General features: G+C 39.2%; 1 protein-coding gene across 1 annotated transcript; it reads left to right on the top strand.

Annotated features, from left to right (window-relative positions):
• Nucleotides 1–45417: 45417 nt before the first annotated feature.
• On the top strand, nucleotides 45418–260325 carry sorcs3a (sortilin related VPS10 domain containing receptor 3a). The gene is made up of 28 exons (XM_062436064.1): nucleotides 45418–45687; nucleotides 45805–46092; nucleotides 139411–139478; nucleotides 163963–164062; nucleotides 171990–172148; nucleotides 195879–195952; nucleotides 197197–197261; nucleotides 197854–197972; nucleotides 200734–200823; nucleotides 201246–201425; nucleotides 209104–209250; nucleotides 215892–215994; nucleotides 217561–217637; nucleotides 218701–218792; nucleotides 220550–220657; nucleotides 222055–222172; nucleotides 222286–222419; nucleotides 226947–227060; nucleotides 228375–228546; nucleotides 238306–238492; nucleotides 241699–241832; nucleotides 242891–243014; nucleotides 243570–243682; nucleotides 252787–252918; nucleotides 253002–253101; nucleotides 255612–255717; nucleotides 257426–257586; nucleotides 260211–260325. Exons 1-28 carry the CDS (start codon nucleotides 45418–45420, stop codon nucleotides 260267–260269), a joined length of 3594 nt encoding a protein of 1197 aa, XP_062292048.1. The 3' UTR covers nucleotides 260270–260325.
• Nucleotides 260326–288358: the final 28033 nt, after the last annotated feature.

Below are 288358 nucleotides of genomic sequence, written 5' to 3'. Positions count from 1 at the left end.
CATTTGTAGCCTACACTTCAGTTTTGTACAGTTGAAACAAACAAATTATTAGGGGCTGGTATCAATTTTCTCATCTAACTCTCAGCAAGTATTTCTTTAAATGTCAAAGTATCCCTTTAACGCATCTCTACTTCACATTGAGTCATCTTTGACATCAAATAAACATATTTTAAAAATATTGACAGTTCTGTTAATATGCTAACAGAATAAATAATGTTAAGAGCATGAACTAAGTATTTAAGTGAAAATAACTAAAAAGACTTTATTTTATTGTATTTTATCTGTATTTTCATTTTCCATATAACTTGCTGGTAGATGGATTTTGTTACCTCAGACAGATACAGGCTAGCTGTTTCCCCGTTTTGAGTCTTTATGCTAACCAAAGCTAGCTGGCTGCTGGTATTAGCATTTACCATTTACACGACTTGTATCAATTTTCTCATCTAACATGTGGAACTATCCCTTTCACACATCTCTATTACACATTTTGCCTGTCAAACACAATACTGAGTCATCAAATCAACATTTTTAAAATGTTGACAGTTCTGTTAAGAATGGTAACAGAATAAATAAAGTTCAGAGCATGAACTAAGTATTTAAGTACAAATAACTACTAAGGTTTTATTTTATTGTTGTATTTTATTTACATTTTTATTTTCATATAACTTACTGGAAGGTAGATTGTGTTAAGTTCAGACAGAGAGGCTAGCTGTTTCCCTCTGTTTCCATTCTTTTTGCTAACCTAAGCTAGCTCGTTGCTAGTATTAGCATATATACCATTAACACAAGAGTTGTATCAAGTATATATTCAAGTATTTCCTTAAATGCCAAACTATCCCTTAAACACATCTATACTTCAAATTTTGCCTGTCAAACACAATATTGACTTCAAATAAACATATTTAAAAATGTTGACGGTTCTGTTAATATGCTAACAGCAGAAATTATGTTCAGATAATTAGCCTAATTACTAACTAGAGCACATACATTAAGTAGTTCAATACTGTCTGTATTTTGCATTCAGTGTTGTAGCAAATATATATTTGTGTCGTGTGTGGTGCTAACAGCAACTCATTCAGCAACTCCATCATCCAATAGATGTGAAATATCCCATTCAACTAATTCAATCCATACCCAATTACAATTTTAACACCTATTCTGGGTTCTTAACACCTTTGTACATTTTAATTCTGTTGTAGCCACAGTTGTATTGAAATACTGGCCTGTTTGCACTACTAGAGGCTGTAAATTTGTCAGTGTGCTCTAGTCCTTTTTTTCCCACAGCAATGTGCACTCTTTGTTCTGAGAAGCACCTGATTCAGCTGCACATTGCTGGAAGATGTGCAGAAAACGTCTTTTCAGCAAGTATGTTATGCTCATGTTATTTTATGACAGAATCAAACCAAACCAACACCAAGCTCTCCATCCCAGATTCACCACAAGCTCAGCAGCTAACCTGAATCTGCCACCGTTTGTTACGCTTTAATAATGCTTGAGCTTGTCCATGTTACCTAACAGATGAGAATCATTACAATTGCACACCTGGTATTAATGTGGCGGGTAATAATAGCATGGAAGAGGATGGAGGATGGAGGATGGGAAGGAAGACAAGGAAGTTAATAGAGAGGGAAGAAATGGGATAAAAAGGGGGGATGGGAGGAGGGTAGTGGGACAGAAGAAGGGAGGTGGTAACAAACAATGGACAGTAAAAAGAGAAGGAAGATGAAGTGAGAAGAGGAGAAAGGAAAATGCTTGTTTGAGGAGTTGACGCCAGCACCTGCATGCTCTCCCACGCTTTCTCTACTTCCTCAGATTTTCCTTGACTTGCTTTTCCTACCTCATACTGTCTAAATACATGTCTGGAAACACCACACAAACATCCACAGACACACACACACACACACACATACATCATGAACCCCATGCGTAGCCCTCCAGTGGAGAGGGAGCGGAGCCTGGCCAGCTCATAGGGGAACAAACAGCGTGCTGCATTTATAGAATAGGCTCCCCGATGGCCCGGTCCTATCAGCCTCTATAATCGATGAAGGCGTCGGGGAGAGCGCAGCCACAGCTCTCGGGAGGAAATGAACAGACTTCAGGCACCTGCCAAGATGGCAATAAAGAAATACAAATGACCTGTTAATTGCAAAGGCTTCGTTGTCGGAGAAAAGATCAAGTTAAAGAATGCAATAACCCTTCTGAAAATGAACTCTCTTTTCCCCAGTTCTTTACTCGATGATGTCCTCCGTGAACAGGTGCAATATGCAATCCAGGTTCACATGAGACCTGTGCAGACTGAGTCAGGTAATTCACAGAACCAAAGTTACTGTGGTCTGTATTTTTTTTGTTGATTTAGTATTTCAGTAGCAGCAAAAAAAAAAAAAAAGGTAATGTGAAACTTCTTTGTTGTTAATATTGCAATATCGCTGACAGACACACACAGCGAGCTTTTTGATGGACATCACCCTGTTATGATATGCCGCGTATCGGTGCATGTGGTGCAGGAAAAGGGCAACACCAGGGGAGATGCGAGCATATTTTAATATATTATAAATGTGCTGAACAGCCAATTGTGCAAAGAGAAGAGGGTCTGAGGTCTGAGAAAGCTTACCTCCCCATGACAACATCCATGTGCCGTGATCGTTAGAAAACCAATAAACAGATTGGTTGTGATGCAGGGGGGGGAATAGGGAACACGCTCAGTAGATTTGTCTCCTGGTCTCGCCGTAATGATTTCTCCCGGTGATAGAGGGTAACCTTGAGTCCTACAGGGCCTTGCTTCGTAGAATGAAGAGGACGTGTCTCAGGTAAAATGAACCCTTTTCTACTCGTTATTGTCATGTGAGTGTCAATTTGATGGTATCTTCTAGGACACACGTTTTGCTCGGAGTAGTGAACTCCGATGAGCCGCGTATGAATATTGAGATTGATTTCACACCCTTGGCTGTCAGTGAATAGGTGCATCATTGTGTGTGTGTGTGTGTGTGTGTGTGTGTGTGTGTGTGTGTGTGTGTGTGTGTTTGGGCTTTAGACAGAGATTAAGAGAAAACACAGTAATGGGTTCTTATCACTTTGTTAATGGACAATACTGGCTCAATGACACACATATAACCTCAGCTATTTCTTGCTTCAACTTTAAACATGGCAAAGAATACAAAGTCGGAAACATAAACGTGTGCCACATTATCAAACCCTAACATGACATTTTGAAATTGCACGAAGTCGTTGGAATTGACCCTTGGTTTATAGTTTTCCGCAACTGATTTGGCTCATTTCTTCTCAAAGCTCCAGGTACATTTGTAAGAACAGCTTATATGGTACTGTGGAAAACCAAAAATAGTCTGCACAGTAACACAGTGAAGCTATCATGCTACATTAAAGACTCCATCCACCTCACTGGACTTCCTGCCACTCTTGTCTGTCCGGCCTCAGATCTTTATTGACATCACACTTGATATTTTCCCTTGTGATGCAACAGGGGGAAAACATGTCATCATAGGAAATTTGGCAACTCATGTCTTATCAAACCTCTCTCATTCTAAGGCAGGGGTGTCTCATTGTAGTTCAAGGGCCACATACAGCCCAAGTTGATCTCAAGTGGACCAAACCAGTTAAGTCATTGCATAATAACCTATAAATAATGTATAATATACTGTATATTATAACTTTACTATAATAAACCATATATTTACAAAACAGGTGAACAACCTGAGATGTCTTAAGAAAAATTAGTGCCGTTTCAACAATATTATGTCTAATTTTTTTACAGATTATTTTGCACAGAAGCTGCTGAATTACAACATTTTGCACAATGTTCAATATATAAATATGGCGATACAATGTTCAATATATAAATATTTTAAATATCACTACAATATGTATTTGTTCTGTTTTCAGAGAATTGTGTTCTAGTCAGGATGGGGGAAAAAACTTGGCAAACAGTGGGTCAGATTGGACCCCCGGTTCTGGATTGCATGCTGTAAGTTTGACACTCTTGTTCTAAGGGATAAAATCTGTAAAGGGTGTCCAAGAACGTCAGGAGATGCTGGGTGATGTATGGGCCAATAATAGCAATATGTGTACTCACACCATTCTCAGATGTTCAAGCACACATTGTTATATTGCCCCTGTGTTGGCCTGGCACATCCACTGTGGCTCGGTGGACTATAATGTTTCGGTCACATCTTCTGCCTTCAAGCAGATTGAAACTACTTCCTTCCAGTTTTATAATTCTCTATAATATAGCAAACAAAATATCAACAATTTGACTGCAAAACCATACAGTTACAGCAAAGTATACAGTAAATGTTCTGTGTTCTTCTCTGCAACCTCACTAAGTATATACAGACCTATATAATGCAAGACCATAATGATGGAAAACCCATAACATGGGTGTTAACATACTGGTACCACAGCCCCTTCACTGTCTAGTTTCTCTCAAATGGTACCTTGTAAATTGTTTCATGGTCATCTGATGTCTCTTTAACACCATCTATTATAGCGATGCTGACAGAGCTGATATTTTGAAAGACACCATTGTCCTGTAAAATTGCACTCTGGATCTCTCTCAGTCTAAAAGCATTATTTGCTGTCACCATGCTGCAGATCTCTTTCTCTTTGTCGAGGTGTAAAAACTGCTCTCTGCACCAGCACAAGGTACTTGTGTAGTCCTACACATGGGAATTTAGAAATACATCATATTACTGTGTTTGTAGTGTACTGTTTCAGACATGCATTGATTTCTAGTTACTGTATTCCTGTAACTGAACATAAATAATGACAATGACAGTGTTTTCCCTGTGAAATATTTGGATAATTGAAGACATTTCTAAACAGGTTTACATTAGACTGCACTCGGCGACCAGCCTCCGCCATTGTAAGGCCTTGGTTAATTACCTGGTCCACACTACACCACCTCACACCCCCATCCTTCCCCTTCATTGTTTACCTGGCCAGGTTCGGTTGCAGTCAAGCTCCATAAGTATGTTTGACAGTCTCCATACTGATAAATAGCACCTGCAATCCAACTTGACAGGATGTTTAATTGGTTGATGTAAGATTTGAGAAACTCCCCTTAGTTAGCGATGTTCAAGCATCACATGACAGGGAATTTACCAATTTAGCAGATGGTGCAAAACGTATACATCAGTGCTAGATATGGAATATAATCCTGAGAGATTTTGACAATAAAGGAGACTGTTGTGCACATGATTACTTACACATTCAAAGAAATCCTACATGTTTTGGAGAGAACTATTCCCCAACATAATCAGTTTTGATCAGCAAGACATATGCATTGGTATTTGTGTATATTGGAGACAACCCCTACTTAATACATCTGCAATTTGTCTAAAAGAATGAGAAAATCAAATCTGTAATTGTTATCTTGAGGATACTTCAGGGTATATAACTACTATTACAAATACTTCATTGGGAAAAGATGTATTCTACAGATAATACTCCTAAGAAATGTCCTAGGAGAAATTTATTGACAGAATTTGTATAATTGGAAACACTGATAACGATCCATTTACAGGCTTAAAACATTCCTTTTTGATAAAGCTTATAGTTAGGGCTGGCCCAGCTTACCTTGGACCAACCACGAGTTATGCTGTTATAGTCCTAGACCGCCAAGGGACCTTACTTGATGCATTGAGCTCCTCTCTCCTCCTCCCTCTCCCTCCCTCTATAGACATTCATGTTCCATTAATGCATTTTACTAACTTAACTTCCCCAGAGTTTTTGTGCCCTCTTATTTCACAGGGTCCTGTGGATCGGAACTAGGAGCGTCTACCTCATCCTGGTTGACATCCATCGACCATGTCCTACTTGACGCCCATGGACTATTATTATTGTCATTGTTGTTACTGTGTCTCTCTGTATCGCGCTCTCTTTCTCTCTCTCTCGCAAGCCAACTGCTCAAGGCAGATGGTCGCCCACCCAGACCCCGGTTCTGCTTGAGGTTTCTTCCCATTAAAGGGGAGTTTTTCCTTGGAGCTGTCGCCGAGTGCTGCTCATGTGGGAATGTTGGGTCTCTCTAAATTAAAGCGTATGGTCTAAACCTGTTCTGTGTGAAATATGATTTAAGATAACTTCTGTTGTGATTTGGTGCTATATAAATAAAATAGAATTGAATTGAATTTACAATGAAATGATATTAAATACACCAAAGGAGCTCCACTGCATCTCCTTGTGCTTAGTAGCTTGCTACGAAATGATGGTTTCAGTAGATATCCGTCCCTTTCTTTCCTATTTTGTATTTACGGGACATAAAAATAAAGTGTTAACCCTTTATTTCATACAAATCCACACAGTGTGCCTTATGAGAGATAAAAACACAGGAAAAGATAGACCATGAAATCGTATTTTCTCTGTTGGCTTGTAACTTGTGTGAGTGATCAGGTCCTACATGAACTACGTGTACTTTTGTCTGTTTCTCCTCACCAGGCTGAAGTGGTTGGGGCTCTGTTGGGAAAATGGGGATGTCAAATATTTCTATTCACCAATCAGAATCTAGCAATATCTGAATAAGAACCTGATGATAATTGGTTCATTTAGCTGATTAGAGAAAGTGTCTCTGTTCTGAAAAGGGAGTTGTGGTCTGTGGGCTTTATGCACAAGCCCCCAGACATCAATACATCTATTAGGTTTACTTGCTGACTGTGACAAGCAAATCTTTCATGATTGCTTGTTACTGTTTAATAGACTCATATATGCAGAGTGCTCGCTGTGATCAGTTGTGATCACTTTGATTTTAAGGCCTCTGTTTGAAACCGTCTCCCTTGATCTCAGTTGTGTCGAAGCATCAGTGTTTGGCCTTTTTGCTTTTTTTAGTCATAAATGTATCAGCTTTAAAACAGAGCCAGGATCATTTATCTGTATAATTTATCCATTTAAGAAAAAGAAGTTGGAATCTCCTAACCATGAGGGGGTTTTTAAAGAAAAAACCGCCTTTTTATCATAGAGGAGGCAATTATATCTGCTTAAAATTGATGGAAAATTGGAAAATGGATCAGAGTTCTGGATTTGGATTGCTTTATGAAAAACAAGCTCTGCTTGTTCATTAAGAAGATTCACTCATTTACTTTTCTCTTTTAGTCTTTTTTCATTTCTTTTTGTCTTGTTTGAAGTTTTATTAAAGCAGAATTCTACTTGTGTTGTCAAAAGAAAAGTTCAATCATGAAAGACACAAGACATTTAATAAAAACAACTTTACCATTGATCCCATCAGTGGGATAGATTTATTGGGATAGCGCTCTACAAATTGCAGCCAATTGGAGAGCCCACCTAGGGAGTGATAGATATAGACCTCCTCCACATTGTTGGCAGTGGGGGGTGGTGTAGGCGTGAAGCAACAAAAAGGGAATAGCTGCAATAAGGACAGATGGAAGATAAGGTGGTTTAAATAGTTAAGATGACTGTTGGAGAACAGGAAAGCACAAATATGTATGATAATTCTCTTCCTGCTGTGCTGAAGGCATTTTTTTTTTAAAAATCAATACATATCAAAATTGGAAAAATTGAAATGGCATCAGTGCTATTTTTATTCCAGTCTTGATTCCCACTCCACTGGTAATAGTATAGAATATCATTACTTTTCAAACTTTAAAATATACAGTTGAACATTTAACATCATCCCTGTGTGGAGCTGACAGTACAATTCAATTCAATTCAATTGTATTTATATAGCAACAAATCACAATAAAAGTTATCTAAAGGCACATAGAGCAGGTCTGGACTGTACACGCAGAATAAAGATGGGTTGTGGTTAGATCATATGAAACCTTTGTCTAAAGCTCAGAAGAGCCATATTATGCTTTTTTGTGATTTTCTGTTATTTGTATGCTTTGACATCAGATATCAGAAACTATTGATGTTAAACATGGTCAAAGTTTTAAATTTTGACATGAACATATGTATCTGCAAGTCTAAAGCCAGGGCTTCAGCCTGTCCCGGAGTTTCGTTTGCAACATTTTTTTTCTACCATGCCGATAAGATGACGTTGGTACATGTGTGGGAAGTTTTTTTCTATCTGTTCAGATATTATCAATACAGTATTGATCAAGTTATATAATCATTCACTATGGGAATGAACCAGGTATCTGCATAATCATTATTTCACTCAAACATTATACTAAAAATACCCAACAATACAAAATGATGGTGTCACAGAATGGCATTGCTTTTTTCCCCACCTGTTTTTCATGTGAAAATATAAATATCCAACTCTTCAGTGTTTGTCTTTTAGGCTTTTACACAATGAGTTTATAATAAAACAATCATAAAAAGTACGAAGAGAGAGTTTAACTACACTACAACATGTGGTTGTTAATGTAACAGAGTTTTCGTTGTTTGTTGTTGATTCCACTTGCGTCCAATCACATTTTAGTTTGTATCTGTATTATGAATTCCCATTGGTTGGCGGGCCTGTCCTCAGATTATAAATTCTGGCTGTGACGTCGTCGACTATATTACAGAAAGTGGCGACTGCATTGTACTCAGTTTAATGTGTCAAATTGTTTTATATTTTGTCAGTGTTTATACTGAAGTTAGCTTCCTTAGCTCCTAAGCTAAGCTAACATTTACTAACTTCTCTATAGAGCTGCGCCTTAACATTGCTGTGCCTACGTGACTGACCAGTGGATTTTCATGCTGTATTCAGGCAATAAACGGTCAAAAGTCGAGGAGTGTCGGTCCATACTTCACACAACACAACGCAGACTGAAGGAGACTGAACAACAGTTACATTAGCTTTACTGGTAGCAACACATCCCAGTTGGGGATGTTTGGGTTTGGATGTTACATGTTGGCATATACATATATATGGTGTGATACATCTAGTCCTTTCTTTCTTTTAAGACAGCAAAACGACCAGGAATTTTGTCAGGAAGACAAACAAGAGCCAGACTCCTCCAGATGTAATGCTCAGGGCAGTAAAATAGATGAAAATGCACAATATTGTCACATAAGGAAAACAAATGCACTTCTGGGAATGATTTTTCCTGTTTGCTCTCTTGATGCAGATGTGTTACGCTGTTGTATTTCAATGAAACTAAACACTTTAAATTCAGCTCTATGATTGCCTCCATTCTTGATATTTCCCTGTTAAAAGAACACAAAGACAACCAACCCCATAGTGTGTGACTACCAACCCCAACGATGGGGATGATTGTCACAAGTGCACATCATATATTTGACGGTCCACATCTTCTGAACAGAATCAGCTTTAAAAAAAAAGATATAATTATTGTGTTTTTAACATGTTTCAAGTGTCAAATCATTACATTCACCCAAACTCACCTCAGCATGTTTCGGTGCTGACAGGGCTCTGTAGCACTCTACTGTTTTTCAGTACGGCGAGCGAGTTGCAAACTGAAAACACTGACATTTTGACACGCAGCACACTAAAGTTCATTTTATTTTACTGCCTTAAACCAACATACTGTATGTCCTCCAGCTTTATTTTTATACCTCGCAGAGCTAAACAATACCCTGAGAAGAAGGTTCTGTGGGATGAAGTATATATTTTTAACAAAATGACAAGAGCGAGAGAAAAAGAAAGTCGTGCGTCTCACAGTTCAAGTTCAGGTGAATTTTACTTTGAGCTGTGTGCAGTACGCGTGTTTAAAATGAGTGTCAAACACAAGTACTGGTGTGGCCACTCAACATCTTTTCTTGCACTGCCTGCATATACAGTACACACTCAATTACAGTGATGCAGTGTGTTACACCACAAGGAGCACAAACACATTTTCCCCCTTTGTTTTATTTGTCGGTGGGCCCAACATGATAAACACTACCTTTGTTAATAACCCTTGTAGGAGGCATACAGGGAATTTAAGTCAGTACTCAACTGTAACAAAATTATTGTTTAAGCTGCTGCAATGCTTTGAAGCATTAATCTTCCTTGCACTATTGATTTTTGTTGTGGATTTCAGCTCTTACAAACATTTCTGAAGGGCTGTTCAATGGCAAAAACCCTGTCGGTATCAGCAATTATATTTTTTAGGGGTTTAAAACCAGATGGTCACATTCTGAAATTGCACCTTTTTATTACAAGCTGAATGAAGAGAGGAGACGTGATTTAGGAATATTCATTCTGTCATTAGCTATCCCCCTGACCTTTAGATACAAAGTCATAATATTTCTAGAGGATGCAATCATATGTGCATTAAGAAAAAAAAAAAAAATCAAATACCTTTTCTTCCAAATGGATATATCACATATCACATTTTTTAGGATGAAACCGTTAACATGCAGTTAAATGAATTGTGGCTCAATTTTGTGAGTGCAGGGAGAAGGTATGCAGTGGAGCGGAGATAAGAGCGTTTGCAGCACAGACGATTGGAGGAGACGTCCATACATTTGCCGTCTGCAGAGGGAAAAGAGGACCAGATAAGGACTATAGCTCTTAGGGGCTTCTAAGGCTCAAATCATCTGCCTCAGACTCGTTGGATCTCAACAGTTTTGCCTTCAAGTGTATTAGATATATGCAACTGCCTGACATTCAAAGAGGTTGAGCAAAAAAAAAAAAAAAAAAAAAGAGGAAAAAAAGCGACCCTTTGCTTTTGGGTTTGGGTGACAATTTGCTTTCATGGATCTGGTTTCTACAGGCAGACAGATGGGAGAAAAGGCAGCCAGGCTCCTCTCAGCAGGTTTATGTTGGCGACTCAGTCCCTACAACCTCTCACTGAACCTGTACGTCCAAGACAAGGTGATAGGATGTCAATAAGAGAGCCCATTTCAAGGAGAAAATACTGCTTCTACTATCGTGTACTTATATATGTCAGAGTATTTGTAGTGTAATATTCAATACTTAATCAAGGACACAGATCATGGGCAGTTCATACCACAATGAAATACAATAGATTATAAAAGTAATGGTAGCTAGGACATTTTTGTGTGCCTCTTTTTAAAAATGATTTCAAATAAAATGTGTTAGATTTAAGTAAGAAACAATTTTCTGAGCAAAAGACTATGGTGGCCTCCAAGGTCAAATTATACAAGAGTATAAGCACAAATATTAAGAAAATGCACTGCAAATCTAGAGACACAGCAAGGGTTATTGCTCAAAAAAACTAAAAAGTGTGCCCCAAATAAAAACAAAACAAAACAAACTACGGATAATAAAAGAAGAGAAAAACAAAACATAGAAAAGCAAAATCACAACACATTATGACAGTAACATTTGGGGAAAATGTGCTCCAAATGCTACACAAATACCACTAAAACACACCCAACAGTGAAAGCATTAAGATCAAGAAAAATATATCTAAATCAAGAAAAAATAATAAATAATAAAACACATACAAGTGAAATTACATACAAAAGGAAAAAATGTGCTTCAAAACCCAGAAATGCTGCATGTAAGAAAAGAAGTAAAAGCACACACATTAAGAGAGAAAGCTTCCATGTTCTTTGCTCTTCTTCTAATGGGCACAGTGTTGCAGGTGACTGGTAAGTGCCTTGCTCTAGTGAACATGTATTTTTTGTTAGAAGGAGGGGATGCGTTGTTATTTTATTCATAGTAGACGGCTTATTCATAACTATGACCACTGGGTTGTATCACCCATTCTCCACACCACACCCAGTGATTCACCAACCAAACAAAACATCCCCCCCCCCATCCAGCTCCAGTATCAGCTCTCATGATGCATTTTGAACAGAAATTAGCATCAGTATGATTTCCATATTTTAACTTCAAGCTCAGTCATACCATTGCCCTTTTTGTGCCAGCAATAAGTCTCATGAGATGAGCTGCCCCTGGGGCCACGGGAAATAACTCCTGTACAATATAAAATGGGCCGACAACGTATAAAGAAAATGTCAGACATTATTTTGAAATTATGCTTACCTTTTTTTTTTTTTCTCCATTGGTTAATGGTTTTTGGTCAATATTGCATCTTTGCATCATCTCAAGGACACCTCTTTATCCGAAAACTGAGCAATTCTCTTCACAGCGCGAAGAAAATGGTTTCAATTAGCTTTACAGAGGTGTTTTTCGTTTGCTTTTTGACTAGTTGGTTTATCATTTCCTATAAAGATGAAGTGGGCAACACAAAGAAGACTCATTATCATCACTGGCGTTCTGTGCTCTTAACTATCCTCTCCTTTTCCATGGACTATTTGTCTGCGTTTGCTGCCATCTCCCTCAAGATTGAATGCTTTGCATTAAAAACTGGGCCACCCTGGCAGCCTGACAAATGAAGGCAATAGCATGTTTGGAGACACCTCGTTCAACAGTTATTGAAGTTGATAACTTATAATTTGCATATAGATAAGGCATTCTTACCTAGACTAAATCTTTAGCATATAAAGTAGAATTGTACTGTTTTTTATGTTTCTTCAAGTGGAATTATACTGACAAAAGCTGGCATACAATTTGAGGGTGGACTGATTTGAATGTTTGGGTGGCACTTGGAATTTGGTGAAGGCAAGAGTGTCAGCGTGCCACTTGAGGATGTAATTACAAATGACAAATACTCATTAAACCTTAAAGAGGATGCAGAAAGCAAGCATTTTCTCTGTTTGGGAAGACAATAAGTACTGTGCAATTACCCAGTCGGGCCGAATTCAAAACCATAAATACCACTGTTCCCGGATGAATCATGCATGAATCATCTAATAAAGTAATAAGCACACGCGCAGGATTTCGCTCACATGCTGAATCAGAAAGGAAACTCAGTGAACATTCGACTATTAACCATCTTTCTGGAAGCTTCAAGTTGCGACTTTGATACCGTTAAAGGTTTAGCTCTTTTACAGGTCTTCTTGAAATGGGAATTGCATTGCAAGAAAAAAATAAAAATCACTGGGCGGGTGAGTAGGGATAAGGAGCTCATCAGACACTGCAGGGATAAGCCTGGTTAATACTCTGTGAACTAAACATCACACTGTTAATGCAGACTGCCATTTTTTCCTGGCTGCCAGAGATGAGGAAATTGCCACCCAAGTGAAAGTGTCAAAAAACTGCATGTAGTTGGACCTTTTCATCAGACATACAGCCTGTGCTAAAAAATACTGGCCGCTACTGTTTGTTTAAGTTTCTTTCTTAGAAAAATAATGTAGTTCAAACATTACAGTAATGCTTTAATGGGGATTAAACTGGCAAATCCTATTGTATCCATGAATGTTAAATAATATTGAGGTCATGTCATTTTTTATAGCAAAATAATGCAGTTCATACGATCCCAAGAATAAAATTGTCAGTGATTACTCATGTCACACAGGATATGAAACTGACCAGACAGAGGTACTTTTTTTGTGACTAAAAATATTCAAATCTATGGTGATGATGTTATCTGTCTTTTATTGCAAATTCTATCCAAACACACACATAATACAGTTGTGCCTCTTGAAATCTGACCACACTTTCTTTCCAGGGAGGTTAATTTTATTGAACTCTGCATTAAGCCAAATAAGCCAAATTGTACAGTTTGTAAAGAATTTAAAAGATCACAACTAAGTTCTTGAATAAGAATGAACATTTAAATGAGTCTTCTTTTCTAAGTTTGATACTGCCCTTTAGTGGTGTCTTTGACATTACAGTATAGACAAGCATTATGGATGATTAGCCTTTTTTATTTTTACCTTAAATTATGCCATGAATTACTGAGCATATCCTTAGTACTTAATTTTAGAAAGAAAAGAAAACTATGTATATACTACGTAATAGAAGGAAGTGACATTTTTGGCCACTTGGGGGCAGTATATCAAGCTATAAACACATGTAGACAATTTATCACCTTTTAAAGTGAATGTTAGCAGATAGCGCAGCGGCTCTTCACTCTATTCTTAACGCAAATGTTCTAACAGCAGTTTTTATCTGCTACATTTTTTATTGTTCTTTTTTTATTATTCATTATTTATTATGGTGTGGAATATGTCTGAATGAATGTGTGGAGGATGTGTTTTTTACTTGCGGAACCCTACAAGGGTAGCGCTCCAAATTTCGTTGTGTGGTTCTTAATGATACAATGACAATAAAGGCATTCTGATTCTGATGCTGATTTACATTTTTCATCATCATTTTCATCTGGGGTTGTGTTTCTAACCACTGACAACTGTACTCTTATATTCACTCTCCTTTTAGCTCTGTTGGCTTCACCAACTCCTGAGAAATAAATCTTAGCTACTAAATTCTGTGTAGAAATGGTCACTGCTAGTAGATCCCTTCACATACAGTCAGTCTACCCATTAATCATAATAGCTGATAATAAGTAGAATATAGTTCTTCACTTGCTGACATAGTTACCAACATTTTCTAGATGCTCCCATAGCAATAGTCAAAAGTAAAAACCCATTCAAATTTCCTAAGAGTATAACAGTAACTTTTTGGCTAACAGCACAGTTAGAAGGTCAGAAAATAAACGTCTTGTTAAGTAAAAAAAAAAAGTCATGAAATACCAAGAACTGAAACAACAATGTTGTTTTTGGCCTTTCAAGATGTCAGTTGAAGTGTTGTCTGCTAAGAGACTTTCTCTGCTTTTACTGTCAGAAATATTTTCAGCCCAAGTCCTCAACATCTTGTCTGTGACTTTGGCTCCTCGGAGTGAGTCAGGTGCTGTAACCACAGATGGACATTAACTTGGAGCAACAGCTACTATGACTGCAAGAATTTAAAGACGTCCCTCGCTCTGAATTTCCGCCAGCTTAACAGTTTTCTTATATAAACCAACCTATGAGTCACCACAGCCTCTAAATAATATACATTGATAAAAATAAAGGGTAATTTGTATTTAAACCTTACATAATGTTCATATTCTGGCTCATAATTGGTCTCTACACCAATTCACATTCATACATTCCCCGTCACTCATTAATAAATGTTTTATTAATCTTCCTTAATGAAGCTGTCAGAAAGTGTATGCTATTTCTTTATGGAGAAAAATCACATTCACAATCACAATTGTATGGTCCTGGAGAACAATTTATAGACTATGAAGAATATGTTTGAAAAGTGTTTTTTGAATTTTTTACATTTACATATACAAAAGTGTCAGCTGCACAAACATTTAAAAAAAATTATGCATTTTATTTCCATTTTTGTATAATGTGGATCACATTAGGTAATAAATAGAGAATAGATAATATAAGTCTAGATGAAAGAAATGTGTATAGGGTGTTTTTACAGCTTTCAAATGTAAAAAAAAAATGGGTAAAATTTGACCGTGAACAGTATGTAAGGGTTCATTTAATTACACATGTATCTGTAAATAGCATTGTAAACTGAACTGGTACAATATAAAGAAAAGAGAGAATGATAGACTGATGATGTGTTGTCATGTCTCTTCGGCTACACCACATATTTTATTTATTTACTTATTAATTTATTGTATTATGGGAAAAGAACAAACCACTCACAGCCACACTAACAGTAAATGTCATGCATATATAATATATATATACACGCACTATATTGCAAAAAGTATTGGCTCACCTGCCTTGACTCGCATATGAACTTAAGTGACATCCCATTCTTAATCCATAGGGTTTAATATGATGTCCGCCCACCCTTTTGCAGCTATAACAGCTTCAACTCTTCTGGCTTTCCACAAGGTTTAGGAGTATGTTTATGGCAATTTTCTTCCAGAAGTGCATTTGTGAGGTCGCACACTGATGTTGGTCTAGAAGGCCTGGCTCTCAGTCTCCATTCTAATTCATCCAAAAGGTGTTCTATCGGGTTGAGGTCAGGACTCAAGTGCCAGTCAAGTTCATCCACACCAAACTCTCTCATCCATGTCTTTATGGACCTTGCTTTTTGCACTGGTGCGCAGTCATGTTGGAACAGGAAGGGGTCATCCCCAAACTGTTCCCACAAAGTTGGGAGCATGGAATTGTCCAAAATCTCTTGGTATGCTAAAGCATTCAGAGTTCCTTTCACTGGAACTAAGGGGCCAAGTCCAGCTCTTAAAAAACAACCCCACACCATAATCCAGAGTCCAGACGCGGCGTGCTATACACCACTGCATCCAACGCTTTGCATTGTACTTGGTGATGTATGGCTTGGATTCAGCTGCTCGGCCATGGAAACCCATTCCATGAAGCTCTCTACACACTGTTCTTGAGCTAATCTGAAGGCCACATGAAGTTTGGAGGTCTGTAGCGATTGACTCTGCAGAAAGTTGGCAACCTCTGCGCACTATGCGCCTCAGCATCCACTGACCCCGCTCCGTCATTTTACGTGGCCTACCACTTCGTGGCTGAGTTGCTGTCGTTCCCAATCGCTTCCACTTTGTTATAATACCACTGACAGTTGACTGTGGAATATTTAGGAGCGAGGAAATTTCACTACTGGACTTGTTGCGCAGGTGGCATCCTATCACAGTACCACACTGGAATTCACTGAGCTCCTGAGAGCGACCCATTCTTTCACAAATGTTTGTAGAAACAGTCTGCATGCCTTGATGCTTGATTTTATACACCTGTGGCCATGGAAGTGATTGGAACACCTGATTTGAATTATTTGCATGGCTGAGTGAATACTTTTGGCAATATAGTGTATATATATAAGCTCCAGTTCAGCATCAGTGTGCTTGAACACTGGACAAAGCAGATGTCCCTTGTTCGGGTTGACATGTACTCAGTGTGTATGATCAGTGCAGACAATATAAGCTCTGTACTGTGTGCATCTCTGTCGTAATGGGTGCGTGGTGATTCAGAGAAAACGACATGATGTTAACAGTCTCTGACCTAACTGCTTTGTGAGTAGAGAATTTTTATATTTGACCTGGTTTTCCTCACATAACCTGAATTTAGGTTGAGTGAGTAGTTACATGCTCTGTTACTCAGACATGTAAACACATGGGAAAACATAGACTATCTCTCTTGTATATTAATACTCTACCTGCTTACCCTGAATTGCAATTTATGGATATCTGTCAAATTATGTACAGTGCATGTTTTAGATTCATAAAATGATGTCTTTTATCTTTAGCAATAAAAATGCAATTACTCGGTCTAGTAGTCATTACGGCTAGTGAGCCATTAGGAGAATTTCAAGCCCTGATCCTCAGAGAATAGCCAAAATCAAAGACAAAATGTAGGAGGCTTGTATTAAAATAAATATTCATGACAGTCGACTCGGTGCAAGGCAGTGGGATACAAGTCCAGGTCAGACACATCAAGTGACTTTCCTTTCTTACCAGACAGCAGATATATTTACTTTAGCTGTCTGTGTCACATTTTGAAAGGACAAAGCACAATTGTCTGTTCAGTTCTTGCAATGTCACTTTTTTTTGACGAGGCCAGCTCAGCCAGAAAGTTACTTTTACATCTCTTGTTATTCTTCCCATGGATTCTAACCAGTGTAAACTCAGGTGGACCACAGCTTCCATTCTCTGTAGGCAAGAATCCACATTAAACAACCATCTTCCAATCCTACATAGGTCCATTTGATAGAGGAGTATCCTTTTAACTGACACTTCTCTGAGTCTGCATCACAGAGTACCCTATATTCCCTTCCATAACTACTCCTCCAGCTTTTCCTTGGTAATCCCAAGGCATTCCCAGGCCAGATGGGCCATATAATCCCTCCAGCATTCTCTGGTTATGCCTCAGGGTCTCCTTCCGGTTGGACATTTCTTGAGTAACTCTACAAGACGTCCAACCATCTCAACCAGCTTCATTCCGTGAGAAGGAGTAATGGTTCTACTCTGATCGTCTTCTGAATGTCCAAACTCCTCACTAAGTCCCAAAGGGTGAGTCAGTTACATTCAAAAGCTCATGACCAAAGGTAAGAACCTATCAAACCTAGATCAACTGTTACATTTAGAATTTAGCCTTTACACTTAGCTCCTTATAAACTAAGACTAGGAAGCAAATACATTGCTGAAGATATTGCACCAGTCTACCTTTCAGTCCTACATTTTATCTCCCCATCAATCATGAACATGACTCTATCGTATTTGACTCCCTCACTTGGGGCAGCATATAGTTTCAAAAGTCTGAAACCACAACAATCATGCATGGATTGCAACTACAGGGATTTATGTTCAACGCCAAACCAAGGGCCTCATTTGTAACCGTTGCAAATGCACAAAACAGGGCTTGAAAGATACAAATGTCACTTCCCACGAAAAAGTTGGAATTTATAAAAACCCTAACCCTGATGTCAGAATGATGTCAGGATGTTCTTTCACCTAAGCCACGTTATCTAACTGATTAAATATCATCATCAGTTGTAGAAATCCAACATGATATCAAATAATACTTTGCATATATCACCAGGTATGTTTTTCGTTTTCATACAGTTTATATGTGTATCTCTGCAGTGAACACATGATTGCCACTGAAGACACTGCAGTGGCTGCAACACACAGTCTGTCCTCTCCAGTCACCTTACTGCCACATCTTCACCACTCGCACTCATATACCGACTGTGTGAATTAGAGAAATGGCTGTTAGCTGGATTTTGGATTAATTATAGATGAATAGTGTTAGTGTTTATTGAGATATTGAGTGTGGGCTCATTTGTCATGTATGCGTCTGTATGTGTCTATATAAAGTAGATGTTCAACAAACACCAAGCAGTTTCCCTGTGCCTGTACTAGTCCATACCCACTGCAACAATGCACTTTTTGACATCTACCTCCAAGTTTGACCACTTTGTTTAACTTCAGGAATCGTTTAATTTGTTGCACCGACTACATTAACAGCTGCTGCTGCTGTCAGCCTGTCAAACTGTCTCCTGTTACCGATGTTCTCCACAGAAACAACATGTACATAAATCGATATTAATGAAGGCTTTGACAATTTATGGTTAACACTGAAAGTATAAGGGGTGAGATAAAAGGTTTGTCCATGTGCGCGCATTTTCAAGTTGATTATAATTTATAAAGGAAAACTTGCATGCATTTGTGTATACAAGCAGTTTAATAAATCTGATTTTTTTTTGGTGCCCACTACTTTTGCCTTTTGTGCACACTTTAGGTAAGACATTTTATAAATGAGGACCCCAGATCATTAATACAATTATACTAAGCAAGTATGTTTACCCAATAAAGCTCAGTTTCTGTAGTGTTGCATATTGGTTGAATATTCATAAAATTCTTTTGTTTCTTTACTCTTTTTTCCCCCCTCCATTTCCTCTTACCCCATCCACCCCTGAAAGGTACCTATAAAGTCAAAAAAGCCATTTCCAGAACATTCTTTAACAATGGGTAAATTGCTTAATTGTGGGTGTTGTGGGTTCTGTATAACACATTTAAAGCTCTCCAGAACCATGGTAATTGGGTTCAATAGGCTGCTGTTCAATACTTGTATTTAGAAAGGACAACTCTGACGTAGTACTGCCGTGTCCCATGAAAAATACTTTAGATTCACTGTATCCCTGGCTCCCCCTCCCTGAGAGTGAGCAGTAGCTTACCCCTTTGACTAGAGAGTCTAAAAGGACCAAGATTAGAGCGTCAGGCTCAATAGGACTGACCTGAAATTTATTCTCCATCTGAGCTGCTGACTGGCTGCTGTGCGTCCCCAAACTATAGGGGAAAAGGAGCACTCTCACTCCAAAGCTAGTGTGGTATAATGAGGCGACCCGGGAACGCTGGTCTTATTTCACAGCTAGCCTCTAAAAGGTTAGCCCGGCCCAATTAATTCTGCTAGTTAAAAAGGTCAAGGCTCTGTGTTAAAGGGCTTGGGAAAAGCTATACAAGGGCCTTTCACAGCCACCTCATTACTTAGGCTTCATCATGCTTCATTATAAAGTCGTAGACATTGTTTAAACATGATTGGAGGGAGCCAAGGAGGGTCCAGGTTTCAACTAAAAAGGTAACACAAACTTAGATTTGGTCATAGATGCAGTGGAGCTTTCTTACATGATGGGGCAAAGGTGTTGTGATTAGTTGGGCCTATTTATGACTTCAAAAGCAGCAATGCTCAACCACAGGATGATCATTATCTGTAAACTATGGCAGTGTAATGAAATTAAACATAGTGGGGAGTGTTACGAGTAATAAGATACTGCTGCAGAGGCAGATTTACATTTCTTTCCTGTCACAATGCCCTAGTTGTATTTGACATGTGTTGTGTGTATTGAAGCAAAAGCCAATCGGTTCACTCAGTGTTTACATCGTAGCTACACGTTCAGCTCAGCAGACAGGCACAGCAGCACAAAACAAGCCACACTTCAGTACAGTTAAATAACGAGTTTCGGCAGGGACCAGGAGTCTAAATTAATCCCATGTATTTCCACTTCATTTGCATGTACAGTAATTACCATTGTGTGCTTTTTGCATAAAGACAATCTCCTAATCAAACACAACCAATTGGCCCTTGCATTGTTGAAAGGAGAATAATTAATATCAAATTGATGCCCAAGGGCTGATTTCTGGTTCCCCAGCTTTCCAGATAAACTGTGTGTCTAGATGCTGCTTTTTTAAGGATTATTCCCAATTGCTTCCTTCGCCTAACTTTAACATGAACCCTAACCCTAAACCTAAATGTAATATAAGAGCTGGATATTAGCCATAGTTCAGGAATGACCCTGAGTTTACTTGGTGACATTGAGAACCAACAAAAATGTAAAAGTAATTTTGAAGTTCCCCCATTTTTCTATCATTGCAGGGACATCGATCCACACAAAGACTCGAATCCAACAGCACACACTCCTACACTTCAAATACATCAAAAATGATGTGTAAAGAAAAACCCTAGGCACCTAGAGACGTAGGCAGGAATCAGATCAAAGGCCAGAACCTGAGATAATTAAGACTGATCCTTTAACCACCGCTGAAAATGGGTCCATCGTTTTTTTCTACCACAATGGAATCCCTGCTGTGCGCTCTCACAGAGCTTTGTTATCAAAGATTATATTAAAATCAGTAATGGGAGGGGATATTGAAAGGAAAGCTGAGCAAACTGCTTAGTAAGTTGTTCCAAATCAGGATAAATTTACACCCTAGCTTTAATCAAAAAAGCATATTTTTGACTTGAAGAAGACTTTCAGCCATAGGTCCAAATCAAGCCAGACCCTGTATAGTATATTTAGATAAAGGGAGTTCTTATTAGTTGGGTATATGAAGAATAGTGTCACGACCAAGTAAACCAAATTAAAAGCAGATCAGGGGTACAATCCAAAGCAGTTAATTATACAAGCTGCCAGATGAAGGTGAGGTGGAAGGGGCAATGCCAAATCTTTAGTGCAGCTTGACACCTACTGTCTCACCATGATAATTAGCAAGCTCTGCTTAGTGACAGAGGGAATGGAGTGGAGACAATACAATATGGAGACTGGGGAGCCGCTGGAGGTTCAGAAAGCTCCTCCTGCCAGAAACGGAACATTTGTTCAAAGAGTTTCTGCATTCCTGTTACTGTCTGTCAGCACAGATTGTGCGTAAAGCACCGAAGATGAATGTTCTCTCATTACAAATTTACATCCTGAATCCACGAATGCCGCAGTCAAACATTGATTTTGGATTGTTTGATTTCGTCAATACTTGTGGCATGTCACAGATCAGTGGGGGAGTGGTTAGACGTAGTTCAGAACACACATGGTAGAGGGTTAAAAACAAACAGTTCACATCGTACCTTTCGACTCCCAAACATCTATGAACACACAGAACCTGTAATCTGTGGCGACATGCTTATATTGTAATATTAATTAGAGAGACAATATCGGGGAAGATGTAGTGACAATATTATCGTACTTGTAGTCCTCCCATGTTTGAGTCAGCGGTGACAACTAATCAGTGTCTAGACATTTTTCCACCACAACATTTATTGTGTAAATCTCTCCTAGAGCAAACACAAAGTACTGTTGGATGATAACAGGTTTGGCTGCTGATTTTCCTCACAATCCTCCCCCAAATCATGATAATAAATCATGTCTTTTCAGCTGCAAACTGTTTGTACACCAGGAACAAATTACCATATGTGACATTGCCGAGGTGTGGTTTGATTTCAAACTTTAAAGCTGCGAGTGTCGATGTGAAATGAAGCCGTGGTTTATCCGAAAAGTCTTTCTATGAACTGAAATTTGAAGGAGACATTACAACCTGGTTTATTCCAGATATAACATAAGTCGCTTGTGTTAAACTAACTGTAACTAACTGAGGATTTGAATTTCGGTTTTCCCAGTAGGCATGGTGCTCTGTAGGTAGGGTTAGGGCTACACTAAGAGGGGAATGGATAATGTCTAGGTTAAAAGCAGCCGAAACTTGGTTGAATGAATGATGGATGATGTTTAGACCTATCGAGCAGTAGTGAGTATACCAAGTTAAAATTTCGCATCCTTGGAAGTTTGAACTTTGAAAAGTTTGAAAATCAAAAAAAACAAAAACAGGAGGACACACACCAGTGAGCCAGCAGTGTATCTACAAATTGTAAACTCTCAAGGATAAAACACACTGGCAGCATATCACGTGCATCAAAACACCTGCACTTACTGTCTTTATGTAAGTCCACACAGGCATTGTCTCTTGACACGTCAGGATAAAACTGTCCTGTTTCTCAATGTCGATGCACTTCAACGCTCCAGAAAAGCTTTTTTGTTGTATTTTGTAAATCCCAGCTCCCATTTATTTCTCTATAGCACATTCAGTTTGTGATCAGAGCACCAAATGATACAATGATGCTGGCAGCACAAAGGCAAGAAAGATGGGGTTCATTCAAAAATGTTTTCTTTTCTTTTCTTTTTTTTGACATAATACTCAGTTTTATTGAAGGTTCATCTTGTGGCATGGCAATGCATTTGTGTGCTACTCCAACTCCAACATCCAGGTCAGATGAGACAACAAAAGCAGTTTGTAAAATTTCCAATGGATGTGTTTATTGGCTTTTGATACTACTTTAGAATAAGTCTCCCCTTATAAAGGCATGCTCATAAATACATGCTCATACACTTTACAACAAGGCTTCCTTTTCACAGTTATAGATATCTATAACTCATGAATTAATGCTCATAATGAGATGGTAAGAAATGATGATGAAGATGATGGAAGAATCTGTTGACTGACAAAGCTCTAACTGCCTATTTAACCCAAATGGAATGCCTTGAATGTACAGGGGTTTACAATTATCACACGCTATTATTATATAACACCTGTTGAATTTAAACTTGGATATAGAATAGAGAGGTTGGGTGTTGAGTGGGAGTACTCTAATGTCCCTGTAATCTGCTCACATTTCACTGTCGTTCATTGTTAACATGTAAGTAACTGACAGCGGTTGACTGAGGACAATCGAGCAGATTTGCCTTGTTCAAAGTTCCTGATCGTGATGCTTTCTGTCAGCATCTGTCCAAATCACTTAAAAGCATTAAGAGTCGACTAGCCTACAAAATGTGTCAGTGGAGTCCCTGCCACATTGCAGCACACAGGTCTTTAAAAGCTTGTTGGCAGCACAGTTGCATTAATATTTATGCTTGCATATGAATAGTTGGAGCAGATTTCAGAGAAGCAGTTTTTTTTCCTACCTTTTTTTTCTTTTTTCTTTTTCCAAACTTGCTTTCCCAAAGCCTGTCGCCTCTTCCTTTAGTGATCGCTTACAGTTACACACTTTCTGCACATTCATGTATACATACAGTATATCCACACATACATAAACATAGCCACGCGCACACACACACACACACACACACACACACACACACACACACACACACACACACACACACACACACACACACACACACACACACACACACACACACACACAGAGAGACTCCTCTTAAGAAGTGCCATGAACCAAATGCTTCCTCAAAGGGTGTGTGTGTGTGTGTGTGTGTGTGTGTGTGTGTGTGTGTGTGTGTGTGTGTGTGTGTGTGTGTGTGTGTGTGTGTGGAGGGGTGGAGGCTTTTAGATGAATTGGCTTGTGAAAAATATTGGATGATGAGAAACTGAAAAATGGAAATTCTCGCACCTCAGCTCCAGCTGCTTGCTCAGCCCAGCAATGATTGCTGCTTTAATCTCCATCTCAGGGCCTCCCGCTAGTTGCAACAGCTCCTAGCATTTAAACAAGATGTACACACACCAGCAACATCTAGTAAGAGGAGGGAGGTAGGTAAGGGAGTGTGTGTGTGTGTGTGTGTGTGGGGGGGGGGTGGGTGGGGGTGCAGCAGCTACGGGAAATGAACAAACACCGTCAGAGGAACTCAGGTGGAAAGAAAGCAGTTGTTGTAGTCTTTGTTTTTTTCTGCTTACCCAGTTGCAACTCCTGTCTAACCTGCAGAAGGATACTGCCAGCCATGTCAATGGCAATGGGGGGGGGGGGGGGGGGTGTTCTGTTTCCTTTCACAGTGTTTTGCTGCTTTTGTGTTTTTTTTATATGCCCCTTCCTCCTGCGCCTCTCCCTCTCTCTCTCTCTCTCTCTCTCTCTCTCTCTCTCTCTCTCTCTCTCTCTCTGTTCTAAAGACAGAGGAGGAGGAGACTTGAAAAAGATGCACCGTGTCTCTCTTGCTTGCTGAAGCAGCCACTATGAGGTGATTTCCACTTCACAACAACATTACACATCAATTATTCAAAGGCGCTGAAATAAAGCAGTTTGCTTCTTCTATTTCTTAAAGAGGAAAGAAAGAATTGTAAATGAAAAGGCTCATGGAGCGGCGACAACTCCGACGCTTATGCAATTAAAACATCACTTTTAAAAGATTCAAAAGGAAAGGGGGGAAGAGAAAAAAAAAAAGTTGCAGCCTCAGTAAGTATAGGCTCCTGGCCTTTTTTTTAATAAAAAAAAGAAGATCAGAATTGGATTATTCCTACTGATGTCGCACTTAAATTAATAATTCATTGTCTCCTTATCAATGCATCGGCTGGTATTAAAAGGGATATCACAAGAGCCACCAAGTTCCACAGTCAATTTTGTCATAATGCTGCTGGAATGCTGACTAATGAGTTGGCAGCAGCTGGAGTCAATCAACTTGTCCAATGAGTACAGACTACAGCGTGTAGCTCAATTACACCACTTCAAAGTTGATTTATTATTTATTATTATTAATATTACTCTTAAGTCCTTCTTGAAACAACAGTCAGGTGCTTGTATGAATATTAAAACAAGTTCTGTTCATACCGGCTATTAAAAGATCTCCTTCAAATGTACTTTCAATGGGGGAACCAAAATCCACAAGCCTCCTTTATGCAAAAATGTATATGAAATGTTATCTGAAACTGATATGAGGCTTCAGCTGTTTTAATGAGTCAGATCAGACGTGGATTTAAAAATTCCCTCTTTGTGTTTCTTTTGACAGTGTTTTCCTGTTGAGCTGTGGGGGAAGGATTGGAACAAAAGGAGTAAATTTGGCTGTAAAAAAGACTGAGGCATAAAATATATCCACCTAATTTGATTATATGTGTGGCTTCATATTACCTCTATTCTCTAGCATCTCTTTACCAAATCAGTAGTAGAATTAGAGTTTGATTTAAATCCCTGTTTTTTAGTAATTGAATGACATGCTTGGCTTTCATGTAGATAATTAAAAAAATGCAGACTTTTAATAATTATATCGTATTTTGCCAAAAAATGTATTCTTACAATCTGGAAAATAGACCACTTAACAAAATGCTTGCCTTTGGAGAGACTGACGTATGAGAAATATGATCATGGAGAGATTTTTATAAAATTGTGGAGGCCGTTATTTTCTCGTCTTAAGGAGTTGTGATTATGATCTAGGTTTTGAATTTGGGCCTTTTTTATTTGAAATGTTAATGAACTCTTAATGAACTCCAGATGTTTTGTTGTGCTGTTTTAGTTTTATTTGTTGATTTGTTCGTGTTTGTTTGTTATCAGTTATCAGTTCTGTTAACATATTGTGCAACTGGTGTGTATGATGACGTATACTCATACATAAAAAGACAATTTAAAAAAAAAAGCTTCATATTCGCTTCAGATAAATATATTTTTACATTATTCCAATGATCTATAGGTGGTTGTAATGTCATGGAAGAGAGTGGAGCAGGTTGACCCAAATGGAAAAGACTAAAGGAACGAAGGATCCAACAAAGACTGAACAGAAAACCGAGACTTGAATACTACTTGAACTAATAAGGGAATAGGGAACATGTGACTAGACTCAAGTGCAGACTGGAAAAGAACTATAGGGCTAACGAAGGGATGCAGGGCAAGTGTGGTGGGAAAAGCAGAGTTAGAGACCGGGGTCAAATCCCAAACCACACCCTACCGACTCTCACTTCACTACCAAGAGTCACTCCAAATCGAGTAACACTCACAGCGATGGAGGGCGCTTCTAATGAAGGGGGAGGGTATAAATGGATAGTTAAATGATGGGACGCTCTTGCCGCGATACCGGAACAAGGAAGCATCTGTCACCACGGCGACAGATAGACGCTGTGCTTCACTTTACAGAGCCTTATGAGCTACCTTGTATTTTCCCTGTTAACATCTTAAACCATGACAATGAGATATGAGGTACCTTTGACTTGTTTTAATGTGTTTTTATGTATTACAAGTCAAGTGACCTCAGGCACAAAGTGAGGTTCTCCTTATTTATGTATTATCTTTTCACACCGCACATTTCTGATATTCTGTTTGAGACTGTGAAGTTAGTGTGAGGAAATCAAAGGTGTTTGTTATAAAATACTTGACAAAGTAGAAAGACAGAACTCTTACATTTGTGTGTTGTTTCCTCCATTCTCCTGCCTGACACAGTCTTGCTATTTGAGGGGTTTCACAGTCCACTTACACTCTGCGCTAATTTGATTGGGAAGGCCCTTAATATGGGGAACATCTGCATGAACAGGCAAACGAAGGTGGAACGAATAGGGTGAGGGAATTAGACGCCGATTTGAGATTGGACCTAGGAGTGAGACAAAAAACACCACTAAGACACAGAACAGATCAATCAAAAACAAAAGTGTCAAAAAAAAGTCCAACTCAAAATAAGCCCTCTTCCACACAGTCCAGCCCTAAAAGTCTAATTATAACTTTTATTTTAGTTTTTTGTCATGTTTTCTCATGCTATCTGAATTGTTGTTGTTACGGTACTGTTTTTTACTGTTTTGTGTCTACTAACCTATGTTTTTTCTTCCTTTCCTGATGTATATTGTGCTTTTGTCTATCTACCCAACTTGCCCTACCTGTTGTACTTATGGCTGTCTATCTTTTCTAGTGTTTGTACTATTGTTGGACCATCACAGGGACTGCAAATGGAAACTAGCCAATGGCTATACTTTGGTACAATGCATCTGTTCTCTTTGAGATTAATGTCAATTGTGCATGGTCCCTGACAAATAATGAAAATAAAGAAAAAGAAAAGAAAATGTCTGAAGGCATCTGGTGGACATCAGCAACGAAGGATAAACTCAAGAGTCAAGAGAGACGTAGAACCATGACATGCACCAAGGATACGGCTTGTACTCCACTATTGCTTCCATGAAAAAACTCCACAGCACACTTTTAATTAAGGTGAATATCATACATAAAAAAAGGTTGTAAGATTGTAAATAAATTGTAGATAAAAATATTGTTTTGACTGATTCAGATTTCAAAACTCATATTTATTAGATCTGTTCAAAATCAATAGCATGTACAGACCTATTTTAAGACATTTCCTCCAAATAGATGGTAATAAACTGCATAAGAACAGCTTGAAATGAATGACATTTTGAGCTGCATGGGGAAAACTGGTCTCCGGGATTATACACCTTACTACTGCAACAAAGTGCAGCACAAGTTTTATGAGATGATATTCTTCATTAAGGTATTAAGGTTTTAAGTAAAGTGTCTGTGAGTGTTATTGATGATTGTTATTCTTCTTCTATTCTTGTGATCCTGCACGTTACATGTTCCTCCATAAGATTTCCTGAAAAAATCAAACTTAAAAAAAACAAACAATAAACAATTCTAAAACTTTAGTTTTTCATTTGTTCATGTCTGTTATCACAAGACATTTATAAGAAACAACTAAGTTGGTAAAAATGTAGTAAACCTAGTAAAAGATAACCGCTCCATCACTGAACACATCAATAAATGATGACTGAAAGTTCTGTCTACAACCACAGACAGTCTAAATGTTCCGTGTCTCTGTGCCTCAAATGAGACTTTCTAGAACCCCATATTGTTTTATATGGAAGACAAAGCACCTGCAGTTCCATCAAGATCAAGGTGAAGCTACTGTACATACAGGAGTCTATTTGTTTGGTGGTTTATTAAACTGCGAAAAATAACTTGAAGTGGAATCGGAAGAAAAGAAGGAAACCTTGAAATACACACAAGAGCTGTAAAAACACAATTCGCAGCATACACAATATCATTCATCATACAGTATATTATACTAAGTCACAAGAGCTGTTTGGTCATTATCAGACCAGTCAAGTCAGCTTCCACCGAAGAACAGCAGCAACAGTTGTAACATTTGTGCCACCTGTAAGCAATGTGTTACCTTTACTTTTCAGCACTTGCAGCACATGTGAGCTGAAATCAAATAATGAGTACAAATATTAGCCTATATAACAAATGCTTTTTATATTTTTCTGTTGGCACATGCAATCTCCATAGATACACAGAGATGGAAAAATGATATTGCCACAATACTGTGTGAAATCCCCCAATACAACCACATGCAATGTTTTCTGAGCCAGCTACAAGCTCATGATAAAACATTAAACAGAGCATGCACCTGTGGCTGGGGGAGGTTATATTTATATATATACAGTAGAATACAGTCTTGCACTATATGTAGTGTTTCAGTTAATAATCTTACAAATACATTAATACATTTTATGAATAATGGGTATGTTGACAACCACTACCACTGAGAATTCACAGATTGTAAACTAAACCTTCCTTTTAGTGTTTTGAAGTGTTGAAGGATTTTGGCAGTTAATACACACAGCTTGTGTCCCCACTTCCTGTTCACCTTGTTAAGAGAAACCGGTTTGGAAATATAAAACTGAGAAAAAAAAAGCCTGACAAACAATAACAAAAGAAAAAAAGTATGCAGCTATGCAGAATAAAGCCTGTGAGGGTACCACACTTCTGGCAGACCTTATTTTGAACTTCAATTTGGATCATTTTCTATTGAAAATATCCCATTTTAATGGCGCGCTCCATTTGTACTCGGAAGTCAGAATTTCCGAGTTCCCAGTCACTACCTCAAAATCCAAGATAGTAGACCTACGCATCAACAGTGTGAAAGTTGTAGTAATATCCTGTTTATTAGCAGTTCTGTCATATCTGTGTCTCATTAAATCAATCTTTACACACTGCACAGTCTGACTTGTTGCTATGCTGTTTGTATGAGCAAAATACAGCAAAATATCTATCAGAGGCTAACCTGGCTAGAACTGGTTTTCTGACTTAGGTGTGACATCATACTCAGCTCCGACTTCCAACTTCTGAGGTAAATGGAACTCAGCATAACACCATTCATTATTATTATTATTATTAATCAGAAAGCCTAAAGAAGTACTTCTTCTACCATTACTTATAATATTTCAACAAATGATATAGTAGTTTGTAGCAGTGGTGTAGTGGTTAGCACTGTGGCCTCACAGTAAGAGGGTTGTGGGTTGGACCTGGGTTCTGGGGCCTTTCTGTGTGAAGTTTGCTTGTTCTCCTCATACCAGCGTGGGTTCTCTCCGGGTACTCCAGCTTCCTCCCAAAAAAAGACTTCGGTTAATTGGTCACTCTAAATTGCCTGTGGGCAATTAAAACATCAGTGTGAATGGTTGTCTAGTCTATTGGCGCTTATCCACTATACAGTTCTAGCACTACTCGACTCAACTCGACTCGTTTTTGACTGGTGACCTGTCCAGGGTGAACTCTGGCCCCACCTCTCACCCAATTGACAGCAGCCCCCTCGTGACCCTCTAGAGGATAAGCGGTATGGAAAATGAATGAATGAATGAATATAGTAGTTTAAGAACATACTTCATTGTTGATAAAAGATTCTATCTAGGGGTCAATACCTGATCAGGAGCTGCTGGAGGCACCATGCTACCAGTGCATTTAATTGGATTAATATAGCAGGTTTGTGATTCGTTGCTCCCATTTGGGGAAGTGAAAGGAGCCGTAGTGTTATGTGACAAGACAAAGTTGAACATGAAGGAGTTACCTCTGCAGACTTTAACTGACAAGATAATAGAGGGAACAGGGAAACAAGCCAAGAGGTGTGTCATAGAAGAAAAAATGAATGACGGGGGTGTTGGAGAATGATGATGATGAGGTCCATTAACATTATATTTTCCATCAATCATCACAGAGAACATATCGTTCTGCTTGTCTCAAATCATCAGAGTTGTGTTTCAGCAGCAGTAGGTTATTGGTTATTGCAGGTACATTGTGACTGACCAGAAAAGCAGGTCAGGGTTAATCCGTGTGGCAGTTGTTGAACTTCAAAGTATTAATGTATTAAGACACATAAAATACCCTGTTTGGAACAATGATGTGTCTCTTTTTTTTCCACAAACAAAAGTATAATTACCACATTCAAATTCTTAAAATGACATCTACTCCTTCTCCCTCATTAAAAATTCATGAATCTATGAATATGCAAATATATTTAATTACAGATGTCCAACAGTTGGACACAAGATGTCTCCTACTTCACTATAAAGTCCATTCTCAATGTTTGTGAACTGAAGGCTTCAAATATCCACATCACACTTTTGTAACACCGAATACTGAACCAGGACCAGGCTCAAAACTACTCGTGATGTCACAAATCCTGCTTGTAGGCTCCGCCCTTTAAAATGAGATTTTCAACGAGCTCAGAGAAACTTTCCACCTTTAGCAGATAAAAGCAAAAACATCCTTCTAGTGTCAAACTCTGCACATACATCATTCTGCACAGCGAAGTTCAAACATCCGACTGTAGGAACAAGAAGAAAAACATATTTTTGAGTGGAGGGGGACTTTAAATATTTCATCGGAACCTGATTCGTAGCACAAAGTTACGAAATACACTATAAATTGTGGGATGTATTATTAAGTAGGGATGAGGGGTTCAAACCCCTTTATCATGACATACTTTTTCTTTCTCCTTCAAACGTTAACGCATTGAAAACACTGTATATTGTCAGGACATGATTTTAGACATGGCTGAAAATCTCTGAAAATGTATCAGGCATGAAAAAAGAGGTATGATAAAGTTCAAAGCATCGCCCCTGAATTTCCTGCTCCAGCACGAAAACGTCCCTGAAGTACGGCTAAATAATGCATCCAGAGAGAGAGGCTGGTTCCCTGAAATGCCCTGCTTAGATTTAGCAAAGTTGGCCATTTGGGAGAGCGGCTGCCTACTGAGGACCCTGAAGTGTGAAGATGGATATCCTTATCCACTGATAGGGGAACAAACCTGCCACTGGCAAGCACAGCTGTGACAGCGACAAGGCACTGACTCAGCCATTGGAGGATCCAGTAGCTGCCTGAACTGTCAGTCTCTATTTAGAATTAAAGCAGTAATCGATACAGCAACCATTCACCCTGCACCTCTCGCTGTCTGCCACTGAATGGAACACTTAAAATCCACAACGATGAATTTATGCTTTTGAAATCCTTGAAAACTTCCACAGATATTAAGTTCTTGCGTCCTTACTCTTTAATAAATGCTGCTACGAGGCCTAAAGGCTACTGCAATTAGTGAGAGAAAACAACACTGTTCAGGGATATTCATCACCTGTGCTCTCCTTAAAGAAAAAATAACACACCAAAGCAATACAAGTAATCAGGCTGCCAGATGTGATACTCCAACAAGCAATTAGTTGTAGACAGATCAAGTGATAAGTGAGCGAGGGGGAGAGGCACAATGTGAAGTATTTAAGTGATCTTACATTAGAAACACCACGGGAACAACAGCTCTACATGCTGGGCTGGGCGTGTAAAGATGAGAGGGATGCTTTTACTCTTACAATCACTGAAAGTAATGTCAGAACCGAATAAGCCATATGTTTTAATACAGCAGACGAAATGAAACTAATATAATCATATGTATTTTAAGACAAACTGAAACAAAATATTATGTGTTAAAAAATCAGCATATCCAATATCCTAACTAATCCCAATTTGACTGGTGCAATATCTGTGTAGTTCTAATAGAGAGCCAAAGTGAAACCAGTCTTCTTTTGTTATAGAACTGAGAAAACCTCTTTCAAAATCTCATTGACATTTGTGATATCTAAAAGTCTACCCTTGAAAACAATTTTAACACTGAGTTGCTTGTCCAAGTTAGTTTTCGAGCATGGAACTGGCTTATTTTTTCCCCTTATGGTTGTTGGTGGAAGAACACCAATGTCAGCAGTTCTCATCTGAGGGATTTCCAGCTTCTGGCTTCAGGGGGCAGCAGCGAGCACAGTTACGAGCCCAAAATGAGGTGAAAGAGACGCTGCAAAGTTGAGTTTTATGCTTTATCAGAAGTGTTTTTCCAAAAAGTATTTTTCAGTTTAAAAAGAGTAAAAGGAAGGAATCTCTGCATATCTGAGTAGTGGCAGGTGCGTAGGAGGAAGGTGTGATCACAAAATAGAAAAAGAGATTGAAACATTGCATCAGCCTGGTGAAGGTGTGAGAGACCGAAATGTTGCAGTAATTTAATAAAACAATGAGCGAGACAGTATGCGGGAGCCTTTTTCCATTTTGCAATATGACAAGAGGTAAGACTTTTTTTTAAATGAGGACTAACTGGTTGGTTTGATAAATGTACATATTATTAACTGCCCCATCTCTGTGGAAGAGCAGTGTACAGCTGCTTCCCTGAACATTTTGGATCTTCCATTCAGTCAATAAAGCAGTTCTTAATGGGGCTATTCCACGTCAAGATCTAAATCATGTGGTGTTAGATATATACAGTAGTAGCCACTTCAAAGTTCCCATTCAAGCTGAAAGCCAGCTGAATGGCAGCTGACTCCCAGCCAAGTTCCAGCTGAGTTCCAGCGGCTGGAGCAACCCCCTCCTTCTCCTGGGCGTGTCTATCTTTTCCTGTAAACCCACCTATTCATTGTAATACGGGGTATGACCAGGAGATGGCGCTTCTGTCACAAAATAGCCTACATTCTGATGTTCTATGAATTTTTACTGACCGCTGGTCATCCGAAATTCATCGAATCAAATCAAAAAATTAAATAGCCTACTGACTGATTATTTTGTTATTTGTTTTGAATCTAACACAAACAACGGGGGGAAAAAGCCTTTTCATATTTCAATTTTAGGCTTAGATCAATAATACGAAATGAAAAAACGGGCCACAGGACTGTATTTGATTTTAGGCAAGGCAAGGCAAGGCAAGGCAAGGCAAGGCAGCTTGATTTATAGAGCGCATTTCATACCCAGGGGCAACTGAATGTGCTTTACATGAAAATAAACATTTGACATTGAGAAATTAGAAACAAACGAACAAAAAAACAAACAAACATGGAATTTAAAGGGTGATTAACCTTTCATTTGATGCTGGTTTGAATATTCTCACATAAAAATATGCCAGACTGCTAAAGCTGAGAATGAGGGGTGGGTAGTTCAGAAGACTGTACGTCCGTTTGGATAAAAGCGTCTGCTAAATTGTGAATTGTAGAATTGTTGAAAAGTGTGCAAACCAACCCCGGTCTATTCAGTGCATGCCTTAAGCCAGGTAAGCCCATCCACCTTATTAGCATTATCATTGCTCAACTTTTTGTTTGGGCTTAATTGGCTATTTGGTTCCATTGTCATACAAATCACGCACAGAGATTCAGAATGAGAGGCGGTGCAGGATTTTTGTTGGGAGGGGCGGGGGAAGCACGCACACTCATCAATGATTAAGGATTTGATTTGAAGTTATTTTATAATAGCATGCAATTATAAGAGAACTAGCATGGATGAACACGGCCTCTTTATTGTTAATAAAATTAAACATTGATAACTAAATCAAGCCATTTAAGGAACAGTAACAGCATTATTTGTACCCTTGAATGAAAAAAATAAAAAAAATAAAAGTCTTCGCTCCTGATTCAGGGCTTTCATTCATTTCCAAAAGTGAAACTTCTCTCAGTTGACCTACTGATGAAGATATTAAGCAGGGTCGAGACATCGCTTTCATCCATAAGGTCACTGTGAGCTTTCATAATGGCCAAATCTCTCCTGCGCAGCCAGGTTTTCAGCCTGCGCAAGGCTGAGAAAGAGCCAAGGAGCCATCAAGGAAACAGGGGAACTTTGAAGTGGCTTCATCTGTAAGCATAGCGTTAGTTCATCCAGGACATGGAAGTCATACTCCCCAGCTGTAATCAGCTGACAGCCACTGATTGAATCAGCACACCTTATCAGTCACACACCAATCACAGCCATTCTGACCACAAGGCAGTCCTTTTAAATATGACTCCCACCTACACTGATCTAACTTCACCATTGCTCACACTTCTGCTGGCAAAGCTTGCCTCCACCACCCCAGCCTCCACCTTTCTGGTTCAGGGTCCCATCATGGCTCTAGGGTCAATCTGCAATTCATGTCTTTGTTTCGACCCACTCCAAGGGGGTTTTGCATTGCGCTCCCTGTTTTGAAGGCCACAATGCTTTGGTCTATTAATAAAGGTATTCTATACTACAAACAGTCTGGTCCTCTGTCATCACCCAATGGGACCAATAAATGAGACAATGCAGTTGCTAGTAACAGGTCAGCAAAAAATAATTAGTGTTGAAATTATGTGAACGAAAATTTCTGAGTGGGGGTGAGTACTAACATTAGCAGAGTATACATTCCAAACTGTAACTTGACCCAGTGTTAATAAAACACATGTATTAGTGCAGCTTTAAAATGGTGCATTGCTTTGTCGGTGTAGGTTTTAAATGGAGTTGGAGCTAACTGTTACTGATGATAGTCAAAGTGCATTTGTTCTATTAGATGAATGAGAGAGAAAAGCAGCTGAAATGCTTCTAGTGTTCTTTTAAGTAGGATTATTACTACATAGTGTTATTACTGATATTCATGAATAGCTGTTTAGAGAACCGTGACACAGTAAAGCTCGGTGAAAAAGCGAGTTTACATTAAACAGACAAATTCCATAGCGCCAGAAAATAATGTTCTATCACTTCTTCTTCAGTCTGCAGAAACACAGGAGACATTTCCAATCTGTGTCCCCTTGCAGTCATTATCACTTTGCCTCCAACGCAGCACTAGACAGGATCCAAACAGTATCTGTCCCTAAGCTGTGGTTAGTGTACACACAAGATGTGTCAGCCAGCTTCCACTCAAACGTGAATGACAGCTGGTTGACTACGACTGGCACTGCATTATGGGAGACTCCATGTCTGTTATTAATCAACATCTATGGCTAATTGGAAGCTCACTCAGATATTATAATGCTAATAGACATGATTTATTTTCACACACATTTTGTGTAACTGGTTAGCTGATGGATGTTGATAGGTTAGGGATAAGTTACATAAAAAGATAAATAAGGCAGAGCGAGTGTTTTATTATATTTTTTTGATCAAGTAAGAAGAGTTTAGTTTAGTTGCACAAAAATAAAAGTCAGAAAAATATAAAAAAATGACAATAAAAATAAAACATGTGCAGATGAGGTAGAAACCCACTCTGGGCTTATCTTAAGACCTCACCTATAAGAGATAATATAAAATAACAATGCAAATAGAAATAACAAAAATAAATGTAATTTAGCTAAATAATATTATGTACAAACAACGAAAATTAAAGAATTGTAAGTTAAGTACAAAACGAAAGAAAAAAAACATTACAAAATCCCAATTATGCACTACAATCTTTTGTAAACAGAGCATTTTTGAGTTTGGTTTTGTATCTGGGCAAAGACAGAGAATCAGTAAGTAAATGCAAATTTCTGTTCCATAACTGTACTCCACGGTATCTTGTTGAAAACTGTCCACGAGATGTATGATACATTGGTAAGTATAGTTTATTGATTTGTCTAGTTTAGTGTTGGTGTACCTGGGAACTACAAATACAAAATATTTTGAAACTGGTCTGGTCTGGTAAAGCTATACATATTGAATTTTGACTTAAAAATAAAAGTAAATATTTGAAAACAGACAGTACTTTAAGTTTAAAAAAAAAGGTATGGTAACAGTCATGTGATAAGATTCAGAAATTTAATCTCAAAAGACAGCCCTCAAGAATTAAAAGGTCTTTTGTAGGCAGTAAATCCACAGCAGTGCAGTATACAAAGAAAGAAAAAAAGCTATTGTCTTTCATTTCGTCACCACTGCTGAAACTCGTCCTCTAAGCTTAATACTTACTGTACGTAATGACTCCCCAAGCAACTTAACTAATTATATTTGTACAGCAGTAAGTGAAAGCCGGGCCCCTATAGAAGCATACTGTATGTCAATCCGTGGTCTACTATCAAAGGAAAAGGTCAATTCAGTTGCGTGTCCAAGGACTCTATCATAACCTTTTAGCTTGATGTGCCGGGAAATCCACAAGAGCCTCATCCAAATGTCACATGTTTCCTGACAGCGCCTGATTCCCCAGATTCCCAAGGCTTTGGTGTATTTACTGTGTCACTTTGTCTGTATTGATTCGGTGCATATGACCTCCTACTGATGAAATATTACAATCAGTTGTTAGGCTGTATACATACGTGTGTTTTGGAAGTCAAGAAGAGGCTATGGAATAGTCCCCACACAGTTTGTTCCTACCAATAAACACCCTGATGTATTTTTAGAAACCTTGTGGATCAAAGTTCAGGATTCAGGACAAAACCCTGGAGGGGTACACTGATGGGAACTTCAAGTCCAAGAGATTAACATCAAGCAAGACTGCTCTTGCCAGAACAATGGTAAATGGTAAATAGACTGTACTTATATGCGTTTTTCTAGTCTTTTACCGCTCGAAATGCTTCTACACTACGTGTCACATTCACCCATTCATACACTGAGGGCAGGGGCTGCAACACAGGGTGCCAACACGCTCATCTGGAACAATTTGGGGTTAAGTATCTTGCCTAAGGACACACTGTCATGTAGAGCCGGGAATTGAACCGCTGATCTTCCGATTGGTGTTCCGACCGCTACATCCCCCCATATCAGAACATCTACCATCTGCCGGACACACCTTCATGTAGTCATTACCACTATATTAACAAATGCCAGCTCCCCTGGTCCTGTCCAAGAGCAGGCAGCAACACACAAAAAGCAGCTGTCAGATGGCATGATAGGCTAAATTGTAGACTGCTGCTACTTTGTAAGTGCACAAGTGCATATTTACATTATTGTAACTATCACAGAAGCACTACACCGTTTAAACATTAAACAGAAAAGCCGAATGTGACAGCCAAGTCAAGACAATATTTCTATTATGCTCATGGAAAATGGGAACAAATGTACATTCAGCATTGGATTTAAATGTTTAAATTTAAATAAGCTTTCAAGTTCAAGGTTTGTTATGTCATTTTCTTCTTAAATAACTAATCTAGCTTTTGTGACTCAATTGTTGAGTAAATGTAACAGTTGCTTATAGGTCGAGTCAAATCTTCGTACAGCAAGATAGACACCAACATTACTAGTTAAAAGCAAAAGCCCTCAGTGCCTGTAGTCCCAGCAGGTAAATAATCACCAGCCATCACTGGTGACTTACGGGTATGTCATGCTTCAGAGGAACAAGATCCTACAAAGTGTGGTCCGAACATTTTAAGAAAGACTTGTTTATAGCTGTTCTGAATGGCCACAGTCACAGGTTGGGTGAAAAGCCTGGTGTCATAGAGAGTGGTGAGATGCGATGAATCATAAAAATGGTGATACCAGCACACACTTTTTGGACAGAAAGGCATTTCAGGTATTGCACTCTGTTATACCTAACCAAAGTGAGCAAATGATTCAAAAAGTAGAATATACCTTATGTATCCTTTGTATTCCGGCCTTTGTATCTGATTGGTTGACAGTAGAACAAGAACCCTTTTTCTTCCAGATGTGTTTCGGCGAAGTTCAACATTTGTCTCAGTTTAGATTTTAAGACGTATTTTCCTGGTTCATGGACCAAATATGGTGTCACCTATGTCATTTTTTGGACACTCCCCTTGCCTCTCCCTTACTGTCTTTGAGAATGATTGGCCTGAAGTCACATGACCATATACCCAACCCTCCTTGGTGGATTAGCAATTGGCTGATGCATATCTGGATGCACATTATTGGTTATTTTTTGTATCTTTTTTCCCTTTTTTTCCTTTTTACCCTATTTAAATACTGCTTGTAACGTGTTTTATGATGATGAAGGCCGCAAGCTGAGACATGTTGGTCTACTAATAAAGCTCTTCTATACTACAAGTGTTGCTGAAGCTTTTACTTCCTTCAGACTTGTCTCCCTTCTCCGTACACCTTGGAAGTAGGTGAAGTTATGTCAGAAACCTTCACCCTGTTTCTATAGTTTTAATTTAAAAAAACATATTAGATCCATCTTAAACTGAACAATGTAATTATACAGTCTCAATGTCCAACCAACCTGTTTTCCACAAGAGTAGAATTTATAATGATTCATGCTGTGTTCAGAACATCAAAATGACAATACCATGAGGTATGTGAACTAAGTTTTATAGTCAAAAGGAAAAAGAAAACATTTTATTTACCTTGGAGGCTATAGCAGTATACAAAGATGAGTAGCAAAAGATTTGCTCTTGCTGTCAGGCTGTGAACACACCTACGTACAGCAAAGACTGCTCTTGTTTTTTGAGCCGTCCTATGGGACGCTAACTCAGCTCGGATTTCTATGAAATATCTCCTTTAAATACACATTTGTTGCCTTTATGGGATCATGCTCTGTAATGAATCAGTGCTGTTTAAAGCAAATAAGCATAATTTACTCTACATAAGGCAAACATCAATTTGTACACCTTTGAACTCTAACTAATTCAGTCATTGGCACTTTGTTAGCGTTGCTGGGAGCAGTGCTGAGATATTTTTATATGCAGACTATACGTTAGTGTGTTCTGTTTGAAAGTTTGTTTACCAGGGAAACTAATTTAAGTAATAAGACAAGCTGGCAGATATAACCTCATCAATTATTATGTAGATAATGAATTTGTGAGGGATGATTTATTTTAGTAAAATGCATTATACTATCATTATTTTTTGTATTTTTATGTTTTTCAGAGGAAGGGAAAATCATCATCATCAGTCATTTTTCTGTTTGATTATTTATGTTTTCAAAATATTTTTGTAATTTATAGCCATGATAGCAGCATGGCTCTAAAGCAATGTTGATCTGTTGGTCCACCACGATCCACTGTCCACTATCTCAAAAACTAACGTACAATGCCATAATAACTGTGAAGAATCATCATAACTGTGATCAGCTCCTGACTTTTTCTGTAGCGCCATCAGCAGGTCAACATCTGTCTGTTAGCAGGTTTGACTTCCTGTTGACTGCCCTGACATGACTAAAAGTAAAGGATTTAATGACACAGCTCCTCTAATTGTTCCAAAGGTTGTTGAATCAAATTTTGATAGTACAGAGTTATTTCAGGGGGTTTATGATGCTCAGAAAAATGTATTCAGTTATTTACTGCACTTCCTTTTCAAATGATTTTGTATGGAGAAAAAAAATGCTTTTTGGCCAGTTTGCATCACATGATGCCGCCATAAATTATAATTTGACTACTTTTAGGCTTTCAAAAAAATAAATACACAAAGGATTCATCATTTTCCCCCATGTTTGTTGCAGTTTAAAAAATATCTAATATTTTGCAGTTAATGAAACATGAAAAATCCAATGGCTAGATCCTTTTATTTAAATTAACATTTTTAAAATACAATTTTCCTTTTTTTCTTTGGTGGTCTTGGGGGCGTGTTTGAGGGGACATGACCTCTTGGTTCCAGAATCCTAGACAGATCCCTGCTGCCAGTGGAAAGTGGTGTAATACAACTGAAGCATTTTTCTTTTTATCTAGATTACAGGCTAAGGCTGACATAATTACTATTTTTCATCTACTTATTTTATGAATTTCAAAACACTGACTCATCCCCTGGTTTTAAGATCATTAACACCCACCGACTTCTACATCTGTGTTATGAAACAATATGACATTCGTGGAGCTGAAGTGTTTCATATCAGAAAACTTGCTTTTATGCAATAATGCTATAGTCTATTGCTGCCTTGCTTCAGGGAAGACAAAGGACAGAGTCAGCTACAGATCAGCATGTCTAGTTCAGGGAGGAATGGAGCAATTTTCAAAGTGGGTTGGTTCTCACTGGTACACAGTACTGACACGTCTACGTTTTACTCTTTTGGAGTACCAAGACTTTTCTTCACTTCTCAAAGGCTACCAGTACTTTCTCTTTTCTGTCAGTGTCTGTCCCTGTTGTGTGTGTCCTACACTAGCAGCAGCAAAACTACCATATGCTGGTAATGCAGCTGCATTGAGGACCACAACCCTTCTTTATCTCACCACTATCATATTGAAGGATCTTGAGCATTTCGAGCACTGAGTCTACAGGATACACACAGCTACTACTACTACTACTAATAATAATACATTTTATTTGATGGCGCCTTTCAAGTCACCCAAGGTCACCTTACAGAGAACCTTACTGTCTTATGTGTGGGGGGAGGGAGTACCATAGTCTGGGTGCCGAGCAGCTGAAGGCTCGGGCACCCATGGCGTTGAGGCGTGATGTGGGGATGGTTAATAGACCAGCAGAGGATGAGCGGAGGGTGCGGGAGGGGCTGTAATCCTGGAGCTACTGAACTTTAATTGTAAGAGGTATTCCATGAGCCAAGTCTTCTACTCAATGGTGTCACATTATTGATGTGATTCATTCACCAAATAAATAACAATACAGTAAGATAAAACAGTGTTGCATATTCAGAAATATAGTTTTCTTAACACATACCTCTATGTTACATTTCTAAATAAAGTTTAAATAAGGATTAAAGTGCAATTTGATGTTCAAACAAAGCACAGGATTCTGGGTAATTATGGACATGTGTATTACTGCGTAACTCACAGCAAGTAAGTTAAAGGACCAGCGTTCAGATTTAGTAGCAACCATCTGAATACCCTTCCCTCTCACCTACTCCTTCCAAGCATGAAGGAGAACTTACAGTGGTTGTGAAACTTGTGAAAACTGTGCAAGGTCCTTTCTAGAGTCAGTTGTTGGTTTGTCCATATTGGGCTACTGTTGAAACATGGCAATACAACACGGCCGACTTGGTGGAAGAGAATTTGCTCTGTTTGTAGACATAAAGGCTCATTCTAATGTAACGAAAACACAACAATTCTTATTTTAATGTGATCACACACTGATGAAAACATACTTATGAATATTGCATTCCATTTCTGCTGAGTCCATTCCGCTTGATGCCACTAAATTCTACACACTGCACCTTTAAGTGAGAAATGAGCAGTGGACTACAAACACAAAAGTAAGTTTCAGTAGAGAACATTGAAAGAAGCAGCTTAGAAAAAGAAAAAGCAAAACTTCCAAAAATAGGCAGTTTTTTAAAAAGAAAGACGAGATAGCACTAGACTAGTTTTTCCACTCAGCAAGAGAGGAATAAGACTACTGCTAATGCTAGCACCAGTGTGCTATCCACATCACTAGTGTAAGTAGAACGTATTTACTATATATTTGACTAATTAATAAATCATGAGTCCTATGCGGACATATGAATAATGTTGTCAATGTAAAACAATAATAATCTATCTTGAACTAAACTGAAAATAACAAAAATGTTCACTCTGTTTGCATGAAGACTGATCCTTCTGCAATAGAATTCTCCTCATCCTCCGAGCTGGACTCAGTGGATGAAGGAGGTGAGACAGCATCTCAAACTTGAGAAAGTGAGATTCAAAATATGTGGATCCTTGAATACATTTGTGAGAATTTGGCAACCATTTATAGACTACACTAACGCCAAGCTTCTAAATCCTCCACCCTCTCTGAATGTAACTTCATATAAAATAAGTAACACTTACTTATTTTTCTGTATCTTAGTGTTTTTAACCCATATGGACTGGCTCTGATTATGTTTTCATCAGTAAGTGTGCTTTGACACCAGATTGTGTCATGCAGGCTAGTTCAGCACTATCTTGGGTGGCTGTGGATCGTCCACCAATTGGAGGACCGGCGGTTCAATTCCCAGCTCCTCCAGTCCACATGTCAATGGGTCCTTGAGCAAGAGACTTAACCCTAAATTGCTCCCGATGGCTTTGCCAACTATATATGAATATTATATTCCTCGTGATGAGCACGTTGATTGGTAGCCATCAGTGTGTGAATGGGTGAATGTGACTTGTAGTATAAAAGTGCTTTAAGTGGTCGAAGGACTGGAAAAGCGCTATATAAGTACATTTCTTTTACCGTTTGCTATTATCACTCTTCTTCAATAGCTTCCGAGTAATCACGGCTCGGCACTGACTCGTTATGTCCCCCCTCCCACTGACAAATCCCAGGCACTTGTTTTTTTCCGTTTGGAGCACTGGAATTAAGTGTCTTGCTCAAGGACTCTTCCTCCAAGCACCAGGCGACCCTGCTCATAAAGGCACATGCGAGATATAAAACAAATCGTTTTGGTACAGTGATCATCCAACTTCCAAATACATCTTACTTGGATGTTGATTGATTTAAAAAAAATTCCATCTGATTTATTGTTAAAAGGGATTAATAATTTCCACTCCATTAGTAAACTGCGGTAATTGATGAATGGCGGCATCACAAGAGATGAGAAGTTTCATTCGCTTTCATTAAAATCTCATTACACGTCTCTCTCAAAAATAATTCAGTCTCGGCATACCGTTACTGTCTGTGTAGATCTGACCACCTCAGAGTTTTTCTTGGGTGTTGACCTGCATAGTTTTATTAGGATAGCGGTGGGAGAGGACATAACCTAAAGGGTAGTGGATAGTGATCCATGAAACATTAAAAGGTATGTCTACCTGTCACCCTTTGGTCACAGACCTGTTCAAGAGTTCTGAGGTTCTGCATGTGTTTTAGATGCCGAAATAGGTCAAATACTTAAAGAATTGACAAGAAAACGATGCAAAAAACCTAAAGGGTAGTGGCTAATGATCTGTGAAACGTAAAAGGTATGTCTACTTGCAACCCTTTCGTCACAGAACTGTTCTTAGGTTCTGGATACGTTTTAGATGCCGAACAAGGTAAAATACAAGTTTAGCCAACTTTTTCTATCCTGTAACCCCTTTGGAGGAAGGTCCCTACTCCAAGCCTGGCATACAACTAGCTTACAGGGACAAGCAGCATGGCTTTGTGAGCACAGAAATTAACAAAACTTGATTACCACACCTTTCTCTCTCTCTGAATAAGGAGCTCTAGGGACAGTTCATTTCCTTTTGACTCTCACAGTCAGTGGGTGAAATGTGCTCGCCTGGCTCAGTAGAATACACAAGACTCACATTACTCTCTGTGTAATGCTGCATTGATTCCTTCCAACTGATATTTTCACACATCAATGTGTATCATGTTGCCGTGCAGCTGGAGTTTGGAAATCCACGCACAAAATCATCTTATTTTTGTTCACACTGATATGATTTAAAATTTCTTGAAATTCAAACAGAGTCCCATGAGTGTTCCCTGATGGGCAATTTGTGGGCAGTCAAGTTGATAGACAAGGACGCAACATGCCAGATCGTTAATGAATAACCCTGCTGCACTGAGGCACGCATTCAAACAAACACCCACTCAAACAGACAAACTCTCTCCCTTCCTAACACACACACAAACACACACACACACAAACAAACACACACACACACACACACATACACATACACACTCACCCACACACAAACACACACACACGTTTCCTGCTTTTTATATCCCCATTCCATCCATGCTCTAAGTCCTTGATGTGTATAACGCGGCACTGTATCGCAGCACCCCCTCTCTTTCCTCTGTCTCATATGCCTCTAGGCGCTGCCTTATTTCCCCCCTAGGAGTGGTGCAACTCCCTGCCAATTCTCCCCAATCCATCAGTGAGTGCTCTGCCCCCCTCCGAGGCGCCACACACACCAGAGCTCAGTTTTTTTGTGTTTTTTCCCCATACAGTACCCCCCATACCGTCAGATTGACCGGGGCTCCTTGCTGAAGGAGCTGTCTCTGCTTCATTCTTCACATTATGTTGAGTTTGGTATGTGAGCCAGAGATTGGCATGTTGTTAATAGACATTCCACACTGACAGATGGGACAAATAGTTCACACCAGTGGAGGCTGCTGGTTGCTGGCCAGGCAACTGTACATCAAGCATGACATGTGACACAGTTATTCTTATTCTTCTATTTGACTCTGAGGTCACCATGTGTCTAATTTGAGAGAGTCCTATGCTAAACCATCTTGGCCTGTGATATCTTATTAAAAATGAATTGTTTTTAACTCCACCTCACTGAGTCATCTTTACCACTGTCCTGTTTTTATGATGTTTTCAACATTTTTAAGTGTCAGTTGTATTAATGAACAGTAAGAGATAGAAATGGATTCCAAGTTTGTGGGAAAAGAAACAAAAAACAAAGAAAAAGGAAACAATTTGGTAAAATTGACATAACAGACTCAAGCAAACAGTTACATATACATTTTATTTCTTAATGAATTAAATATTGCCACACATTACAATATTTTATAATGTTTCTAATACAATACAATGTTATTTAATGAATATTTCTTGCAATGTAAATAGCAGTAATGAAACGTTGCGCATTTAGATGTTTTCAATTAAAATACAGTCAGTGACAGTGCTGATGTTGCTAATAATAATCCTTCAACAAAGCCACATTTAAGCATATTAACTTGAGAATGTATTAATACGTTATGGACACTGACCAATTCATTGTGATAAATCCAGCATGTAGCGTAGAGGAAATATTTGGCTTTAATACCATAAGAAGAGGATCTATCCCCTAAAAACGTATGTTGTTGTGCCACCGTACAGATGAGCAAGTTTTTGTAACTTTTAGTCCTTTCGATTGAGTCACTAGTTGTGTAAATCCGTGGTGATACAGCTAATACTGGAGATAATGATTTAATGAAGTCCGATTTAATGAAAATTCGATATTACAAAAATTGACAGGAAAATAATAAATTAGAAAAATACGATGTAATTTTAAAAAATGATTAATTTCAGATTATGATATTACATGCAATGTAGACTGGTCTGCACAGTTCATACATAAACTACTTCTAAGTGAAATAATAGGAGAAGGCTCAGCACCATGGACAGCGCTCCTCTCTCTCTCTCTCTCTCTCTCTCTCTCTCTCTCTCTCTCTCTCTCTCTCTCTCTCTCTCTCTCTCTCTCTCTCTCTCTCTCTCTCTCTCTCTCTCTCTCTTTCTCTCTCACCCCTGTCTCTTCCGGACGCACACTCGGCAGCTGGCTGCGATACAGCTCCTCCCTCCTGTGTGGTGGCTTTCCCGACCAAAGAATCCTTGGACGTGAACAGTTTCGCTGAAGAGCACCCCCTCCCCACCCCCCCAAAAAAATAACCAGCCGGACAATCGAGGCGTCAGTTATTCCATATCGACCTGAGAGAAAGGGAGTTAAGGTGTCGGATAAGGTCTCCAACGGTCCTTCACCCCCCAATTCTCTGTCAGTGATGGAGACTTGGGCTGGCTTCTGCCCAGGCTTGCACTTATCTCTGGGTATCTGGGTGATGATAGCCGCTCATACCCTACAAAATGTCAAGGCGGAGATAACTTGCGCATCTTGCCCGTCGCCAGTTCAACTTCACCTGGAGGAATTACAGCTGGGTATGCGCACTGACCCGACAGAGGAGCCGAGTCCCCTAAAAAACATCCGAGTAGAGTTTAGGGAACTCGGGTTTGCAAACCAAAATATTGGAGTGGACGACCACCATGAGACAGGCGTTTCTGCCGAGGATGCCCCTCAGTTCCCTCAAGATGCCAGTTTGGATGGAGTTACTAGAAAAAATGATGCGGGGTCCAGTGAGAAAAGTCACCGCGGCAGTGATAAGGAAAGGGAGCCCGAATTGGGTGAGGATGCTGCGCTCCGGAGAGCGAGGAGAAGCGGTCCTGAGTTTGCCGAGTTCAGCGAGAGCGGCCGGTCTGGCGTTAATGCAGCCACTTCGGAGGATCGGGGCTCGTTATTAGAGGGACACAAGCAGGGCAGGTCCGAGTATAGATGGAACAGGGATGAAGGGAGAGGGAATAACCGGCAGGATGAGCCAAAGCTCACCAGCAGCACTTTCTCTCTGACGGGGGACTCTGCGCATAACCACGCGGTGGTCTACTGGTCAGGGCAAAACAGCAGCGTAAGTACAGCACTGTTTTATTATTTCCCCTCTGTATACAGTTGTTTTTCACGTCTCCACACTTCAAATATACTCCTTCTTGAGAGTGAGGGGTTTTGAGCAGCTGAGCGAATAAAACTCCGTGACGCACAGTGCAGATACTCTGTGCTGTGTAGTTGTGCTTCACTGTTAACAGGTGCACTGTAGGCTACAGATGCGCACCGACGCACACTGTTCCTTAAATGCCAGACTTGTGCAGTGACTGTGAACCGAATTCAGCCGCGACCTTTGACTCTCCCGTTACGCACGAAAATCTCCTCTCTGTTGTTGCATCTCTGTTGTTGCTGTTTAGTGACATTATCCTAACATCTGTACTTGTGGCAATCTGGTGCATGAACCGAATGTCGCGCATTGTGAGTTTAATATTTAAGTAAATCGTGATTTATAGTCTTAGTGGGAGAAAAATATTTATGATTTATTTGCGCCGAATTTGAGATATGCTAATGTATGATTCATTCCCTCTTACTGAAGCGAGGTTTTTCATCCAAATGAATCGATTGGGGAAGGAGGGAGTCATGAATTATTGCTCAATCGACCATAAATCCTTTTATTCGTTAGATCATGAATTTATTCTCTAATTGCTGATGCTTCCTTTGAATTTTGGGCTTAACTGGCTGTTGAGCTGAACACCTAAATTACAGAAATCAATTGGGTCTATGTATGGCCAATATATTATTCAAATGTGAATGATGGCCAACATTTAGACATTCCAAACGGTGGTGTTCAGTGTTTGGAGGTTGGGTCTTACCCTTCATCTGCATTATCACTAAGGAGAAGATGTGTTCCTCCTTGAAACAATGCTGTCTAATGACATGGGTTCTTGGATTACACTGACTTGTACCATCATGGTAGTAGTGATGCAAAATAAAAAATTGAGAAAAAAAGTCTCACTTTATTTAACAGTGGACACACATTTGCATTTATTTCCCCAATCTCTGAAAAAAAAAATACAGTTTTCACTTAGAGAAAACTAGATTCTTAATTAAAGACTGTGAAAATGTTTGTCATCAATATTGAGATCCTAACAGGTTTCCCTGCAGTATAGGAAGACAACACGCTGTCCTTTTAGTGTCACAACATTACTGTAAAGGTCAGTAATGACAGGGGCAACCTCATGCCATAACACGTGTAAATCTTTACAGCGGCAGCAAATCATTCTCACAGTGCCGCTCACTCATTTCTGAAATGACACAGACCACAGTCAAACCCGGTCTGAACACCGAATGGACGAAAATTCCTGCCCCTCTTACACAAGAGGGCCCTCATAGAAAAGAGAATAATGAGGCAAAATGAATCAAAGTCATTTACACAACCATGTAAGCTCACGGAGAGCCGATGGGTTTCACAAGCTTAATTTGTTGTTATGGCTGCTCTACTCCCTTTATTCTGTTTGAAAAAAAAAATCCCACATATTCAGTCTTGTCTGAGCTGATTATGACACGGTACATGCACTTGTTTTTTAACCCGCAGTGAAGACTGAGGCGGTGTGAGAGGAACATGCCTGTGTGGGCGCGTACGTGTACGTGTGTGTGTGTGTGTGTGTGCGTGCGCTGGATGGAGAGGGTGAGTGGGGGTCAATGTGTGTGCCGCTGCCCCTCAGCTTTAAATCTTTAATAATTATCTTGAAGAGCGAGGCCTCTATTTCAAAGTCTTTTTCTTTACTTCATGGGGAAAAGAAATGGAATGAAGCCTGGCCTCAAGAGCATCCTCAAGTGTGGGAGATCTGCTACTTAATCTTCATTGGCTGTTGGTGCTTGTTCTGGTGATGAATGGAGTGGAGGGACAGAGAGATTGAGCTTGAAGTCCTCTAACTTAACTCCAGCAGTATTTAAGTTAGAGTGAGAGTAAGCGAATGGCTATCGGGATGACTGGCTGGTTGGATGGATGACCCGCTCAGATCAGTCACCTTAACCTTGACTATGTACTTACTGCCTGTGGTTCCCTTTTTGCTGGCTCAATTGTTTCCCTACATTTCACTACAAGATCTGTCTTTGTGAGAAAAGTGACAGTACTGATTGTTTAGTTAGATATTTAAAACCACCTGAGCCATCCTTGTGGCCTAAGATGTTTACCATGTTTACCATAATGTCCAATGGCCGATTCTGGCCAGGGACTTTAGTTGCATATAATACCCTGTGTTTTCTACCTACGTCCCCTTCTGTTCCATCGCTGTCTGCTATTTAATAAAGTGAAAAAAGCCAAAGAGATAATCATAATATAATAACAAAAAGTATATTGTCCTGACAAGCTAAGTCTTGTGACCATGCAGAAAATAACTGTTGTCTCTTTGTGGTTTTTTTTAACCGTGCTTCTGTAAAGCATCTTTGAGTACCAAGAAAAGCGCTATACAAATAAAATGTATTATTATTATTTATTATTAGAAGCAAAAGTATAAGTGTTGGACTTACTGCGCTCCAAACCCTCTTAGGACGGAGGTCAGGTTTACAAAGTGGTCCACCCTAACACCGGAGGCTACTGTTTGCACCATGACTCCGACCAAAAGTCATACTGGTTGGTTTCTTTCAATCTTGACCACAATCTTTTCATTCCTCTGACCAAAAACTTCTTAATTTAGCATAAGATTGACTAAGCAATTGGTCATTTAACCATGGCTATCATCATTCTCTAACCCTCACTAAGTAGCAGCCTCCAGTATCAAAGTCAGACACTGTAGAATGCTACTTGGTAAGCCATGATCGCATCCTGTCACCTCCCAACAGTTAATAACATTGATCTCATTGAATCTTGACCACAATCTCTCCCTAACCCTGACCAAAGAGTTATTCATTTAACCTGACACTGATCATTAACTAAGACCGATCAAGAAGTTTGTCATGTATTCATGACCATCATCGTTCTCTAAGCAGCAACCTCCAGTATCAAAGTCAGATGTCAGAGAACTCTACTTGGTTAGAGAGTATCACACTGTGTCACCTACCAACAGTCCAACTACTAACATCCATCTCCTTGACCACAATCTCTCCCTAAACTTAACCAAGTAGTTCATTTAAAACACGACAAACAATTGATGCCTAACCTTGACTAAGTAGCTCTTCATTACCCATGCATCATCATTCTCTAACCTTAATTATCCCATACATCAAATTTCTTTTACAACCACAAACCAAATACTTTTAACCAAGTCGTTTTTAGTTGCCTAAATGAACAATGCCTGCTGAACAATGACCATGGAGGTGGCAGGTGGGTAAATTGCTCATATGAATCATTTGTGACAGGTATATGGATTTTGGAAGGCACTGAAAAACAACTTCATCCTGCCAATAGGGGTGCCAGATTAGAAACCACTGATACAGGTCAGCTTTGTTAGGCATTGACAAAACATACTTAATTATTTAGAAAGGAGGACTTGTTGGGACTATAAGTCTTTTTTATTTGAGTTGGAACATAACTGATCTTGACAGACTGACAAACTGATTGGATGGATGACATGTCACGCACCCTGTTCCTCTGACCTTTAGCCAGGACAGCAAATCCCTACCTGCTCAACCATTTAAATTCCTCTGGACTAAATGCCTAGAATATAAATGTAAATGAATCTCAGCTGGCTGACTGGTGTGCTGTCTGGTTGACTGGCCTCGGCATCGAGCATAAATTCACAACCTCTTGGTGCAGAGACTTTCTCTCAGTCCTATTTCGGCCCGATTGATCGGCCGTGTCTTGTACTCTGACTACCTCCTGGAGGACATGACGCTGCTGTGGGTTTCCTGGGGGATTCGGGGGGTTGAGGGGGGTGGGGGTGTCCTCTGAGGTTTGTACACAAGGCTAATGCACTCTCACTGTCTCTTTGCACCTGTCTCTGCCCTCACCTCTCTTTTCTATCCATCTGTCATTGCATGTGTCTTGTGGTTACGTTGAAGCCTTAACCCTCGATATTAACTGGGAATGTAGAGGTAGCAATGTTGAGACTGACTGTCATTTATAATATTCATGGGCGTAATTCCAATGAAGCATCCCTACAGCAAAGTGACAAGTTCTTTCCTCAAGTATCTTTGAGGCTGTGCAACCCCCCCCCACCCCCACCCCACCCTCAGCAGTCTTAAGCATAATGGCATTGTGACTGACAGCTTGTATATAAAATGGATAGCTCTTGCAGTGTCTCTTTTAATGTGATCTTGAAAGATTCATCTCTACTAGGGGGGGGGGGGGGGGGGGACCTTGAGATTTCATCCTAACAGCATAATCACAACGAATACGTTCCTTTAAGAAAAACGGTCACCGCAAATATCAGCTTATTTTTCGGGGTAATCAATGCCACATTTTCACCCCCCCTTGATGTTTATTTCATGTACTGTGGCACACGGCGCCTCCTTTGTTGTTCTCCAATCCGTTTAAGGGGGGGGGGGGGGATGGGCTAGGGGAAATTAGCATAAGATGGTGTGAGTATGGGCTCGACTCGAGCGGTCTTTAAAGTCATGAGAACTCACGCAGAGGCAGGTCAGTCATATCTGGCAAGTCATCAGGGCTGACTGTGTGTGTGTTTGAAATTCCCAAATCCCCTCTTGAGAAGCAAAGGAAGCCACACACACACACAGGCTTGTGAGTGGTCTTTGAAGGGAAGAAATGTCATGCGGCAATAACACACACATGTACCGGGCTGTACACACACGCACACACACACACAACACATGTCGTAATGCACATGCTCGGTTTAAGGCGAAAACAATACTTTTTTGCTGGATGTCATTATCTTTTAAAAACAGGAGAGTTTTACAATGAAATCTAGCAAAAAATGTTGTACTAGAATACATTATCAACCAGACCACATTGCTATTTGCATGTTATGGTCATAATATGCACCATACATACATACATAGATACATACATACATACATATACATATATATAGGAAGACAAAGGCAGAGCTGTGCGTAGCCTTTCCAGTCACAGCTTCTACAGTGCAATTTAGGATGAGGCAGATCTTGTTCCTCGCTCACTTTTCATCAGCCCCTCTCACCCCTCGACCTAAATTACTGATGATAATTCATTAGAAGTTGTTTCTGTTCTTTCCTTTTCTCTCTCTCTCTCTCTCTCTCTCTCTCTCTCTCTCTCTCTCTCTCTCTCTCTCTCTCTCTCTCTCTCTCTCTCTCTCTCTCTCCATCCCTCTCTCTCTCTCTCTCGCCACACTGGTGGTCCTCTGCTCTGGAGGAATAGACAGGAGAAAACTAGAATGTCATAAATAATGTAGCCTTGGGCCTTATCTCCCTCATCCCTCCATCTCTCCTCAGTACAACCCCTCCTCCTCCTCCTCTAATTAGTGTCTACAAATTTGTTTCCCCGTCCCTTGTTTTTCTTCTTTTTTTTTTTTCAGTGGATGTATGACGGCGTGGCGAGAGGCCATGCGCCACAAAACATGAATGGAAAATCCGACTTGGCCTCAGTTCCTAAACAGTCGGGGGCTGAAAATGAGGCTCACTCTTGACCTCCTGATTCTATGAAGCGTGGATTTTAAAAGCATGTACTGTCACTTAATGCTTACAGTGTACGCCTAAGCTTTCAAATTCCCATGTGTAGGATGAATCGAATACGTGCGGTATGGTCATATCTAATTTCAGGACACTTTAATATGTAGATGTGCAGATGTTAGCTGTTGCGGAATAAAAAATCGTTGTTTGCTGACAAAGGTTCTGTATGGGTAGCTCGGTGCATCCAGGCGCATCGTTTGAAATACAACCAGAAAAATACAGTTGAGCAGAACATATCAGATTAACACATTAACATCTAACCCTCATGACTGCACTCCCAAAAAAAAAAAAAAGAAGAAGAAGTTCCACCTCTTTCCCTCTCTGTGTTAACTGGGTCAGCACAATTTCGAGAGTGCATTTTTAAAACTCCTGCTAAAGGTCACCGGATGAACTTAAATGTGTCACATATTGTTAAAGCCCGTACCTCTTTTGCGCCCTGGCATACACTCGCTACCACATTAAGGAAGCCATTCAGGAAGCCATCCAATCACGATGCGGAGCAGTCCGCCGAGGATCTCGGATCACATCAAGGCGCTAAAAGGCTTTGAAGACGTTAGCACGTGCGTGGTAAAAAAAAAACCCAGCTGCTCGGACGAGAGGCTTTAAGGCTGCGTTCGCCAAACCTAATAGCCTCATTATGTTTCCTGTATGATTGCCGCTGTGGCTGAGGCGCTGATGGAAGCTACCACGCTACGACTTTAGAGGGTTGAGTATAATCATACGCTTGGCCACTGATCCTGTTCAGCGGTACAAGGATGCTGACATTATACGCGTGAGGGGGGGAAAGAGCGAGGTAGAGAGAAGTGCTTGTGTGTGTGTGTGTGTAAAGTGTGTGTAAATTACATTGGTACACCCAAGTGTCAAATTTAATTTGATTTAATTTCTATTCTATTAAATGCCTTTTTTCCCCCATCTGGGGTATCCAGAGAATGCGGGGTACCACCTACTAGGACTGTGATGAGAATAGCTTCTTCTTCACTGTCTTCTTCTTGCCGTGCAGAGTTTGAACACCTGGATTGACTTAAGGAATATCGAGCTTCGGCTTTGAGACTTCCACGTCCCAGAGGCACAGTGCATCTTGACCTTATCCACCTTCTTTTCTAAGCCAAGTGCGATACCTTGTAATGTTGATGTCCCTTGCCATTTTCCAAACATGGGCAAGCCAGGGAAAGAGCGGCCAGGCGATGAGCACGTAATAATGTCAGACCACAGTGAAGCGGTAGACCGCACGCTGCGTTTCTCTCGCTCTCTCTCTCTCTCCATTCGCTTTTCCCACTCTCTCTTCCCTTTGCTGTCCTTCTTGAGCAGACTCCGACCCTCCCACACTTATTCACTAGGTCCCAACTACACATAATCACAGGCACCTAGGGACATACTTGTTCGCACATGTAGGCACACGCATGCACGACCATGCACACATGCGCATACCCTCAATTATTCTCAGTATCACGTTTCACTCTCAGTCGGAGTGAATGGTGTCGTGCCCGGAGGAGGTTGTCACTGATGGAGACTAATGTTGACACATCACACCCCAGGACCTGCAGTCAATTAACACATTGTCTAATTAAAGTGATCTACTGGTTTATCTATGAGAGATTGAAAGTGGCTGTAAAACGGGTGCACGCTGCATTAACTTTACAATCAGGTCCGCTTCTTTATTTTTTTCCATTTGCATTATAATGGTAAGAACCTGCTTAAATATCTCCCATTACCCAAACGGATTGTGTAAGCATCTTTCATTGATGGCGGCAGGAGATGGATGCTAATGATTGTGAATTTCTGTTTTTCTATTAATACCCCTCTGGAGCAGCACAAAATACTTCGGCAGCTGCTCTACGTGACTGAACTCCTGACTGTCCATATTATCTTGGTGTGGAACTCAGCTTGAAAAGTGCCCTTTAAATAAATCATCCCTTCAACCGGCTATAAGTCACCACCACCCCCCCCCCCCACCCCCACCCCTAAAGGTTTGTACTCACATCCTTTTCAATGGGAACTGCATCACATTTCTATCAAATCCAGTAATTGTCTCTTTATTTACGCAGCCTTGATGCTGAGCTGCTCTTAAAATTTTAATGACACCGTAAGAGTTGTTTAGACTGTTTGACGGGTATGGTGCTAATATAATCCTGCTTTATAAAGGAGACTGTGAGTAGTCATGGATATCAATGAATTATTAATCCTCGTGCTCTTTTATAGGTGTTTTCTGAGAGGGTGGAGCTTCCACTGGTACAGAAAGTACAGTCGCCTTCTTATAATCCTTTGAGAAAAAAACACTGAATAAAGAGTATGATAGGCCAAGGTAAAAGCAATGCTAATAATCCCTTTGGTTAGTCAATGAATATAGGTGAACACGGTGCATACCTGGCATTTCATTTCACCAAGGCTCCATTTAAAGGCATTTACTCATACTCTAAATAACATGAAAATACAAACAAATACAAAATACTACCTTGTTGAAAATGTCAGCTCTTGACACACTGTTTTTACTCTGTCTGGCACACTCTCAACAATGAGTAATAATTAATGTCACCATGTGATATGGTCGAAAACTCTAAAACCCAGCCAGCATGTCCTTATGGGCCCCATAAGGGTTACATTTGGGCTGCAATATGGGTCCCAAGAGGGTTTGTCCACAGTTTCCATGGTGGCCATGGTGGGTTCTGCTGGGTTTCAGGTAGGGCCCAACTGGGTGAGTAACACATGTATATATGTTTCTGATAAAATATGTGGCTCATACAAATTTCCCTGTTTATGCCCATGCCAGCTTAGCCCACTTACATCCCTTATGGAGTTCATACACTCAGCCCACGTGGGCTTCACATGTGGGGCCCATGTTACTGAAAACAAAATTTGCCCAGTTCAAGCCCATGCCCACTCAGTACCCACGTAACCCGCATTTAACCCAAGTTAGGCCCACATGGACATGCTGGCTGGGAACTAGCATGTAAGTGGATGTTGAGCCACATGGGAAATGTTCAAAGTCAAGAATAAACTATCAAGCTTAACTAACACTATTCGACTTTTGAAAGACCCTTCCTACTTAAAATGTAAAAATTAACTAAAAAATAAAAAGCACAGCCAAAATTGCTGAATTCAACACACTCAGAGGGTTTTGCCTTACGTGGTCTGATATGACCTGTAGCTCCTTGTGAATGTTAGTATTAGTTATTACTGCTATGTAACCGTAGCTGACTCAATGACTCTCTCTACTTGTGCTGCATATGCTTTAGCAAGCGTCTTTATCACAGAAATTGACCCCATTCAGCAAAAATCTCATTGCTTTAGGATAACTCGATAAATGGAAAATGCACATACTGCTGCTGATAAAAAAATTGTGATATGTTCAAAAGCTACAAGATGAACAAACTGTGACAAAAATTGCATTAATTACAGGATAGTTGCTTTGGATTGTATTACAGTGCACTGGGATTTCTATTTTTCTTTGACACTCATGGAATCACAGGCAGAATGTGTGCCAAACAGTATTTGTTATGTTGTTGTAGCTGATAATTGCTTTCAAGAATCTTTGAGAAGGAGCACCTGGATCCAACAGACAACAAACTGTTGCCGGCTGTAATCATTTTTTTTTTTTTTTTCAGCTAATGCACAGAGGAGTGAGACAGTTGGTTTTTTGTTGCCAGTCTGGCCTGTTGTCAGTGGAGACACGAGAGGAGATTGCCTTCGTCTACGTGTGTAGCTCCTGTTTACTGTCAGAATTTAGGATGCTAAGACTGCAGTCGCCTTACGCTGTCACACGTGCGGTGATAAATGGCTTAGATGTGTGAATGTTCCAGTTGGTGTGCGTTAGTGTATGGGATGATACTATAGGTGTTAATGTGTGTTGGTAATGGGTGTGAGCTGCCACTAACACATAGAAAACTTAATGGAGCATAGGGATTTAAGAATTCTCAGCTTTTTTGCTTATTTAACTGACAAAGAAAAGCACAAGAAATGTAGTTTTTATTTTGGTGACTGTGGCTCATGAGGTAGATCGTCCATTGATCGGAAGATCCGTTCAATTCCCAGCTCCTCCAGTCCACATGTCCATGCGTTCTTGGGCAAGTTACTTAAGCCCAAATTACTCTTAATGGCTATGCTGGTGTATGAATGTTAGTCTCCTCCTGATGAGCAGGTTGGCACCCTGCGTGGTAGCTCCTGTCATCAGTGTATGAATGTGTGTGAATGGGTGAATGGGATATGTAATGTAAAAAGTGCTTTGAGTTGTCAAAAGACTAGAAAAGTGCTTTATAAGTACAGTCCATTTACCATTTCCCCAGTGGATAATTTGTCTGCAGCAACTAAAAAAAATACAGAAATTCAACAGTGTAGTGCAAACATGCTTGTATATGGATAATCACACATAGTAAACCCATAAGCGCTGACGTCTCCTCTACTTTACATTAACCCCCTGCTTTTTCACGCCTGTGTAATAAATACACCAGATCGACCCCTCTGTTTGTTTTTTGCACTTTATCCACGGTGTCTCGAGTTGAAGTTGTACTGAACACAGCAGTAATGTTGAGTAATGAGTGGTAACAGGCGTGTAACTAAATAAATATCCTTAGCCTGACACTTTTTACGTGCACCAGCTTGCAAGCCTCTTTTTTTTTTTTTTTTGCCTGCGTCAACAGCACGGTGATTTTCTGCAGCGTTGCTCATCGTGCTGAGAGCAGCACATAAAAAGGCAGCATCAATGAGAGGGTCCTTCTTTTTTTATAATGTAAAGCTTTAACGCTTTTTTTTTTTTGGAAGTAGCTGTAATGAAGAAACCCTCTTGAATATTCAGTTTTATTGCTTTGTCATTTGTTGATGCAAAGAACTTTTAGTTATCCCCCAAACCTGGCACCTCCTACTACATTTCTTGCCCAAAAGTGGAGGCTTAAACCTTCTAAATCTCCAATAATTCTCGGGAAAGGTAGCCACAGTGCTGGCCCAGTCCTGTCATAGAGAGACTGATAGTGGGCCTTTACAATCAATGGTGCTCAGTATCATTCCTGGTGTGTCATATACCTTCAGGCTACTGTGAAAATAAGGCAGCAACAGTTCAGCCACAGTGAGACTTTTTTTTTTTGGATGGTGCACGGTTTTGGGACGGTATAAAACTGCATTCATCAATATTTTTGACATTAACAATGAATCAAATGACCACAATGTGACAGAGGTCAGTTGTTGCACTGAAATCCTGCTAAAGCAGCTTACACCCAACTGTGTACCCTTCTTTCTTTAGCTTCTCTAAGCCTATTGTCTTATGTTACCTTGCTCACCATCTACCATCTAGCTAGAGATGTTGATATGCATTTTCAACGTGGCTAGAAACATGACTCCAAACACTATAATGTTGTGTCTGCTGGATGGGCAAGTAGACAGCTGCAGGGCTGCCAACTTTTGACTTCAGCTTGGAGAGAGATTTGTATCTCTATTTAGTAGTACTGATTGTTGTTCATTTGTTTGGTGGTAAATTGACTCACTTGACCTCTCTCTGGCCTTGTTTAGTGCTGCAATGCTACACTACTTTGTTCTACTTAGACCAGCTTTATAACTTTACACCGACTGAGGTCCTGAGTAACATGCAATGAATTCATAAAATAAGACAAATAACCATTGCATACCTATGCCCCAACACATAGAAAAAAAGATAACACATGCAAGCATTGGGTGACTGGTTTTGTTGTAAAATTGGGGAGCAAAGATACAGAATCGACGAGATCCGGGGGTCTTTTTTTCTGAAATGCTTGACTTAGACCAGCTCTACCACTTTACACTAAGGACCATTGCATACTCGTTTACATGAAGTTAACATGATGACGCATGAAAAAAGACATGACGTGCAAGCATGTGTGCCTGGTTTTGTTGTAAAAATTGGCAGAGTAAACTTGGAAAAGATGCAGAATCGGCCGGGTCTGGTGGTCCTTTCCTGCATTCTACACCACCTAAACTCTTGGATTAAGTCAAGAAACAACAACCTGCACTATAGTCTAGATAAGAAAACCAAGAATGCATCAAGAATAAAGGATGTAATAACTGGGGTGGGGATAAGAACAGGAAACTACTATCAGAAGAATGGTTATTTCCTATATGTAATTATATTTATAAAAAACATTATGTAGCTGAAAATGGTAGTAGGTTACTTACAAACCTATTACTGGGAAACACAAAGAAAGTTTCAGAGCGAGAGAGGCACAACCGACCCTGTAGAGTGGAGGAAGAGATGCTGTGTTGCTGCCAGAAGAGCTGATGACTGAGATCAGTCTGAGCAGCATGCGTGGGAATAAATGATAATGTATAGATTTGTGTATAATTCTCACTTTCCCTAGGTGCTGTCACTCTGTTCTGCTCTGTCTTGTCCGTCCGTGCGCTATCAGTGTCTCTTTTTTGCACAATATGGTGTTGGCTGTATTATGTAACTTTTTTGTATTACTTTCAAATAATAAAACATTATTAATACAGCTTTAACTTGACACATTTAAATGAAAACAGACCTAAAAATGATTATGATGCATTTTGTTTCTTAGTACATAGATTCTGATCAACAATCAAATTTGTCTTTCTTTCTTCACCCACGAGGCACAAATGGCTCCCATTGACTCTCACAGTATGCTCGCAATAGTAGCCATATGCTAAAGCCATCTCAATTATCACACATTATCCCCAAGGTGTCACAGTATCACAGCATTAGCTCAGATTTGGCCTTTTCATTAGGAAGACGAAAAAAAAATGGACAAAAACTGTAAATGTCCAACATGAGTGCAATAAACTGACCTGGAATCACCTGAATTCAACACTAAACACACTGTGGTAATTTAGTAGTTTGGCAATAGACTACACAGCACGCCTCAGACAAAACATCCACGGGGGGGGGGGGGGGGGGGGGGGGGGTTGGGGGTGATTCATTTAAATTCATTACGTCTGGGCCGTCGATACAATAAAGCCTTTTTGTAGTCCGGTGGTTCCAGCTTTTACAATGAAGATGTTATTGTGTAATCTTTAAAAAGTAAGTCAGTTATATAAAATTTAATGAATTATGAATAATGCCCCCATTTCCACCAAGTGGCCTGCCCAGACTCTGGCAGTATCAATTATCTTGAAGGGGATGGATCTCATTCCAGTTACTATCAGATTTTAAACAGGTCAGTGTAAAGACATAATGGAATTTAAATGAAACCACTCAAATTGAAGCAATGATTTGTTGCATGGTGAGCCGTCTGTGGAGACTTTATTTAATTCATTCCATTCAGTTCAGTACCTTGAATTCTCACTCACCTTTTGTTCTGGGGATGTAGCTCCACAGTGAGTCATTATATTCATTATGTATATATACAATCAGCTTGATTCTTACTGTTCTAATCTGCTCTGCTCCGAACAAAAGACAGACATCTGATCTAATAACTCATGGGTTATTAAAGCAACCGTCCTGCTTGTTGTCTTGCTCGCTGCGTTTATCATTCGAAGACGATATCCCGCCGATAAGTGCTGGGAATGCAGATAGGAAAAGTGGAGGCTGTGTATGATTATTAACATTCGCCGAGGTAGGGCCGCCAGTGAAGGCATCGCTACATCATCCGGACCAGTGAGATGGATGAGGAGAGAGCGGGGGGTGGGGGGGGACTAGGCCTGGTTGGGAACCCACAGAGTTGCATGCAGCTTTGAAGAAACCCAGCCCAGGTAATTATCACATTGCGCCACTTAAATACAAATGAACATGTTTTTTCACAGCAGAGAGCCGTTTAATCAAGTCTGTTTGTGTGCCTCTCTCTTTCTCTTTCACCCTCTCTCTCTCCTTCCTAAGCTTTTTGTTCTTTTGTGCCTCTTAGCACTTTCACCACTTCCTGAAACAAAGCTCAACACATCTCGCGCCACTAAACCAAGTCGTTTTTAACGCGGAAGCGACCGTTTCGTGCGTTCTCGTCAAACAAGCGCTCCTCTCTCGGTCCGCCGCTGTGCTTCCCTACCAGCAGCCTGGCACGCCATCCAGCCCCCCGTGGCGAACTCTTCCTGTCATTCCTGTGGTCCCACATTTGCCGCCTGCCTGCCTACCGGCTGCTCCTCAGGCAGTGCCTTTGTCCATCACTAGAGGGAGTGGGTAGCCTAAATAATAATGAAGTGTAATATGAGCTGCAGGACAAGAGGACGGAGAGTGAAGTAGAGCGAGAGGGAGAGACCACTGATTATTCATTACCCCCTTACTTTAGAGCTGCAGCCAGGCTGAGTCTATACAGCCTCAGTGCTCTTAGATAATGAATGATGCATATGTTGTATGTTGTTAAATGCATGAGTGTAGCTGGATAGATGTCATTAAACAAAAATGTCTTGCTTTGTGGTGGATGAAAAGATGCTATAATTGATTGAAAACGGTGGATAAGAAACTGTGTGTGTTTGTGTGTGATGAGAGAAGGCAAGGGGGGGGGGGGTCAGATAGATGGATGGGAACATGACAGCACGCACACACACACACACACACACACACACACACACACACATGCTCAGTGATAAAAAATGACTGCTCTCTTGGACTCACAACTAGCAGCTACTTGGGCGCATGCTTAAATATTACAGCGCATCTCCTGCAGCAACTCAAATCTGTTCCCTCCTCTGTTCCTCTAGAAGTAGATCAGGCCCCCTGCTCGTCTCTCTCTCTCTCTCTCTCTCTCTCTCTCTCTCTCTCCCAGCTGCAGCCTGAGCCTGTTTGCTGCCCTTTCACAGCTCACTTGCCACACATGAAAATGTTTATGTGGCCCTAATTGAATTTAAAGCTACATGGTTTACCAGATAGAAAAAGCATTTGTAGAAGCGGGGCTGCTACAAGAGAGATAATCCGACTAGTAAAGATTCTTCTGCTTTTTTTTTCTGCAGCCGATAGCTCGGATCTAAGGAGCTTTTCAGTTTTCAGCCGTCGCTACGAGAAGGGTAGTTTAGGTGGAGCCGAAATCTTGGCGCGGCGCTTTAGGATACGGTGGTCATAGTGTGGCATATGATTTCACTTTTTCATTTCATTCATTTTTCCCTAAAGAGAGATGAGTGTCAGCTATCATTTATCATTTCTACCCTGCTGGCTGTGACAATGTTGGTCAGTCTATCCGTCTATCTGTCCAATTCTCCACCCAACATATCGGTCCGGTGCACGACAACTCCACACATGACAGAGAAATTTGATTCGGTGATTGATATTCGGAGTGATTTTTGTGAATCCGTGACTGTTCCCGTAGCAACCACCATAAGGCCAATTTACTGAGCCCCTTCATGCTTCTCAGCGGATGAACCGCTTTCTTGACCCGAAGTGCCAACTTTAGTCACAATATATCATCTAATAGACAGATTGTCATTACATTTGCTGAACATGGTCATATTGTTTTGGAGAGATGGTGCTTTTGGATCCTAACAACTGTCCTCCAGCACCAGCCTCAGTTCTAAATGTTTGTACTTCTCTAAGAAAAAGGATTACAATGTCAATAGCAAGGGATTGTTGCATGTTCCATCTAAGAATGCAACTAAAGATTATTTTCATTATTGATTATTATTCCCAGTTTCAAAAGTCATTCATTTACAAAGAAAAACAGAAAATCTTTACATAGGTGAATCTGCCACCTGACAGTATTAGTTATTAGACTTATTGATAAATGACTACAGCATTTCATTTTCTGTCAATCGACTAATTGATTGATCAACAAGTCGTTTCGGTTCCATCCAAAGCCTTTCTTACACTACAAGTTAAATGTATTTTTCTATTTGACCCTCTTGTTGTTTTCCTGTTGACGATGCAACTTTTGTCCTCCTGGGTCAAAATTGACCCTGTCTGGTTTGACTGTTTATAAAGCGTAAGGTATAAATTATCACCCAATTCTGTTCAAACTTGAAAATTATGGTCAATAGGCCTCATTTAAATGGATCTATACCTCATTTTTGAGTTAACACCTGTTGTCCTCCTGGGTCAAAATTGACCTGAGGACAATAGGAGGGCTAATTCATTGGTTTCTAACCTCATCATTAACACTTATCACAGGTCTTTTTTTCTCTGATTTACATAATTTTAAACTGAATGTTTCTGGAAAGTTGATTGGTCAAAACAAGCAAGATGTCACATGTGGCTTTAGGAAGATGTGATGGGCATTTACACTATTTTCTGACATTTTATGGACTCATGTAATAAAGGCCACTATTATAGCTTTAGACTCATAGTTTAGTTTTTATTCAGGCATTAGAAGACTAGACAGGCAGGAGTCACACAGGATAAAAAAGTTTTGGTCCTATTGCGTCCTTGGCCATTGGGGCCCCAGATGTGGAATTTACCACTTCACTATCTCTGGGCTGTTTTTATTTTGAAAGGTTTATTTTAAGATCTTTGTGCTTTGCTTTTTAGCGCATGCTGCGGAGTGACAGGAAAGGAGAAAGAGAGGATGTGACAAAGGTCTCATTGGACATTTGAACCCAACAGAATAATGATTCTCTTTGTTTTATTGCCCTCATCGTATAGATGATAGATCTACTGCTGCGGAGCGGCGGCAGTGTAAACAATAATAAGGAATGTGTAAAGTCATTTCAATGTGCAATATTGCCGAATTCAGTGTTGCTCAATCCATCCATCCTCACTGTAAATAAACATAAAACTAAAAAAAAGATCCCGGTTTAACAATATCGACCCACTTTGCATACCGCCTGTCATGTCTTATCTTTCTGTGGATAGAACGTCAATGCAGGAGTGAGAGCCGCACGCCAATATGTTCCTGTGATATTCCATCTCATGTCATCGCCCGTGCTAACCAAGACACACATGAGCCTCCCCTGCAACTTGAGGAGGCAGCTGAGTTGTCAACACAAGGTCAAAGGTCAGGGGGGGGGGGGGGGGGCGTACGATCCCCCCCGACCCCAAGCACCAGCCCCGCACATAGGGTGATGAGCACTGAGACCACTGCAGTGCTGATAGGGAGGGAAGACCGGTGTTGGATCAAACCAATCAATCAAACCAGACACCTAGAGGGGGGAGTCACGACGCAATGGGAGTAAAACAGTTTAATACATTTGTACAAAGCACAGAAAGCTAGTTTTTTTTATGGAAATGAAAATAATCTAAATTGAAATCTTTCCTGTTATTCCGCCTTGGCACAAGAACAATTTATTTTCTCAGTGCATTTAACATGTAATTTTAGTTTTTTCTAGTGATGGCAGTATCTTCCAATGAACTGAATTACTGGAGTGCATCCAGAAACTAAAGAGACTAAATTAGGATCAAACAATACCACAATAACACTTTATTTTTTTTTTAAGCATTCTAGTCGAATGTGTATGCACACGTTGTCAAATCTTTCAAATAAAATCTAGTTATAGTGGACATTATATTATATGATATCAAAAAGCCTTGCTCCACTCGAGTCTGCAGCACGAGTGGGGGGCCTAAGGAATCCATTTGAAAGAATCTGAATAAACGGGGAGACTGGGGAGCATCATTTTTTGCTCTGCTGCATCGAGTCATCACGGAGTGGGTAATTCAGCCGAGTGGAAAGTGTTCTATCAGGAGACAGACAAAGAGCGTGCCAACATGCCAAGCTCCCACTCATAATCAAACCTTAGATGCAACATGGAGACAAGATTATAGATAGCTACAGCGGCGGCGTGACAGCAAGCACTCTGAAACGAGCGCAGAGGGAATGTCGGAAGATGTAATACCTGTTGTTACAGTATGCTGATTCTGTAATCGACTCCATCTCTTTATGTCCACAGTTTTCCAGTTATCTCTCTCTCTATATATCTAGTTATCTCTCTCTCTCTCTCTCTCTCTCTCTCTATATATATATATATATATATATATATATATGTACACACAGTTTTCCTGCAGGACTTTATGTAGGCATGTGTGGACATGTATGTGTGGTGGGCATAGATAGTACGCTCACAGTTTCTGTGTTATAGAGAGTGACATGCAGTGTGGGTGGATTCACAATTCGGACCGTAACTGCTCCTGGGGCTCTGATGCGCATGGTGGGGGGGCTGGGACTGAAATTACTGAAAGAGCCCACTCCACATTTTTTTCTGAGCTCCCTCCGGGGCTGCCACTGTACTAGAAAACTTCTCTGAGCGCCGCGCTGCTGTGTTGCAGTAACATACAGTTGAGGCTCGGAGCAACCGTAAAAAAAGAGTGAACTGCAGACTTGACACTGTGATGCTATCAGCTGCAGTGGCTGGGTGTGAATAATCAGCGTTAAGATGTCACTGCTGTTCATCTCAGTAAGCAGCAGACAGAGCTTGGACGACTAGTGACCGTGCCAGGACCCCTGGAAATAGTGTTTATTCAAAGAGGAAGGATTGGAGTCCGAGCGCGCTGGCAAAGATTGTTCCGGCCCCGAAGGTGGCACTAACTCTCCCAACCAACACCACATAAGCTCATACATTTCTTTATATTCACCTTTCAAAATGCTTTTTTATTTTAAGGTACTTGTACTTAATACTCTACTGTTAGATGTATGTTTCAGCTGTTACTGTTCAGATTAAGATTTTACATATTTAACAAGATCAGCTATGCATTGTTTTATGGGTCAGTGGTGTTTTTTGTGTCCATGTGGTTTAGACAAATTTAAAGGGGTTAAAATGTGAAAATAAAAGTATGAATAACTTGCAAACATTCTTTTTTTGTGGACCCAGAATCAAATTTCTGCTTTTAATCCATTTCGAGAGAATATATTAGAGGATTATGGCAAAAATGTCTAAGTGGTGTAACCATAAAAACTTTGTACCAAATAATTCAACTTGCTTAAAAACAGTACATTCTCAATAAAACACCATATCAACTAGTTTGGCATGATCTTACATTATAACTTTTATATTAAATAAAGGTAATGGAATATAATTGTTCTAAATATTACATTTACTCTGGGGAATCATGTCGATCAGGAACGATGAAAGATGTAAATATTAGTATAAGTACACTTAAATACACTGTAGGTGGATAAAATATTGAATATTTATCATTCTTTTATGGTTACACCATTTGACATTTTCAGGAGCATTCATTCTTACTTATGATGCTTCTTTTAAAACTATTTTTTAACATATTTTTGAATTGCTCATCTTACCAACCCTTATTAGTCACTGACCTATAGACAATAGTTGATTCAGTGTAAGCAATTAAATGCAAACTTGATCACTTCAATACACTCAGAGATTTTTCTGCTACAGCCTTACTCGGTCTGGTCTGACTAGTTTATGGAGGCCAACAACAGTAGCAAACATTAGATAGATATTCTGTAACTGGAATTATTGTATTACAGTTACAGAAACTGTTATAGAAAGTTTCAGCACTTGTCATTGTCATTTGTAGCCACTGTTCAGCAAATGTTACACACAGGGGGCGCCACCAAGGATTTTGGAACCCCATGGAAAGATATCACATTGGGCCCCCACCACCACACACATAGGCCATGCCAACCATACACAATTACTGTAACTACACCTCTACCTGTGAAGTCTTGCAACTCTCTTGTGGTCCAATACAAACTGTATAATATTTACTGACATTGAGCTATGAATCAAATCTGACTTGAAGATTCTAGAAGATTCTCAATACCCAGTGCTACAGATACATTTCAGTTTTTACCAAAACAATATTGAGGTTCAATATTCCTTAAAGTTTAGTACTGAAAGTCACAGTATTTTATAGTAACAGTGATTCAAATGACTATGTTAGGCCTCTAGTGACAAACCCACAGAGTCCTCAGCTCTATGTTCAGCCTCAAAGTCCTACAACTTTTCTGTTCAGTCCTCTCTAATCGATCTCATTTCCAGCAAAAGCAGACATTTTCTTTTCCAGCACAAAAGCTCTGATAAAGTCATTGTACACAACCTGTCCACTAGACAAATTTAGTATTTAGCAAGTAAACGCTAGTGTCAAATATTTCCCTCTGGAGTTTGTGGAGGAACAGGAACATGACTCTGAATGAATGCTAATGTTGCTCTCTGTCTGTCGGATAGGCAATTGCACAGTTGCACCATTTCATGTATACTTTAAAAGGTCATAATATGTCAAGAGTTGTATTCAGCTTCTTCTGCTACCCCCAAGTGCCCCCCCCCCTACACCCACCCATCCACAAAAAAACCCCAAAAAACAAAAAATAGCAAAAGCAAAAATATGAACTGCTTTTGGCCTTTTGAATGTATTTTGAATGCTAGGACTTTTACTTATAATGAAGTATTTTTATGTTGTGGTATTTCTACTTTGACATTAGTAAAAAAAAATCTAAATACTTCTTCCAACACAGTTCTTTGCCTCCAGGTTTTAACCATAGAAACAGAGAGGGATTTAACTTTGTGTGCTGTTATGCAATGTCATTTGCAGTATCCCCATGCATAAAAACAAAGGGGCATTTTGTGTCATGGATTATAAGTGCTCAAAATGTTGTCTTAAAAATGTCCATATTGCAATGTGGAAAATTCGATATTTCTTAGTGTCACGAATAAACAACAGAGTGCAAATACATGACGTGGGATGAAAACAAGAAAGAGCCAGTGTTAATGTGTACGTCACTTCTGAATAACATTATTTATTCCTCACCTAGTCTACCAGCTAATGTCCACCATAACAACCAATTTCTGCCATGTGAACAGATTCCAAAAGGCCTAAGCGGTGGCATATGTTTCCCCAAATTAAGGGCCTGTTAGAGCGTGTGAATTGGCTGCGCTCTCAGCGACTCCCCAGATGGACGGAGATTTCCCCAAGGACAGGAACTTAAACCATCTCCTCAGCTCTTCCACCTCCTCCTCTCCTCTAAGGGTCCTTCTGTCTATTGCAGATATCGTGGACTCACTTAGTGACCTTGAGAGGATATCTCTTTCTCTATTAGACGCGTGTAATATTCCTTTCCATCCGGCCCCGGCGAAGGCGCTGGATACACCTTGAGGAAAGAGACATTTCGCCCTCATCAGAGGCCGACGTTTTGAAATGTGAAAATCTGCCTTAAGTGACACATTTAGTTTAGTTGTCGGATCATTTCATCCCACATTTAGAAAACACCTATTTTCTCTCGACAGGGACTTAAAAGAAATTAGCTTTTTCAAAACACTGAGTAGAATATGTTGCAGCCTTGCCTCTGGCACTTGGGACAATCATTTCTTGCTATCAAGTCGGCCTAATAATGAAAATCTCCCCCGGAAGCCATGGTTATATAGCAATTAAACACAACGCATTTGTTCCCCGTTGTCTAATATAAAACCCTGGGAGGTAAAACCATGGTATATATTTGTTTCAGCCCTGTGGGAGGCAATTAGGGATCTACTCCTGTTTTTAGATTCATGGTCATCCACATGCACTCAGAAGTGATTTATTGATATATACAAACGAATGGCGTAAATCTTGATTAGTAAACAGCCTGTGTGGCGGAGGCGTCTGGAACCTCCCAGTGTGGATGGTGGATGGCAGAGCTCCTCCGGCCATTTCTCTTTAGGTCTGGCAGCCCTATGGCAGCCGTGGGCTGTGTCTCCGTAAATCCAGTGTGGATGAAGGATGAATACTGATCGATTAGAGCTCTGCATTAAAACAGTCCAGCTGAAAGAAAATGGCTGCCATGCCTCCCTGGCACAGAAATGAAACCGCTGTGTGAGTTCTGCTGTCATTTATCTTTTTTTCCCCCTGGAACTAAAAATATCACTTCATTTGATTATTCTTATTTACCAGGAAATTCTCATAGTTGATTGATGATCTGAATAACATAACGCATGAGTTCAAATTACTGAAGACTTTGAGTACATAAAAGAAAGATTGTTAAGGCCTGCTGATAATCAATATCAATGTTACTGCATGCATGGATTCAGTTTTACGAGATATGCACAAATGTATATAGGGTCAAAGGTGTTTACAAGACCTGTACCTAAGAGGGCAGAGGTTGCAAGGACCCTTACCTTTCAATTCTCTGAGAGTTAAATATCAGACTTGTTGAATTGAAGTGATTTGTTGCAAGAAACCCAAGAAATCCATTGTACATCTCATATTCATACACTTCAGACGTCACCAGCCAGAACACTAACATTTCCTCTTTTTATGACATTGTGAGGCTTTTGCACACAATGGTCTAGCTTTCACACAACCACCTTTCACTTCTCGCTCCAAAGAGGCTGATATCCATCCTGACTCTGTTTCCTAACGCCTCACCCAAAATGACTTCAACACTCCAACACTGTACCTAAAATGACCTAACAATACCATATAATACCCCCCTTTTTTAACCAACCATGAACATGAGGGCTAAAATCCAGTCCAATCCTCGTCAATAAGCTTTCATCATTACTTCACTTATTAAATTTGTTGGGAAATTCCCTCACGACCCGCTTTGCTCATGGCTCTTCCCCAACCCAAACCCTAACCCTGATGATGATATTGTCAATGTAGCTCAACGAAGAAACACATGACTCTCTTAGATAACTTAACAGTCGATTCGTGTTATGGCTAAAAATCACGTGGTGTTCTGTCTGGTGTGGCACTATGAGATTCCGATGTTCTTCTAATGAAGAAAAAGCCAATCAGAGGTGAAGATTGGCCAACTTAGGTGGGGGAACAAAACACCTCACCAAAGTTACTGGATTCTTCCTGTATTGACCCAGACTCTGAACCACTGCAAACCCATCACTGTTAACTGTTGAATGTATTAGCAGGTTTCTACAAAGCATCATATGTTGCTTGCTGTTAGCAGGTGTGCACAAGAGAATATTAAGCCTAGTGATTTTTTTTCATGAAAGTTTTCCATTGGACTCATAAGTCTGTATTCATACAAGCTTCTACACCTTTGACATTTGATCAAAGAACAAGCATTGGAAAAGGCTCGTTGTACATGCAGAAAATGAAGGAGACTTATACTTCCAGAACCCCAACTGATTGAAACCTCTAAATACTGTTCGGTATATATGGTAAAAACAGGACAGTCTAGTCTTCTAGCATAAGCTGCACGGTGGACGAGGGGTTCTAGTCTTATACGTTGTCGAGGGCGACGATGCAGCTGGAAAGAAACTGGGTTTGCAGTAAGTGCTTCTTTGTCACGTTTGACCTGAGCTTCTCCCCTGATGGGAAATGATTGAACGGGTAACGACAGGGATCAGAGGGGTCGCCTGTAATCTCCTGCTTCTTTTGTTGTGCAGAACGCAGGTAGAGGACAGGTGGAAACCAGCGAACCTCTCGGCTAATTGAACAATAGTCTACACCCTCCTTTTTATAGATTAGTGACTGAGCAGCTGTTTCACATTTGAAATTAAAACAATATTCATGCTCGTGGTGCACCTGCTTTTACAGTCCGACCTATACAATCAAAAGAAAAGTTAAAGTAGAGCATAATCTAGTCATGATAGAAGACCTGGCAGTCAGAAAGTTTCAGTGTGTTTTCTATAGTGAAGCATTGAATGATTATTTATGATAGAAATTACCTTTTTGACTTATCATTCTCCAATGAAAACTATTGTAATTTATATCCAATGCAACAATAGTCAAGTTAGAATGTTTGGTCTGAAGGTCCTAAGAACAACACATACATTGACTGTTCATTATACCAGGGACACTTTCCACTAAAGAAATGAAATGCCATAGAACATAGATAGCAAGTATGTAATGTACTGATAATGAAAACCAATATGTTGGTGTATGGTGTTACAGTCTATACAGCATGATAGCAAAGTCATTCAGGAGTGCCTGATAGACCTCTATAAATGCATCCTATAAACAATAAAACTGACGTTAAGGAACTCGATCAGTAACTTTGCACAACTTTCTACAGCAGTGATGACAGTCTCTGGATTATGGCTTTTGGTCTATGAGAGCTAATTACAGGGTGTTTGGGTGATCTGCACAGTTCTGGGGGTGATAAGCATGCAATGTGCAACATGGACCCCAAAGCCCGATGAAGGGGCTTCCATTTGACAGAGCATGTGGCTGATGGCGAACGGGAAGGGATGAACTCAGCAGGAGAGAGAGTTTGTTTTGAACTACAGCGGTAATTAATGGCCCTTGGCCGAAATACAGCCCCTCTCTGAGCTTGTCTAATCAAACTCGCACCCTCCCCTTCTGTCTCCCCGTCTCCCAAATGATGTCTTTCTCTGTGTTGCTCAGTAATTTGCTCAAGGTCTACCTTTATCTCTCCACTTTTACATCTCAGAGGCCAAGTAAAGGATGCGTTGCAACCATTTTAATTAATGAGCGTCAATTTAGCGGGGCTATTTGACGTGGTATTAAATTACATTCCCACACATAGTGAACATTTCCTCACCTCCCAAACCCCCCATTACACCGCTGCTTCATGTTAAGATAACTCCTAATTATTTTTTCTCATTTCTATAGAATGTTTCTAAGAGTTAAACTTCAGAGGTCAGGCATAAGAGAGAAAAGAGTTTTTCCTGGTTTAATATTAAAGATGAGCCACCGCGTTAGAAAATATGTTTCCTTCAACAAGTTGTGTTACTTTGTGAAACAGACAATCTGACTTTCACACATACTTTAAGCAGTGATTGGTCTGGTGTGCAGAGGTATAAAAGTAGGCAGGATTTGAACTTCATAAGCTTTTTATAAATACTTCACTTCACTAAAAACTGTCTATCTGCCAAAAACAGAAAGACATGAAATGAAAAGAAAAAAAAAAATTTAATGGAGCCTTCCCTCGTATTTCACATGATTGTAATTGTGCGACCAGAGTGACAAGAAACACCTGGAATCTTGAGTTTCTAAAAAAGGAAACCCTATATTATTAGTTTTTGAAAAAGTTTCAATCTTATGATGTGATGCATCTGCACTTCCAGCAGTATCACTCGGTTATGTAGTGGCATACACATACAATAGAATTAGCATACATGACCACATACCAGCATGAATATTCACATTTTAAGTTCCTTCTTTGAGAGAAGAGAATTTAACAGATTAGACATGAAAAGATAAACACTTTGTGACACTTGGACTCTCATTTAAATATATACATATACATCTTACATATACAACTGCTTTCTATGTCCATCAAACAATGCATTATTTAACTGTCTCACTGATTATGATACAAGTCAACAACATTTTTTTGTGTCCATGTGGTTTAGTCAAATATAAAAGGGTTAAAATGTGACAATAAATGTATGTATAACTTGCACACATTCTTTTTTTGTGGACCCAGCATCAAATTTCTGCTTTTAATCCATTTTGAGAGAATATATTAGAGGATTATGGTAAAAATGTCTAAGTGGTGTAACCATAAAAACTTTGTTCCAAATATTCAACTTACTTAAAAACACTATATTCTCAATAAAACACCATATCAACTAGTTTAGCATGATCTTACATTATAACTTTTATATTAAATAAAGGTAATGGAATACTATTGTTCTAAATATTACATTTAATCTGGAGAATCATGGAGATCAGGAACCATTTACATTTTTTAAAATTATTAATTGTATATGTCTACTTATAAATATTGAATATTTATATTTCACATATTCTTTTGTGGTTACACCATTTGACATTTTCAGGAGCATTCAATCTTACTTTTGTTTTTTTTTAAAAATGGTGCAAATCCATACTGTACATCTTAACAAACCTGATGCTGCTTTTATAAATGTATTTTAAGATATTTTTGAATTGCTCATCTTGCCAACCCTTATTTGTCACTGACCCATACTGTATTGTGTTGCAGTGACAAGTGACGTCTAATGCTTAAGTACATAACTCAAAATAGGCTTAATGTGATATAGCATGACTTCCTCCTTCCATAAATAATCAGAACATTGGTTTATTTTCTGATCAGCAACAACAATAACGTAACTACTAATGTTTTGTTTTTGTAAACAAAGCCTCTGCTGTGCTGCTAGTCATTAATTCTACATTGCGCCTATGTTGTTGCAGTTTTGCCTGCCGAGCATCAGCTTAACTGCTTATGGCGGACTTGATCCACAGCCTGATTTGACAGTTCCGATTAATTTCTGAGTGTGCTCAGTTTTTCTAAGTGAAATGTGGTGGTGGTGGGGAGGGAGGATGGGGCCTCGCAATACCTTCACCCCAGTAATGTTCCCACTATGAAGCTGCACTTGTCTTAACAGGGAGAACGAGAGGGAAATGAACGTGAAGGAGAGAAGGGAGGAGGGCGGTAAGAAGAGTGAGATAGACTATGACTATGCAAGACTAAACTTTGTCCAATGTGAGCTGGGATAGGCTTTAGCTCCCTGTGTCCCTGCAACATATTTGAATAGGTGTAAGTAATGGCTGAATCTGATTATTCTCTCCCTAAAGCTTTCCTGCTTAAGGACCTCCTCAGGTTTAATCTAAAACACACAGTCAGCTGGGATTTTGCCTTTGATACTACCTGCTTACCCTGCTAACATCCTGCTGCTGCTGGAATCATGAACTCTTGAACTCCTGCATTAATATTCTAGATTACTCCTAATGTTACGTTTCGCCTGCCAAGAAAATATAAATACAACTTATTGTTTATGCGGAGCATGGATATCTCACTTTTTTTGGAATGGCTACTCAAGACGCTCCATAAATTATACAGTACATTTATGTTTATCCATGTCCTTCTGCTCCATGGGGGCGGCTTCAACGTCACTTCTAATTTGCCACCCTTTTTCACCATTGACCTATTTCTGCCTCGTTTCCCATTCACCGCCGAGGCCCCAAGCGCTGAGCTGACCCAGTAACACCCCGCAACACCTGGCCAGTGGCCCTCATGGAGCTGGACGAGGGGTTAGGGGTTCAAACTAATATTAGAAAAGGGGCTTGTGTTATGTCTGAGAGTAATTGGTAATTCTGCTTTGTTGAAGTCAAGGTAAAAATATACACTACGGTAGATTTTGCGCCAAAAAAATGTTAGAAAAACACCTGTTTCCTCAATTTATATTCCTCAACAGTAAATATGCATAGAGCAGAGGGGATTTAACACAGGTAGGGTGTTCCATTCTCAATGCTTTTCATCATCAAATTATGATTCCAGTCTTTGTTCCAATCTGTTTCAGGCTTCATGTTTTATTCATTGTGTCCATGTCATGTAGCAAGTGGATTTGTTGGTGATGTGTTTTCTGTACATAATACACATCATTTCTTGTGCCGTTGCATTGAGGTGTTCGGCTAATGCTGAATTTTGGATCCCGGAAGATGTTGGCACAAGTGTGGGTTAGATTCAGAGGGGCAATTTGATTGTTTAGCTCACTGGAGTTTTAAATTCACTACAAATGTGCAGTGTATTAACATGGTCAGAGCAGTTAGAAAAACATAAAGATTATAAGTTTCCATACCATGAATCCTGACCCTAACTCCTAGTGATGTCATCCTGCTGTGTTCCAATCTGATCATTTCATGCTGGGCTTCTAAGAAGTCCTCACACTCTCTGAGAATTCATTAGTGTGGTTTCCCTGATTCAGATATTCAGTAGTGTGAAGGCCATTCTGCAGTAAGATGTGAAAAGCGTCAGTACTTGGATGAGCCCCCCCCCTCCCCCTCTTTTGTTTAGCTCGACCTTCCACGCGGCAATATCAGTGTTTGGCAACACTTTGGTTTTTGTCACAGGGGGGAGCATACATGTGGGCAAGGGCACTCTGAGAATGAGCCCTCAGTGTAGTCAAAGGGCATGTTATGTCACCCGATTAATTGATGAGACTAATTGATGACATAACGTAGCGATGGCAGTCTTCCATGCCAGTTCATCACCTCTGGGTTGGGGAGGAGTGCAGGGAAGAGGAGGAGGAAGAGGAGGAGGAAGGGAGGGGGTGCCGATGGAGAGGTTTGCACACTTTGAGCTCACGGAGAGAGAAAAACGATAGCAGCACACACACACACAGGCGCACACGCACATGCACACAGACACACACATGCAAAAATTCATTTCTCAACACCTGAATGTGCCCACACGTGCTGTGCTGTACATCCTCTGTCTGTTTCTTTTCCCAGATCACACTACTGAGAATTGTTGTTCAGTGCAGCCATTACTTAATAAACCCACTGATACTGTTACTAGTCAGCACATTATGAAGAAAATATACTTAAAAAAGAAATTTCAGCTGATTGTTCATTCCAAACAATAGCCATATCCAGGGCTGTGTTAAACACTATAGAGAGCTGCCTTTGGGCTGTTTTTTTTTTTTTTTTTTTTTTTTGGTCTCGTCTTGTAATTAAATTAAATCTATAAACATTCAGTCGCACAGAATTCACTCTCCATGCTTAAAGCTTCTCTGTCAACAGCACAAACTTGAAGCTTTGTGTGCGGTTTAAGCTTGAGGGCTTCTACGCCAGCTTTTAATTTTTTTTCCCTTTGTTATGTAGACCAAACAAAATGAATGCTCCTTAGAGAGCTTTGGCAAGAGACAGGATGTGCCTCCTCGGGCTCTGAATCCTAATGACTTGTAAATAAATATATAATGTCATCACTTCATTAATTGCAGCATAGATCCCGCAGTGAGAGTGTTTCCTCTCACATCATGTCACGCTGTCTTTCAAAACGGCGTGGGGGTTTCGAGTTTGGAGGGTGTGGATCTATGTATGTGTGTGTGTGTGTGTGTGTGTGCCTGTGCCTGTCTGTACACACAATCTCATAAATCTAACTGCTTTTTTTTTTTTTTGCCCCAGCTGAAATCAACTTGATTTATTACATTTTATATGTTCATAAACCATCCATCAATTTATCATCAGATGGCATAATTGCAATACTGGATAAAAAACCTCAAAGAAAAATTGCACGGATCAGTCATGCTGCTTATCACCGAGAATCTACAGTGGCAAAACTGCTGGAGTCAACACTGTGTATGTGACATGTGTGTCACAGCTGTCATCCCACATTGTTTATGAATTAATAGAGCTGTTCTAAATACTGTAAGTGATGAATGTACAGTGTGTTTTCCCCCCCTGACGCATGACACACCGATTCAGGAAGCAGCTTAAATAGGCAAGTTAGGGTAAGGGTTATTTTGTTTTGTGTTTGTTGTGCCACGAATGGACAGTCTTTAAATAGACCAATTAGCATTGTTGGCTCGAAGGCGAGACAAAGCTGGCAACGTCTGTCCCTCGGTCTGGAAAAGTGCTCCTCCATTCTGTGCGGTTGTACAGCTTCGGCTTTCTGCTTTCGACGGCAGAGCAGACTGTACACAGACACGCAGATGAAAGTGGCGATGTGAAGACGAATTCCTTCATGGAGAGTTGTGGGAAAATCCCCTTTTAATTCGGTCTGATCCGGGGTATTACTCTCCAGGAGATTTGCCAATTGTCGTTTAGCTCAACTTGATTTTCGAGTATTTAACACTCTTAGGAGAGAATCTGCATATTCCCCTACACAATTAGAAAAAATGTCACTGTTATACGTTTCATATCCTCCGGTAATAAATGATTGCGTTTAATAACGATGGGGATTCGTTTCATTCCGGTAGAGCTTGGTGTTCATGTTGAGATGCTGCAAATGCACAGTAAATCAGTGATGCTTTCTCATGTAGACTGAGATAAGAGGCAGGGCCATAACCTGGATATTAGAAATACTGAGGCCATGAGTCCAAGTCCCCCAAAGCATAGCCCAAAGAAATCCTGACCATGTTCCAAAGTGAAAGTCTTTTTTTTTTTCTAAATGTGTGAAGCATAAAGGTCTAAATGCTGTTTCAAAACTTTCTCTATAGTACAAGGAATAACATTCTGGTGGTTCATTTGTTGGCTTCAAACTAGTAACATTTAAAGTGGTATTACAGTAAAGACTGGTGTTCCTGTACACCAGTAAAATGCTTAGAGAGGTTGGATCTGGATCTGGGTTATAGGTATGTAAAAGGCTGTCCGCACTAAGAACAATAACTATAAAAGCGACTATAACGATAAGTAATGCACTATACAATCCTGTAAACAGCTGTGTCAAACACACACACTGCACATTCCAGCTGTGTCAGCAGCTAATGAAAATAGTTATTGATGAGCTGTTACTGCTGTATGTTATACAGAGAGAAATAAAAAGAAAAGCAGAATGGTTCACTGGCGGGGTGCTGATTCAGTGTGTTGATCAGAAGTATTTCAGACACTAGTTGAAATAATAAATAAAGTCATTTCCAGTCAGTTTCCATAATTAAAATTATATCCGAAGGTTTTGAAGTTTTACTGTAAATGTCAGGCTGGATGCAGATTTTGTCGTGCTGTATGGTTCATGAGAAAGATTTTGATTGGCTGTCAGCGTTTTTATTTATTTTATTCGCTCTGAAAGTGACCCCAACGATATCGGTCAACACTTGAGTGATTTTTAAAACTCTATATTTATAGTTATCGTTATCATTACAGTTATTGGTGTGGACTGGCCTTTAAACTAGTCAAACGTCAAGTGGTATTAATTGATTTTTTTGGGTAACTTCAGGTTCGCCGACTTTGTAAAAGTTGTCATTATTAACATTAGCGAACAGTTGCCTAGTAACACACATCCAGCAGACACGGAGCAATTTAGAGTTGAGTTTCTGGCCACCTGATGAAATAAGTCCAATTCACACTCTCTCTTTTCATCTCCACTAACTCCTGAAAGAAATCCGGCTTTAAACGCTTCACTATGTTCACCACCTGGTTGCTTACTAAACTTAGAGATGGAAAAAAAAGCTTCATAGGGCTAGGAGTTGGTCGATAATTCTCATTCCATTTGTCTCTATGAGTGACACTTTTCACATTACAAGTAATCATTTGACCCATAGTTAATATAACAGTATTGATCAATGCAGCTTTAAATATATTGAGTCTTAAAGCTGGAAATAGCCTGTTAAATACCCACTGTGTGTTTTAAACGGGAGTATTTTAACTCCCCAGGGGTTACTAAGACTTAATTGAGCATGAAGCACCTCTGTGTCCTAAATGGCATCCGCTGCCCTGGAAAACAGGAAGGTGAAAAGGTATATACAGGATCATAGCTTATGTTGTAATATGCTAATTAAAACAAAAAGGCTTGTTTATAAGTGGCAGGTGTTCGTCTGTAGCTTTGTGGAGACCTTAATCGAGCTTGTTTTCTTCCTTCTTTTATCGTACACTCCGAAATACTTGTCATTGAGCTCTTTTAAAAACAGACACGCTATATCTTCACCAAAATAGAAGCCCAGAGACTCAAAAAGGAAGAGAATAAAAGAAAGATGGAGCTGAGAAAAGATTCAGTACCGTGTGAATGAGGGATACAGATCATTCCCTGCATTTTTACAGCCCAGAAACAAGCTTCAGGTTCATTGCTTTACAGGTACCACTGATTCTATTATCCATGTATCATAAAACCATCACTTACTTCTGCTGAACCGAGATATTTTAGCTCCATTTTTTCTGCCCTCTGACAGTTTTAGAGTTTGATATTCCTTTTTCGACTATAGTTCATTTATTATATAGCCATAGTAAAAACCCTCAAGAATGATTATTGCATTGTGCAATCCAATATAAAAAAGGAATAGCAATGATAGCCATCTATCATAAATGCATGAACCCTCGATTTGACAGCAGATGCATATTTATAACGATCTTGAAATATGTTTATTGGCTTTAATCAACTTGCTCTTCATAAATTTGTGCCTTTGTTTCAAAGTTTTACCTTAATTTAGACCTCAGGTAAAGACATATCTTTGGGGTATTAATAACAAGCATGCCAACTCCACACAGTGATAATGATACAATATGTTTTCGAAATCAACCGAGGCTTCTTCATCACTAATTTTACTCTAAGGTCATGTCTGACTCCAGCTGGTCATTAGCGAATGCAAAATACTGCAGCGGCTGCCTGCCTCGAGGTTGAATTGATTTTTCTTTTACTGTTAGCCATCCAGCTAGTTAGCAAGGCAAATGCAATAGATGAAAAACATGAAGCGGTGGAATGAAATTTCTTCTTCTTCTTCATGCATAATGCTCATAGTGCAGATGAACATACTGCTGAGGCCACTGTTGTATAAAGCTGACCACATTGGCATAGAACATTTTTCTCTCTGTGTTGACCCTGCTTGACCTCTTTGGTCACCTGACTGCATTTTGGGTATGAGCTACGAGCGTAATGAGTCTCTGGGCTGAATTCTGTTAAATTGAATCCCACTGAATAATCACTCTGCAATATAATGAGCTATTACCCATTTGCTATAATTGTCTCATTTGTCTTCTGAAATGCCTATTAATTTGCCCATAATATATGATCTCTTACCATCAGATTTAGAAGCAGGCATGTGTCTCTGAATACAGCATGATGGAAGCTATTCAGCAGTCCTCATTTTAGAAAGAGATGTCCTCACATTTGATTCATTTTAGCCTCCCGCTAAGATTAAATTCGTCCAGTATCCAAGAAGGTATACTCTTATTGGATTATTCCAAACGTCACTTACAGTACATGTACAGTCCTACAGTTTGGTCCCACAGTCCTGCAATTAATGTTCCCCTTTTTGACCATAACCACAATTAACCCCTTAAACCATAAGCCCCGAAACCACAATCTTTACCTATACTACTTGTTGATGATGATGTTACACAACATTGTCATTGTCATTGAAAGTCATCTGATGTTTTGAAGAATCTTCCAATAAGGGATACATCTAATGATTAATCTCATTATCAATTAACCTGCCAATTATTTTCCGGATTGATCAATCAGTTGTTTGGTCTAGAAAATGTCAGCCTAAGGTGAAATATGTCGATGACTATTTCTGAAAACCCAAGATGACATCCTCAAACATTGTATTTTGTCCCAACCAACAACCCCTCAACCCAAAGATATTACTTCACTGTCTTCGATACTTAAGAAAATAGAAAGTATTCATGTTAGAAGCTGGAATTAAACAATTTGGACATTGTTTTTCTTTAAAAATTGACTCCAAACGATTCAATAGGTACCAACACTACCAACTGGTACTGATCACTCCATTAACCTCCACCCACACCCTCAGATCTGCCAGCAAATTGCTCCTCCGGGTCCCCAGTGCTAGGCTACGTGCCTTCTGCTGTGCTGTACCACACTTGTGGCACAGCCTTACTAACCATCTGAGTGTAGCACAGACCCCAGACTCTTTTAAAAAAGGCCAAAAAACCTTTCTATTCAGGAGAGCTGTTTCATCCTAACTTCCTAATGTTGTGTGTTCTATGTCATAAATACTGTAGCACGTTAAGTTTCAAGTATGAATGAACGTTTTTCAAGTGTGGCATCTTATATGCTGAATGATGATGGATGATGATGGATGTACCTAAATCTTGATGGTCTCATTACTGCACATCCTGGCACTTGACGGTGGTTTAGAACTGCAGTTGTAATGATGTTTTTCCCATTCCACACTCTAAAAAAACCAACTTGTACAAGTCAGACACAAAGGTGAGATTAATGCTTTGTCAGAAATAATTATCAAACAATTTAGCGAGAGAAAAGAGTTGGAATATGAAGATAAGCTAGAGAATGTACATGTGTCTAAAAGGTTATTTGCAGTGGTGGAATGTAACTAAGTACATTTACTTTAAATACAAAATTGAGGGGACTTAACATGCATATTTCACGTTTATCCTACCTTTTACTTGCACTACACATTTCAGTGGCACATATTGTACTTTTTACTCATTAGCTACATTTATTCCATAGCTTTAGTTACCAGTTACTTTTCAGCTCAAGACTCCACTATTGTCAACCCATTCATATGCAAGTCCACAGTAGGGATGAAATGTGTTCCTCTGGGTCTAATGGTGCTACATTTAACATTTAAGTAGTGCAAAGAAAGATTTTACAAGTAAAACAGATTATGTATTTTATATTTTTTAGTAATTCATCATCACTTTGTAGAGATCTGTTTTTCATTAAGACAAAGCCACATTAAATCCCCTTTAAATGCAATAAAATATGAATAATTCCAAGAGGGTTGGGTACATTTCACATGCTCTATATATATATATATATATATATATATATATATATATATATATATATATATATATATCTGTTTATATAAAATAAATATTCATATTACTAAATGAACACTTGTACTTTGAATACTGTGAAAGTATAGTAATACACTATGTCATTTGAAAAGTGATCACACATATTGTGTCATCAGAGCTAAAGTGGACTTGAAAGCTTTTTTTTTTATTCCCTTCCAATTCCTCCAATATGAAGACAAAGAAAGCTTCATTCACAGCTGGTTCACTTGAGTTTGATTATTTTAAAAAGACGTATATGTGCGGTATATAATATATACTATATATACTCTTTTGCCAGAAGTGCTTTCTTTCAGAGCGTCAGGTGCTTGTTTATCAAGCATCCAGTGAAACACATTGTACAGAAAAAGACTTGTCAAAACACTTATGTGCCATTTCACATTAATTATACTAACTAAATGGTGCATGAGCTGAGTGGCTCGCTATGTTCAGAGTCTTTCATATAGATGTTCTCAGGCAGCAAGATGACACAAATTCTCTGATTGCATAAGTATACCTGCGGATATTCATCCCTCAAATCAGTAAGTTTTTATTTCATATAATTTGTGTTAAGGAGATAAAATTGGAGTGTGTGCTTTGAAGCTGGTTCTTCTCTCAGTAAAAAATGATCAGCAAAAGTATCAGACATATATATGTAGTTATCCTTTCATCTCTATCTATCATTCATCCATCTATCCATCTATCCAACCAACCAACCACCAAACCATCCATCCATTCTTCCTTCCTACCATCTTTCTTTCTTCTATATCCTGGTTTCTTTTTGAATTACAGCAACTTACCGTAAGTCCAGCTATGGATGAATGGATCTCTTCGACCGCTCCGTGCCGCAGGGCTCTGACCACAAACTTCTGGCTTTCATCAGAAATCGGTTCCTTTACCGAGGAAAGAAAGAGAGGCAGAATGAGAATTGGGTACAAAATATAACTGACTGAGAGAGGAAAATCCAGAAAGAGGCCAACAGAAAATAACAGGCAAGAAGACATGCAGTGTTTGGAACATATTAAGGAGGCAAAGGGCATTTGTGCAAGCAGACAGCATACAGCTGGAGACTGACTGATGAATACTACAAGAGACAAGAAGTCTTATTCTGTTTCAATAATATGGACACAGATTTATAAATGGATATTTTCTGCCATGAATGATCCAACATTTTAATCTATGAGGTTAGATTAATGTCTGAAATTATAACATTAAAACAAAGATTTGAAAGAGTGAAAGTACATTTTGAAAGTGCAGACAGTAGTTCTAAAATTGAAACATTGGGATTTTAAAATTTCAATAAGATCTGGATGTCTGACAGAATTACTTCACTCTAATAACCTTTCAAATCTTACATTTCGGACCTCTATCTAACCTGAAATGATCATATCTGTGCACGGATCATCTGAAAAATCAAGTTTGGTTCATTCTGTTTAGCACACTTTTAGAGTTATGATTACTTTTATTTTTAAAAAAAAGCAACTTCCAATGTATGTAGGAAAATGTTTAGCATCTTGAAATCATAATATAAAGAATATGACTGGATATGAAATGGGTATAAGGAAATGCGGCAATGTTCTAAGTCATAAATAGCATAAATAATGAAATAAAAACATTAATGATAATAGAATAAGGCAGAGAATATCTATTAGTAACAATACGAAAAATACTAAGCCACATGAAATATAAAATGTGTAAATAAAGACTTGCTCTTTTGATAAGTAGATAACTTGACAGGTAGTGAGAAGGATGCCCATGTTGCTCAGTTTCTGCTAAATGTGTAAGTAAATCAAAATGTTATTAAAATTCTAAATTTTTACTTGTGACAACTTGATGGAATGTACTAGGTTGTCATGGGAGTATATTTTGAAGTATATACCTTCTGTCTTCTAAAAATAAAAATAACTCTCTCATTTAAACACTAAATCTCTCATTGTTATCAAGCCTCATTGGCATTTCTTGTACCTGTATAAGGTCTTTTATCCCTTCTCCATGTCTAACTATTCATTCAGTCTATCTTCTAAGACAACTAAAAATATTCCAACACTCGGGTGCTCGAAAGAAGCATGCGGCGCGCTATAGCATCTCGTGCTTTGATCTTTTCTGCTAGTGATGTGTTTAAACTGTCTCTCTGTGTTAAAAGTGTTGCGTGTGCAAGTTTTCCATGTTGAACGCCATCCAAGCTTCTGCCATTAATTGGTTTCTAAGATAAGGAATCCCTCTTTTATAACGTGGATGACTCAACCCCTGATCTTGTTAGGAAGCTTTTAGAGGATAGAGAGGATCTCAGATTCTGGCCACAGGTTTATCTGAGCACCAGCTAGTCTGGGATTGTAAGCCTCATACCCAATAATGTGCTTGGGTGAGATGACATTTGACATTGTGAAGTGTATTGAGAAGTAAAAGAAAAGAGGAGTGGCATTAGAAAATAACATTGTTCATTTTGAAGTATATAGGTATTACTCAGTGCTTCAGTTGATATTGTCGGTAGTCTCAGCTTGAAATTATGCCTTGCCTGATTGAAAAGTGAGCACTCAACCCTGTAAGGGTTGTCAAGTCGGCCAGAATCATTTTTCATCAGCCAGATGTAACACTTTACCTCTCCAGGTGAGGTTAATTATTGGCAAGCTTTCCTGAGTGCTGCTAACCTTTGGAAAACATCATAATTATACCAATTCCAAGAATATATAGTGCCTACCAATTCATAATGCCCACCACAGACCCAACAATATCACTAAATAGCCAGGACGAGGGTATAGCGGCGGCTGAAATCTGTCAGTGCTGACTGACTAGAAACTGAGAAATGGAGAGGCATAAAGCGAGACTCCACCTTGGCCTGTAGTAGTTTTGGAGACCCTCTTTTAGCCATCTCAGCTATTACACGGGTCATTTAGCATGCGGTATGAAGCTGCCTGCTATGTTTCATTTTTGTGATAGGTGTCCTTGTTGTGAACCGTTGTTGAAAGTTACTTTTATAAAGCTGATGCAGGTCATCCAGCATCTATCTTAGAGTTTCATTCTGTAAATGGATAAAAAAGTAAATGTATCAACTGCCTTCCAAAAGTAGTAAGAGTTAACTGATTTCTAAATATGTCTCATTGAAACTAGTGATGCACTGAAATTGCTTATGAAAATAGTAAAAAAAAACACAATGTAGAAAGGAGGATAGACTCTGTAATCAAAGTGTCAGATTTGTATTTGTAGAACTGTGTTTCTATTTGGTATCAGATTTTCTTTCGCGCCCCAGTGCCTCACACATTTGCCACTTCAGGTCCTCGTCTCTTGTATATAATGCCATCTTGACCTGAGCTCCCAATTTTTCCTCAGCATGCTATGAAGCAGTCAGAAAGTGAAATAAGAAGAAGAAAATTAAAGAAAACTCAGTGTTCTAAAGCAATCCGTCTGTGCCCCTCCCGCCACACCAGCTACATCCTGCCGTCAGATCTCCACCGGCACTGTGAGTCATGCCTCAGTGCTGAACACACTGGACTGACACACCTCCCAGGCTACTTGCCACCAGACACCGTCATGGCACTTTGTGTGGAGGGTGATGATGATGATGATGATGGCAGCTGGAACAATTGAGAGGTTTCTTCACTGGACGTGTTGGACATCTTCGGCTGCACCTTCCCAGACATTCCAGAGGAGAAGCAGGGTGGGGCTGGCACAAGTCTGATGACTCAGCTCCCTCCCCAGATCTCCCTTCTACTCAATGAGAGCTTTGGAGCTTGATAACAACAGGGTAGGACCCCTGATGCTCCGGCTCTCTCCTTCTCTGCTACAACCTGCCAGCCAACTGACTCCCACAAAAGCACTTTTTCAGGTCCTGTTTGGCATTAGTAAATGGTGGCAGATATGAGGAACATCCTTAATTCTGGCAGACCCACCTATACCTGCTCACGGCCTCCCAGGTGGGGATGTTTCCGTCCAGGAGCCGCCACCCAGGTGTCTCTCGGTGTGATGCAGTGAAACATGTGGCTGCATATGTCTCAGCTTCCCACATAAATCAGATGGGAGCTGCTATACGGTTCCATCGGCCCCAGCTGGCTTTTTGGTTCCCCTAGAGAACCACTGCAGATCGGCACAAAGCAGCCGAATAAGCAGACAGGGTAAGGAGACACACTTACCAGAGCAAAGCTGCACCACAGCCTCAGTGGAGCTGTCCATGGTGCTGAAAGTTTAGAGACACTTTGCCCACGCTGCTGATGGATAAGCATGCATTGGTGATGATAGACAACATGACAGCAGCAGAGTACATAAGCTGCCAGGGTGGCATACACTCAGCTCAGGTGCTGGAAATAGCCAGGAGCCTCCTGCTGTGGTCTCACACAACACCTGCACCCCATCAGAATGGTGTACATCCTGGGGGTACACAACCAAGCTGCTGACCCAATGTCACGTGGAGGTCCCTCCCCAGAGTGGAGGTTGAGTTCCACACTTGTTCAGATATTGTGGGACAGAGTCTATAGAACGGAGGTGAATCTATATATCTCACAAGAGAATGCATGCATTGGTTCTCCATGCATTTAGGACACCTTCTCTCACCGGCCCAAAGCCCTTCTTCACATGTTTCCCCCAGTTCCCTTGATTTTTGGCCTTAGTGCACATTCAGGAGAGTTGGCTCCCGAACACATCAGCACATTCTGGTTCCAGACTACAGTGAGGTACCAAGGAGATACACTGTCGCATCAGGATTGTGCAATCCCACACATCTTAGTGAAAGGCCAGTAGTTGGCACACACTATCCAGGGTGAGGGCACCTTGTATTGTGGCCTGTTACACAGGTAGATGGTCCACTTTTCAGTGCTGGTGTGTGGAGAGAGGCTCAGATCCCACGTGGTGTTGTCTACCTTTCATGCTGACACCTCCAGATGTTAGTAGATAAGAAACTGGTTCCATCAATGATTTTGGTGTGTTCTGCAGCCATTTCATCCTGTCACAAAGCCTTATTTGAAAGGAGTCAGGTGACAGTGACCTGTCGCTCTTTGGCAGCAAAGGATTTACCCCTCATGTTGCTTGCTCTGGAGTGTCCACCTTTCAGACCGATAGCCCAAATATCTCTTAAGATGCTGTCTTTGAAAACAGAACTACTTTTTAGTCCTGACGTCGGCCAAGAGAGTGAGTGACTTGAGCAAGCAATCTGTCTTGCTGTCTTGTCTTACCATCATGGAAGATAGGAGTGCAACTACTCTGCACACCAAATCCTTCATTCATACCAATGGTCATACTATTCTTTTTTAGGTCAAGGGTTATTTCTCTGGAGGTTTTTTCCCCCTCCACCATACAAGAGTGAATAAGAGGAAATGTCTTACTGACTCAATCTGCAGTCATTATTTAATACACACAGCAAATATCAGACAGATGCAGTAATTGCTCATCCATTACAGGGACATAAAAGGTATGTCACTGTGGAAACGGTGTGTCTGGTTCACTGGCTGTGTGAAGCTATCACACAAGCTTTTGTTGCAGCAGGGGCGGATCCACCGCAGGGCGTCAGTGCTCCCTCCACGCCGGCTTTGTCCTCATCCACAGCTCTTCTCAGAGAAATGGCAGTGGGAGACATCTGCACAGCAGCATCATGGGCCTCTTCATGCCTCTTTGTTTGGTTTTATCCATTTTGTCATGTAAAAATGTTTCACTCTGACTTTTCAAACAGGGCTTAGCATGAAGAATGACCATGCCACAGTCTGTGCTTTTTATGTTATTATGCTTCACACTTGGTTGTGAACTGGTGTGTGTATCTGCTTGTGGACTTGTGGTGTCATAGTAGGGCACTGACTACATAAGTTTTGCAATGGGGCATCTGGGGCAGCTTTGGGGCATTTACCATATAACTCTGCTCTCAATAGCTTGGCTATTGGGAGTTCAGGTCAGGATGTTATTATATACCAGCAATGAGGACCTGAGGGGTTCTACTTTGCGGGTAACAGCGGCACGAAAGAAACTCTTCACGACTGTGCATGCGCCTGTGAATCAACCCAACAGCTTTTAGAGGACTATGCCTATACTCATAGAATATGTAGTGACAAAACGTATCTAATTATCTCAACTGCAACCGGCAACACTCTTGCTAAAAATGAATGCACATACTATTATGGACACTTTGGACAAAGTTATTCATATGGCATCCATTAGTTATGCTATGTCTTCATCTGTGTAATGAGAAGTCAAAGTTAGGGGCAGGTTCTTAGGGAGTGCAGTGCACTATGCGCTGCGTGTGTGAGGATGAGGTTTTGGCTTTCGGATATTTATGGATGTGAACTTGGGGGGAAGGGACAAAGAAAAGGACACACAGTACAGAGGAAACAGCTTGACATGATAAGTCTATCAGATTATTATGGCTGCAATTGGTTTAAATTTAGAGTAAATATCAAGCATTAGACAATCTAGAAAGAAAAAAAAGACCACTTTGTATGCACGACATATGCACAATACCTTTCTTCTGAAAGACTTGAAGCGACCTTTACACCTCAACACAACTCAAATATTTGATGTGTAAATGTTTGCGATTGAACAGCTTTAATAAGTTGTTGTCTTTCAGTCACATAAATTACACAGTGAAGATGCTTGCTGATAAAGTGTTGAAAGGGTGGTTCCAGTCATTTGTTCAGCGTGACTTGTTATGCAAATCCAAAACCTGCATCAACACATTGCACTCGGTTATGGAGATGTACTCAAGTTGAAAATATTCAACTACTCAACACTTTAAATATGCAGATGAGGAACTACATATAGCTATAGTAAGATCACGAAATGATCATCCCGCTTGTTATCACATTGCACTGATTGGCCTCAACAAGGCAGACAAACACATTCACAAGAACATTAGCTGTGAGGACAGGTTAGCGTGCCTGATAAGCGTGCTGAAAGCTATTAACTGATATTGTGTGCATACACAGTGACAGTTACTGTGAAATTAACTGTTGAGCATTTTCATGCATGCAGTATTTAGGCATACAATAAAATGAGTCATGACACCACACTACTTTTTTAATGTATAAAATATTTCCTTTTTATACTGTGAGTGTAAAAGAAACTAAAACCCACAAGCCATTATGCTCATTAACAAATACTGCCTAATCTCACTCTGCTTTGTTTGTTTGTATATTTCCAGCAATGCAACATAAAAGCCTCAGTCTCTTTAGGTAATTACTTACCACGGAAAAAATGGTTGGAGGTGGGTCTGATAGCCATCTGTCTGAGGTGCACACTGCAACATCTGTTGCATGTCAGACCCCATCCTTCTCCCCTCGTTCCCTATCTGCCTCTTTAACGTCTGCCAACAAATGAAAGCAAAAATATCTTTAAAATGAAATAATTTAGGAGCGCCTTGGTGGTCGAGTGGTTAGAGCGCATGCCATGTAATTACAGCGTCCCTGGTTCGAATCCGGCCATGGACCTATGCTGCAGGTCATTCCCCTCTCTCTCTCCCTGTTTCCTGTCAGCCTCCCTGCCAAGTTACTAAATAAAGGCAAAAAAAGCCCAAAAATGTATCTTTAAAAAAATAAAAATAAAATAAAATAATTGAAATGTATGTGCTAACTTCACAAATACATTTAGTTTGAAGTGAGGATAATTTCTTCCTGGATTTTTTCTGTTTACCTGAAGTTTTCTATTACTGCTCTGAGTGTAAGGAAGAAATATAAAGCGCATGGAACCAGAGTCCCACCTGTGGTAAGGATGACTTAACCTCCATACAAAGGTCCTCGAACACTTTTTAAGGTTGTGGTAAAATATTGAAAAAGTAAACATGTCCTATATCATGCTTAAAGTTAGTGTTGCATTCAGGAACCATTTTTCTGTAACTTTAAAATGTTCATAAAAAATTATAATTAATGGGGTATAAGTGGAGAGAGGGGCCTTATGTTTGTCTCAAAATGTATTTTCTGTTGTTGTTAACGGTACCTTAATTCAAAATAATACATACATGCTCTAATGATTCGATTCTGTCATGATTTGATTCAGATTAAAAACGTTCAATTTAATAACCAGAAAAAGGGGTCGATACTTTCAGCCGCTTGTTATCATTATTATTATTATTAATATTATTATTATCGCTCTGTTGCACTGTGTGCCAAACCATTCACACGTACCTAATATAAAATATAATACAGTTAAGCTCACTGTTTGACCAGACAGAAAAAAGTGGAGAAAAAAAGTCAAAATATGAAACCTTTTGAATCTTAAAGAAGTAGCATTGAACTGCATTCATTGAGTTGAGATGTCTTGCTGTATAGGAATAATGAAATGAAAGTGTAATTTACTGATCACCACCTCTGGCTTGTTGACCTATTTGTATTAATACTATGGTATTAATGTATTAATACCACAGCAGATCACTTCTTTTTCTTTTTGGTTGCTCCATGATAACATCTCCACTAGTTCAGATCCCCCTCATCGTTACTCCCCCACCACGGTTTGGTGTGCAAGGCTTTTGAAATGAAAAAAAATGAGTCTTATTTTCTTCACCCAAACAGTGTTGGGTTGAAGTTTTGTAAAGTACTGGAGTGTGTGTGTTGGTTGAACAGTTTGTTTGTTAGTGCTGGAGCTCGGTGCTCCGCTCCATTAACATTAGTGTCAGCATGATGGTATAAGAAGTATTAAATGCTTCACTTTTGTTTTTCAAAGCTAATTATAAAGTCACTGAATCCAAACTTTGACCAAATGTTTCTCTTCTTTTAAAGTTAAACTACAGACGAACTAGTAACTTTAGTACATCTAATAACTGGCTGTCCACTGTCTTTGAGTGCTGCATTGTGCCCTCACAGTTAAGTTCCACCATAATAAATTAAATTGTTTTTTATGGAATCTGTGAAAAAAGAAGAAAGGAATCACAGTTCTTGTGTGAATGGATTTTTTTTCTCCCGCCACTAATAAATGCAAATCCTAGACTTTTTTTCCAGAGCAACTACTTTTCATCAGGCTTGTGCATATGTCCCCTTTGTTACAGTTGGACTCTGTGTGGGTCTGAATATTTAGCCATAGCATTCGGCATACAGCTTTCATATCAAACCCATTGAAATGACAGGTGCAATAAATGCTCACTCCAGCATCTTTGTTGTTAGTTTTACCCTGCTGAGAATGTGGCAATGAAATGCCTCGCTGACAAGCTGTTAATGGCCTCAATAAGGAAATGAACTAATTGCAATGACTTTCACAATCTCACAGCCTCTGTCCATATGTCCATTTTCCAGCCTCCCTGTGGAGTCTCAATATGTAACAGCAAATTACTTTGACTATTAGATCTCGATGTCACGCTGGCACACGGCTTATTGACTTAGGCGAAGTTTCATTGACGAGAGCTGGGGCAAGTTTTTAAATTGAATCCTTGACTGCATCACAGAGAGAGAGAGACCTGGGGTTTAAAGCTTTAATAAAAAGGTGACATGTATTTTTTTCTGTTTCAAAAGATGTGCACTCTTGCAAGAGGTCAGGCCAAAGTGTTCATGGCCCATTGGGTCCTGAACACATCAGTTGGCATGTGCCATCTGTGTTTTTTTCTCCAGGAAGAGATGAAATCCCAAAAAGACACAGTAATGTGACAGGGGAAGAAATGTCCTGGCAATGTTTCGCAAGTGTAGAACTGAACATAATTAGATTCCAGACATTCAGGGAGTTACCGAACACACAGACCTAATGTCATCATGACTCGGCGTTTGCTAAAGCCAACATTACTGTCAGCAAGCAGTTTGCTTTAACCTTCTAATCGTATGTCTTCAACATTACTGTATATCAGAGGTCAGTTCTAAAACTAAGAACTTTATTTAAGAAGCACAATCAAAAGCTTTCTGTAATGCACTTATCTTATTATTTTTTCATTTATTTGATTATTTATTTGAATCCCACAAGTTGAGTGTAAATACTAATAAATGTTGTTGCCATATTCTAGAATGATGTATTTATTTGACAGTCTACATTGTAGCTACTAGACACAGATGCTGATGGAACTACAATGCTACTTCAAGCTACTGAAAAATAACAGACATGATGATGTTCTGGACCTTCACTGGAGGAAATTTTCAAAAATTGTCAATGAATTTTAATATAATACCCCTGCTGTATATAGTAACTGTGCACTTAGAGATTTTATCAAAAGCTGCTTGGTGCACAGAAAGATGAAGAAATGCAATTTTTAGCCATCTTAGTGATAGAGCTTCAGAAAATGGTAGTGTGAGGTTTCCTCTGCACCAGAGCGGTCCAGATAAATATCTCATTACTCACTATGGCTGGATTACATTAACATGAAGTTCATGGTTCCTACAGGATAACCAGTATTGGGGTCCACTGATTTGCTAACACCATCATGAAGTTAATGTAAAAGTGAAGAAGAATCAGTGATCGGTTTGATCATTTTAATCTAAAATTGTGGATGTAAGATCACTCGATGTCTCGTGGAATGTGTGTTTTGTGATCAGTAGGAGGCCCATTGCTCTTCTTCTCTCTTATCTACCAAATAAGGTAGAAGCTCTGAGTCTTGGGTGTGGGGACCATAGTAAGGTGCCAAGAAATCATTCATGACTTGAGGCTCCGACTTTTGGGATTCATGATCAGTGTAAGACGTTCTGCTCCATGGTCATCTCTATTGGGTAAAACCATATAGGGTGATATGTTTGACCAATCACAAATGATTTCTTTGTTCTCTTAGAAATAGTTTAGGCTTGCTCTTTGCTTGTTGAGATGAGCTGATGCCACTATGTGTGTATGTTGTCTCCTTATTGCACAGTAATTATTGTTTAATCTTCCACCTAGATAGTTTTTTGTATTATTTCACATCCAGGTTTAGTGTTTTCAGACAATTTCCACGACATTAACATTTGTGCTTTTGAATGAAACTGTTGGATTGATTGCCATGACATTTTGTAAAGACATTCATCTCCCCCTCATGGTGAATTGTCGTCACTTTGGTCATCCTTTAACTTTTCGTCTAGTGCTGCTATTAGTTCAAAATTCTAATTTAGCCAATACCTTGTGTTAAACATGCTAAACGTTAAATCTGCCAAACATCAGCATGTTAGCACCGTCATTGTGAGCATGTTAGCAGTGCTGGCAGTAGCAGTTTGCTGAAAGCACAGTGTCAGAGAGGTGTTAGCATGGGTGTAGACTCTTAATCTTGTTTCACATTAGCTAACAAATGGTTAACCCCATTACAGTCAAGTCAGTTGAAGAAACGCAGGGAAGATTCTTTTTTTTCAAAGTGAAAGAATGTGAATTATAGTCATTGCCCTGGTGAAACATGAGGCAGAAAGACGAACAAGAGAATGAGGGAGTGGGTGGGTGGAGAGTCAAGCTAAGTGAAGGGTGGGGGGGAAAGGACAAATTGAATTGCACCTCAGACTTATATTAGTGGTTAGTGATTGTGTAACAGTTGGGGGAAACTGCGAGGTAATTTTCAGAGGTATTGTGGGGAAAAAGGCCGATGATAAAGGGGAGGTAGAATTAAGGCAATCAGCGCTGAACGACCTTATTTTGGGTGTCTCCGCTTCCCGCAGGCCCAGGAAGTGGGAGTGACACAGAGGAGGAAGTGAAATAAAGGTGGCAAGAAGTAAAAGAAGAAGAGGAAGGGAAGAATGTCTGTTGAGGATAAGGAAGAATAAAAATAAAATAAAAAGTGCGCGCCTGTGATGTGGTGTCAACTGAATCAGAAATGGGAGCAAAGGAAGAAAGAAGAAAGATGGAGAGAGAACTAAAGCCAGCAAAGGAGAAAAGTAAAGTGAACTCTGAGTAAGGAAGTTTTTTTTTTAAGTTCATGATGAATTTTACATTTCTATTTTGGCACTGTGCAACAATTAAATAATAATTGCATGGTGACATTGCAGAATATAAAATAGACGACGGCAGATACTCGCTGTATGTTTTTCAGTGTTTTACAAAGTGGAAACATTTTTGTGAAGGTGTTGCACTGTATTTCAACTGCATACATGACTGTTCATCATGTTTGTCTTTGAAGACTCAAGACAACAAAGGGCTTCAAAATGTTTTTTTTATCGTGCAACCTCAGGGCAGGATATTGAGAACAATTTCATCACATTGGATTTTAAAAGAAACAACAACACTTGAACTCAGTAACATACTGTGGCTACATGGGGGTGTGATGAGTACAGACACAAATGCCTTTTTTTTTGTCAGTGTAATGCATTCTTTACAGCTCTATACTGCCATCCAAGCCCAAGGCAATGTTTAGTCATTTCATTTAAATGGAACACAAATGGATGGAAGTGTAGTTTTTGCTTCATTAGTCCCAAACTCTGCTGCTGCCTTGATACTCCGTGCCCAAGATCCTGCACTCCCTCAAGAAAATTAAGTGCGGCGTGTGAGATTACTCTTGTAACAAATATATGAATAAAGGACGTCAAAATACGCGAGAGTGAGATTAATTACTCACTTATTCTGCCTTTGCCCCCCCCCCCTTTGGTGTTCCCCTTTAAGTGCCGTGATCATTAAATTGACTTATAAATACATTTCTTACGGGGTGCAAAAGCAGAACATGTCGTCAACCCTCGGTAAACACTCTTCGCCATCTGTTCTTACAGCCTGTCGATTACCTTTGCAGGGTGATGCATGTGAAACACTACACTGACTTCAGATCCACCAATAAATACCTTCTGTATTACAGTAGCAGAAGATAAGATGTGTTCATGTAATGCAAAGGCGGCAACTTCGTCCCCCCCCCGTGGCAATATGCAAGTTTTTAGCTTGTTGTTTTGATCGTACAGCACAATAAATGTTTGTTTCAGTCTCACCACTTCTATCAATTTTATTGCTAGCTGTGAGAGGCAATAGTCAGCAAAAAGCTCCAATAAATACTCCTGCCCAGCACCAAATGGCAGATAAAGTTAGAGGCTAGCTGGTGAACAAAGTGAAGCATCTGGCAAGCTTAAAACACATGTTTTCCTTTGGACTTGGAAGTTAGAGTGAATGTAAGTTGACAGCAACTTCAAATGAATTCCAATGTTGCTAGCATTTGCTGATGTCTTCATAAAGTGATGGTTTGCTAGAGATTGAGTTTTACTCCCCATGTATCTGAAAATAAAAAAATTTTGTAGCTTAATGATAGGGTTAGGGTTATGTAGAAGGTAAACTCAGCTCATTGTTTTAATCGTCATTATAAAACTTAAACGGACATCTGTAGCAGACAATAACATAATATGACTGATAATGTAATAACAGCTGATAATGTAATAACGACTCATAACGTAATATGGACTGATAACGCAATAATGACTGATAACGTAATAACGACTGATAACGCAATAACGACTGATAACGTAATAACGACTGATAACATAATGTGGACTGATAACGTAATATGGACTGATAATGTAATAACGACTGTTAACATAATAACGACTGATAATGTAATAACGACTGATAATGTAATAAAGACTGATATTGTAATAACGACTGATATTGTAATAACGACTGATAACGTAATAACGACTGATAACGTAATATGGACTGATAACATAATAACGACTGATAACGTAATAACGACTGATAACGTAATAACGTCTGATAGCGTAATGTTGGCGGGTAATGTGGACTGATAACGTAATAACGACTGATAACGTAATAACGACTGATAACGTAATAACGACTGATAACGCAATAACGATTGATAACGTAATAACGACTGATAACGTAATAACGATTGATAACGTAATAACGACTGATAACGTAATAACGATTGATAACGTAATAACGACTGATAACGTAATAACGATTGATAACGTAATAACGACTGATAACGCAATAACGATTGATAACGTAATAACGACTGATAACGTAATAACGATTGATAACGTAATAACGACTGATAACGCGATAACGACTGATGATGTAATAACAACATAAAAACAGCCGATAATGTCATCATTTTGCCCATGTTTTACTATAATTAGTCGATAACGCAATAACTTGCCAATAACGTAGTACAATTTATGAAGTAATAACATAATAACTTGTTGCCAATAATGTAATAAGTTATTACATTATTGAAAAACCTTTACAAATGTAATAACTGCAGTTATGCTGTAATAATATACTAATATCACTTTATTTAAGTTTCATTTATTGGATATAACGTTTCATACTTCCATGGCACTTAGTCTTACTACTTTCTCTTTCAAATATTTGATTAAATAAAAATTCATTATTACGTCATCAGTTGTTATTATGTAATTGGCTGCCACAACATCAATATTACATATCACATGTAGTATTGACATAACAGGAGTGGTGGGAACACTGCATGAGGGGTTGTTTGTGGAATTTAGAGGTATCAGAGTCCCTGTTGCAGTAGAAAACAAACTGTTAAAACGGAAAGGTTTTGTAGACAGAGACCTGTCGCACACCCCACTGAGCACACGCCAGAATACAGAGTAGTGCTTTTACCTGCCTCTTTGAATATGCATATTGCATACACTGATTGCATTTGTGGGAACAGGGAGCTTCATCTTGCACTGCAGTTATTTTTGGGTGTCTTGCTGTCTGGCTTGTTTTTACCAGACTGCTATGTCAGTTACTTTACAGACTGTTAGCTGTCTCTAAAAGAACAGTCTTTATGGGTGAGCCAGTATCAACCCAAGAGTAAGCCCACGTTTTGTTGTTGTTGATTATTCGAGGCTAAACTCTTAAACACTTATTAACCTTAACTTCAAAAACTTGCTTTTGGATTGAATCTCTTGCTGTGCTGAATGTAATATGGCCTCACCTATTCTTTGGTGTTACTTTCAAAGGCTCAACGGAAATCAGAAGTAATTAGATTTAAGTGGCAGCAAGCTAGCAATTAGAAAAGTAACTTTGAATGAGTTTGGGAACTCGAGTTGCAGCAAATTAAAATGCTTAGGTGATTTTCTTTGGTGGAAAATCTTGGCATATGACCTTCAGCAAATTTTCCCCCCTTTAAAAAAAGGGGCAAAGGAACTGAATAAGGCAGAGTCTGCTCAAAGAGGACTTATATTTAAATTAATGTGCAAGGACAGTTCAGAGTTAGGGGATACCCTCTGGTGGTTTGCAGAGGAGAACAGGAGGACTCTGCAAACAGCATGATAGAAGCCCTTTTTTTTATCAAAGGACAGGGACAGAGAAAGGAAGGCAGAGATGTGCCTAAAGAGGTTCAGAAGGAGTGATAGGAGGCATCTGGTCAAGCAGTGAAATGGACCAGCACAGAGACTCTGAGTAACATAAAAGAAAGCGATTGCACCCCAAAAACGGAGCCCCGGGGGTTCGCTGGAGCACAAAGGTTAATGAGCAGAGAGATGCTCTGCAAGAATTCTGGTGAGAGGGGAGAGGAGGAAGATGGCTGCGTACAGTATGTAACAAAAATCCTAAGAAGTTCAGATTGAGACGGGAATTCATTGAAAGCACCGGTCCATTGAACCTATTTCTATTGATTTTCCAAAAGAACGTCAGGCTAAAGTGACAGTCTTATCACTCTCAGCTGAACAAGGTTAACATGGGTAAATTTAATCTCTAAGGAGACTGATTTGAAAGGCAATATCAGTTCAGTGAAATCCCAAAAAAGATTCAATAATACTCTGTAATACCTTTTTTATAGATTTTTAAAACTACATGATAGGAAGGCACAACAATTTATACTTGTCAGCTTGTTCATGAGCCAGCTATTTTGATGTGAACACGCATGGATTACATTTCCCTGTCATTCCGACATTCAAGCTAAATTCAATTTTGCAGTGCTTGAACGCCACATCAGTCACAAAGAGAGAGATGTCTCAGACGTGTCCGCGCCGCAACTAAAATAACCTCATTCCCCCCTCCCCTCTTTCTTTTTTTTTTTATCTCCTTCGTACAAAACAAAACTAAGGATTGATTTTCAAAACGAAAGAAAGAGAGAAAAAAAGACACATCACGCCGCCTGGCAAGACACACAACCTCTCTCACCCTTGCGCGAAGGTTCCCCCAACAGAAGTAGTTGCCAGATTGCTGGAGCATGAAGCACTAACAGCTTTGCCCAAGGCTAACTTCAACCTTTTCCTGTGGAATGGAATAGGAGATGTCTGGTGAATTTCTCATTGTTTATAGTCTCATTTCATGAAGAGATTAAGAGTGAGTCTCTTGCTTTGTGAAACAAGGAAAAAGCAGAGAAGCGAGAAGATCATTTACTTCTCTGACAAAATGAGATTCCTCTTAAGTGAAGCTGTGTATGATTTAAGGATTGAATATAGCCAGAAGTAAGGTGTAATACAGAGCAATTATACTTTCTACATTTTGTCACTGTTGAAAAATGTTGGATTTTAGTTTTTTTTACCCCAAGCATTATTATGAAAAGTGAAAGTGTGGAGTACATTCACTTTTTCTAGGAAGTAGAAGGTGGGTGTATATAGGCTGTATATCACAAAGGCTGTGCTCATTTGTGCTGTATCTAAGGCTACACAGACTTGAAACCCCTGTATACCTATCACTCTGAATACCTTATTCCTCTGTCTAAAAATGTAACCTGAAAATGCTTTGTTTTTCTTTCTGATGACAACAGTCATTATTCTCATTATTCAGAGACTGGTTACAGCGTTTGCCGAAGTTAAATATGAATATGCAAATAGAAAAGGAGACTATTTGAAATGGTGCAACACAGCAAATACAGAGAGAAGTTGAAGTTTCAGTTTTAACGTAAGCGGGTCAATGATGTTTTTTTGTGTATATGTGTTTTAGTCAAATTTAAAGGGGATAACATTTGAAAATAAACTATTCATTTTGAGAGAATATGTTAGAGGATTACGACAAAAATGTCTAAGTGGTGTAACCATAAAAACTTTGTACCAAAAAGTTCAACTTAAAAACACTACATTCTCAATAAAACACCATATCAACTAGTTTGGCATTATCTTACATTATAACTTTTTATATTAAATAAAGGTAATGGAATACAATTGTTTTAAATATTACATTAAATCTGGGGAATCATGTCAATCAGGAACCATTTACAGTTGTTTTTTAAATGAAGTAATTATTTGTATAAGTCCACTTAAATACACTGTAGGTGGATACAATATTGACTATTTATCATTCTTTTGTGGTTACACCATTTGACATTTTCAGGAGCATTCAGTCTTACTTTTGGTAAAAAATGGTGCAAATGTCATTTCAAATGACATAAAACCAACAAAAATACTAAATGTACATTTTAACAAACCTGATGCTGCTTTTAAAACTATTTATATTTCTGAATTTCTCGTCTTGCCAACCCTTATCTGTTACTGACCCAAGCACTGAATAAAGCTGAAGTGTCAATGTAAATATAAAAGCTGGGCAAGGTCTAACTATCAGTGATAGTGAAAGTACTGAAAGGAGTTGAAGTGTAGATCATAACATGAGCTGGAAGAGGCAGATGGAGTGAATTGGTGCCGGTCCAAGCATGTTACGCTAAAGACCTGAAAGGATGTGACATGTCAGTTGACGTATAATAAATATATATGCATAGTAAAAGTAAACATTCATTTAGCAAGTAAAAATGATTTGTTTTTCTTTCAGATGACAGCAGTCATTATTCATGGACTAGTTACACTGATGCTGGAATTAAATATGAATGTTTAATCATCTCTATTACATCATGTATGCAAAGGTCACCAGACATCAGTGAAGTAATTGCAAGATGGAATAGCTCTCAGTGCAAATTTGATGGCAGCATGTGAGCTTTTAGCCAGGGCGTCTTCCATCTCAACTAGTCTGACGTGAAAATGATCAATGTGTTTGGTCAGAAAGACCAAGTGGTGGGATAACCCTCAAAGCTCTCATGGGACAGGTGCTAAGCTAGATGGACAATTCATCGTTACGACCCCCTGTATGGTTCAAGTAGAGTAAGTCATAAATTCCTCACTTAGTGTGACCTTTACTGAGGTTAACAAAGACTGGAAAAACAGCAGAAGAGCTGAAATGTGTATTCCTGCTTCTCATTTAGCCTTTTACTGTGTGAAAATGTAGCCTTCATCAGGTGTTAATCTTTGTTTTTAAGATGGTGGGACAGCTTGAATTTCCAAAAAGGCTCTGAGCTGCTATCATATTGTGGTGTACTGCGTATACTGTGGTTGAGGTGATTCCTCATTGCTCCAAAGATATGCAATCTGGAGTTGTTGGAGTTCAAGGACTGCTGGCCCTGTCCATGGTGCTGAAAAAGTGGTGGGATAAATGGTAAATGGACTGTACTTATAAAGCACTTTTCTAGTCTTTTTTACTACTCAAAGCACTTTTACACTACATGTCACATTCACCCATTCACACACATTCATACACTGATGAGAGGAGCTACCACACAGGTAGCCTCTCATCAGAGGCATCAGCTAACCATTCACACACCGTTGGCCCTGCCATCGGGAGCAATTCAGGGTTAAGTGTCCAGTATGGACTGGAGGAGCCAGGAATCAAACCGACAATCTTCTGACTGGTGAATGACTGCTCTACCTCCTGAGCCACAGCCACCCTTAATTTGAATTCAGCTACCTCTGTTGTCTTTTGGGTTTTGGTGAACTAAAAAGCAAGCATTTTTTAAATGGTATCTTTGAATTTGCACATTAAAATACACTAAGATATTGAGGATAATTATTAAGGGAGAGTATTTTTAGAGCAGTGGACCTTCGGAGCAGTGGGCTTTTGTTTTTGGGATAATGGGATGTCGGACTAATGGGTTTTCGGTGGAAATGGGAAGTATTTCAAACTATTGGGGTTTCAGAGTAATGGGTCTTTGGACCAATGGCGTGGCACCCTACGGAATCGGTTCTCATCGTAATGATGTGGCGTATTCCTCTTGATGTTGTTGTTTTGGATGTTTTACAGTCGCACCGATTGTTTGCACTCAGTTTTCTGAGGCTCCCTCTCTGCCTGTCTCCCAGACAAGGAAAGCAGGTGTTTGACAGCTGATGGGTCTTACTCTGCTGAGAGCGCTCGGCTCATCTCTCCTCTAATGAGCTACATGAGACGGATTGTTTCTTTATCCTTCATTTGACTTTACAACAAAAGTGTGTGTCTTAACAAAACTGTTTCGCTGCTGACAGGATATGTTTACCCCTTTGAGGCAGCAGAGAGACAAGTTGCCTCGATAAGGTCTTTGAAGGTGGCTTAATGATTTTCCTAAATTAATGTTTTGGCAGTTCCACCGTCTGGCTGCCTTTGCTGACATCGGTCTGCTTTTATCGCACATTTTAGCTGCTGTGTTTTCAGTTTGGAGAATCAGTGGCATTTAAATAGAGCGAGAGTTATTGAATGCAGATGTTGAAGAAATCTGGAATATTGATGGTCACAGCTGCAGTCGCTGTCACTTAATGCTGATAATACCAGCACGCTAAGAAATGTTGAGTGGTATTCAAGGTTTTTATACAGTGTAATAGAAAAGCTATGTGGAGTGCAGCTCATCATTATATCATTGTAGGTTTTTCCATCAAATCAGGGATGATCACATTTTGATAGAGAGAACAAAATAAAGCTAACTCAAAGTACAAAATAATCCTTCCATTAAAATAGCAAAAAACAACACATGGCAATTACAGATAAATAGTAGTGTGACTAATCCTGGCACATCCTCGGGTACGAATATGTAATGAGCAGTAGTAAAACATCTGCACAGAAATATTTAAAGATAACTTCACTAAATAAGTTCTTAAAATGTGCTCCAAGTCTTTTCAATGATAAAGTAATATTCAGTTATAGATTACCTTCAGCACCAGTCAAACGTTTAGACATTGGACATTCAGGGGAATGGGAAGGTGTGTCCAAACTTTTGGCTGGTACGGCACAAATACTCTACATATATATATATATATATATATATATATATATATATATATATATATATATATATATATATATATATATATATATAGCAGAGTATATATTACATCTGATAATATAACAAAGGTTAAAGGTGACTTCTTTTTTTTTTTAAGCTGCACTATCCAACATTTTATATGAAATATTTCTGTAGAAACAGGATGGAGGCTTCTGGCACAACTTCACCTAGTTCCATGGTGCATGGAGAAGGGAAACAAGTCTGAAAAAAAGCCAATGTGTTTCGGCTTGCCGCATTCATCAGGATCATCGTAAAACACATTACAGCAGGGCAAATAACCAATAGTTTGCATCCAGGTATTCATCAGCCAATGAGTAATCCACCAAGGTGGGTTTGGCATAAGGCCATATCACTTCAGTCTAATTATTGTCCCAGACAGGCAGGAAGGCAAGGGGAATATCCACTAATTGACATGGGTGACACCATATTTGGAGCATGAACCAGAAAAATACAGACTAAAATCTAAACTGTGTCTATGCATATATATGACTGAAAGGTGTTGCTTGTAGTTACAAACCCACAGAGAATTATCCCCTCAGCTCTATGGAGCTTTATAACATCTTTTAACTAGATGTTTTGGCTCAGTTCTGGTTCAGTCTCACTGCTCTTATGAGTGCAGTTTCTAGTCACATCAGGCAGAAACACTGAGATAAAAGTGCTGTACACTACACTACATTCCTGAATGCAGGTTTGCCAACATTACAAATTATGTAAATAACACAACATTGTGATTCTGGGTGGTGTATTCCTCCTCTTTTGGAGGTTTACCTTCTGTTTCCACCTCTAGCCTCAGCACTAAGCTAAGACATACCAAACCAGCTTGTCCACTCACCACACAGAGATAAAACTAATATCAACCCTGCTATCCAGCACCTGGTAAGACAAACAAACTAAGCCTCCGATATTTAAACTTCAGAAGCGTTACTGCCACTTATTAACTGCTATCTAATTACCGAAATTCAAATTCAAATTTCTTACGCTTCTCATTATCGAAAAAAAAAAGTTATTAATAAGTAAAGTGCTCTGCCTTGACACCGAGTATGCTCATGTGTTGATAAGCTGAAGTGCAGTTCGTGACTTGCATTCGATCACACACACTGAATTTTCTCAGTTACAAGTTAATAAACAATGTTTCTTCCATGAGAACACTCTAATCAATAATGCAGAAAGAGCAACTTTTTTTTCCCTCCCTTGGTTAAATAAGGAGTTCCTTGTCGTGTGCTTTCTGGAACAAAACTTCATCATTACTTCATCCATCTTGTACAGGCTATGTTTGTATAATGAAGGCACAACTGTGTAATTTGACAGTACTGCAACAACTAAATGAAAACACAGTAGGAGGCAAAGACATATAGAAAGGATGCTATTATCTACTGTGCATTCAGTCTTTGCTGTCATATTTGTATGTGTGGTAGCATTTTTCTAAGTGGTTTATATTGTATCTTGTCTATTAATAACATGAGGTCAAAGGAACAGGGGCAGAGAGAGTTGGAGTTCAGTGAGGAAAAATGTTTTGTTAGGGAAACCATATGGTGCACTGAGCACACATGGAACCTGAGGAGGCAGAGCCACAGCAGAAGATGATGGATTGTATGGAGCTACAGGCAGGGAACAGTAAAAAATAAGTAATAGAAAAGAAAGTGGGGGTAGGAGGTGTTTATGTGGCGAGGTGGCTCACCATTTCATTCCTTTATTCCACGAGGTGATGGAGCTTGTTATGTTGTTGATGGCATGAGGTATTGTACAAACTCTACTAGCTCCTGCTCCGGTAGGTGTTTTAGTGGAATAGAGTTGAATTATCCATTTAGTACCAGAGGGGCATATCATGACCTCTTCCTCTTCCACTCCCCCGCTCCTCCATCAGCCGCCCACAGTGGCAGCCACGGTCAAGGTTAGCTATGTGGATATTCTGCATTTTTTCTACACTCTTGTGTGATGCGTGAACCAAAGCCAGACAGGTTTTTCCTAAATAAACTCTGGTACAGTGCTGGTTTCAGGGCAAGCTCTTATAATGTAAGCAAATGACCAAGAATCTTTTCTGTTGCTATGGTGCCCGTACATCTCTATGTTCCAGAATATCAGAAAGAGATTTTTTAAATTGCAAAAAGAAATCAAATTAAAAAAATCTTCGAAAATCAGCAGGAGTGCTAAAGGATTTCAACAGGAACTGAAAGTCTAAAAATAGATGGATTTCATCTAGCCAATAAAGCAGATAAATAACACAGAGAAAAGTTATACTTGATGATAGTGAAACAACTCAGAAATTGGGGCTGATAACAATTGTCATATCATTTTTTACATTCACAAGAAGTAATTTTTTTCATCACACAGTGAAATGTAGAATCCTTTGATAGATGACTTGCTTAAGCCTACATTGAAATGTGAGGAACAATATGCTTCAAGCCTAATCTGCAGGGCTCCTGCTGATCAAAATGTTATTGTAATGTTTTATTACTACTGGTGATGTAGTCTGTATTATTAGTGTTTCAAATGTTTTTGGCATTTTCTGTTGTGAATCTTCCATGCACTGAGGAAACTACTACTGGCAGCTAATTTATGCCCTATTGTGTATGGTGGAGAGTTTTTGCTGTTGTTGGAAGCCCATCTGCTTTGGAATAGTACAGGTCACCAACTCTGGCCAGCATCTCCTCTTCTCCTTATGCATAAGGGGTCAATGATGTTTTTTTGTGTATTTTATGGTTTAGTCAAATTTAAATGGGTTAGAATGTGAAAATAAACATATTAATAACTTGCGTATTCTTTTTATGTAGACCCAGCATAACATTTCTGCTTTTAATTCATTTTGAGAGAATATATTAGAGGATTGTGGCAAAAATGTCTAAGTGGTGTAACCATAAAAACTTTGTACCAAATAATTCAACTTGCTTAAAAACACTAAATTCTCAATAAAACACCATATCAACTAGTTTGGCATGATCTTACATTATAACTTTTTATATTAAATAAAGGTAATGGAATATAATTGTTTTAAATATTACATTTAATCTGAGGAATCATGTCCATCAGAAACCATTTACTTGTATTCAAAATAAAGTCATTATTTATAAAAGGCCACTTAAATACACTTCAGGTGGATCAAATATTTAATATTTGTCATTCTTTTGTGGTTACACCATTTGACATTTTCAGGAGCATTCAGTCTTACTTTTGGTTAAAAAAAAATGGTGCAAATAAAATCAACAAAAATACAAAATGTACATTTCAACAAACCTGATGCTGCTTTTAAAACTATTTTTTAAAGATATTATTTAATTTCTAATCTTGCCAACACATTTATTTACTGATCCAATATGTGCCTAATTTTATATTTTGTACAAGTGTGTGATATATTAACATTTCATATCAATGACTAAAGGAAAACAACCCAATTTAAAAGGAACTTCACTTCATATATGATGTATCAAAAGTATGGAGAAGAAAAAATTTCATTTTTGGCTGCCAGTGAAAATAAGGGGCCAACTCTGATCTATTTGGCCAAGTTAAGCCAGTGGGGAGAAAATGTGATGTTGAACCCTGACGGGTAGTACAGGCGGACACACTCACAACAGAACAACTTGGACCCCCATTCCCATTGGGGTCAGTAACTGTAGCTTGATCTTACATTCAAACAAACTTATCTGGTCATATTTGTTCGTTGGAAGACATTGAGGGATTATGTCTTTGTTTCCTAGACTGCTGGATCCAGCTGGTGGCTGCCTGCACAGAGAGTCATGGGATCTCAGGGGGGATGGCATTATGCAGGTGTCATGGTGGTGCAGTGTGGCTGTCAATAATCAGGTCAAGGGGTTGTATTGCAGAGGGAAGTGGGCATTCTAAATAGAGGGAAAACAAAGAAAAATACCCCCCGAAGTGTACCTGGGTGCAGATGTTCTTCCTTTCCTCTCTACAGTGACAACCATGTAACCATTCATGTGCGGTAGCTTTCGGCTACTGCTTCCTTAACCAACTGTCGCCTGTCTCACATTCTCACTCTTACAACTGTTTTACCACTTCCCTGCCACTGCAAAAGAGCTAAGGGACCTCTAAAGGGTATATACTGTATATATATATATATGTGTGTGTGTGATATATGAAAGAAAGCATATACTATATAAAAACTGCACATGAATAAAAAATGGTGCTTGCTTGATCAATCAATCATCATTTGGCAGATAGGAAATTTGGTTTGTAACTGGATGCTGTCATTGATCTGATGAGTCTGCAAAAGAATGACGAGAGGGTGGATTGTGCCTCTAATTTTTCCAACCCAAATCATTTTTAATGTGCCTAATGTGCTTAAATTAAAGAACAAGTCCATTAATGAAGGGCTAGAATCAGGCGTGATGCATTATATCCACTTGAGTATGTAGAATACAATTATTGTAATTCGTCATTATTACACATAATGACTTGATTAAGGTTCATTCACACAGTCCTTGATGAATAAGCGGTGATGTAATAGAAAGCCTATGGCACCTTGCGCATCAGACTCTATAATTTAGGTGGTTTAAAAAAAAAATTGTTTTATAGTAATTGTGTTTCCAGTACTACACAAGCCAACCTATAGGTCTACATCTGAAAACCAGGTTTAGAGACAAGAAAAGATAGAGGAACAAGCTGTTGCAGTTCAGTAACAGGTGATACAGCTGTGCTTCAAAGGTATTGACGTCACTATAAAATGACAGTCGCACAAGCAAAGGATCTCATTTGGCACAAAGGAGTGGCGTGCATTCCTCCGTCCCCACATCTCATCTCATGTCTCCATTGTGTCTGGGAGGAGCTAGTAAGGAAAGCAATGACTCATAAAAGGAGTGCTGGAAAGAACCTCTGCTCTAAATAATGGTTACTCACTTATTTCATATGACAGAATCACTTTTGTTGTGATCTAAATAATACATGGAGGGTAGTAATCACTGATAATGATAGGTGAGTCATTGGAATTTTCTCCCACATGTCAGGTCAACTAATTATTACACATATTCTCACCTGACCTTACTCACAACACTCACCAGACAAAGCTTTTTAGACTATTAGAAGAGACTTCCTTAAAGGCCAAGCCAGTGTAGTGTGATAATATCCCCGGAAACCGGCATATCTTATATTCTTTGATTCTGATTCAGTCTTTTGAAACTCAGGTGATAATTCAACATTCATTTGACTAGATCTAGTGATTACTGCTGACGTATCCTCCACTGCGGTGCTAGTTTTCTCAGCTGAATTAAAGCCAACCTGAAAAGAGGTTTGCAGGTCCATCATTGCTAGTCTCTTTTAATGTGCAGTTTCTGATCAGAGTGCAAACGCTCAGGTGTAGGGACTTTGAAATGATGTTGCTAGCCTGCCAGCACAGATGATCTGCCATTAGTGAGCAGAATGATTGATTTCTTAAAGAGGATGTGTGGCACTGGAAAAGAAACATTTACCCCTCAGGCAGAGAGGCAGCATTAATAAAACATTACATGGAATGAATCGCCAGCTCTTCAGAATCCAGAATGTTTAATGACTGTTTTTCCTCTCGCCCTTTCAGATATGGCTTAATTCTGTACATTGAGATTTTCAATCCATAAATATGTGAGTCACATGAACCATCAAGAGGAAAAGTAGGTTAACTTTGCAAACTTTAACATTTTATTTGAAAAGTTATGAATCTCAGGTGGTGTTTGTGCTGGCGGTTCATTTTCCGATGTGATCTCCTTTCTATGAAACCACTTAGAATTCTAGTCATTGCCAGTGCCAGTTTCAAATGTTTCCATTAAATTTGAAATGGTAGGAAATTACTGTCAGTTTGACACATTAATTCAAAGCCAGGAGCTGATATTCCAAAACTGCAGTACTGTTTACCCAGCCATGATTTGGAGTTAATTAACTGTGCTAATATTTCAGATGTAATCTGTATTCATTGTCCAGACTGCTGTCTCTTGTTTGTTTGTTTGCATGACAAGTAGCATCTCATTTAACAATGAGAAATTCAACACCTGGTATTGAAACAATATCAAACATTTATTTTGTGAAATTTTGCTTCTGTCCACATTTAATTGGTCTTGGTTCACTTATCAGATCTATTAATTAATTTGAGTTTCAGTTCACCCAGGAATTGTACCCAACATTAATAGTTTGAAGAGTTCCTCAAATAAATGCTCTAAAATAGGGAAACAAAGCTATACGTCGATCTATCTCCGCTGTTTATCTGGCTCTGTGTTGCAGCTGTAGGCGAAGCAAAGTAGCCCAGATGTACACGACAGCAACGCCCTCCAGCTCCTCCTAGGAGATCCCAAGACATTCAGACAGGACATGTAATTCTTCCAGTATGTTCTGACTCTGCCCGGAGGTCATCTTTCAGTTGGATTCAGTTCACGATATTTTCCACAGAGAGGTGTTCTGATAAGATGTACGAACCATTTCAATTGACCCTTCCAAGGTGAAGGAGCAGTAGTTCTATCCTGGGCTTGTATCCCATTTTCTAAGTTCTTCACCTTCTCCCCCAAATGTGAGCCTTGAAGGAAGATCATTCACAGAGCCACAAAGTACATTCAGACTGGATAGGCCATCTCCCGTCCCCACTCCAGTGTTTCTTGAAAGAGTAAAGATGTATATTCAGTGTCAGGATCCATATTGCTCATCCCAAATCCAAGGTTCAACAGCAATGGTGTTTCCCTTCCATTTCTCTGGCATAGGCACTCCCAGGAAACCTGAACAGTGTGATATTCTGATCATTTTGGCAGAGCTTCAAGCGATAAAGATGGGAAGCCCCCTCCCCTCTGAACAGTCCATTCTTAATACACCACGCATTATAAAGGCCTGCCAGTTAACACTGTCTAGAGCATTCTCAGGGCTAATCTTCTTCACCACTACCACTGGCCACTTTGGAACTTTTATACTACCTCACTGACATCTGCCAGAGAGATGCCCAAAATGTCTCCAACTCAGCAATGAAAACCAAGGAGTTTTGCTCAAGAAAAATACAGTTTCTTTGGCTCCATTCCACATAATTATAGTCATTTTCTGAAACCAGGAGTCAATCTGCTAAGACTTCCTTCCTCCACCTGGCTATGCACTAAGTAATGCACCTAGCCTTGTGGGTGGTGAGCTTACATATTAATGGCCTTATGCTGTTTTCTTTGAGCAGAGGCTGGTGAGGCCCATGAGTAAAAGCCCCACCAATAGGCACTCAACTGACTTGAGGCGGGAGCCCTGGTTTACATACTCCAGGTGAGGTCACTCTTTCCCACTCAAGCTCATTTATAGGGGTCTATGAATCATTTGGCCCCTCACTGAGTCCAATTTTTCTTCAGAGACCAAACCGGCAGCTATTGCATCCGACAACACAGCTCTCAGGGTATCCAGTGCATGCAGACAAGTCCATGATAAGGTAGCAAGCAATGCAGACTCACTGACTGCCCAAATTAGCTTTTCATTTGCATTCATGAGGACGCTTAAAAAAGGGACAGACAATGATGAAGAAGCTTGATCACAACATAATGAGTAAGTACAGGAGCTAAAGCTGGCTGTTTTTAATAGAGGGGATTTGAGTGAAGCCTGCCGTAATATAAAAATGTGCAGCAACTGGCTAGGTGCCACCTCCATGCATTAAATAAAGTGCACTTGTGTGCTTGCTCAGTGGGTTAACAAGGCGCTCTCAAGTGAAGAATCAACATGCCCCAGAGAGAACAAAGGCTCATTCATATCTGAGCCTTTCCAAAAAGTCATAAACCTCTCAAAAGGAAAAGGAAAAGGGAAAAGACCTCAGCATAATAAACCTCTCACACCTTTACAGTTACATTTACAGGAAATGAAATCGTTGTACCTCATGTGTTAAAGTGACATTTGGAATATGTTTTTTGCACAGTCACTGTTTTTTTAAGGTAATATCGATGGTCTTTTATGGAAAGAAGCAAAAAAAAAAAGTGTTCTGCATCTCACATCTAAGGCAATATGTCCTAGCTAGTGCCTTTTTGTGCTGCTCTTTTTTGTTCTTTAGCCCTTAATGGTGGCACAATGCCACAAATGTAAATGCATATCAATCACAAAGTCCATCCTGTGTGTCATCTCAATACTGGACTACCCTGCAACAACAGTGTAGACCGAAATAAAGCTTCCCCTCAAATCATCCCGGCGCCTTAACATTTGATTTCCCTTTGGATCCCACCAGCCTGTTATCTCATGTCCTCTGCAACCTTGTGGACTGTTGCCCGTGACATTCCCTCTTTGAGCTATCAGCATCAACACTGGGGAATAGAATCTCTACTTGTTTGACTGAATTAAGCCAACAGGCAGGCTAATAATAATAACACTAGTGTACTTAGAGTGCCACGAGCAGAAAAAGGCTCTCGTGTTTCTCAGTGTGGTTTTCTTGTTGGAAAAGGAAACTATAACAGCATTTCACAGAGCATCAGCTGATTTGATGGTTTGTGTTGTTCAGAACTGAATGGGGTTTATTCATTAATCCTTTTGTACTGTTTTTTTTTCTTATCATACAAGTTTATGTTGTAAAGCACAAAATATTGATTTTCTAGAAATAAGACAGTAATCTTTAGGACACTTACACGTAATCATACAGTCTCCATCTCAAATAAGAGAAAGAGTGACATACATCATTAGTATTAACCCAGGTGCTCATCATTTCCAGTGATCTTTCAAGTCCTCTCATTGGATGATTGAGGCAGCTCTTGTTTATACATGTGCAAAAATGTGCAATTGACATTTCCACATCTTCATTATATATTCTTTAAAAGTGTGGTGTTCATATGAAGTATAGTAGATGGTACATGCTGTAAAACCAGCAATAGATTATAGGTAGGCCTCTTCACAGCAAATCTAAGACATGATTTGAATCTCTACAACACACTTGACCTCGATGTCTTAGTGTGTGGAATTAGTATAATGCTGTTATCAACTAGTCAAGATGTGCCTCACCATCCAGTGGCACTTCAGACTGCACATTGAAAAATGCGACCTCTCCAATTACGGATCCAGCGCACTCATCTGTTGCAAAGATCTACACCCAAAAGCAGAGATTTTTTTTTTTTTTTTTTCAATAACCTTCCTCTTAATTTCCACACCAGTGCACCTGATCCAGCATTGTTTATTTATTATTGTTATATCATCGGTATTATTATAATGAAGAATCTCGACCTTAACCTCAAGGCTTTTCTTACACTGTTTACATACTGATTTAAAGAATAATAACAATAACAGAGAGAATAAGGAACCATGTGTATATTAATTGAAATATAATATAAAAATATGTCATGTAGAGTTTTCTAAAAAAAGATGAAATGTGTTCCTGTAATTACTTTACTAATTTAAAGTAAAATTACATGTTTATTGTTTTAGCTTTGACCAACGTTGTTTGAGACATTTAACTCATTAACTTCAAAGTAAAGATATGAGTCATTCAGGAAATTGATTTCATAATAAATTAGCCATTCAATTTTGTAGTATATAGTTGATAAAAATGATGATAACCTTTTTATTTTAAGGCTATTCTCAAACTACTAACCATTCTTACCCAATCACACACCGTTGGCACAGCAACAGGAGCAATTTGGGGATAAGTATCTTGCCCAAAGACGCATCGACTGGAGGAGCCGGGAATCGAACCGCTATTGGTGGACGACCGCTCTACTTCCCGAGCCACAGTCTCCTCAGTGCTGTTCAAAAGCAGCCGTTTATATATCTAGGGCAAACTCTTTGCTACATAATACACTCTTGAATCTACATTCACGCAGCCAGGTGTACTAAAAAAAGAAAAGTGACACTTTGCTTTTTAACGGGACTGAATACGGAGCGAGCTTGTCATAAAACCGCCTTGTGTTCAAAGAGTTAAGGTGCGCCCGGTTCACCGACACAATCCTGCCTCCTTGACACGTCGTGCCTCCCGCCCCCCTCCGCCTCTCCCACACCCCCCCCCCCCCCCCTGCTCCAGCTTGACTGAAGAATTACTGTATTTGGTGCAATTTGATGGACTGCTGAACTGTGAATATGCTTCAGCCCCAGACAGCTGTCTTGCCCAGAGTGAAATGTGATGGATGGGTAGGAGAGCAAGGGGGACATATGGAAATGACTGGGCATGAAAGCAAAGAAGCAAAGAGAATTTCTGCGTTCCTTTGTTTCACCAATCCCTGACCACACACACACACACACACACACACACACACACACACACACAAGAAAGAAACCCGACAGTGCCGGCTGTTTCTATTTCCAATGAGCTGATATCTGTACGCCCAAATTGCTGGTGACTGATTCAGACTTGAATCCGTCAAGGTAATGTAACGCTCTCTCTTTGCAGGTCACTAATATTGACCAAAAAAAAAAAAAAAAAAACGGAAGCGTGGACTCATTGGAATGCATTTATCACACCTGTAGTGACATCTGCTCTGTCTCCACAAGCGGCGTCAGGTCACCGAGGCATCCTGGGTGGTACTACGGTGACAGCCGCTAAAGATCAGGATTGACAAAGTGGATCACCATCCCAGATAGAGTGGCAGCTAAGCATAATTTCCCAATAAGTCACCATATTTGGCAACGCCTTAGTCAGCAAAAGGCCCGCAGGCCATCAATCCAATCCGAGGAGATTGATCCACTGAGTGTGTTTGCATGTGACTGCGAGGGGGGGGGGGGGGGGGGGATAGAGGATAGAGGAGCAGAGAGGAAGAGTGCTGGAGGAGTCTGAGAGACATGTGACTGCGTCCATAAGGATGGCAAGGATGTGGAAACAGCTTTGTGTGGTCTTATTGTGCGATAGCGCCTATACTCAGGGAGCAAACAAGTGTGTATTTTTGTGTGTTGCCTGTCATCCAAAACAAGAGATGTGTTGGAGCTGGTGGGTGTTGGGGAGCCTTCAGCGTCGGAGTCTTCACATGCCAAGTTAAAGCTGAAGAGGTGACTGGAGGCTGCCGTGTGTGTTGGTTGTCTGAAAGGTCACTGGCTGCTCCAACCCCTGACAGACACCTCCGAACGGAGCCAGCTAACCACCGCTGAAATGTGGCAGGACCTGACAGATACTGTTAAATATAAGGCTTTTTTTTTTGGGGAACAAATATAAATACTGCATGCAGAAACTGGATTTATATGTAAATAGGGTAGATAATGACCTTCAGCGCATCTTAACTCGGAGCACAGAGCGGCCGGTTTGCCGAGTCTAAATGTATCATAATGGAAATAAAGAAAATATTGTGGCTTGAAGAAACAAATGGATAACCAAATAAATGAACACGGCTCTTTCTTAGGCAGCATTATTCACATGCATACTGTAGTTTATATGAAAGTGGCTGAAATTGGAAGTGCAAAAAGGAATGCAAGCAGAAATAAGGCTAAGTTATATATTGTTTTTCATTACTCTTGTAGTCTTGTAGCAATATGACTCATGGCAAGTATTCTGGGTGGAAAGTACGTGATAAATGTTGATTTTTTTTTACCCAGCATCTCTGATATCCCAACTCAAAGAAGAAGGATGTTTTACAGATGCAGTGTTACATTTGAAGTATAATCCGTTAATTCACACTCACGGCCTTCGAGAAACATTTTAATAATTCTACCTTTATGGGTTGTGGGCTGTGGAAAATTCCACTGGAGGATTTTTTTAATGGGCAACCTGCCATTTTAATTCATCAAGTGTGTTATGGATTGTGGGATATCTGCCCACCTGCAACTACGGTAGCGCTTTGACGTTATTAGGGAATTACCTAATGATGTGCTGCTCCTACCTACAGTGTATGCCAAGTACGTGGACACCCAAACACTACACTGGTATAGGATTGCTCTGCATCTTATCTCAAATCATGTACATTAATATGCTCCTAAAACATTATCCACTCGCCTGATTCCCAATAAGATTTTGGAACCTCGCTAAAGCATTTTAACCAACTCAGCCACCAGAGAATTAGTGATGATGGCCCACTTATGTTGGGTGACTCACAATCTACAATCCAATTCATCCAGAGGTTGTTAGAGGGGGTCGAGGTCAGGACTGTTCAGTCCAGTCTAATTCTTTCACACCAAACTGGGAAAGTTATTTCTTAATGGATCTTACTTTATCATGTTGAAAGAGGAAAGGCCTTCTCCAAACTGCTGCCACAAACTTCAAAAGGTCACTATTGTCTAAAATATGCATTATGTCAAATTGAGATTAGAACCCGACCGATATATCGATCAACTGATATTATTGGCCGATATGGGCTTTTCACATATATATCCGTATTGGTGTTTATGCTGTCTGATATGTGCTGCTATTATTTTTAAAGATGTGTAGGCCACATTTTATGTATATTTGATCCTTTTTCCTATTTAAAGTTTAATATATAAATATTAAATTCCCAGTGAAGTTTGCTGTTTAAGAGCACTGATGTAATTAAGTTTATTCTTAAACTGTAAAATATCATGCCACCATTACATATCTTGTGTTTATGCATATATACTGTATATATAATATTATTAGCCGATAAATCGATATCAGAATTTTTTTATTTCCTAATATTGGGATCGACATCTGCCCTAAAAATCCAGTATCGTTGAGCTCTAATTGAGATTTAAATAGATATAAATAGAGAGGCCTAACCCAAACCTGATTACCAGCCCTAGATGAAAAGTGGAAAAAAGTATGTGGACTTAAGTGTCCCTAGCAAGGTTGGATTAACCTACTGGCTCCTGACTCCCTTCACCAGGTGTCCTCCATTCATCGTCCATATTTCCTGTTCCCATTGAGTCCAGTGCATACAACAGACCGTACATGACAGCTTCATTATTCAGACGGAGACCAACCTGAATTTCTTCACTGGAATAATACCTTGTCCAAGGTTTTCCATCTGTCACTTAGTTTGTGCTCATTTATAACTTTATTTAGAAATATGCACCGTGTAAGCACAATATAAACCGAAGTAATAACGGTCTCGAAACAAGGTTTGACAGGACACGACCGCTTTTAGAGCAGGACCTGCGTAAGTTAAAGGTACCCTGTGGTGTTCGTGTAAACAAACAAGTTGTGTTGACATTCACTATTACTCACCAAAAAAAACCGCTGTGTTTATCCAGAGGTCTACAAACATGTCAAATCCATTTCCTTCCTCGTGAAACATTTGCAAAACAGATGTTCCTAAAAAAAAAAAGTCGAACTACTACATAAATTCTAGCTTGCAGACTTCTTCTTCCCTGTATTTGTTGGTCCATTACCACCATCAAAGTACAACAAAAACAACAAAAAAACTGCTCCATGGCACTACTATGGGACAAAAACTACATAGGGTGTGTCTAATCTTGAATGATATCATGTGTTTTTCCTACTACATTTTACAGATTAATCTAATTAAGCAAAACCAACTGATGTTCAATGAGTTCAATGAGTTGTCTTCATTATCTAGTTGGTAAACCAGCCTTCATCCACATACTTTTTGGTGTAATACAATGTAACTTCTGTAGTGCACGGGTTCACATCCTCTCTCTCAAGCAAATGGAGTTTATTTTGAAATTTGTGTGGCTATTCTGGTTCAAAGAGTTTAAAAGTCTGTGTTTGACAGTGCACTGTAATGCCTATATACTGAGAGATTTTTTTTTATTTTTATTTTTTTATGTAATCTCTTACTGTTTGCACTTTGGAACTGGGAAATATAATCAGGAGGCAGTGTAACGTTTTGTTCAATTTTACTGTTGCCGTCAGACTGAAAAGGCAATATCCACAGAGATGCTTCTGAGCCGTAGAACACAGCAAACCCAATAGCATTTTATAATACATTGGTTGAATTACAGCAATATTTCATCCTTTATTGTATATAGAGATCATGAAGTGAATGAATAGATGGAGAAAAAACACTCTTTCTTTAAAAATCCAACGGTATATAAAAACGGGTTAGATTTGATTATAAATGCACTCTGCAACATTGCAGAGTTGAGCGGGTTCAAGCATGGCGGCAAGTATCAGAAATGAAAGCCTAAATGAAGCATTGATTTTCGGGGGGGGGGGGGGGATTGCAGCTCTGTTTCAGTTGGTGGCGAGACAGAACACATTTCCAAACATGATGTAAGTTTAAAAAATGTGCAATTCTTAGTTTTCACGGTCCACCGGCTTTGTTTAATTGATTTTCACAATGAACATAAATTCCTGTTTCCAGGGATTTAAAGCAAAAACAAGCCGCTCCTCCTACCTCCTCTGTCATATATAAAGACATGAGGATCCATGCCTCTGTGTTTGTGTTTTTCCACTGGCTATATTAAATGTTTTGTTTGTTTTCTGCTGAACATAGCTTGTGTTTGCCACCATAATTCAATAAACCCCCTTTGGGCTGACAGGCAGTATTTTAGTATTGTTTTTTTAGTAGTTGAACATAAAATGGAGAAATGCATGACTATATTTCTCTTTTCTTAGATGTGATATTTGTTGTTCGGTGGCCTGACAAATCATCAAAGATGCTGTGATGTACAACCGTATATCTCTCTGGTCATTTGCTGTATGTGTATGTGTATATGAGTGTGTTTGTGTTTGCATGCATGAGGCTGTTTCCACATTCCGAGATGTAGGAACAGACACTAAGTGCACCGACTCCAGGTCAGCTTTTAAAATTTAATGATTTGCAACTTCACAAAGTCACATTCTGGTCAAAACAACTCGGTTGGTTCAAACCAAAACCATTTAAAGACCAATTTGTGGAACAGGAACCAACCTCTGAGTTTTAAATGCTGCGTTTTTGTTGCTGCCGTTGACCCGAACCAACCCCATCCACACCAACTTCTATTACCTGCCATAAGGGATGACTTGATGCTACATTTTCGTTCAGCTTTTCAAACTGGATTGGTCTGTGAACTCCTGATTATAACTCACTGCTGTCTATGGCTGGGCATCGTTATCAAATATTATGATACCACTAGCAATCCAAGTACCATTAATGTGATACCGATACCAATTGAGTACTTAATTCTACACCCATCATGTGAATAGTATGCTTTAGTAGTTTGGTATACTACAATAATACTTAAGAGCATTTAGGTGGCATCTTGGCTGCCGACCTGCTCGGCGCGCTAACTCAAATTCACCAAGACTTCACCACCACAGACGGGTTGTAGCTGCTGCGGCAGTGGGCCAATCGCATGTCGCGTTAAATCAAAGAACGCTTGCATTGATTGGCCGTGAGCAAGTCCATACAAATAGTCATATTTTCTAGCTCTGGGTGATCGACTGCGCGTATCGTTTGAAGGGAGACATTTTGATACTACTCGGTATCGATTTATTTCGGTTGATACCTTAAAGGTACTGAGCACTGAAACCCAGCCCTACTGCTGTCACTCATTGTCAGACATTGTTACCGATTTTTATATTATTGGATATTTGGATATTTATCCATGAAGCATCAATGTTAAGTCTTTCATTACCAGCTTGTAACACAACGCTACCAATAATCAACACAAGAGACGCACAAATGTTCTTTTGTTATGGAAGTAAGGAACAGGGGTACATTAGAACCTTTTTGGCATATTGGTGAGTAGCTTCCATTGGAACGAATTGGCTGCCATGTTTGTATGCAACGACCAATGTTATCAATACATTTCCAACGCTCAAATACATGTAAAACTATTAACTTAATTAAGGTACAAAGTGTTGCTGAAAACTGACAATTACCCATTAACAAATCCAGCAGCAACATTAGCATTCATTTGGAGTTGTTTTTGGCCAGCTAACAAATATAAATCCAATTTTCACTCTCCTTGGTCTCCACCAGCCCCTGAGAAAAATACCTGGCTACTTAGCTACTAAATGCTCCTCTGTGTCGCTTACTTTCCTGTCTGCTGTTTGATATTGGGCAGATAGAGTAGGTTCAAAACAATAGAATTAAAACAGCAAAGTCTGCCAAAAAAAAAAAAAAAAAAAGAATTATGAGCTGAAAGATGATTAGTTACTTCTTTCTTATTACAGTAAATTGATGGATTGCTAATATAAAATATTGAGTGGTGCAGTTTAAGTTTACCATTATATTACTCTCATTTAGCATTTTTTAAAAGTGTATCACAAAGTGTGAATTCAAATCCATTATAAAAATGGCTAGATGTCATCAAAATGTGGAAGTGGAAGTGGAAGTGAGATCTCTTGTTTCTTATATCAGTGATGGCTGTCCCTATTCCACTGTCATAAACCCTCCTTTACCCACTCAACTCTATCTCATACATCATAAAACACAAAGCATATCAGTGGGGTGTAGCTTCACACTACTACATTACATTATTATTTAATAAGGCCAATTTCAGGAAGTAGGATAATCCCACTTATTTAGCAAGGTTATTCTTTATTTGGGTAATTACTTAGTTACCTTTGCAGATAGTCTTTTGTTCCTATGTGCAACATGTTGCCTTATGTTAAGCATCATCACTGTACCATATTAACACTAGCTTGTGTTTTACTGCTAACATGATCCAGACATTACCAGGGTTGGGTGTTAGAGTACTCAGATTACTTGTTTGATGTAACGAGTAACCTAACGTTTTAGGTCTGCAATTTAAGTACTCAGTTGTTTAGTTAGCTCGATGAGCAAGATGACAGAAGGGTCAGCATTCACTTCTTGGAAATATTCACATTATTTTGAATTTATGGGAGGAAATAAGGGCAAGAGCTCTACAGTAAAAAAAAGCCAATGCTATTTGTGCCCAGGTAACAAGAGCCTGTTGCCCTGTTGGACGTGATGTAGGGATGTGTTTGAAAAGCCTGTATGTAGTTTATAACTTGTATTCAGGTATGTGATTTGGAAAGCCTATATGTAGTTTTATAACTTGTATGTGTCATTTTATAATGTCATTACTTTTTAAAGTAACGTTCTCCAACACTGCACATTAATAATAAAACAACATAATTAATGTGCTCTGCTGAAACGGAGTCCCAAGACAAAATATGTCATGGTTATATATCATATTCTCTTAAATCCAAGTGAACCACCATCTCTGTTTCTACATTCTACTCTGTACCCAGCTACAGAGAACCAAAGCCTTCTTTTAATTGACCACCAAAGCTATCACAGTCTGCAGCTAGGGTGCCAGACTTAATTGAGAAGAGATGTCAGCTTCAGGATTGGTCGACTCAACCCCAGTAGTCCTCAGAGTCTGGTGAGAGTCAGCAAAGTCAATGAAAGCGTTGAACTTTCAGACAGCATGAAAGAAATGAAGGCAGGCAATAGAGATAGGGGACAGGAAAATGGCCAAGAGGGGGGAAGATGGAAGGAAAAAGAGGGGGGGTGGGGTGGGTGTGGGGAAGAGTATAGAGTACAGAGAAAAAGGAGGCATAGAGAGAGAGAGGGAGGAAGAGGACAGCAAAAGAAACGGAACAGAGGATAGATATGTCCCCATTCTACTGCCAGCGAGTCTCAATGCTGCTGAATTACACCTGATCCGAAAAGTGCAGGCAGTTCCCTCCTCTGAGAGAGTTAGGGGCCAATAATCCTCCGAGTTGATAATGAGAGCCTCAACCTCAATGATACATCAGCCCAATGGAGAAACTTAACAGCAAAGGCATCATTCTTCCTTCCAAAATCCTGACACTTTTATTACCTCGCTTTGCTGAGGATCTCTATTTATAGCTTAGCAATGCTGTTGTAGATACAAAGAGAACAGCAGCCAAGAGAAGCAGTTGAAGAGTAACTTTTAATACTATAGCACACAGCCAAGTCCCACTTTTTTAACATTTAAATTTAGCGCTGAGGAAAGCATGAAAGAGGAACACACAAAAAGGTTATTTGGTGATAAAAAAAAGGCAATATGAAGCTATGTTGGTGTTCTCGCCGTCATGAATAAAAATGGCTCCACATGAAGACCCCTATATATATTATTTGCATTCAAAAGACGCTCCCTGACGTTGATCAGTTTGGAAAAGAAAGCAAAAGAGATCAAATCAATACTCTGTCTCCATCTCCTTCCACTTGTTCTCCCTCTCTATCTCCGTCTTCCTCTGCTGGTGCTACGACAACAACACAAGCATGCTTTTCTAGGTGCTTGTTTTTGGAAAGTTCCCTCCCATTTCCATGGCTTTGAGAAATTAGAGATTCATTGGCAGCATCCACTGTGTCTCGGTGGCTGACTAAGAAGAAATGTGCTTCTCTTTGCAACAATCACTTCAGGCCTTTCGCTATCTCCCCCAGCTAACTGAATATCAAGAAAAGCACACAAGCAGGCTCTGATCAAGTCTCTTAATGAGACCTAATGGTCCTAATTCTCTACATCAATGGAGAATCCTTTATTTTCTTCCTGCAGTCAAGGCAACAAAGTAGATTATGCTCCCTCAACAGCAGGAGGGAAAGAGGGTTTTTTTTTATTTTTTTAGCTTTTCACACTGAGAACAAAATCTTCCTCAGATTGGAAGATTGTGGAGTTTACTGAGTGATAGACATGAAAAGGGATATACCATTAGAATGTTTAAAGATATGCAAACCAAACAATGAAAGAAAATGAAATGTCTTTTTATGGGGCATTGTATTATCCCAAGAGCAAGGATTGATATGGATCAGCAGAAAACAGCTCATATCTTATTGGTATTTGGTTTAAAATGTCAATTGTGGGGTTTTGTTAGCACAGTTTTAAATAATAGATGTCGATAATTACTTCACACAAAATACTTTCTTGGTTTTTCTTGATATGCATTTATACTGAAAAGGTCTTTTTTTGATAAGAATTGATATGACTTTTGACTAAGACTTTTGTGTATCGGTTCTGCTTTTTACTGTGACATCCTGTGACATACAAACAGATGTTTTTCTTACGTTAAAGGTTAAAAGCCAGGTATAGTTAAAGGGCCAGAGGCTGTTTTGTCCAGACGGACCAATTGCTCAGAAGGTGGAGATTTTAGAGATAAGAAACTATAAACTGTAGAGATCAGGGACTCTCTCAAGATTGTTTTTTTGACACTGTTCTCTTTTGTAATAAAATCTTTAAAATATACAAGTGAGACGTGTCAGCGCTGGTTTCCTTCTTCTTCATCAACACATCAAGAGACAACCATTATAAACTGCACTGTCTTTCTTTGGTGCACAAGAATCCATCACCAGAAACTAAGTGAAAAAAAGATTTTGCTCATGTTCCCATAAGATGTCTCTACTTTACCCGTATTTGTGACTATTGGTGTGGCAACGATGCTAATTCATCTTGACATAATTTAATTTACTAAAGGATTCAAGTGTTTTGGGAAATACGCTTATCCACTTTCTTGCCAAGAGCTAGATATGAGAATCAATACCACTCATGTTTATGTGCGTTAACAATGGAGCTGGGAGTTCATTATCCTAGCTTATCATATGGACTGGAAGTCAGTGTGACTGGTTGCCAAGATAGTTCCAGCAAAAGTTTCCCGTAACACCATGACTTATCATTTTTACATTTACATTTATGTACAGATTAAACAAACAAGATATAATGGATTAATTAAAGGTGCTGTTTGTTGTATTTTTGAAAACGTTCTAGACTGTTAGGCTAATGCTCCCTGTGTTAATGCTAGGCTAAGCTAATTAGCATCTGGCTCTATTCACTGCACAGGCGTGAGCGTGGTATTGATCTTCTCATCAAGCTCTCGCCATGAAAGTGGGGAGTGTAAAAAAAAAAATATGGCGCTCAATATAAAGCCCATTTTGCCATAGGAGCCGATATACATGTCTGTTTGTAGGCAGCCGCATGAAATGTACCAAAGTAGACAGAAACAAGCACAACTATTCACTCCTCAGCAGAAACACATACTCATTTGAATCGATGTTGCCATAAAACGTTGTGTGTCGGCTACAGCAGCGTTGTATTATACTGGTCCTGTGAAATTTTCGATGTGCAGCTGACTCCTCTGTTCCCCTGTATTCACCGATAAGCAACTCATGTCTCATGTTGTTGTTATTCTTACAAAACTTCATTATAGATTGTGATCAATTTTCTTCTTTTGGGCACTTTCAGGGATCTTGGAGCTTGCATTCCCATTTTGATAAGTTTTTTTTTTTTTTTTTTATCAGCAGCTTTCAGAGAGAGAATGAAATGGGCATATACTCTCATCCTCTCTCTACTTCTATGCTCAATTGAATAATTACAGTAAGTGAAAAGTGTGATGGTCAAAATTAGAGCATGAACCAATCCAATCACTCTTTTATCTCCTTTTTCCCCCCCTCCAAGGCTCTTGTATGACCTTTCCTTCCTCTAATTGGTTTACAGAAAGTCTCTCATAGCTGCACTGGAGCTTGGCTTGATAAGTAAAAGCCGTTTCCAAATGTCTTCTTTATTCTCCCACATGAGAAGTGAACTTGTAGCAGTCATTCAAGCAATGTCATGCATGACCGTAAAAAATAGTGCTTTTTTTCATGAACTGTGAAACAAGCATAGTCTTTTAAAGTTCACTGAGGCTAATCGATTGTTCAGCTTTGCAAAATCGATCCCAATCAGATGTCTTGTGAAGAAACTCTCAATGCGGTTTTATTTGGAACTAAATAGTTTTAATTTTATAAGTTGTGGCAAGAGGTCAAATGATTTCTTCTTGGCAGGAAGCAGAAGCAGTATAATTGATCTGGTAAATAATGATCTTGTGCTCTACAATTCACACATGGGGCAGGCATGACTATAAAGCCTCGGGCGTTTCTAGTGATATCTGAGCTCTTGTTTTTTTGTCAGTGTGTAATGTCACGCCACTCTGATCCACCATATTTGTTGTTAATGAACTGTCCTGTACTGTCCTGTTTTTATGCTAGGTGGCTAATGTGACATTTTCAAATGTGTGATTGTCAGGATGAAAAACAGTTAGCGACATGAGCCAACCAAAGCTAATTGACTGGGGTGACATTTTAGATGAAATCAGGGTTTAAAATAATGCTGACATCAAACCAGTGAAAAAGAAAGACATGTAAATGAGAACAGCTATTGTGTGATCGTCTGTACTCAAAGGCAGAGCCCATCTGTCTAATACAAGTAAAGTTTTGCTTTCAAATTTGATTGCACTTATATAGTACATATCTACCTTAGTGGACAAAAAATATTACATATTCAACATATTCGCCTCTCATTCAACCAATGAGGTGCACATAAATGGTGCCCCGTGGGAAGCAGTTAAATTCAGTGACACTTTGACATGTGGATGGGAGAAGTCAGGGATTGAACCTCCAACATCTGAAATGAATGGGTTCTACCTCCAGAACCACAGATATGGCTTATGATTTAGACAACTTTTACGAAGATGGCAAACAGGCGTTGGTGGGTCAACTAATCAAAAGGAAACTTGATACAGACCTTTCTTCAACAGAACTCCTTTCAAAAATCTGGCACTTTTATTTCTACCTTGCAGGTAAATGTTATATGCACTTTGAAACACTGACTGATGGTGTCTTCTGGTAAAGTCAACATTAAAGGTAATACATCGAGTTATTTCAAGAAACTTGCATCAAACACTAATAATATTACTCTATTTGGAGGGTATATAAACAAATCTAAATGACACTGCAGCTATGATGGATTAGCCTCTGAAATACAGAGTGCATCATGATGCTGCAATGCCCCTTTCCCTGCAAGTTAAGCCAGACAGTAGTTGCTAAGGGCACAGCTGTTGCTTTTGTTTAAATGACTGATTATTATTAACATGTTCTGTAGAAACAAACACAGATGTTGGGTTTTTCCAACCTCTGCACTGACAGCGAGCATTTTCTGTTGTTGCAAATGATTACAGGTGGTCATGTTGGGGAACCTTCTGTGCAAACTGTGTTTATTTGATGTATGTCATTATGTAAGACATTACCAACACATCCTCATAATTAAATAACCACAACAGGAGCGTAATATGCTGTTTCCCAAAATCATTACAAATCACTGTTAGAAAATAATGATGTTTTATGATCTGACAATGCTTTGGTTAAGGTCTGGTTAGGTTTAGGTACAAAACAACATGGTTAGGGTTGGACCAAGATCAAGGTTTGGGTTAAAATTCATTCATTCATTTTCCGTACTTCTTATCCTCTACAGGGTTGCGGGGGAGCTGGAGCCAATCCCAGCTGACACTAATCTAGAAGCAGGGTACACCCTGGACAGGTCACCAGTCCATCACAGTGCTAACACATAGTAGATGAACAACCATTCACACTCACATTCACACCCAAGTAACCTAATCTGCATGTTTTTTGGTGTGTGGGAGGAAGGAAACTCCAGGTTTTGGTTGAAATGTGGTTTCTACTTCCTTAAATTGACTTACCTTTATCATCATGGCAACAGTAAACAGCATGACAATCTTGAAAAAAAGGTCCAGACTCGCAGTTTGAAACATGACACTTGCGGTTAAAAGCAGGATGTGACTATCTAACCATCCCACCTCCTCCTAAAAAGACATATTGTCACCCTGTATATCTGAACTGCGTCAATTCCCCGGATCATAATTACTATGGCCGCTACATTGACGTAAACATAACTATGGGTAATTTTTGCTGGCTGAATTTTAGACCCATAGTGTGTTTTTTCTTGTGAGAACAGGCTGGTCATTGCATCTTGTGGCAAATTGTCGGAGCAAACCTTTAACATCTATCTCAGTGTCTGTGCAGGCATTTGTTTTGGGGACCTTCTGCCCCATGAATCTCTTCCCCTCATTCATCCAGAGCCTCACTCCAGAGTCTGAGCTGGCTTTTAGAAATGGCTCACTTAAAATTCCTCGGCTGTGAGGATGCTGGATGCTGAGCTTGTCAAAATGAATCACGCCATGCAACACATGGCACCAACTGTTTTGTTTGCCGGGCTACTGTTGGTGGCACAAAGTGATGCCCGCTGCCCATTACCCACAATGGCACCGGATGACGGGGTTGAGACGTGTGGGCTTTCTCTGAAGCTCCAGTCCCGAATGTGTCGACAGGACTGGAAAAGCAGTGCTGTCTCTTTGGAAATTCACCAGAGTGACAGTTTGTGCTTTCGGTGGAACCGTGGAGTTTGATGGGGGCCAATTTTATAGAAATGGAGTGAAATTTTTCCTTGACTTTTTTTTCTTCTTCACCTCAGCGGTTGACTTGATGAAAAAAAATACAAGTCTAAGAGTGAATGTGATGTCTCTGGAAAAAAACAAGACTCTAGGATTTTAAAATGTAAGCTTCCAATTTCCTTTTTCAGTCCTACTTCATTAATTTAGCTATTCAAATACCTTATCATTTGACGTTTTTCATTAGTTACAGAAATCCCTTCTATTTTTTGACATTTTTTTCATTTAAATATTTGCTCAAAGCTTTATCTAATCTCACTGAATTCTTTGTGACGGGAACGTCAACGTAAAGGTGGATACAAATTTTTTGGTTCCCTGAATAATTTTAATCTTTTTCCTGTAAAGTAGAGAAACTGTGATTCATGAGTAATACTGGAAACATTTGGTGTTAGTGACAGTTCAAAGACAAGCAACAGTTTAGTTTTATCTACTCCGTGATTACAAAGTTTTTGTCTGGCTTTAAATCCTTAAAATGATTCCCCTAGACGCGGTCGATCTGTCAGGTGGAAGGCATAACAGTAATGAATGGTGTGCTAGGGTGGCATCAGTAGTGCACTCCAGTGTCTGCTCACCCAGCATTGTCACAGGAGATATTACTGTAAGCTGCCCCTGAGCCATCAGTGAGCTGGCTTGTGCTGAGCCGAGCCAATGGATCAAGTGCTTGATGGATAACATAATGTCCCTAAAAGGACAACATATTGCAATTTTAATTATGACCGCCGCACTTCCGATGCTTTTAGTGCATCTGAGGCGTCTAGGCCAGTGAGGTAAACCTGCATTAGCTCAAGATACGCTATCAGTGACCGAGCAGTTCTTCAAACTATACCTCAACCCCCTCCCATCACCACAACCGCCGCCGCCGCCACCATCATCAGTATGTACCATCAGACAGACAGGAAACGGCATCGGAGGGGGAAAAAAATGTAATTAAGAGTTTGAGAGGGAGCCTGGTGTTAATCAGCTGTCCTGCTGCTTCCACACTGTGTCACCTTGGAGAAAGATTCACAATGACACGTGAGTACGCCTGCAGTTAAAGCTTCTGTCTCGGTTCTCCTCTACTCCCGCTGACACCAGAGTGGGGGGAAATTACCAGAGCTCCGAGTGAGAGATTGTGAGAAAGAAAAAAAAAAAAAAAAGAGAAATAATATGAAGATGAAATGACAGACTCTAACTAATTCCTGTCGCTCGTTTGCTGAATAAAGAGCAATATGTCCCTCTAATCAGAAATGATGTGCCTGTGGTAACATGGCAAGAAAAAAAACCCTGTGACTCAGTGTAGTGGAAGATGACTGTGATCAGATTAATAGTAGCTTGTGCTCGAGGATGTGTTTAGACCTTCGGCTGTCAGGGTAATTCATGCTTTTGGAGAATCAAATCTAGCAGTTTTCATTGTGGTAACAGTACACAGAGGGTCTTTGGGGGTGGGGGGGGTGGGGGTGGTGAGAACATCTTCAAAGAAAGAGGTGGAAATGTTTAAATAGCCACCATAGCTGTGGTTGGTGACACCTCTTACCCTGTTAGTCTTCTTCCACTTGTAAAAAATATATTTTTTTAACGCTAATTTGCAATAAACTGATCATTTTTGCCAAAAAAATAACAAAAAAACCTGCTTAAGACATAATATTTTGCCCACTCACACACTTCAGTAGGGTGTCTGTCACTTGTAAGCCATGGACCATCATCCCACCTGGTTCCCTCTAGCAAAAAGTGTATAATATAAAGCTTCCGTCAGGGAAAAACTTCTCCTATTTTCTGGTATTTTTAGCAGAACTTAGAGAGCATAGCCTTCTCCACATGAAGAACATCCCACCCAATACTTTCAACACCCACTGCAGAATTTCAAGGACAGTCATACATTTTGTGATAAAATATTACAGAAACACACTTTTGTGGCACCGCCGTTTTATCACAGTTATGTATGGCAAAAAGAAACTTATTCTAAAAAAGAATTAAAAAAGGATATTTACAGATCAGATTTATTGTCCTTCAAAGGGGCATTCAACCACTTTTACACACTAACTCATCATGGGGAGTTCTGTACTCGGTATTTGTGGCTCTGGAGGAGCTTTCTAAAGTCTGACACAACAACAACAACAATAACCCTGGAGATGTCATCAAGGATATCTCAGCTCAGGGTTGGAGACTACACAATTTGAACAGAAAGCCTTCATTACAAACCTGGACTGGAGCATAAAGTTTCAAAAGTTTCTCAAAATGTCAAAGTTTTGTCGATGTTTACGAGGCAGGTAGAGTCTATCTTTTGCATTTATTAGTTTCAAATCACAGTTTGAAAAAAATACTGCTTTGTCAAAACTAGAGGTGACATGTGGCAGGTTGATTAACAAGATGAGTTGCTGCAGAGAGTCCCACTAATTGGTCACTGACAGATGTGTTGAGCACTTGTTCAAGTGCATTTTTGGAGCCTCACTGATGTCTTCGACTGTCTTTGTATATCATATGTCCAACTGAGTCTCCCTTTAATGAAGTAGTACATTACATTTCATGATGGGAAGTGTAGGATTCTGTGTTTTTGGAGCTGGACCCATCCTAAAAACTAGGGCTGGGTTTTCTCTACTCAATATCTTTAAGGTATCGACCAAAATAAATCGATACTGAGTAGTATCGAAGCATCTCCTCTCAAACAATACCGAATCATTTTTTAAATGATACCCAGCCCTAGTAAAAAACTAAAAGTGAGGATTTTTCAGCCTCTACTACCTGTCATCATTAAGCTTCTCAACTTTTTGGAAATGAAAAAATTGCTGATGTATCCCTTAAGGAAACTTTTAAAAAATCATTATTTTGTTGCTGTTCACTACCCAAATCACCTATTTGAGATTAGTCTCGAGCTCCTTTCGGCCTGGTTTCGACCCACATTTGACTACTTTGATTTCCCCTTTGTTTGTACAGTAAGTACAGTATATCTGCTGAAATCTCACAAGACAGACAAAACTGCTCAGCATGCATAAACATTACAAAATGAGGATATAAAAAGATGAAAAGTTCTCCTACACAGTACACTGTGTGCATTTAGGTCCACAGGCTCTCAACTGGCTTCATCATACCCAAAACAGGGATATATATATATATTTATTGTAGATGCTGAATTCTTCTTATGTAAGGAAGGGCTTGGTGATTTTTTTTATAGATATGCTAAAAAACTGCCTAAATTAGATAAGCTTTTCAGAGTGTAGCTCCTTCAGTCATACCTTTCCCTTTAAGGAAACATGCCAGTATTGCAGCATTCAGTAAACTACATTATATATATGTACAGGCTCACTCACAGATATTCATTTAGCTGGTCAAGTCCAATGGCATCATCTTATTAGTGACATTCTGGGCTCTTTCTGTGCCGCAGTCCAGTTTTCAACATGAGGTATCAGTTGCTTCCCATATATATGTATATATATATATATATATATACACACACACACACACACACACACACCAGCTACTGGCCCGTTTTCTAATTAGCGAACATGCAGGGCTACATTCTTATAAAAATAGTTCCCTCAGAGAAATGGAAATTCTTTGAACATCTCCCAGATTGTCACTGTGGGCTCCAGCTGAATTAACCCTCTACTTATTTTATGATAAGATATGAAGAATCAGATGCAGGAGAACAAAGAGAAACTGGACTGCTTCGCTTCTCTTTTTTATCGTTAATTAATACGATAGTTTCACGTTCTTTATTTTTTTCCTCTAATTGTCGGTTAGCTTTTGTTTAGTTTCAGTTTTGCTGTGATGTTTGTCAAGTCCGCACGTCATTGAAATGCCACCACTTGAATTGTTCTATCTGCCTGTTGTTATAGACTATGATGGTGAAAAGTCAGAGAGGTTTTTGTTTTTATTGCACTCTTGCTTGCGCTGTGATAAGCCCTAACCTCCAGTGCAGGCTCTGCGGCCGCCAGATAGTGTTTGCTTCGCTTGACTACCTCAAGAGCTGGCCTGAGAGACAGATGCACCATGAGACAGAAAAATGGGCAAATAGGAGATCTTAGTGGCTGGTGTCTTATAGGCCTAAAATAGCCCATGCAAATGAAGACTAATAATAATGAGTTTTTCTCCCACACACCAAAAGACTTTGATAAGCTGTGTTTTTTTTTTAAGACAATGTACATTTCCTTTTGAATTTGCACATATTTTTAGAGTTAGTTTAAGCCTAATTAGGTGTTAGAATGAGGCTGTTGTCTACCTTACTCTGTGGAGCTCTGTTCATGCAGCAAACAACATCCTGGGTGCACTCCAAGTGGGGCAAAATAAATGCCAAGAATTACTTGGAAATACAGTTTTTATTCTAATTTGAAGGACCGTAGCAGCTTTTTTTTTTTCAGATGAATCATCCATCAGCGTACTGCTATCATTCAAAATGGCAACAAATGTTACCATGCAGCCAAGCAGCTCAGTATCATGCTTTGCATATGGACAGCCGGTTCACGGCAATGCAGGGGGAAAAAAAAGAAAAGAAAGTAATGTAAGTAAAATAAATCACTTTCCAATTTCTTCTTGACGTCAGGTACATTTCAGCATTTCCATATCGCCCGTGCCAGAATATATCCTTGCTTTTGACAAATTATTAATCCTCTCTAAAGAAGATAGCTGTGGGTTTTTTTTCTCTAGACTTTTTTTTAGAAAACTGTGGATCCAGAATGGCTAGGAGCTTTGCAAGCATTTGCAGCAGCGTTTTGCAGACAGCGGTTGTTATGGTAACGTTTCTATCTCAAGTCTTTAAAGCTGAGGTAGGATATAGTGTGCCTGTGTGAAATGGCAGTGCCTAAAACTTTTTTTAGGTAAAGGGAGGGGGGAGGGGGGGGGGGGAAGAGGGGGTTTGTACAACGCAATATGACAGGTTTATCTCAGTGTGCTGGAAAGGTTATCCCTCCCACAGTGTAGAAGTCCAGCTGAGGTGATGAAGCAGATCGTCTCACAATCTCACTCCTACCATGCAAGGCACTTGATTAGTTTATCAATTGACCTTTCCCTCACCTTGTAGCGCCAGATTGATCTTCTGGCTTTTTTTTTTTTTTTAAATGCCATGTCACCGGCTCAAGCAGAAAAACTTATCTTGTAGCAGTCAATTAAGAGCTTTTGCTTCAAAATGATAGCTGTCACTTAAAAAAGTTCAAATGAAGTTACTTGAAAGAGGAAAGTTTTGATATTTAATAACTAAAGTAATGATTAGTCACCTAATCTCTAATTTATTGAAATAGCAAATTAAGAACTACTTTTTAAAAAGAAGGAGGACATTAAAGCTGCATTAATTGCATTTTTGACCACTTGAGGGCAGCAGAATGAGCTGAAAACACAACAATGACATTGCAACTTAAATTGCTGTTCGCATGAATGTGTTAGCAAACACATGGCTTACATATACATCCAAATGAAGAAACACCTCAACCCTTCCTTCCTTCCGTCCGTCTGTCCTTGCTTCCTCCCTCCCTCCTTCTCTTTTTCTTTCCCCTCTTCCTTTTGTCTGTCCTTCCTCCCTCCCTCCCTCTTTCTCTCCTTTCCTTCCTCCAATCCCCCTTTCTTCCTTCCTTCTGTCCTTCCTTCCTCCCTCCCTCCCCCCTTCTTTATGTCCTTCCTTCCTTCCTTCCTTCCTTCCTCCCTTCCTTATTTCCTCCCTCCTTCTGTCTTTCTTTCCTCCCCATTACCTTCCTTCTTTCCTCTGTCCTTCCTTCCTCCCTTCCTCTTTTTCTTTCTCCCTCCCTCTCTCCTTCCTTATTTCCTCCCTTCCCTCCTTTCCTTCCTTCTTCCTCCCTTCCTTCCTCCTCCCTTGCATCCTCTCTCCCTCCCTCCCTTCCTTCTTTCCTTCCTTCTTCCTCCCTTCCATCCTTCCTTCCTCCCTCCCTTTCTTCTTTTCCTTCCTTCCTCCCTCCTTTCCTTCCTTCTTCATCCCTTCCATCCTCCCTCCCTTCCTTCCTTCCTTGATTCGAGGACAACAGGAGGGTTAAACTAAGTTAAAAGTTTGGACTTGCACCTCCATCAGGGGCCAAACAGGAACACTGGGTTGAAAACCACTTTTATACATTTCCAAACACCACAAGACATCCTATAGGACAGGCATGACCAAACCATTCCATAAAGGTTCATGTGGCCGCAGGTTTTCATTCCAACCAATCAGGAGCACACCAGGCTTCACTTCACGAATTATGTGTGCTCTTGATTGGTTGGAACAAAAACATGCACAACAAATTGTGTCAAAACTGAATAATAATAGTTAAACTTAGTGTGTAAGGAAACAACTCAAGTCTAGCTCTTCATTCAGTTCATGTATTCAAAATGCATCATGTTTCAAAAACTATAGATCCAGATTGACACCTTGCTTATTGTGATACACTCTCTCAGTGCCTTAGCATCATAGACTAGCAATCGTGTAGCTGTGTTCTACAGGAGAAGTTAGATCATTATATATCCAATTTTTTTATGTAGAAAAAACCTTCCAAAGCACATGGCTGGTCAGGAGGGTAATGAGAAGAGCCAGAAAACCAAAATAGACTTGGGAGCAAGTTTTTCACTAGGAGTGAGGATTTGATCTTTTGTTCATTTTAAAAGTATATAAAAAACTTTTTTTTTTTAAATATATCAGAGCAGCTTCAAAGATTTAATTTTGGATTTAGCCATCAACTCACTTTCAGAACAACTAAAATTTAGTGCATCGACCCACCAGACATCTATTCCTAAATTACCAATTAAACAAAAATTGCTGTAAATGGAAGTTTTTACAATTAAATTGTGAAAAATAAGATGTTAAGAATAACATCCAAAGCAAATAGCAGTCAATCTGGTGTAACAGCACACTTCCTGAATTTAAAAGCAGACCTTTATGATTCCATATTGCACTTTCATAAAGATGGATGGACTGGTGGGAGACACATTTAAAGAAAAAGAATGATGCCACAGAGGCCATGATATCCTGATTCAAGTGCTAATATGGCTTATTTTTTCAGACTTAAAACTTTCACTTCAGAATTTGGTTCACGAGCTGAATTGTGCACTTCAAGAAGAAGAAACCAATCTTGATGTGTGAAATCAGTGGAGACTGACTAACCTTCAAAGTGAGGAGAACACTAACTGTGTAACTGAGAGAGAGAGAGAGAGAGAGAGAGAGAGAGAGAGAGAAGGAAACAAAACAAGGCAGACAAGTGAAGTAAGAAATAAAAGACGGTACACAGAGAGGGACATGAGGAAGAAAGTTAAATAGAGTGAAGGAGACAGTGAAGGTGAGGAGCAGTGGTTAGGGCACATTACTGTAGGAAGGGGCCTTGAGAAACAGCTGAGAGAATAAAGATAAGAGGTAGGCGAGGGGACCAGGAAAAACAAAGGGGGAGTGATGCGAAAAAAGATGAACCCAGATAAACAGAGATAAAGGGGCTTTAGTTGAGGGAGGAACACTCAGAGAAAGTACGGTAATGGTGAGATGAGAGATGGTCGGCAAGACAACAGGAAACAAGGGAAAGACGGACACATACATGAGAGAGGACTTTACTCCGGGGAGGCGCACGCAGAAGGAAAGGGAAAGGAGGAAGAAAGAAGAAGGGAAATAGTGATTCATACACTGAGAGACGGAGACAGAGTGCATGAGAGGAGGGAGTGCGAAGGAGCGGAGTGACAGAAAGAGAAAGAGAGGGAAGGAGCTGCAAGCAAACATAGTGAGTGATGTCCAGAAGGGGCACAGTGCTGCAGTCTTCTCGGCGGTGTGGTTCTTGCCAAAAAAAAAGCTACAGCATACCCTGGTGGACAACTCATTTCACATCTTAATTCGCTTCCTTTTGATCTTATGATGCCCTTCAGCTCAGAAATGTTACTTGTCTTTAGTTTTGAGCGGAATAATTGCAGCAATCTTAGCGGGGAGCTTTAGCGAGAACCTTGGGTTTGGTCTTTCTTGAGCTGTGAGCAATGGTAGCTATGAGGCAATGGTATACCTTCAAGGCTAAAAGGAGATGATTTTCTCTTTGTAGCTTGTGTTTACATATGCGTAAAAGATAAGTCCATGCACATATGGTGCTCCAGTGTGACACATTACCCTTAACAGTGCGGGAGGATAAAAAAAAAACATGTAGCAGAGAGGCAAAAAGTCAGACGCAATGCACCTAAATCCAGTTCCCTAAGTGAAATCCTTTTTTTTCTTCCCCTTCCACTCAAAATCCTCCCATTATTCAAGCCTGACATGGAGGCTTGACATTATAGTATTTGTGTGTTAAAATGCACGGAGGACCCAAGGCTCTGCGCCGTCCATGAAGCACAAACTGTGGAACACAAGCCTGTCGGTTATACAGACTCCGCACGGACCCAGAATAGTTGAATATTAAGAGAGATGCTCGCTCGTTGAAGGACGGATAATTGAAACAAATGGGGAGTAATATAAGAGGAAGCAGGTGGGGGGGGGGGTTCATAAGGACAGACCCCGTAAAGCCTTTCATATTTAAAAAAATTTTCAGGTAGTTCTTCTTGTTTAAATGATGAATTGTCATGAGATTACGCATGTCTTGTTCATTTTAACCATTTATTTGAAAGCCATATAATACATTCTAATATGTTAAATTGACATTTTGCGATGAGAACTACTCTACTGTGTCTACTACTTGCAATAAGGGCATTTAACAAGTCATTTGTGCTGCCCTGTGGTGTTTCTGGAGCATGAAACACACACAACAGCCTACGCTCCTTTATTTGGAAGGTCTTGGCTCAAAATGGAAAAGATGACACCGACTATCAGCTGCAATCTAGGCTCCATTGCAAAACCAGCGGTTGGTGTTGGAGCTCTATCAAAGCTTTGCAGCTGCTTATTTACAGTACATGCAGTAGGCCATAAAACCAAAACCACTTAAAAGAGGCTAAAGCAGCCATGTCCAAACTATTCCATAAAGGGTTGTGCGTCTGCAGGTTTTTTGTTCCAACCGATCACACCACATGATTCAACCAATCAACTGTCTCAAGACTGAGATTAAATGAGTCAGGCCCGGTGTGCTCCTGTTTGGTTGGAATGAAAACCTGCAGCCACATAAACCCTTTATGGAATAGTTTGGACATTCCTGGACTAAAGTAAGAATTAAGGGGGTAGTGTGTGGCGACTAGGGCTGAGTATCGTTTAAAGAATGACGATACCAGTACCAATCCAAGTACCTTTATAGTGATACTGATACCAATTGAGTACTTCGTTCTATACCCATCATGTGACTGGCATACTTTAGCACTTTAGTACACTACAATAATACTTAAGAGTGTTTAGGTGGCATCTCGGCTGCTGAACTGCTAAGTGAGCTAACCCAAATTCACCGCAACTTCCACCACAGACGGTTTGTAGAAGCTGTGGCTGTGGGCCAATCACGAAGAAGGCTTGCATTGATTGGCTGGGAGCAAGTCCATACAAATAGACATATTCTTTAGCTCTGGATGTAAAAAAGGATTGATTGCAGGTATCATTTGACGTTAGACATTTCGATACTTGGTATCGATTTATTTCGATTGATACCTCGAAAGGTATCAAGGAGTGATTCGCAGCCCTAATGGGGAGCATTTTTCTGTGGGTTCATCACTAGAAGCATCAACTTATTTGGTCCACTGTGTGAAACATATTGATGAGTGCAGCTTTAATCCTCCAGGACTATAATGGTAATCTATTTTATGGTGAACAGACCATTGGTGACCTTGCTGTTGTCAGCGAGAAAACGAAGACGAACATATGACAGTCAGCTCCCGTACAACAGATATGTCTCTTTTATCTTAAGTCTCTATTTGTCTCTATTTATGATCCATATAATTATTCAAAAACATCTTACTGTGTGTTTATCCACTTACCATTAACTCAATAGCTTCATTTTCTCTCTCAATCATGCCAAATTATAAGAGAAGATTCAGTGTTTTTGGGGCCTTGCCTCGATGTCAATTGTAGCTTTGCCGCCACCGGTTGACACCGTGTCTCATAAAAACAGCTCTTGCCAATTGACAAAGTAATTGCTCAGCTGTTGACATGCTACCGAGAGGGAGAGAGATGCTTAATCACTTCTAGATAATGATCGGTTCCAGCTGCCATTTTGGTGTTGACTATCCCGACGTTTGTTTGCAGACTACAGAAAAGCTTGTTTTCAATTGTATGCGAGACCGTCAATACTGGAGTACCATGACATTTTTTTGCAATCAAAAGGCACAGAAGAGCTCTTTTGTTCAGAACGGAGAGTACAAAGCGGACGTCTTTGAAAATCGTGTGAGCCAAAATACAAAGTGTCAGAGTCGCTGTATTTGAGAAGATCCATGTGCCGTGGATGTGGATTCAAGTTTTAAAATCTTTTGTTTTTGCCTTTTATCATTTACTTTGATGCCACTAGAGACACTGAATAGAATAAAAACTATTATGAAGCAGGATTTAATTAACACAATGATATAAATGCTGCTCAAAAGGGAGACTTTATTAATCATATTAATCTCATACAAATGTGTTGTTCCTTTTTTTTGTTTTTTTCATTGTGTTTCTTTTTTCCTCACATCACATTGCAGCTTTTCGCTTTGTGAAAAGTTTGATTTGAGTGAATAACAAATAAACTGACTTGAATCTCTGACTTCACACCAAACTGTGATGAAAAATAACTACTTGTACTTTACTGAAGTATTTTTCTATTTAGTGCTGCTTTATACATCCACTTCACTATATTTCAAAGGGGAAACATTGTTACTTTTCAGACTAAGATTTTACACAGTGGATAATATGACAAGCTTTTTGGAATACAACACATCTTTTGACTTTTTACAAAAAGACGTCAAGTGTGTAGTCGGGCTCACATTTCAGATGTCTATGAGTTGTTAACAGCTCCACCAAATATGTTTTTTTCCCTCTAAACTTCTCACATGCTTTCATTTTAATAAATGTTCAAATGATCCAATATTTCAGCAAAAATCAAAGATTAGAGAAAAAATCCAAAAACTGAAAACACATTTGTGTATCAGAACTTTGCTACAACAGTAACATGCTGCTCTAACCCTGATGCTTCACTATTAATAATCTAATGATGTCATAATAATAATATATCAGTCAGAGGGACCAAACCACTACTTTTACTGTAATACTGCATACTACATCACTCATAATACTGCAGTACTTTTACTGTAATACTGCATACTACATCACTCATAATACTGCAGTACTTTTACTGTAATACTGCATACTACATCGCTCATAATACTGCAGTACTTTTACTGTAATACTGCATACTACATCGCTCATAATACTGCAGTACTTTTACTGTAATACTGCATACTACATCACTCATAATACTGCAGTACTTTTACTGTAATACTACATACTACATCACTATAATACTGCAGTACTTTTACTGTAATACTGCATACTACATCACTCATAATACTGCAGTACTTTTACTGTAATACTGCATACTACATCACTCATAATGCTGCAGTACTTTTACTGTAATACTGCATACTACATCGCTCATAATACTGCAGTACTTTTACTGTAATACTGCATACTACATCACTCATAATACTGCAGTACTTTTCCTGTAATACTGCATACTACATCGCTCATAATACTGCAGTACTTTTACTGTAATACTGCATACTACATCGCTCATAATACTGCAGTACTTAACTGTAATACTGCATACTACATCACTCATAATACTGTAGTACTTTTACTGTAATACTGCATACTACATCACTCATAATACTGCAGTACTTTTACTGTAATACTGCATACTACATCGCTCATAATACTGCAGTACTTAACTGTAATACTGCATACTACATCACTCATAATACTGTAGTACTTTTACTGTAATACTGCATACTACATCGCTCATAATACTGCAGTACTTTTACTGTAATACTGCATACTACATCACTCATAATACTGCAGTACTATTACGGTAATACTGCATACTACATCGCTCATAATACTGCAGTACTTTTACTGTAATACTGCATACTACATCACTCATAATACTGTAGTACTTTTACTATAATACTGCATACTACATCGCTCATAATACTGCAGTACTTTTACTGTAATACTGCATACTACATCGCTCATAATACTGCATACTACATCGCTCATAATACTGCAGTACTTTTACTGTAATACTGAATACTACATCGCTCATAATACTGCAGTACTTTTACTGTAATACTGCATACTACATCACTCATAATACTGTAGTACTTTTACTGTAATACTACATACTACATCACTCATAATACTGCAGTATTTTTACTGTAATACTGCATACTACATCACTCATAATACTGTAGTACTTTTACTGTAATACTGCATAATACATCACTCATAATACTGCAGTACTTTTACTGTAATACTGCATACTACATCACTCATAATACTGCAGTACTTTTACTGTAATACTGCATACTACATCACTCATAATACTGCAGTACTTTTACTGTAATACTGCATACTACATCACTCATAATACTGCAGTACTTTTACTGTAATACTACATACTACATCACTATAATACTGCAGTACTTTTACTGTAATACTGCATACTACATCGCTCATAATACTGCAGTACTTTTACTGTAATACTGCATACTACATCACTCATAATACTGCAGTACTTTTACTGTAATACTACATACTACATCACTATAATACTGCAGTACTTTTACTGTAATACTGCATACTACATCACTCATAATACTGCAGTACTTTTACTGTAATACTGCATACTACATCACTATAATACTGCAGTACTTTTACTGTAATACTGCATACTACATCACTATAATACTGCAGTACTTTTACTGTAATACTGCATACTACATCGCTCATAATACTTAAAAGTGGGAATTTTCATGCATGTATTTTTACATTGCTGTATTTATACTTTAAACTGAATTGCAGGATGTGAATATTTCTTCCACTACTGATGCCAAACATTGCTGTCAGTGTAGCTTTCTACACATTTTAATGATTACTCCATTCTGTATGAATTAATACATTTATCCACTGCTCTTCACAGGGGGAAAAAAGATTCATTAACTGGTCTTAGTGTGTTGCTTTGTAAAACTGACACTGAAGGTTACAGCTATTAAGGCTAGGATCACAAACTATAGCTCCTCACTCTGCAAAGAGAAGCCACTTTTTTTTTTCCTCCAAAAAAGTCATTAACGCCATCATTACTCAGCTATGAGCCGAACCAATGTTCAAAATTGTGTTTGACACTTTGACTTGGTTTCTAAAGGACAGCAGGACATTTAGTTACGCTAATAACATGTTTCCACCACAGTTTGTTAGTTGCTGAGGCAACAAGGCTAATGCAAGTCTAATGTGACTGACATTTTGATTCAATAATTGCAAGTCAACTGAGGATTCAAAAGGGGAGAGCACTTGAAATACAGACACCCTTTTAAATTTTTTTTTATTTAATTGTGCTGCAGTTTTGTTTTTCCATTATACCCGCTGTCTGCTGTACAAAGAGACGAGCAGTGGGGAGCAAACATGTAAATAAACAGTAAGAGTATCTGCCTGGTGGTCTTTGAAATCCACATGCCATTTTCATTCAGATCTGAGGCTTAATGCATTAAATATTCTTTTTTTTTTTTAACTGAAAAGATGTTTTTGAGACACACTTTAAGACGTATCTGAAGGGGCAAAAAGGACTTTCCGTGTTTTTTCAGCATGTCCTGACTGTTCAATGTGAATTTCATATTCAGGCTGTCACATGGGGAATGAGACGACTCGTGTCCGTGTGCGTCACCCCGCGAGCCGAAGAGACCACACATCTCTGACAGCACAAAGCCAACAGCGCGTACACTGCTTTCTCTCAGATACACTCATTTCTGTAGTGATACACACGCACACACACACACACACGTACATGCTTGCAACAAATATCCAACCAAACAAACACACTCGCATACACACAGAAAACCACTTTTGCTTTGTGGTACAGCAGCATGGCAGGAATCCATTTTCAAGTATTCAACATTGCCTTCTCTCTGGCACTGCAATCTGCGTGGGCTTGACCATATGGCCATGGTCTTGGTAAGAGGATCCCTTGGGCCTGTGTGACATCATCTCACCAGAACCAATTCAAGGGTCCCTGGTGAGGAGCTGGCATGTTTACAGGGCAGCCAGAGGTTGGAAGGTCCTGGAGGTCTGAAGTCCTCAGAGCTTCACTGACATGAATACCAGGAGTCAGGACGCTGGTTCTTATCCATCTGCACAGAGTTTCTATGTCTTCTCATCTAGCCCTGAATGCGGATGTCTGAGTCAAGACCACACCTCATGCATCCCCCTCCCAGCTGAATGACTCAAGTCAGGCTTGTCAGGTTGTTTTAAACAAACATAAGCTTGTTGTGGGACGGAAAAGCTAACGAGAGTTGCGGATACTAATATGGAGGAGCAGCAGTCATTTAGTCAGGGAAGGAAAACAGAGCAGCAAACAACACCTGGTCCGATGGATGAAAATAGCATCTATTATGTAAAAGGATGTTTCCCCCGGTGAGGTCAGGTCAAGTGTGTGATAAATGCTGAATAATTGCGTGTGCACTCAACTCACTCTTTGCTGTGTTTTTACATTTGCTCGGCTCATTTTCCCCCTACTCACCTTTAACTGCATTCTGTTACCCAGAGGTGAATATCAGTCTCCAGATGGTTAGGTGTAATAATTCCCCCCCCCCTTACTAGTATTACCTCTCATTTCTCCTGCAACTTTCCACCCCCAGCTGTCTCTCTGTGCAACAGAATTGCGATACTCCCGCTCTGGAGTGTAGTAGCATCACAGCTGACCACTGATCCTTTTCACAGCAGACTTGGTTTTCATGTCTTGCGATTCGCTCTGAGGACTTGCACAGTGCTTATCAAAGTGCCCCGCCTGCTGATTATCACTCCAAAAGAGCAGATACCAAAGCTGTGAACACAGAGACCATTTGGATCAAGCTTTTCCACAGGGGCGAGGATGGCAGTCACCAAGAGAAAAAAACTAAGTTTCAAAGTGGCACTCACAGCGTTTGTTACACACTGCTAATTATGTAAAGCGCTACCCCCCAACATGCTCATCTCTTACTCCCAGAACCTTGTAGTGTTTTTCGCAGCAGTGCTGGGGAGAATTCAATTTACCTTGAATGCAATTAATTATTGTGTTGAAGGCATTAAGAAGTGTCTTCTATATTTTGTTCTAGACAGAGAAAACAATTATGGTAATCTCACTATATTTGATGATGTGTTGACTGAAGCAGGTTTGAAGACAGGTAACATGTGCATATATGGCCTGGCAAGACAAAAAAAGCCCAAATATAGAATTAGAGCAACTTCCAGATGTACAATTAATAATCGACCTATACTATCAAACCTGCAGTTCATTCACTGTTATATATATTTACTATGAAGCAGCTACAGGAAGCTCCAACTACAGTTCCAAATACCTTTGGGAAGCTTATTATGTGGGTTGCTGCCAGGCGGGGAGTTCTGGTCCTCTGAAATGATGCGAACGCGGAAGTAACTTAAAACTGCATTCTATCAAAAGGCCACCAGGGGGCGACCGTTTTGGTGTCAAAAGGACTTCGTCTCTATACAAGTCAATGGACAATTCACCAACTTCTCACTTGATTTCTAACCTCAGTAAACGTTTTCAAAATGTGTTTATGGTCTCAATCGCTAGTTTAAAGCCTTCTTCAATGCAGTATGATATTCATTTGTGAAATTTTGGCCTCCCTGATTTTATATTTGACGATAAAGCAGGGTATGCATTAGGGCGTGGCTACGTCGTGATTGACAGGTTGATTGGTTCACAGGTTCAGGAGGGCGCCTCTTGCTCCTCCTGATGCCCATATAAGTAGAATCCGTGATTTTTTTTACCCTGCATGCACCTGAAATTTTCAAGATGGCGCTGCCCAGATCTGAAACTATTCGCTTCCAAGCAGCAGTCCACAAACCAATGGGTGACGTCACGGATGTTACGTCCATTTTATATACAGTCTATTCATGTTTCCTAAATTGCATGAAAAAGTTGAGGACATAAATTGATACAGTATATATAGACATGAGTTTTGTGTACCACCATACTTAAAAACATGGGTTTGGGTGGCAGAGTGAACACTCCTGATTTCTCCCTGTTTTTAACCCTTTCTCCCACCGTGCTCCTGATTGGTGCTTTCTCCTGTTAATCTACCGATTTCATATCAAATCTCAGTTGCTGTGTGAGAAATGAGTTGTGATGCCTGGCAAACCAGAGGCAGAGGTGCACAAATGACCCTTGCCTGACGTGCGTCACTGCGCTCGCTCAAGCCCTCAGTTTGCCGCTGAGAATTAAATGTGGGGTCGGTTTGGCTCAGGCAGCAACTACGTTTCCAAGAATTTGCCATTTAAAAAAAAAAACGTGGCTTATTCAGATAAAAAGGCTACATACATACATACATACATACATACATACATACATACAGGCAACTTTTGTGTTATTAGCTTAACTACTTCGCTGTGGTTGTTTAAAGCTTAAATTCTTATTGGCTTTTTACAGTTGTGTTGCACTCACCTTAGTAGTTGCCGTCACCTCAAGGAAAACATTATCTTTCACTTCTTTCCAAATATTCTCTGCTGGAAAAAAACCACCTGTATTCTGAAACCTACATGTTGGTTGCGAAAAAAGATCCAAATATGCTTCTCCATCGCCACGACCTCTCGCTCCTCCTGGGGGATCCCAAGGCGTCTCCAGGCCAGACAGGAAATATACTCCAGCGTTTTCTGGCTCTGCCCCGAGGTATCCTTCCAGTTGGACGTGCAAGGAATATATTACAGTGAGGAGTGAAGGAGGCATCCTGATCAGATGCTCAACTAGCTTCTTTGAACGCAATGAAACAAACCAAAGCAGACCAGTGTATCTTTAAAGGAATATTTTGACATTTAGGAATTGTACTTCTTCTGTAATTCTCCATCTGCTGAGAGTTAAAGGAGAAGTTGCACTTTAGAAATAGTATGACACATCTTAAATCAGTCAGAGTATTTCTTGGCGAGGTGTAAAAAAGTCTTGAAGTCTCTTCTGGTTGCCTGGCAACCTCATAATGATAACTTCAGAAAATCGCTGCACCTGGACAGGAATAATTCGGCACATACCATCCATGACAAACAGAACCTGGTTGTTTTTTTGTGTGTGTGTTTTTTTTAATGAAAGCCAGAATAGCTGTTTCTTAAACTCCATTTACTTTGATTGACCTATTGAGATTGTAATAGTTCCATTCCCTCTCTTTACAGGTGATCCTGATTCTAACCAAGCTGTACGACTTTCATATTGGCAGTGTCACTGAGAGCACTCTTTGGAGGTGAGTACAAAGGAGATGTTTACACCTGAAATATTTACAAGTCTTTGAGTGTTATAATGGTACAAGGTGTACTAAAGGGTAGAATTAGCTTTGTATTGGGATTGCGATTTGCCTCCCTGTGTCAGTTATTTGATAGTCATCTCTGTTTTGCCAGTCATTCAACCATCATATTCTTTCCCCCCCCCACCTGAAATCACTCCGTGTCCTTTTTCTCACCTATTCCTTTGGTGCTATGAACACAATGTTCTGGTGTCATGCACGGTCAGACAGGGCACTCAGGGTGGAGGATGCTGTTTGCCATGCTCTTGTTCTGCCGCATTATCTGATGTACTGCACTTGCTCACCCCTTCCGGGAATAAAAGTAAACACACATGCAACACGCACACTGAAACAACAGGAGTTCTTGTAGAGCTGTTGAGTAAAAATACACTCGCAAAACACATCCCGATGAGTTGGAACAGTGTGTAACCCATTTTTCAAATTTGGATGGATTTTGTAGCTCAAATACTGTTATTCCATCGGGTTTTAGGCTGAGCTAAATTTGGGCTTTTTTTTTTTTTTTTTTTTTCTCAATGAAAGTGTGTAGTTGGGGTGACCGTTTGCTGAACACCTCCACTGAACTGTGATTATCCAATCATAGCTTAGCAACTGTAACTAGGCACAGCACATCTTTTAAGCTGTGGCTTTCTCCACATGCCAAAGTAGTGTTCCATATTAAGAACCATATTTAGGGGTTTGGAGGGTGGTGTCTAGCCTCTCCAAAACCAAAAAAACAAGAGTAAAAGAGTGTTTCAATGTACATATGAGCATGTGCGTGTTGATTTAAGACAGACATGTGAACCCATCCTTTTAACAGCTTGTTTTTCTGCTCTAATGTACAGCTGCAGTTGTTTGTATGCCCAGCTAACAAGCTCACTACCCATAGTAGTAACCTAAACCAGCCAAACAGGGTTATGACAGAAGACATCATACATTAGACAATCTTATCTGACATTTTTCATTATACTTAGATCAGGACTATCTAGCTTTACACCGCAATACAAGAACAGTGTTACTTCTTTAGTTCCATCTCATCAGTCATCAGTTGAGGAGGTTGTTAACTATTTGCCAGGGACATTAAGCATTACCCTCTGTCATATTGCACAACTCATTTAGGAGCCATCAAGAGCATATTCGGGGCCCGTTTACAGGATTCCCTTTACTGTCATGTAAAGCAGAGTAGGTGGACTCAAATGCAGGGCTGACTGAAACTGTCTTCATTCTTGGGATGTGTAACAAAAACCGAAAGAGCAAAGCTGAACAGACTTGACAACAATCAATGATAAACCGATGAGAACTTGACAAGAACGAATAAAGGATCCAACAAAGACCAAACAGAAAACCAAGACTTAAATACTAACAGAACAAATGAGGGAAAAGGTGACTAGGGCTAATGAGGAAGATGCGGGGCAAGTGTGAGGAGGAGAACATGAACATAGGACGAGTCAAGGAATACACACAAAAAACACAGAGGAAACTCAAAACTCAAAACAGAGGAAACCGTCTTACATAACCCAAATATAAATAAGCAAGAGTCCAGAAACGTGAGGCCATGACACTTTACAGTCTGCAATTAAGTCAACTCGAAACATTAAAAAAACGGCTTTCAACCTTCAGGAAAAAAACGGCTTTCAACCTTCAGGATTTAATATTAATTAAAAGTCTCAGTGATAGTCAGCAAAATTGACGATTGCTACCAAGAAAGGAAGAGTCTGCTTTTGTCTGTCTCTGCCTGAAATCAAGGATCTACTGTTTCAAATATTACTAGAACTGTGACAGTAAATCTGCCTTTGTTATCAATGTAAACTGCATATGTGCCAATACCAGAATAGAAAGCTTGACAGGCATGGCAACACCGACTAACAGTCAACAGCATTATTAAAATAGAGTAATAGTCATTTGTTTGTTTACAACTCAAGGACATTCAACCCCATCCTTTTTTTGATCACTTCAAATTTGCTTTTTTGACTAGCCAATGATGCGGTTTTGTACTTGTGTATGCAAATACTGGTTCAAACCCCACAGCTCTGTTTGCCTGAAGAGAAACTAACAGTGTTCCATCTGTGCGCTCTTTTTTTTTTTTTTTTAAGAGTTTTTTGAGATGGCAGTCCTTTAAAGCACAAAACACTTCCACTTCTCAAGTTTGCTTACTCTGCCCAGCTTGAAGTGATAGCCTGAAAATGATAAGTGATGCCAAAGTGACTGCTGGCAATTTCTGACATTTAGACAGCTACTATGTAATTTGGGCCCTGAGGTAAAAAACAGAGTTGTGTTTTTTGGTGTTTGAATAACTGTAAAGAAAATGCAGTCCCTTGATATTGTGCGGTGAGACGTAACGCTGCTGCTTCAACTGCACACACTATGGATTCATATATATATATGACAGTTCTGCTTTTCCAAACACAGAGCGACAAAAAATGATTTTATTTCAATCGCTAAAGTTAGTACTTTACTTACTTTGTCTGCACTACTTAAATATACAGCAAAATATTGAGTTCTCCTATGTGTAGAAGTTGAAATCGGTTCACTTTGATGATCTTTATAGTCCCTTTTGTAAAAACACCCCCAAACATAAAGCCCATGAAAGCCACCACAGATGGCAGCTGTACTGTAGCCTACAGGAGAGACAAAAACCACAGTAATGCAAACTATATGGAGCTGGAAAAACTTGTAAACAGAAATCTGCTTTTCTTGAAACTACACTCACCTACTTCATACTCATGATCATTACTGAACAGCATCTGATATCCCACCTATGTCACATTCAATGGTGCTTCCTTTTGTTTTAATTGCTGTGTATGTGCATATATGTGTGTGACTAAAATATGTTGATTTCCTTATTTTGGTAAGTTGTGTGTTCGGTATAGTTGTATTAAGTTGTCTAATGTAAAATGGCAAACATACAGTCAAAAGGGATAATGGACTTCAAATATTTTATTTTAATTAAATGTTTCTATTGTGTAGCCAAGAAGTGTCTAAACTATTCCATAAAGGTTCATGTGGCTGCAGGATTTCATTCCAACCAATCAGGAGCACACCAGGCTTGACTCATTTAATCAACTATCTTAGTTTTCAGACAGTTGATTGGTCGAATCGTGTGCTTTTGATTGGTTGGAACAAAAACCCGAAGCAACACAAACCTTTATGGAATAGTTTGGATATGCCTGGTGTAGCCCATTCCACTCAGACTACATCAACATCAAGGAACTGACCATTTATAGATTACATTTTAAATTATGATACCAAAATCTTTGCGCATAAACAGAAGGTTTAAGTGGTGGGCCAAACTGCTGTAGCCAATGATGTTAGCATGAGTGTACCAACAAAGTAATACTGAGAAGTGCCTGGTTATAATTGTCATGCTGTACACTTATCCACCGATATTCGTCAGTTGGTAGCCAACTAGCTGATGAATCAGTCAGTGATTCTGAAGCATGAAAGAAGCAGCTAGTGCTGATTAGCTAGCTTCAAAGACTAGACACGATGGTGAGTCATGACAAGTACCACTGTGCTGTCATTGACACCATCACTGTTACTGCTACCAAGACTGACAGCTATCGTGTACTATGGTTTTCCTTCCCCAACATCAAAGTGTTCCGTTAGATGTCTCTAGGTCATGCGGGAGGCTAGAGAAAGGACTTGATGGCTTTGGATTGGATTTTGACGCTTACCTCCTGTCTGCAATTAAATCAGTATGGTTCCAGCTACTAGTCCAATCAAGTGGTAGGTCCCAGCAGAAACACACTACATGCCAGGAAGAGTTTTAATATAAGTGTGGTGATTGAAGCTGTTCTGATGAAAATAATCTGAAGAAGGTTGGCTATACAGTTGTCCTTCAAAAGAGGTGGTATGTAGTGGCCTGGTGGCCTAGTAGTTAAGGCACACACTATATAACTGCAACACCCACTGATCGAAATTCTAGATGGGGCACCCTTATTGCATGTTACACTCATCTCTATCCTCCCTTGCTTCCTGTCTCACTACACTGACTCTCATATAAAGGCAAAAATGCCCAAAAATATCTTCAAAAGGGATTTTAGACAATCAGATGGCAGGCTCTAAAACCAGGTTTAAAAAAAAAAAAAAAAAAAAAAAAAAATGGCTAAACAGCCACATATGAGTCCTCAACTAGTTGCATAAGGCAAACAATACTAAATGAATAGGAACGTGCTGTTCAGGTCAGGGAAAAGCCAGTATCTGATAACACTGCAGGCTTTGAACACTCACATAGATACAGCAAAAATACCCAGTGAGTACCTTCATAAACAATATATGTCATTATAGCAGCTTTTAAAAACATATATTCTAGGTAGACCAACAACTGGGTGTTATTCTTAGCTTACAAAGAACATTTCCAAAGACAAGTAAGTGATGATTGGACTCACATAGACCTATAAAACCCTGGCACTGCCATCAGAGTTAAATGCACCATGACAGTTTAACTGTGTAGGGAGGAGGTAATCAGGTGAAGTAACTTATACTTGGTGTGAGAACAGGAGACATCACGGTGGTTGGCGATCAGCGTTGGCAGCGCTCCCAGCCCTGTCACTCACCCACAAACCTACAGTGTGTGGGGAGCAGCTGTCCATCTCGTTTTGACTTTCTAATATATCAGTGTCTGAAGAGATGTAAGGTTGTGTATGTTAAAAAAAAACACACAAATAATCACATTCATCTTGGTTTTTTTACAATAAGCTAGAGAACATTTGAAATAGGAGAGGTAGAAGTACAGGATGTCAAAGGAAGGGTATTCGATGAAGGGGCTGTTTTCTTGAATCAGCTCAGCTGTGGCGGTGCTGAGAAAACCCTAGCTGTCTCATGTCAGCTTTGCTCATGACTTGTCTCTCTATCGCTGGCTAATTGAGATCACAGCTCTGATAGGGTTTGAAGAGGAGCGGTTGGACTGAATGTTTATCACTTCATGGGAAGACGTCCCAAATGGCAAAGTCTAACATTGCCTTTTTTTTGCAAAGGTCAAGGCAGTGGCAACACCTCAAAGTATCGCCCAGTCAGCCTGTCAATTTTAATGAACATCCTGACCTTAAACAATGAAAGCTGATCAGTCAGTCTGTGCATAATGTTTCGGAGCCTTCATACCTACGTGGTAGAGGGGAAAGAAAATGAAGGCGAGTTATTCATTGTTGACAATAAATCAACTCAGCAAAACAATTCGTCTTCAAAGTTGTTCAGCCTCTCTCATCTGGCCTCTGGAGTATTGTCCCTGTGTGGATGAAAATTTATCAAATATGACAAGCCCTGTACTCATTTGCAGGTATTCAGACGTGGGCAAATGAATGCCAACAACAAAGTCAGGTTGTATTTCCCTCCTATCACGGTACAAATTCGACATATTCTATATTTGTACTTTTTTGCGAAACAAGCCCATGCAGCAGTTGTTTTTCTGTGCTATATGCAGTGTGTTTATTGAAGTTGTGCTCACAGTTATGTTGAATTACTGAGCTGGGAAGCTTGCGGATGAGCTGCTGTTAATCTTTTTTTTTTATACCACCACAAGATGCATACGCAAAATCCAGTCTGATTTTTTTATTATGTGTTCTGTTCAAACAGCAATGTCTTGGATATTCAAGCAATGACATATAAAGGCTTAATTACTGGAGGTGCTTAGTACATGAACGAAAGAAACTTATTGACTTTATTGAATCATGATTGTTACTGTGGGAAACAGTGCCAGCTCAGTTGTGATATTCAGTATGTTATTTCCTGATTATAAGCCAGTTGAAACACTGCAAAAGCTACAAAAGCAATCATGATGTGACGACTATGTTGCAGATAGGTACTTTCTAAGGTATTAACCATAAAAAAACATACTTAGTAGTAGCTAGACCAAGCTTGTCAGACTCTTTTGAATGGCTATGTGATCTGAACACTTACATTACAAAAAATTAACACACTACATGGTCAGTTACTATGTATATACCTTTGTATTGGATTGGACGAAATGATTCACATCAGCAAAGTAACTGTAAATAGTCAATGCCATTGATGAGGTAGTCTCATTAGGGTTTTTTACAGGCCTAAAACTGAGACCTGAACCTATGTCTGTACCTTCTTCTTCACCCAAATACACCTGGTGCAACCGAATAGCAGATCTGTAGACTGCAGGACTTGTGTTTTCCCTAAGATAAAACTTAGGTAGATTTACGCAGTATATGAGCATGACCATCAGCAAAGACGTTCCTGATAGCAGGAAGCCTTTGGGCCTGCAGCTGGACCATCAGCAGCCTCATAGCTGACATTGCTACCATCTAAGTCAGGAATGTCCAAACTATTCCATAAAGGTTCATGTGACTGTAGGTTTTTATTCCAACCAAGCAGGAGCACACCAGGTTTGAAGTACTAACTAACTTGTATGTTTGATGAAGTGCAGCACATTTTATTAAAGGGATTAGCCTTGTTTTAAATTCTATAAATTGTTTTTGATTTGTACATTTCGCTTCTTGGGTCTCCTGTTTTTAATTCCTATATTATCGATTTCTATTGTTTCTCTACATTCGCTACATATATGATACAAATTACGATAAGAAAGTTGTTATATAAGTAACGTTTATTGTCATTATTATTATTATCCCCATCATTGTAGTGGACGAATAAGATGCTTAATGATAACATGGAAAGGAAAACTCCACCGTCCTCAGCTCAGTGTGAATCTAGTCATTATCCGTGGCTGGACATATAAAGGTATAGAGATATATGAGATGTTCATGTCAGGTGATGTTCATGTCAATTTTTCATTGGACAGTTTAAATACAGTTGCAGTTAATTTTAAGAGGCCTACGGATGTATCGTAGATGATCCTTTAAGGCTCTACTGCTTCACTGTCACCGCAGTGGAAACAACACTTAGGTTAACAATTACTCCGTTATCTTCGTTGTCTGGCACAGTTCGATCAATATCTGTGAAAATGAACAACTCGCTCCCAGTGGACTTGTATATGATAACACCATACCAACAACTATCATGTAGTAACTGTCTGCTCTTTTGCTTTTTTTTTTATCCCATCGTCCAGGTAACACCGCTGTGGTCTTTTTCAGTTTGTCTTTTTCCATTAAGGAATATTTTCACACCACCGATGATCGAGTCTAATTATTTTAATTTAACTAGTCGTATTCTCGCCCTCAGCAAATTAACACTGATCTGATAAAAAAAAAAGAGCACTCTCTTCACTCTTCTTTGTCCCCCTGTTAACATCCTGATTACAGTTGTAATGATGTTTGGTATGAAGAAATGTTCCTTATTAGGATAACTGGCTGAAATTAGTGTCACTACAAAATGACAATGATTATGAAGTGTTACGGAACAGTTAGACTTAAACTGATTGGGAGATATTTGTGCAGCAGTAGTTGCTTCACCTCACATGAGAATACTGTAGTAATAATAATAAAAATAATAATAATGATAACACCTTTTATTTATAGAGCGCTTTTCAAGTTACTGTACGACTCAACTTCTCGACTGACTCAATCTCTGCTGATGTCCTCAAGGGGTTTTTTTTCAACTGTATGACAGAAAGCATGTGTTATGAACTTGGGGCTCGGGGTTTGAAAGATGTTACCAGGTAGGGACGGTCTGAGAGAAAGGTTTGGGTGGACTTATGGGAAATGTAGGACCCAGCGTAGATCTATATAGGGAATACAAATCAGCGATCTTATACAACTTTATGTAGTGTCCCTTTAATAGAAAATTATAGAGTTGGAGAAAAAATCATGGCATGCATTTTCCTCTGTGTGAATAATTGCAGGTAATACAAGCTCTTGCAAAGGGTTGACCTTTTTCAGTTAAGATATTTGAGGTGTATACTTGTAAACCAGCCCACTGATTACACATTTGTTCCCTTTGAGCATAAATTGTAATGTACCTTTGGAACTATTTCTTTTTTTTTTTTAATTGACCCTGTGTGTCGTCTGCAATTTTTTCATTATATTAAAGTGCTGGAATAGGGACTGGAGCCACAGTAAAACATGAAAATGTAACTTACGTGGCATCGCAGTCACAATATGTAACAGACCAGCTCAAATTTGTCCAAATAAATGTAACAAAACCATGTAGAAAAAAAACACATTTTTAATTGTTTTACTTTTAACAAATTGTTCGTTTTGATTTATTGATTCACACTTTTGATTTTATTTAAAAACAATATATTTTATCCTATTTTACTTGTATTCATATTAACTATGTATTATCATATTCATAATAATAATAATAATAATTATTATTATTATGATTGATGTTATTGTTATTATTAGTATTGGTATTATTATTAGTAGTAGTAGTATCATTATTATATATGATATATTTAAAGGCAGGTTAAACAGTGTAGAATGAACCACAAAAAGGTAGCAAGATTCTGTTTAGAATTTCTTTTTATGGCAAATTATTAACAAACAAAAATAAAGGATGAATAAAACATACATCGAAAGTGGCTCTTCGTTGAAAAAGCCATTGGAGTTGAGGGGATACTGGAGGGGATTCCCTCCCTCGCCCCAAATACAGGGGACCATCAGGCTCAGAGAGAGAGAGAGAGATTGCTGTGTGTTATCACTCCCTGGCTGCAGACTCCTCCTCTCCCGCTGTGCCAGGATGGGGTCACCTAGGGGTGAGGAGTGACATCCTCTCAAATTGCATCATTTTGCTGAGCATTCTCACAGGCTATGTGATATTTCACAGGTCAGTGCCTGTAATAAGGGCCTAGCTCTCTGAGAGAGACCCACCTGATGTCTGTGACCTTTTGCAATTGGACTTGGTATTTCCCCTCAAAACCTCACCAGCCTGGACTCAGCAGAACTTTTCAAAAGCACTTCTATGAAAGTGCTCTGGAGAGGATATGATTGATGTAACTACTGTAGGCTATGTGGAAGAACTTAGTGGAAATTAAGATGAATAACATAACCACCAGACAAAATGCTGATTTTGGACGATGCTGTGAAGCCCCAGCTATTCTGAGCTATTTTTACATTATCTGTGCATGGCAAATTCATCATGGTTAAAGCTGCACTATTATTTATTTTTTTAAACAATGGATCAAATGTGTATGGGGAATGTGTCACTCATAGTGATAAACCCACACAGGATTTTCACCAAACTCTGCAACTGTCCACTGTTGAGAGAGAGAGAGAGAGAGAGAGAGAGAGAGAGAGAGAGAGAGAGAGAGAGAGAGAGAGAGAGAGAGAGAGAGAGAGAGAGAGGGCGAGAGAGAGAGAGATGCTGCTTAATTATTAAAACTGGTACTGCATTGTGTTTTCCTGATTATACATTTTGTCCTCAGAATTAGGCCAGTGTGTATGTCCCTGTATTGTTTCCTGTATTAGCAGCTCTTTTGTGTATTTAGTTGTGTTTCCTGTTTTTGGTTTTCTGTGTTTGTCAATTGGCAGCCTTTTCTTTTTCTTAATGCCACGCATGTGTTATCAAATTGACATTAATATTTTATACCTATTTTCCTAATTTTCCTCCGTTTTGTCTTTTTTTTGCAAAATATTTTCATCGCATTGAGCTGTAAGGTTTATTGTAGGAGAGACGTGGGATTACGTAATATTAATTGATCGTGTCTGATGTGTGTGATGAGACAGGAACTGAAGTTTCTGGCATAAAAGATTAACATACTACATAACACCCCCCCCCCCCTAACCCTAACCCCCGCCAACCCTAACCCTAACCAGTTCGCTTAACATTGGTTTCACGCCTGAATCCTGCACCGTAGAATCGTACCTAACCTAAAAATGAATCTCTTTGCCGAGCTGTCTTGTCATCGGTATCCACTGCTAGTTAGTATACAATACAGGCAGTTACAAAGATCACAAGTGTCCACCAAAAGCCAGTCGAACACAGTATGTGTCAGGCAGAACTAACTAACTAACTAACTGGATTATTCATAAGCAGCTGTCAACCTGCAGTCAACTCAAAGCCAACACATTCTCCTCACATCATACATTTTATGGAATTAAAAATATATTAAAAAGTGATAGCGCAGAGTTATGAACACGCTGAATGCATGCTGCTTAAAAAAAAAAAAAAAAAAATTCCAAATGAATTACAACCAGCCGTTGTGTTTTCCTCCTTCAGAGTGACCAAATAAATCACCCTCACCATTATTAAACAGGTCATTTATTTTGATCCTTTTCTCGTAATATTTAAATTCTTACCTTTTTTAATTACACACTCTCAGGCTTTTTCTTTCTCTCCCCCTCCCCCCCCTCCTCATATCCTGAAGCACATGCTCATTTTGCTTCCTGTCATAACTGCAAATGGTGGATTCCATCATGAGGCTTTTAGTCCTGGGGGCGATGTGGAAACTCATTCCACTGTGATTCAAGGGCATCTCTCTTTTGTTTCTGGTTCACTGTAATCAACTTACGGTCTCATCAGCTGTCCAGATGTTTGCAGTGATTAAAGCTCATTCTTTATCTTTCTGTTTAGGAATGTTTACTTGAGATTTTATTAGTGTTTAAAAGTGATTAGATTTGTAGATCATCAACATCGCGGTTATCGCTTTTTTTGGATGTTGCGTGAGCCTGAACTTCTAAATCTCTAATGTCCTCACAAGCGAATATAAGTGAACAGGCAAATGTATGACAATATGTCCTATGTTTGTTGACAGCAGCGGGTAGCCCGAGAGCTTTGACTCCGCTGCTTATCTGAAATGACACAAGTAATTCCACGGAGGAGGACGACATTGTGACATCGGTTACCCGCAGTGCACATGGTGACGTAGCTGGTGGCGTGGGGGATGCTACGGCTAGGTGCGTGTTTTCTTTTTTGCATGTGTGCTAGCAGCTGCCCGCCGCTCGCACGACGGCCGGGTTCTAGAGTCGGCGCCGAGGCCACGGGGCTCAGATCTGTTGAGACTACGGAAAGAGAGGGGGGGGGGGGGGGATTGCTGCCAACAGAGAGAGAAGCTGCCAGGACCAAACATAACAGCGTGAGCAGCATAGGAAGAAAGTTTAGTGATGGTTGGAGTGAAAGTTTATTATTCATTTTCCCTCTCCTTCTGCTTACTTACCTCAATAAAAAAAACCTTCACCTTCACATGTGTGAGTTATAAGTTCCACATGATCGGCTGTGGAGCTGCTTATCAGAAAGAAGAAAAAGGGTAACGGATAAAGGCGCCGCAGAGTCGTGAAGGATACCTCCCACTCACCTTCCAGGAAAGCACTTTTTTCCCCCCCCACTCTTCACTTTGGAAAATGGCAACAAAAATATTTATTTACCTATTTACCCCTGTGCTGCTGCTGCCGCCGCAACAGGATGCACGCCAGCAAATGAGCAGACAATCAAACAAAAGACTTTCTCGAGTAGAGCGCAGACTTCTTACGCTCCCGCCTTGGCTTTTATCATTTCTACTTTACCCGAGTCTCTCCACCAGAGAAAAACAGCTGGCGTTCTGCTAAACACTCGCATTTGTGAGTTGTTCATCCCGTGCGAGTCGACTTCGGCTCTGACAGAAAAAGGAGGGAATGATTTAAAAATTGGATTCTGCATACACGGTACACGATGAGAATAAATCCGAAGGAGCTACGGTAGATATAAATCAAAAGTTTGTTTGCAGCCCTCATCCATTACGACACGGTTGAAAAAAGCAAGGGGGGGAGGGGGGGATTCAGAGACGTTCCTGCAGTTAGTGATGCACATATTTAAAAAGGGGAATATTTCTTTTTTGCTGTTTTGCCTCTGCAGCTGTACCAGTTTTTTTTTTTAAAAGCAAGCTTTACTTCTGTGCTGTATTTTTAGAGTAAGTCTTTACAGGCAGATCATTAAGCTATCTCCAAATGCCATGGGATGGATACATTGGAGGAAACGATGTGTGAAAGCACACCTGACCCCCCCCCCCCCCCCCCCCCTCTGTGCTCTACACCTCTAATAATCTCCCTACAGGCAAATCCTGTGAGGAAATAGGACACTGGGCAAGCTTAAACTATAGAAAATGTAAACTTAATGCCAGTACATGGATATATAATACTGTTGAATCATTACACTGGAGTATAAAAGTGGATATAGAAGTGTAAAGCTTTATTCTTTTCTTTTAACCTCCAGTCCCTTTCTTTACCCTTTCATTCCCCACCAGTCCATTCAATATGCTAAAACTTGATTGATTTCACCTCTGTTTATCTTAGTGGCTTATTCTATATTTTTTTCTTTTTTCATCTGCAGACATTTAATAGTGTGTCTATTCCTTATTTTCCCCCCCGTGCAACATTTCCAATTTTCCTAGTTTTCATGATACATGATAATGAGATGATGTCTAGCACAGTGATTGGCCCAGGAACATTCTCCTATGCTTCTATCTCAACACCACAGTTACAGTAATGAAACATTTATGATAGAAAATCATCTTTTTAGTTTTCAGATAATGTTACATTTAAAATTCAAATCTGACAGAGTAGTACTTGGAAAAGGAAATAAGTGTCAATTTAGTCGTAATTAACCGAGATGACGTATGGCGTAGACTGTCATCGTCTGTCATCGCATATTGAGCTGATGCTGCATTCATGTCACAGAGGATGGATGTCAGAGATGGGAAAGATTACAGTGTTAATTATTTACGAGCTTTCGTGTCATCGAGGCCAATCGCATATGATTATAGAGTTTATGTAAAGATGAAAACAACTACGCACTGACGATATAACACCACGCCATTCAATGGGGTTTATCGCACTGAGGGGTCTCAGTGTTTGTTTGGTTTTCAGGTACTTGTGTATTATGAAGTGCCACATTGGATATATTCAATTCTAGTTGTGGTATCGAACCTGGATGTTGACGTGAATACTATTTTCACGTCGGAAACTCATAATTACGATAACTCTGATGTGACACGAATGCAACACCAGTCCACTGAGCTCAATGTAGCGTTGATCTCATTCTACTAGGATGAGAGGAGGAGTGAGATTTAGTGGAATACAGCTGAACTTCCATTGGTGGAAACAATTTATTATCTGCCTCATTAAGTAAGAAGTAGCCTTATTGAGTGGAGAACTGCCCAAAAAACACTGTTCTCCTGGACACACATGGGCACGAGGAAAGTTGGACATTTCGAGAGGGGGGAAAATAGGGAATGGATCAATTATTAAATATGTGCCAAGATGGGGAAAAAAGAAAATGAAATAGCTGAAAAATAAAATGAGTAGCTGATAGAAAAACAGTTAAGTGGAATAAATTAAAATTTAATCGACAGTCAATGTTGGAGTACATTTAGCGAACGTTTTGTGCTTTATATCTTGCTGTTCTTGCACTTTTCATTTAAAATAACTGATGTGGATTTCCAGTTTTCTATTACGTATAAATATAAATACTTTTTTTTAACCTATGACCTCTCTGTACAAGAGAGCTCCCCCTTCTTGCCCTTTCCCTTTTTTTTTTTAGCTCATGGACTTCCTCTTCTTCCTGACCCCGACATGTCAGTTATCACCACTAACAACACTCCAGAGGCCTTGTTGGAGCACAGACTCCAACCTACCAGCCACTGTGGTGCGCTGCTACTCTCCAGCAACAGAGCTGTGATAATCTATAGCCATCGAATAGCTGTTTTCCAGGCCTTCTCCAGGCATGAATAATGAATAGAAGGCATTTCTGGTTGTTCTTTACCCACCAGCTTTGCGGTTAGAAAGATACTCTGAGGAGTTCTTTTTTTTTCCCCCTTTCCAAAGCCTGCACTCTGACTAAGATTGAAATCACATACGGTACAGTGGCATCTCTGGTCGACTGCGAGGGAGGCTGGTGGTTCGGTTCACCTCAGAGTGGACAGAGCAGAAGAAAGGAGAGTTAGATAAGGTGACTAAGTCATGAGACGATGCATTGTAGGTCAGTGTCCGACATTCACGGTGAAAACAAGGTGGATGTTAAACTCGGATTTATCTTTTCTAACGTTTAAAAAAAAAAAAAAAAGTCATTCTAGACCTCATGAAAAAATCATCACGTCTGGGAGGAATTTTTTAAAAGTTTTATACTTTATTTAAAGATTCATTCTTGAGGGGAAAAAAAGCATTTCTAGAGCGGTGGGGCGCACGGGGGAGGGAGGAGATGAAGTAAAGATACTTTCCTAACCACTGTCAAGGTTGAACGGAGAACACGGGGGGGCTGTGTGCGGGATACACGACAAATGTTGTCACTGAGAGCGATCTTTGAATGTCAGCACTTCTGTCCCGCTCCAGCTGTTCCTTTTAAGGTATTTCCTCAACACTGCATTCGTCAGGCGCGGTGCAATGATGCGGTCGGGGCTATATTTGGGACGGCCCTGATGGCGGTGGAGGATACTGTGTGGATGTTATATATATATCATCCTGTTTGCTTGTTGTTTTGCAGCACCTCACTCCAGACACACAGTTGTGATGTGAAATCTTGTGTTCGACACCGTAGGATCGTCGGCGACTTTTCGCAGCGCCGCGGATCCTAGCGCACCGATCTACAGGCGCGTTTCCTGTTTCTTGTTTGTTTCACACATGGGTCGCTTTTATAATTTTTCCTTTCGCTATCTCCCACTAACACAGACACATACATTAAGATACTCACACACACATACATACACACACACACACATAAAACACAGATGAATATGCATATGCAACGCATTTTCTTAATCTGTTGAAAGAGAGACAGACTTTGGTGTACGCCGCTCGGTCTTTTGAGGTTCCATTATTTTTTCTCCGTGCTTCACTTGTCTTCCGCTCTCACGTGTGTTTCACAGACAACTCCGCGGCAAACACCTGCAAAATATACGGTATCTTCCAATCTCGACGTGGCAATTCTCCAAAGTCGTTTTCAATTATGCTTCAGTGGATTCTGCATTAGGGGAGAGATTGTGCAGCAGTTGTGCCTCGGGGTGAAAACATGGAAGGATGCAAGCTTGCGTCTATGTGTGTGTGTGTGTGTGTGTGTGCGTGCCTCCTTTGAGCATGACTGTGTGTATCCGCTTCAGTTGTGTGCGTCAAATAAAAGGGGGTGAGTGTATATTCCAACAGATAAACTGCTTGACAGCTTTTACATGATGACGCTCCTTGTTGAAATATGCTTTGCTGATGGTGGCAGTGATTATTAAAACTGCTGGATGTTCGCTGCTTTTACTGCGGCACACTCCCCCTTCACGCCTTTTTTTTCTCTTTTAGATCTAATATCACGACTTCTCATTCGCTTGGCATGCGGCAAATTTCAGAGCGTTTTTATATTGTCCTAAAAGGCTTTTTCTGGATATATATGTGTGCCTTGAATATCCATTTGCTGGAGGAAACACATGGAAAAATACTGTCTCTTTCCAACTGATGATATACTATGTAACATACTAGCTTTAGCAAAGCAGGGATCTCCTTCTGCTTTTAAACAAATCCCTTTTTAAACATTTGTGAAGTGAAGTTTTCGTGCATCGGTGGTAAGAAGTGATTTATTTATCCGTAAAGATGCAGGACTCTCTTTTCACAGAGCTTCCTGCAGATACTTCCTCCCCATCACTGTTAGTTTAGATGTTGGGGAACATTTCTCTAACTCTTGGGTAATGCCTCTATGTCATTAAAAAGTGATGCTGCATACAGCACATAGCATGGAATTACAATTGAAAGTCTGAATCTGATATACTCTCCAAAAAAATCTCATGACGCCACCTGGAAGTACTTGAAAACAAATGTCTCATTATCACATATATACCAATGACTTCTACATTGTTACTTCTTCTGACTCTTTCTTGCATAATAGAACATCACACAATCCATTAACCTATCAGAGAAGTCTATTTAAAGCGCCTGTTTTTCACTCAGGTGTCTCCAAGGTTGGGAAGATTACTTTGGAATTGCATTAGGTTATAGATTACTAGTTACTCTATTTAAAATGTAATAAGTAATGTAACTATTTCAATTACTTTTGAATTGACATATTACATTTGATGACTTTTCTAATTTTCTAACCGATGTTTTCAGCTGTTAGGGTAAGTGTTCCCATTAAGCACTGACATTTAGGGTTAGGGTTAGTTCCATGGAACTGGAACATGACTGAACTGTGATGATTTATAAGGGAGATCATTTCTTATAAAGCAAAATGTATCTCTCATTTGAAAATGTATTCATTAGTTCATGTAGATTTTGGAATATAAAATAAAGATATTTGATGAAAAAAGTCAAAGGTCTGTCATGGGCTTAATTGGTACTGTGACACCATTTAAGCCCATGTGTGCTCCAAATAAGCCCACGTCATGAATTATTTACTAAATATAAAAAAATATTGTCAAATAGTATATCAAATATATCAAATAATTAAAAACAGCAATACATGTATTCAGTAACATGTTAAATATTAAAAAAATGAGGAAAAAACCATCCTGAGCAAAATCTTAAAGGTCTGACATCAGATGTAATATCCTTTGTAATCATCAACATTTTCATCAGTAACTGTCATTTAATGACACATTTTATTTTCAGTAACTGTAACAGATTACAGTTACATTTATTTTGTAATTAAAGTATGTAACGCTGTTACATGTAATTAATTACTCACCAACACTGAGTGTCTCTTAGCATTAGTATAAAAGAAAGTACAATAAATGAAGTAACTTAACTGGGGCTGTGTACATTTTCTGCAAACAAAGACATAAAGATGCTACAGTCATATTAGAATTCTATATGTGGGAGCTTTAAATCACTTATGGTTACTGCTGGTCATCATAGGCCATTGATGTATTATCTATATTAGTAGGTGATATGGGTTAAGTCATTTATCATGATAGCTCTAGTTTCACATCGTAATTCCCATGTATATATATTGATACACTACATTTTATGGGGGGAAAAAATCAATAGTAAAACAGCTCATCTGGCAAATCTAATACCTGACAAGTCAAGCTACTTATCCCATTGCTGCAAAAAAGCCAATAATTGTCATAAAGCAGTCCAAATCATTGATTGATTTGCAACATTGCTACATTGGAATAACGTGCGTTCAGTGTAAGTGATGGGGCCCAAAAGGTCTCACACTTATATGTCCACACAATCATTTAATGCAAAAATGCATGTAAAAGTTGATGTGAAGCTTATATGTCATGTCCAGTGGAGAGCTGCCACTTTTACAGTCTTTTTAGCATCAAATTTCCTCTTAGTGTTTGGCACTTAAAAGACTGTGATGTTAAAAGAAGCTTCATATCATCTTCAGAACAATGCTTTTTTTGTCCCCCATCACTTACATTATAATTGCATGAAAGGATCCTCCAATAGCCAATATGAACAGGAGGAATGAATAGGGCAAGAACAAACAATTCCAGCCTATCTTTTAAATGTATACTGATTCATGGACTGATATTTTCAATGGTAAAACAGACATTTCAACATATATTGTAATCTTCTAATATGTTGTCGCTACTGATAAACAGTGTTATGCCTGACTCTGTTCTCTCTATACCCCTGGAGTGTTCAGTTTATTGCCCCATCTAATATGAAATTATTGGACCACTGCTGCTTTGAATGGGACCAAAATGCTTAAAGATAACCATTTTTGTCATGAAAGTGAACTATGACAAAGTGTTTCTGCCTGAATGTTGGCTAGAGAGTGTCAGCTTAGTGTTGTGTAATAAAACATTTAATAATCTTTTGGTTGAATGAAGTCTAACACTGGCTGCAAGCAACAGACTAATTGCCCCGAGCAACTAACCCATCCATTTATTCACCCATGTATTCCTTATCTGGCTCACAGGGAGGCTCGAGCCTTTCTCTTCATGCCTCTGATAAAATGGCAGTGAAACACCCTGAATGGGTCACCAGTCACTGCAGGGCCATGCAGGCAGACAAAAACATTACAAACTACCCTGTGGGCAGTTCTGACTCAGTAAGCATTGATTTTCAGTTTGTCTAGATGTCTCGAAATCTACTGTAGGTTCAAATTGGGCTAAATTTGGTTTGAAATTACGTATTTCAAACATGTAGTTTAAATATAATTAACATGCCCCTACTACACATTAACCCTGGTCTTTCCCTATCCTAAAACAGTTCAACCAAAACAATTAGTTGTCTACTCTTAATTGTATCTAAACCTACTAAGACCTAAGCTTTTGTTTGGTATGCATTTTTAATTTCTCCCAGATATTTGGGATTAGTAGGATCTGATAAGTACAAAACTAAGCATTGTCTTTGAACAGGAAGTCGTTTTTGAAAATAAACAAAAACGTCCTTATATGTTTACTATGGACTATTGCTAAAATTAGTCAAATGTATACAGCATATCAAACTACAAACATTATTAAGCATTTCAACCATTAACTTTGATAAGGTTTTGTACCTGGTGCACTTTTGTCTGGGGATCAGCTGTTGATTGACTTGACCAAATGCCTGCCATCTAATTTTTACACAGATGTTTACACTGTAATGTGCTTTTCTTACCACTAGGTGGCACAAACAAAGTGTGTACGAACGAGGACAACAGGTCAAAGTTAAGCAGAATGAGGTATAAGGTCCAGCAAACCCAAATTGTAATGTCCCCATATGAGGATGTAGGGTTGCAGTACATTAACCGTGCTTGATTTGCCATTAAACATAATCTTTCGTTAGCCTTAACCATAGAAGCTACATGCAGACATTGCTTCCTCTTCTAAACTAATGGCATTGACATACCAGTCAGTTTACATAGGGTTGTTTATGAATTCTACTTGAGGGAAGACCACCACTCTTCCAAAAAAATATTCTTTTGATGTTGGTGGTACAGTGCACTGTCCAACACGCCTGTCCAAAATCTCCTTAAGGCAACATCTACAATCATTACGTTTGTCTGTGTTTTCCTTTCATTTGTCACCTGCCTGTGAAGTGGTTGAAATGATGACTAAAACACACCGATTTTTAATCAAATGTGAACCTACGTGCATTTTGACCTGCAAATCACCAAATCAATGTCTACTGAGGTGGTTCAATTTTTCCTAAACTGCATGTGTTTGGAGTGGGAGGACATCAGAGCAGCAGAAAGAAACCCACACAAACATGCCGAAAACATCCACACAAACATATCCTCTTGCAGCTCAGTACTGTACTTCAAAATGAGTCTGCAAATGAATCCAGGGCACAGTAGTGTAGAAGGAGAGCATAAATGCCCAGCCAACCCTTTTCTTAGTAAATTAAGATTAATACAAAGATTTTCAGCTTGCCCAAATTCGGTGCCTCATACTCTCAGGCGTTTTGATGTGGCAACAGTTCTCTTTAGTTCTTTTCCTGGTCACCCAAAGTTCCCTGGATTCTATCCAGAGAGCAGGCTTGTGTCAAGGACCTGTGGCTGGAACAGAATTGGCTTTGTCATTCCCCTAGAGTCTGTTCCTGGGACTAAAGACTGCAACAATTCAGACAATCGCAGTGGAAATGTCTGCGACGCATTCAGGCGTCTCTACCTCTGACCCCTCAGCACTGCATAGAACGCTTCGGCTCACCAGTGCCAAGAATGTTTTTCAAGCGCAACAACTCAGCGAGTGTTCAGAGTCTTCAGGCTTGATTTTGCCGCAGGGTTCTCTGCTAAGAAACCTTTACTATCTGTCTCTCTCTGTCACTCTCCGAGGCCCCTGTGTCTGTGTGACTCTTTTCCTGAGGACAGACAATTGAGTTGTTGCTGCTTCGGTTCGACGCCGACAACCACCTGATGATGCTGTCATCTTCAGACCCCTGATGAATATTGATTTGCTGTTTTCTGTTCTCATTGTGCCTCTTTGTGAATGCATGCTAGTGCATAAGAAACAGTTTTTGTCGAGCAGCAAGTCAGTCAGGTTTACAGTCAGAGGAGTCAGATCAGTAACCTTTTGTGTTCCTTAGAAACAACATTGCAACAGGCTTCATTTCTCTTTAATTCTCGTACGCTTCAGGGTGATGTGTTTTGTTTGTACGAGCTTGAGAAACTAAGATGATTTGGTTGGAGTTTTCATCCTTCAGTCTTTGAAGTGCATGGCTTTTTTCCCCTCCGTCTCTCTCCCTGGAGCATGGTCAACGGTGTTGTACACCAACGCTGAATTGTTCTGCTTTACTGGCAGCCATCTGGCAAAACCTCACAAACATTCCCTAATGCAATTTCTGCCTGCCTTTTTTTTCCCAATCATTTGATGTTCACACACTGCAATGCACCGCGCTATATCTCTCTCTCCGGCACTTGAAAAAAAAACGGAGGACTTCAATTTACAAAAGAAAAATAACAGAAACCTCCACTTTGTGGCAGTTCAGAGACAGCAGGAGTCATTTTTGATACTTTTGATTTAGTTTCATTTCAAGAGGAAGTCACATTTTTGACCTGCTTTGCTAAAGCAGGAATATAAGTTGCTTTTGGTAAAACACTATTATCACTGAAAAAACTGAGAATATAAAAGAGTGTGATAGAAGTAGCTTTTGCATGTACTGTAATCGATTATGCTCTTTAAACACTGTACCCCCTACAACATAGTATTACCAGTGTGGTAAGTCTGTTTCATGGTCACAGACTTACTGAGGATCATCGACTCAAAAGAGTCTGATTTAACATCCTGAGTCAAATCTGCCTTAATCTCTTTTACTGATAGTCACAAAAAAACTCCAGCCGTTATCTTTCACCACAAGGCAGAGACAGACTTTAATTCTACAGGCAAGCTCACAAACTGCTTGTCTAAACAGAAATGGAAACAGGTTGCTTTTTGCAGAGAGCATACTGCTGTTGTGCCTCACACTGAATTGGTATGTAGAACACTCAAAGCAGCAGCAGTATTTCTTCGAGAAATCGTCTTTGAGAAACTTTGCCTTTTTATTTCTGCACGCACGGCGACCAGACAGAACAAGAAGTAAACAAGAGTCTCAATGGACCGAGCTGATGGGGAGGAAACGACTGAAACATACGTCAATGAAGTACAGGAGCTCTGAATGAAAAGCACGGGCCTGGGTAAACATTGTAATCATATGTTGATTATGAGAAGAGGTTTGTTCCTGTGCAGATGCAATACAACCTTCGTTCTTTGAATAAAAGGCAGAATGCGCTCCTCTCATCCCTCAAACTTAAGAGTTCTCTGAGACTAGTGAAACAGCGGGGATGCTGATTACAGGACAGAGCAAACGTTCTCCCATCAGCCCACGATTGACGATAGTCAATTTGTCCCACAGCCAAACAGAAAATAGCCCTGCATATTGCAAAGTCTTTAAACAGAAAAATGTTTGTTATAAAGGCACAGTAGAGTTGCTGATAAATGCTTTAATGTTGTGTGGGATATTTTATGGGCACAGTATATCAGTGTATAAGCTCTATATTGCCGATGACATAGCAACCATGAATGTGCACGAACAACATTTGAAGTAAATTAATAAATATAAAGTCAATTCAGTCAGCTAAAAACTCTCAAATTGCCACAGATTCAGCACTATTTTCTTATTGCCCAACCCTAGCTTTTTAAAGGGCTCTGCTCTTTATTTCTGGACCTATGTCAGTGGTCTCCAACTCTGCTTCTGGAGAGCTACTGCCCTGCATGTTTTAGATATCTCCCCACTCTAACACATCTGATTCTAATTATTAACTCTTCATCAAGCAGCTGAAGCTTGTCAAACAGCTTGATAATGAGATCATTATTAGAATCAGGTGTGTTAGAGTGGGGAGATATCTAAAACATGCAGGGCAGTAGCTCTCCAGAAGCAGGGTTGGAGACCACCGACCTAGGTTGACAATAATTTACTAAGGCACTAACACTGTATTCTTTGAGGTGTCACTCAATGGTTTTACCAGGCCTACATCTGTTATGGAGGCAGCAGTGCCTCCAGATACGTTCCTGTCTGATGGTCACTGGACAGGCTCTCAGCCTGAATAGATACTACATCCAACCTATTCTTGTTGTAGTGAAGAATTGTGGTGGTCTGTATACTACACACACCCTGGGGTTTATCAACAGAACCACAGGTGGAAGTGGGAAGAGGATTTGTATTATCTTGGTTTAATTAAAACCAGTATCCTTAATGAATGAATCCTTAATAGTAATTAACACAATCTTAAAATCAGTTCTTAAATGCACAGACAACCAATGAAGAGAAAATAAGAACAAACAAGGTCCCAGTTCTTACTTCGGGTTAAAAGATTGGAAGTATTATGCCTTTTTTAAGGAAACAAGGCACTGCAGTAATTGATGTACTATGAAATATAAGCGCGGATAATCCTCTCTGCAACATCGGGAATGCTTAAAAATACAGCTCAGGTCAAATTGAACTTGTCAGTTCCTGAAGACTTAATGTGATTAGAGGGCCAAGGGCAGGCCAAAGTTTGCCGGAAACACGCTCAGCCTCTAACAAAGACTTTCAATTTGTCTAAATGTAACTGTAGGATTGCATTTGTAAAGCATTATAGCCACTAATTGGCTTTGACTGACCTGTTATGCAAAGTGTGAATTTAATGCATGTAAGAAAATATGTTATTCACCATACAGTGAACAAATAATAGGTCTCAGTAGTTAAATGTACAGCTCAACAACTTAACATCCCTCTCATCCCACTGCAATAAAGAGTAAAATTACCAGCTTCACACAGGACTATTGTAAAGACTACACATTTAGAAATTTGCTTGGGATTATTGTCCAGAGGCTGAACAGTGGTCCCATGTGGGAAAATAACGTACTATAAACCCTGTACCCTGTGGAGTTTTCTTGTAAACAAACACCAAAATGTGTTGTGTGCATCCCTTCTAGAATGAATTTCCCTCCCTGTTAAATAGTTGCAAAGCAGATGTTTTAGAACATTTGGAAAACCTGCACTTGCTCAGGTTTCTTCTCATGAATGTACAGGATACAAACAAAGTAAGAGCCTTCACATAGAAATGTTGCTCCACAGCGCTTACAGTGGTCAAATCACTACAGGGTACCTATACGCACCTAAAAGTCCTCCAGTGAAAACAGACTATAAATGAGATGGGGTTTGAGCTTGATTTTTAACGTCAAACTCACCCGTGACAGTCCACACAAACACAGTATTTTTCACATTTTGGGCACATTTATGCTTACAGCTAGAAGGACCTGCACACAGAAAGACCAGTGTCTGCTGAATGCAGCTGTTATAATCTATTGCCTTTTTGGATACGGTGTAACCACTGGGTCATTCTGTAGCCTTGACAGTGCCAACCTCGACCATTTTCCACTTCCATTTTCCCGTTTATGAACTGTTTCAAAGAGTTCGACGTGGGTGGAAACATTTCTTTTGACATTCTGCCACCTCCTTCTGTACAACCCGGTTCATTTCCTATTTCATATTGATTGAGCTTTCTCATGCTAGGTGTCACATTTAATCTCGGTCTGCGTTTGAGAGCTGACATCTCCATCTTTGTCCGAGCTATCGGCGTTTCCTTTTAAGACATCTAAGGATATGTATTACGGTGACTAGATGAAGGGCTAGGTGCTTGGCAGTAGTGCTAACTCAAGTTATACCAAAAACAACATATGTTTATTTGTTATTTATGAAGTGTCATCTAAAGCAGGTCCTACAGTGTAGTTCACTGCCCTTGTTCCAAATCAGGATCTTTCTCATTGAAGCACTTCTCCCCACAGCTCCACTTTAATATACAGTGGAAATGATGCTGTCTGTCTGACTCATTATTGTGCTTTGTAATCATAGCAACTACTGTGTCTCTGAGAGGCATTCAGGAATGAATTTGAATAAGAGAAATCTCTCTGCAATTTCACTGAAAGCCAGTTTCCAGTGAAGGAGCGCAGGCAGCACGACTGAGCTGACTGAAAGAGAGAAAGAACACTAAAATAGGTATCATCTTCACTTTCCTCATAACACCGTGAAGTAGACCGCAAATCTAAATGGGAGTTATGCCATAGTTGGGTGGTGGGTGCTCCTGTCCCCATAGAGAGACATATTTGAAATTACTGGGCACATCAATGCGGCTTCCATTGGGGAGAAAAAAGCAAAACGGAAAAGCGAGTACAGCCCTGTAAATGCTGTAATATTCTACTTGAAGGCAGATTTGGTAGTTACTAGTGATGATGGATTCCTGTAGAGTTTCTAGGGGACTAGGCTGGCTAACAGGCTCATTCCCACTGTTAAATTATTAAAGCCCATGGGCTCAGGAACATCCACATGTTTTTGCACTCGTCATATTTTATTTCATAGTAGTCATTGGGAGAGAATTAATTATTTACCGCGCCTGGTCCCTAGACATACTCGAATGGTTCATTTTTGTTGGCAGCCATAGATGATTGGTTAACCTTCTCTTTTTCTATTGCCAGATGTTTCCATCCTGCCCAGAGTGACTGTATATGTACAATACCATACCTGCCTCTATCCGCACTCTGTTTTACTGTAGGGTGTGATATTGCATTCTTTTTCATCACCTCGAAATAAATATCATTTGACATGAATCGTGCAATGTCCTGGTAATCCTCAGTCTGTTTGTTTACCCATTAGCTTTTCAGCAAACCTTCAGTCATCTTTTGTCTGGTTTATCTACAATAGCCTTTGGCTGCTTCTGACTGTAATCTCCCTTTTTTTTCTCCTCCATTCAGATCTACCGACTATGGCTCCACATACGAGAGAATGAATGACAAAGTCGGATCTAAAACCGTTTTGAGTTATCTCTACGTCTGCCCAACTAATAAGAGAAAGGTAAGATGCTGCAAGTGTTCATTAACATCAGTTTTCTGATTTGCTCCTGTCTCAATTCGCTGTTGATACTTTTTGCCATCAATGCTAAGTCAAAGTTTGATGTTTACCCATTGTGTTGATGAATTCAGTTACTGTATGTAAGGGCCCGACTGATGCTGGGTCTTCGGGGGCCAATGCTGATACCGATATTAAGTAATAAAAAAATTCCGATATCGATATATTGGCCGATAATCTTTTATATACAGAATATATACATAAACACACTTTTTTTTCTCCAAATGTGGTTACCATGGATGTAATGGAGGCTGTGATATTTTACAATTTAAGAATAAACCAAATGTTTTATGAAAATGACATCAGCACTCTGAAACAGTAAACTTCACTGGGAGTTTAATGTGTATATGTATTAAAACTTGTGTTCATTAATTAATTGAAAAAGGATCCAATATACATAAAATGCTGCCTGTATATCTTTAAAAAAAAAAAAAAAATTGACACATATCGGACAGTATAAACACTGATACTGATATATCTGTGATAGGCCAATATCGGTTGACCAATATATCGGTCGGGCCCTACTTGTATAACACTGTACATTTTTACCACACTTAGTTTTATCAGTACAACAATAGAGTGAAGTCATACTCACCAATCTGTTGAATTATTCCAGTCACTTCCAATTAGCAGTTTTTCTTAAATTGGTGTTAAATACAAGTCAATGTAACTCTATTTCCAGCACAGATATTTCATATTAAAAGCAGATGGGGGGGAAATCTTTCTTGTTCTTGCTTGTTCCAGGCTTTTAATTTGAAACATTTACTGGAAATGTTGAGTTTTCTTCTCAGCAACTTCATGCTTATTGTAAAAACAGCAAAGTTAACAAGGTTGGAATCAATTCGTGAGTGAGGACTGTAGTAGTGAGAATGAACCGTTGTACTGATGGAATAAGCCTTGTGGAAGTACCAGCTATTGGTAGCTATTAGAGAAGAAGTAATTCTCTATTTTTACACACCTATTATTTGAGACTCAGCCGTTATTTGAAATGGATTTGGGTACCTCCGGTATGCAGTTTTCTGTGGATATTGTGTTAGCCTGCGGCATTGCCTCTCTGCAAAATACAAGTCGTGAGCAATATTACACACAGGATTCAGGTATATGTATTCTTTCCTACATAGAAAATGTTTCTGCAAACCACCCACATAAGGAAGTCAGGCACAAAAAAAGCACTGCCAGCTGCCAACCGTCTGCCAACTTCTTTCTGCTGCCTTCTGAGTTGTGTCAATTATATTTGACTTACTAAGAATTTAGTTAACTGATCAGTATATGGTTTACACTTCATTTCTACCATCTGTCTCAGTTTTCTCTTCATTTAATGGAGAAAAATAAATAGTGACAGAAGCATCTTCACCTCCCCGTTATTAAAAATCACATTCAGCCTTTAATCTGGCTGATTTTAACTGCGCAGGTAACTGATCTTCTAAAGGATTACACTCATTTATGCATCACACACTTTATATCCACGTATAGGAAACACTCTTAACCCCTTACACTATCCTTTACTGTGATTCACAACTCGCAGTATCAGGCAGTAAATGTGATTTGCCCTTGTGTGTGTGGTGAACTCCACCCGTCTGGTGCTTCGAGCGCAATTTTGATAGACAAGTGGAATCGTAGCCAAGAGGTCAGAGTGCTGTAAGCAGCCCAGTTACAGTAATCTCCATCTGTACACCAGACCGCCTCTTGGCTGTTTCTGTATCAATATGTTTTCAGTACTGTAGTTAAAAATAAGACCATAAGCTACATATATATATTTTTTTTTTTTTAATTAAAAAATTGCTAATTTGACCAAACTCATGTTAGCGTCCCACTGCTAATTATAACAGACTGTATGCATATGGAGGAAATGACATTTGCATAGTGTTAAACCGATCTGTTCCTCTGGTAGAACAAGTGTTGGAGATATTACTATTACAGCTTTACAGGGAGTTCGACATGATAATTAGTTGCAATAATAAGTCCTTGCTAAGTCTAATACGTCTTTCTGAGTATTTTCAATGGATTTTATAAGCATGTCTGAGCTATCACTCATTACATTTGCAATCAATTAGCAATTTACATGAAATTCATTTTAAAAACAATGTAGCATATAATGGATGATTCGTAACTTAAAGATGTGTTATGTGACATGTGTATTAGAAATTCCACCAAACTAAAAGCATGTAAGAAATTAACTCTTCTTTCTGAATCAATTAAGTAATGCAACATCATAACTGCTCTCACTATCATATTCTATGCATCTGTAAATTGTCACCTTTTTTGTTACACCTTAGTTTTTTAATATTTTTGTTAAGTCATTGTATGTATTTGTGTGTATTTATTTCCTCTTAAGTTTTTATGTTGTATGTCTTACCCATGGAGGGCCACTCAACAAGCCCTTATTGGTTTTATTGGCTCCTCCTGCAACATTTCTTTTTAGTTAATTATTGTTCTCTTTTCTTAATCTCAAAAAATTCTGCATGTATTTTTTGTATTGTGTTTTTCTCATCATTTGAAATTAATAAACATAAATAAGACATAACATAGTCTTACATTTAAAAATTAAAAATTGATTACATAAGCTATAAAATGCTTCTTTGATCAGATTATTACATTCAGTCTTACTTTGTCTGATATGACCAATAGCTAATGGTGGCTAATGTTAGCTAATGTTCGCAAACTTTAAATTAGCATTAAAGTTTGGTCATTGACTTTATGACTATTCTCGACTTGTGCCACTGCTACATTTACATACATGGTCACATTTACCAGATACATGTTTCAGTGGTTTTATCTCAGTGGTGAAACACGCTCTACCTCGACAGAAGACATGTTTGATATTTTCTGCTTGTGGTTCCACTACACAAGTCACGTTGTGCCCTTTAACTGCTACTCATGGCCACAGACTATAGTTGCTGTAAAATATGTATAAAAAGGCCATGACACAGCAACAGAAAATCTAACAAATGGTTGTTTTTTTGGTTGTATTATATGCAGGAGAGGTAGAAATGAAATCATTTTTTCCTTTGTTTTGAATGTAGACTTGTTTTTTCCAGAATAAAACAAGATAAATTGATGGCACTTTGCACAGATTCAAGGACCCATGAAAATTTGAAACCATAGGACATCAGCATAATGGCGTGGCAAAGAACAAGTCATGGCCACCTTGTAATAGAGTTGAGAATTTTTCTGCAATACTACAGCTGTTGCATAACAACAACAATAAAAAAAAAAAGTTATGCTGGCTTCAGGTTGACCTGACTGGTCAAATATAAAGACTGACAAAAAAATAAAGCATGACATGCCGGGAGGTGCTCAGGTTGATCAGCCTCACTTTTGCAAGGCTGAGCCAAGGTACTGACCATGAACACGTTTGCATGATGCAGTAGTTAATAGGATCTGTTGAGCTAAACCACGACAGGGAGAGGAACAGATCATAGCCGCCGCTGATTACTCTTCATGACTCACTCCCCCTGTCTGTTTTTATGTGGTGAAAAATGTAATTCCACATCAAGGGCAAAGCAGGAATATAGTCCCTTAGATTGTCTGTCACTGATGTGACATACTTTTTCATTTTTACTTCAGTTATAAGGTTAGATAAACTTAAATAAATTAAAAAAATAATTCACACTCAATTCACACAATATACAGGTCAGTGACAAATACGTTTTAGCAAGATGAGATATTCAAAAATGATAAAATGTTAAATATCGTCTTAAAAGCAGCATCAGGTTTGTTAAAATGTACAATTTGTATTTTTGTTGGTTTTATATAATTTGAAATGAGATTTGCAAAGAAAAATAAATCCAAACCAAAAAAACCCCAAAAGTAAGACTGAATGCTCCTGAAAATGTCAAATGGTGTAACCACAAGATTTGTATTTTGACATTTACATTTTAAAGCACTTTGTCAATATTGAGCAGGACATATCCTAAAAACACCAATTTTTTCTACATTAGTTTTTTTTTTAAATGGGTAAAATAAGTTAAATGTTGTTCAGTTGCAAAAGTGGATTATATTTATTCCACATTTTAGTATTTTCCTGTATATAATCCGATTTTTATGGTAAAATATTGGTTACACCAATTGACACTGGGTTGCATCACATCGTTGACCCGTATACAATGTATAAACACCTAGGACCAGCACTGTCCTGAGATCAGTTTCACCAAACGTATGTAGAATGAAAACAAGATATTAGATCCTTGATGAAACAAACTGAAGAAAAAACAATGTTTTACTGCGTGCATGTTACTGTGTAAGTGAGTCATGACATCCAAGACCTAGCTATCTCACGAGAATATTTTGCTTTAATGGTTGACCTCTGGCTCAGCCTGTGGACCAGTTCTCCCTGTGCACCTTATCTCTAATCTAATTATTTCGATTTGCCATCCGCTAGATGGATGAAAGTTTTCCTGTATGCTGGCTACATTCCTTTGTAGCCTTCTTGCATCTGAGTGGCCTTATTTAGCATCCGTGTGTGTTCTGCCAGATAAAAAGAGATGCCCAATCACTCACTGTAAGATATAATCGTCTGCTGCTCTTTGAAATATTCCTTTCAAACACAATAAAGGAATCATTATATGTCCACTGCAGCAATTCGGAGGAGCATATGTAGAATTTTTTTTTTCTTTTACATTGTCCAAGGAATAAGCTGCAGCTGTGACCTTTTACAATGTCACATTATAGATCTGAATGATAGTAATGACATTTAGCGCAAAGCCTCTGAAAATGACACCTCCCATGAATCTTTCTCAGCTAAATTTTGATGTCTTTCTTCCCGAGCTCTGTGCTCGCTCAGTGTTCGAACAGCTTGATTGAACGCTCGGTAGATTAGGTTAATTTAAAAATAAAGACATGCACGCTTAAAATGCCATTGAGGAAGCGAGACAGTGAAAACATGATAGCTAAATGCGGGTGATTAAGTCTTGATCCATGGTTAATGAGCATATTGCAGCGATAACTCTGTTAAAACCTTCCGTCAAAGACACGCTAAGCTCAATTGATCTGGTGTGACGTGATTCATTTGCTGCAGGGTGTCTCTCTCTCTCTCCCCCCCCCCCATCTCTGATCCATACCTCCACTTACTTCATGATCTGACAACTACCGGCTTCTATCTCTGTGCTCCAGCTTATGCACAGCTCAACATCAGGCTGATAAAACACAAAAGGTTATCCCTCCAACCCCTATCGATTTACCATTGTTACCCTCCCCGCTCGGCCCCCCCCACCCCCCGCTTCCTCGAAAAACGAGTGGACGCCGTGAGCGAAATCTTAATCGCCCCTATGCTGATGCTATTGGTCTCTGTGATTTTGGAAGTGAGTAATTATTGTTTGTGGGTGATTGTTTTAGTAAGGCTGGAGCAGAAATTGGCTGCCGCTCCGTGTACCCCGCCTTTATATTGGCTTTGAATTGTTTGCGGGGTTCTTTCTAATTGCAAGGGGGACAGACAGAAACTGGCTGGTTTTACGATAGTCGTGTAAGGTCGGGGGAAGTAATGTGGCTGTTTTCACACTTACATGGCAGTAAATGAGTAATGTGAATGTGATGATACTTTCTAGGCCCTGTTCCCAGTATTAAAGAAGCACTTCCTGAATCAAGGCTTGAGAATCAAGGCTTGAGAAACAATGAGCATAAAGAACTGCAATTGAAAGTTATAGTATTATTGGAGAGTGTAGAGAGGGGTACACAACACTCAATCAGTTCAAGGCTTAAATAAAGAGCATTGGTAGTTTAATTAGATTATAAAATTCATGTGCAAACGCCTTTTCAAGGCATTTCTACATTTCTATTTAACTACTACTTACTCTAATATTCTAGAATATGATTACTGCTTAAAAACTGTAAATTACATCTGACAAGCCTCTACAATACTGGCAGATATCAGGAGGCCTTGGCATTACACAGTGACAGGTAATGAATGGCAAGATGGGCCAGCCCGGGCCAATGAGAAATCCAGGTTCAGAATGTGCTGGCTGTTTATTGGCTCTTAATGAAAAACTATTTATCTAAATCACCACCAGGGAGGGTTTGTGGTTAAATCTGTGGAAAGAGGACTAGCATTTGTGTCAGTGACAAATGCGCTGCTGTTTTTCCAATTCAAATAGAATTGACGAGAGAAAACACAGCCAATTGGGCCTCAAGCGAAGTCACTATGCCCACAGTCTTGCAGCACAATCCACACAGAGGTATGGATGTGTGCAGATTAAACTAGATGAAAGACTCAAGTCAAGTAATGCTGCTTTTAGACAGCAGAAGACTGAACATCGGATTTACATGTGTCAGGTTCTCCAAACTGGGTTGCACCATATCATGACATTCATGATAACACCAGTACAAATGTTAATGTGATAAAACAAATTACTTTGACTTTTACTTGACCATGATGATTTTACTGTTGTAATGGGTTGAAATGGAGCCCATTTTGAAGTCATTTATAAAGGACTATGACTTATAATTAGTCTTAATTATAGTTCCACTGCTGATTGTTTTTTACTTTAATTAATAAGTTGATTGGTGGGTTATGTAAAATAATCAGAAAATAATGATAATAATGATAAATAACATCAAATGTAATGCCTTAACTCCTACAATTCCAGACATTTTAAGACTTTTAATCATGACTATGTACAACAGCAACACACACACAAAGATAAAGTATGGTACAACATTTCAAAAACTGAATAACTTTACTACTGTGGAAGAAGTTTGACAACATGAACCTGTCCTGGCTGCACTACAGTACAGTTTGAGTTTGGTCCTGCTGCTAATTTAGCTCAGGTGGTGATGTTTCATGTTTTACCCAACACGATCTGTACTGGTCTACACTTAAAAGTTCAATGTTGACCAGCTGAGCTCAGATGACTATGCTTAGTACAGCAGGGCCTTTTGCATCAATAGGCCATATTTCCACCCTCCCAACTGTCCACAAAACAATTAAATCAGCTTTAATACAGAAACAAACATTAGATTTTACATGCCAATATGAAAATATGTCCATTGTCCGATTCAAAAGAATACAATTTTCTTAAAATATATTACACACCTATTCAAACACCTCTTTTTTTTATTCAAAAAGGAATTCCTGTGACCATTTTATCTGCTTCCACAAAGACTCTGAATGTCATTAGCTGAAAGAAATATGCATTGAGGAATTCCTGCTCTTATTGAATTCTTTAGTAACTGTGATAGCTCTGGCAGAAATATCCCAAGCATGAAATTAGGGCCTCTACCACAGTTGCAATGTTAAATTTGAAATTAGAATTTTATTGGAAGGAGAAATGCAAAGAAATGACATGCTAAGGGACTAGCTGATAAAGACAGTGACATACTGTATATGTAGATTAATGCACGGCTGCTTAATACCTTGTTTGTAGAAGTTAATTGTGACTCGACTACATGCTCCATAACCTCGCCGTAATATATTACAACCAGCCTGCGTCAAGTGTTCTTTTTTTGGTGTGTCTCGGTTGACACAGCAGCTCACGTTTTATTGCTGTGAACAACCTTGATCGTATTTTGTAGAGAGATGATGAAAACTCTCAGCGTTCACCTCGGAGTGCACAGGAGGAGCCGCAGAGCCATCGCAACAGAAGCGCCAGAGTCACACTCATGAAATGAAGTAGGAAAAATCTAGTGGAGTTGTTTGCCAAGCGTAAGCCTGACGTGTGCCAAAAAAGCCAGGCCTTTTTTTTCTGCTGACGCTGCCCCCCCTCCCGCCTCTAACGTCTCTCTTCTACCTTCTCTCATCTCCTTTCCCCATCTCTCTACATCTTTACTCGCCCTTCAAACCCCTTTTCTTCTCCCCTCTTCCAAAAAACTCACACCTATACTCCCTGCGCATATGTCTCTCCTTCGTTCTTCTACTTCTCTCTTGTCTCCTTGCTCTCAGATTATGGTGTTGACTGATCCGGAGTTTGAGAGCAGTGTGCTCATCAGCTCTGATGAGGGAGCCAGTTACCAGAAGTACCGCCTCACTTTCTACATCCTGAGCCTTTTATTCCACCCAACGGAAGAGGACTGGGCCTTAGCCTATAGTCATGACCAGAAGGTGAGATTGTGCTTAATGTCATCTTTCTTTATCTTTCTGTCCCACAATTAGCATTTAATTACCTCTCTACATTTGTATTATATACAGAACATATTCACAAGGGCCCATGCTTTTCATCTATTTAGCTAATTATCTTGATAGTAGAGTATTTATTCACTGTCTGAATATGAATCTTGATGAATAACATAAATTGTAAAACAGTGGTTTGAGCCTTTATTTCCATCAAATAAAGGGAAAAACATCTTTATTTGAGAAAGGGTATTATTACAGTCCTTTGTTTCTTCAGTATATTCACATATTATTTATGTATATATTACTATATTATAGAAAGAAGCCTGTCTTGACACTACTGACCTTTGAGGAAACAGACAGAACTATCAAAAATATATATTTTTTTAAATGCAGGACACCAGTACAAATATAGATATCCTATCTTTAATTATTTTGCCACAAACAAAACTAGCCGCCGCCAGTCACCATGTCGAAATTTTCCGATACTGGTGTACCAATTACTTTGCAGAGATTTATTTGTGAAACCTTAACGTAACAGTTTCCATAATTATACAGTAGAGTCTTCTCAAAAAGTAGCTTATGCTGATCAGAAACTTATTTTGACCCGTGCATACCTGGTATTAGCACGTGATCTGTATTTGGGAACATTATCTGGATCGTAACATCTGCTGTTGCATTTACACCTGGTATCAATAGGAACTCTTCGTTATCTTGATTCTACCCACGTCGTGCCTGGAAGTCAATATGCAGATTAGCTAGGCAGGGCTGGCTGACTCTGTCAAGAAACATGGCAAGTTCCAGGTCAAGGGAGGTAATGCTTTAGATATGCAACATTCATTTTTATTTAAGGGAAAACTAAAACTAATGCTACGACTCTCTTTTGCCAGGCTTCCTTAACCAAGCAGGAAGAGGTGGAGTTATGTGACCTCTTACCTTCTTGGGTGGATTTTCTTGTAAGAATGTGGTCACACTGTATTGATTACATTTACATTTGGCTAAGATCCACAGTGAGAGCCTTCAGATGTTGTCTGAACAATTCATCGTTCAAAGTGTAAATGGTGGCATTAACAACATTTTGCTGGTCAGTTCTCAGACATTTCATCAACTTTTGTAGTCTACAGAACAACTTTATTGTTAGACCAACGCGTTTCAGCTCATGACAATCATCAGGGTCATCATAAAACAACAACAAGCATCCAGACATTTATTAGCCAACAGGCTATCTATCAAGATGGGTTGGGTATATAGTCATGTGACTTCAAGACAATCATTATCCTAGACAGCCAGGGAGGTATGGGGAGTTTCCAATCAGCATTGGTGTAAGTAATAATTATAAAGTTGTTCTGTATACTACAAGTGTTATTAGAGCTTTAACATTTCAAGCCTTTTTTCCCCGTGTCAATGCAATTGGAAGTAGATGAAGTTGTGAGAGAAACCTTTTTTCTGGTTCTTTCATTGTCAACATTTGCAGGAAGTGTTGAGTTTCAGCAGCTCAACAGCTGCTTAACGTTGACCGAGCATCGAAACTGCAATGGATCAGAATGACTTAGTCAGTGAGAACAGAAATAATGATTAGGAAATGTAGGTTATACTTAATTCATCGCCTGAACCATAACAGTAAAGGTGCAGGTAATTTGTTTTTCCTCCAGTTTTATTTGGAACTGTCCCATTTCGTTAGAGCAGAGCACAGCTCCAGCTATGTTTTGAGGCCGGCTTTTATTTTGAGTTTTGACTTTTATTTCAGAGATATTGGAATACCAGTCTATACCGGTCTTCGTCATAGTGTCACCTTCACTGGACTTTGTCACACTGTGGAACTCTGCACACCATCGTCACACAGTGCTCTAAGATTGTACCCAGCAAAGGTCAATGGCTCTGTCCTGAGGGCCAAAGTGATCTCCCTACAGGGGGAGGCATGGTTGCGGAAGGGTGATGATTGGTGAACAGTGGTGGCCGTATCAAATCTGACAACGGCAAACCTTTGAAAAGGTTGTCACCGCATGAGCCAATGTCAGATAGGAGTTATAACAATGGGCGAACAATTCACATCTACATGCATACATGAATTCAGCAAGTGAATACAGTACTAGGACATAACAGTAGATTATGTTTACTATATTAAGGTTTTCTGATTTATTTTCCATCTTTTTAATTGGGTGTACTATATGCAATCTAAATATTATGATTCTGGCTAATTGGGTAATATTTATGATTTGCTTTTACAGAATCATTCCTTCTTCTACGGTCTCTCATCTACCTCTGAATCTTATTTTCACACATGGGTCACAAGAAACCAAAAAAAGGTTACGAGGACCATCATTTTAACTTGAACTCCATTATTTTGCTCCAGCGTTATAACTCAGCGTGAAGCCTCAAAAATTCTAATGCTGCTATTTTAGAGTAACTATTAGGATGAACAAGGTAGCCAGGTTCAAGAAGTTCAAATCCCTGTGAAGTTTAGGTAGGAGTATAGTTAAAAGAGAGGTGCTGTCTGCCTTCAGCCAAGGTTCTGGGCACGGAATTATACTGATGGATTGCTAGGAGTAAAAACAGCTCATCAGTCACTGCTGATACATTATTCCAAAACGGTCTTTTCTAATGTTAATTTAAAAACAGCCTTTAGCAGCTTACAGTTTCGACAAAAAATTACAGCGTATACAAAGTATGAGGTGCACCTGCTTCGCCCGTGAAATAGACTCACAAGATCAATGGCGGTAACAGCTATTGATCTCACTGATTAAATACATCTCAGTCACGAAGGTGGGGATATGCATCAAGCAGTGGGAGCGTTCAAGAAGGCTGAGGTGGCAAAGACAGAGATTTGGCAACTAGACGGTAACAAGGTAGTCGAGGTCATTGCGTGCAATTAAGATGACGGTATGTGCTATGTGAATATGACTAATGTGGCTTTAATTTGCATGAATTCTAGGACACCTCGGCACCCAAAGCAAAGGACCCAGACATGATTACCACCTCTGCTAGACCCATTTTCATTCCCCTCCTGAGTGTGTCATCTACATACTGCAACTACCTCCCCACGGCTGTTGTTGCAAATAAAGAATATGTTCTTCATCTAGTTAGTTAAAAGAGGTTTACACAGATATTATTGGTTGCTTAATTTGACCTGATTTCCCCTCGCAGCCCCTGACACTTCATCTCGACAGTCGAGCCAGCAGCAGGAAGCTTTAATATGCTCATTTTCAGCTCGTAACCGGCTAATAGTTTTCAGACTGGGTCACTCTGAATTTAATCAGCTATAAGTTGGTGCTTAGCTGTGGTTAACCGCAGCCCAGAGGACTTAAAATTGAGGCAGGAGTGAAACTCTTTAGTAAGACGTTGTATCTGTGTGAGTACAAATAAGCTAAGGTAAAGTATTTTGTTGTAATTCTTGATTCTCTTTTATGACAAAACCCCAATAGCATTCAGGTCAGGTCAGACCCCCTCCTCGAGTAAATGGAGATATTTTTAGATTTAGAACTCTAACTGACCTTTCCAGGCTTATCTCTTGACTGTGAGGGGGTCTGTGGAGACAATTACTCATTGATGTAGTCCCAAGTTGGCTTCTGAGAATAAGGCCAATGTTACTGCTGCCAAGTGAGTGAGTTATGTAAACAGCCTGACACAAGAGAAAAAGTAGAGAAACAAAGCTGCTCACGTAGAATAATAGGAGTCGTCTTCTTTTATTCCCTCTGAGCTGTCCGGTAGACTTGGCGTTAGCATATCTCGCGTCAAATCAGTTTCCTTTTTGAATAAAGCCCAGACAATAACAGGTGGAATGTGCTAATGTCACTTATTCACGAGAGACTCCTGTACCCTTTAGCTGAATTCAAAGCTCTAATACTTCTACTGGCGTGTTGACAGATCCTCATTAGTGTTTGAAGGATGCTACAGAGAAATCCATGGCTCTAAAATAAAAGAAGATAAACATAAAACCTTTATGTCATTTGCTATGGAATCGCGGGGATTTGCGAGCAGATCAAACACGGCAGATTATTACCATACCTCCCCTTCACGACTCAACAAACTTGAGAGAAAAGGCAGTGACTCTCTAACGGTCTGTGCAGTGATTAACTCATCCAATAATTGCATCAGAGACGAGTACAGTGCCGCACACTGTAATCACAAGTCGTTTTTGCAATATGCTATTTCCTCATGTGAATTTCTGACCTATGACTGAATGGAGTATTTCCGTAGCTGCTATTTGTCATTAATCATAAACATATTTGTTACCAACGTTAGGAGCCTCTATATCCCTTATGTTATTAAAGGGTACTGCAGCGTTGTAGTGTTGGAATGCGATAAAGTTCAGAGACTTGCGAGAGAAGTTACTGTCAACTCCGGTTTGTAAAGCAGACTTTTATTTTATAAAATTCTAAAAGCTTTCAGTCCACTGGTGAGATCACATCAAACCCTTATGACATCACCATGGTTATTTCACAGGCTGAATAGTGCATAAAAAAACTGTCCGAGTCCCCCGTTTACTTTCTTTTTCTGCCTTTGTTTACAGTCGTATCATATTCTTGACATTTTAAATGATTTGGATTCAGCTATTCCACAAATAAGTCCATGACTGACATATTTTTGTTTTGCTCTCATGTTCTAAAAATGCTTCTGTCAGGCGCCTGTTGTGACTTTCCAGCACTCCTCTCAACAGCGGTCTCTGGCACGCGAGCGCACACACACACACACACACACACACACACACACACACACACACACACACACACACACACACACACACACACACACACACACAACACACAAACACACACATTCAGAAGGTGTATTTCCTGCTGGTCTGCTCCACTCTGACCAGCCTGAAGAAATACAAGTGGAACACTGACAAATTGAAATTCCCCCTCCTCGCATTTCTTTTGAACCCTAAACACCAGAGCAGCGAATAACCAAAGTTGCATTTTAGAGAGAAAAAAAAAAAAGAACCACAAGTGTATATTCACACTGCGAGCGTCGAGTTTAACGAGGGACAGGGGCTTTCATGGTTTGGCTCTAACCTCATAAAAAATCATCCACACGGTATTGCGCTGTGTATTCACTCCGCACCGCAATTGCATTACCCTAAGACGGCACAATACAAACCCTAGGTCCAAGCAAACATTTAATTTGCGTGTTTGTATTTCTACTGGAGGGGGCAGCTGCTAGAGCAGGGAACTGATGTCTCAGCGGCATTACTGAGTCTCAACTGGAACACATATGGGATTCATCCGACGCTCTCCGTGGCACTGAGCTGGCAGCCTGCTACAGACGGAAGGATTAATGTCATTAGTCAGGTGATAGATGGCTCCAAGTGAAACAGTAATAATACAATAGATCATGACTAAATGATCATAGAGGGAGCTGTCTACGGCAGGTTAATTCTAGAAGTGTGCTTGATATCGAGAAGAAAAAAGCACTTGCAGGATCATAATCAGTTTGTAGAAAAGCACACCCCTCGTATACAACATATGCACTATCAAACAGAGAGTAAACACCAAACACCAAACAAAAAAAAACATTATTACAAGCCTCAGACAGTTTGTGTGGGGGCGGTGCATCTGTGCAAGTGAGCGTGCATATGAAAAACTTCATGATATGAAGTTGAAATACAGCGAGATAGCGAGAGATGACACCGGGTCAAGCGTGGCTTGATTCATCAGGAAATGTTTGATTGTGGTTTTGTTGTGTCTGGTATGATGAAACAGGGAAAGGAGCTCCGAAATCAAAGGGAAATTATGGATACAGTGAAGCAGTGACGGCTACGTGGCAAAGAGAGGCAGGCAGAACAGATGGAGTAACTCGTTCTGATGGAATAGTAATCCGTTGTCAAAACAGCAGATGGAGGTGTGCTGCCAAGCCGATGGTGGAGTGTTGCAACGGCACTGAGGAGTGAGGAGAAGAAACTTTTTGCCTCTGTTGCCCTCACTAAAGATTTTACTTCAGTCTTTATATATAGCTCATTGATTTCATGGGAACAAAGCCACAATTGGACTGTGCTCTGTGTGCTTTAGGGCTTTTTTTGGAGTGAGTCTTTGTGTTATTACCAGTGGTGGAAAGTAACTAAGCATCTTTTTCCGAAGCACTGTACTTTTTAAAGTGGATATGAAGCAGTCAATAAAGTTAACATCATTTACTAAAAGACAATTCCACTCTAATCAATAATTATGTTACAAATATGACAGACATTATATCGTTTGTTACGTGGGTGACACCAGCTTGCAATACTATAACCTCAATGATAGAGAGCCACAGGATAGTAGAATACAAAAAGAAGGCCACTAATGTGTCGCTCCTGGATTTACTAATGAGTTTTATCGGGTTAAAATGGACGAAACAGTCTATTTTCATAAACTGCCAATGTAATGGAGAACAGTCCTGCTGTGCTGGCTAGTGGCACTAAACAGACAGAGCCCCCTCCAATGGGCGCTGACTCCAGGGTTTGCAGTCAACATTTTTTGGAGGAAGAGTACATAGAGGAGAAGACCTTTGAGTCAGGCAAGCCAGTGGTTTGCCAGACCAACAGAACAAAGCCTTAAGTTGCTCTGTATTAGTTTCACCGCCTATAAAATGTGCTCTACTGACCGCCCTACATACCCTGACAATAGTGGTACAGACTCATTGAATACATCTTTCACTTCGAACAACAGTTTTTATGAACACAGGTTCCCTACCACCCACCTCGACCCTGACACACACTCCAACATATGTCACCTAGCCAAAAGATTTCTATAGCATCTCTAGCAGCATAGAATGTATCTGATGGGAGCTTAGCTGAACAGTATTACGAACAAAATGACACGACGTTCAGTTTGAGGTGACCAAAATGAACCACGACCATTATAAACTACTGTATAATGTATTCACTTAAAACTCATCATTCCACACCATACATAGGTAGATTTCTCAGTCTGAGAAGGTCACCACAGATAATGTACCCACTAAAGAAATATGTTTTACTGTGACTCCAGATTTTCAAAGCAGTCAGTCACGCTTATAACCACTCCAGATTTTAGACTCTGATAAATGGATCATAATATGTGATAAATGGCTTGTGACACTATCTTGTACTTATAAGCAGATATAAGGGGCCACACACCCCTAAGTTCAAGGTTTTACTTGATATAATTTAAATTGCCAAATTTACATGGAGACGGCACCAATAAAAAACAAGAACCAACAGCAGTCAACCAAGTAAATTTCTGCTTTATCATCTAATGTTCTAGCCTGTATTGTAAATGGGCCTTGTGTCAAAATGTGTCATTTCGTTCTTGACCACAGTCAAAAAGTCCCATCAACTTATCCTCTAATCTAACACTATCTAACCTGGGGACCCCTGATAGATTAATCTGCTGCCCTTAATAGTGTCAGACCAGGCAATTACCCGAGGGTACAGTAGTACACTGGTATGCTGCATTGTATACCATAGTGTTATTATTTCATTATATCAAATGATTGTGCGATGGTCTCCTTTGGGAGGATGGCTTGGATGTAGTGAATGGCCTCTTTGCCCTTGGTAACACTCTTTGTCCTCTGAAGGTGTTTAGAATTCACCAGCTGAAGGAGGACCCTTTGATATTTCAACATTCATCTTAACCTTTATGTGTCTCTTACATGGCCACTGCTCTCCTTGAGCTGTGTGGGCCTGTCAGTCCACTTTTAGTTCTTCTCAGAGGAGAAACGTAGCTGTCAGGTGCGGGCGATAGAGAAAAGAGGCTGAAGGTGAGGGGGCTGTTAGCAGATACGTGTGTGTATGTGTGTGTGTGTATGTGAGGTAAAGGGGAGGGTTGGGTGAGAGAAAGGTAGGGACATAGGAACAGAGGGAAGGAAATGAACCAATAAATGAAGGCAAATGAAGATTGATGGATCATGCTTGAATTCTTATTAAACAACCCATCTCTATCTGTTATGGAGGCTTTGCTGACATCCTCCGTTGGCGCGGCAACAGATGAATAGATATCAGTTGATCTGTTTGTTGGCTTGTTTATCAGTTTTCAAACAGGCCTGCGGTGTATTCCCTCGCCGTCGGCCCCGCTGACGCTGCAGCCGAGCCAACCCCTGATATGACACGCAAAGTTAAAATCACTTCTTAGAATCAAACTCGTTCCCTTTTATCACACTGACAGAGGTAAAAAAAAAAAAAAACACTTTAACAGTTTGCATATTTCTGTTCTGTGGGGGGTGATGTGACAGTTTATATCATTCATTCCTCTTCTCTCTGCAGTGGCTGGCAGCACGATGGATGCAGGTTTTCCTCTGAGCTATTCTCTCACAGCAAGGAGTCAAGGTGTATGTTTTTAGGCTACAGGCAATTATGACATTTATTTTAGTCACCATCATCCCATGAGCAAATCTGTCAGTGAATGGAAACACAGGGCAGCAAGGGGGCACAAAACATATTCTATCAAACTTTTACTGGAAAGTAGTATGACTTCTGCCAGCTCTACGTGGCAGAAGAATGAATTAATAAGAATAAGTGCTTTCACTTTCAATCCATTTTTGTACAGTAGGAAGCCCCAAAACTGACATCATTGATTTTTACTTTGCAGTTGGAAAAACACTGGATTCAAATCAAATCAAAACTAACATGAAAAAAAATCATCTAAATTCAAGATCCAGTGTATTTGTTTGCTATTTTAGTTTATCTCACACAGGCTCTGCCCTCTACTGGACTCTCTGGGTAATACTCTCTCTACTCGCGCACTAAAATTTGCATTTACATAGTCGGCCAATCAGAACGCACCTATCGATTACATGTGACGCTTTGCTGCCACTCTCACCCTTCTAACTTCGAATTTGCTCATTGATTTTATCTCTCCACCAATGGAGATGCCACTGGAGCAAGCTTGGTCCTGCCTATCATGCCTTGACTTCATCACCACCACAGATGGACATCTCATCTGCTTCGCCTCAGTCAGGACCACACAGAGAGCTGCATATTGCAGCCACTTATCTGCGTGTACTGCTGAGGAAATCATCTGTTTCAATGCCAGCAATGGTGGGATCATTTTCGGCTTCACTGCGATGAAGCAACTCTGAACCTGAGATAGGTCTCTGCATCGATGATGAGTCCCTGTATCATCTGGTGCCTCCCTGCCACAAGATGCCTAAGCTGACACTGTTCCAGCAGCTTTGCAGATAGACAATGATGTCATCCTCACTGACTTTCGGAAATCCACCTCCAACTTCAGTTGGTTGTGAATTCCCGGAGGTTATGGCCATGGCAGCAGAGCTTGTAGGGCTTATTCTGCCTATTCTACCCAGACTGGTTAGCAGACCAGGGGAAGGCTTATTGCTCAACCAGCCTTTGTTTCACCTCCACTTCCAGACATTTGGCAGCGTGTTGAAGCATCCATGAAGGAGCCACTGAAAACGAAGCAGTCATGAATCTGATTTCCTTCCAGAAAGTGCAGGACAACAGGGAGACAGGATTTCCAAGTGTCATGCACTGTAGCTAGCCTACAGGCAGGTGGGTACGGACCCCCAAGCTGTCGTTCAAGCGTATTCCAAATGGGGTGTTACAGTGTCATGTTGAGGACAAATGCGTAGTAACGTCTTGGTCTATGCCTTGTCTGTTAATAAGGTTCTATCTCTTGGACATGGCGGGCTCCATTTCGAGGTCTGCACTATCAGGGGCGATTTAGTAGATTAGTAGGTGCGTCTCAATTTGCGAGCTTCATACATGCAAATTTCAGTGGCCAATTGTTTGGAGTAGATTATTACCCACATAGTCCAGTAGAGGGCTCTGCCTGTGTTCATAGAACTACATTTACTGTATCGTAACCTTATTTTTTGACTGTATCACAGGGTCTGCATTAGCAGATATAATATGCTCTGTTGTCATGGTACTGCAGATGTTTGAAGTTTCCATGGTTCTGAGGATGTTCTGTCCATGTTCACTGAAGGTTGACAATTCATTCTTGACCATTGTTGAAAGCTCCAAAATAAATGAGTACACAAACCTTGAGTTGAGATTGTTTTGTCAACTGCTGCTTTCAAGGTAAAAAAATGTAAACCTATCCCCATGAGCTTAACACAAACTTTGAAAAATCACATCCCAATATGTTTTGCATTTCTGGTTCATATATTTAATTTTTTGTGGTTATTATTTCATGATTATGGTGCTTTAGCCTGAATATGATTGACAATAACAGTTGAATGCACATGTTTCTTGGTATTTTCCACAGCAAACATTAGCAGCGAACTGAGGTAATCTCAAGAGACTAAGAGTCATAAGTGCAACAATACCATTTCTTTCTCTTATAAATCCACCTCAGGTAACATAAAAGAAAATGTTTCTGTGGATTTAAGTTGATTATGCATTATGAATTATTCAACATGTTCCAAATGCAGAATGACTCCTGTTCATTGTGTTTTATTGGTGGTAAGCATTTGCTGATGTTTGTATAGCACTTGCCAGAAAAATCAACGCATGGAAACTTGGTTTCTTCTGGTCTACTTGCAGTAATTATGCAAAAATAAAAACAATCATTATATTGTTATTTCAATGGGTATTTTCCTTTTATGCCTCCTTATTTCAGTGTTGCTATAGTTCTTTTTGGGGTAATTTGACTAACCTTGTACACAATCAAACAAAAGACACTGATTTTTATTAACCTTGTGTAATATATATAGTTCTTTAGTCAAAAAGGTTCCCTCAGGGTGTGACCTGTTTGTTTATTACCACTCCAAGACTAGTATTTTAGGACACCATTAGTAATTTACTAATTGGAGTGTGAAATTATAGGGAGTCTTCCATTATAAAATGCCATTGCACAAATAGGGAGGAGAGGATCAAAGATTTATGGTTCAAAAGTGCTGTGTTACCAGAAAAAAAATCTCTGTGCAATTTCCACCTCCCTAGTCTCAACCCCATTTCCCTTTTCCTTTCACAATCCCCCTAATGATCGTAACAGGCCTTGGAGCCCATAAATCTGAACAGTAGGGAAACTAAGTGTCTCATCATTATGCAGCCTCCACCTATCTGCTCAAAGAGCATCCATGTTAGGCCCCCAGGACAGAAGCAGCACTTGTTTAAATCTAATCTCATTTCACCGAACTCTTCATCACTTTTTTCCCCACTCTTGCACCCAATGATGTCCCCATGCCATATTGTTGTCTTATGTGTAATGGGAATAAGCTGAATTACTCTTCCGCTTGACTAATGGTGATGACTGAGTTAAGTTGACAGAGTCATTTTCAGTTAAGGTAATGTTGTTGCTGGCACTTGTTCCCTGAAGAAGTTATGAAGTCTGCCAGGAGGCTTCTGTTAGACAGTCATCACCTTGGCAAGATTGGGGTTCAAGTGTACATCTGTTCATGTCTGTGAATAGATACAAGCACAAATCTATACAGCCATGTGACATTACGTTGATCAAAATAAATCATAGCTCAGTGTAAGGACGTTTTTTTTCCTCCTCAACAACATGTCTAAAGCAACAATTCCAACTTAAACAACCGTATAGGTGGTTTGACCATGTGCACTTCAAAACAACCAATAGGAGCGTTTTCTAATCAGGCTCCTCTGTCAGCAGTAATTGGCAGGACAACATAACTTACTGGTGCTTTCCAAAACCATTACAAATAAAACGATGTTTAATGGTGTGAAAACGCTGTGGTTAAGGCCATTTAGAGTCACTCACAGAAAACATGACAATCAGTCTTTTAAAGTCACTGTAGTAAACATGACGCTCACAGTTGGAGCAGCAAAGTCCACTAGCTCACCTTTTTTGCAAGTTAGGATCTAACTGACCACCTAACCCGCCACCTCCAAATATGGAAATTGTCATCTTAGATCGGGATCCCACTGGGCGCATGTGTGCCGCATACCGGCTCTGATGCAGTTTTGTTCTGTCCTCCATACGGAGTCCTACCCCCCCTGGAGCATTTCAGAAGTGTTTTGACTGCGAGCAAGCCATCTGCCCTTTATATTAAGCTGCACTTTTAATAATGAAATTACAGCAGCGTAGTCAAAACTGAGCAAGTGCCTTCAGACTACTGTTATTCCTGCAGTAGCAGCGCAATGGCCCGATTTTGTTAAGTTGATAAGATTTTGCTGATTTGGTCATTTTCCTTGATTTTAGCACTTCTCCTATGGGCAAGTAGGCTACATAGTAAAATTCTTGCCCAGCTTGATCTGCTCTGTGGAGCTCGACACGGCTGTAAAAGGGGCTTCCGTCGAAAATAGACTAGGTATGTATGCCTAGTCTATAGAACAGAGGAGTAAATAGCGCTTCAGATGCGCTGTAGTGCTTCTGAAGTGCACTACAGCGCATCTGATTGCAATAACTAGTGGCCATGATAAACTGTGGTGGACACATCAAAGCCAGAACGTGGTGCACACACGTCAGGTGTATCTTACCGTTTTTCCTCAAATAGCCTTTATTTATCACAACTGCAGACAGTACCAGGTGTTTATATGAATCAGGCTTATATTGAAGGGATGCCTTTATTTCTAATCCCCTCAGTTTGAAAAGTATAGTTGCTCATATTTTAACGGGAAGCCTTATTTTCTGATCCGCTTCCATTTGCTCTGTTTAGTTTGTTACGGCTTTACTGCAAATCCACTTTTACCCAGCATTACCCTGGTTACTCATGCTTATGTAGTGTCGGCCTGTTTTTGGGGCCGGCCTTTATTTGTTTGTGTCGATCTAACCGTTATCGGAGACCTGGCTTTTAATTGACAATTTATCTTTTATTAGAGGAAATATGGTAGATTTATTACAGTTACTATATTCCTCTGTATACAAGGTGACCTGGAACTGTGGATACAGTTATTGCTGGAAACTGTACCTTTTTCTAAACAACTTGCAGTGCAATTTAGGAAAACATTTTTTTATGGATTTCTGTATTGTTTTAGTAACACACAAGATTGTGTGTTCTCTGGGGATTTGTAGGTATTGCCTCATCACATAACTCTAATTATATCCAATCTGTTGTCCAGTCTGTAGTTTCCATCTTTAATCCAATGTTAAATATGTGCTAGCCTGTCAAGACTAGAAAACTGTCTTTGGAATGGGCAAAAACATTTTTTGTCTAAATGCTGTGCAGAATTATACAGGAACAGGTGCAAGCACATCTGGATAAGCTGCCAGACTCTGTCGGGGTCTTAGGTTTTAGAGTTGGTGTTAGCAGTTGGTAGAATCAGCCTGTGAAGTGGAAAACTGCTCTGTCAAGGAAAATAGGCGAGATACTTTAGCTGCTAAGGTTGTGACTAGAAAAGGCTCCGAAGACAACTAAAACACAGCCCACTGCTGTGTAATTGCCATTCTTTTCCATTGCTGTTTTCTTAAGTTGCCTTCAGATGGTAAAAAAAAAAATGTGTTCTTTTCTTACCATGAGGTAGTGTGCAGAGCATAGTGCACACACTGGGTGCAAAGGCTCTCTACCTCCCCTGCTTGCATGTGTCACTTCTAGCTACATCACATACAGCTGTTACCTCATCGGTTGTGCTTTGAAAGACAGCAGCAACCGAGGTCGAAGTTGAAATAATTTGCGTCCTCTCTCCAAACAACGACATTTCTTCTGCTCATCACATGTAACAAGCATAGTAGCAGGCATACACAAACATATGTATGCCACCTTTTTTTTCTTCAAGACCAAAACACAAACAAAGTAATGTGCCTGCATACTTGTCTCCCTGAAAAAGTAACAAGATTTTCCATTATCTGCTCTCTTGGGAATGTAGCAGCCCACCTTAACTGAGAAAAGGAACCAGCATAACCGCCTCACTGAGAGAGCCGCACAGTCCCTTCAGTCCTTCAATATGCAAACATTGTTTGACTTAATCCACTCTAATGATGCAAATTTATGCTGTTAATTATTTCTAGCTGAATCGTATCCTGGCTAAACGTTTTCAGAAATGCAATGGGGACATCAGACTCAATAAAGTATTCAGGGAAAGAGGGATAAGACATTATTCAGGATTACTTTTTTTTTTTTTTTCTTTCTTTCATTCTTTTTCATTTGCATTGACTCCATAAAAATAATTTGCATTTTCCATTTTGTAGCATTACTAACACGGGTGATATTGTTGTCTGTGGCTATAGATTCTGGTATTGAGGAGTCCTCTTTAGATAAGCTCTTTTAATTCAAACCTTATTTAATAGGAAGCAGTGAGTGTACATCCCTGAGTGCTTTGCTTTCAGGATCATTCTGTGTCATTGTAATCCTCAGCTGACACCTTTTTGCCTGCTAAATATGATTCATTCATTTAAACCTCTGATATGTGACATATACATGTAAAAGGACATTATAGCCACATTCAGGGTAAAGCAGTTCATTGGTAGAAAAGTTATTTTTTATAACAGACCAATTATAGTTAAAAGTGGTTTCAAGCAGGGCTACTTTCCTCCACTGAAACGTACATTCTACTTAAGGTGCAGATCTCTATTTCTATAATATTACAGGACCATGGGCTCTTGACCAGCAGAACTGAAATAGTCAGATTTTAAAATGTACATTTAATATTTTTATGATTAAAGATAAAAAAAAGAGATATATACGTTTGATTGGGTACTGAGACACCATAGCATATATTTTAATTTCACCTGGACTTTATATAAAAATTGGTCACATAAAATGTGTGTGCTAATCAGAATGACACTTGGTAATGCCTTTCACGAAAAAAAACACAGTTACTGCAAATCTACCACAGTGAGTCTTTATGAAAAGGCCCTTCCTGCCCCCCTGTCTGAAAGATGGTATCGAGCTCGAGCCAAAAAAAGGCTGCTCAGCTGCTGCAGTGCATTTCTCAACTCAATGACTCTCCAGATGGCAGGTATCTTTAGTGCTCAGCTCCCTTGTCCTGAGCTGCGACAGCCCTGCTGCGCTCCACCGGGCTGCAGCGGGCCCTCCCTCCCAGGGTACTTTTAATGGACTTTAATTTGAAACACATGATCAGGACAATACAGACAGTGAACTTGCTAGCACAATGGAGATAATAAGGTTCTTTTCCATGCTTTTGGGCACAGCAATTCACAGCATAATTATTGCTAAGTGGTGGTGGTGGGGGGGTGGTGGCGACTGCCTGAAGGCCCAGGTTGATGAGAGCTACTTCCTACATGTCAACCTATACAGTACATGACAGGCTTAAATATAACGCACCGTAGGAATCTTCATTGAACTCCGATAACCAACGTTACACAGTAGATATCTGTGGATGTTTTTAACAAGCACATCCTATTACACATGCTTAGAAAGAACTGAAGTATATGTCTCACTGTCATCTGAGAGTACACATGATACCTGTGTGACTAGCAGGCAGGTGTTCTGCCTGTTATCATTTGTTATGTAGCTATAAGGCAACAAGATAGCATAATAAGGATTCATTGGGGGTACCCAGAAGAGATGGCGCAGTATGAAAGTGAGGACAAAGCCGGAGGGAATCCATTGGTTAGACTTGACTGGGTTAGTGTTTGACATTGATAATCATACAGGATATGTTCATTTGATGAGAGTGCACTGGCAGCGAGTAAAAACCACACTGTGTTTGTGTTGTAATGTACTTTTTGCTTTGTGAAATTAAAAGTAAATACACATAGAACTCTATAGATTTGTTCTTAGCTCAGAAAGAAGCACCTTTAGCACAGGCTGTAATAATAAGAGCTGTTGATCTTCGGCTCTGAATATTTCTTACATTTTATGTGATAATATGTCATTATCAACTATGGACCATTTGTGATTATTTGTAGACATAATTGCATTACACACCTTCATGACCTATGTTACATAAATGTACAGTGTCATCTTAATAGCATGACATTATGAGGTCAATGTGTTATGCTGTAAGCATAATAATCCCACTGATGTGCTGTCATCTCATATTAAAGCTTTCATCTTTCAAAGCTTCTTGACTGTCTGATCAGAGTAAACTGTGGCCTTTATTTATATATGACATCACATCTGTCACTATTATGAAAGTTTACGTTATGAAAGTCAAGGTTTATATGGAGCTTGAAACCTGACCTAGAAAAAGTTGTTTTACAGTAGTTATTTTTCATGTCACGGTCATAATCAGCAGGAGGTTTACTCAGTCGTCATGGAGTTTACGATTTCCTCCCGACTATTATCACGTGGCTCAAATTCCATGATGAAAACTTAGCCAGCTCCAAAGGAGAAAACTCCATCCTGTGATGGAAAAAAGCTTTGGAAAAACCTTTATTGAGACTGTTGCACCAAACAACTTTGAAATTGCCTTTCAATGGCTAAAACTGGAACCAGATGTCTAAACTCACCTGATCCCTCACTGGCTTCTCACAAGCAAAAAATAGCTAAATACGTTTGTTGGAAACACACCATGGAGGCGTAGTTACCGCTTCTGAAAATCAAACCCTGGGTCCTTTGCACTGGTGGGAGAGAATGTTACTTTCTTTTTTATCTTGTTATGGCTTCTGATGTTCGTGTGTGTCCGTTGAGAGAAAAGAGTGTCACTTTTAGAAGACAGATGAACTGAATCCTAAAAGTATCGCTTGTTTTTTTTTTTATCTGACAGAGATACAGTAGCAAGAAATGAGAAAGTTATACTCTTTACTCCCATGGCTTCTCACTCAGAACAATCCAAACAGTTAATTTGCATAGTCTTTTCCTATACCTCCCTCCATAGGATCATCCCCACTGCTGTGTACTTTCCACGCTCCATAAATTGTGGGGTATAAAAACCAGTCCTCCCCTTCCTTTCCATACGGATTATGCCAAGGCGATGCCAACAGACGCGATTTGATTCAGAGCACTGTACATAGATGCATCAAGAATTTATAGGAGACTTAATTAGGAGTTATAAAAGTGACTTATAGTAATTGTGTGGGACACAGGGGCCTATAATGTGGCAGTTATCATTTCCATAACTCCCAAGTCTTGATTCTCTTCTCAGAACTTTTATGTGTTGGTGGAGCTGTTTGTGCTTTGATGTTAATGCACAAAGCTTTTTTTTCTGGGTGGCGGAGTGTTGCCACGATACTGCAGAAAGAACAGCGCAAAATGAAAGGGACAAAAAAACGTATGCTTCGCTCTATGTTACTGCAGTGTGTCATAGCAAAGGTGTTATTCAGGTTTAAACACATTATCACAACATCAAGGAAAAAGCAATGAACAAAATTGGAATCGTATCTTGAAAGAAAGTCTCAAGGCTCTGGAGTGTATATTGTACCTTCTTTTTCTTGCCTTATATTTCGCAAAGCAATCAAAAGGTGCAGTTTATTGTTATCATTCTGCAAACTGTAAAGGAGGTCTGAAAGAGCTCACACAAATGTATGTTCAAGATGCAAACATGTGTAGGAGTGGATGGTTAAGATTGTCATTGCGAATACTCACGGCATGAAATATCATCTTTGGGTTCCACTTACACACAGTACAGCTAGATGATGGACCTATTCTGAGCTTGACTTGATTGTTTTCCAACTGGGGGAACATCTGGTAATGACACATCTGTCTATCAAACACCACACCTTTTTTGAAACGCAGATATGGGAAGTGATTAAGAGGTCGGGGAACCAAGCTATGAATCACCCAAATCATAAGAAAGCCTATATTTTCACTTTCTATCAAATGCTATCTTGATGTGCATACTGGTTTAGTGTTATTTTACAAGATTTCCAAAAGATTTCTTCCTCAATCACCGTGAACAATTTCCATTACTTTCCAATCAAGATCGAGTCCCCCCTAAAAATGATGGTAATGGGGTAATGAGTGACATTATTTCTGTAATAAAAATGTTGCTTTTAAATGGAATGTGTCAATGCTGTGAGCACCACATTTGAAGTCCCATCATAGTATTGATATTAATAAAGCTGAGACTCCACTAGTGGTAACATTGAAGAGACAATGGGTGACTTACTTTAAATGACAAGAAAAACACCAATATCGCTGACATTTAGCTTCTGGTTTGTAGCCACTGTAGGAATATTATACTTTTAATTAAAGTGTAACCTAGTCTGTGCATCATGTCCTTAAAGGTAATCTTGAATGTCTGGAGGAAACATTAAACACTGAATTCAATTCGATCTGATCAATTAATCAGTCTTATAACTGAAAGTTATTTTCAAAGCAGTCAGCTCTTTTTGGTGTGCTCAGACAAATCCCAACAACTTGTTAGGATAAATGAAGACATGTATTAATAGCTAAAGGTCTTGAGGATTAATGAAGCCTTTAAACTGAACTTGTCTCAATAAAAAATAAAGATACACACCTACTTGGTTGCTAAGAAAGAAAAGAGATGGTTTAATAAAAGAAACCGTCTTGGCTCATGAGTTTAAGACCAATCCCTTTGGTTGTTTTTATAGGTTTGGATAAAAGGGGCGGAGCTTTGAGTGTGTTTTTAACATTTTTGTGCCAAATTATTGATACAAATTTTTTTTTTTTGTTATTGGGAACGCTTAAGATGTGGTTGCCTTTGATTTAATTGGCAAATAACTTTTCTTTAACTGGGGAATTAAGTTTTAAACACAAATTCACACTTCAGATTCACTATGAATACTCCATGTCACATTGTATAATCTACTGTAAAACTATTACTGAATATAAACAGTTCAGCATCGTCTCATGTTTTTCATGTCTAGACATCCAACCTTCATTGATTCAACTTTTTCAAACCATCTAGTACTAAAACACAAGTTTTATACTATAATGAATTAAATGGAGTTAAAGCAATTATGTGACTACATTAAACTTTCAGAAACATAATTTCAAATATAAATTCAACTCAAGTCTTATTTCATAATAAGAATTGTGTTTTTACACTCTGTTATTATCTTCTGCCGTACGTCACATGATCTTGTGCAACATTATTCTGTGCAATATGCTATACTGCAACATCTTACCCTGTGTTGTCATGTATGTTTGTTTTTCTGTGCTTATTATGGATCTGCACTTTTAGCTCAAGACAAATTTCCTTCGGAACAATAAAGTTAATTTATTCTAATCTAATAATAAAAGAAAACTGAGAACTGAAACCTGAAATTCTTCACACGTAATATTTTACATGCCTATCATTGCAGAAAACTTTCAAATTATTACAATTCAACTACTTATCTATTCATCTGTTAATATTTGATTGTCTAAAAGGTTAACTGATCAAAAGTTAAACACGTAAGTGAATTTAAAATACCATTGCATAGTGACTAGATAATTATTCATTAACTTGTAACATTTAATATTCAATATGAAGTTCTAACCTACCAATAGGGGGCAGTATTGTCACAAGCAGTAAAAATGTAATAAAATCAAAAATCAGTATATCTCCTAAATAGATTACCAAGGTTCTACTATTCTTCATGCAGTTTATATGACGAACAACATCACATGATTTGCATAAAGCCGCATTGTGTCCTACAACGTTACCAGGGGAAACAACACAAACAATGGGAGATGCATTGGCACGATCCCCACATTTTTATCCACTTTTATTTCCCACTGCCTCCAGTCAAATCCATAATGTCTCATTTAATTGCAAAAATGGAGCAGACAGACTGTCAGTGGAGTGCATTGTTGCAGGTGGTAGTGATCAGGATCTCTGCAGGTGCAGGTGGGAGTAGTGTGGTGCATCTGGTAATGGTCGTAAATCCTTTGGGAATGGATGGTTGGAGGGTTGGAGAAAAAAAAACAGTCCGCACTGGCCACCTGTCATTAGTTGCACAAGTCCAACACATTTTATCATGTGCTGTGAGAAAAGTATATGGGGTTCTCTGTCTGTCAGCTTTTTCCAGCTCACAGTTAGAGTTACAGAAATACATGACTCTGTACAGACTCTGTCTGTGACTGACAATCAGTAGATGTGGTAGATGGCTTCACTCCTAACAAGTAGCTTCTACTAGTTTGCAGCAGAAAACTAGCAGTAGGGTCAGTTTTTCTGTTGTGTTTGTAGGAGCAGGTTGGCCATTCCCGAAACATTGAAAACCCATGTCGTTCTGTTCACAGGGGACATGTCTTTGCACCACCACCACTAAGATTCCTCTTTTAATTGATTTCAAGGGTAGACAGCTGCTGTAGCACAGTCATTCATCATTTATTCTGATTCATATTTCATCTCGAGCAAAAGTGCACTTCCACCAGGCTTTAAATAGTTGGATAGCAACAGCAAATGCAATAACGTGCATTCCCGAAAGCATTCCCTGCACACCTCTAAAAGAAGAAAAAAAAAAATCATGAAAAGGCTTCATGAAATTCAGCTTTCGATGGCTGATACGTAAGCTCTCCTGTGAGAGACCGAAGTTTGAATCAATTCATTTTCTCGTTTAGATTCCAGCTGTGTTTGCGTTTCCATCTGTGATTTACTTCATTTCCTATATGTAGATTTGTTTCCTGTAACGTACAAGTCGAGGCTACAAGAGGAAAAACCAATGTAGACCAATCCATAAACCTTTAGATTTATTCTCTAAACATATACAGCCAAATCCAATACCTCCACGTAAGTCCTAAGCTAAGAGTAGTGAAACAAAACCTCGTTATCATGCCTATGTGCCTGCAGCATACCTTAAATTGTCTAATGGCTAAATGTGATAAAAACGACCTGCCTGGAATGAATTCCTTGTGAGACACGGCCGTCTAAGACCTTAACTCTGATCTCTACCACAGAGTGAGACATTGTTTCTTTGGCTTTGACACCTTTTGTGTAAACAGTGTTGCAGTGCTTTTCACTATATCTCTATTAACATGAATTACGCCTGAGATAAAGAAGCTTAGTCACACTGTGAAACGGCCTCTTCAACCCCTGGATGTTTTTTGTTTTTATACAGAAGCCTTGGCAGCCTATTTTGTGTGTATGCCAAAGAAATAATCACACTGTTGTATAATGTATCCATGAATCATTATTCATCAGAGGAATGTCACAACCACCACATCTCAAGTTTTAATCTTTGACTTTTGCCAAAAATATATAATAGTTTAAGTAACATGGTAGTCATTTGACTTTTGTTGGTTTTGTCATTGAAAATATCTAATTGGTCTTTTTTTTTTTTTTTCTTGTTTGATGCATGTTAATGCCAAGTGGAAACAGGGCCTTTATGGTTCTGGTGCAGCCTCTACTTGTCTAATAATGTGGCTTTGTACATTAATTTAGTCAGAGTTAGAGTTAAGTTGTGTTAACATTAGCTGCTTTTTAGTGCAACAGTAGTTAAATCAACAGATAGTGTGGCGAGTTTGAAAATATACAGTTTTGCTATATGATTCTACTCCCGTATCCCACCGGGACAGCGGGATAAATATACGTTGCTGTTCTCTTCTGTATATCATATAATCATTTGTGTCCGGTGAGACATATCACTCCCGGCATGAAAAACTGTCAGTTGTGGCGTGTGAGCGTGAGAGCAGCTTGAAATGCGTGTCTCACAGCCAATGCCTGAGACTTGAGAGGTCTGAAATGTATTTGGTATATTTAGGTATTTTCGGGTTGTATGCATTTAACAAAGTTGTGAAAATGCAGCAGTTATTCCGCTAAAACATTATCAATAGGCTATATAACTGCTACAATGACTCGAACCATTGTCTCCTGCACTGATGACGGACACGCTGCCCGTTACTCCACCGCTTCGTTCCTACAAAGTAATGTGACAGCCCAATATGTTAACTAATACAGAAGATAAATATTGGCGACAAATAATTTCTGACTGACAAACTGATGCTTGTATGCATTCACTGAAGAAAGATTATGAAAATATAATACAACTTTCCCGCCAGAAATGTCTTTAAAACAAACATTAGAGATGAAACCTTTCTAACTTTGCCTTTTTCTGCTGGCGTGGAAGATGAATGTCCGCCATGTTTTCACGTTGTTATACGTCGAGGGTGCAAATAGTTCAGCTGTGTGGTCGAGGCTATTTGTACCAGGGGTGCAAATACACACTCCGTTAACATTATCATTTAGTTTTCATTCATTGTCATATATTATATTATTTATAGTTTTCAAACTTGTCTTATTAATTCATTTTGTCTTGTCTTTGTCATCAACATTTAATTTGTTACTTTGGAGAGTAGCATATGGAACCAGTAAGTTAATGCTGGTCTCCTTGCTACCCCACAAAGACATTTTTTATAGATTATTTTTAAACTTGTAAGTCTACAGCACCTTTAACTGAAAGCCCACCTGCAACCTTATGATGTCAGGGCAACCCAAATGTTTTCTAAACCCACCATCGCTGTGAATAGATGACTTAACATGCTCTCTGCAATTCCTCAATCACAATTTGAGGTACAGTCCTTCTTCGGCTGTCGCCGACTCCATCGGTGGCGTGGCAGCTGGCTGGGCGCGCTTTTGATTTATTGAAGTGAGTGGGAAACTATGAAGCTTACTTTGTGACAGCTCAGAAGCTTTAAAATTTAAGATGTCATTGAACTGATGAATGGAGAGAGGAGAGCTGAGCCTGCCCACTGGCGTCATATGTCACTGTCCAAAGTGATGAGGGACCCTGCCTGCCGCCCTGTTACACCGACCTTAAAGGCTCCAGTGGGAGACCTTTCTTTACTGAAGTTGGAAGTATCAGAAATCAACATTTCTACAGAATAGATGCCTATAGGTACTGTATACTGGAGTCTGCTCAACTTTATAAAGGTTTAGACAAACGTTTGCTCCCAGCTAACAGTTGATCCATTCACTAACCACACAGGGGACACTAAGATGAATGCTTTGGTCTCCTGCCATTGCTTGTCAGCGTCAAGCACTCCAGTCACATGGCCTCCAAGTGCTGATTATATGATGGAATGATTATAAGATAGAGTTTGACATCTATACTACATGTGTTATCCAAAGAATCATGCCATCTTCAAATTAGAAGCAGATTATTACAGAGATTTGTGTATGTCACTAATGCTTTACATGTTTTGAGCACAGCGGTATAGTAATTGATTTATGGCAAACACACCTGCTGACATAACTTGACAGATTTGCCCTTGTGAAGCTGACAAATACATTTGCGGCAGGTGACAAATGTGTATCCTTTTATCGGAGTGAGTGTCAGATTTGCTGTGATAAAAGGCATCGAGTAGGAACATTAGCATAGAGCTCAACTGGGGCCATGGACTCACCGCATGGGAAGGAAATAACAATGCACAGACACAGCAAGATGTAAGGAGCTGTTTCTACAACATCAATCACCACAGTGTTGGGTAATGCACATGGGATATTAATTGTTTGCCCGAGCACCAGAAAATGTAATTAGTACATCGAAAATCGGGCCATTGGCTTCATGCTGTACACCTACACGTCAAGTGAGCTATACATCATTCCTTGCATTCAATGTTAGCTCATTGTGCAGGACCTTGGTTTTTGACTGGGTGCTGAAGAATCGACTATGCGTCCAACATTTGTTTTTACTGTCTAAAACCTACTGAATCAAACTGAATTCTTTGCTGATCCAAGCTAAAAGTGACCACTTTCATTTCATATCTATTTCAGATGCATGTTATTATTCTTGTAAAGTGCTTTCTCTAAACCTATAGCTCTCATTTGTAAGGGGAGAGGGGATATAGATGCTTGTGTCTGTGACAATATGTTAGCACCAATGGGCAGTCAGTAATGATGATAGCAGTTCAGTGCTATGTCAGCCTATCTCTCGATAATGCTTTATAGCTCCAGACTAACCTCCTGCCTAGAATTATCATGCCATGTCTCAAGCTCGCCTGTCACCATTACAACGTTTAAATCAGCCAGTCTAATTAGAAGCTGGACCAATGTAGAAATACACATTTATCTCGCTAACAAGACTTTTTTTTTTTTTTTTTTACCTCTTGTCTCTGCAGCTGTACAGCTCGATGGACTTTGGCAGAAAATGGCAGCTCATCCACGAACGCGTCACACCTAACAGATTCTACTGGTGAGTCTTTCTTCCTTCTGTTCCATTCCTCTTCTTCTAAGTTTTGTTTACTCAGGAATGCAGAAACTGTAGCTTGTGTTCTGCGTGACTGAGCAAGCGATATTGATATTGACGACTTGGAACAAGGTGTGCGACTGACTGGTGATGCTGTTAAAATTCTGCGCATTTTCAACCGTTGATACGATCAGGCAGAGATTAATCCCCTCCTTCAGAACTCAGCAACCGAGGACATGTGGCATTCCACTTCATTTCTTATACACGCCCAGCTCATATCAGGCCTAATGCACATACTAAATTATTATTTTTACATCAGCAGTACAAGGAGGAGGGGGAGGTTTTCTGCAGATGCAAATACACATGCAGATACAGAAGCATACATACAGTATGAGGAGCTATGACTAATAATGGATCCGGGACGTCCCTGTCGCTTCTCATCCAATCACGTCTGCTGCTCACTCCCCCTGCAGTGTACCTACTATGTCTAAAAGTGCACACTCATGACAAATGTAGGCCCCGATCTATTCCAGCTCATTGGTCCTCTCTCCCTCTCTGAGGTGACTGGGGGTGTGCCAGGGATCGCCCGTCGGCTATATCCACCGTAACTTGCATAAATCTGGAGCTGCTTCCGTGCCATCGTGGCATAATCCTAAATAATGTGCACAATCCATCGCCCGCTTACCCTTCACCGCCAAAGCCCCTTCAAGGGCATCTAAACACTGGATGGCCCTGCAGCAATGGCAAGGCAGGCCTCCAGTTGGCTGCATTTAGACAATGGCTTCATCAGCCTCCAAGGGATATGAAATATCACCACAATGGGAAAGCTGCATCCATCCAGTCTAATCCACAAGCGGTGAAATGAACAAGAAAGCAAGATATTATTGTGAGATACTAACAATCAGAGAGTGGGTGACCCTGTACCAACCAACCAATGATGGGGGAACTTTATTTGTATTTCTGTGTAATAGTGAATTTTGCTGAGGGAGGGGGGGGGGGGGGGGGGGACTAGCCTTGAGTTGCTGGGATGGCATGTGGCATTTGGACTAGAAAAGAAACTTTCTTCTATTATTTACCAAATTAAGGAACTGGAAAACTGGAGCACAATGCCTCTCGCCTACATGCTTACTTTTCATTTCCCTAATCCATCCCTTTCGTTGCAACTCTTTGGTATTCTTTCCTTCTTTTATTTTCTTTTACACCCCTTTCTATTCATTGTCATCATGCTTACGTCTGTCATTCTCTCCCAGGTGTGTCTCAGGCCTCGACAAGGAGCCAGATCTGGTCCACATGGAGGCTCACACACCAGATGGAAGTGAGTCTCTCCTGCACACACGTGCACATCAAAGAGGAGTAATGAATAGATCTCTATAGGAATGAATTCCTCCAGGAATATAGAAGGTGTCCCCAGGGAAACAGCGCCAGCTCGCCCCCCGCCAATAAACCCAATGCATGATTCTTGATTAATATGGCCTTTCTTCTCTTTCCCTTTCACTTTCTGAATGTCATCTCCATAACTCTGAATGGCAATACCACCAAGGCCTTCCATAGGTGACATAGCGTGCCGGCCTGTGATGTCGGAGTTGCGTCAATCTGAGATATAAGCATTGTTTTGTCTCATCTAACTGTAGTATGATTGACAGGCGGAGATTCTTGTTTGTGGTATCTAGACATGATAGGAATAAATCACAACCACAAAGAAAGAAAATTAGTCTGGGAGAATGTCAGACTAAATTGATGGGTAGAATACAACCCTACACAGTTTAGAGCACTACTTGAATTATCTATACAACTGAGGAAAAAGCAGTTACCGTACACAGACCGAAATGTATCACCGTAACAGATAAGGTATTGCGCTACAGCTCTATAAACCTCTCACATGTCCTGTATGTTTTCCAATGTGACAGGCGTGCAGTATGTCACATGCAGAGCTCAGATGTGCACAGAAGGTAACAGGAACTACCCATTCCCTGGATACATCGACATCAGCTCTTTAGTGGTTCAAGATGACTACATATTCATACAGGTAGGTCTGTAAACAGTAAGCCCCGCTTGCAACCTGGCATATGATAATTATAACACATTCAATTTTAAGCAACTTCCACGTAAACAAACAACCAAGATGATGGATTACAATTGAAATGATCTGACTTAAATGCATATCAGTACAGTATGATGAGGAGCCATTATGACTAACTTAGCTATTTTGTATGACGTGTGGGTGTTCATTGCTGTTCTAATGACCTATTATGTTCCATGTTCATTTTTCTATGCTTCATTAGCTATTTTTAATTGATATTAGGCATAAAGACTGAACAGATTCAAAGAAACACACCAAGCCTCAAGTAGTATTAGCTTACCTTTTAGCAAACAGGTGCCTACTTGCAGATACAGAACAACACAAGCATCCTTTTGAAATCATGTTTTCACCTGGACACTATCAATTCAACTCAGTTGAAGTTTAATTTGAGATCCTCTTGAGATCACTGCTTCTTTAGCCTTAGTTTTTAGTATTTTGCCTTAATAATTCCATTTCGGCTCTCATCATGGATATCTGTTTTCTATGCAACGGCTCCATACATTACTTAATAATATATACAAATATTTTACTTTGACCTCAGCTGAACAGTTGTGCTTTGTTTTCAGTGCCAGACTAGTTTTAATATTCATCATAGCCACTGCGTGGTGTGTCATATCAATCATGATATTTTGTGTGACAGAAAAATCTGAAATGGTACATAATGTCCTGCATTCCAAATAACACTGATTAAATGTATGTGTTGTATTTTAATTTCCTCTACAGGATGAATATTATTTACTTTGACATTGTGCAAATGAGGTTTCATACATTTTAAAAGTCAACAGGAAAAGTCTGAATAATTTCACGGCTAGACCACAACACCACCGATTTTATTCGAATTTACCTCAAAAACTGTTGTGGTATTTGATGTATGTTTAAGAAGATTTCAGCACTTGCGTTTAGGGAGAAAAAAAGGTGGCTGGTTATGCTTTGTGATTACCTCTTCACCTCTAAAAAAGTTTATCTTGTTGCAAAGGCCAGCATATGTTCGAGTATGTATCTAATGGCATCCCTTCCTGCAATCCTCAGATGAAAATCACTTTTTCCAGAACCAAAGTGCTTCTAAACTTATATAGTACTCTTGCCCCAGAGAGTAGATGACCCCTCTCCTCTAAAAAACTTTCGTGAAACTACAACAAACTCGTAACCAACGTTAATAAAAAAAAGTCCTCCACATCCTGATCCCCTCACCTCTCCAACAACACAGCAAAAATCACACTATCTGACATCAGTCTGTGCAAAGTGTGTAACCCTGGATACCTGTTCTTTGCCAATGTACGTTTACCCTTGTGCTATTAAAAGTATATTTTAATTTGATAATAAGTAGTACTGATAATTAAAAAATTATTCATATTATTTGCAGGTGTAGTGGTAATGTTTCTTTTCCTGTTTGATCCGACTAAATGTTTTATTCAGAAACCTACTCACCTGAGATACCTACAGGGACGTTCTTCCTCCAGAACCCTCACTGGCCTTGGCAGCACATTAGACACAGAAATAGAGTTGTTCTCCAAAGATCCTTCAATCCTGTTTGACCTCCTCTAAGTCTTTCAAGTAAACTCACAAGTACTCAACCTAAACCTCCCCTTCAATTCGAGCACCTCCACATTTTAACACGTATGCGTCACAGACGAAAGACCCTGAAAGGAATGGGGGAAAAAAAAAAAAATCAATCATACCAATTCCTCTTAAAGTTCAAACCGCCTCTGGTTACCCGGCCATCGATCTCCTGCTCCTTCACTCGATTGCATGTGGGACTGTTCTGCAGTGCTCACTGCTAGCCTGTTATATTTCCTCTCAGAGCTTATTTTCTCTCTTCTGAGCCACTCATAGCACTTACGAGATCAGTGAAAGAATCGGCCCTGTCATACAACATTAATACTGATATTGCTTCTCTTCAACAAAGAGCTACAAGTTTGATTTTGAAGATTTTCCTCTAATGAATATCATATCATTATTGATAGGACAGCGAAGTGAGTGGGTTATGAAGCCACAGTCTCATTTTGCTCATTGTGTCTCTGTGTGTGTGCATGTGTATAAAGTGCTTGGTGTCCGTCGCCTCAAGGCTAATGACAATTCTCTGACTCTGAGCAGCCCTGTGTTTTCTTGCTGCATAAGCTAACAACTTACAGCTCAGAGTGTTTGCAAATGGTCTAGACCATTAAGGACAACTTTTTTTTTTCCCTGGACAGCAGATGAGGCTTGGGTAGGTAACTTAAAGATTTATCTTGACAAAGAATAATGAGAGTATTGATTGTCCTACGAGATATTTACCAAGTCCACTTTGAAACCACCAAGTGCATTGACACTTAGAGAGGGCATCCTCTGAATGCAAGCCAGGAGATTGCTATAAATGGCTATAAAAAGAAAAGAAAAAAAAGCCTCTTGGATACCCTGTGTATCCAGCGGCACCTTGAAAACCACCAGGACAAAGAGAGCAAGAGATTGATGTGCACTTTCACCCACCACTTTAATTGATTGGAGAAAATATTATCTAGTGTCAGGGAGGAGGTTACACTTGAGGTCTTGATACAAGGTGTCCTCTGCATTTGTTTACCTGAAGAGCTCCATCACAACAGCACAAAAAAAATAATACAAAGAGAAGTATAAGGTTGCTAAATTTAAGCTCAAATGAAACCAAAGGTCCTGGTAGAACACTGTATGTAATATTCGGTGTATGTAACTAACTGAGCATTATGTGTTGTAGGTTCCTACATCTGGACGAGCCACTTATTACGTGTCCTACAAGAGAGAATCATTCATCCAAATCAAACTGCCTAAATATTCCCTGCCAAAGGTAAGATGCAGGAAATTAACCGGACAAGTATTTTAAGTTTTTACTTTCTATGACTCATAGAAATATGTGTAATTTCAGACTGTCATTGAATTAATGAGGTATTTCCATATTAATGAAACCATTAGAATTTGCAGCTGTCACGACGGTGAAATCTATGATGTGTTAAGCCACAGGCATGTTGCAAGTTTGTTTTCCCTTTAAAAAATTGTCTTTCTGCCCTTTTAAAGTCACACTTTTAATTGTAGCACTACATCGAGGGTGAACCCCACGAGTGAGTTTTACTGTGCAGTATGTCATCCACCATTTGTATTCACACCACAGAATTGATCTCATGACCAGTCCCACAGGGTCAGCATGTTCTAATCCTTCACCTCTCCGCCTCCAGTCATAACTCCTCTTAATCTCTCCCTGCTCCCTGATAGGATTTACACATTGTCAGCACTGATGAGAAGCAGGTATTTGCGGCGGTGCAGGAGTGGAACCAGAACGACACCTACAACCTCTACCTGTCTGACACCAGAGGAATCTACTTCACCTTGGCCATGGAAAATGTCAAGACCACGAGGGGAATCGGGGGGAACCAGATGCTGGACCTGTACGAGGTAGGCGACTGATGAAATTGGTCACCCTGCGGGGGGGATACGTACGGTGAGGTTTTCATTGATTGAATCTAAGGGAAGTTACAGGGACTATTACTTTCTCACTACTTCTTAGGATCTTCTTTAAACCGCAGGGACACATCATCACACAGGCAATGGAGAAAAAGGTGTTTCTCAAAAGGTTGAATGTGTGTTCGATACAGAATTCAACCTAAACTAACTAAAAAGAAAGGAGTCTCTGTTCTTCTTGTTCCTTGACAACCTTTCATTCGATCCACTTCACACTTGGCTGGTGTATTGCTGGGGACCCGAAGCAGCGCAGTGTCGAATGTCTTGTGTGAGCTCATTATAACCCACACTGAGAATTATCAAATTTTGATGAAGCATTTCTATTTCAACTTAGCCGTTATGGCGCTGGTATAGCAGCCCAGAAAACTCCCAGACCAGTTGCACGTGTTGTAAATGGTCTCACATGATGCTACTCAGCCAATCAAATCTGTGCATTCCGTAAGCGTTACGACCGGAGTGAGATACACACACACGGGGGAGAGATAAGATGAGAGACTACAGTTGGAGAGGAAAGCTAGTCGGCAAAGTGATTTCACATGGCGTGCTCTAAAAAGAGAAAAGCAGACAGCGAAAACAGAGCTTTTAATCAAGAATGGACAGACTCTTCCATGTTCATTCTCTCCGGTTCAAAGTCAGTTTGTTTCATATGCTGTGAGGCTGTGGCGATTGTGAAGCACCGCTATGAGATAAAGCACAAAATCTTTAGAGCAAACGTGCAAACTCAAATCTAAACTGAAGGCACAGAAAATAAACAATGTAAGAGGCCGATATGAACGATTGCCGTTTTTTCAAGACATCTGTTATGCATTTATTTTTAAATACAGATTTGACTTTACTTGAAATGAGATAAGATTTACTTACTGTTCGACCACATATTTTATTATTATTTATATAAGGTTACACACTGAGATCAAGTTCCTGTCATTATTGCTAGGCAGCCTGTAAAATCAGCCTCTAAAGGAGCTTCGACTACTCTGAGCAAATGACCCTGATGATGTCATGATGAACATTGTTGATGGAAAGCCTTGTAGAACCTGATAATGTTACAATTTCCCGATAATGTAATAACTGCCAATAATGTAATAAAAACCCCTCAATAAAAATATGTAATAAAACCTGATAATGTAATAACTTCCTAATAATGTAATAAAGTTCATTTCCCAATAATGTTATTACAATATTGGGAAATTATTACATTATTAGGTCCTGCAAAAATAAGGTTAACCCAATAATGTAATCATTTATTACATCATACGTAAAGAGATTATTACATTATTGGGAAATGCACTTTATTACATTATCAGAAGTTATTACACTCTCAGGTTTTATTCCTCTTTTTTATTGAGTTATGAGTGTTTTTTATTACATTATTGGGAAATGATTACATTATCATGTTCTACAAGCCTCCTCTCCAAACTGGGGGTATGGAGTTTAGAAAGACATGGTATGCACCAGGCACAGAGAGTCTAGTGAAAATGTGTTGAGTTATGAGAAGTGTATGAGCCACAGTTTGTGACTCCTAATAGAGAGACTTCAGAATATCTTTTTTGACTTTTGTGTTTTTAGTCTGTCCTTGAGCTTTATGGAAGTGCAATACTAAATCACTGGAGGATCACTTTAATACTATGATAACCAACAACATTTATGCAGTTTCATGCTTTCAAGGCAATGCAAGAGTGAAATGGGCCAATATTTTCAGTTATTATTGGTTTAGGAAGAGAGATGTCAACAGCTAACCACTGAGAATTCTTTTTACCAGTAAAGCACATCGGTACATAGAGTCATTTGCATACTAGGGTTGGGTACTGAACTCATCACTTCACATTATTCACATTATTATTTAAAGGATGAGCTAAGTTAAAGTAACCAGGACAGACAAGTGATCCCTGACCACCGACTGCTACATCACTACTTTTCTTAAAAATTAACCAGTCGGGGTTTATGCACATTTTTTAAGAACAGATTTATTGACTTGTATGAATTTGTAATAATACCATTGCTGAGACATAATAATGCAAAAGCAGAATTTTACTGTTTTAGTGGGTTGAAATGGAGCTAAATTTGAATTCATTTATATAGGACTGCTTCTAATGATTAGTTTCATTATAGTTCCAACTGCTGATTATTTTCGACTTTTATTAATAAGTTGATTGATTGGTTACTTAAAATAATCAGAAAATATGACAATAATAATAAATAACATAAACTGAAAAAATATAATTAAGCTCAAATCTAATTTAAAGCCTTAACTCCTACAATTCCAGACTAAACAAAACTAAATTTAAGACTTTTTAAGGATCCGTGGGGACTCTGCCGGTTCCTGTGCAGCGATGGTTTTACCCCCAGCGGAGAGGCTGCTCTCCACTGCTGGAGGCATCATGTGAATAACAACACAGCGGAGCACTCTGCCTCCCCCTCGTTTTGTTATTCTCATACCGGCAGGAGACCGTAAGATGCTTTCAAATTAACTCATTAATTAATGAATGCAGTTAACTTTTTTAACTAAAAAGGCTGCTGATGATTTATCCTAATTGCCAGTTATGTTTCATGTTCTGTTTCAGTGAAATAAGGACACCAATCACAGGTTTGACACACAGTATACTGGAGCAAGAGAGTACAAATTGTGCCCTCTTTCAATCAAGAATCAGGGTTTGAATCAAGAATTCTAGTCCCGGCTTATGTGAAGTATAATAAATGTCCAGGATGTGTTTAAGGGAACACAGCTTTACAGATACAATAAATTGAATTGATGTTGTTGTATCAAATAAACTGCAACAATGGCATTTTATTGTTGTTATACAGGGGCATGCGGGGTAGAGTTGTCTGAAATGCAAAAATAGGGTCATACATAGAGCTTCCACCAGCTGTAAATGTCCGGGTTTGAATCAGGAATAGATTCTGAATCATATCAGAGATCCAAGAATCAGAATCAAATCAAATCCTGAGACTCTCAAAGATTCACACTACTGCTGCAATTAAAGCAAATGCGTTACAGCTGCTGAGATATTCTTAAATGCATGTACATTTTTCAAAAATTCACTAAGTTTCACTAAAACTGTTAAGCTGATATTATTGGTAATGGGAAAAACAGCATTACATTCAAAACAAATGCAAAATAGAAGTATCTTGACTACTGGTCTCAGACTCATGGACCTCACTGTATATAATGTACCGTTGTCTTATACAGTATAGATAAGTTTGCGTTACAGCCTGTGGTCCTCTATCTTCCTGACAGCAGACACACACACAGTGTAAAGAGCATACTTAATGGAGCTCACTGCCATGCACCTCTGGACTTGTAATGACCTTGTTAGTTGACTGGCTAGCGACTGTATGTGTTTGCATTAGCATTCATGGCAGGAGAGTAAAAAAATTCCCACCTTCTCCACTCCCTGGTGGACCAAGTTTATCACTCCTACGCTGGCAGGTGTGACTGAGAGAGTGAAGGAAGTGAGATATTGGCCGGCAGCAGTGGCAGCGCTTTGGTAATTAACAATGCCATTACTTCTCCTTGCACAGTATGTGGTGTGTGTGTGTGGGGGGGTAGTCTGAATGTGTGTGTGTGTGTGTAGCTCCTATTACCATGCAGCAGTGGTTAAGGCATTTCACCATGCAGCACTAGATGATAAGGCGTTTTAATTGCATTTGTCATACGGTCACAGCTCCGTTCCTGATCTGAGCCTAAACAAGAGATAGATGATACACTGCTGTCTCTGATAAATCAGACCCATTACACAAGGGGAAGATATATGCTATGGAACTCATCCCATTTATTGCTGCTATGCCCTGACAAACTGCACTTCACAGACCTAATGTTCCACATAGAGGACGCAGCTCCGGTCCGACCGGAGGGGGGAGCCGGCAAAGCGTGTGGAAGTTGTTTTGTTCATCCACTTAGAAATCAGGTTTCTTTCCTCCCGAGGGCCTCCGTTTGCTTTGCATCCATCTTCCGAAAAATCAATTATGTTATTTCCACAAAGAAAATTGCGCAATTATCTTCTAAATTAGAGGGATTATTTTATTGTCAATCAGACTACATAAGGGTAATTTCTGTAATCATGAGCCTTTGTTTTGCAAACTAGCTTTCTGTTGACATCGGGGCTCTACATCAGCCGCTAAACTTCCTTTCAGTCTGAGAGCTGGTTCAGCAGATGGCTCTCCAACAATTATCGCTCTGATTGGGCTCTGAATGATTGATTGAAGACATGGAGTGGATTGTTGTAGGTGGATAGTATTGGATGATCCGGACGATGATGATGATGCTGACACTCATGAGGATGTAGTCCTTTGTGTTTGTTTTCCCGCCAACACGCTCAAATCCACAAAGCGGTGATTCAACAAGTGATTTTCAAATGGACACATGGCTTCCATTCCCATTATGTGATAACTCAGTTAAGGACTTAGATGAAATGCAAATAACTATCATAACCGTAATAAGCTGATGGAGGTACTACTGTCAGATTTTAACCAAAAGATGTGTGGTGACTGTTTAGATTCATTAAGCAATTCATTTATTAATTAAGCTGCACTAATTCATATTTTAATCATTAACAGAAAGTAAGAGCTCATACCCAGCCAGCATGCACATGTGGGCCCCATAAGGGTTACATTTGGGCTGCAAATATGGGTCCCCATGGGTTTGTCTGCAGTTTCTATGGTGGCCCCACCTGTGTTTGCCCATATGGGCTTCAAGTGGGTTCTTACTGGTTTTCCTGTGGGGCCCAACTGGGTGAGACCCATGTAGGCCCAGTATGTTTGCCCATATGAGGTCTAAGTGGGATTAGAATGGAACTCAAATGGGGCCCACTTAGCCAGCCCACATGGACTTCACATATGGGGCCCATGTTTCTGAAACAATATTGGGCTCATACAATTTGCCCTGTTTATGCTCATTTACATCATTTACTGTTTTTAGCCCACTTACATCCCTTATGGGGTTCATATAGTCAGCCCACATGGGCTTCGCATGTGGGGCCCATATTACTGAAACCATGAGGGACCTGCAACATTTGCTCAGTTCATCCCCCATGCCCACTCAGTACCCACATAACCCACATTTAACCCACGTGGGGCCCACATGGACATGCTGAATAGGTAATGACAAACCCACAGGTAATTATTACCCTACTCTCAAAACGTCCATCATCTCTACAGAGCTTTTTAGCCTCTTTTAGCTCATAGTTTAGGTTTTTTCAGCCCACATACTCTGCTGTTTCCAACCCTATTTCCAGCAGCACACAGCTGTTTTCCTTGAACAACCTCTATAAGAAAAAACTGTATGCTACATGCTCGGCACCAAAAAGGCAAACAGGCGAAGTTAGCGACTAGCTGGTGGAGCATTTAGCAGCTAATGAGCCAAATATTTGCCTCAGGATTTGGCAGAGACAGTGGGAAAGAGCTAAAAGAGTGAATATATGCCATGTGTCAGCTCAAAATGAATGTCAGTGTTGCTCTGTGTCTACTGTATGTGTGTAAATCGGCAAATGTTTGCTGACCTTAATAATTTTATAAAGTGTTAATATGTAAATGTTGTGTTTAATGCTTGTTCTGCTGCCCCCAAGTGACCAAAAAAAAATTACAAAAACTGAATGCGACTTCAATGACGAAGTAGCGCTGAAATGATTAACTGAATAATTAATTAGGCGATTAAAAATGTAAGAAAAAATTAGAACAACTTTAAAAATCAATTGGTCGTTGAATAATGTATCAAGCGGAAAATGTAAAACATCCACAGCTTTTCAAATCTGTTTAAAATCATATTCAGATTATATATTGAAACTCTTTGGATTGTAGACTAATTGGATTTGTCAGTTAGTGTAGAGCTTCAGGAACTCTCTTATACCCACTGGTATTCTTCTAAGATAAGATTTATGATTTTAAAGAGGAAACTAACACTTTCATCCATGGGTAGGATGTGGCATAAAATATACATCTCAAGCACTCAAGTGGATAGTTTTTTTAATTAATAAATAAAGGTCAGTACATTAAAAAAAGATATTCCAATGCATTTTGGTACACTTGCCAAATCACAAGTGGAACTGATAATGAAATGATTAGTCCCAGCTATTGAGAAGTATAATAATTTGTACAGGATGTGTTTCAGGGGACACAGCTTTACAGATGCAGTAAACTGAATTGATGTTGTGATATCAAATAAACTGCAACAATAGCATTTTATCGTTCTTTTACAGGGGCATGCGGGGTAGAGTTGTCTGAAATGCAAAAACAGGGTCATGCATTGAGCTTCCACCAGTTGTAAATGCTGACCAATCAAGTTCAGCACCTTCCACTCACCCACTCACCCAACCCCTCTTGTGTTATTTAAGAATTCCCTATTGTGTGATAATGGGACTAAGTCAACAGAGCCCTCTGCTGAATCAAGAATCAGCAAATAGAGATGTTTGTTCAGAGCACAATTGCAGTAGATTCACAAAGGTTCCGAGACAATGTCCACCGCCTCGTAGTATTAAGTATTAAGATATCAAATATAGGATTTTGCACTGTTCATCACTTGTACATCACGGTCAAAGTTACGACTCACATTACTGAGATATGCTTCGCCGAAGATAACAGATTATTAAAACGAGCAGGATGTTCACTCTCTTTCCTGAAGACATGCTGCAGCAAAATCTTCATGCTTGATTCTCCTTCCCCATTTTCATTCACTTGGAGTGCAGCAAATAGCAGGACTGCTTTAGATCTTTGTGCATAAAAGCAGAACAAGCAAATCTCCCCAAAATGTTTGTGCATTCCTTTAATGCTACGCTGTTCAGAGTCATCTGTGCTGAGTGATGGATAAAGAGAAAAGTATGCTGGTGGGAACGCATGCAGGTGTGCGTGTGTATATGTGCGTGTGAATGATAGAGGAGGTGGAAGCAATAAATAATTACTGCAGCGATTGACAGGTGGGGTTGGGTAAGGATGGAGGGGGGGGGAGGGGGGGGCCTCGTTAGCTGCATCCATCCTGAGCGCCATGTTTCTATGACAATGTCAAATACGCTGCCTATTAGTGCCACTTATACAGACGTGCCCCTTCAGGGAGGGGAACACATCCAACTGGAGCTCCTCACTATGGCAACCATTTGGAATGACTCCGTCCTTTCCGTTGCGTATGACGCTACAGTTTTGGTTGAGGGATGTGTCTAATCCCTGGGAAACAACAAGCGGGGGGTCTTTCAGCCAAGGTTTTGGAAGACAGGTGTGTGTATGCGTGTGGTTTTGTGTACGTGTGTTCACTGGGAGGAAAAAAAAAAAGACAAGGTGTCAGTTCTCAGCGGCTATCATTTTGTACTGTCTGTATTGTTGAGACTTGTTAGGATATAATTACAGATAGCACTTGTAAGAAAATGCAGTCGACTCTGCTGATTGTGTCTGCCAGACTGTCAGCCACGGCAAGAAGCACACCATTTGCATTTAACTGAGTTTGTGTTGTGAAGACTGCTGCCTCAGTACACAAAATGCCCTCTCTGATGAGAGGATAGGGTCTGCTTTATTATCTGCAACTGAGAAACAAACAACTATGGAAGCATTGGAGAGATATAAACCATTCCCTGCTGATTTTGCATTGATGGATTACGATTAGATCAACCTGTTATGTGTCTGTATCCAACAGGTGGCCGGAATTAAAGGCATGTTGATCGCCAACAAGAGGCAAGACAGCCAGGTGAAGACCTTCATCACCTACAATAAAGGCCGGGAATGGAGGCTCCTACAGGCCCCTGCTGCTGACCTGGATGGAAACGACATCCACTGCATACTGGTAAGATTCTGTATATTTACTGTTGCTCCAAAGATTTGTGTGCTTATGTTTGAAATGAGCAGTATATACATTTTATCACTTTGTAATAAAGCACCCTTTATAAATAGTTAATTAGTTGGAATTAATGGTGGTATTTGTGGTTACTAAATAATTTACTCATGCTTTTCATATCTTTGTGGTTATTTCTAAGAACAGTAGATGTGTGTTCACATTCGTTCTTGCTGTTCTTTAGTCTGCTCTTCATCATCATTCCTTACCAGAGATGTAATAATAACCCATCTAGCAATCTTTAAAACCGTCTTTGTGACGAGAAATTCTGGAACATTTCCTGTGATTGTTTCAGAGTAAAGGCATACAACTGGCCTGATATTAAAATGTATGTAATTTATTGTGAAACACATACAGAGAGTGGTGCATTAGTACCATCAGTAGTTTTAGAAAGAAAGCAACTGGGCTCCTGTGGTAACAATATGATACATAGGGGACTGTTGTGGCTCCACACCTGAATGAATGTAGTGGGACCAATTATATTTAACTAGAACAATGCGCCCGTTGGGCGCTGTAGCATGTTTACTTGCCAGAAGATACACGTTCATAGATTAAAGCAGTGAGAAGAATCTATATTTGTATATGAAGGTGACAGTAAGTATGTGTCCCAAACATACTTGTGCCCTGTTGTCTGAAAATAGATATACATAACCATGGGCCACATGTTGGTCATGGGCAAACGTCTTAAAGGGTTAATTGGAAAGTATGAGTACCTGTAGCTGCAGGTGTCTCCAATGATCTCTTCAGTCTCATTTGCTGCTGACTGTCCTCACAGCGCTCAGCTGAAAAGTAAATATTTCAATTGTGGCTTTTATGCAGTTGACCAAATGATCATTTATGAATGTAGGTGAGTCAGTCAGTAGTTTGAAATGAGATCCACACAACCAAGGTTAGTTAGGCCATGCGTGAATAAGATTGTGTATGTAAAGCAGAAAGTATAAGTACCTGTAAGCTGAGGTGGCTCCAATGTTTTCTTCAGTCTCTTTCAGCGGCGATCGTTCTCACGGCGCTCAGCTGAAAAGTAAATATTTCAAATGCTTTTTAATGGTGTTGAGTAAATTATAATCCATGAGTGTAGTTGCGTCAGATAGTTGTTTGAAATTAGATCCACATAACCAAGGACATGTTAGGCCATGTGTGAATGAGATGGTGTATGTAAATGAGAATTGTTATTGAGTTGCTGTGGGATGAATTAGTTAGATAGGTAGGTATTTTATTAGCATGGTAATGTTAGCAGGGAGGTAAGAAAGCGAAGCAGCAATATTTGTACATTAATTGAAATATATGCATATAGGTGTCACTGCCGGATTTCCGGAGCTGCCCGATTTGCTGTACGGACCGTCTGCGCATGCACGAACGAGCCGCCAGTGGCGGCCGGTCAATGCGGGGCGCTGGGGCGCCGCCCCCATCAAATATCTGGCCAAAATCTACTTAAACATATTAAACATAAATGAATTAGAAAATGCTAAATAATTATGAAATAAATAGTATTTGTTAGCAAGATGGTCCTGTTAGCCTCTAAGCACCTGTCATCATTCATTTTAAATCGATTCCAAATGGTATTTTATTAATTTCTATATGTACTTCCTGTATGCGGGGCGCCGGACTAATGGAAGTCAATGCAAGCCCTCAAACTTTTGACAAGCATGTGACCTGAGGCTGCTCTCTCATTGGCCTGCGTCACGTTTCCCACGGGGCGCAGCTCAGTGCGCCCCGGACACGCCCACTTTTATTGGCAGCGAATTGTTGTTGTTTCATGTTTCTTAATCTACTGTGATTGGACAGTTCCGGCTGTCATTCACGCCCTCCCGTCAGCTGCTGTCACCCAAACTCCTGCTGACGGTAGGTTCAGGAGATGACGTTAAAGTGGAGCCGCGGAAATTAAAGAAGATTATTTTGTAATTTCTCTACAAAAACCTAATTTCACAAGACTTTCACTAGAAGAGAGAAAGAGGATAAAGCAGCAGCAGGTGATGGAGGAGCTGAGAGTTTCTCCTGCTGCTGTTATGATAAACGGAGCTGGCTAGCTGGATGCAGTGTGAGTTATTCCTTTTATTGCTTTATCTGTTTGCTGTTTCAAAGTGTCAGCACCGAAACGTTGTGGACAACGACAGGGGAACGAGACCTAAAACATCTCTCTGAAAAAAATCAAACAGAAAGCTGCAGCCATCGAGACAATAGCATGGAGCTGAGTTGTTTTTAGCAGACTTAGCATTGCTGAGCTCTTTCTGCAGCTGTTTCACCACATCTGGCCACATGTAGACCTCTGCTATGCCAAGCTCCAGAAGAGGAACATAGATTCAGTCAGTGGCTGCATCCAGCAGCTCCAACAGGACATATAAAAGATCAGGTAGTAGCTGCATTGCTGTTATTAATATTGTAAAGTGTTAAAAAATACTTTATAAAAGACATAACTATGAAGTGTAAAAAACTAAAATGCATAAATGCAGGATAAGAAATGATGGAACTAATTTTGACTATTACAGTTGATTTGGGTACATTTCATTATTAAAATAAGTTAAATAAATTATGCCTAATCACAGCAGTGTATAGTGCTTAATGCGCCATCTATTGTCATGTTTAGGTATTGCAACAACTAACAGATTACAGTGAAATCAGGACTGAAGACACAATAACTAAAATATAGGTGGTGTCTCTTTTTAAGCATATTACCTTATTGGTAACTCTGCTTTAACTGCTGGTATCTTTAGGTGACGTGAGTGAAATGGGCATTTTATCATGTCTGGTTATAATTTTTTATTCCTCTCTCTGTGGGTCAGAGATACCATACTGGGACAAACTAGGGGACATTATAGTGTGTTGTGTTGTTTTTAGATTAGTTTTTCTTTCTTATTTATATTTTTTTGCTGCGGTATGAAGTGGTGCTACGGCTAATTTGACACTAACCCTAGGACCACCAACCATCAAACTGCGCCCCCCCAAACATTTTTGTCACCAGCCGCCACTGCGAGCCGCCATCTTGTATGGTAACTCCACTTGGACAAACTTCATTCCGTCTCTGCCCGATTTCTAGCTTGGCTGTGATTCTTATACATATATTTATAACTATATATCAGTCTCTTAAATAGAATACAACCAGAAAATAGTTTAAAGTGGTGTAAAGTATAAAGATAAGATAAACTTTTATTAATCCCACAGAGGGGAATATTCACCACTAAAGCAGCTCAAAAAGATAGTGATATGAGAAAAAAACAAAACAAATGTATACCACATAAAATGAGGCCTTAAACTGCAGTTATAACATATAGTAGGCTAAATAAAACAATAAAATTAAAAAGGAAAGAAAGGACCTTCTTTGCACTAGAGCATAGCAGGGACTTTACATAATAATATTTAATAACTGGTGGTACTGTATATATAAATATAAACAACAAAGCTATTAAAATGGAGGTTTTAATATATGTAATGAAGTGTCCAAAAGCGCGCGAAGGGGCCGTACGGAAATCGGGCAGAGACGAAATGAAGTTTGTCCAAGTGGAGTTACCATACAAGATGGAGGCTCGTTCGCGCATGCGCAGACGGTCCGTACAGCAAATCGGGCAGTGACAGCCTGGGTTCATCAGAAGGTATGAGTACCTGTAGCCTCAAGCGGCTCCGATGACCCCTGCTGTCTCATTCTGTGACAAGTAATAATTTCAAAATCTTGGTACGGATGGGTAATAATAGAGGAAAATGTGAATACTCATCACCTCAGAAAAATGTAATAGTTTATGCAAGTATTGTCTGAAAAAAATATATTTTCCCTTGTTTTAACTGGTGTTACACCAAAATATGTGACCGTCAGAAATGGTGACCTGTGTTATTCCTCTCTCCTACAGCGTACATTATAATTACACGCAAATCGAAAATTATGCAAATTAGGTGATGACGTCATTTAGCGACTTCTAGCGACTTTCAGGACAGCCAATAGCTACTTTCCTTACTGAGGAGTTGGCAACACTGCTCTCTGCTGAAGAAGTTGTTTATAAACCTAAACTTCACCTTAACCTCAGTGGAGACCTCACGTCCCACCATAATCTAGACAGTTGAAAAGGAAGTATATATATATATATATATATATATATATATATAGTGATTGTTTACTTTGCAGCTTGGCTGTTTAGTGGTAACCAACATGAATGCAGCCTATCGTAAAAAATGAAGATCAACAATAATTGTACTTCCAGCATTATCCAACTACAAAAAAATACTACAGCCATAAGTGTACGTGTGTGTGTCAGGGTGAAGTGTGTTTCCGCAGTGCGTGTATTCGTGGGAACAACATAATCCCGGACCATCATTCATAAACTAAAGTTTTTGTTAGTCGAGTTATTATCTAACTCTGGAACAAAACGGATCTTAACCCTGAGACAAAGAGGAACATAATGCGTAATTCATGTCGCGGAAGGATAATTACATGGTTGGAAGGCTGTATGGGTGAGTAACTACCAAACTCTAGCATTAGCATTAGCATTAGCTACTGTATGGGTGAGTAGTTAACAAACTGTAGCATTAGCATTAGCTACTGTGTGGATTGTGTTTTGTGGTTTCTCACCTGACTTCTCTGGAGTTTCGCCACCTTATGTTAATGTCATGCAGCGTTTGGCAGCATTGCAAGTATTTTCCAACAGTGATTTGCTCTTGTAGCTTGATTTATTATACTTCTGCGTCGGAACGACGGCGTAGCTAACGCCAGTGCCCTGACGCCGTCGTTGACCATATAGTCCCTGCGTCGAGGGAACGCGTTGCTCTGCAATTCACCGCCATGCCGCTAGGGGGTGTATGTGGTTACAGAGGAGTCATATCCGTATCCTTGTTTATCTTCCGGTCACAGTAGCATGTTTTTTTGTTTTTTGTTGGTCACAGTAGCATGCAGCACTGTGCTATGTGCGTTATATGCACTAATAACAGAAAACACGTAGATTTTGTTCATTATAAATAATAATGCCGGTGTTGCAGGAAGAAAGACCGGAAAAAGCAACTCTCGGAGGAACTGACGTTTTGAGCGGACCAATCACAACCCTTGCGTTGCCGTGACACGTAGTTAGCTTCAACGCAGAGAGCTCTGCGTAGCTACGCCGTCGACGTGACGCAGAAGTATAAATCAGGCATATAGTCACGGGGTTGGCGAAAGGTGAACGGACAGACGGAACCACAAACTTCCTGCTCTCCAATCATAGTAGGATTATATGAAGACATTGGTGTATTTCATATTAGCCACTTTAAATACATTGACACCTGGAAGCTTCCCAGTGCTACCAGTCTGATCTGCTTACTATTGGGTAGTTCCACATGTGTGGTTTGGGTTAAGGGCCTTGCTCAAAGGCACTTCAGTGGTGGTATTGAGGGATTGTATTAACGGATGCTCAAATTCTTCCAGCCAGATTATCCCGGGATTGATCTAGTGAACCTTCCAGTCACACACCTGCTTATTTTCAGCCCATTAGGTTTTGTTAAGAATGTATTAACATTTATAGCTGCAGACTTTAATTTAAGAACATTTCAGTAACGTTTTGTTTTGTATCCCTAAGCAACTAGAAAGCTGGAGAACGATGTAGACTTTTCACAACCCAAAAATATCGATACAAATTGTCACCAAACAGAACATATACATTATACTTTAGTTTCTTCATTTACAGCATTGGGATCAACTTTGTTTAGCAATGTTTATGATGTATGTTTAAAACTGGTGTTATTTGAATGGTATAGCCTACGCTTAGAAAAGTGGAGGTGGTAGTTGTAAAGTAAGTCAGATAAGGTGCTACCCTGGTAGATCCAGATGTACTGCATTAGTTGATGTCGTCTCCTTCCTCATTAGTCAGTCTCCCCGCAACTAAAACTTAACAGGCTGACTGTTAGGAAGGGATCATGTTTCTGAGACATTAAGAGGACTTCACACTGTTTAAGAGGTGATTTTGGGGCTGTGTGGTGTGACTTACCGGTTCACCGTTATTGCGCATTCATGTGACATTTTAATTACTGTCATAGATTCCTTTTGATTACCCTGTTCAGTCCCACCGCCCTTGATGTCCTTACACCAGTGACATGCTGTCTGCTGCGAGGATGAAAGCAGACACGTTTTTTTCTGCTCTGTGAACAAATGTAATTGTCTTCTGTTGTGTGCATGCCCCGGAGACTTGGCTTCATACTTTTTAATGCAAATTCCATTCCTCTTTTTGTATTAATGACACATTAAATGCAATTAGCAAAACTTTGAAGGCGCAGTTTGGTTCTCTTTGGGAGACTAATGAATCTGGCTTGTGTTCCGATGGTTTTGTTTAAGTTCGTTAGCGTTCTGTTCTGACCCTGTCATTTTGAAAGAAATTAGTCACACTCCCTCTCTTCTGTCATTACCTGATGGCTAAATATGCTGATGCACAGTCAGAAAAAGGTTGATTTGAATTAATATTAAAATAAATATGAGATATAAACCCCTTAAACAAGGTGATGTACATGCTTTCAAATGTAGTTCTGGCTTAACTAAGAGATGTTTTTACATAGAATTCTTCTGGATGAATGTACCGTTACTTGTATCTGTCAACCTATTTTTTTCCATCAAGTTATCATGCTTTTTTCCCCTTTGTCTTTTCCAGCCTTTCTGTTCACTCCATCTCCAACTGCAAACGTCAGAGAACCCGTACTTGTCAGGAACAATCTCTACCAAGAGCTCTGCACCGGGGGTCATAGTTGCCACAGGTGAGATAAAAGACTCGACGCAAGCGGCGCATTGTAAAAGCACAGAGTATTATTTGATAGTCAAATATTTCTAGTCAACTTGCAATTGCCAAGTGTGTTACATGTCAAATGGTAAAAGAAAAAAGGTATTTTGGATGTAGGGGCTGTACTTTGAGTGAATGAAACGCTGATGTGCCCTCTCACCTAAGCCTATAAAATATAGTAAGACATATAAAGTACTCTGCTACAACAATGTATGTCTGCAACTAACCCTAACCCATTTTTCTGCAAAAAAGTACAATTATCACTTTAAAAATACTTTTTAAATTACATCTACTCTTAATTATTGTATGAATATGCACATATGTACATTTTAACAAACCTGATTCTGCTTTTAAAACTATGTTTAAATATATTTTTGAATTGCTCATCTTGCAAACCCTTATTTGTCACTGAGCCTTCTACCAAATGACATGTGATGTCACAAATCATGCTCATATGCCCATAACTAAAAAATCGGATTTTCAGTGAGCACAGAGAAACTTTCCACTTTCAGCAGATGAATGTGAAAACAAATATATACATACATAATTCTGCACAGCGAAGCTCAAACATCCAACTCAAGTAAAAAAGCAGAAAAAACACGTTATTGAGTGAAGGCAGACTTTTAGCTACAATGGCCAGGTTCTTCTTCTTCTACAGTGTTGCGGATCGCATTTTATTTATCTCAGTCAAAAATGTCCACTTGTTTTGAGGACATGTGGCCAATTATGTATGTTAAAGAAAAAAGCAACAGTTTGTGATGTGATGTGTGCCTGTGAGTGTACAAGTGTTAAAAAGAATCGAAGCAAGAAAGATAAGTTAAGACAAAATAGATGTGTTAGTTACCATGGTGATGTCAGCAGAAAAAGTATATTACTGTATGTGTACATTCATGCGTGAGTGTGTTTGACTTTGGATCTGTCTGTTTTGTGTTCCATGTGTGTGAGAATGCTGAATAAACATACATCTCCACTGCAATACTAACAAAGTGTGCCTGTGTGTGTGTGTGTGTATGTGTGTGTGTGTGTATTACTGGCTGAGCTTTTGCTTCGGCACCACTTTGCCTGCTGCGCCTTTTAAGACGTCAGCTGTTGCAGAGATCATCTCACCAACATGACAAACACCATCCAGATCAAACACATGCCTATTTACTGAGCCGTGGCCAAGATAGTAGAGCAGATCAACAGAAGAAGCCGGTTCACTCGCCGCACATTCGCAGGAAAAAAAAAAGGCATTGGAGGCATTGCATCGTAACACTGCAAAGGCAGCCTCCCTCCTCCACATCTCACGTTATGTTGTCTGAATCATGCAGGCATTCATAGGAATTAACTTCTTCTTTGTATTATTCACATGAATTGAGAGACAGAAAGCTTGATTTGGGGATCAAGCCAGAAGAATAAATTAATCACAGACGTGGATTGTGCGGTTGGCAGCGTGTATTTAAAACACATATGGTCATTTATCTGTGTGATCTCACTGCAGGTTGTTTTTTTTGTGTGTGTGTGTGTGTGTGTGTCACATATTCTGTTGGCATTTTCACCGCAGGAAATATTGGAGCGGAGCTGTCTTACAACAATGTTGGCATGTTCATATCGTCTGATGCTGGCAATAGCTGGAGACAGGTGAGCTTCACACAAAAATCAAGCCAGCTTTGTACAATAGCGTGAAATGTTGACAGAATAGCTACTGGCTGTCCAAAATGTAATATTGTATTAAGGTGTCATGTCTTATTATAAAAAACAAACTTACTGACTGTTGCATGCCAAGCTTTCACCTTCACATTTTCACTTGTTTTTTGAAACACTGGGTTGTTAATTTCAGACAAAAGAGGGCAAAAGCAAGCTTGTCATTACTAGCAGACAACCGATATTATGTTGGATGAAATGATACCAGATGTTTTTAGATATATGGTTGAAAACTGTTAGAAATTGTTCATTGGTTCTTTTTTTAAAAACAAGTATATTAATGTGCACTGGATGGCTTCATACATTATAAAATGCTCAAACACTGAAGCTAAGGCTGCCAAATATGGGCAAAAAGTCAATATGATAACCTCAAACATGACTTGGACAGTCAACATAGTGGTTACTTAAGCTTAATTGTATATTTTTTTTAATAAAATGTTTCACTTTTACTAGAGGAGTGTGTGAGAATTAGCCATCTACAAAACATAACACAGTCTCAGTTAGCTAAGTTTGTCTGGGGTTGGCAAAGTCTCAACTTACCCAAATCCAATAAAGAGCAGGAGAGTAACATCCAGGACCAGCTTCCACAATTATAATGCTATTTTTGATTTATTTGATTTTACTGATCCAATAAATTGGATCCAATTATAAATTAGAAAAGGGTAAGCGTACTCTTCAACACAATGCTAGGTTACTGCTGTTATAAGTAAACTAGATAATCACCTGACATTTGTAACCGATGTTAAAGAAGATGAACACGAGGTTAAACTTCTTTCCTAACACATTTTTAGTAAGAAAATGGAACTCTGTGTACAGAGTGTTGCTTTCTTATTAGAGTTCCAACATATAAAGAAATCATTGGGTGCTAAGCTAGCTGTTTGGAGGTAGAGTTTCCCAAATGGTAAATGTCTCATCTCAGAATTTCCTGTAAATGATGAAAATATTTTTTGTGACATTAATATTTCCCTGGGAGCCTGAATGTATCGATATGTCTTTTCAGATTTTCGAAGAGGAGCACAATGTGTGGTTTCTGGATAAAGGAGGAGCCCTTGTCGCTGTGAAACAGCCATCTGTGCCAACCCAACACTTGTGGTATGTCCATTTAGATAACTTCTTTCTTCTTCCATTCTTAAATTACTTTTTTTTATTTCCTACAGCTATTCTTAGGTTAATTCAACCCTTATGCACCAACAAAAAGGGCATTTATATATTATATGTGACACTTGATCCATTTAGTGATACACTTTGACTGAGGCTCCTGCAGAAAAGTCATAGGCAATCTAATTTGAGAGATTTTTTTCAAGCCACTTATCATTAACAGCCAGCAGTCTGAGCCCCCCCTTTTAGTGTTTTCATTAACATGTTGCCTTCCTCTTGCCAAATCGGGTGCCTACGCTTTGCCTCAGTGCAGGCTAATCCAAGTGAAACCAGATCTGTTCTCCAGTCGCTTTTGCAACAATTTTGAAATTAGTTTTAGAGCCACTGAAGTGTAGCCTGCTGGGTTTTTGTCTCCCAACCAATTTAAGTGTGATGGTAGAGGAAGAGGGGAAAAAATGACAGAAAGAAAGAAGCCTGTGTCTCTCTACAGCAGCTACGGAACAGTATTGCTTTCTCAGCCAGTATAAAGTTAAACACTTCCCCGACCTGAATCTCATAATAGGTGCATGTCAACGCTTTCTTGTTGTCAGAGCTTTTAGCCAAATGAAGGCAGTGGGGGGTTTTTTAGAGCCAGCAATGGAGGATTTTCTTTCTCCCAAGCACAGGCCTCAGCGGTGTTTCTACCCATGTCACACTCAGGTACTCCTAGTTGTTCTCACTTCAGCACCAATGTTGATAAGCTGTCAGAATCAATAGAGCTCAGGCCCCAATGATGAAAGCTGTCCAGTTTTTTTTGCTGTCGCCTCCCTCAACAGTTTTGTAGTTGAACATGAAACAGTTCTAGACTAGTCTTGTTTTCTCACCCGTGTAGACTTTACCCCAGACCCGAGACATGCCTCTTTTTCCTTTTGACATTTCCTCTTTTCATGTGCTCTGAAAGCAGTTTTGTGCATCTTTGCTTTGTTAACCAGACCAGATTCTCTCTAAAATATCCCTTTAACACTCCGAATTTTGATATTTACCTGAAGCTACAGTAGCTAATTGCACAGAGACTTTAAGGATATAGCCATACTAAAATGTTTTTGTTTTAAAATGCATTACTTTTGCTATGTTTACGCCTAGCGTCCACACTACTCAGGCCTTTTCAAACCCCTGAAACGTACCCCATTTTAGTTTGAAATCTTCAGGATAGTGTTTTAGTCTGGACGGGCAGAAATAGAGACTGTAACAACGCTTGCTTCCTGATTAGGTATTATCAGCCACGACATGTCCTTCCCTGATTCGTCACGCCTCTTTCACGTGAGCCTTTTTTGGAAAAAAAACAACAAACATCAGCCTTGACTACCATTGGTTATTTCAACATGGATAACGAATTCCAGGTGTTGCTGACCTATGCTAATGCCACTACTGCCCACATGTACAAGAGGCAAGTTACTATTCGAGCAATTTGTGGCAATTCCCGTGTACAGAGGTGCGTGCCCACTGCACGACCGGTCATGTGTTTTCAGGCATGTTAGTATGGATGGAGATTATTTCTTAAACAGAGCTAAAACACTCATATGGAAGGAGATCGTTTTCAGTGTTTGTACTAGTGTGGGCGTAGTCTGATACTCGTCTGTTGAGACAAGCCAGTCATTCTGATCCTCACCTAAATCTGTCCCTATGAACAGGCTCTAATAGAGAGTGTCTGTTTCTATGCCATTGCTGTTGCTGGGTTTGTGATGGGAATGCTTTCTGACACACATACACAGGGTCAGCTTTGATGAGGGGAGGCAGTGGACCCAGCACAGCTTTTCCCCAGTCCCTCTGTTCGTGGACGGCGTTTTGGTGGAGGCTGGGGCTGAAAACCAGATCATGACGTAAGTTCCAAAAATCCCAAAAGGAACAAATGACATCTGTTTTTTTTTTCTTTTGGTTATTTTTTCCTTTTGAAAAGGATAGACAGATGAAGGTGTCCATTCAAAGTACTATGGTATTAAGTCTTCATTAGGCCACATTTCCAAATGGCAGGTAATGGGCCATCAGGGATGGTATTCAGACTTTCATGGATATTAAAAGTCTAAAAAGGAGTACTCCACCGATTTAGGATTCAAGTCCTATAACATTTTAGCATAATGGGCAGTAAAAAAAAGAATCAAAATCTATGCAGCAGAATCAGTGATAGAAATTGTTGTTTTTACTCTTTACATTAATTCTTCTTCTTTGTCAAAACATGCAACTCAACTCTTGGCAGTTGGGTCAGCATTCACTCTGGAACGCAACATCATTAAAAAAGAAGTCTGATGGGGAAAGAAACAAAGCAATTAGACAATCCAGTTTGAAACCATTAGCCATACTCATTTGGAAAAGAAAACAAAGTCAGTAATAAAACTGTTTAAAGTGTTTAGTGTACATTAAAAAGATTACAGACCAACTTCCAGAATCAATTTTTGAGCAAATGTACTGTAGTTGTGAGCTCCCACAGTTTAATTGGTAAATGGACTGTACTTGTCTCATTCACCCATTCACACACATTCACACACTGATGACAGGGGCTACCAGACTGCTCATCAGGAGGAAAACTAACCATTCATACACATTCACACATCGTTGGCACAGCAACGGGAGCAATTTGGGGTTAAGTATCTTGCCCAAGGAAACGTCGACTGGAGGAGCCGGGAATAGAACCGCCAATCTTCCAACTGATGGATCACCGTTCTACCTTCTGAGCCAGAGCCGCCACATTTAATTGTGCAATTACAGACTATTACTGACTTAAACCCCAAATGAAGTGGTTTAGACCTTTTTGACTGGTGACCCATTAAAAATAAAGCAATGTCTGCTTGAGTCCTGAGCAACTGAGAAACACAATACTTCTTTCTCAAATTGTTTCAGTTGAAGAGCCCTTAAAGGCCTAAAGAGATTTACGTATCTGGTACTTCACAAGACAAAAGTTAAAAAAAAAAAATAGGAAAAAGTCTTGTGCTGCAGCTTGGTTTTGGGTTGGTATTTATTTACTTCAGATGTTACAACCCATCTCGCCATCTTGGCTTTTTTCCAACCTCATCATCTTATTGCCACATCTGACTTATCTGTAGTGCTTTATCTATGTCTTAGTACTTATTTTGGAGTACAATGAAACTATTACAAATTGAATGGACCGCTAAAACGACAAAATATCACAGGTTGTAATAAACCACAATCATTCTTTAAAGTAAACATGGTTCTAATGGTTTCAACGTATCATTTTCGTGAAGTTTCTCATTTGCCTCTGCAGCTTTTTTGGACACTTCAGCCACCGTTCTGAATGGCAGCTCATCAAGATAGACTATAAGTCCATCTTCAGTCGGAAATGCACGGAGGAAGACTATCAAACCTGGCACTTGCACAACCAGGTAAAAAAAAAAAAATGATAAGGTTCAGGTATACCTTTTTACTCCTGACTGTGTTGAAGTTCATGCTATGAAAGCGCTATCATTTACCCTAATGTTGCTCATTGTGCCCACAGGGTGAGCCATGTGTGATGGGACAAAAACAGATTTACATGAAGCGCAGACCTGGAAACTACTGCATGTTGGGAAAGGACTACTCCAGAATCCTCTCAGCTGAGTCCTGTATTTGCCGAGCCCATGATTTTGAATGGTAAGTTGAAGTTTGTCTTTATTCAATAGCTCTTCCCTTCATAAAAGGGATTATGTTTCTCTCAATTGTCTGCTAAAGGAGCACTTCATATTCATGTAGAAGCACTACTTTCAAAGGATGAGTTTTATTCATTAATATTTTCAGAACTTCCTTATGTGTTTTTTTTTTTAATTACTTTGAACTGGGCAGCTGCCAGGTAGAGTAGCAAGTTTTTAACAGTATGAATGGGACTCAACCAATCATTTAACAAATGCTACGCACAGTTAAACACCACTGTTTGTAAAGCTAAAAGTAAGAAGCAGTTCTGGCTTCTTAAAAATAACTACTATCCAGCTTTCATTAAAAGAGTACTCCAAGAATTTCACATTGCACTACTATAGAGAGCTGAAGTGCCAGAAGTAGAGTAACCTAATTTAAAATCCCACTGACATTTGTGATAATGCAATTTACTAAAAATCCAGCCTTGGAGCATAGCCTTCTTCAACAATATGTTGTGTTGTTTACTCCATATGTCTAGATAAGGATGGTATTGTTTATTCAATCTTTTAACTGCCTTTACAAAACCTCATTTCCATACATTATCACAGTTGCTGTAGATTTTGTTTTCGTTATTTAACTTTTAAAATTGCAAAGGTTTCAACTTCTAATTGATAATCTTAGAATATGCAAAGTAAATGCCAAGAGCACTTTTTTCAGAAACACAGATGAAAGAAATGCTGAATCATAAATTGCATTGAGCTACAGAAGTGGACGTGATGTCATGACTTCAGCTCAACAATACTGTCAGACACACAATGGACAGTTTTAAAAAAGGACTGAAATTGATGCAGCAGAACCTAATATATTGTCTTTTATATTCCACACATCCTCCATCCTTGTCAAAATCTAGCATGTAAATTACTCATAATGCAGTTTGACAGTCGACAGTTAGTTCAAAGCTGCAACTATCACAATTTGAGGCCAATGTTGAAATACCTTAGAGTGCAATACCATCTATGGTCACTAGATGCTGGCTCCAAAAAGTCCATGGCTCCAACTGACTCCTATTCAAAAAGCGCTGGTTCTCTCGAGAAATGCTAATGGAGCTTTTCCACTATACAGTTCTAGCACTACTCGGCTCGACTCTGTACAGTTCCAGGAACTACCTTTTCTATTACAAAAAAGTACCTACTCAACGTGGGCGGGGTCGTCATAGCATGGCTCCGCGAAACTGCCGTGACTTCGTTTTATACGCGACACAAAACACATAAACAATGGAGGACATTGAGGCAGTGGTGTACTTGCTGCTGTTTGTGGCTTTTTGTCACACACAAAGCAAGAAAATTGAGCCGTATGGCTGTAACGCTGTTGCCAGTATTTAAAAATGCTGGGTTTGATTCTTATGTGGGATGGCTCCAGCGACAACTCTTCTGACCAATCAGTGGCCGGCAGTCTGTTGACGTCACATTTAGTATCGGCTCAGCTCGCTTGGAACCTCACCAGAGCAGGTACTAAAAAAGTACCAGGTACCAGGTACTATGCCTCGTGGAAACGCAAAAAACAAAACGAGTCGAGCCTAGTCGAGTCTTGCTGGAACTGTGTAGTGGATAAGCGCCATAAGTCAACCAGTTCTTTGGTCTCAATCATTAACTTTAGCCACTCTAATAAGTGTGCTGGTGGTCATTTTGAAAATTGTTGCTTCATTAATAAGATTTTAAGACTTACAGTAGCCATGTGGGCGTTAATGACAGTTGTAATTGACAGTTGGCTCACCTGCTGCTCTCCCTAGCTCCACGACTCTCACGGAGTCTAAAAACACAATATTTCACAAGGTCTAATGTTACTTTATTATGATACCTGCCCTGTTAGCACAGTTTAGCTAAAGTAGCTAACATTAGCCCATATGTGCACCACTCAGTGTTCCCAGCAAGCTAGTGTTAGCTTGGGTCTAAGGTAGCAAGGTGTATTTTCAGAGCATACAAAGCAACACCCCACACACTTTATTTGGAAGTAATGGCTCCAAACAAAAGAGCTGCCACTCTAGGCTTCAAACAAGCTACAATGCAAAAACAAATAGGCAATGTCACACCTTGCTACATCCATCTTTGTCCAGTATACAGTCAATAGTTAGATCTGGAGATTCAGGTGTGTTATGCTAGTAACTACTAAGATAGCCTTGAGATGATAGCCTCAAACAGAATTGAAGAGCAGGCAACAGATGCACCTCACTTCTTTGTTACTCGATAAACCCCAGATTCTTTTTTTTTCATTTTCAAACTTGTAGTCCTCAACTCCAACCAACACCGAATGAATTTATCAGATTTATTCACAGAGCTTCCTCTGGAGCCACAAAAGCACATTGTCAGTTGAGTTCACCTTTAAATAACCTCTTCAGTCCACTCAACTATGCTCTTCAGTTTGATCTAACCTACCTACTTTTGCTTCATTTCCAATTCAACCCTGTAATTTAATAAGTAGAATTAGGTGGAAAAAAGGCAAATAAAATGCAGAGATAAGTTGAGTAGTAACACTTGTTTTGAGCAATAAAGCTATCTTCAAACCGCTGTTTTCTTACATATTACTTTTGTTTTTCTAATGGTTTCTAACAAGCACATTCATTACTAAACCAATTTTGTTGATACAGACATATTTTTAAGGAAAATTACCTTAATGGTTGTGTTGTTAATATACTAAAGAGATGGTTTTTCAGCAGCAGAGCAACACACTGGTCTATATTACAGAAACACAGACAAAATTACAAGATAGAGATGGACAGTGCCATTCAAAAATATGCAAAGAGGTCATTTATTCTATAGCTGAAACCTTGACCTTTTCTGCGATCAGTGAATTAACAGTGCAACAAATCAAGCCTTGACAAAAAAGGGGTTCTATACAAACATCATGTGTACTGTTCATTCTGTAGGCCAATTTTCAGCCATTAAAGTTGAATCCATTGTATATGCTATTCATGTGTCTCATTAAATTCATTCCATTTGCTCCGTGTTTTCCAATAATCTGATAAGTTTGGGATCGTTTTACACAATTTGCTCATAATGTGTGTCTCCATAGGGTCTGTCTGGAAGCTTGCTATGCTTGTAATTCTGTTGAGACCATGTGGGGGATGTAAATAGTTTCAATTTGTATGCAAATCCCAAACGGTTGTACTTTTTATCTTTAAAAAAAAAAAAGAAACCATCCCAACATACAGCAGTTATGTAAATAATGTTTGTAGAACGTCAGAGAGTGAGTGCTAATTGGTTCCCATTGAACTAGTGTAAAGTTTATTTTCTTTCTGTGTCGGAGTCTGATTTCTGCCTGTCTATCTTACTCTATTTGTCTCTGCTGGGAATTATTTGATGCAAGCTTAAAATTCTTAAAATGAGGACTTGAAAAACCACTGAAGCAGAAAAAAGCTCGAATCCTTTAACCTAATTTGAGGTGTGAAGAGCATCTGACACAAGTGCATATTTATTAGACTTGATTTTAATGACTGTGAATGGTGATGTACCTGTAGAGGATGGAATTCCACTGTTCATCAAAGAAGCAAAGCAAATTATTAGTGGGGGGCAATTACATACACATGGCACTAGTTGATGCAAAGACATGAGTAGGTGCTAATTTGCCCCAAACAACGCAAATTGTTTCAAATTGGGTAAAAAAAATTGTGTGTATCGCTGGTTTTTTAATGTGCTTGTACAGAGATGATAGAGGAAAAGGGGAGAGACTGGAGGGTAATAGAAAATACCAAAGTCTCTGATGAGTTCTGAGTTCAGCTAAACTGAGTATAAACACAGGTAGCTGTTTGGGGCCAATGAATACAAATGCAGCCCTCAAACGTGAAATTATCCGAGGTTCTGTCCGAACACTGTTTTAGTCCATGTTTATTCTTTGATGATATAAATAGATATGATTTATAATCATTTAAAATGATTATAGAGGGATTCCAATTCTGTGTGTACACTTACCTTTCACACAAGTCTACACAATCTCATTCACAACATATGTTCTAGACTTTTTTTTGTCACAGAAACGGACACCATACTGACGTTTTACCTTCTTTTCCATATGTGCCTGTGCAACCAATATACTTTGACATCTCGTTAATGAATAGTTCACACTGTCGTAATCACAGAATCAAACTCGACTAGTCAGCCAAAGGCTTGTTAGTTTAGTTTATTTGTTCTGGCTTGGTAATTAATTGATAAATCAATGTCATGCCTGTTATTGGAATGGGCACTTGCTTACCTTGCTCTGTGAGATGTAAATCATGTTCAGCAGCCAAGTCAGAGTTAGTCGTCCTTGTGTAGGGAAACAGACCCCTCCCTGGATGTATATACACACTGCTTCACACCACTGCGGCGCATTTGTCAACAGCGGCCTTAATCAATACATAATAATGATGCTCTTCCGTGCCAGACAGGCCTCCTGGTCACCTGTTATAAAGAGCTAGATAAGAGAGGGATGTGGAACACACTCTATGACAATATGTCCCTTTTCACATGCTGATATTGATCGGGTGCTGTGTGGATATGCTTTGTTGTCTGACAGTGATTATGGATATGAGCGCCGCAGCGATGGGAACTGCAGGCCTGCCTTCTGGTTCAATCCCTCCACTGTCTCCAGAAGCTGCAGCCAGGGTCAAAACTACCTCAACAGCACAGGGTGAGAATTTCACATTTATACTATATACTGCCAAAATACATTCATGTGATGTGAATTTATTTTTTTGCATAAATGAGTCTGTTTTCCATTGGACGGTCAGTCTGGCTTTTTAGGGCCGATAGCAATCACAGGTTTATTATGGGTAGTAGTGTCATAAAGTGAATGATGATGATACAGCAAGAAGCAGCATGCCCACAACCTGGTTCTGACATGCCTCACACTGTGGGCATAAAACCATATGATACAACCATGAAAATAATCCCTGTAAAGTCCCATTTGTTTAGGAAATAACTTTGAAGTTAGTAATCAGTTGGTCAAAAATTTCAAATTTAATTTCTCCAAAAAGCCACATCCATCCTCTAAAACCCCATATCCTGAACTCCCTGTTTAAATGACCTCCCTCTGGGAGACCAATTCAGAGCATTAGATTATCTACAGTCCAACAAAGAAGAAAGACATTTGTTCCTGAGACAGTTTGTCTCTTTAATGTCAGCATCTAACTTTCTGACCCCACCTTAGACTCCAACAAACCATGTATTTTGCACTTTCAATGCGCAGTTAACACTTTTTGTAGATGTTTTTAATGTCTGTTTTATTTTTAATGTCTATTTTATTGTCTGTGTTTGTATGCCCCTCAGGTACAAATCAATTTATTAAATTGAATTAAAATTCAATTGTATCTAGGGACCAAAGGAATCAAACACTTTATAATGAGTATTGACCATCTTCAATCACTCCCCATCAGTGTCCCTAATTTCTTTTCACTTTGTCATCACGGTGCTCAACTGAACTCAGTATCCAAATTTACTACCATATCCCTTGAGTTAAAATTACTACTGCTGCAGTACAGCATGTGAATTCTAGAAACTAATAATAAGCTCATATATTTTTGTATCTGGGGTGTAATAATTTAATTTAATTTTGTTTTTCTTTCTTGTGTCAGCAAGTGTTAGTTTTTGAGGCTCCCCAGGGGACAGACACCTTGCAAAGCTTAATCACAGTGGGTGTGTGTTATTCACCACTGCTATGATTAAGCTTTACAAGGTGTCTCAGCCTCTGACACAGCTTGTGTTGTCAGTTGTCATCTAGTTTAGTTTTTGCACAGTGGGGCCGCTCAAACTCAACAGCTGTATGACACAGCACTCTGCTGAGTTCAATAGAACTGTTTCTAAACCTCAAGCTAATGAAGCATCGAGCTGATTAATTTTAAAAACTAAAATATATACTAGAATAGATTCATCATATAGTATATATTATGAAGGGTATAATAAAATAGAAATACTCTGAATTTCCATCTTGTGTATCTCTTCAAAGGTACCGTAAAGTGGTGTTAAACAACTGCACCAAAGGAGTTAAGGACATGTACACGGCTAGAAAGCAACAGTGCCCCAACAGACCTCCCAAAGGACTTCTGCTGACCACTAAAGATGGCAAACTTACTGCCAACCTGGGCACCAACGTCACCTTCCTGGTGCATCTGGATGAGGTGAGAAGACAACCAGCCAACACATCCTTTATACTAGTCAGGATAAAAACCTGCATTTTTATTTAAAGGTGCCTTCAATGATTTTTGTCCACCAGGGGGCAGATAAACATCAAAATCACAGGCCTCACCATATAACTGGCATATTAAGTTGGCAACCAGTAAACCAGCTATGTGCAGTTTGTTGTTTGGGCAATCGGTGTACGATGGGGTTGTCAAAGCTTTTTAATTAGAAACAGCTATTTACAGGAGAGACTGAATCTCTCAGACTCAACGGTACAGTTAATGTACCGAAATGTTCAGACTGTAAAACCAAGACAGTGAGCTAAAACAAGCTACTGTAGAAAGGTCCATAGAGACAAAGTGCAACATGTTGTACTCTGAAACCATGCACACCAGAGGGGAAAACAATCAGCACCATGATATGCAACCAAGGGGCAGAAACACTAACAAAATGACTGTAGCTAGCTAAAAACATTAAGTTTCAGCATGTCAAAGAATTACGTTATTTTGGCACTAATTGTCTACCAGAGAGGAAAAGGTAGATTGATATAGTCAATATTATCGGTCTATCTCTTACCCTCACCTTGTTTGCATCTTGCAAGTTCCATACCGTCAAAATGCTTTAGCTTAACTTATAAAAATATAGTTAGCCTAAAACTGACATATGGATATTTGACTTACCAGTGACTAAATGCTTGCTGCACATGGAGGAATACTTAAAATCGGTATCCCATAGTTTTCCCGTTCTTCCTGCTGATGCCTCACATCTTATTATCTGTATCCACTTTTGTCTTCTTAAAGGTTCAGTTTTTCGGTTTGGCACCTTACAAAAAACGTAGTTCTGGATTCTTTACCCTGTTGGTAGTGCATTCACCACACAGCAGCTTTTAGGCATTTTTCTGTTGTTTGCTAGCAGACGTAAGTGACAAGGAAGCACCTTCACTCAATACAAAGTCAATGGAGAGCAAGGAATTGTCTCTATAGAGCAGTGGGATGTTACTCTATGATTTTGGTTACAATACTGTTTGGATTTACTGTAATGTAAATATGTATTAATGTGAGTTTAAAGACACATGAAATAAGGGTTAGGGTTAGTTGTATAAAATCAGTCTATACCAGAAGAAAATGAATGCTGAAGTTTGAGTATACTGTCTGGTGCTGTCTAGGAAAGTAACCTTGTTCTAAACAGTCTCAAAAGTTTAATAGAGTCAAATGGATCCAATTCGCCCACGCTATCCTAGAGTTAGGAGCCAGAGGCAAAAGTAAAAAGACCTCAACGGAGACCCTGTTAGTGAGTGAGAGCCGGGCCCGCCGGACTGCCTGGTCACTGAGAAACCGGCTTGCATGTTACGCAGGTAGAATATAGTCTGCTAACCCTACTGGCAGGCTTTGGGGGCGTTAGCAACAGGAGTGCTTTCCGTGCTTTCTCGCCTCTGCAACAACTCAAGGAAAGTGTGTCCCCCCAGGGTCTTGTCCAAGCCCAGTTGTCATATTACCGTGTGATGAGTTGAGGAATGGAGGCCTGTTTCTTTCATTAAGAGGGGGATTGTCGGATGGGAAGAGTAGGGGGTGACGGAGGAAGGGAGGCGGGTGGGCAAAGTGATGTGATAAAAGAAGAGAGGGACGGGGTAAAGAATCCTTGTGGCATCAGCCCTATTTGAGAAAATTCTCGAGATGAATTCAAAGTTTAATTTATATTCATGAAGCCTGCGATGGGTGTATTTCTTGGGGAGAGCAAATGGCCTTAAATATTTCATGGATAGAAGACTCTGTGGCACGCATGCACATTTTGAAATAAGGGTGAAAACTACGGGAAAAAAAGTGGACACATGTTTTTGGGATATATGATAAGATCAGCGAACCCACATGGTGTGTTTTCAAAAAACAGTTTTTGTATTGGCTGGGAAGCCTGCAGTGCAACACAGTAATTACAGCTACAGATGGGCTTTGTAAAAGCGACTGACTTTTCACTAAGTGGTTGGCAGAGGAGTGATTGGTTTGTGCCCAATGACGTCACCCCAAATCTCAAACAATTCATAAAGAATTTAACTGCGTATTGCATATCCCACATTGGGCATCAAAGGAAAGAGACAGAGGTAATTTGAGACACAAAGATATTCTCTGTATTTGCTTTTTGCCATTTAAAATAGTTTGGTGTGTGTGTGTGTGTGTGTGTGTGTGTGTGTGTGTGTGTGTGTGTGTGTGTGTGTGTGTGAGTGTGAATGTGTTTGCTTGCTATTCTTACTTAAACAGCATCTCTGAAAATGGGTGAAGCTCATCTTCATTGCTGTAACAGTACAAATAACTGCATGATAACATTATACAAATAACCACAAATCAACAACCTGACTGCAAGATCACTGCTGAACCTGTGGCTCGATGAAAATCCACAACTACTCTCTTGTTAATGCTGTCATTAATGTTAATGCCTCAGTCATTAATATTTTTTCTTTAATAAACACAGGTTTATAAAAAGCATTTTATTTCCCTTATTTGTATATTGTTGGGTACATTAGGACTAGGTCCGACTAAAAGAAATGTGTATGTGGTATATTTACAGCTCTCAAATGTAAAAAGAAAAATTGTTAATAGCAAATATATATCACAACTGATTCATGTTTTTCATTTTCTGGAACACAAATAACAAGTGAAGTGTCATTTTGAACATTTCAAGGTGTCATCTGTGCCTTGCCTAACTTTCCGTTGTGCCAAAATGGACTAATGACCTCACTACAGCCCTGCTTGCTATCAAATTAAACCTAAAAAAAAAGGTTGCATGCTTTATGTAAAGCACATTTCCTTTTCTGTGCCTGATTCATTTTTATATCAACAAGTAGGACGGATGAAATCCTGCCTGTGTATAAACTGGCTCCCCGCTCGGTTCGGCGTTGTCATGAATCTGATTTGGCTTCACTTTTTGTTGGCAAAGCTAAAGTAATGAAAAGCTTTGCCAGCACAGTGCTTAAGTTGGAGAGGAGACTCTGGTGACAGCATGCTTTATTTTAGTCCTCCCATAGACAGACGTGGCTTTGTTTTCCATCCGATTTGTCAGTGGTTATTTTAGGTTTTATTATAGCTTTTTAATTGTTGCCTCAGGATGTGAAAACTTAAAAAGGATTTATTTATAACTGTTAAATTTTTGGATATTAGTCACTTACTGTAGTGTTCAGCTTGATGTAGTGGAGACGTGTGGCTCCATCCACTCTTCCCATTTGCGTGTGGCTATCACTATATTACACAGCGTCCTCAGTTCAATACTCATCAAAAGGTGTTTGAATTCAAAAGCATCATACAGCGGCTCCTTCTCGGTTAATATAAGCTCCCTGTGATCTACCTAACTATTGTTACGTCAGGTTGAATTTGGATCAGTCAGTTTGGTTTCACACTCTGGTCACATTTGGGAGAAAATGTACAGTACAGTTGATCTTGCTCATGTTATCTTTTTGTGAAACTTATTTCTGCCCCAGTGGGAAAACCTAGATGGAATACCCTGCCGGCAAATGTGAGATCAAACCTGACAGGCGTAACTTCTGTGGATTCACGGCTAAAATACAAACTGTGGTGTTCAAACTTTGTTCAATCATAGTATAGATGGATTTAAGCTGACCTGCTATTAGCCCAAATTAGTTATTGAGAGAAACATAAAAATAAAAAAAAGTTTCACTGTTGTTTTCGACCAGACACAGGCTCATTTCCTTCCTTTTAGAAGCAATTATTTATTATTATTGTTTTTTTGCACGTTTAAGGACTGCATTTCAATTTCATTGTACTTGTACAATGACAATAAAGACATTCTATTTTATTTTTTTACTTCCAAGTTGCAAGTTACCAGTCCAGTTAAATAAAAATGTAACATGTAAGGCTGCAATTCCTTTTTTGGCCACTTGAGGGCAGCACAACAAGCTGAAAGTACAACACTGACGCATTGTCACCTTAGAAAGTAGTTATGGGGAATGAGTTAGCAAACAAGAAAAAAATTATAAATAAGATTGATCATTTCTATAATTATATTATCTATTACATCTCGCGTCAATTTACACAATTTTTCTTGTTATTATTTTGCTTCCTTTCGCATTTGCAGCTCAGCTCTACAGTATAAAAAAAAGTCAACAAACAAACAAAAAGACACATAAGTCAGACTTTATTAGGGTTTTTTTTTTTTTTAAAGCCAATAGGGCAACCACTTCTTCATTCAAATATATGAAATAATTGTGGCAAATATTTCACATTTTCCTCAAAATTTGAATATTACCATTTCAATAAATTAGCATTGTTACAAATGACAATGAATAATCATGACCATCTTGCTGAAAACAGGGTTGATAGAAGTGCTGTTCCAGGCTGTAATAACTAAAACAATGATCCAAAATTGGCTAAAAGTCTCCATCAGGCTGAGGTGTTGGTGGTACAGTTCATTTAAACACCTTTAACATTACAGTCATTTGATCTACTGTATGTATAATATAAAATATGAATAAGTAAACCTTTAAATTAAGTCATAACATTCATTTAATTATGTCATCAATATTACTGTTGATATTTTATCTCCACAATGGTATCTTTATAATGAATAGCTTAATACTTTACAGCTGACAAAACATTATAGTATGCACTGTATGCTTTGGATAAAACGTGTTATTCATTTACAGCTGTTATGTCTTTTGATATCATCACATGGACACTCTGGGTCCAGGTTTGACACATACCTGAACAAATGCTCGCCTTGTGCGCATCCAAACCCCTGTCAACGTGTACAACAGTTCCTCCATTGTGAACCAACACTGACGTCCAAGCCGTGATGTGTTTGGATCTGCTCGGCCCCCCGAGAGACACGCACACACACAAAGAGTGACATTTAGAGAGACGGGTCAGCATCAGTCTCATGCAGATTAGCGAATCCCACGGTGGCCGATACAAGAGAGCCAGCGTGAACGCGGGATGGACGGCAAACACAGGAAAGAGCTGAGTGACATCGGCGCCGCCCGAGAGCTCGCGTCTTGTTTGCGTGCCAGCTCATTACAGCTCCTGACAATGCCTGCGCTGTCAAACCCCCGTTCTTAGCCGTTCTCTAATCTCTCCAGCCACTTATCAAAGATATCGTTTTCCAGGCAGAGTGACATGAAATATCCCCAGAACGCTCGACCGTTCCTCCTGCGTTTTCACGCTCTGGAGCGCACAAAGAAGAGACTCAGGTAAACGAGGGACGGGCGGGAGAGCCAGAGAGCGTGGAAAGAGAAAAACAGAACAATAGGTTGATTTATTTAGTGTCATTTGTGAGTTTTGGCGAAGCCGGGATGCTAATGCAGTGTTACAAATGAAGATCCCAGCAGCGCCGCGCTACAATGTGCCGAGGGGAGGCTGGGAGTTTGCATTCACAGGCCTGAGGAAGGGTGATGAGGAGGGGGGGGGGGGTTGCAGTGGCAGCTGGAGCCACCGACACCCGCGCTGTGTGCTGATCCTCGGATAGTGCCAGATGTGATTCCCGGAGGAATGTTTGCAGGAGGCTGAAGACTCACACACCATGCAGAAAGCAAACATGGTGGGGCGGATGCACATTTACACAGACGCACACACGCGCGCAAACACACACGTGCGCTCTCAACGCTTGCACGCACACATATATAGATATACAGTGATTCTTTACCAGCTTAACATTAAAAATAGAAATCAATTAATTACAGTTATGTTTAGAATTTAAGGAGAGAAGGATCCAGATAATAACAAACCATCACTGACAGTAGACAAACTATAATTATTTATCTAATGGATTAACTTATCATCTGTCTGAAAGAACTCTGAAGTTTCATGATTGCAGATCTGTAATAAATTGATTTATAGTTTCAGTTAGTTACAGTTCTCTGATAAAACTTTTGAAATCAGCAGCATTAATTCCACACAACAGACATTAATACTTTACAGTCATGCTATTTAATTACAGTACTTGGATATAATTGTGGAGTCAGATAATTACAGACGTTCTTTCAATTATTCCTCTGGCAGACTGAAACTCGGAAGAAAAACGCACATACGTTTGAAAAGAGGATGCAGATGCTGTTAAGATGAAGAAAAACAAACTTCTTACTCAATCTGCTTTTGTTTTGTTTTGAATACAACTTCATTTGAGCCTTTTTGTTGTAGCTGACCATTCTCGGTTGCTGCTTTTCTTTATTTATGGGCATCTGTCTGACAGGAAATAAAGGAAGCACAAATTGGTCGAGTACAGCTGAAATCTTGCTTGGTGCAGCTTGTAGGCGGTAAATAAGTGTCTGCCTAAGAGGCTAACTTAAAACAATAGATCAATATTTGATTTGACTTTGGAAAGCATGGCAATTTGAAAACTCTCAAGCATTCTTCTCATTAGACTATTTTTTCTGCAGAAATATTGTTAAGATTGGACAAAACGTGCATTAAATTTGGGCAAGTTCCTGATAGGACTGCTTAAAGAACCACTATGAGTCTTGTAATGCAACTGCTGCTAATGTAAAGCTCTAATAGTGATGCTCGCAATGCCATTTCTGTTGATCTGTTTTATGTACTTGCAGCTGTTTCATCACTGCAGATGAGTGGAGAGGTGCTGCTGAGGTTGTTTATGATCAGGTGCAGCAGTGCAGTCTGGTTCGCTCTCTCTCTCTCTCTCTCTCTCTCTCTCTCATTTCCTCTTAAAATTGCGTTTGTCTTTCAATCTGCTCAGACTTCCTCCTACTGCAGATGGAAGTGAAAATTATTATTTTTGTGTCTTGAGGTACAACCTGTGCAATCTAATTCAATCCAATACAACAGCTTTGCTTTCAATTCTACTTTTTTGAGGTTTATACATTTTCCATTTTTGTTAAAATTGTCACAAAAGTAAAAATTCTACTTTCTGTTTATTACTGAGGTTGTGCTAAGTGATGGTGGTGTACTGAGGTGTATTATATTGAATGATGTTCCTAATACCCCCCCATGTATGTTAATGTTAGTGGACAAAATATTGAGACCACCATTCAATATAATGAACCCTAATACACCACCATCACCCACTATGACCTCAATAATACTTACTAGAGCTGTTTTTATTGAATTGAATTAGATTGCACAGGTGTACGTACAACGGTGTACCTAATGAAGAGGCCGGTGAGTGTAAATCCAATATATGATGGTACCTCCACTTAGCAGGACTGTATAGTGTGAATCAGTCATTTTGAATCCCATTAAGAAAAGTCTTTAACTACTATTCCCATTTAAAACTCAAATCATGCAAATGATGAATTGAGTTAAAACACAAATGTTTAAACTAACTTTAAAAATAAAAGACTGGTTTAAAACATTGAACCAAACTCAAATGTGTTTGACTTTTCACAAAAGTTATGACATCTCTCCAATCGTAAAGCCGCTATCTAAAGTGCCCATACTCACTCTGCAACCGAAATAAAACACTATCCTTTAAACTAAAGAAAAACATTTCACATCTGATTAGTGGTTACTCACAGTAGAAACATGGCTGAAGCATGATGAGTTGAACAATGAGTAAGCTTGCAGGCTAGCGGGCAACAACAGTCCAGATGAAGTAACAGCAGAGCGGGAGACGTCAACTCTCCATAGAGTCCAAGCAGTGTTTCCTGGTACTCAGTCTAATAAATATACACGACAGTGTTTCTCAGTCACTTAACTCATCTCAAAAGCTCCTTTACTACTCATGTCGAGTTCATTTTGAGCTTTAAGCTAGTTCACAAGTTTGTCTTTAGATTTAAGCTCGATGAAAAGTCCTTTCTCTATTGACATCAGAGCCAAGGTTCCCAGCTGATCCTGTCCCGTTTTCCGTGGCGGTTCGTTCTGGTGCTTCACGACAGAGAAAGACCGCTCCACTGACGGCGGTGATAATGAGCCGCTTCTGTATCTCCCTTTGCTGCCTGACTTTGTTGTTGTGGGCAATGATTTGGTTGCAGCACTGCTAGTCCAGCTGGAGGTCTACTTTGGTGTCCCCAAAAGTTTTTAAGCTCACCGTAGCTTGCAGATGTGTAGCTGAAGTGTAATGAAGGTGTGCTGACTTTGTTAGGTTAGCAAGGCTAAGAGATCCAGCATGAGCCCAGGCGATGTCTTTCCTTTTAAATTATAAATTGTCTGCATTGAAAAAGCCAAAGCTATTAAGCTAGCTACGCGGGTCTCCTCTGCCATAGCCGTGGCAGAGGATAGCGCCTGGTGGTAAAGCTAGGTATCCCCCTAGGCCTTTGAGAAGGCCTACAGCTATAATTTGTTGGTCCCGCCCACTATAAATCAAAAACTGATTGGTTAATTCACCTGTCACTTCCTAAATAAACATACATTGCCGTGACCAATGAGCAAGCAGCTCTAAACTCTATTCTGCCTAGAGACCACAAACAAACAAAAAAAGATTGATTGGATATAGAATCATTATAATAAAATAATCAAAATGAAAGAAATTAAAGAATGAAAGAAATTAAATTTTAACATTTGATATGCTGATATCTGCTGATATGTTTGGGCCTCCTCTGAGGGTTTCCCCCTCTGGTGAAATACATGCTAATATAACTAGTGCGCAATGCACTAGTTATATTACTAATCGCACTAATCGCAATTAGCATCTGTATTTTACACACTACATCGTGACAAAGCGACACAAAAAACCACACCGACAGAAGTATTTACCTTCAGCAAGTAGCAAGATGTCTGTTAGCCGTTGGTAAGACTCTCTTTCCACCAAAGTAATAAACAAAACACTCTCCAGCTGTGTAAACAACTGTCACACAGCTCCTCTGTTTATCTTCTTCTACCTGGTTCACCTGTACATCCCGCCCCTCTACCTTTCCGATTGGCTGACAAGTTGGTAACAACCAATGTTCACTAACACAATGATAACAATTGTTTATCTGCCTATAGCATTTTTTAATTCACTATGAACTATATTAAACATTCAAATGAACTGTTTTGTTGTTGGAAAAATAAAATTTTAAACATTTAAGATTATTTATTCATCTCTAGTTATTTACATATTTATTTGTCAGAAGTTAAACATTTTTAGAGTGGCTGATTCATTTAAATATATATTTTACATTCCATCCCTGATCGCATGGATATCTTCGTCTTTTCATGTCATTATGCAAAGACAGAAATGTCATTGTCTCCTGAGCTATATATTAATATTTGGAATGCTGCTTGTTAATTTTTGGCTTGCTGTAAAATTTGTGAAGAATGAATGTTTTCTGCACTTATATTGGATGTGATCGATCAGTGTTAAAACACAGCTCAACTCTACCTGCTGATACTGTATGTAATAACACCCAACATTAACCTTTTTTTTTTTTTTTTTTCGTTCACTGTGCTGTTCCAGGATTGCACTCCTGCACACACTGTCACACTAATATGCACTTACACCCACAGCTATAGCTTGTGATTGACATTGAAATATGAAATTATAGCCCTTGCTGTTATATCTTTAGGCCAATGTGGTATTATTTGTCTTTTGAAATGACCTACAGTATGTAATCTTGGTATGTACTATGATGCCATGGATGTCACCACTGCTGAGCTTTGTGTATGTCACAAAAATCCACATTTCAACATCTATAACTCACTCTTCTTTAAATAACATGGTGTACACTACACTGTCATTTCCTAGTTTCTGCTTGTATGTTGCTCACTGATCTCCTCTCATAAAGCAGTCTCAGAGCGCTTTCACATGAAAAACGTGGCGACGGTCCATCCTCTCTATACGGGGCTTGCAGCCGTAGCTAAACGGACCCCTGCGGTGCTGTGTTTCAGGGTGACTCTTTACGGACCAACATCCAGCTGGATTTCGGCGATGGCACGGCCGTGTCCTACTCCAACCTGAGCTGGACCGAGGAGGGGATCAAACACGTCTACAAATCCGCCGGGATATTCCGTGTCACGGCCCTGGCAGAGAACAACATGGGTTACGACACCACGACACTCTTCCTGCATGTAACATGTAAGCCGCATTATTGAAAGTGCACGCCGCTGCTTTCATGTTTTTCGAGTCTAACACCTGGGTTTATCATACATTGTACAGCTTCAAAACTATCCTCGGGGGGGGGGGGGGAAGAAAAAGAAAGAAAGAAAGTTGTGCTTTTTTTTTTTGCATCCTTGAAGACATGGTTTTCAAAACTCATAAGGGAGACAAACACTGAACATAGAGCAGCAATGTGTTCTTTTCATTTGTACATTTAGCTGTACAATGAGGTGCTTAAATATGTCTACCTGAATGACAGCCGCGCTGTTGATCCAATGCTAAACTGAAATGAACTGTACTGACCTACACACAGGATTATGCAATATAGCAGCTGTGATAAAAGCAAGCAACTTATTTTGAGGAAGGTCGTAACTGGCTTATGCATGGTTTCACTTTGGGCACGAAGTGAAACAGAGAAGTGGGCCTTTAAGGCTGGTGTAGCTAATTGCCTGTTATCTGAGGATGTGACAGAAAAACAATAGAAATACTTTAAGGTTGACAAATTTTACACAGCAACTACAATATGGTAACTACAGTATTCTACTCCTGAAGGAATAATATAATATATTATTTAAGTTTTCCAATAATAATCTCAGCGTGTGTTAAATTGTCTTTTATCGATTGGTTCAATCCATTTTTTATTTAACCTCTCGCCATCCTGATGTGTCAGCCAGCGTGTTCTGCATTTACACATTTCTGACAGCAGTAATTTTAGCAGGATTTACTTCACAGTGCAGGTGATGCTTTTAGTGGAAATACTAAAAACTACCACAATGATTTCTAAGCTCAGTATATTTAATGCCAAATCAGTCTCTCTCTCTCTCTCCGTCTCTCTCTCTCATTCGAACACACTAACACACTCCCGTGCGCATACACACTTTGAGCATCTCAAAGTGGGGATAAAGATTAGTTCTGGTTAAAGAGGATGAGAGTTAACAGAAGCCTCGGCGAGACGAACACCCCGGACCACGGAGCTGCACGATCCGTTCGTTGGAGGTTTTTTTTCCCGCCAAAGTGGTGAATTACATCTGTCCACGGTGGCAAACTTCATCCCTAAGATTAGTGTAAAGCAACCTAGACCCCTGTCAGGTCCTATTAGGTTCTTAGTGGGGAAGTTCGCAGCGATTACCCAGAAGGTATCATGTCAAAAAAATACATGATGGCGTCGACATATTTTGAGTGTTAGAATAGGACTTTTTTTTTTAGGTGCAGTCAGAGTTCCAGACATATGTAGACCTGTGGTGATTATTCACAGTCGCAACTTTATACTGTCAAAAAATGATATGATAATCTGCTGTTTGATATTACACACACAAACTTTCTTGTGACTTTGGAGATGACTTTTTTTGGTGTAAATAAAATGTGTTAGCAACTAATTGCTAACTACACCGTCCCCTAAATACTATATTTAAATACAACTAAGTTACAGGAGCAAATACATTCTGAAAGAAACAGTGTGTTGCCTGGAGTACTATTTGCATCAACATAATGAGGAAAGGTTTTAATGATCATGTCTTCTTTTGATTTGTCTACATAATCCCCACTGTAATTAACCAAAGCGTGATCAAGATTATTATGGTATAATTAGACAACTCAAAGCACTTGTTAAAGGCTAGGCGATTGATGTCTTTGTACTCCCTCATGGCAGTGTTGTACAGATCCAGAAAGGTCATCACAGTGGTGACGAGTCTCTTTTCCATCTTCATAGTTCCCTGGTAAAATGCTAGAATGCTACATGGTAAAAAGATTTTTCTTTCTGTGGGGATCTTCGGCCTGATCGCCTGCTTACCGGCAAACGTAGCACGTTATTGGATGACGACCAGCAAAATTTGACCCCGGTTCAACTTTTTGCTATATGACTGCTGTGTTTTTGCTGAGCCCTACATGGTCCCACTCCACAGCGTAAATGCACTGCCTCTATTCAAATGGCCATTTTTTTTTTTTTTTTAAATTGCCAGATTTGGTCTCATTGTGGCCTTGTTTGGTTTTAGACCTCTGAATTACTGCCTCTACTTCACATTTCCTCAGCAAATCATCTGGAATTGCAACTATTTGGAGAAGCAATAAACCAATCATAGCTTTATAGGTAACAGTAAGAATGTCAATATCATCTTCCTTGCATAACTTGCTAGCTACCTAGCTACTATTATGGGGGGAAAAACTGATATTATTTAATGTAAAATGTAATGTTACCCTCTAGAAACCTCAGCTTGTGTGGTGACTGACAATATCCATGCAATATCCATGAGACAGACTTTAAGTATAGTGATGTAAGGTGAAGCAATGTAGATTATGACATCGATCTACCAAACAAACGTGCATAAATGCTCACTGCAATTATTTCACCCCAGAGAGCAAAATCTTATTTAACCTGTAAAAACTGACAAAAGGATAAGATATTTAATAAACAGATACTGCCAATTTACTGACATAGTTATTTATAATAATTGAACTGTCACAATTTGATGTGACAAAAACAAAGTGGAATCTGAGCACAAGGAAAAATCACATCAACGCTCTTTCATCTCCTGGCGTCACAGCATGCTCATTGTTCAAGCAGCATGTCTTACCTACTGTATTTAATCTTAGTGCACCTGCCAGCAGACAGCTCACTTTGCATATATTGTAGTAGGCACCAAACTGGAAAGAACGATCCCATTGTTACGTCGTTTGTTTATCTGTTTGTTGGCATCCTTTTCATGATGTGACTGTTTCTATGTGGATAAATTCAAGGTATATTATTTCAAATACCATAAAAAGAACCCACTTGAGGAAACTGATGTGAAATTGCATCCGAATGGTTTTAGAAGCTATACATTTTTGAGTCGGAAAAGGTATTTCCATCCATTATGTCTTATTAAGGCACAGTTGGCAACACCTTGAGAGTGTCCTCTGAGAGTAAATATTCTCTGGAAGTGATATTTAAACTTTATTTGCTACTAAAAATTTTGCACACTATCCTGTACAGGGTATGAGGGGTGAATCATATTCCTGAAAGCATTAGGCGAGGTTCTGGGAATGTTTTTTTCAGAATGATTCTCTCCCTGACAAAAGCCTTATACCCCATCTACTTGGGATTTTTCGATCTTGCCAATTGGCTTTTTTTCCATTTGAATAAGAACCACACTCTCAAGTGTGCCTCATTAGAAGTAGCCATCAACTCCTCTGTGGCCTTTCTTTCTTAGGTCCAGTGGAGCATGTCCAACTTCTTGCTCCCTTCGTGGTCATAAGGAACAAGGAGGTGAATATCACAGCAGTGGTTTTGCCAAGCCACTCTCGCACAGTCACCTACTTCTGGTGGCTAGGCAACAATACTGAGGTAAGTCCTCTAAGACAAGGCTCATTAATATACATTTCAGTCTTAGTTTCTTTTGCTTGCGTTGCTGGGTTTTATCTGTTATTTTTGTAAAGCATCATTATTTTTGAGGAGCATTGTTTCTGTCATAAAGTTTATAAAAGTGTGGCACCTAATCAAATGCGAGGAAGATGTGTTTCTTACTTTGAGAATGCACAAACAGCGAGGAGGTATTAAAGTTCATGAAAATGGGAAACATCTCCTCTCCAGTATGCCATGTTTATTCACCAAACATTTTTGATTATCTTACCTTCCTCAATGTGGTGTCCAAGACTGTTTCCTTATGCCTGGTCCATTGAACAAGTGACCGTGACTTATAGATCACTAATTCTATACTCCAGCTAGGTTTCCATCCAAATGTAGTGAAATTTAGGTTGAAACAAGTCAAGTTGTCAAGATAAACATCTGTTGAGTCAGGAGTAATTAGACCCCAAATTGACATTTCTGTTTGTTTCATGTATTCATTTGGCGGACAATATAGTCTCCCAGATCCATGCATATCTGATGTTTTTTTGTCTGCCGCTGTTTTTCGTCTTTTTGGTGGAACACAACCCTCAGCGGACGTTTAAGTGACATCATGTCAGTATTTCTACTCAGGTTTTTGTATGCACCACTTGAAAATGTGAATAAAAACAAGTGGATGGAATGGTACCTGGTGGCATATCTTGACAACTGTTGGTTAAATTGCCATAAAAGTTGGTACAGACATCCCTGGTACCCAGAGGACGAATCTATAATGACTTTGGTGATCCTCTGATTTTTCATCTACCCTAGAACTGTAGTCATGTTTCGAAACATAGCAGCCATCGTAGTACTTAAGGACAACTTCTTATCGTTCTAAAACAATAGCTTTTTGTGAATCTGCAAGTCATTCCAACCGATTGACCTCAGACACCACTCTGATGAAGGCAAGATAGCTGAAAGTGTTTGGTGAATGATGCATTTGGTGTACCGGGAGAAGAGTTGTGCTACGTTCTTGTGAAATGTAATATTATTTGTAACTTTACCTTCTTTGCTTAAAGCCAGTGATAAGCTTGGATGGGAGTATCTCGCACACCTTCCCAAATGAGGGAATGCACACCATCACTGTCCAAGTGGCTGCAGCCAACAGCATACTACAGGATACCAAGACCATAGCTGTCAAAGGTCAGTATTGGTTTTGTAATTGCTTGTGGGAGATCATAACAACTGCTAACAAGTCTGTACTATTGGCATCTTCTAAACTTTGTAAAATGTTAACAAAGGGCTGTTTTGTTGGAAGCAATTAAATACTTCCAAATGCATCCTTTGAGACTTCTTGTTCCCAAATGCCAGATAATCTTCAGACTCTGTCTCGTGTAAAATGTGACATAAAACTGCTCCTACTTGAGTGAAATATATCACATTAGCATACCGTTAGAACGAATATGTATTCATTTGGAATAAAGTAATCCAACTGGAAGTATCTGTAAAATGCAATGATTTATTACCAGTGGATGAATTGGCGAAAAGCTGTGACATTTTCTAATTATCTAGAAGTGCATCTGGTACATTTAGCCAAAGGGAAGTGCAGGGGATATGAGAAAACCCTCTTCTTTTCATCAAGTGTTAACTACCTGAAACTCAACTTGAGCAAAATGACAGTTGGCACAGCTCCTTGAGAATAATGCCCCCGGATCCGAGTGAATTAATGGCTGATTCTCCCCCGACTCTTCTCGACAGAATTCTTCAAATCTCTACTTTTATCTTTCTCCCCTAATCTGGACGAGTTCAACCCCGACATACCCGAGTGGAGACAGGATGTGGGGAGAGTAATTAAGAAGGCTCTGCTCCAAGTGAGTGATTTTCATTTTCTCTCACCTTCCCCCCCCCTCTCACTCTATTTTTCCTCTCATCCTTCTGTCTCTTCGTCTTCTGCTACTTTACTCTCTGTCTTTTTTATCTCCTACATTCTTTCTCACCCTGCTATTTCTCAGTTATTTCCTATACCCCTATTACTTGTGCTGCCCAATACTCTGGGCTCATCGGTGCGGCAAGAGAACGCCCTCGGGCCACCCTGTGATTCATCATCAGACAGGTGTGAAGACGCCTCTGCTTTTCCTTATCTCCCAAGACGGCTTCATGAGTGCTGATTCCTTCATTTTAAAAAGTCATAGATGAAATTATATCAAATCAGGTTGGTCGGGACGTGCGAGCGACGATACCCGTCACTGCGTCTAATGTGTGTGTGTGTGTCAGCGTACTTGAACGTAGGAGGGGTGCGTGTGCTCTAACAGTGTGTGGGAAGCTCACCCATCATTGTTAAGTGCTACTCATCTCCCCATTCACAGCTCATGAGTGGTGGACTGCGTTTAGTGGTGCTGTGCTCTCGGGCATCTTACCAACAAACTGAACACTAGAGCTGCAGGTGGGTGCTTTTGGAAGACTATTTTAAATGGGTGAAGAGGATCTCATGAATAACCCATATAACCCAGACACATACCTATACTTTGAGTCGATTGATTTTTACAACTCACACCGGACTGTAATGCCAATTAAGATAAAATAATTTGCCTGAAAAAGAAACTTTACTCAGTTTTCATTTTATTACGATTTTAAATTGTATTAAGAAATTGTATTTAGAAATTGCTTTTCTCCATCAAGACCATAAGTAATGCATTTATGCTGCATTATTTAGACTGAATCAATATTAACAATCCTGTACACACACTGGTTTTATTTATGTTTCAACTCACTGGACTGAAGCTGTAAATTTCACCCTTAAATTATAGGCTTGTTGATGCATTCATGAGCTATTAAGGGCTAGTGTAATTTACATCCCGTCCAAACTATAAAAACGACAATATAGGTATAAAATTCAGACGGGCAAACATTACCTACAGGCCGCAGTAATGTTTATGCCATTTAGTGGTCGTAGCAATTATGACCCAGGGCGGTTTAGGTGATACAATACAGGGTGGTTTGATAAGATGATTTTTGCTTCACCGGGATGAGGTGAGTTGGGTGCAGGGGCGGACTGGGACAATAATTCCGGCTGGGAATTTTGACGCCATTCCAGCCCACCCTTTTCATGCAGACTTCTAATTTTGTATTCTAACCCTATTTGTTGATATGATAGTTAAAATAAATTTGGGAGGGACCAATAAGTTCTCTATTTGAATACAGTACTTTCATTGAAAACCCTTTAGTCAAATGTTATAGCAAAAAAAAAAATCCACTGGCATGTGTAGGCCTACTTTGAAATAAATGAAACAGAGCTATATGCAGGCCTATTTTCAGTCAATTTCAATGTGGAAAATGAATCAAATGAAAAGTAAAGACTATTAATGACAGAAAACTGCAGCAGAGACTAACGTTAACTGTCAACAACTTAACTCCAAATGACGAAAAATACTGCCGTAAAAGATGTGATTGAACAATATAAACGAAAGCTAGAACCTTCTTGGCTGACCTGCCCTCCTGGTGAACATGTCACTTATTTTACAATATTTAGCTGCATCAGTTACAAGGGCTTTGCGTTTTCTGTCCCTCTCCCTCTCTGCTTTACCTTTCCTTTTCTTCTGTCCCTCCATTTCTCGCGACTTGAATAACAGGGCAGATTTAAGATAGCAGAGCTGTGATATTTTTGATTGCCGCGCGTTGCCGAATGGCGTGATTACGTAAGCCAGATAAGTGGATTTCATCGGTCCGGGCATCCGGCAACACATTCTTGCTCACTGTATTGTTGCTGGTGAAGTTGACTGTTCAAGTCAGGCCAGAACGACCACCAGGCCACCGGGAATTGTCCCGGTGCTCCCGATGTGCAGTCCGCCTGTGGTTGGGTGGAAAGATAGATAGTTAGATGGCAAGATGTGGATTTTGCTGCACTGCTGTTTGCTTCTCTTTTCCAACAGCGAGTGTCATGGTTTCAACTGCATGTTGAGACATTGTTTTGTCCCCCTCTTGCCAGGGCGACAAAGGTTGTATAACTATAAGAAGTATAAACTGCTTTCCAAAACCATGATCTTTCCCTAACCCAAGCCAAGTGATTTTGGTGCCTAACCTTAAACACAGCATTGTCACACCATAAAACATCATTATTTTTGAACAGTGTTTTGTAACAGTTTTGGAAAGTGGCATATTCTGGTCCTATGGGTATCCATAATAAAGTCTGGAGGTCCACTAGATGGAGTACATTTAACTCTAGGTCATTTTTTACCAGATGAATGTTGGACCCTTACTGTTCTTTATCACTAACTGTAGAAGTCACTTATTGTAACAGCTGACTAGGTTGTACATGCACAGGTGCTTAGTAGTCTATATTGCTTTATGGTGATATGGTACGCTGCTACCAGCATTAACTGTGCAAGTGTTTTTTTATTTGTCACAGTGCTGCAATGTTGTATATAAAATCTATATAAAAACTACATAATCTGTCACACCTTTCCCTACCTTATTTTGAAGATACTTTGTGCAATACCATTAGTTTATGTACAGTTATGCTTTATATTAGAGCGTGTTAAAAACCAAACTGCTCTGGGGCTCCAGACTCTCAGAGGACTCCAGCTTCACTATTTGGCAATTAACTTGTGGTCATTTCAAATTGCAAGTTAGTTTTTCTTCCTTCATTACATCATAGCTACTTATATTTCTGTTCATTTTGGCCTACCTTATTTAGTGAGGAGAAACCATAGTGTCATTAACATCAATCATTATTTGGGAATTGTTTTAAATAGCTTGTCTATTAGTGGATGAGGACCAGATAAAGTCATGTAGTTTTATAGTGGTAACCCCTACTCACTTGAATGGAGTCATAGCTCTAGGGTTACAGTATATAAACACTATCACAGCATTCTCTTGAATTGAAGTAAAATTGAACAGTAGGTGAAAATAGTGACAGTTCCAATATGTGTTTTTTTTTTTATCATATTATACTTGTGGACAGTAGCTGATATGTCACTTTTGTTTGTTTTCATCTTTTCACATTATCCCGTTAGAGTTTGAAGTCAGCCGTTCCCCATATGAAAGTGCTATAGATCTGTTTATGAGGCTGGCACTGACAAAGTTCATTTCCAGACAAACATATTATCCAAGTGGTGGCTTATTTTTCCTCTTATTTTGTTATGGTTGAGAACTCTTGCTTGAGGCAGAGGCCAGTACAGAAACTGATGGCTTTTCAACATAGCAAACAACTCCCCAACAATAAAATAGAAGATGAGAAAGGCAACAACTTGCAATTAAAGTCAAGGTCCATTTAACTGGGGTGTGCTGCCGTGTAGTCCACTTGCTGAATCTTTCAAGTCATGACTTTGCACTCTTCACCTAGGCTCATTTCAGCGCTACTGCCTCCTGTCCTGAATGCACACTCAGTAATAGAGGTTATTTCATTCCAGTGTCCAGCTGCCTCCCTCTCACATTCCCTCAGTTCAAACTCATACGGTTTCCAATGTCCATACTCCCCCATAGCTTCCCTCAAAGGTTAATGTAAGCTATCAAGCTATCATCTCCCATTGCTTCCCCTAAGGCGCAAAATACGTTCTCATCCGACTGATGCATGGTAAATCGACAGAGTAATGTGATATTTCTTCCTTTTCACTCTGTTAAACAATTGCAATGTCGATAATTAACTTACTCTCAAATGACTATAATGCATATTGGCTTTTAAAGTGATTCTCCTCACAATTGAAAAGCAATCTGGATTCCAATTAAAATTAGGATTCATTTTATAAATACATAAATTAGGGTTAGCGTTAGTATCGGTTTAAGTGATCAGAGGTCTTAAATAGTGTTATATTTGTATAGCCTCCACAGTGGGAGCAAATGTCAGATTACAGTGTGTAAAACATCTCTGTGGTAATGCTAGCAGCATAGCTCAAAGAATGAAAATGTCAGTTGGTACCTTGTTCCGCTACTTTGGCCCAGACCACAATATCTCGACAGTTATTAGACATTTGCTATGACATTTGGTACAGACATACATATAGTCTCCAGAGGATGAATCCTGCTGGCTTTGATAGTCACCTGACTTTTACCCTATAGGGCCCACATGAGGTTGACATTTTTGTTTTCTCAGTGCAATATCTCAACAATTTGTGGATGGACTGCTATGAAATGTGTTAAAAATGAAGTATTTAAGGTCCCCAGAGGATGATTCCTGTTGACGTGACACATGTTTAATCTGGCTCCAACGGCAGATTCAAAATTTAGAGTAAAATAAAGTAAGTCAACACACTGTCAAGATCAATTTGCACAAATCAAATTCAACCCAGACCTTCAGGGTTCCCAGATGATGAATCCCAATGATCTCAGGGATTTTTTGACTTTTATTCTTGCGCCACAAAGGCCCAACTGGATGGATTGCCATTAAATTTGGTACAACATAATTTTTTCCAAAAGATAAACCATAATAACTTTGGTGATCATCTGGCATCTCCTCTAATGCCAACACCAGGTCAAAATGCAAGGTTATTTGTCCAATATAAATGACTAAATTAAAAGTAATGATATTCCCCATCAGCCTCAACAGTACTTTGTTTTTCAGTGATAATTAGCAAAAACATATTTAAGAGGGTAACCAAGGTAACATTACCTGCTTAACATAAACATGTTAACATTTTCATTATTAGTTCAAAGCACTGGTAGTGCCTTAGAACAACCTCACAGAGAGGCTACCTTGGCTGTAGACTCTTAATCATGTGTTCAAACAGAATGTAATGTTCAATGGCCAGATAGTATATAAAGTTAATGGTAAGACATTATTAAAAAAAATATCCATGATTATACTCAGAGCAGCAAAGATTGAGGCAAAGACATCCAACGCGTTCAAGTTGAGCCAAAAAATTCTACGTAACAATTTTGTAATCGTGCAGAGACAAGAGGAAAAAGTGAGTTTGGTGAGTTATGAAGTAAGTCAGAGGCTGATATAAGCTGCCACACACAAGCAGAGGGTCAGTTTCGATCTAGCTTACAGTTAATGTCTGTAAAGTTGGCTGTTTGGGGAGAGTACTTCCATTTATGCCCCAACACACTTTTAGTCTTGTAGGCAGTTAGTTGAGCATGAACCCTGGATTATCTAGGTGACAGTGTTAGCTAAACGTCATATGGAAATGTCAAAAAAGCTGTTGTCCAAGGAAACTGTTTGGAAAAGGGCAGACGCCTTCAAAAACTACTTGGCAGGTGATTGTAAGAACTAGTTGCCTGTTACTGTCTATCACCATCTTACCTTACAAAAGAGCTGGATTTACTGATTGGTCCAAATCATGGTGGTCCAGACATAAATTAGAGTCTGAAAAGATGGCATCTCATAATGTCATGGTCTCACAAATCCATCTGCCTTGGAAGATCATTTCAAAATAAGTTCTACATGCAAAAAAACCCAAAATGTATCTACTGAATGTGTAGAACTCCAGTCTCTTTTACTTGCATGCACATGAATTTGTTTCCATGCTGAGCCCCTCCAGAGCGTCTTCAAATAGTATTTCTTCAAATAAACTTGCACATAAATATTGCACTGTGGAATCTTTTTTATCCATCCCAATATGATTTTTGTATCCAGCAGTAGTACATTTGCAAGGCATGAAAAGGGAGTGCTCCAGAACAGCCAGCCACCTTTTTATACTAATAACTTATTGCAACGAGAACAAACATGGTCCAAGTGTATTGATTTTTTTTTCAGGGGCTATTACCTCTTCTATCATCCTATTCACTTTATCTTCACCTCCACTACCCCTTCTCTCATTGTAAGTCATGCCTACAGCTATCATTTGTTCACTACATTGGTACTCAAATAGTGATTTTCGTGCTTGATAATTGATGTGCTCTGGCTATACCAACTCCATTGTCCACCCAGGCACTAGAGAAAACATAAAAACATCACAGGCTCTAAAATGACGAGTGATCACCACCCAGGCTCTGCCTTCTGTGCTTGTATTTTACTGGAAGACAAAAATCAAGCAAAGAAATAGAAAAAAACTGTTGTTTGTCTTCACCTTTTTTTATCAAAATAAAAATAAGCTTTTGAAAGCCGTGGAAATTGAGATGAAGCCAGAAAACGTTCACTTAATTTGTTCTCTATATTGTTTGTTTCTTATAAATAGACTTCTATTTGCTTGAAGGCAGGTTAGACTATGATATTAAGTCAATGTAATTGTTCTATAACTGTTATATCTTATTATATGCCAGGGATGTCAATGGTTAACCACTGATCGTTTAACCACTGAGAATATTTTTGACCCGTTACACATGTTGGTCTTTAGGGTAAATTGCATTTAGCCTATAGACTGTGTAAAAATAGGGTGTAGCTGTGTTGTCATAGGTTTAGCAGCACCATACTGGGAATGTGACATGTGTTTACAGTGTTTGTGTGCTCTGAAAGACTTCATGGCGTGGATATAAACTTAACTGACAGTCTATCTGTAATAACAATGGAGAGGCTGAGGGATTGAAAGTGCTAGTTCGGTACCTCAAGCCCAAGTACATTATGCCATTGAGAGCTACCGTTACTAAATGCATTGAAAACACTTTAAAGTGAACAAGGATGAGCTAAATGTAAAGCTAACCAGGACTAACTAGCTCTGACCAACGGCTGATGCACAGCTCTCACAAATCAAAGCTGCATCACAACCTTTCTTAAAAAAATCAACAGGTTAGTTGTTGGTTATTGGTTGTTGGTCTTTCAAAAAGAGAATTAACTGGAACCGACATCGCTATTATACGCTTCACTAAATTTGTCGCTACGTTATTATTGCTGATTCACTCTTTACTGATGAATGTTTAATTAAATGCAGATGGAGAAAAGTCAGGGGGTTTCAGTAGAATTCATTCTGTGGACACAATTAATGTCTGTACCAGATTTCATGGTCATTTATAATCATAATGAACAGACACACATGGGTAAAAAAAACACATGTACATTTACCATGACGGATGCTTTTCATGCACTTCTACAAATTAAACTGCAAAATGATGCAGCTAATCTGCTTTGTCTAATGCCTATGCAGAAAGTGTTCATATTACACATGTGAGTAAGGAAGTGTTGATCAGGGAGAGGTTTTATAAATGTCTGAATTTGAGAATAGAGATTTAGATTTATCCCATGTCTCATACCAGAAGTCAACAGTGGCATTCTCATTATTTAACGATATAATAATATAGAAATATAATCCCAATCTATCTCTAACCTTCATCAAGTAGTTTCAGTTGTCTGACCTTAATCTGAACATTTCACACATTCTGTACAATATGAACACAATGTCTGATGTGTTACTAGACTAGACACATAAAGGTCATTATGCATTTAACACTCTGTTAAATGAAGATGGTAACACCTTGTTGGTGATGGCAAGTGAATAAACTAATGCACCGGTGTCAAAAAGTACCAAAATACTAACATTTAACTAGCCATTATTTTTAACGGATTTGTTTTACACTTAATACATTTACATTTGTTTATTGATATTCAATCAAAAATGTTTGCTGTAGTTCATAAATCATATATAAAATATTTTTTTAAAAACAATAACCAGCACCACAGATTTTTTTTCAAGGGTGTTTTTTTTTTTTTTTTTTTCTTTATATGTTTGAAGCATTTACTCAAAAACACGTCCAGAGAAAACATATTCCATACTCGATTATAAAAAAACAACAAAAAACCAGAAACGGCATGTAATAAAACATAACATAATTTACATCATCTAAAACTCTTTGAACAGGGTGGAAAAGTCAGACACTTGAAAACCAACTCTTGAAATGTTGCCGCTTCTCTAGCTTAAGAGCTGAGTTTACATAGCCACTTAAATCCATTTATATCTTTAATGAGAGTTTAAGTACATAATTAAATTCTGTGACAAATGTAACATCATCTTTAATAGAAGGTTATGCGGCATCCTGCAATGTCTAAGAAGGTGTAGACCCGTTACTTTTATTTCGTGCATGTACTAACTAAATATAATGTTGGTAAATGTGTAGATCTGTGGAACTGAACTAAATCAATCTCTACTGCTCAGCCAATGAATCAGTGTCACATTACAATATGGAAATGTCAATATACAAGCTACTGTCATCCAAAAGTGGGATGTTTATAATTTGTGCAGTTCTACATTTGTTTGCAGAGTGAAAATTCATGCATTAACATATTAGTATATACATATTAATACATATTAATGAATCCTGGATTTGTACTTAAAACATTCATACATACCAACAAGCCCTGATGGGTTTTATTGACTCCTCCTGCACATTTCTCTTTTGTTAGTTATTGTTATATACTGCATGTATTATGTACAATCTATTGCATTATGTATTTATTTTCTTTTATATGCAATGATTTTTTTTTTTAAAAGCACAGATGTGTATGTAGGCGCTGATTATGAATGAGGCCCATTGACTTTACTAGTAAAGGACTGTGCTATATGAATAAAAATGTGTTAGCTTTGCTTTAATACAGTCCATTAAGTCATTGTTGGCTACTTGGTAACAGTTTTTATACATAAACTAGCCTGTTTTAGCCGGGAGTAACTCCAGCAGCCACATACAGTACCTAATATACATCAAAGCTAGTTCAGTCAGTCATCTCGAGTCTGCTGCTATACTCACATGGTATACTCTTCTCACTGCAACATTTATCCAGCACTTGTTTAATTAGGCTGGTGTATAAATGCTGTCAGTGTTGTGCACACTCATTCGCTCTGAGGCTTTGTGTCTAGAGACAACTTATTATTGTCAGTACCCACTTCCAGCTTTGGGGCATTCTTGTCAGGAGTGACCAGATCAGAGTATGAACGTAATGAATGTAGTTCCTATCTCACTCAGTAATCTATTTCATATTAGTCGGCTGACATAACCGATGTATGATTTAATGGTCCCAGCAGTGCCAGCACAAAGTTGCATGTTTTTGATGTTATTTATAACGCTGCCTGTCACAGCTTGATAGCTAATGGAGCGTGTTCCTGACTCTCCACAGGTATCTGACTTCCCAGAAGAGCAGCTTTTGGTAGCTGTGTTCCCGGGAGTTCCGACAGCTGCTGAGCTCTTCCTGTTACCTCACAAGAACCAATCGGAGGGCAAGAAAAAGAGCGAGGAGGAATTAGAGCAGGTGAGGGAGACTACGATCGTATTTTAACTCGACAAATTGTATTATTCAGACTGAAAATATACCATGTTGTGTCTGTTTAACAGGTGTCTGACATAATTGTAAGTGCGCTGAACCAAAATTTGGTGGAGTTCGAGCTGAAGCCGGGTGTAAGGGTGATTGTGTACAACACACAATTAACACTGGGTAAGAAACATTTGCTCTCTTTGCTTTCAATACTTTCATTAAGTTATCAACCTTAATATGAACTTTGCAGGGTAATTTTGTTTTGCCCTAACATTTTTTTTAATGTTCTAATTTTGAAGTGCCAAGAAATAGAACTGTAATAATCATGTTTTGACAACAAGATTTTTTTCCGTTCGTCCACCAATTAAAATTCTTGTCAGTCTGCCTCCATCCGAGGCAAAAGAACACAGGGGAGTGTGGGAGGGGTTTGATTTTAAGTGGAGCTCCTTGAGACGACGGATCTTTTATGCCTGCCATCAAAAGCTGAACATCTGTTCTATTTCTTTTACAGCCATCCAACCACAAAATGAGTGTTACGCTGAGTATAATTATGTTGAATATTTAGTCCTTGAGAAGGAACACTGTACAATTTAAGGGCAGAAGCAGAATTTAAAAAAAAGCTTGAAGAGTCAACAGCTCTGTTCGGTTTGTAACTGCTGGAAATGGAAAGGTTGGTTGGGTACGAGACCTTCAAATGCACTCCTGCCAAAAAGAAACAAATTGCCGTTATGGGTTTCAACTCCATGCTGAATTCATGCAGGCGAATCGGTTGTGAATAATGTTGTCGGTCTGGAAAACTACACTTTTACTGGCTTAGTCCATGGTAGTCCTCTACGAGTCTTGTGTCCCACAGCTGGACGGATCTTACACTGACTTCATTGCTTGGCTGGTTTCATTAGGCACACAGTCTCTGGAGGCACGCAGCCATGAGTTGTCTGTAGCTCAAAGTGCTAGGTATTAACAGCCTGGCATGTGCTGCTCGGTGACGTTCTGTGGTTTGCTGCACTCTAATGACATTGGAGGTGTACCGAGCTGGATCCCACTTTATATTTCACCTCCCAAGAAAAGGTCTAAAAAGCCTTCAAGCTGCTTGAGAAAGGTCACCGGTGTATGTGCCTCCGTCTCTGAGCTGAAGGTCCTCGCACGGAAACGGAGGGAAGATGCATTATGATTTCCTTTGCAATGACAGACGTTATTGCACGCTCCAAAATAATGAGAGGAATTTAAGGTGGACGCAAAGCAAAAACCATGTACTGTGATATTAATCGGAGGAAGCGCTTATTTGAGTTGGGCTCTCGTTGGAGATAAATGTGAGCATGTGTGCGTTTGAACATTTCAAATCCACCTGAAATGGATGAATTATATTCTGCTTATGACCTTTTTAGATATGAAATATACACACCTCATCTCAGTGCATCATTGTTGTGTGTCAGTATATGAATGGGTTAGTGGTTTTAGACTTTTGGACCCTGCTACTGTTTGTATATCTAATGTATACTGTCATTTACCTTATTAATTGTAAGGGCAGTGCACATTAGTCAACATTATTATGATGTTAATGTTCCAGATGCAGCCTAACAAACCTGTTATATTCAGTTATACACAGTTTCCAACAATGTAAGTTAACAACATGTAATTTAACCCTCCTGCTGTCTCTCGTCAACCATACAACTTTTGTGTTAGCATAAGGTATACATTATCATCCAATTCTGTGTTAGACCTTTTTAGCCAACTTATTACGACAGGTTTTACACATATTTTTGGAAAATATGGTCAAAGGGCCTCATTTAAATTAAATTATACCTTATTTTTATTTGATTTTCTTTACTTTTCTTTACTTGAAAATTCACATTTTCAACCCTAGAGAGTTATTGGGGGTTTGACTTTTTTGCTTTTGTGACTTTTTTCAAAATGTTTAATTTTCATGTTTGCAAATCAATGTCAATGAAGTTACCATATATGGTTCCTTGCCAGTGTAGGGTAAAACATTTTCCAAAAAGTCTATTTATAAAAAGTCCACATGGTTCTACAACCTCACAGAGAGGCACGGGGAGGCTATTTTGGATGTTTACAGAAGTTACCAAATATAGTTATTCGACCGATAAAGGGTTGATCATCATTAATATGATTTAAATGCAGCAAATGTAGCCAAATGCTTAACTACCCTCTACAGTTATACACAATAGGTCGTCCAATTTAAATGACTAAATATGTCTTTTGGCCATGTGACTCCAGAATGGCACAAAGGAGTATTTTCCAATTGTGCGCCCCATTAACGGTTATCACCAGGACTTTATTTTTCTGTGCTTTCCAAAACCAATAACACATCACTGTTAAAAAATGAGGTTTTATGATGTGACAATGCGGTGTTTAGGCACAGGCACAAAAACCACTTGGTTAGGTTCAGTGAATGATCATGCTTTTCAAGCTGCAAGGAATAGCCTAATAGGCTCCATCGGCCCACTGTGGTTCTGATTTATTTTCATGAATAAAAACACTTCAAACCCCAGGGAGTGATTTTCACAAATCACACTCTGGGGACAAAGCACATTTATTTAGACTATTCAGATAGAAATAGGCCTGATTTATGAATGATAAATGGTTATATGTGGTTATTCGCTGGATTCAAACAACTGTGCCTCTATGTGTAACAATAGAATCATCTTCTCTGTCTTGTCTGTCTTCCACAGCACCCTTGGTGGATTCAAACCCTAGACACAGCAGCTCGGCTATGCTGATGCTCCTATCAGTGGTGTTCCTGGGCCTAGCAGTGTTCCTCATCTACAAATTCAAGAGGTACGCACCCTTGTGATTTCTTCTACCTGCTGCACATAGTTTAGTAGACTGTATATCTATTACCACATTATCTATTATTGATGATATCAGAGCAGCACATTATGGACCAATCAATTACAATCGCGCCTTGAGATTTGACATATCCACCCCTAGAGGCTGTAGATATACTTGCAGCATCATTCCAATGCATGAAGCACATGCACTGGATTTAATCAGTGATCAAATGCGGAGAAAACGACCATTTAATATGCCGTTGCTGTGCCTTGGCTGTTATTTGCTGAATAAATTATTCATACTCAAAATGATTCTCTTGAAAAGTCGGAAGGAAATGGAAAAGCTGTCATTAATTATGGATACGAAATTTTTCCTATTAGTCTAAAGAGGATGCATTTTTCAAGAAATCTCACAGTTGACAAAATAGTGCAATTAAGAACCAAAATGAATAGTAATTGGAAATAAATTGGATGGTGACTAAATAAAGATGTATATTAGCTGTTATAAATACAGATGGGAAAATATAGCACTGTTACTGTTAATTTTCCTATAAATGAGTTATTGAGGAATGATAATAGTCTACACAACATTGAAAGTTGGCATGTCATAACATATCAGCACGATGGAAGAGAGGGAATTTCTTTGAGGTTAGTTGTGAAATATATTAATGGGTTTGCAATAAAAGTTTGTCATTTCAGAGGTACTTATGACTTATGTTTGTTTTCACTCTAAGAGAGAATGGTTGATCTTAGTTTTATGTGAGTTTCAATGAATGAGGCTCTTCATTCCTTCTCAGGACATTTCCTTGGAAGGTTGATTTTTGGTCATTTGGAATTTGTAGATAACAACCTACATCTAATTTGTTAAAAACTTCACAAATGAACAACTACATATGAACCTAGACGTAATGAATATGTACTTAACCAATTAAACCAACCACTTTTTTCTTACAATATGTTCCATATTGCACCACCCTTACTCAGAAATGTTCCAGATAATACTTTTTCTTTTGTCATTTCAATTCAACTTATGAAACATGGTCTATAGAAAAGGGGAATATTAAATAATCAGAAATAAAAAATGCAAATAAATCTAACTCACATATACGGAAGTGAGAAATTCAGTTCATAATAAAGTGGAAGGGGGTGTACAATATTCAGTCACTGGTAACTTTGAACCAAGTTTTCATCAGTCCTTGTAAAGGTCCAAAAGAACTCCAAAGCGATTGTTCAATTTTCCACGTTCCATTTATCCAGTCCTTCAGGTCTGGAGACACAGCAATTTTCCAATGTCTGAAGATAATTCTGGAGGCCTATAACCAAACCTACCATAATAACAGAAAATATTCCTTTTGATACATTGGATACTTGATATCTATCCCTTAATAAACACAAAGCAGGAGTCAGGAGGATTACTGTACCCAAGCAGACACTTAGGAAATCCACAACTTCAACCCAGAATGGTATCATTAATGCAAATTCCCAGCTATAGTGCAGGAAGGTTCCTACCTCTGTTTTACCTTTCCAGCATTAATTATCATTCATTAGTTTCATTTTATAAAGTCTTGTTGGGGTTTGGTAATATCTATGTCCAAGTAATTAATATTATATTTAAGGACCTGTAAAATAAAGTGTTTTCCACATAAATGTTGCAAGAAAGACAAGATGGGGTTTTTTTTTACATCGTTATTGTCTCTCCCTTCACAAATCTATAGAAAAATACCTTGGATCAACATATACGCAGAGGTGAACCAGGAGAAAGAACAGGAGATGATTGGCTCAGTAGGCCAGGGCGACAGCACGCCTAAAATTACGCTGAGTGAGTTCTCCACATCCAAAGAACTCATGGAGAAGGAACTGGATACCAGGGTCAAAAGTAAGTGAAAAGCTCCCATCCTGTATGAACATGATCACACTGTCAGTTCCTTGAAAGGGCTCGTGATTAGGCGAGACAGGATTTGTTTCTTTCATGAATACATAAGATGGTTTTAGAGTAAAAAGTCAATTCGATAATAGATTCAATGTGTGCAGATTCACCCCTTAGGCATACTTTAGTTATTTGAATTTGGATTATTTTTTAAACAGAGAATTGGCAACTTAATCTCCTTTTAGCATTTTTAATTATTCAAAGAACATGAAAGCAGAAGGGAGCCACAGACTACAGACAGTACTGGAAGGGTTTTAATGGAGTAAAGAGTGGATTCAAGCAAGACTCGCAGCTCTGAGAACAATGAATAATTAATAAAATCAACACGTTTAAGCATGTGTCCTCGGGATTCAATAGGCCAGCTGCAGCGTAGAGACAGAGGCCTTAATAACTTGTTTAAAGGGAATATTTCAGCCCAACACAAAAAAAAACAAGTTGTCGAAAGCAAATTAGCCAAATATTGCTTACTCTGACCTTATATGAAGCTCAGAGTCTGTTTTTTTCCCGCATTACCAACAATATGCATTGCAGGTCATCAGGCCAGTGCATTCTCTGGATTCATTTGACTCTGGAATAGTTTCATAACAGCTAAAGCTCCTGTACTTTCACAGTTTAGGATTCCTAGCTGATTTTGACCTCGCTGTTGAAATACAGAATAGCTGTAGAAAATGGAAACAGGTAGTGGAAACTTTCAAACACCAGCCATCAGTATTCTGCTTAAATCCATCTGAAGGTTGCGGCTCATTTTAACCAAGAAAATATAGCAAGCGATGCTGAAAAGCCCTGTTCAGAGAAGTGAAAATACATTAGATCATTAAAATATACATTCATGTAGTTCAATAAACATTTGTGTCAACTCCAGCGCTCACATGAGAAAGACAGTATGCCAAAAGAAAAGAAAATGTTTTAGTGAAGGGGTGAACTGTTTCTCAGTCTTGGTGTAACATTTGAACAATTTGTTATTAACCTCCTAAATGAATGGCAGAGGTTCAGAGGGAGTGGAGGCATTCATTTGTGGATTGATTATTTTCAGTCATTCAAGTCATGCTTCATAGAGCTGTATTTTAAAGGATAAGGCTGATATTATTCTGTATGCTTTTATACTGCCAACAAATCACTTGAAAAGACCAAAACAAACAATGGGCCTCATGCAAGAACCTTTTTGTCTATTCTTATCTTAAATGTATCTTACTTTTTTGGTGAGATGGACCTGTACGGGTGTGATTCACCAAACACTCATATCGCCAGGAATGAGTCCACCTGTTCTAAATGAACACGCATTCCAGAGAACAGTACGTTTGCATAATTGACGCCCTCAAAATGCCATATAAGGTCAGCATGCGTCCAGCAAGTTGTAGAGAAGTTCCATTCATCAAAATGGAACTTGACGAGCTCTGAGACTGAGGTCCTGCTGTCAGAAATAGATCAACAGAAACACATATTATTTAGTAGCTTAAGAGGTGGAATTAAAGGCCACGAAAAAGCCAAAGAATGAGAAAAAATGAGCGGTGCTGTGAACCTTGTCTCCACTGTCACCGTCACAGACATAAAAAAGAAATGGTTTGATATGAAATTGAATGCCAAAAAACATCTTGCTAGAGTAGTAAAACCAAACCCTAACCTTCATAATGGGCACAATCCATTAGCCACAACAAAGTTTTATTGCTTAGAAACTCCAAGTTGGTTGTATGTGACTGGTATGACAGGTCGGCACCACTTAAACATTTTGTTTGTACATAAGAGAAAATCCTAAATACGAGAAAATTGGTTAATGCGGCAAGTTCTTGTAAATCTTTCATACACATAATGTAAAAACAAATGTATGCACACAAGTGTTTCTTGCATGAGGCCCATTGTGTTTATGTGAGTGTTTTACCAACACAATGCCCTTTTTTATCTGAGGCTTATTTAGGGTTAGCGCCCTTCACCACAATTCAGTTCAATTCAGTTCTGTTTGGAAATACGTGAAATTTGGCCTCACTTGTGCATCACTAAGACATCTTTTGAATGATATTTTGTCCCAAGGGCACACTAGGTCATATTTGTGGCCTTAAAGCTTAAGCCCATTGGTTCTGACGTCATTAGTCTTTATGTCTTAAGTATAGCAATTTTTTAAAAAGAAGAAAAAAAAGGATCATATCATTTCTTAAATCAGCAGGGCACCTGAAAATGTTTCACAAGCAGGAGTTCATAGTGCATTTGTTAGGGACTATTTTCAGCCGTGGATTAATACACATATGGTACTATACTAAACATTTCTAGCAGGAAAAGAGTGTATATGTGTTTGACTCAAATGAAATGACAGTGCCCATGTTCATAATAATGAAGAGGCTTGTCAGCCATTGCAACAGAGTGGCTCATTGATGTGTTTTAATAGTTTTCGGACAACAATGGACATGTGTTAATGTCCGTAGTTGGACATTAACACATGTCCATGGTGTCAGTGTCTAAGTAGTTATTTGTCTTTTAGGCATTTAAGCAGCTCTGTCTTTGTTCTTGGCTTGGCTTGTTTCTAAAGCATCTTTGTTCTTGGCTTATTTTTTTCTTCTTTTGTTTCATTTGTTTCTGCTCAGGGGGAGTCGGAAATGCCTACGAGAGCACAAGGGAGATTCCAAACTGTACTAGCGTGTAAAGCCGGCGAGAGCAACAATTTATGTACAGAGCAAAATATTACAGTGTCGGGGGTTCTCTTTTTCTGTTTTGTAATTCTCAACACAACTGTTGTTAATAGTTTTCTAAGGGACCTCATTTATACAGACTTGCATGGATGTCTCGTTCAACAACATCCATGCAGCAAATGTCAATTTACTCAATGAGATCATTGTAATTACTGGCCAAACTTACTCCGTTTTGTGGATGCTACATAACAACATTCATTTGCAGAGTGAAATATCTGTCGTGGAAAACTATGAAGAGTTATGTAAATTTCCTAAGGAGTTTGCTTTGAAAATCATTTCTGCCTATATATAGACTATAATGTACGAGTCTTCAATCAAACAGGGAATATTACTGAAATGTACAATATTATTATCTGTTCTGTTCAATGTATATATTATTACTTTCTACATACTCGTAGTCTGAGTACCATGGCGACGACAGGACATCTGACAACGGTCCGTTTTTGAAAGTGTGTTTAAACATTACTTAAAGAAATCAACTTTGTTTTGATAAGGTCCTTGACTTGTGCATGTTCTAATTGAGGACACGATTTCTGTGTTGTAGATAAGCAAGTGTTGTAAATAGTTATTTTTTAATCATTCATCAGAAGAGCTCAATCGATTTCGCTTAGACTTCTGTTCTGCTCTTATTTTTTTCATTCACTGTCGGGTGATTTGTATCTAGTAGCAGGGGGTTTATCTACTCATGCAGGTAGAACTGCATTGGCATATTACAGACTGAACTTCCCTCCATTCCCCCGGAAATGACATGAAAAGGATCAACATGAACATGTTCTATGTGTTTATATTTTCATGAAACAGTATAATATATAGTCCCACATTTTTTTACATAGATGACTTATGATTTATCTGAACTTAGCATTGTTTGCCATCGGAATCATTGCAGTAAATTTTGTCTTTGAGTCAATGGCTCTGAAATTTCTGACTTGGCCTCGGAACAAAAGCTGATTCAGGATCAATCATTATATCGTGGCTACCAGTGATCAAATTCACAATATCCTCATGTTGGGACATTCATTCCTAAACCTTCTGATATGTGATAATATATACACATCATCTAAAATACCAGTAAACCTAGGGTTGGGTTCTGATTGCTGGTTTATTCTTTATTTGGTTCCTGTCCAAATTTGCTAAGCTCTGATCCTAATAAACCTTTTTTTTTAATACTGTGATTGAGATTAATTTAAACAAATTTCAGATAATATTAATCTTTAGCCAGAACTTTTAAAGGTGGAACTGACAGATCATTAATCTACTAATTAATGTAAATTCCATAAAAAAACGTTACAATGGGACAGACAGGACTAAATTAAATGTTTTTGTGTTATTAACGTGAATTATTAAGTCGTCTGCAAACTGGTTTAACTGTTTGTGAGGGGAAAGAAACATCAGTCTGAAACAACACTGTTGGACTGTGATTGAACTGTATGTGATTTTTTTTAGCTCAACAAGAACAACAGTGGTGAGTCTATTAAAACAATCTTGCTGATCTTATCACGTTTTCTTTCACGCACATTATATAAATATTTGAAGCTTAACGATTATGAATTAGGACCTTGGCTTTTGTGAGGTAGCTCATGTTAAATACAGTGTGCTGAGTAAATATTTTAAACGTAATTTCTGTGTCAGATACAAACTGATGTATTTTATACTGCTCATCGCATTTCCAGATACCTAGTGAACATTGATAAGACTTAAAACTCAAAAACCTGTAAATCATCTACTTTCTCAATTAACTAAAGGTCAATACAGAGCTAAATTGAATATTTCTATATTCATTATATATATATGTATATATATATTCTTTCTATATATATATATATATATTTCTATATTTAATTACCTAAACGTGTTTAAAGCCTCATGCTATTGAACCCAACAGTAGGCAAATAGAATATTGGTATTTTAGAGGATATAACAATAAATATGTTATATTGAATTTAAATATCAAAATCTTTTTGAAGAAATGTATGAACTCTGTATTTCTTTTTATAACTGGTATATATAACTAATTTGGAATGAACCCCTTCAGTGCAGTACTTCTAACTTGGTCCTTTGCTCAGGGTTTTGGGGTGTCTGCTCCACGCAGCATAAAGAGTGATTTACTCTGCCATTTGTCACAGAGCTTCAGAATTATTTGCCCAATCTGCTCCTTCTTTCAGGCATCACACTGCTCACTTGTTCATCCGACAAAACCATAATATCATCTCCAAACATGAAGAATGGAAGCTTTTGTATTTATTTAGACATCTCATAGTGTACAAACAATACACTCAAGCTGGGTTTACGTTATTAATCCACTCTCCCTGGTGCCATCAGACTCCTTTCATAACCCAACACTTGACTCGCTGCTTACTTTTAAATGAGGTAGTAGCATCCTCCCAGCATGCAACCCTCCACCAGCACTCTGTTCTCCAAGCCCTACAAAAGCTAAGTGGCCCCGAGTTGACTCGCGTCAGCCTCCCGGTATCCAGCGTGACGATAATCAGAAAAAGCTGGGCGGCTGAGCAGAGGACACCCCATGCAGAGCTTTCCCACAATGCTCGGCTGAAGTAAACAGCACTTGCGGGAGAAGCGAGAGGGGCTGCACAGAGATATAGGCTGTCACATCACATATGCATTACCTCGAACACAGTGTTCTCATCTCAAACCAAACAGCCAAGCCTTGTTACCGCAGACAGAATACACACTGAACAGAGATTGTTTTATAGCTTTGTTGTATTCAACACATGTCATGAGCAAAGGATTGTGTGCCTGGATGGATTTTTTGTCGGGGTGGGGACTTTGATGGTGTCACTTCGTTCTGAAACTTATTAGTAAAACAGGACTAGGGGGGAATAGAGAAAGAAATCTCAAAAATCTCTTGTCATATGTTAATTGAAGGTTTCTTTTTTTTCTTATCCTTCTCTTGGACCCTTTGAAATGATGAAGAATGTATGACAAACTGCTCTAGTCCAGTATTCATAAGCAGACCATTTGTAGAAGCTGTTGCTGGATAAGAAAATAGGCATTTCATAACAGACTGTAAAGACAAGAAAGATTGGCTAGCAGATAATGTTGTGCTTTATATCTGCACACATATTAGTACTGTCACCAGTAAAAGAAACTCATATGCTTTATTTCCTCATTGTTTATTCAATTATCATTTGGATCACTGGAAATGTCTGTCTCATCTCTCAATGCCACATTATACTGTAAAAAAACAGCTTGAGGTCTCTGGGGGGATCCATAACTTTTAAAAAATGGAACCAAGATTTTTTTGCATTTGTGATACTTCAGAAGGCAAAACGCATTATAATGTTCTTCAGTGCACAAAAATCTACAATGCATGCATCATCAGTAATGTTCTGTTTCATCTTTATTTCAATATTTCTACGGTAAAGAAACTGTCATTTTGAAATTGTTTCAAATAAATGTATTTTTGTACATCAACGCATTCGGTCTCCGGGTGATGAAATTCCTGTGAACTGAGGGGTGCAAAGAAAATAACGCTCGCTGCAAATAAAACTGCTCGGCTTAGGAGTTAATACAGCAGTAATCTACAGTGGAGAAGCACACGAAGATGGAAGAAAACCACCAGTGTTGTTAATGTCTTTCTCTTTTTCCTGCACTCAGAGAATAGTTAATGTAACCTACACAGTCTATTCAGTTGTTACTTACCACCATTACTACCACAAATTGTGCAAACGTGTACATCATGGGCGGCTTATGGCTGCATGTTGAGGTACAACCCAGTCTCACAGCAGTATCTGAAATAGTCATGAACTAATCTATAGATTTGTGTACATGCACATGAATTATCTATTTTTTTTCAGTATGCCTTTCAAACTAATGTATGTCAATTGGAAGTAGAGTCTTGTTTCCATTACGGAAGTTCCGGGGAAAATTTCGGAGGCGGGAACTTTACAGAAACGTCCTCTCAGCCGTTGTGTCTCCGTTGCAGAGTAGGACCTTGATGGGACCCACAGGAGTCTGGAGTTGACATAATCGTTCTGCAACAGTTTCGATCTTTGCGTAATCTTTGTTTGACCGTTTTGACCGTGACGTCACCGAAGCGACACACCAAAAGCACATCCCTCTTGGAGTATACCCAATCAGCACTGAGTCAACCTCAAGCTCCATCCAGATATTCTTCAGGGCCGCAAGGACTACATACCCCGAGGCAGGGACTCGTTTGGCCCCTTTAAAGTTCCGGGATATTGTCCTTCAGGGGCAGTTCCTGCTATGGAGACACACCAACGGTCACGGCCCTGTAAAATTACCCCGAAGTTACTGCGGTGGAATCGACCCTCATGTTTCATGCCTGTATCATGTGTCAAGACTTGGGAGCTTAGAAGCTGTATTGTTTTTTCTCATTTTTTATTCATTTTCAACTATAACCATTATATTACTCAATCTGTGGATTAAATTTCATGACTATTTCATGAACTGCTGTGAAACTGATAATTAGACTGAATAGCCATTTTATTTTGTTCTGTAGGTTGACTTACGACAGTACGGGCAGCTGTGTTGATCCCACCCATGTTTTATGTTTGCTGATTTCTGTCACTTTAGACAAGGAAGCTGCAATATTGGTTGCCATAAAATCAGCTCACTTTTTTTTTTACAATGAACAAAGAAACAACTGACAAAGAGTTGTAGTTTTTTCTAAGTTGATTTACAACAGCCTGTATAGCTGCTGCAATCCCAGTTGCAGCAGTGTTTCTCGCTCTGGCATAGGAAAATGTCATTCCTGTTCTTAATCCTGCCTACCGAGCCCTGATAGATAGATTGATTGATTAGTTGATCTTGATTGTTTCTCCATTAGGGTAAAAACAGTTAACAATGAGCACAACATACGACCTACAGGTATTTAAATTGGAGATGTGGGTGGTGATTTTGAGCTACACTAGTATGACCAAACTCAGTACCGCTGTGATTAAAAGAAAATCCGGGACTGTAAATTTGAAATGAATAGCCAATATACCATGTGGGATTAGCATGACCCCCTGTAGAGAGGAGCTTTACAGTGGATTCCAATAAAGAATGTCAATCCTCTTAACCTAATAAAAGCTATTTTTAGTCATTCTACACCATCACTAATGTATTTTGCAACACAGAGTGACTTTGGGGGTCAATCTGTTGGGGGTCAGTAGGAGTCAATAGTTGGTTGTTACCACCTAACTCTGGGATGTCCAAACTATTCCATAAAGGTTCATGTGGCTACAGGTTTTTATTCCAACCAAGCAGGAACACACCAGGCTTGATTCATTTAATCCACTGATCTCAGTTTTTTGACAGTTGATTGGTTGGGAAAAAAGACCCTGCAGGCACACAACACTTTATGGAATAGCTTGGACATGCCTGACCTAACTACTCATTAGCTGCCGTTTTCTTTACAGGATATGACCTGGCTTTAGCATTTCTAAGAAATCGAGCTGAGTCGTGTAGATGGTTCAAATCGAAGCCAAGAAAAAAAGCAGTTTATAGTTGGTATGTTGGTTACTATACTGGAGTCCATTGTAAAGCCATTTCCACCATAAAAGACATGTACAATGACTGTAGTGAGTGTCTGTGCCACAGTTTTCTTCAATAAGGGATTATACAGATAAGTGTATGTGTGTTCACTTGTAGTTTTACCTTCAAGTAAAGTATTTTAGATAATCTGGCTGAACTGTTGCCTTGTTTACAACCCTTCTGAATGCCAGGCTGCTCGTGTTTCCTTCCCCGTTGAGACCATGTTACAGCGTTATCAGATCTCAGCAATTACTTTGGTCAGTACAATATTATCATAAGCAATAGAAATGATGGCCAAAAGCTCAGAAGATAAGACATAAGTTTTAATAAACCTTATCTTTTAACATAAACTCCAACCACTAGACTCGATAAAACACCTTTTTTTTTTGTATAAGTCAGAAAACTACACCACTAAAAGACTTCACCGTCTTCGATACATATGCGTTAAGCTCAACTCTCAAAGCACTAATACATGAATGGGGACAAAAACAGAACGAGGCTGCCGTCGAAAATGAAAGATAGATTTGGGGCTTAAGTCTGTACCCAGTAGTCCCTCGACCACTTTCATTTGTGCATAAGCTTTTATTGTGTGAGCTCAATGCGGTCCACTTTAGGGAGATGGGATTTTTCCTTCCACATGCCTCTCCATCCAGTGTAAGAAGCTCGTTATCAGGACTTATCAGCACAGAGGTAAGTTCTTACATTAGACTGCATTATTTAAACAGTTGGGTGATCTTGTTTTGATTGATATGATTTATTATCCTTTTAAAGAACTCTTGAGAAATATCCCGTCATGGTTAACAGCATATTGATTGCAATTTTTTCCCAAAATATGAATTAATGACACATTTGATTTTTAAATCTTTTTTTTCTTTGTTTGTTGTTGTTTTCCATTACAGTCCGCTGTCACTTTGCTACGCTGGCAGTTAAGAAGAAAAACAAAACTAAAGTGCTATGCCATTTCTAATTAGAGACACATTGAATTCTGTCAGAGTAGTAATATTCTGGACAAGACTCAAAAGGAGCAGCTGCAATAATTACAGTGTTGTTAAATCGTGTTTAGGAAAGAATGCAACAGATAGACAGCGCCCATGTCATTTTGTAATAATACCATACAGTGAATGTGTTGATCCAAATGTCAAATGCAGATGATGAACAAAATAAACAATAAAGCTTTTAACATAAAGGCTGGAAAACAACAAGCAAGTGTCCAAACATTTAGACACTGTTTAATGTAATAATATATTATTAATTGTGTCTGAAAACAGTTTATTTTAATTTATGACCATTTCCAGTCCTTTTTATATTTCTTCTTTTTTTTATTATTATTATCATCAAGTATTAGTTGTAACAATAGAGCCCATAAAAGTTGATTGTATATCTTAAAGCAGCATTCATCAGTATTTGTATATTAATCTATGGAACAAAAATGGCTACAAGTAATGTGAAGGGTGAAACTCGAAGTGACAAGGCAATAAATCAAGGGTGTCAAACATACGGCCCCATGGGCCTGACTGGGGGTCTAATCTAGCCCACTGGATCATTTATAGTGAAGTATGATTCCAGATTTCAGTAGCAAATTGATCTGTGAGGAACCTACTTCATGTAAAATTCTGCTTCAGAGGGTTTTTTTTCCACCCTGACCACAAATCTATCAGTGGAAACATATTTTGGTCATTTTTAAACCATTCATAGATTGAACATTGTGCGAAATGTTATCAATCAGCAGCTTCTGTGCAAAATAATCAGAAAAAAACTGAGACATAATATTGTTTAAATAGCTCAGACTGTTCATCTGTTTTGTAAATAGACGGTTTATTATAGTAAAGTTATTATATATATTATATATATGTTATTATGCAATGATTTTACTGGTCCAGCCCACATCACATCAAATTGGCCCTTAAACTTAAATGAGTTTGACACCTCTGCAATAGATCATCACTTGATTCTGCATTCTCATCGTCTCTGCAGTGTTTTAATGTCTTTCAGCTTAATGTTTTGGCTTCATGGCCTCCAACTTCATTATTTTGCTTCAGTCTCACTCCTCTCATCGATCCTGAATCCAGCAGAAGGAGGCAGCTGTTTCTAGCAAAAACACTTTGATAAATCCTCTGTATGTTCCTTGCCCAGTTTTTTGGAGTTAGTGGAGACTAAGAAGAGCTTAAAGGAGAGTAAACATTTAATTTAGTTTTATCAGGTGGAAAACATGCAATGTCAGCTTTATAAGGTGATAATATGTCTAGTGTTGTGTTCTCAGCTTCTTGCATTGCTTCAAAAGTGACCAAAAATAATTAATTACAGATTCAAGAATTTAAAAAAACAAACAACTGGCTGTTTTTTTAATACAATCTTTGGTGGCTCAGAAACATAAGCAAGCAACTGTCGTCATATTCTAATTCAAATGTTACTAAATTCTGATTGGTGCACAAAAGCACACAACATCACCCTTTTCATAGCCTTGGAATCAGACTGAATTGCCATTTAATTTTACATGAAATATGTCAATTTCATTGTAAGAAGCAGATAAGAAAGCAGGTTTCAAGGGCTTTTAAAGACTATAGACTGAGCAAAGCCTGAGTAACAGTACTTCACCTTACATTGACACGCTTTCCTGCACTTTAAAGGGTCGGGGGTCAGGTTTAGGGTCACGTGTAGACATGATTGGTCCAGCTTACATGTGACAGATCTGACCTTGTAGACCACGTAGCCGCGGCGGCAATATGACAGCGGTGAAGCAATTACAGCGATTATTGATTTGGAGCTTTAATTATCACCAGAGAGACGGTACCACTTGACAGTATGGCAGACAAATCTAGCATCTCTTGACCCTGACGAGAAAAAACTTTAATTTGATGGCTCCTGTAAGAATCTGCTGTATGCAAATGTCCATTCAGTCACGAGCAAGGTGATTAGAAGCGAGATATTTGTTGTGTTCGATGAAAGATGTTCTTCTCCTGAGAGAGGCAGACGTCGTCATCTGAGATCCACCACTCGCCCCTTCGGGATTACTTCCACCAGAGTATGAAAATACCCTGTCACTTCATAAAAGCCTGCCGCAATTACAGTTTATTTCACTTTTTTTTCCCCCCCAGTGTTTTTCTGTCGGCGGCAGATGAGACTTAGACATGAAATGGAATTATTGGAGTTACCAATGCAAGATGGCAAAGCTGGCACAAACAAAAGCCATTTGTCTTTATTCACCAGGGAAGTCTGAGAGCAGCCTCATTATACTGCAGCTCGAATTAATCTCAGGCCCCTGTCTCTCCTTTTCACCTTGGGAGCCTGATACAATGTATTACAGGGCTCTTAGAATCCCGAACACATACTCTAACCCTTGGTGCAGGTTACTGATAGACTCGCATGTCAGGTGGAGGACGCAGGCACAGACCAAGGCGGCGGGTGCAAGCTTAATGTAGGAAGAAAAAAACCAAACAAACAAAACAGGTAAAGGTTGACTTCCAGCGTCTCGGAATCACAGTTTCTGCACCGGTTGATTTTTTATTCCATTTTTATTGCAGAACGGTTGAAAGGAAGCAACATAGACATTATAGATTTACACATTTACTCTATGTGCACTGGAGGATTCATGTTTCTTCATCACACTTGTGGAAGATGAATAATGGAGCGGGATTGACTCAAAACTTGTCGTGATGTCGTAGATCATGCTTGTAAGTACACCCGTCAAACACAGGAACTTTCCCTCTTCAGCAGATGAATGTGTAAACAGTCTTTTAGTGTCAAACTCTGCACATACATCATTCTGCACAGTGAAGCTCAAACATCCAACTGAAAGACCAAGAAGAAAAAACATATTATAGAGTGGAGAGAGACTTTCAGGATAAAAGAAATACTTGGGAAAGGATTTCAAGGAAACAGCAAACATCTTAGACAGATGTGGATCCACTAGAGTAAATGTTGGAAAGGAAGTAAAACTTACTTTTTGAATGAAATCCCAAAACACCCATCTCTACTTCCCAACCTCCTCTACCTTCCCCAGTAATGACAATATCATATCACGCCACATCCTATCACTACAGACTATTAAGAGCATGGTTGGGTATGTATATATTTTTAAGGGCATGCTATATTTGATACATCAATGAACAGACTACTCAAAGTAAAGGATTAGGTTTACATGTAGAACACAGATCTTTGTTTAGGTGAATTTAAGTCTGGATTTGGAGTCTGTTTGTGAGCTTGCATCTGTTCCAGCTGTTGTTCAGAACTCAATCCAGTCCCTCTTCCACCCTTAGCTGCCGCCACACTGCCTTTCATCACTAAACCAACTTTAGCTGAAGAATGATTCATTTGCACTTTGGTGGCAAAACCTCAGAACTTCCTGCAGCCGTTTCATGTTTCATAGCATGCTGCATATGCTGAAATGTATCCATATGCAGTATAGTTTGGTTTATTTCTGTCATTAAACTCAAATACACATGTATAAATTAAGTAAATAATCCTGTCTTTGTTTTCTTCATCCCCCTTAAAAATAGTGACAAACCAAAAGGGAAAAAAATAAAAATAAAAATAAATGAAGCAGTTTCTGACTGAAAAGGTGAAGGCTGAAGCATTTGCTTATAACACCTTCCCTTCTTACATTACTCATTCAATAGATCCCAATGTACATAACATATACATATAACACAGACAGGACTATGTTTTTTTCTTTTTTTTTATTCTATCTTACAGGGTAAGTAAAGTAATATCTTTATTAATGTATTCATTCATTTTCTTAACTGCTTATCCTCTAGAGTCTAAAAGGGTCACGGGTGAGCTGGATTCAATCTCAGCTGAGATTGGGCGAGAGGTGGGGGGACAACCTGGAGAGGTCGCCAGTCCATCATAAGACTAACATATATATAGAGACAGGCAACCATTCACACTCAACATTCACACCTACGGGCTATTTAGAGTCATCAGTTAAGCCAACCCCCATGTTTTTGGAGTGTGGGAGGAAGGCACACAGGCATGGGGAGAACATTTAAACTCTACACAGAAAGGCCCCAGCCATTCGGTTCATACCAAGAACCCTCTTGCTGTGAGGTGACAGAGTTAACCACTGCAACACTACACTGTCCTGTATTTATTTATTTATTTTACATCTCTAATTTTTTTATTGTAATTTCTGTGCATGTTTAAGTGATCGTCCAGCTGCTGTCATTCAATGATTGTATCCTAACAAATAGCAACACCAGTCCCATTTTAATAGTCCAAGTGCTTAATTCATCAACATTTTTAGGTTAGATTAGACTATTCTTAACATGTGCTTTTAAATCTGGGAGTTACTAAACATACAGATGACTACAACTACTAAACCTCTGTGTGATACAGATGCTGAGTTTGCTGGAGATTATTAGTAGGGGAGTGTAAACTCACCATCTACTCTCTGCACCTGTGCAGGGTAAATATAATTAACAAAATTACAAAGTAGGTAACACTTTATTAAATCAACCCGTGACTTTGAGCCATTTAGTAAAACTACGGACCAAAGGGGAACTTGTCTGTATTGTTTTGCGCGGAACTATCTTTAGAACAGAAGCCATTAGGCTGGGGGTGTATGCACTTCGGTAATAATAATAATAATCAATTTATTAAATCTACCACCAAATCACATTTGGAGAGCAGAGCACATTACATAAACAGAGGCACTTAGTGAGATCAAAAGCTCTTTGCTCATTCAGGAGCTCCATCAACATTTAGCCGGTGAAGCAGACTGCAGGGACACTGACCTTTGTAATGCTGTCATAAAAAAACAAGCTTCATACCCAATTAACTAAGCCGGGCCTCACAAAGAGGAAACTTTGCCTCCCCTCTGCATCCGTTACCATATGAATAACATATGAGCAATGATCCCCCATGCAGTAAATTACAATTTTCTCTTTTATTTATTCATGAAATTAAGTAATCATTATTTAAAACACTTGGATAAAGATGAGCTTCAGGAGTGATCTCTGTATCCCAACACTGTTGCACAAAACTGTTAAGATCTTTATAAAACATGGATTCAGAGAGATTTTATTTATTTGTGATTTTATACTCACAGATGGAAATCATACATATGCATCATCTACCTGATGTCAGCGCTGTTGTTAGAGAGGCCGGCATTCTTGATCAGTTAGAACAGCAGGCCTAGGGCTATTAGTCATTAATTCAAAGCTAGAATATTTATTATTGTTGTGTGTAGAGCTTAACTGTGCTCAAAAAATTTAAAAATAGCAACCAAAGTGTTACCCAAGTCTAGTATTTCTTATTTTAAAGCTCACTAGTCTTGTTTTGTGTAGTTGACTTGAACAAGAAAACAACAAAAAACTATAGAAAATGACTATTTACATCAACATACACATTTTTTTTTCTGATTTCATATTGCAAAGTGAAGGGCAACAGAGTAAAACAAAAGATCATACATTGGAGTGAAGTTGAACTGGCATGTTCCTGCACCTGAACAGAAATAGACATCCAACTGTATCTTAATTTAATGTAAGAAACATGAAAACGCTACGTTTGCATTACAGTAACTGTGCAGAGAGCTGGAAGTCATTTTCAAACAGTTAAGTTATTATTTCTTTGGTGTACTCATTATGTCGACAAGATCCTAGATGTAAGGATCAAACCTGTTTAAAAGGCATTAAAAATATATTTTATGTCCGCTAGGGGGCAGCAGAGCAAACACGGAAAAACAACATTATCACTAGGTGTGTAAAGATATATTGATCTACATTGATTCCATGATCAACAAGCCAATAGCATCGATGCAAAATGTAAACATCGATCAGACATCGATCATCGTCTTTAAGATGCATGATTATTTTGAAATTCCCTGGCACATCTGTCTGTCTTGCGTGGTAGACGCTGCAGTTGCGAAAGAGAAGCAAAAATCCTCCTTTAATGTGTAAAAATAGAAACTTAATGTTCTTTGAGTTTTCTTTAATAGCATGTGAAAAGTTTAAAGCTCAATACATCAAAATGTGGCACTTTATAATGAACAGGAAGTCTATTTTTATTTTTTAAAAGAATAGATTAAATCAGCATATCGATCACTGGCTCTTCGATCGAATCGAAATCATATCGTAGCGGATCAGATGATATCGGCAAACATTGAATTGTCGTCCACTGAATTGATAATATTAAAATGTGAAAAAACTTCTGATTTACACCCCTAATTATCACCTTAAAAAGCTGTTGCTGTGATCTTGTTAATCAGCAGTTGACCAATCACCCTTTCTGCAGACACTGAGCAACATTAGCATTTGAAATCATGTTTCTGTCCACCTGGCATATGTAATTCCAATAATAACATATGTATTTTTTACCCCTTGTATTTATCCTGAGTTACAGTATCTCATATATCCTAGTTTTAAGCTGGGACTGTTTGACTAAATATTAATTTCAATCAGTGTTACAGATGAATCCAGTTAGATTTGACATTTCACAACTGTAAAAACCACAGCAGTGTCAAGCTTCACCCACTAGACTGTTATCAGCTGTGCAGTAATTGTACAATTATGACACTTCACTAACAACGCGGTAGGTACAGGGTATCAAATATCAAGCTTAGCAGATCAAAAAAACAGTCTTGTTTCAAATAATTAGTTTCATTGAACTGGCAGAGCCTCACAGCAGGACTCTGTGCCTTGAAAAGAAGGTCATGGAGGCCAATTAGAGGGTTCATCTAGGCTGTAGAGATAGATGAGACCGACTTATCAGATGCAGAGAGTCTAACATCAATATGATTGCTGTATCTTGATAATAATTTAGATATTTGGATTAGCAGTGCCCATTAAAATAACCCATTAAAAGATAAGTATAAGGGATACTGAAGCATTTGCTAAGTTTGATTACTTTTAAGAGGGCTAAATGGATTGAAACTTATTAAAGACTTTAATCAGAAAGTACTTCATAAAGAAGATTATCTATCTGAACGTGAAAAAAAACACTTCACACTGCTGCTCTAGCCAGTGGATAACAGCCATCTTTTTCATATTTGACTGACATATGAAATATGATAATTTGGCTCCCATAAAATAGGGATGATGCACTAAGTGAAGCTGTCAGAAGGTGCCTCTGCTCAGCAACAGTAGTCACAGTCCTGTTGCCACATCCTGACAGTTCTAAGACTCTTTGTTGAATTGTGATCCCCCGATGTATTGCGACAGCATCTGTGCTTTCATTTTCAATTTTACCAGCTCCAAAGCCCCATATGGAGACTGTCTGAAGCTATTGTGTCACTTTGCATGCAGATCTTTCAGCTCTTTACGCTGCTACTTAGGTTTCATCTGTGCACCTCGTTGCTTTGGATGCAGATGCGTTTTGAAATCCTTTCTTTTTACCAGAATGATTAAAAGATTGGCTTTGTGTTGTTGACAAATTTTGAGACAGTGCAGAAAAGGGTGGATTTCAATGAAATGAACTGTAATGCCATTCAGCTGTTCCATTGGAGATAAACAGTGCAAGACGTGCCTTAAGGTTTATTTATTCCCCTATAAACTTTGAGTTTAGAGGTAGCAACAACAATCAAGTAGAGTCTGGCTTCTTTGGGAGTGTGCACCTCTGCAGTTAGAAACCTTGAAATAAGGTGACATCGACCACTGCGTAGCATGCATAGCAATGCATGAGAGACACCCAAGTCGACGTTCTAAAACAGTTTAACCTGCTGGTTGCTTTGGTGGGCAATGTGTCTTTGGTAGATGACATTTCAATCTAAAATTACATAATCATCAATTCTAAATGTACCTGCAAGATTTCCACAGGAAACAGAACAGGTAGGTGAAGGAAAATTCTGGTTTTTACTACAACTTGGGTTTTATTCACGTGGCTCAGTCCACCTGCTCCAACTATTGATGATAACACACACTAGGCACTAATAATGGACTTACAAAAGCAGACTGCAAGCAAGAACAAGTTCAAGGGTTTTAAAAAGACTGAGGTCGGTACACAGATAATCAGCCAAACAAGTAAAGGTATCCAAATCGGCAGGCAAAAGGAACACAATACAAAAATGCTGGAACTCTCACACGAAGGTAAAAAAAAGATGTGGTACAGAAGGAGGGGACGACACAGACTAAATACACTAGGAGAGGGAAGACACATTAGGGCGGGGCAGGCAATCACACAGGTGGGAAACTGGACAGGAAGTGGATCTGAAACGAGATAACGGGTAAGTGGCTCAAATAAAACAGGAAACACGAATACATTTTGAAAATAATAGAACAGAACCTTTTGTGGCAGGACCGACTGTGACATGACTGAGATTGTGCAACACAGCCACATCTCTAAAAATATGTCAAGAAACAGAAGTGATGAGACGCACTTGTAATGTCACTAACAGTCCTTCATTGCACAGGACGACAATGCAATCACAACAAATGTCGTAGGTCAGGACTGTACTAGGAAGTTATAATGCAAACTGTGGTGGATTTTACCATTAACCTTCATTTTTTCATCAAACGTACTCATACAAAACTGGGAATTTGTCCAGAACCTCTTTAATTGCTTGCATTGTTTCCCCATTAGACCTTTTTCTAGCAAACTCCCTGGACCTCATCAATTATTTAACTTACTACAAAACGAATGCTGGTGCAACAAAAATAAAAAGCTGTATTAAATCCAAAATGTTCCTTAAATCCTTGTGGTTGTATTGCTTCTTACACAACAATGACACTTAGCTGTAGATAAAACCTGAAAAAATCGGAGTTACATTGTTTTCTTTGGGAATATCACTGTCAAGCTACAATTACCTGCTTGTTTTAGAGCTTTCTACAGTACCTCCTTGACTTCTTCAGCACATGAAATCAACTTGAAGCTGCACTTAATCATTTTATAGTAGCAATCAATGATTCTAGTGTATGTCAGTGTTGAGTTTTCAGCTTCTTGCACTGCCCCAAAGAGGCCAAAAAGTAAATGAAACAATGCAGGTTTTTTACTGCTGTTTTCAAGGTCATGAACGAAATGTCAAACTCAACTTTTTAGGCCGACATGGATGAGAAAGCGTTCAGAAAAATGGGAAAGGTTGAACATCAATAGTTTCGTGACAGCTGAGAGAATTTCATCTGCTGACAAAAACTATTTGAGGCAGTTAAAAAACTCCTTGGACTTTTTTTGCACTGTTCCTGTTTAAAACCTACACACACACACACACACACACACACAGACACACACATATATATATATATATATCTTTGGCATTTTTTTTGCATCAAAAGTTTTAGAAACCAACCTGCATGGTCCTGCATTGTGTAAATTATAAACTGCTCACGATTAGGCCAATGCTGTCTGTTCACCTTGCGATTTTCAATTTCTTCTTTTTTTCCATTTCCAAAGGATGTTTATTTGCTTTTTGATGAAAATGATTTACATAAATAACAAACACTATGAGAAGAGTGCAGATGCTGTGTGCTACAGAATTACATGAAAGAATAATGATGAAAGACATCAAGCCCTAATGAGGCATCTGGAATTGCATATAAAAAGGCAACCTGGTGTATTCCTTCACTCCCTGGGAAATTGGTGCTTGTCCTTGATGCCTCACGCCTCACTGAAAGGATAGATGCTGTGATTTGGTTGCCAAATGGGAAGATTTTTAAATCTCTTTTTGAGCTGTGTTTGATATTTTTCCGATAAATGCGTTAAGATTTCAATGAGTTCAAGTACAAAAAACTCATCAGGCAGCTTCACACCAGTCTGAGATGATACACTGTGAACAGAAATTTTAATTTACATCATAAAATATATTGGCAACGATGTTTGTTCCACCCAAATACTGGGAGACCCACAGTTAGATTGGCTTTTATACAGCTGGCTTTACAGAATGAGGCATCAACAATTGTCTCCAGCACGTGATTGAGTGTGGGTGCCATTTTTATTGTCTGTGGTTTGTTATTTATTGCGACTCACACTGACAGCAAGCAACAGGGTAAGAGCTCCTCAAATGCCTATGCTGCAATCTGGCAAAGATTAAATATCAGTTTAAAGGTCAATTAAGCTTGATTTTCACTCTGACTCGGAACAAAACGTGTCTCACAGGAGCTTAGTAGGCAGTTGAATTAATTACCAAAAAGGTCTCACAGATGAAAGTGCTCCTCAGATGAAAGTGCTTCTTGAATGGATTGGCCCAAACCAGCCCATAAAACTTTGGTAACCACTGAATTATTTTCCTCCCACCCATCTTACATGGTTTTATGTGTTTATGTGTGTGTGTGTGCATATATGCCCATGAGAAAGAGAGGAGTGATAGACTGTAAGTACACATACACAATTATTTTGGCCATCCAAAAAATGTCCCTGCCAAAGTTAAAACCAAACCTACACAACTTGGCAAAGGCACTGCAACAGACTGAGTAAGTCCAAATTTACAGAATAGTTCCAGGAGCTGAGATGTTATTCCAAAGAGAACACACACAGCACTTTAATCCACTATCTTCCTCAAAATCATCTGTGGGTGGGTGGGGGACCTTCAATTAATAAGCAAAAAACTATGAGTGGCAGTTCTATAATGTCAAGTGAGTTCATTTCCATGTGCTTCTGCCTCGTGTTCCATCCAGCTAATGCTATCAAGATACTCACTCAACAAATCAGAAAGTAATGTCACCTCATTGTGCTGCCATTTTCAAATGTGTCAACTTGACACAAAAAGTTATTTTCTTTGGTTTTGAACTGTTTTGAAGTGGCAACTACCACGGCTGGAAGCTGAGGCCAATGTAGAAGTACCTTAAGATGCAATACCCCCAATAGCCACTAGATGGTAGATGCTGTATTTTTTTTCAATTAGTCATTTTGGTCTCAATCACTAAATTCAGGCCCTCAAATATTTACCTAATAGCTGCACTGTTAGTACAATCTAGCTAGGGTAATTAACGTTAACCCAAGGGAGCAGGAAGCTAGTGCTTACTGAGTGACAGGAAACACCCCACGCAGGTCCTGGCTCCAAATGGAAAACCTCCCTGTGTCCATCTTTATATACACTCATATAGGTTTTAATGAACTTATGTTTAAAGTGAACAAGGGGATAGCCATGAAATAACCAATGGGAATGTCTAGATCTGCTGACGTCCCTTGGTCAAGTGGGTCCCAGCAAAACAACCCGCGTAACTTGGGTTCCTATCAAATGTGTAATATGTTTGTAATAAAGGAGAGAAAATATTGCATGCTTGCTTTGCCCGCCATAAAAGTTGCCGCCAGTTTCGTTCATTCATTCGTCCTTGCAAACAGCATACACTTTGCATATTGTAATGTACTGTATAATATTTAATGTGTTGCGACAGCTTGAAGCTGTAGTAGGTTTCGCTTCGCCGACGGTCCGCAATGCCGACAGCCCTATCTGTGTGGTGCCGCTGCATGCACGGTGACCTGACGGGAGGAGACATCAAAATATGCAGCACAGACTGAATTTATGGTGTTTTTGTGGAGAATAGGTCTCAGAACAACGTCTGCTTCTAGAGGAAAGACGCTCCGCTGCCACTTAGGGATTTTATCAACAAGAAAAGTATATGCACAACTGTAGTTAAACATCTGTATTAATCTGTTAATGAGTGTTGTAAGTGTCATCTCCCATTCCCTCTAATATCCAGAAGAGATTGCTATTATAACGGCGCATTTGACAAGCAATGCAAGTTACTTTTTTACAACCAGTCTGATGAGTGTAGAGGTGTGTGTGGTTATACTGCAGCAGCCTGGTGTCTTCAGCTGATTTAATAAACAGTGAGGCTGTGCGTAAAGGCACTGCGCTCTGTGCTGCATCTCACAGGCTGCAGACTTATCAACATATCAGTCCTACAGTATAAACCACCAAAAGTAATGATCTCTCTCTCTCATCCATGTCGATCCCGGTAAATGAATGAGCTGTGCTACAGCAGTTGTTGCACGGTGGGCTTTTTACGCGAGTGACGTGCGGCCCCTTTAAATTGAGAAGCAAGAACGAAAGGGCGACAAAAGCGACTTTAGCTGGGCGGACAGGGCTGCTTTTGGGTACTGTCGCTTTTGACGCTTTTGGTCTGAACGTACAGTTAGACCTGAGTCTCCTACTATGTTGACTGGTCTGCAAGTAGTTCTTCAATTTAGTTTGGTCCACAGGTCTGTCACGATTTGCACTCTTCAAAATAATTCCTTGCCTGTGTGCGTTAGCATCCACCTGTTTTACACAAGGTGGATGTTAACGCGCATTATTATTTTTGTTCTTCTCCTTGAATGTGGCAGGAAGAAGCAGGAAGCGGCTGTGGCAGCTTGACTATAAGTAAGGGTGCGTCAAAGGGACAAAATAGCAGCACGATTAACGTGATTTTTAAAAAAGTTTTATGTTCGGCCCTTAATCTCACCACCATTAACACTGACAGCCCTATTAACACACACACACACACACACACACACACACACACACACACACACACACACACACACACACACACATATATAGAAACATATTTCTTATGTCTGTGTATTGTGTGGATAGTTGTATTACCTTTTTAGGTTTTATCTTGCCTATGTAAAGCACTTTGTGACTTATGTCTGTAAAAAAAATGCTATATAAATACATTTTACTTACTTAATCACACAATTTAGCCGTTTCATTCACCACACAAATTACAGGGATATTGTACAATACTTGGGCCGCAGGTTGTTCATTTGTCATCAGTTTGAGAAAGATACCGTTATTCTTCAACCAACGACATTATCTGTGATTGTTACAAGACACGTAAATTAAAAAAAGGCAAACTTTTCCTGAGACATGCTCCGCAGACGTGAGTCGTTATCCAGAAACAAATGAACAGTCTCTCAACACTGACAGCTAATCAGCACTTGTTTTTTTTTTTTCACTAATTATCGGACTGAAAGGAAACCAGTGTTACATTCGAATGAGGATACTTTGTAACTTTTTATTTACTGTGACTATAAGGGTCCATCAACCTGTGTGTGTGTCAGTTCTCACCCAGGCACCTTAAAAGTGCATTTATGTCATCAACTCATGTCTCTTTTAGAACATATTTCCATAAATATTCTTAAACTAAAACACATGGATGTCAGGAATATTCCAACATGATTAAGAATAGGAAAAACATTTAAAAAGAGTGCTAGATGAAAATTAATTAGTCTTGAGTTATCACTGTGGCTGTGCTGATAAGAAAAGACACGGGGCCTGAATTGGTAATTTATGTCAGTTCTTGAACGATGCTGCTGGGTCAGCATTCCCATTTCCATTTCATCAATAGGATGCCTCACACATTTTACAAGGTGATTTGTTCATTAAGATGAGAATAGGCTGCAGCTTTCAGGAGGTAAGTACCCACTTCAAAAGCACCCACAGAAACATATCAAGATGAACAGCTGAGATAAACATAAAACTTCCCGATCTGTTTTAGTTGCACTGAGGGGGGAAGACAACGCTGGAGAAAAAGCAGTTTGGAGCAATAATTTGTACGCCTGGTTACCTGCAGACTGCTAAACAGATCTGACGCTTTGAAGCTCTTTCACTCTCACTTTGCTTGCACTCAAGGGAATAGGCAGAACATTTATTGAGTTCTTTTTAGAATATTTTTGCCTTATAAGAAGCTCACTATTGCCACATATTTATCCTTCCAGTAACAGAGCTTCACCAAAGCACAGCGGAGGAACTCACAGTGGAGATTATTGTCACTTTTTTTCCTCCTCCCCCCCTTTCTGCTAAGTGACTATGGATTCCTGGTCACTTCATCAACCTCCATTAACATACCAGGAGAATACTTAATGGGACTGGAATTACTCCCAATAACTTCAACGCATAGCAGGTCACTCCCCTCTCAGGGTATCACAAATTAAAAATTCAATATCTAGTCCTCTACTCCAATTATTCCCCCAGTGGAGCCCGGACTGTTTCAGCAACAACGGAGAGCAGGAGAATATTCAGTGTTATCAACAATTCCATACATCATCATGAATCTTCAACCAATCAGCATTGATTTAGGAGTAATGTTGCGTGTTATGATTCCCCAGCAGAAAGAAAGAAACATAGAGGGGATGAATAAGTTCATTTTGTTTGTTCATTTTAATGACACTTGCATAATGTAAAGTAATACATTAGTTTAATCCAAAACTAAGTTCTTAAAAAAGGGTATAGCTAAAGCCAGAAAAGAGACATGGCATCAAAAATTTAATTTTGAAAAGAAAGCCCGAACTGAAAAAGGAAATATTAGCATTGAAAAATAAAATACAGGCATTAAAAAAATTACAATTCAACAATCTTATTTTCTTATTTAATTTGACAATTTTTTGCATTATAATATTTTCTTCATGTATTTTTTTGTTTTTTTTCTAGGTTGTTTTTTTCAGTGTGTCTGGTTTTCACTTTCAACTTTCTGTCACAGTTTTGGTGTAGAGAGGAGGGCTCTTGCTTTGGGCCTACATTACCCAGTATGCTTTGCGATCCTAGGTTGATGGCATCATGGCAGAGATTTTGAGCCAGACTGATGTCGCTCTAGAACTATTAATTTGACTTTTTTAAGATGTAATATATTAACCCTTACATACTGTTTATATTAAGCTCTGGGTCAATTTTGACCCGGTCTAAGAATCCCCTCATAAAAAGTGTCTACACCAAAACGTTGAGCACCAGATCTGTTTAGAAAGCATCAATAGTCAATCTGACTATAGACTAACATTTGTAGCATTTATAAAAAAGTATAACATTTAAAATATTTTCATTTTTGTACATTTGGGCCACTTAAGGAAAAGTCATCACATTTCAGAGTAAAAGAACATTTGGGATGTTTTTACAGCTGTCAAATGTCAAAATGGGTAAAATTTGACCCAAACAGTAGGTAAAGGTTAAGTAACCATACAGATTCCCAATATATGACCAATTTATCCATAACTCCTATTTGCAAATCTGCTGCGATGTTTTCGGAGTTGCGTGGAGCTGCTGGTCAGGCGAGAGCAATCAATCATCTCACAGCAGAAGTTCAAGTCCTGCATCGTCATCCAGGGAAGAAACTGATCCTATGATCTGATCTGTGCAGCTCTTTGGTGATTTACAGCATTTTGATATATGATATAATTCCCTCAGATGAAATCTAACACTTGTAGCTGCCACATTAGTTTGTCTGTAAAGTGAAGCTTACATACAAATAAATATATTCAAATGAACAGGTCCATCTATATTAATCTATTTTGATAAATGTATTTATTAAGCTGCATAACAGTTTGGATTGTTTATTAAAGCTACTTTACAGACTGAATACAATAATTTAATGATTCTCTCTGTCAGTGTGGGTTTTTTTGTGGAGGGAAAAAGTGTTTGTGGAGCTTTGAGTTGAGATTATTTTGTCACAGTACAGTAGGGTACTGCAGGTGTTGTGAGGACATGGCAAGTTTGACTCAGAAGTACAAACTTCTGAGGATGGGAGGACTTAATAAACAGGAGGATGCTTTTCATTGCCTCTTGAGTTGACTTTATTTTGTTATCAGTGTTACATTGTGTTTGGTGAGCCATCACATTCACCAGTAAGAGGTTAATTGGCTGAGTGTGCAGCCTTCCTCATGTGTATTTCAGCAAATGATGATGCATTTCATCGGTCACATGTCTTGACAATGATGACATTTCCTAAAATGCCTTCACATCGCAGACTCTGATTGGCCGTCAGTAACACATCAACTTGGCCTACATAAACTTTTAGGCCCTGGGACCTTCAGGCCATGGGTTATGTTGAACCCTGCCTCAATAACTGTATTAAGAGGAGAAACTATTCCAACTATTTAAAAAGTAAAGGGGAGATATAATGTTCTCCAAGAAACTCATCTGAACTTAAAAAATAAGAACAACAAATGCACAAGTATTTTCATCCTTATATAGCTCAACAAGAAGGGCGTTGCTAGTACTCCTTTTGAAAAGGTAAACTGTATACAGGACAAGGATGTAAGGTTTGTTTTGATCATAGGAACAATAGAAACAACTTAAATATCTCTGATGAATGTTTATGATCTCCCAGATTGAGGGTCTGACTCAAATGATAAAGTGAGTAATGATGGAAAGGTATAAATATAATTGATGGGGACTTTAAAGCTGCAGTGTTGGACTTTTGTCTCCCCCTTCTGGCAGTGAGAGTAATTACAAAAACACTGTTGACGTGCTTAAATGATAGGTTCCACATGTCACTACTGTTTCAGCTGTAATACAGTGGAGAAATGGTTTTGAGCATCACACAATCTACGAAATGAATCATTTCACTATCAGAATTTAATTATTTTATCCCCATTCAACTTAGCCGAGAGTTAACTGGAAGTTAGCTTCTCAGCCAGCAAAGCATGCACAGTATGTTTTCATCTGGCCAACATGAGAATGTCAAACCTGACTCTTCATTAAAAACACCAGTGTACTGTAAAATACACAAATATCTGGCAGTGATAGGCTTAATCAGCATTGTTTGAACTCGTTCGACAAGGGTTTGAATGTAACGGATGTTCATTTATATGTTAAAGGTCCACACTGCAGGTTAACTTTGTCCTTATAACCAATGTAGACTCAACAGCTGGAACACATGAGGCAGAAAAACAGCTGTAATACAAAAGAGAATATGTGCAGAGACAGGACTAATAGATGTATCGGACAACTACAGATTATATATATATATATGACTCCTATAGACATCCCACTCAGAGTAGATTGGATGACTTTTTTTATGTTTTAAGAAAGATAACTCATTATTGGAATATTAACTTGCAACTGTTCTCCTAATGGTGAAGCAGAATGCTTAAAAAAGGGAAACATCTATTGAGAATGAACAACTCCTTTCTGCAAGCTTAAAAGAAAAAATATATAATTTAAAAAATGCATCAGTGACTACTTTGAACTAAACAACACAGGAAAAATCAAAGAGATCACCTTATGGGAAGGAGCAAAAGCTGAATTGAGAGGAGAAATAACAGCGTATGCATCTGCAAAGAAAAAACAACACCTGGAGTAAGTTTAAATGAAACTCCTGGAGGAGACGCACAAACAAACCCCAACAGCATTATTACTGTACAAGTAAAAAAGAAGATGCTCAGAAGTAGATAAACTGCTGACAGAAGAAACAGAGAGATCACTTATATTTACAAAATAAAAGTATTATCTCGAAGGAAAAAGCTCAATTAAAGTTCTGACATATGAACTTAAGAAGCAAAAATGTTTAAATCTGCAATACTGAATTAGAATATTCTTCTTTTTTTGTAAAAAAAAAAATTCTGTAGAGTCTACAGAAATATGACTCAAGGCATGACCCATTTTCGTGATGTTGATAATTATGGTCACTGTTAGAAACCTAGTATGCCCAAAACAAAATATTAATTACAAGGTTTTCAACCAACAGCAGCATTATCCAATCAGAATAAAATAAACGTTGTTTGGGGGACATGAGCTTCAATGCCCAGGGGCCCTTGATTATTAACCTTTATTTTATCAGGTAATCCCATTGAGATAAAATCTAATTTTCAAGAGAGACCTGAATGACATGAAATAAAATTAAAATAAAAACACTCATGAACAGATAATCTAAAAGATAACTGTGATAAAGTTTAAAATGTCAGTAACAAGAAAAAAAAAAAAAGGGAAAAAAGTTGCGATATAAGAGTAGGTGTAATGATAAGTGAAACACCAATCATTCATCCAATAAGTGCAAGAACATAAAACCTCTTCACTTAAAACATTACATATTGCATTTTGTTAAAGAAAGGTTTAAAATATTGTTTCTACGTTGTTGGTAATTTATAAGATTATCTACTTTTAATATGCACTGTAACTTATTCCAGCAGTCTTGGAGTGTTAACCAATCATTTGATTGTGTATTGTAAGAACTGCCTGATCTGACCAAGAGTGATGACATTTGTAGATTTGTAGATGAATAAGTACATATCACCTCAATCTGAGAGAGTGGACCAACCAGCCTTCTCATACAGGGTGCAATGATGGGAACCATAAACATCACCAGTGATACTGCCAAATCTAATAAATTAAACAAAGGAGAAAATGTGGTAAGACAAAAGCAATCACTTACACATTTCCTTTTCTCTCCCATTTTTAAATCATTTTGGCATTCAGCCATAGCGGGTATTGTGTATTTTAAATACGTAAAAAATATTTACCCTGTATACATTATTCTAAGCAGCACTTATATAGAACACTCTTGAATCACAGCACTGAAGCAAATACTTAGGAACTGGCTAAAACCCTTAAATCTATCAGATGGAAAGTAATGATACAGGAAAGCAAACAATAGAGTAATTTATAGAGTAAGAAATGAACAGACAGTGTATAAAAGATGTGGGTTTTAGTGGATGAAACATGAGGACATCAATTAATTTATCAAATTACTCAGTTTAATAAAATAATTTACAAAAGGACAGATGCAGACCTTGGGAAAATACAAATATAGACATACTCACATCTTAGAGGAGGAGCAGACACACACATACACACATTATATAGACATACATTTATTTCCTGGAGACCTATTCTAACCCTACCCATAACCACTGACCCAAAAAACAGCTTTTTCCCAACTGGGGACACAGCTTTTGGACAATTACTACTCTTAAGTCAGAAATGTGTCCCCAAAAGTACCCTATAACAGACACACCTTTTTTTCCTTTTATCTTTGGTTGGTCCTGCTTATCTGTAGTTGGTATAACAAACACTCCTTTTTAGTTAAATGTATATATGTGGATATAGGTATATCTGTATGAATGTATGGACTGTTTGTGAGGCAAGAAACTTAACATCAAATTGCTCCCGATAGCTGCACCAACAGTGTGTGAATGTTAGTCTCCTCCTGCTGAGCAGTCTGGAACCCTGAGTGGTAGCCCCTGTCATCAGTGTATGAATGTGTGTGAATGGGTGAATGAGACATGTAGTGTAAAAGTGCTTTGAGTGGTCAAAAAGACTAGAAAGGTGCTGTATAAGTACAGACCATTTACCGTTCATATGAATAGGTGTATATTTGGATGATTTTTTTTCTTTCCCTCTGTTCATGTCACTGGGTGTATATGTTACGCCCCTGAATAAGGGGAGAAATAATCACGACAGTGATAAGAGTGGTGTTTCCTCATTAACAACGTTTACTGTAATGAGGAAAATACCGCGATTCCCCTAGTATGTGGTTGAAGACCAGAGTAATCGATCTCAGACTAACGGATCAAGACCACATTGTCGATCACTGATAATACTGTTTCATCCTAACTTTTAACAATGAACAATGAAATAAACTATGAATGAATTAAAGAGACTTTTTAGCGTTTTTAAACCCTTCGTAAACATACCATGAGTTTTTACTGTTTTTAACCATAGACTGTATATAAAGTGGATGTAACATCCGTGACGTCACCCATTGGTTTGTGGACTGCTGCTAGGAAGTGAATAGTTTCAGATCTGAGCAGCACCATCTTGAACATTTCAGGTGCATGCCGGGTAAAAAAAAAACACGGATTCTACTTATATGGGCATCAGGAGGAGCATGACGCCCTCCTGAACCTGTGAACCAATCAACCTGTCAATCACGACATAGCCACGCCCTAATGCATACCCTGCTTAATCATCAAATATAAAATCAGGGAGGCCAAAATTTCACAAATGAACATCATACTGCATTGAAGAAGGCTTTAAACTAGCGATTGAGACCATAAACACATTTTGAAAACATTTACTGAGGTTATAAATCAAGTGAGAAGTTGGTGATTTCTCCATTGACTTGTATAGAAACGGAAGTCCTTTTGACACCAAAACGGTCGCCCCCTGGTGGCCTTTTGATAGAATGCAGTTTTAAGTTACTTCCGCGTTCGCATCATTTCAGAGGACTAGAACTCCCCGCCTGTTTTTAACCCATTTTAAAACACATCTTATGAATTGTTTCTCATGACCATATGATCTTTTTAAACCTCATCACAGCATTTTAATCTTATTACAGACCATGAAATTACAATATTTTTAAACTTATCAGATTATTAGTGTATCATCATTTTAACTTGTCACATATAGAATACAAAAAATTATAATATGATAATTGCTAGGACATGAAAATGTACTGAACATTTTCTGTTTGTACTGAATCGTGAATTTAGGTGTTTTCACGCTGTGATCAACACTACCAACAAATTACAAGAAGTCCATCTGTTTCCTGCAGAAATGAGTGAGCACAGAGACTCAACTGATGTGCGATTAGTCATCACCTTTGTCAGCAGAGAAAAGATGTTTGTTATTCTTATACCTGTGATGAGATGATGATTATTGTTATTCACAGTTTCAGACTTCTGATTTGCATGACAAAGTCTATTCACCAGTTAAGAATGAGCACCGATTTAAATGGGCAGACAGAGAGGTCCTTACAAAAGGACGAGTTTGGTCTTTTGAGTTTAACTGCATCAAAGCAGGTGTAGCATCCACTATATAGACAACAAGGACTAAAAGTCTTTTGGAATTCTTTGTAAATTCAATAATTTCTTAATGTATTTTGTCTCTAACAATTACCCACCCAGCAAGCATGTCCACGTGGGCCCCACATGGGTTAAATGTGGGCTACGTGGGTACTGGGTGGGCATAGGCTTGAACTTTGGTTTCAGTATCATAGGCCCAACATGTGAAGCCCACTTGGGCTGACTGTATGAGCCCCATAAGGGATGTAAGTGGGCATGGACATAAATAGGGCAAATTGTATGGGCCCCATATTGTTTCATAAACATAGGCCCATGTGAAGCCCATGTGGGTTGGCTAAATGGGCTCCATTTAAGGTCCATTCTGATCCCACTTAGATCCCATATGGGCAAACATATGGGGCCTACATGGGTTTCACCCATAGACTGTTTATAAGAAATAGACGTAACATCCGTGACGTCACCCATTGGTTTGTGGACTGCTGCTCGGAAGCCAATAGTTTTGGATCTGGGCAGCGCCATTTTGAAATTTTCCGGTGCATGCTGGGAAAAATAAAAACACAGATTCTACTTATATGGGCATCAGGTGGGGCATGAGGCGCCCTCCTGAAACTGTGAACCAATCAACCTGTCAATCACGACATAGCCACGCCCTAATGCATACCCTGCTTTATTGTCAAATATAAAATCAGGGAGGCCAAAATTTCACAAATGAACATCATACTGCATTGAAGAAGGCTTTAAACTAGCGATTGAGACCATAAACACATTTTGAAAACGTTTACTGAGGTTATAAATCAAGTGAGAAGTTGGTGAATTCTCCATTGACTTGTATAGAGACGGAAGTCTTTTTGACACCAAAACGGTCGCCCCCTGGTGGCCTTTTGATAGAATGCAGTTTTAAGTTACTTGGTTAGTTGGCCTCATTTCAGAGGACCGGAACTCCCCGCCTGGTTTCACCCAGTTGGGCCCCACCTGAAACACAGGTGGGGCCACCATGGAAACTGCGGACAAAACCACTTGGGACCCATATTTGCAGCCAAAATTTAACCCTTATGGGGCCCACCTGGACTGGGCAGCTATGAGGAGGTTCAATACTAAATTCACTTAAGCACATCAAGCTCAATATTCACTCCCCTTAACTCTGGTTGGATTCCACTAACTGTTATATCTCTGGCTCTTTA

This window comes from Scomber scombrus, chromosome 2 (genome assembly GCF_963691925.1).
Source record: "Scomber scombrus chromosome 2, fScoSco1.1, whole genome shotgun sequence".
Lineage (NCBI taxonomy): Eukaryota > Metazoa > Chordata > Actinopteri > Scombriformes > Scombridae > Scomber > Scomber scombrus.
The sequence above is the reverse complement of the archived record's forward strand: the minus strand, read 5'-3'. Positions and strand labels throughout refer to the sequence as shown.

Coding starts and splice junctions, on each gene's coding strand:
- sorcs3a (XM_062436064.1), top strand. CDS start 45,418: ATGGAGACTTGGGCTGGCTTCTGCCCAGGCTTGCACTTATCTCTGGGT. Junction 195,953..197,196: donor ACACCTAACAGATTCTACTG/GTGAGTCTTTCT, acceptor ATTCTCTCCCAG/GTGTGTCTCAGGCCTCGACA. Junction 209,251..215,891: donor ACGACATCCACTGCATACTG/GTAAGATTCTGT, acceptor TGTCTTTTCCAG/CCTTTCTGTTCACTCCATCT.